The sequence below is a fragment of the Melitaea cinxia genome, chromosome 7 (genome assembly GCF_905220565.1).
Source record: "Melitaea cinxia chromosome 7, ilMelCinx1.1, whole genome shotgun sequence".
Lineage (NCBI taxonomy): Eukaryota > Metazoa > Arthropoda > Insecta > Lepidoptera > Nymphalidae > Melitaea > Melitaea cinxia.
This window is the reverse complement of record NC_059400.1, coordinates 10,697,214-10,923,843: the sequence shown is the minus strand read 5'-3', so window position 1 is coordinate 10,923,843 and position 226,630 is coordinate 10,697,214. Positions and strand designations below refer to the sequence as shown.

Genomic DNA, 226,630 nt, shown 5'->3' with positions numbered 1-226,630 from the left:
TTTTTATCTTGTTCCAGCTTTTTCAGTTGATTTTCTATTAGTTATTCTTCACGCAGGCGGGTTTTTTGTTTATTTTTAATTATTATTTTATTTATGTCTTTTTAGTCAGACAAATTACGTAATCGGTTCAATTCATTAAAACAGTTTACATCATGTGGTTGATTAAGTAATTTTTTAGGGTCAAGAGAACTGATAGCAAGCCCGGAGAAAGATCTCACTCTGCTCAAAGCAACGTAAGCCTGACCTTTAGCAAATAGGTGACTGCTTAAGTCAACAACTATTAGTTTTAATATAATGAAATTATTATTAAAATTATTTGTTTGTATTTGGTATTATGTATTTGTTATTGATTTTATTAATGTAATTGTAAATTGGTGTGACATTTATTAATTTTTATTTGTAATTTTAATTGTATGTTTTTTTTAACCATTGTATTTTATTAGAAAGCCTACATACACCCCGAAGTTGATCGTCGCCTAGGAGACGAATTTGACATGGCATAGGCGTGGGAAAGAGCAAAGTCCACATTTTTTAAACTTTAATATTGTATTTCTGTATTAGTATTACGGTAATAATAATCATGATATACCTTTTTAAAATCCTTGTATTGTGCCCTTCAATTCGATACCCATATTGTAGTATTCGAGAAAAAAATTTTTTTTTTCATTAAATACAATGGCTTCGCGCAGCCGCCATGTTTGATTTTTTTTAATGTCACCTATCTAAGAACACTTGGGCAGCTAAGACGAACCTAACGATACCTCAATTATGTAAATCCGTTCAGTGGTTCTGGAAATATGAGGTAGTAAAGAATATTACATACATACATACATACAAGATACGCGCGAAAAACATAACCCTTCCTTGGCAGTCGGGTAAAAAATATTACACACACTAGCATGTATTTGACACACACATGCAATATACTCAATTGTATATTATCTAATATATAAAATTCTCAACAACAACACCTATTTTTCATACCCTAAGTTATGGGGGGGGGGGGCAAGGGGCTTAATAACATATATGGCCAAACAACGTTTGCGGGGTCAGCTAGTATTATTATATAAATGTAGACATTTGGTTCGTAAGCCACGAACATTTTGATAGTAAATATTGAGATTCATATTACTTAAAAAATTATTATTATTATTAGTCATCTTAATATGTAAGAAATATTCCATTTATTAAGCATGTGTATACATAATAAATGTACACACACTCAAATATACAGTATATCTATAATAATAACATATAATATTTTAGAAAACTTGATATTGTGGGAATAATTATAACATTTGTATAGAAGTATAGCAGAGAGATGTAGTTAGCACTGTATGCATATATAAAATAATATATATTTTTATGTATAAAATTATGATTAATAATAAATAGTGTTTAAATACATACATATGTATGAGATATAATAGATATATAATTTAGTACTTCCCTTGGGTATTATAACTTTATGTTCTAAATTAAATATAGCAAAAATAATCAATTAAACAAAAACTGTTTAATGATTGTTAAGGTACATACGAAATTATTATACAACGTAATTTTAAAAAGTTCTATTCTGAAACAATGCTACGGGAAATTCGATAAACAGCTCACGTTGTGAAGCGTCACAATGTTTGTTTACGTAATTAGTGCTGAAGAATTATCACGTATACATCGCTTTGTCGGAGGCGAATATAATGTGACTATTTAGGTTAAAGTCATTTGACAGCTCTAATAAAATTTTGTTGAAATTTTCATTCAAAATAATGAGTTACTACTAAAAACAAGCAAACTTAGCAAATAGCAATTATTTATTACATAGAATCAATTTATTTAACTAAAAATTAAACAAAGATTTGTAAATAAAACACAAAAAATCTACATTTAAGATTTATTGCATAGAATCATATAAAAAAAATTTTTCAGTTTGCACATTTGCACACAAGTATAGGTCACAGAAATAAATTTCCTAATTATAAAAAATACAGTACCTACGTAAAAAAATGCTTTTGAGCCATCTTATCTTTAAAAAAAATGTTACAAGAATTTTTTTTTACATCTAGGTCGCCAACAAGCGTACGGCTCACCTGACCAGAAGCATCACAAGCGCGTTGCCGACTCTACCCCCAATCCCTAACCCGCCGGAGCTCTGTTCTCCTTACTGACCACAGGAACGCAAAACTGCTTGAAAGCAGTATTATTTATCTGTAACCTCTGTGTACCTCGGCTTAGCGAAGTGTAACGTGTGCGTACAAAACAACAAGTGTGGTGTGTCGAGGTTTTTTTCCAGCCGCGCTGTTCCAGATTTCGAGCGGGATATTTCCTGCTGTACCTTACCTCAGTCATAAAGACGATAGATTATCATACTGCAGTCTTATTTAAACTTGACCTTTAGAGTTGGTTTAAATAAAAGAAAAAAAATGTAACTAACAGAAAATATGGACTGACGTCTGCAATAAATTATGTTATTATTAAAGAAAAAATGATATTTTTTTTTTAATTTTCAATTACTTTATTTTTCAACACTATAAAATATATACTTACATTTTCGCCTTTGCGACAGATAGTGAGAAATATGTCAAGTGTAAAACTGTCTCGCGAGTAGAGGCAATGACGTAAATATTCCTGTCACAAATAACACACGTGAAATATCGAGGGCTTTACGCTATTTGATGCACACGCCTTCTACCAATATATGCCACTTTCATACTCGTCTTGAACTTCACGTTTGAAAATCGAATTTAACTTGCATGTAATATACATATGTATTATGTACTATGCATGTATTGTACACGTTGTATATACTTTGAAAAGGTATCTTAATTGTAAACTTTATACATATATTTCACACAACATTTTAAAAGTTTTTTTTTAAATACATGTTTATTTACGCTGCCACCAGATAAATTTTATATATGTTGTAGGAGTTAATTACTGTTAGAAGAGATTAAAGAAGTTAGCCGTATGTAGTCTTTTATACGTTATATACGTTATATTGATGACAAACATTCATTACTTTCTTTCAGGATTCCAAGTTAATGAAATAAAGGTTCGTCGAGAATAATATACATGTTTTCCTCGAATCTTTAACGAAATTCTCATATTTATGTATTACGAGTCTCGTTACTGTAAAATTAGGTCTTTGACAGATATCAGCTGTCAGTACGTGACGTGTGAAAAATATAATAATTTTATTTACTCGTGATTGAAAAAAAGCCGAATTCAATTACATAGACAACGTAGTTAGACGAAAAAATAGTCAAGTAAATACGCATTATTAGAAAAGTATCAAAAAGTATTCATCAAATCTCAATCAAATTTAAATGGTACCAAAAAAAATCATCGAAATCGACCCACTCAGTACAAAGTTATGAGGTAACGCATTAAACATAATACAGTTGAATTGAGAATCTCCTCCTTTTTTGAAGTCGGTTAAAATTTATTTATTTATACAAAAAAATCATCACATCATCACATTAGCTTATCGCAGTCCACTACTGGACATAGGCCTCCATAAGTTCGAGCCAAAAATGGCGTGAACTCATGTGTTTTGCCCATAGTCACCACGCTGGACAGGCGGGTAGGTGACCGCAGTGACTGGCTTTGTCACACTGAAGACGCTCCTACCAGTCTTCTGCTTGTGTATTTCAAAGCCAGTAGTTGGATGGCTATCCCGCCATCGGTCGGCTTTTTAAGTTCCAAGTTTGTAGTGGAACTGTGTTATCCCTTAGTCGCCTCTTACGACATCCACGGGAAGAGATGCGGTGGCTATATTCTTTAATGCTGTAACCACATAGCATCAAAAAAAAATTGATGTAATTTGATATAACATTAGTACGAACTGCCTTTATGTAATAATAATAGCTACAGCATTGATTTTTCAGCCTCTAAAGGACTCTGGGGATGGGTTTCAAAAGTATGTTGTCGTACAAATAGTAGAAAATTAACCACATACATACATTGTTGTTTGTTTAATTTTATTGAAAAACATAAATACTAAATTTGAAGTTATTTCGATAATAAACAATTTTTTGTTTATATTTTCAACTTTTTTTTTCTTGTAAACCCTAAAACAATTATTGAAATTTGAAAATAAATTAAAAGTAAACATTAAAATACATAAATGCTTATTTTCACATTCCTTAATTTTATTTAAAAACTGCTTAATTTTTTTATACAAAGTCACTTTTTTAAGATAAGAATGAAATAATCCAAGACTTCCAAACAAGATCGACAGACAGACAAATATTTAAAAAAAATGTTATTTTGGTATATGTACCGTGTATACATCCATATGCATTTAGTAAAAAACGGTTATTTTAATATTACAAACAGACACTCCAATTTTATTTATTTGTTCGTTTCAAAATAAAAGTAAAAATTTATTAAACAATTTTGGATTTAACTTAATACCATATAATACAAACATTTTAGCTTTTTTGCCACAAATACAATATAGTACTACTTATATTAGTCCTTTTGATATGAAAACTGCGTATTGCGCTCGAAAACCTGTCTATTCAGAAAGCTATGAACTATAAAACATCGCTGTAAGATTTATATATATAAGTGAGGAAATCTATGTACAACAATCTCATATACTCAAATACAAAGCCGGTAAAACCGTTCACGAAGGCAAGTATATTCGTTATAAAAATGTGTATTTACATAATTAATTAATAATTTCGGTAGGCAACGTTTTCCGAAATCCTTTTTACCAAAGGTTATCATCAGAGCGAGATCATTAAAGACGATAAGCCTGCCTTTGCTCGTTTTAAATTAAAAATAAAAATTTACGTTTGTTGTACCTACTAATCGTTTTAACGTACAAAACGAAATATATTAAATATTAATTGGTCTAATCACCATATGTAAAAGAATTAATAAACGCATCACACTCAACGGATTCCCCCAGTAAGATTTTCTCCTGTATTGGGGGTCCGGAAACATATAAAATACACAAACACAACGCCTAGACCACGACTAACATCTATATGGTCGATACAAATGTCTGTCGTGGACGGGAATCGAACCCGCGACCGCCAGCGCAACAGTCAGTGCTATTACCGCTGCGCTAACGCGTCGTCGTGTATACATACATATTGTTGTAAACTTTTATTCTTGACGGGACAAAAGATCAAAGGGGATAAGTATCATAACTGTATCTTTGAAGTGCTGAGAAATACTTGCAAATCATAAGTATTTGATCTTAAGACTTGAAACTTCAACAAGTTTGAAATTTTCGTAGTTATTGTTTAAACCAATTTCATTTACAACTTTTGAATTTACATTCTTGGATCATTTTGAATATCCTGCCTATAAAGATAGACCGAAGAAACAATATTGATATTTGTTATTCATAAATATGCGTCTTCGGTGTGACAAAGCCAGGCCTGCAGTCACCAACCCGCCTGCCCAGTGTGGTGACTATGGGCAAAACACATGAGTTCACGCCATTTTTGGCGTGAATTTGGGAGGCCTATGTCTAGCAGTGGACTGTGATAGGCTGACGTGATTCATAAATATTATACAAATAGTGTAAAGTACTAGTTCTTTGTACTGGAACTTCGTATGTAGTTGTCGTATTTTTAATAAAGATAAAATAGATAACTTAAGATAAGTACATTCGTACGTACGTTCAAGGTTTTGAGTTTGTTCCGGGCTTAAACTTAATACAAGGGATTATGCTGTCTGTAATTTTTGAACTAGGAATCTAGAAATATATCAATAAATATAGTTAATGATTTACAACCAGGTTTTTACACATTATGACTGTCATCCTCTTCCCCATGGGAACCTTGTTGAATTTCTGGATAATATATGTATATATCAAGTGTCCTAGCTCTTAGTATTAAATTTGACAGTATTTTATTTAAATTTATTCAAAAGCAGTGGTTTGGCTTAAAATGCGTCCCAAAAAAAAAATCACTTTGACCTCGGTATCGATTGCAGAGCTCTTTTCAAAATAATCATTTGAAAAAATAGTCAGTGTCAGTTCTGTAGAACTGAACTTGTTAATATTTTACTATAATACTACTATACATTTTTCTAGTTCTTGATTTTTTTTTAATTTTGTTGATTGGTTTTTAATTAAGTACATAAAAGTATTTAGCAAATTTAGTATTGCTCTACAAGACCAGCGAAAAATACCTGTTTTCCTCGGGCTAGTCAAATGGTGTACGGTACATGTACCAAAATAACATCTGTCTGTCGGTCTGTCTATCTGTTCACTTCTGTCTTGTTCCGCCTAATCTTTTAAACGACTGGGCCGATTTTGACTGGGCTTTCACTGGCAGATAGCTGATGTAATAAAAATTAACTTAGTCTACTTTTATTATAGACATTTATTTTATAACTCTGCAAACTGAACAAAAACTTTTTTGTTAGATTCCACGCGGACGAAATCGCGGGCACAGCTAGTAATTAATAAAACTCTGAGATCAAAATATGTATTGACGCTTACTATTCGTATTGGTAAATACTGGTATATTGTTATACCTTTATCATACATCAACAACTACAAGTAATATATATCTTATAAGAATAAATAAAATAAAATAATATTTTTTAAGTCTTTATTGCGAAAAAAATAGGTTTTGAACACATTATCGTAAGCGCTAGTTGTTTCACACGATCCCACTTCCCATATTTTTCCAAGCACGGTCCTCATTTAATTTTTAAGGATTGAACTCTAAAAACTTTTTAGTCTTGTTTATTTAAGTCTAGAATAAATTAGTAATTTTAAGATGATATATAGGTCCACATGTGTCTGATACGTCCTGCTTATACAATACTGTTGTGTGATTTACTCCACGTCTTCTAGCCTCAATGCGATGACATCAAAAGACCTTCTCCGTATAACTAACTGTCCTGAAGCGGCGCGATACTTGACAAACCTTTATAGATGGATATTCAGACACGAAGATGACACAACTGTTTTAAGTAAAACTAATTTTAGTAGCAATTTCAATACAAATTCAATATACAAAGAAATAATACATATATAAATACAAATATTACACTCAGATTTAAGCGGGATTCAAATCTGCAACCCACGGAGCAGAAAGCAGGTCCACTACAAACTGCGCCTACGGGCTATTCTAACATTTTTTTTAATTACAGACAAATAATACATATATAAATAATAATTATAACAAAAACCAATCTGGTGTTGGTGGCACGTGCGCCATGCATCGACGGTTTGCGGGTTCGATTCTCGCTAGGGACGGAATTACTCGTATTGTTATAAATACAAATATCCAAACCGGAAATGATGTCTGTCCTTATGGTCCCATCGTGCCTCGGGGAGCACTTTAAGTTATCAGTCCCGGTTGTTGCCTTATACACCTGATAGTGATTGTTAGTCATAATAGGGTATGCGCCTACCCGCAGTGGAGCGGCGTGGTGGATTAAGCTCTATCCTTTTTCTACATGGAGTAAGAGGCTATGCTCAGCAGTGGGATATTACAGATTGAGTCAGGTGGATCTCCGGAGTAGAAAGCAGGACCACTACAAAGCGTCAATGGGCTACTCAAATATAAAATATTTGTATATAGCAGATTCAACAAAGAATACTGACGTAAAAAATTCTGTTTCGTTTAAACTACATCATTATTCATTACAATGAAACAACTTTTTCGGATTTTATTAAGGTTTATTAAGTTTTTAAACGGTGACGTTAGCACGTCTGACACCTCAGTCCTTCCGTGACCATGGTTGCTGTAAAGTATCCGAAATAATGTAATGAGTGAAATTCGCGTAAACATTAGAAAATAATACATCATTACTTTATATTTTAATATTCTGCAAGTGTGAAATATTTTTATGTTTTCAATAATGAAGTCATTAAATTTTGTTTAATATTTGCTTGATAGATTTATTGCGAACTAATTTAAAGTATAAGATTATTAGGTAAAAGTACGTCAATGTATATCAATTTGTATCCGGTGGTGTCGACGCGGAAGCACAATAGTCATGTGGTTCGCTGATAGCGTTACCGTTCTCCAACCGTTCCGTTCCGGAACTGTTTTCGCGTTGCCTATGTGTAAACGAAAGATACATAGGTATTTACGTATAATACACATGCCTTAGATTTAATTTTAAGCCAATATATTTAGATCACTTGTCTGCGATTCTGTAGTTACTATTAATACTTTCCGCGGCGTATTTATTTACTTATAAAATAATATTGTTGTAACTAAGTTATTATTGTAATTCAGCAATAATTTTTTTAACTGAGGTTGGACACAACAGGCAATTTGCTGCTCAAAATATGGAATAGCACGACTGGGGTAGTACCTCAACCTTACAATATTGTATTAAGTAATACTGCTTTCACGCAGTTTTGCATTTACTGAAAACATTAATATTTATTAAAATAGTAATGTAAATTTTTCACACCATCAGAAAGTAGAGATTTCAACGAAATAAAAGCCCATCGACAAATAAAGTAAAAATTAATATTTTAAATCTAAAAATTACAGTGTTTAACTGAGGTAGGGCACAGCAGGAATTTCCTGCTCAAAATATGGAGCAGCCCGACTGGGGTAGTACCTCGACCTTACAGAAGATCACAGCTAAATAATACTGTTTTCAAGCAGTATTGTGTTCCTGTTGGTGAGTAAGGTGACCAGCGCTCCTGGGGCGATTGGGGATTGGGTCGGCAACGCGCTTGCGATGCTTCTGGTGTTGCAGGTGTGTCTATAAGCTGCGGTAATCGCTTACCATTAGGTGAGCCGTACGCTTGTTTGCCGACCTAGTGACATAAAAAAAAAGTGTTTTTGGGACATAAAATGGTAAGTTTTCACCAAATTTGGTTTTTTCACATTGTTATTGTGTCTATTGTAACAACTCTTAGCAACGACTTTGTGTTCTCTTAAGAGACACTTTATACAGATCGACGATATACGACCGGAAACCAATATTTCTCTAAATATTAATATCTGTCCTGAACTAGAATCAAAGACGCGACCGCCTCTGTTAAGGCGACATTTCACAATATTATACTAGAAAGGTTGTAAGACAATGAAACCAGGGATATTTTTTATAGCTTAGATTATTAAAAAAATATGTGTGGGATAGCATGATGATGGTTAGAATTAATATACGCGTTAGTACAAATTTAATGCTGACGTTATTTTAACTTCACATTTAACGCCATGTAAAATAACAATACTACCATTTAACTTACTACACATACAGCGACTTCCACGTATATGCCGCTATGTAATATCGTTATGATACAAAATTATAGTAATCATAAAATAAAATAATATTAATAAGGCTAATAACGCTTGGAACTGATATGAAAACTACTGAACTACTATTTGTAATTCCTGCATTCACCATCGGTCCATCGGTCGTCAATTATATACGAAAAAAATATATGATCATTATTTTAAAATATTATGATTATTTGTTTGAGATATATCAGTTTAGATAATGAATAAATGTTTTATGTGAAAGGCAGTTTTATCTTTACGAACTGAACTTTAAAAGGTGATTGCAATAATTAACGGTCCAAGTAGGTATTGTTTGAGTAAAAACAGTGACCAACGAGTCTTGTTAGAGAAGTACAACGAGTGGTCGACGGAGCGGAACTTATCCCTCGGTCGACTGTGAACCCTCAATATCAACCGAATCGATAAGTAACTACGTGTGATGAGCAAGGTTAACCAGAGAATGGGCACATAAGGCTCACTTTGTATCTCTTTAATTAGTATGAAAAAGGTTTTATGTTCTTTGTACAATCTTCTTTATTGTAAATCATTTACACCTTACCCACCATTACCTTATGTATAAAAATCTCGTACCACTGTGTTTGTGATTGCACTTGTTTTACAAAAAATTATAAAAAATTTTAATTTATATTCTGTAGGTAATAAGAATAGGTAGTAAGGTAAATATGTGGTGTCCCTGTTAAATAATATTTTATATTTAACTTAACTTGTCTCAACTGTCAACAGTTTTGTTGCAATTAATGGCCAGTTTCAATACTCTATCTATCTCTAAATTTGCTTACTAGAGATAGAATTTTGACGTTAACTCCATATAAATTGTGTCAAAAATCTATCGCTAGTAAGCAAATTTAGAGATAGATAGAGTATTGAAACTGGCCATAAATCGTACCGAATTTGAGCATAAAAAGTAATCAGTATTAGCTTACAGAGTTAACTTAAATCACACAAAGTAACCATTAAATTAATTTAGTAATTTTGATGTAATGTATGATTAATATATTGACAAATAGATAAATATTACTTATTTATTTATAATTTTCGTTTCATTGTGGATTTCATAGAAGATATTTTTCAAGCTTTCTGTCACGCATGAAATTAAGGCTTTTATAGTATTTTAATGTTAGTATCAGAAAACAGAAAGTACTGCAAATTTGTAATTACCTAGTATTCATTTAAGATCTCTTTAAAACGTATATTGTAAAACTTTCATTTATTTTTAATTTTTAACGTGTTGTATACGTGTCTTAAATTGTATTAAAACCTATTCATAAAACACAGATAATTAAACGATTAAATTATATCTATGATAAATATTGTTTTTTTAAAAGCTTTACAAAAACTTAATAGAGTCCCGTTTCTATCCTTTGGGTGCGGAACCCTAAAAAGCGACAGCCTTTATTTTAACATTCACTGTGAGCTTGGTAATCTTGTTTTTCAATTTTATAACTGGTATTTAACTGGGTATTTAAGGCTCTAACTTGTTAGTAATATAAGCTATTGTCAAAGCAACTTTGAAATATTCGGAATAAAACTTTGTTATAATAATTAAACAGAAGGTTCTGTACCGAATTTGATTAATTTTTTTTTTATTTAAAAAGTGGTGCTCTAAATCTAGGCAACCATATACGGTTATCAAATTTTTTAATAAGGCAACCTTGTACGATTCAATTAGAAATAAAATAACCTTCCGTTTCTATATAACGGCATATTAACGTATCTGTGTGTACCTTGCAATACCAATAAATAATACAATAGTTGTGCAGGTGGATAAATAGGCAAGCCTTATTTTTTATTTTAATTAGATTATACTCCCTCAATGCTATATTTTTATATAAAACAAATGGAGGGAGTAGACTGAAAATATTTCAGTAATAATTTTATTAATTAACGTTGTCTGTACGCGATTTCGTTATGCAACCTATCAGATATATTTCTTAAGCCGGATCTCATAGTATATACTTGTCTTACATAATAATTAGTACATGGATGACCGAGCTTAGCTCGGTATTTTTGGTAATTCGTGATTTTTGGAAATCATATTTAAATACGAATTACATATTGATAAAATGTGAATAATATTTTCCGATTTTACCGACATAATAATAAAAAACATGAACTGGTTATTTAAATAAAAAATAATGAGTCCAATTAGAAAAATAAAGAAAAAAAATAATCGATTTGGAGGCATGGGGATTTGTGCCAAGGTCTTCTCGGTCGATCCCGACCGGCCGATTCCCCACCTGAGCTATTACAACTTCATTGACAATTGCGAAATTTTCATTCGTATTCTAACGATATTATCGCCATTTTTTCATTGCCTAGAAACAGGGATAAAAAGACATTTTCTCAAAATGAATCTTAGCTATATCGATTTATATCCCTAATCATAAATACAAGAATTGCTCGTTTAATAGTATTAGATTAAAAAGAAGCTTAAATAGAACTAACATAAAAAATATATATATATACCAATGCGAACGATAGTGTAGGCAGGAGATGGAAATTTATCTAAATTATTTTTCTCAAATAACACTCAAGCTCTAATATTATTACGAAGTTAAACAGTTTTTAGTTATAATTATTTCACATTTAGTTGAAGCTTTCAACTAGAAAGCTTTTTATATCCACCCGATCCGAATATCTATGTTAATCAGTGAAAATAAAATAAAATTATAACTATTTGTATATTTTATTAGAACCATAAATTTTTTATTTAAAAACATTGTATATTAATTTTGGTTATTTAAATTATGCAGATGCATTATGTTGATGATAATTTTTTGTCAAGAACAGCCTCTGCGAGAGATAATTATAATAGTCTCTTCAAATTTAATTTAGGTAGGCCGTTTTTATTTAAGGCGTTTGAATCTATTAAGAGACTTGAAATGGTCGCCTCTTAATGTGAAATAAATAAATTAAGATAAAACTCAATTTCAATATTATTTTCAAACCTTTACTATTAAAAAAATTAGAAGTAATAGCTTAAACAATTGTGTATTTTAAAATTATGAACTAACCAATGAGGTATTATTTTCAATTTCAGAATAATCATATTACCGAAATATAATTCAGTCAATTTATTGTTTTATACAAACAAAAGTAATTCAAACTAATTTCTATGAAATCTTAATTTTATTACAAAAACTGTCGAGATACGTTAAACAGCTATTAAATTTCATAGCTAATGTAATAAAATTGTATACAGTTTGCAACTTACTGCAAATTATAACAAAACATGTGACTGACATTCATTAGACGTAATTTCATTCACAAATTACGAACTATATATTTTGTATCGCACAGGGTACAATTACTAATAGTGCTACTAATTTCTGGTATTACCTTTTTCGAAAGTTATTACAATGTATCTTGTTCGTTTATTTCAGTGACTGTACAAATAGTTAAATTCAGTGAGGCTAGACAAGACTAATACAAACTAGAGCAAGAGAAAAACTAGAGCAGAAATTGACTGAAGCAGAAATTTACTAAAGCAGAAATTGACTGAAGCAGAAAATCGGAACATGGGGTAAGCGCAATCGTGCCTATACTTTAATCTCCCAGAAATGTGGTGAATCCATGCTGTTCAGCACGAAAACCAAGTACAACTGAAAAATGTAAAACCTCAAAAATAGATGTCGAAACTTTTGAGATGAAGAGGGAAAGAAAGATTACGTCACAAGTAGTGATAATGATGATTGATTCAGCTTGTAACATCTCACCACACTGTATAGATCTCTTTCTCCATGTTAGTAGTACGTAGCGATGCTGTAACATAATTAAAAGACAAGTTATTAAAGACGAAACATGTTTTTTCAGCTTTTCTGCCCAACTGAAAAAAAATGAGTTTTTGTTAACATTAGTTACATTTCAACTCACACTTCAACAGTACATTTAATTTTAGTGCAAAATTCTTTCGTAACTTACAATTAGCAGTATATTTTTTTAATAATTCGTCCTCTAACATCCCACTGCCGCATACTCTTACTCTATGTAAAAATGGTCAAAACTTAATCCACCACGCTGCTCCACTGCTGGTTAACGGATACGTTCCCCCTACTAAGAGGAACATAGTTATCAGGTCTATTAGGTGTACCTATATAATAACAAAAAGGACCGACAGCTTTACATGCTTTCCGAGGCATGGTGGAGAAATCTACAAGGACAAAAAACTTATGTAATAATATTAAGAACTTGTGAGACCTCTTAGGCCTCCTTAATCCTGCAGTATCACAAACCCGTTCTTATGTTTCGCGAATGTCTACTAACTGTAAAGCTACTCCGTGCCAAATTTTATCTTCACAATTATGGCAAGTCGTTATCGATATGTAGCGACGACTGAATGTCCTAACACTTTTATACATATATATTATTATTTATTATTTATTTATGTATAAATTAATACGTGAAGCAAAAACTTTGTACCCCTTTTTACGGAAATTGCGCGGACAGAGGAGTATGAAATTTTGCACACTTATAGTTTATATAGAGAAGAAGTGCAGAATGCTAATAATCTTTAAAACTTATACATAAAATATACATTAAAATATTTTAAAAAATTACACACACTACCATGTATTTTACACACACACGCATATATACTACTCTTTCGTTTATTGTTAGTCTGAGGTCACATTGAGAATAGATTATTATAGATTAATATTTTTTGTCTACACTGAATGTCAAACATAACCATAATAAATTCATTAAAACCTTAATAATGTTTAAACTTATAATTTAAATTGATTATAGTCAAATTTTGACCACTAGACGTCCAATAGCATATATAAATTTACAAAACTCGTTTAAAATTTACTACATGCCATATAATAAAATTTTAAAGGCAGATTTAATTTACGTGCCTCTCTATATAAGTCACTTATCTAAAGCCGACACGCTTACAGTACTCAAATCAACGAAATTTTGTACAATATTTTGCTTTAAAATTGCAGTTGCGTTCAGTTTTCGTCACACAAAAATAAGTCAATAGATATTTTAAATAAAATAAATTACAAAAAATATACCTTATTTAATTGTAGTACCGAATTACCAAGCAGTATAAAAAACTGATACGCGCATGTATGATTAAAAATAATAGCTAAAATAATAACAATTCTGTCAAGGCCCACTTCCAAAACTGATAAAATATGTTTTTTTACAGACTAGAATAAAAAATGTTGTCCCACATTTTTCTTCATTACAGAAGATCTTTCCAAAATTGCCGATACACGTAATTGTTTATTTCTAACCAAAACCCATAAAAAAACTTTTATGTTTTCCATTAGCCCTTACAAAAACTTTCATTTTATCTTTCATTCTCTTTTATGGATGGAGTTCAAAAACGCTGAGATATTTATTTATTTCTTGTCAAAATCCTTTGAAAAAAACTTTCATACGTTTCTTTTAAAGATAGCAGAACTAAATTTAGAAGGGAAAGGAATTGGAAAAGGAATTGTCTATTATCATTTTTAAGATTTTTGGTAAGGTGTTGGGAAATTAAAAACCATCATCACGTCATTATGATGCAAATCAATTACACTAAACCTTTTGAAAGATAAACATTATACGATAACGATCTGTACGTATTATAGATTACGTTTCACGTAACAAAAAAAATCCTAGCCCTTTTTTAAATCTTAATTGGTCTTAATATATAAGATACTCTGACAACGTATTTCTGCATAACCTTTCAATACTATACCTAGCCCTAAAAACGTCTATAAAGTGAAATATTAATACTAATTGCTGCATATAACTAAAGATCCCTGAAATGTATGTATGTACGCGCATTACATATGTAATTAAAATATAAGAAGTAAAATAAAAAACAAATTCAAGTTCTGGATAATCTAATGATACTTGTAAATTTGACGCAATTTTAATATAATTGCAATCCTGTTCTTGCTGAGACTATTCTAATTAGTCGTTTCGAGGCAAAAGATGATAAATTGACGCTGATTCCTTGAGTTAATAACGGGTATTACAATGGCACGTAGCATGCGTCAACACATTGCCCCGTCTCATGTCAGGAACAGCCAGGACAGCCTCAGGGGTCGCTGCGGAAATTGTTGAATCGGGCAAACGTTCTCCGTTAATATAATACTCGTCACGTATCCCAAATTATATCTCTGTAGACGAATTACTTAGACCTAAGAGTTGCGACGAAAGAAATATCTAAATGATTATGGGTCACGTTTTCTGTAACTATTTAGTACTTTTTTTTTGTAATTATTTAGTGTGTTCAACAAATTTAAGTTTAATATTTTTATTTTTATTACTGCTTTTAGACTTTAAAGTCTGGAACATCCGCGCAAGGTTGCCTCTCTGTCGGTATTTTACAGGATATATTTCGGAGAGTGTGCTCAAGAACTCATTTGGTTCCACCATCATCTTTCTACCACCGACCCGCAAGGCATCGCATGATCTTGCACTAAGCGCTTTGCTTCTTCGTTCTTAATACGCACCGCAATAATTGGGAATACCCTTCCAGCTTTCGTTTTTCCAACTAATTATAACTTGGGTATCTTCAAATCAAGAGAGTTTCACTGAGGTAGGGCACAGCAGGAATTTCCTGCTCAAAATATGGAGCAGCCCGACTGGGGTAGTACCTCGACCTTACAGAAGATCACAGCAAAATAATACTGTTTTTAAGCAGTATTGTGTTCCTGTTGGTGAGTAAGGTGACCAGAGCTCCTGGGGGGATTGGGGATTGGGTCGGCAACGCGGTTGCGATGCTTCTGGTGTTGCAGGTATAAGCTACGGTAATCGCTTACCATCAGGTGAGCTGTACGCTTGTTTGCCGACCTAGTGACATAAAAAAAGAGTGAATAGGCATCTTCTAGGCAAGCGCGCACCATCTTAGGCTGCATCTTCACTTACCATCAGGTGAGATCGCAGTCAAGCGCTAATCTATATATTTAAAATAAACAAAAAAAATTTTTTTTGATTACTCATCATGAAAATTAATACATTTTGATTTTGGAAATAGCAATCAAATACTGATATAAAATATTATAGCGACTAACACTTCATAATTTCAGAAAAAAAAACATCGTAATCCTTAAATTTTTCAAGATAAACTATGTTGATTACTAAAGTAATACCTAACAGGAAAATGTATTTCATACCAGAAAAATGTTATTTAGGGATCATTATAAAATAAATATAATACATATGTTACATGACCACAGAGCAATAATCACTTTAACTGATAAATTTGTAAACTCATTGAAGCTTTCAAAGAAATATATCGGCATACATAAATCTGCAAATATATTTAGCATTATTATTAGCATTTTTTATTTCTCATTTCAATTTAAACAACGCGGAAATACGTTTACGTAACGTAGCAAATTATTTTTAAACAATCACCACGTACATATTTATCTATTTCTATATTGATGATATATCCGGTTATACTATATTGTTTGCTACAAGCGTGACAAACAAACATACAGTCTGCCTGATGGTAACCGGATACCTTAACCTGCTACACCAGGAATATTTCAGCAAACGCGTTACCGAAATTACCCCCGTCTCTCTTCAAGAGCTCTGACTACCTAATTCACCACATGAACACTAATCTTTTGAAAGGGTGATGTACTTCCCAGCAGCTGGGCTGCTCCTAATTTGAGCAAAATATTTCCTGTTTTGTCCTTCTTCAATACTCGCCGTAGGGTGGAATTTTACCGGTTGCCGCTTAGATTTTTTATTTTTTTATTTTTTTTCAATAAAATTACGGGCGTAAAAAGTGTACGTTGAAAACGAAGTGTGTCAATCCTAAGAATCAATTGTGGAACATTAATTTTATTGTGCCCGACTTAAGTACACTTACTCACATGCCGAAAGCTATACATAGAAAGATATTATTTATATATATGACTAGGCAGATGGTAACATTTTTTTTCTTAATAGTGCGTTTATTTTTTGTCGTTTGTGTACATTTAAATATGTCTTCGATTTAAATGTTTCAAATAAAAATAAAATCTTTTTTCTTAATATATACAGCAATAAATTGACTGTTATTTTTACTTTTCTTAGCTAATTGTAGTTAAACCGTTTTGTCACGAGTAAGGTATCATTAGACAGCTTAAATATATGGATTTGTTAATAGTTTTTGTATGAGGTACTCGAAACAATGTCGAGGTATCCGACACTTTATAACGGTCGAATGTTATTACATTAAATAAAATGTAATTTATGTAATGTTAATATGTTATAATAATATGTAATGTTACTTATGTAATGTTATTACATAAAGTAACACATACAAAATCTGTAACATGAGCTGTAACCGTATTTATGGCAATTTGTTGTAAATCATTTGCATTTTACAGTACCTTCCTCTTAATTTGTGTTTATTATTCACGCTTCATAAAGCTGGATATTAATTCATTTAGGCTTACATTATAATCCTTAAAGTTACAAAATTTACAATATTTGTGAATATATAAATAAAGAATATATTTAAATATTTTTGTATACAAATTAAATGATTTTATTCCATTTTCTTCAATTTCAAAATATATAAAATGTTCAACAATCACATGGGAATCAACAGAGACGTGACTTATCAATCAATAAATTAAACTCAAAAAATTAAAAGTAATGCAATATTATCACAATGTAAATCGCTCTAGAATGTTTTAGCGATATGCTTATTTTAAAAATACAATGCATCCGTTTTATTCTGCTCGTGAAGTTGCTTTGAAACAGACAACGTTCAAACTTTCGTCTATCGTATTGTTGGTGACCTACTGTAAAAAAGAGGCGTTTTGTATACACTACTTTTAAATTTTTACAGAAAAAAATGTAGCTGTCTTTTTATACCCAAAAAGTATATAAATTTAGTATTTGAATAAAGTAATAATTTTGTAACAATAACTAGCACCTATTAAAAAAAAATTGTGTTTGCTCGAAAATGAAAAAAACCGACTTTAATTACGTTGATCAGTTATACAACGTAGGAAGACAAAAAAATAGTCAGGTAAATACGCGTCAGATTATTCAAAAAGTAAGTACTCGTTATATCTCAACCAAATTTAAATGGGTCTACAAAACAAGCATCAGCATCATCTTTCTATTAAAATATTATAAGCATATGTAACATACATAAAAAATATAGTCGATTTGAGAACCTCCTCCTTTTTGGAAATCGGTCAAAATACATATGTACTTGAAAACTGTGAAAAAGTATTTTACACTGGCGTCGGACAAATAAAGGTTCCTTGTTAAGCTGCGAAAACATTCGCAAAACGAAAACCAAATTCTTTGTCCAGAGCATATTTTAATTTAAAATTTTCTAGTACAGTGTTGTGTTTAATTACAACAGAACTTTATTAAATAAACCCTTAAAGAGAAAAAGTATTATCATGTTACTGCTTCATAATATACCAAAATAATTATATTTTGTCCTTTATTATTTACAACATGACAGTAATGTATAAAATTTATTCGCGCATGTTATGAGAAAAAAATAATAAGTATGCACATGTTAGTTATTATATATTATATATACTTACCTATATTATAAAACTGTTGCAAAAAAAACATATTTTATTGTTGTTATTTCATCATTATTCTAATATATACTAGTTCGTTTATAAAATAATTTATATTAGAGAATTAAAATGAAATGAATTAAGAGAGAAAAAAATTAGAGAATTTAAATGAAATTCGAGATCATTGGTCTCAAAAGTTAACAACGCTTTGAATTAAGGAATCGAAGCGGCAAACGTAACACAACCTTAATCAAGGTGCTAACTATCTTTATACCTATCAGGAAGAAGCCACAAGAAACGTTTAGGTTTGAACATTATACGCAGATTTAACACATTCAAAATGTTGTTATTATATTGCAAGCTACACAGCTTTATATAATTTAAATAGGAAAATCAATAAAATTATATTTTCATTCTTTAAGTCAGGGGCCACGCATATTTATATTAGATATTCCATTATTAAATTGGCTCAATTATCATTGTAACAAAAAAATATATAAAGAATTTAACGAATATAACTTTAATAAAGACCTCAAATAAAATAGGAATATATATTTAAGAAGTCTTAAACCTGAACTAATTTTTAAAATAAGATCAGTAAGATATTGAAGGCATGCAAAATTTGTAATGTATCGATGTACATGAAGTGCCTGAGCTGGTAACATCGCAGCAGCCGTCGCATAGTTGAAATGGCGCCTCGGCAGGAATGCGACTCCTCTCCATCCTACCTTTTCAAACCCGGCCTTTCTCCCAAGTTTCCCCTTTGAGAGCAAATCTCCGACATAATAACCAACTTGACGAATTTCAGCACAATTAAAAAGAATCGTAAATGATACAACTTCTCTTATTTATAAAGTATTTTATTAAACATTTTTTTTTTGTAAAATAGATTAATTAAAACTGACATTTACAACAAACAACTATAAAATTCTTTGCTTTTTAAAATTCGTCTAACACTAAGTATACGTTAATAGGTCACACTTAGACTGGAATAGATTTATAGTATAGCCAACTTGTGAGACAGTTCGTTCGAGGCGAGAATCTTTGATATTACGAATAACACTTGAACACGTAGCTTAACGTATCACTCGGAGACGGTAGAGGATGCAAATCACGATTAAGACTAACGTACATTTACTTTCAACAGATATTTGATCGAACTATCCGTACGTCTGGTTAAAAATTCGGGTATACTTTGAACATTTACGAACATGTGTATAAAAATAATACAGTGAAATATACGTTATATAATTTTAATGTATATTGTAAGCTTAATGAAAACAAGTTTCAATTAAAGCAAAATATTGTGTTCTTTCCGAATAAAAATAAAAGTTTAACAATTAACACGTAACTTTTACTTGTCACAAAAAAAATCAATACGAATACTTCTGTCTGAGTTAACATGAAACAATTAAGCTAATTTACATGGAACATTTAATTTGTATAATATGCCCACCAATACATCATTTGTTTTCTACAGACAGTGTTTATAGACGGATGTACTATCTAAAAGGTTAACAAACATACACAGGTATTACATATGCGAACATTCACCTTAGACCTATCTATGTATTAAATTAAACATCAATAGTTAATATATATTTACTTAAATTACGTTTTGTGACTTTATTTCATAAGTAAAAATTTAACGTCCATTATAGGAACAGCTTAAAAATACAGGGCCTTGCATTTAGCTATAGCTAAAACGACAATTTAAATAACATTTTTCTTTGTAGAACATCAACACAATTTATTTATATACGACGCAAATAACAAAACTTTTTATTTCAAATTATTAAAAATGTTACATGTCAGATCGAATCATATATAACAGTTTAATATTAATAACAATACAAAAAATATTAAACCACTTTATTTAACTTTAATCATATTCAATTATTAATATATTTGCATAATTATAAAATATAAACATATTCTTGATGGTATTTTTGATAGCGCTGTCAAGACTGATATATTATGTGCTAGTAGAAAATCCGAACTAAAAGAATCTTCACCCATCTCTTTAATGCATATAAAATATTTTAATTTTAGTTTAGTACGTTAAAAACTAAATAGCAAACGGATTGGCTGAAAAATACTTGTCCTAGTACATGTTCATAAAGAAGGTTACTAAAGAGTTAAGTTGTATAATGGTATATTTAATATCTTCCGCCATACGATTATTATATGTATAATATAATATAAATAATAATTGTCATTAATATACAGTATATATTAATGAAAATTATGTAGTAAACTTGTAACAATAAAAAATACCATAAATGACAGCGTTAAATGTGCTATATTCAGTCACTCGCGTGCATTCAAGTTAGCGGTTGAATACGACAACACTATTGAAGCATGCACATTGATTTTACTCTTTACAATAATAAGAATAGATAGCGTTCAATTCTCATCGTTCTGTATAACAATATTGATAATTTCTACAATAACTACAATACAAAAGCTCTTATTCTTATCAGATAAAAGCACGGGTTAGAAGCTCATTGACTAGACTTGACAGACAGACTTCTTTGTTTTAAAATACACTACAGTTTCTCAAAAGACATGATTTATTTGTTTTATTTTATTAAATGGAATTAGTAGAACAATGTTCACGTACACATCATAATATAATAAATATTTTGATTTTAATAAAAAGTCTATTTATTATGAAATAATAGCATTCAAATACCATAAAAATATATCCTGTCCATAAAAATGTATACTTAAAATAGTAAAACAAATCAATGAAATCAATGACATTTATTTTTAAATATTGTATAGAAAAGAGAAACATAAATTAAAAGCTTTTGTACAACATCAAATATTACGATTGTAGCAATGTAACGATTAATCTAATCGTATTCTTTGTATTGCACTGAAGTTTTTTCACAAATGACATACGCAACATAGAAAGCTAAGTATAATAAACATCCACCCATAAAATAGAGAATGACATGACTCATATGTCCGTCAGTAGAAGAGTTACTTCTATGAGGCTGTATATATTCCGGAAAATGTGTATATAGCTTTAATAGCTATAGCTTTAACAATTTCAATGTATTCAGCTTTAGGTTAAGACATTGTCCCAGTAAAGTGTGAGATTTTTTCTTGCAGCTACGTAATAATGTCGGTCCTCTGTTTTTGATTGCGTTTGCGTAGACGTTGCATCTCTACGCTCTATGATTGTGACTAAATCGCGACACGAAATATTGTCGGATTGGAGAATATACTAGCACGTATAACAGATTAATGACTTTAAATAGATAGATTTATAGATAAATATAAGTGTGTTTGGACTCGAAAACCAGGACCTCGTCTCTGAAATGGTTAATGGATACCTGTCTGGCCAAATATTCTGGCTTAGGTTATCGTATTTATGGATCTCGACATGTTGCCTAATATTTCTGTGCGATAATATTAAAAGAAAGAGTAATTGTTAAATGTATAATCAGTTATATTTTTTTTTATAGTAATCGTATCTCAAGATTTAAAATAATATAGCTCGTATAAATTGACCTTCGAAAGCAAATATTAAAATTGACTAAATTACACTTGTAGTTATCAAGTTAATTGATCCCGTAAGTTAGAAAAGTTATTTTATATAATATAAATTTCCTGGCAAAATTGATCGTTATTGTTCGCAGATTAATAGTGCACTTTAATTATTATTATCATTGATTTATGTGTTATATATTTACGTTTATACCTTAATGTAATTTTCGTTTCTTTCTTCCGTACAATTAAGAGGTTATTTTCATAGTTTAACCACCGACTAATATAATTTAATTTATATCCTTATCTTAATAATGGGAGTAGATACAGACTTTCTATCTCCATCGTACAATATCATTATATATTATATGTGTACCTATAATAACAAATAACATTTCGTATTTATTGATTCACAATTTTGCAAAATCTAGCTACACTCTCAGCCACTCACTTCAAAAATGGAACCCGCACTCGTTTGCCACAGTTTATGCGTTTATGCGTAGTATATCCATACGAATAATATTAGCAGGCCAGGAACCGAAGCTAGTGCGCTTGGACCGAATCACGCTGGGCCTGCGTCGGCTTCGCTCACCGTTGTGCCGAGGGAGTGCGCCGTAGGCACAGGCTCTGTGTCGTGTTCGTAGGGAGTGAATGGGACGTCCACGACTGGAGTGAAGTCCGGTGGCTCCTCGGGCGGCGCGGCAGCGGGTCGAATGTTGTCGAGCCGCGGGCGCGGCGAGTAGCGCGGCGTCAGCGCGATGCCGAGTGGGTGCGATTGGCGATTCCCGCCTGGAGGACGTCGTGCATCAACCGCTCGTTCTCCTGTCGGACTGCAAACAAACGCACAGCTTAACCATAGTATTATTAGGACATTAATTAAGTCAAACTTCGCGCTGACGCACATCTAACGGTGATACCTACATTGGCAGTTTTAGGACGATCAACATATTGGATATGTTTATAGTTGTGACTAATTTTATGGGAGGCTATATTTAACACACGAGGAATATCAATGTGGTAGTTGGAACGAAGTCCCTTACCGCGCGGTATACGCACTGATCGGAATGAGAAATTGAAAAAAGAGCCCCGATCGAAGGCGAGATCGAAAGAAGCATAACAAGACTTTCTCGACATTTTTTGCAATAGTATAAAATTAGATCTCAAACATATGTGTCATATTTTAATTAACAACAAACCAATTACTACTGTGAATAAAAATTATGATAAGATAAATCATAACTTTTGTTTATTTTTATAATAAGTAATAGGGAATTAATGTTTTTTAAAAATTATAATTAATACTTAAAACTTGTATAGGTCTTAAATTTTTATTAGTTAGTAACTTAATTATCCTCTATTTTTCAGTATTTATTTTATAATTTTTTAAATTTTTTTTTAGTTTTATCTTTTTTTAATTTTATTTAAATATTCCATGTGTAGTTTGCGTTTTTTTTCCGTATACCTTTTACTCTTTACATTAAATCATTACATAGAAATAAATACCTATATTTTATTTGCAAATTTTTCAATTTAACTCTGTTAACTTGATTATTTTTTACTATAAATTATGACTGTACATCAACGAAACTACCAAAAACGAAAGGAACTTCGTTGTGACCGGAGGTTCGTAGACCCCTTACGCCCTTTTTTTAAGAACTGCCTAGATATTCCTTGATATATTCTACCATATAGATATTCCAACTAATCTTGGCACAGAGTGCTTCTTGAGAATATACAGTTTTAGCGTGCATGATAGTGACGTAGCAATCATCAACTAAACGGCACTGGTTTTATCGCTTTTTCGTGAGAGTAAAGTTAAAACATAAACCTTGACGTTCTGATGCAAAATTTTCGTATAATTATAAATTTGGAATACACAAATGTACCTCAGCATTAATTTTAAATGTATTTTTGTAAAAAATTAAATGTCCTTGACTTGTTTTAGATATAGACCTTCTCACGCACTCGCAGTATTTTTAGCTAGGTTCACCCCCACAAAACACTCTACACATCTACTTTAACATTACCTACCTTAATTCTTCAATTTGCATCATATCATCACTTCAGCCTATGGCAGTCCACTGCTGGACATAGGCCTCCCAAGTTCGCGCCAGACATCCTGGTTTTCCGCAATCCTCATCCAGCCTATAGTGGCAATCTTACGTAGATCGTCGGTCCAACGGGCCGGAGGACGTCCCACACTGCGTTTGCCAAGACGCGGTCTCCACTCCAGGATCCGTCTACTCCAAGGCCACGATGACCAGCCCACTGCCACTTCAACTTGCTAATTCTGTGGGCTATGTCGGTTACTTTCGTTCTCTCGCGGATAGTCTCATTTCTAATCCTATCTTTGAGAGAAATCCCAAGCATAGCCCGTGCCATTGCACGTTGAGCGACTTTAAATTTGTGGACCAGTCCCTTCATCAATGCCCACGTTTCGGCTTAACACAGGCAGGACGCATTGCTCAAAGACTTTTGTCTTCAAGCACTGCGGAATCTTTGAAGTGAAGACTCGACGAAGCCTGCTAAACGCCGCCCAACCCAACCGAATCTTCCTGTCGGCCTCCTTCTCGAAGTTGTTGCGGCCTAGTTGGATAGTATGGCCTAGGTAAATATAATCCTGAACAACTTCGAGAAGGGTACCATCGACCAATACCGGTCTCGGTATGACTTGGTTGTTAAACATAACTTTCGTTTTGTTCAAGTTCATACAGAGACCGACACGCTGGAAGGAATGTATGTCGACCATATATCCTAGACTACATATGTGATTGATTAAGTTTGTGTTATGTTTGTTAATGATTTAATAACATTAGTTTTATAGAATCTGTGTTTAATATTTATCTCTTAATACGTATATTTTGTTAATTTACAATAATTCTTGATTAGTCAATAAGCTGCATGAAAATTAGTAATAGAAACGTAAAGAAAAAACACATTTATAGGTATAAAACTAAACTAGACACGTGCGGCTATTTTTTATTCAATAATCACTGAGTGTTTTGATAAATTAATAATTGACTACATTATGTTTTCTTTTACGAGCTTTATTTTTTTATAATTTAACAGTTACAGGAATAATGCCTAAACACTTTATAAGCTCGTTAATGTCGATAAATATAATAAAAATTGTCCTGAGGCATTTTTACTGTACATAGTTTTTGTTTTTAGCATGCTATGATACATTCTAGTTTTTGTAATATTGTTACTAATATGACAAAGCTAAAGGATTTTTATTTTTTATATAAACTCCTTTATTTTGTGCAATATTCAAAAGTAATTTAGTTTATCTAGTCGTATATATTATAAAGCTAATAACTATATTCTAATTAATATACAGTTTCAACTAAGATCGAAACTTTTAATTTGTTTTTGAACGTATTGTTTATTTTTAATATCGTGTGTAATCGTGTGCAAAACGTGGAAAAATCACATACTAAACGTGATATTAAAATGGAAACTTAAAAAGAAAAAATCATACTAAATGATGTTATATTTTTCCATTTAATTTTAATAAGAATATAAATATAAAACTAATTCAGTTTACTTCAACGTGCTAATCCTTGTAATTAATTACCAGTTTCCATCAAAACCCATTTTAAATCAGAAAACCTTTTTAGTAAGGAAGATTGTAGGCTATTAAATATCACGCTACGGTTCACAGGAATAAAGCGATAATGAAAAATGTCTCTACTCATTTTACAATCGTAATAATGTGTTTGAAATTACATCGGATGTCTAATTAAATATATATTTTACAATATTTCAGAAATATAGTTAATCTTTACCTAGCATCAAAAGTTTGATATATTATTAATTTAAACATCAAGAGTAATCGTGATCGACACGAAACTTCAATCAGTCGTCAATTTCCTTGTATTATTTTTTATGTCGGTATGTATTCTGACTGATTAGGTGGTAGACTTACATAATTTCCATCAAAACAATAACAAAATTTGCCATGGAAAGACTAACCAAGCGTAACCGCTACTACTAAGCGTTAGAAGTCTAGATAAATTGAGACATTAAATGTGTCCACTTAAAAAGAAAACACAAGAAAAGAGCTCATAGATCGTTGCAAAGAGTTACACTCATATTAAATCTTAACTTGCAACAAAGCGGGAGGCGATCTGTTTCAATTATTTGACGCTCTGGTCCGAGGCGAACGCCAAGCGAATATAAGTAATGTTCTCTGAATATATATGACTTTTTAAGCAAAGTAAAATCTCAAAATGGGTTAGAATTTTTTTACACGGTAATTGATCTATTACACCTACAGAATTTGGAGGAACGCAGTTAGGAGTCGACCATCTTAAATATATTATAGTGACGCTGTATTTCATCCAAGATAGTATAAAAAACAGTTTATATGTTTTTTTTAAAGTATCTGCGGAGTTTCTTGCCAGTTTTTCATCTGCAGAATCTGCATTCTGAACCGTCGGTTGAATCACTTTTAAAAATAATTAAAATTTTAATTTGTAAAATTAATGAAGATATTTTCGATTTTTATTTTGATTTACAATTATATATTGAAAATTAAATTTTATATCACAATGTTGACATGTCGTGGTATTATGTTGACTTCATTTATTACAGAATGTAACTCAAGCACTTGTTACGATGGTTTAGAAAAACAGATTATATTAGACTCACAACTCGAAGACATTAAGACTGAAATGAAGAAGTTTATTAATAAAGATTTCATAACATTGTTTTAATTAAAAGTAGTAATCGTTGCGATGAGCATGTTAACATAATTTCAATTCAAGTAGGAACTTTTTGTTGTTTATTTTTTCGTAATAAGGTAATTTTTACCTTAAACAAACTTCTAATAATTTTCTGTGCCGGAAACAATGTTTCACAATGAGTTGTGTATATCAACATAATTAGGGCGGACACCAAGAGCGTTGTTCTTAATGTTATTTGAAGTGGTACAAACCGTTATCAATTGTCCTAAACAAATAAAATTTAGAATAAATAAAGCTGAATGTTCATGTTTACTTTATATATATACTCGTATATATATAGTAAACATGAACATATATCTATATAATATATAAAAGTGAAAGAAAACTATAACACCTACAAACTTGAAATTTGGCAGGTAGACTCGTTATAGGAGGTAAACATCCGCTAAGAACGGATTTTACGAAACTCGACCCCTAAGGGGGGTAAAAGGTGAGTTGGAAGTTTGTATGAAAGTCCTATGTTTTTGAAGTAAGAGACTTGAAATTTAAAATGTATGATCTGTAGATAGCGAGAAGGTGTCCAAATAATGTATCTTTAGAAATTAACTCCATTTTGGGGTTAAAACGGGGGATGGTAGGTTGACTCACTCATCACGAAATCTCCGAAACTATAACAGCTACAAACTTAATATTTGCCAGGTAGGTTCCTTATAGAGCGTAAACATCCGCTAAGAACGGATTTTATGAAACTCGACTTCTAAGGGGATAAAACGGGGGATGGAAGTTTGTATGAAAGCCTTATGTTTTTGAAGTAAGAGACTTGAAATTTAAAATGTATGCTCTATAGATGGTGAGGAGGTGTCCAAACAATGCATCTTAATCTATATATATATATAAAAGAAAAAGGTCACTGACTCACTCATCACGAGAACTCAATAACCGCTGGATGGTCCATCCCCCCAGGATGGACAAAGATAAAATTTGGCAGGGAGGTAGATTATAGTTAGTAGACGTCCGCTAACAACGGATTTTGCGATATTACGGCGCTAAGGGGGTTTAATTGGGGTTAATAGTTTGTATGAAATATATACAGCAGCTATAAGTTCGCCTGATAGGTTATTTATACTGCAGCCTGAAATCAAAACTAAAAATGTGGTGTATAGAGAGTTTTTATAAAAATAACTATTAAATTCTACTAAATTGCGCCTTTTAAAAAGTTACTCAGTGTGGATAAGTGGTTTTGGACCGATTTTGATATTATTATTTTTATTTGTAGGGTGGTACGTGACATGTGGTCTCATTTGAGAGATTTAACTTTACTTTTCGAGTTGAATCTAAGTACATAAGTGACCGAGCATAGCTCGGTATTTTTAGTAAATCGTGTTTTTTGGGAATCGTAGGAAGTTATATATAGCCAATATAACGATTACATATTGATAAAATATGAATAAGATTTTCCGATTTTACTGACATAATAATAAAAAATATGAACTGGTTATTTAAATAAAAAATCATGAGTGCAATTAGAAAAAAAAGAAATAATCGATCTGGAGACATGGGGATTTGAATCGTAGTCATCTCGGTCCATCCCGACAGGCCGATTATATATATAAACCGGCTCTCCATTTATTAGTATAGATATGAACTAAAAATAAATCACTATGTTTTGCTAAGTTCTAAGCTCTAAAATGGCTGGACCACTTCCAGCCAATTTCTTTTTAAGTGTTCTAATAATTTTGGAAACTTGGCCATTACGGAAAAAAATAAGTTAAGAAAATAGGAAAAATATCCGAAAAAAGCTACAAATATTTCATATTATTAATTTGAAATATTTGTAACTTTTTCGATTTCGTTTGACAGTTTGCAGGATAGGAAAATGTATGTCGGTTCAGATTGTATAATCATTAATCAAAATTTGATTAACCTTAATCTTGATTTCAAACTGCGGATTACTGATGATAAAAAACTGTTCAGATAATTTTAAAGTGGTACCCATATGAAGATTGAAACTGGTTTAATTTAAGCTACCAAATGTGTAAATAAAGGGTATAATTAAGGGTCGTCCATTATTTGTGAGAAAGTATTTTTTTTATTTCATTGTTTTCATTTACTTATATTAATTACCTGTACTTAAAAAAAAATATGAAAAGTTCAGTATATCTTGCATAAAGAAATGTACACGATTTTTGGGTATGGGGAAGCTAACTCTAAAATTTTACCACAAGGGGGAATTAAAAATTATTACATGACAGGCCGACTTCATATAAGTTTTTGGCGGTTTGAGCTAGTTTGAAATTTTGTTGTAGTTTACTCTATAAGAGGCGATAGAGGCGTGCAGTAAGAAAAGAATTGGGAAGTGAAATTGTTTGAAACAACGAAACAACAGTGATACTGAGACGACGATAGAGTTATAGACAGATAGAGATAGTATATCAGCATTAGCTGTACTAATACGAATAGCAAGCGTCAATTTATGTTTTTATTAGACACGCACACCTTTTAAAGCTGATATTATTTTTACTGAGTAAAAAACAAGAAAACAGCTTATTTTGTTTTAAAATTAATCAACATATTGTTCGACAGCTACGCACCAACATAACAAAATAGAAAACTAAAAATAAATTTAAGCAAAGTTTATTTTAATTTACTTTTTTTAAGAAGATAATTTAAATGAAGTAAACTGAGGACATTAAAACCCGGACCTTCTCTACGTCTGTTACGGCGAAAAGGTTAAACCCGTTAATCTCAGCCAGACTTTAGTATAAGGAAATTATAAAATCTCGCACAGTGTGTAAATCCGCACGTTTTGTTTAGTTAAGAGACAAGACACCACATGTAGTAATTAAATAATAAATATCACATTTCCTGGAGCTGAATATGTTGTGTCAAGAGCCGACTTGTAGAAAAAATAATACAATATCATGTACAATTTTAAAAGTGTATAATTGAGGTACTATTTTATATACAAGAACGGAGAATTATGAGCTAAGAAGTATTGGTGAAGTACCAATATTACACAGTACACAATATTTACATTTTAGTGTACTAATTTATTAATTTCTATAGGGTTAATAGGTTCAATAAAAATCATAGATTATAAAAATTCCTTTACTTTCTCTATACTGTCATAGTATGAACTTGAGACTTACAAATTGATTGCATTTGTGCTTTTAAATAAAAGAGTTTTGTTGTTTTGAGAAATAAACTACATATTTCTTTTATATTTGGGTTTATACCGTATAGCATTTAAGCTGCTTAGGACAACAAACATCAACCTGACTTATAATTCCTTTAACAGCAACATTAATAACTTTTCCATTAGCATCATCACATCGCATTCTTTTAGAGTGTGAACCAACGAAGCAAGATTTTTTTAGTTTCAAAAAATTAAACCCGAATTCCATATCAACCGTAGAGTACGTTTAATAAATAAATAAAAAAAAAAATCTTGTAACTCTTTACAGCCGTCATTTTTATACATTTTTTTTTGTGACGAGTAAAACTAAATTTTCTTTAGCTTTAACATTTGTGCGTTGTTCTATGTAATTCTAAGCTTACCTTTCACGTTTAAGTAAACTTGTAATTTTTCGAAAAGTCTTTTCTTATCACTCCATTTTCATGATCAACCTAGATGTATATGATATAGATCGAAGGCAATTGAAGATCAGACTTCGCATATATCATAATTCGCATATATCTTATCAGGTCAATCTGGTTTTTTTTTTTATGTCACTAGGTCGGCAAACAAGCGTACGGCTCACCTGATGGTAAGCGATTACCGTAGCTTATAGACACCTGCAACACCAGAAGCATCGCAATCGCGTTGCCGACCCAATCCCCAATCCCCAGGAGCTCTGGTCACCTTACTCACCAACAGGAACACAATACTGCTTGAAAACAGTATTATTTTGCAGTGATCTTCTGTAAGGTCGAGGTACTACTACCCCAGTCGGGCTGCTCCATATTTTGAGCAGGAAATTCCTGCTGTGCCCTACCTCAGTTAGGTTAGGTTTTGCACACTTCACCTATACTAAATGGTGTATGTACCCTCTTACTTTGTCAGTTTTTTAGACTTTTCCCTATTCCTAAAGTACAAAATTTATATAAGAAAATTTTAAGATGTTTTATTATTATTACTTTTACAAATTATTTAATTTGGTTGCAATCACGTTACGCTATCTATCCTTTTAATTGGTGAAATACAGAATACAGCGTACGAGCCGATTTCAAACTTGATAACATAAATAAAAACTGACATAGTCCTAAGAAAATAAAACACATTTTTTTATTTATTTGAGTGATTGTGTGGAGTTCACTAATTAAAAGTGATGTAAGAGATTGAACAAAGACCGATTATCTAAATAATTCTTCAAAAAATCTTTTGTTGTCTAAACAATAAAAATGTTACATAATAAAGTACCTATTTAGAGAATCTTTTAATTTTTTGAACATTGATTTACTTATCAACTGTAAATACTGCTACTAATAAATTTTGAAAGAGTACTAAAATCCTGTAAATAACTAAAAATCACTGAAAATATTTTGCATTTTAAACAAACATATTTAATTGTCATTTATTGTTACCATTGATAAATAACCTTAAATAAGTATTTTTAATTCTGTAAGCCAAGCAGCTTCAGATAAATTCAATAGACTACAGCAAATCAGATTTAATTAGTAACAATTAATTTCTCCTTTTTCGAAGACTAAGAATAAAACACCTACTTTTCGTCTTATTTTAAAACCTATAACTAAAGTATTTGGTACCTGTTTAAAATAATTTGCTGAAAATAATCGTGTTTGCAGGCAAACAAAAAACATCGACTTCAATTATATCGAAAACACAACGTAGGTAGGCGAAAAATTAGTCAAGTATTTACTTGACTAATTTTTCGCCTACTACGCATTATCAAAGATTACTCCAAAAGTTATAATCAGATCTCGATGAAATTTAAATGTGACCACATGATAAACATCGGTTTTCGATTAAATTAAAAATTATCAAAATCGGTACACCCAGTAAAAAGTTATGCGGATTGTCGAGTTTCCCTCGATTTCTCTGAGATCCCATCATCAGATCCTAGTTTCCTTATCATGGTACTACACCAGGGATTTCTCCTTTCCAACAAAAAAACCTCCTCCTTTTTTGAAGTCGGTTAAAAATATTAATAATATACTTAAATGCTGCTCATAAACATTCGTTTTAAATGTTATAAACAAATTATTAGGTATGGGTTTATATTTATCTTCTAAATTTACATTTTGATGTTAATATTTCATAACCTTGAATGCTGTAACAAACAGAAACTAAAACCACAAATTATGACATTTTAATCCCGTACTTTAACGTCTAACCGTCAAACTCATAACGTACACTTGACATTAATTTTAATACTTCAATCATTTGCTACCATTAAAACGTTTGAAACATACATATTTAGGTATATATGTACATATGTGTCTGTTTTAGCAGTTTTTTTATTATATGTTATAATGTAATTAATATTTTTGAACTACTAATATAGTTATGTATGTGTTATTTTTTATTTGAATTCTCTTATGTTATAGGTTTTTAAACTTTGATGGTCACTGTTACTATGATTTATATATTTAAAAAATATGTTTACCATGTTTGTTATTGGTAATTTTCAATTTTTTTTTTTCACCTATCGGGAGCACAAAATGATAAAGAGTAGAAGATGAGATAGGTAACAAAAGTTTTCTTTGATAATTTTTAAAAAGGTTTTTGTGAACTTTTCTATGTTTAATTAATATGGTAAACTCATTAGTAGTAACGACAAAATAAGAATTAATAGATATGAAAGAGGGTAATGTAATTTTCTGTAATTTAAATGTATTTTCAATTTCATCTATATAAATAAATAAAATTGGAGTGTTTGTTTGTAATATTAAAATTTACTAAATTCATATGGATGTATGCACTACATAAACCAAAATATATTTTTTTTAAATTTTGTCTGTCTGTCTGTCTGTTTGTTTCGGCTAATCTCTGAAACGGCTGGACCGATTTTGATGGAATTTTCACTGGCAGATAGCTGATGTAATAAGGAGCAACTTAGGCTACTTTTATTTCAGAAATTTGTTTATTTTGTAACTGCAAACTGGACAAAAAAAAAAAATTAAGTTCCACGCGGACTAAGTCGCGCGCACAGCTAATTATTAAATATATTAGTGGCATTATGTTTTCACCTATTCTGACATTTTGACACTAAGTAGCATTTATATGTAGTTTTAGTGTCACCTCTACAAATAAATTGAATATGTAATAGGTATATATTAGTTACTTTATCTTGTGAATTAAAGGGAGGTTGAGTTTTTGTGTGTGTTTACGTGTATATCTTGGGAATTAATGGACCAATTTAATTAAACAATAAGTTACGATAGGATGCTTATTTATTATCTTTAGGCCATAAAAATCAGACGCAATGTATGACCAGCGAATGAATATGTGGGCACATAAATACGAGCGAGGCATCTAGCGCCCTACATAAAATAACCTTTGTTTTAAAATACTCTACATGTTAAAAATCCAACGAGTTTAAACTCCAAACCAAAAATACACACTTTTAAATTTTCCTAAAAGTGTTTTATATTTCTCTTCAGCCATAACACAAACAACGAAGTTTTTTTTATTAAAGTTTGTTGCTCTGTTTGAGATGAACAACATTAAAAAATGAAATGTTAACATTATTACAAGTAGTAATTTTTTTTATACATAGCTGAATAAATGAAATTTGTCCGGAAAACTATTAATTTTTTTTTAAATCATATAGTCACAAGTTAATCCCAGGATGAATTTAGGTTTACCGCAAGTTTTGACAGCTAATGTCGTATGAATTTCACTCTACAGCTTCCATTTCAAGGCACGTTTTCATTTGTTTCTGATTTTCCTCACATTATTCGAGCTATCAGCATATAAATAGCCCAGCGCTAGAGAACCCTCATCACTTCATTCAAAGCTCAGTTCCGAGAATGTAATATAAAGTGGAATACATGTGCAAGCGGTTGCGTTACTAAGTTTGTATGATGTTTATACAGGAAGAGAAATGAAAGAACTCCGCTGGAAATTTTTGAATGTGAATTGTTAATGTTAGTTAGTTACTATTACGAGTATAGCAGCTATTAGTACCTCTTTATTATATTTGTTTGTGTACAAAAATAAATAAAAGGAAAATATAAAGTTTTACTAATTATTCTATTTTTAAAGTGTGTGTGCAATAAAGTATTAAGTAAAAGAAACAGAAGGAATAAAATTATTTATCTTCGTTCATTTTTTAACTTTGATTACTTGTCGTACTTTAATTGAAGGAATTTAATCTATTATGTATAATTGTAAATAAAAGATTCTTGTCTGTGTATTTGAAAATTTGTTGCAAAATTTCAAGCACAAGTTTCTTCTTCTTCGTAACTTGTTTTCGACAGTCCCCGATGATTCAAGTCTTAAGTATTTAAAAAATCAATTTACTTCTCTTTCCTTTTTATATTCAATACAATATGAATGTTTTAATGAACTTTTAAACGAACAGTTGGCAGGTGAATGGTCGTATTTATTTATTTTTTAAATAGTAACTAGCGTTTCGATAGTATCATTCATCGCGCACACGGATTGCTGTATATGGAGAGATACAAATACAAGGAAAAATGTTTGCATCATAGTGGCTTATATTGCATTTATCTTATAATAAAGTTTACACTAAAATTGTTTTAGTAAAAGTAAGGAAAGAATCATGTTACGGTGAAGTTGTAAGTTTTGTAAGTTTGTGTTTTTGTTTATTACAAGTAATTTTCTAACCTATTTGTTCGATTAGAAAAAACTAAATATAGTAAAAATATATACCAGTAAAATAAGATATAGACACTGCTAGTTTACTTATTTAGCTTAAGCTGTACCTATAAACTATTCGAGTTACATTGTATGTACGTTTCCTTTCCTGAGAAACTATCCGTGGTTTCCGTGAGATCCATGATTAGGATGAAAAAAAGACTATTGAAAAGCTGATCTATAATATATAAAAATAAATGTTTGTCTGTATATCCTTTATAGAATCGTAAACTAAGCATAAGATCATGTCATGATCTTCAGCAAAGTGTTGTGCATGAGACCACAGAGGTTACTGAGTTGGTACGACCAAATAATAATAATAATAATGAAATGTGTAGCAACGCGCACAGAGTACAGCTATTATATGATAAAAACAAAATAAGCAACTATTTTGAAGTTTAAAAAAAAGTTAGACATCAAGATGGTTTAAGTCTGATTTTAAACTTGTTATAAAAGTTTGAATGAGAACACCATTTTTGTAATTATATATTAAAGCAGAAACTGTTCTCGTGCAAATTCTTTAAGTATTTTGAATTTGACAAGATAAAGTATAAAACGTTAGATATAATTCGATTAGGAAACAGAATGTTATTAATCATATTTTAATTATACGTCTAAGGGGCGAAAAAACTAAAAAAAAGAGATATCAGATTTTTCGTGGTAACGAAAGAAACACACAACAAAAATTGCAAAAATTTTGAATTCTGTCATACTCACGTCCATCGACCAGTTTCAATTTAAAATAATGTGTAAATTCTTTCCACCTGTTTAAATGTGGTGTAAATATCAAGGATTTTACTGAAAATAGTGACAAAATTCCGCGGAGTACAACTTTGAAAAAGGTTTTCAAGTATCGACGTTTTATATTAAGTTTAAATTCAGTCTATAACATCCAACTGTTAGGCATAGATCTCTTTCGCCATGTAATTAGAGTAAAGTTTTATTGTTATCTTTAATATAGTGTTGAGAGCCAGAAACCAAATCCCTTTCCTTTCCTATAAAGTCAGTAACACATTTATGGCTCCACAGGTGATGAGAATGTTCATAGTGAGTGCTATAAACATAATATCTACATGTAGGTCGAGGTGAGCTAGGTCGATCATTTAGACGTTATTTATAGAACTTTTTCTGGAAGGTTGGGGTTAATGCATAAAAACGATGCACATCATCATAATACATCTAAATCAATTATTTATATGTACGAATATATGTTATCATTCTCTCAATCTCTTCCTCGAATGGTGTTTTTGAACTTTGTAAAAATGAAAGGGCGGAGATATAAGAGGTTTTTTAATCTATGGAAGTCGTATTAAAATCCGTTCAACTCTTTCGAGGCGAACAATAGAAAGACAGATAAGGATAATTAAAAAGCTTTTAGGTTAACGACTGTCTGCCACATTTTACACACTGCAAAGTACCAATTGTATTTAAGGTCTAACTTTGACCTGTTAATTTAAAAAAATTTATACCCAGAAAAATGTAAAATTATTAGATTATTGGTAGTCTTCTCTTGAACTCTTGTGATGTTTGCCTTTACGATTATTTATGTACAAATTTAGTACAATAAACACGTAGCCTTAATTATAAGGCTAAATAGTATTTAGCACAATTTTAAAAAAAATATTAAAAAACCTCAACTAAACCAAGGTGTACACTATTGAAGGAATCGTCGCAGTCGTCTTAATTACTTTCAATTTATTATGATAATGATTAGTCTTATTCTGTAATGGCAAACAAACAAAACACAAGCTATCCAACCCAGACGCAACATGTGCTCGGTGTAAGTAATTAATCTCTTTAACATTGGACGATAAATCAATTACACTCCGCGATCCCGCTCTCGACACCCAAACGCGATCAACTGTAATGGCAGGTTTAATTTACGAATATAAACCCATTCAACACTTTTATTTACCCATTACATATAATAAAACCGTTTGACGATCTTTAAACTTTAAGTGATTTAGAAAAACAATACACAACACTATAAAATATGTTAGTAAAGGCGTCAATAAAAATAACCATGCTTGACTGTAATGAAACCAAACAAAAAATGAAAATATTGCAACAAATCTTTTTGAACATTCTCTGTAAATCCCGAAGAATATTATTTAACGATATTAAATAAAAAAGCTTATGTTTCATCTTTTTGTGACATTTTAGGATATAATGATTATATGAATAAAATCGTAGAATAAATTATGAAGTTAATATTTTTGCCAATTGGTAATATTCTATTTGACACACAGACAACATTAAAAACGGATATTCTACATCTTAGAAATTAGTAAAAATTTAATAATATTTATTAATATTATTTATTAAATTAATTTTATTTTATTTTTTACATATAAGTAAATGGTTTTTCATTAAAATAAATGTAATGTACGTTTCACGAGATTTATTCTTCTGTACGTCTGTCTGAAGGGCTTAGCTCAACTGGTCGATTTGAACACGACGTTCTAATTTACTACGATTTTTATTTACGGTCCTGACTAAGATAAGTGACAGCGTGTCGTATGCGTCAGCAATGAATCACTTTTTCCTTAATGCGAATAAATTATAAGTGTCTTCTTAGACACAGTATCATTAGCACCATGAGGAATTTGGAATCTGTTTAGACAGGTGATACAACCTTTCTTTAAATTAATAAGATATGTGAGACTACAGAACAAATGGTACTATCAGCAATAATTGCAAGAATTTCCTGTTAAAACATTTACTTTGATTAGAAGGAAAAATAACATGTGATGGCCACAATGAAGTAAGTAGTTTTGTCAAAGAAGTATTAAATGCTATTTTTTCAATTTCAGTAGAAACTGACTAAGAATTTTTCATATGGCTATCATGTATTTACAGCATTTGTAATATAGTTAGTGACAGTACTTTTGTGGGTAAAGTTGTAAATAAGTCCGAAATGAGATAGGTAGGGTACTTGATAACTTCAAAAGCACAACATCAAATATGATGAAACATATTTAACAAACTCTGCACAAACTAATGTAAGAATATTTTAATAGTGTTTCTTCAAATAAATAGTTTAATCATTTTGCTACTTATTTTAGCGACAAATATATTTTATGCTATTAGAATAATATTAGGGCAATAATGATAAGGGGATAAGGATTGTCGTATGAGGCGACTAAGGGAAAACACAGTTCCACTACCACCTTGGAACTTAAAAAGCTGACCGACGGCGGGATAGTCATTTAATTGCTGGCTTTGAAATACACAGACCTAAGACGGGCAGCAGCGTCTTCGGTGCGACAAAGCCAGTCAGTCCTGCGGTCACCAACTCGCGTGCCCAGCGTGGTGACTATGGGCAAAACACTTGAACTTGAACTTGTGGAGGCCTGTGTCTAGCAGTGGACTGTGATAGGCTGAAATGATGATGATAATGAGAATAATATACTGATATTAATATAAATATCTGATATATACTGATATTAATATAAATATCTGATATATACTGATATTAATATAAATATCTATAACATAACAAGAATAGACCTACTTGGTTTGTTACGTAAATATGTAGTAAACGGCTCCATAATCTAATTTAATAATGAACTATAGTTAGATAGTTCATTATTAAATTCCATTACTTTAGAAATTATATAACAATAACAAAAAGTGTATTTAAAAACGAATTTCAGATTATAAAAGCTGTTACTGATGATCAAATGTCTAGAACTGACAGTGACATATACACGGTGAAAAGTCATTTAACGAACATAATCCCATTTTTATAGCTGACTGTTGGTGCTACGTGAATAGAGTACTGGATGTACATTACTCTGCTATTTATAAATAACTATTGCTGGAGATGGCGCGTAACTAGGCGGATTGCTAATAATTTTTAGCCATGTGTACAAACGTAAAATCATTTATAACTTCTACGTGTCTAAAAAATCGACCGTGCACGTTTTAACAGTAATTTTCTGGTAAATAGATGAACCTCCTACTAGTAAACTATAGACGTTTTATTTGCAAGAATGTTTGAACAATATATTTTAAATAGAAATTTAGAATGTAGAGTTAATATTTAGTGAGGATTACGGAAAAAACCGGAATGTTTGGCGCGAACTTGGGAAGTTCTGAGTCTAACAGTGGCGTGCGATAGACTTATGTGATGACACAGAGATGTATAATTATACACCTTTTAAAATAATGAGAAAAACGCCTATAATATTTGACACTTTTTTAAATATCAATTACATTTAGTGCCGTCAATGATATTTTTAATTAAGGCGTTTATAAAGTATGTCACTAAAATCGGCCTCAATGTTTTTTCGTAATAAGAATTTGTGTACTTTTTGTGTTCTAAATTCAAATTTATTTTAAACTAGAAGACCCGATGAAATTGTCCTATCTTGCTAACTGTGAAACGCATAAAATTGTTTGATCGTTACGTTTTCTGAAATTTTTCTAATTTCTGTGCAATTTTCTTAATTTGTCATTGCGTAAGATCCTTCTATAAAACACTAGAAAACTTAAAAAAAGAAGACATATTATTGTAGCCCTTTTTGGGTTTTGGGCTTAATAATATATTTCCTTTTTCCTTTTTATTTATATATACTGGCAATATTTATACCGCCATATTTTTTTGTGAATATATATATATATATATATTTTTTAGCCTTTCTTCACACATGCTCTTGACAGTAATGAACACAATGAACATAGATATATTATATAATTAATGCAATTCGGTGCAGTTATTTGGAAGTCATAGACGTATTTACATTTCGACGATTTATTTAATTTATCTCTGAGATAAATTTAGGTTTGTATGTTTATGTTTCAAATTAATCATAAATTATATTGCCACTTTTCACCTTTTTGTTCACATTATCGTGTTCACAATGTGGAGCTTTCCTGCGCTATAATGGTATAATGATGTGTATGGGGCAGATACAGTAAAAAAAACGGCAAATTGTTGGTTGCTATGGTTTTATTTTAGCAGTTTTGACCTACAGAACAAGTTCCGTAATTAAACGGATACCATATTTGATCATAACGAATTTAAAATGACAATAAAAGCGTATCAATGGCAAATAATTTCCTGTATAAAGCTACGTGTAATTATAAAATAAATTAAAACTTAGATGTTACAATGATAAGGGCATTTTTAATTGTAGCTTCATTTGTTATAAAATTGGATGCTGTAAGACGATTGGAAATATACAATTATAAAAGATAGGTGATGTACAGTCGCGGTTCTTCTGGCTTCAATCATCATAATCATTGTAACCAGAAGGATCAGGCAAATCCTGCTTATAATTAAAACCGTATCTGACGTACTAATGGGTTAGGAAATTTACGGAGAAAACTGGTAATTTTTAGAAACTGAAATAATTATTAAAACTCCACGTGTTTGATAGTTCGTATAACGGACCACGTCTGTCGCATCAGCTAGTTGTAAATATTATTTATTAATAGTAAAACAACATTCACGATGTTGATATTATATTATAACAAGGAAAACATTACTTATGTAGAAAGACATTATAATAATACTTTATAGCCTCTAATTTCGAAGCAACTAATGTTTTACGTAAATAATTTGCTTTGCATTTATTTAAAAATAAACATTATAAGCATAACGGGCTGCCAGCACTTAAAGCCGGCCATGTGATTATTTGAACGAAAATAGTCCAAGTTGTTTGGCTAAACCTTAGCCGAAAATTACTATAAAGGTATAACCTAAATATACAACTATGCCACTGCTAGTTTATTGATAATAACACGAAAATGTACACGGTATAAACGACGAGGCGTATGTAAATGGAGTCCAATTTTGATGCTTAAGAGCGTGTTATTTGAAATAGGATCTGTCGTAAACGACATACCTAAGAATTACGTTTATATTATAAAGGTAATGTCATTTTGTAGAAAAAACGAGTTTCTATTAAATATCTCTTATACATTATTTTTAAAGCTGTGCCCGCGACTATGTCCGCGTGAAATAGTGACTTTAGGCAGATTTTTTTGAATCATCGTTTGGAGCTTTTTTTGGTTTATTTTGGATTATAAACACCGTCTTTTGAGTATTTAATTTGCATTAATGTTTCTCTTCAGACGATTTAAGACGTATAGGGATCGGGGATTAAAGCATATAGGCTGCTAGGAATGCTAACACGTGACAGAGTCACATAAAGCTGACTGTGCGATAAACAGCTAATACTTGGATCCATACCCACAACTTTTAGCATCTGACCTTGGGCTTTATTAATTGTCATCGCTGAACATAGGCTCACTGGAAACTGGACTCGTTTGAAACAAAACAAAAATATTTTTGGAATGAGAAGAATCCGAGAAATAAAAATACCTATTCGCACCCTGTTAAAATAACTAATGCCCGATGAAGCGACAGCAAGCACAATTTTACCTTGGCTTCGTACCTTCACTAAAATCACTTTGGTAAGAAATATCTTACCCGTTCCACCGGGAGCATATACAAATAGCATTTCTAGCAACTATCAACGCTTCGACACATCCGATCAAATATTAAAAGTTGTTCTTCAGTTAGTCTCGAGACTTCAATTTGTTAAATTTCGGCCAGATTTACTGGATCATAGTTGATTTCCATCACGTAATTTCTATTAATACGTTCACCGTCAAATTATGCCTCAGGCATGCCATATTGAGAAACAGAGTTACCCCCAATAGATGTGGTGAGAGGTGAGTGTCGCATGATCCGTGTATCATGTGTCTCAATATCGCTAAGTAATCAGGAAATTCAACACTTATAAATAGTATCGATAGCATCATGTCTAACTTTTTCTTCTATTCACATTAGTATGTACGGTACGGTACGGTTACGGTGTATGTAAGTAGTAGTATGGCGAGTCCCGGGTTTACCACTCAACGCTGTACATATAACACAGATATGGTCTAAAAACCTTTTCTTTTGTAATTATTACTATATGATTATTTAAACATAAAAGTTAAGAAATAAATAAATTAAAAAATATATATAGATCTGTTTTGTATCTACAGTTTAACTAATAAGGTGTGGTAAACTAACTTGAAAACAAACTAACCTAAACTAAATACATACAATATATAATTTACAAATCCTATAAACCCTAAACAAATATGTATTTATCACAAACGCCTAAGCTGAATCCTATTTCATATGATTGATGATATAGATCTCAGGTCAACTTAATTTGATTATTAAAAATTTCTGAAACTAATCACTTTTAACTTCTATTGATGATGATGATTATTATTATTATATAATTATAATTTTATTAAGACCATTATTATGAAGTTTAGTAAAATTTCAGTTAATGCTACTGAACAGAGAAAGAATAGATACATAGATGTAAATAGTTTATCAAATGTTCGACGAGATTGTTTAAATTGGCATAACTTTTTTATTTATGAACCGATTGACATAAAAAAAAAACATTCAATATTAAGTGAAGCTTATCACATAATATAAGATTTTTGTTTCTGAGATTAGCGTGCACAAACAAACAGATAAACAGACAGACAAAAATTCTAAGAATCATTATTTTTGGTGCCATTTTCTCCAAAACCATTTTTCTCATATATCTTCCATGTACAGACACCAATTCGTGACATTTTTATTATATCTATTGATGATGATGTGTGCTTCAGCCTGTAATATTCCACTACTGGCCTCTTTCCCCATGTAGGAGAAGGATCAGAGCTTAATCCACCACGCTGCTTCAATGTGGGTTGGCAGATATATTCCCTACCATGAGTAACGATCGCTATCAGGTGTGCATACCGGATAACAACCGGGACAGACAACTTAACGTGCTCTACGAAGCACGGTGGGGATGTAGTAAAAATTTTGACGATTTCGACCAAATTCAAAGAGAGCGAGAGATTTGGTTTAAGCCTATCACCTACTGTAGGTAAAATATTTTAACGTGGAATAATATCTTCCATGTAATTGGCCGTTATTATTTTTCGTTATTACATTTTTAAGCTTGGTTTATTTTCTTTTTAACCGACTTCCAAAAAAGGAGGAGGTTCTAAATTCGACTGTACTTTTTTTATGTATGTTACTTCAGAACTTTTGACTGGGTGGACCGATTTCGACATTTTTTTTTCAATCAAAAGGTAGTGTGTGTTATTTGGTCCCATTTAAAATTTATTTGAGATCTAACAACTACTTTTCGAGTTATATCTAATAATGCGTTTTTACTTGATTGATTTTTCGTCAACCTGAGTTGTATTATACCGCATAACTTTTTACTGGGTGTACCGATTTTGATGATTTTTAATTTAATCGAAAGCTGGTGTTTATCGTGTGGTCATATGAAAGCCGAGACTGAGAAAAAACGTAAATATCTGGATCTGGCGCACGAGATTGTCGACATGTGGGGTGTGGGGTCCGCTGAAATAATCCCTATCGTAATATCTGCCAACGGTTTGATCCCGGTTAGCCTCGCTCACCATCTGAGGCAACTGGGGATCCGGGACGGTTCGCTCGCAGCCAGGATGCAGAAGGCGGTGTTACTTGACTCGGCTAGGATTGTCCGCCGGTTTCTCAGCCTACAGCCCTAACCCCCGGCCGTTTGATCTCCCTGCCGGGGCGTATTCCTCCACCCGCTTATATTTATATATGTAAGTATAAGTAAATTTACTATATTATCTATATAAGTAGTTATTATAATATATGTATCTATTATGTATTGGGCGGGCGGAGTGACATTCAGTGAAATAATAATAATAAATACTCTTTATTGTACACTACAAAGAAACGTTAAAGTAATACATACGAAGAAAGATGTACAAAGGCGGTCTTATCGCTAAGAGCGATTTCTTCCAGACCACTTTCTTATGTAAGGTTTACTATATAATCATAAAAAAGGCTACAGAACAATCCACATAACACTGATTGGGAATATAATATATATTGCGATTTTTTTATCATTTGAAATACCTGTTTGAGTTACACATTACACTTATAATGTAAGAGCGATGATGGAAACGGCTTATTATCTTGTAAGGTTGAGGTCATAACGCGTTGAGTGAACATTGACATTTTGCTACGTAAAAAAAATATGACCAGAAAAAATAAATAGAAATATAAACTATGAAGTTATAGTACTTTAGGCTCGTACATACGTGTATCTTAAATATGATAGAATATATTATATTATTCCAGCTTAAACGTATGATTATTTAAATTCTGGTAAAGCTTTAGATTAGGTAAAACCGAATTTCGGGACCGTGGGGGGATGGGGGGGAGAGGGTGGGGAACGCTTCCCCTGGTATCACTGTCACACCTCGGAACCCCATGGTTATGGAGATATCCATGGTTAAAGTTTTGAGGTTAGAAGAAGAATTTCGAAAGTTAGAGGAACACTTGGCTCCGGCGCTGCGGGAAGTGCAGCCCTTCCGCCCTTCCCTCCGCGCCTCCGCGGCACAAAAAAAACACTCTAGGGGTAGGACAGACTCAAAACTTTAGGTAAAGCTTAAGATTAGGTAAAACCGAATTTCGGGACCGTGGGGGGATGGGGGGGAGAGGGTGGGGAACGCTACCCCTGGTACCACTGTCACACCTCGGAACCCCATGGTTATGGAGATATCCATGGTTAAAGTTTTGAGGTTAGAAGAAGAATTTCGAAAGTTAGAGGAACGCTTGGCTCCGGCGCTACGGGAAGTGCAGCTCTTCCGCCCTTGCGTGCGAAAGCACGCTCACTCATGCTTCCGCAGCGGAGGCTGGTCGCCTTCGGCGACCAGCCTCAGCCGCTCCTCTACGCATTCGTTCGCGCGCTTTCGCACGGCGGGCGAGGGCTGCCCTCCCTTCGCGCCTCCGCGGCACAAAAAAAACACTCTAGGGGTAGGACAGACCAAGACCACGTGGACAGTGGGGTGCTCCGATTCGGTTTTGGGTATTTTTCGAATTTCTAAACCTATATTCTAGCACGCAATGTTACTAATTTTATTAGAATATTATGTCTGACGCGTTATTTTGTTTAAAAGTGTCGATTTGTCACACAATGCAAACACTACGAGCTCAAAGGTATTATAATAGCTTTAAATTCTTCTTCTAACCTCAAAACTTTAATCATGGATATCTCCATAACCATGGGGTTTTGAGGTATGACAGTGTTACCTTGTATAGATTCCCCTACACCCTCCACCCTCCACACCCAAAAACCCCATAATTCGGTTTTTTTTTGTACGGAGCATGGGTGAGCGTGCTTTCGCACGCAACGGCTGCACTTCCCGTAGCGCCGGAGCCAAGCGTTCCTCTAACTTTCGAAATTCTTCTTCTAACCTCAAAACTTTAACCATGGATATCTCCATAACCATGGGGTTCCGAGGTGTGACAGTGGTACCAGGGGTAGCGTTTCCCATCCTCTCCCCCCCCATCCCTCCACGGTCCCGAAATTCGGTTTTACCTAATCTAGATCTTAGCCAAATTCTTTTAAAATATTAGACCCTCAATTTATTTCCGGCGTGGTCCGCTTTCCTGTTGACTGGCGACGACCAATCAGAATATTCGTCGTTAATAATCCGAAGTCGGTATATAAGAGGCCATTCGATTACCAAAGCAAGAAGCCAAAACTAGTCAAGTCAGTAATTTTTTGTATTGTTATAAAGAGGATGGTGTGAATCCAAATGACGAAGTTTTATTTCATCAAATCTGCTTAAATAGTAGAGTAATAAAATCACGAGTAAAAATTTATTTGTTTCACTATACGACTTTAGCTTTTGGAGATATGTGAACAAATTGCAGTAGTCAGCAGAGAAAGTAATTTCATTACACAAAAAAACAAAAAAATTGTACTATCGTTACAAAAGTAATTTCGGAACTTTTAGCATTGAAGTTAGTTATTCGTGGCTGTCTTTAAAAAAATTTAAAATTAAAGGACTTTTTACGTATATATTGATGCTTATCGATATTAGTAATATTTTTTCTTGGTTTTGATCCTATCTAAGTTACTTCGAATTTTATTTTATATTTTCAAGGTGCAAAATATTTAAAAAAAAGTCATAAAATTGTGTTATTAAGGCAACAAACTTGTTTACAATGAAAAAAAAAAAAATACGAGTATAATCATCGACAGTACTATTTTAATATTAGAATTATTATAAAAAGATACCGTACCTAAAGCAGCACTTATCTATGTTCACTATAATAATACATATTACTTAATACATCGATAACGAATTTTAATTTAAAATATGCCCTTATTTTAATTATCCAATTTTCTCGAATCCTCCCCCTTCGAGATTCCATAATACTTTCAATAACTTCTTCAAACAAGTTCGACATGAAATGTTGATAAAGCACCTATGCCTTTATACATTATACATATGAGGCAAACATTATAAAAGCACTGGAGTACCTTTGATACAACGTGTGGACTTACAAGTTTCGAACTAATGGAGCGTTTCGTGCTTTCACTGCTTTTATGAAGACTGGAGTAATTTATTGATAGTACCATTCTTGCAGTTTGACTTGGTTTGAGTATTAATAGTAAATTTGACGATTGTTATATTGAAATGCAAATGATAAATGGATTTGAATAGTATCCGTTCACACAAGGTATACATTCATGAGATTTCGAATAAACTATTAGATTTGTACTGTGATAGTTTTGCTTTCTTATATAGAGTTGCTTTTTTATGACGAAATACAATTATAATATGATTTTAACTTGTACTTGACTAGATGGTTTTGCACAAATGACATTGTTTTTATATGTCATTCTAAACTGTAAAACCTAAATTTCTCCAATATTTTTAATATTAAAAAAAATGCCAAAGCCGAGCACCGAGTGTCAAAACATTTCCAATAAACTAAGACTCCTTTTCAGTTCCCTGTAAGAGCAAGTACGATGGCCAACTTGAAATGTACGTTCAAATATTTACGTACATTTAGAGTTTAAAATTATTTGGGCTTACGGTGCAGGAGATATATATAGCTGTTATTTTTGAATTGACAAATCTGACTTGGACATATTTACAGAAAGGATTTAAACATCTTTAAAAATTATTAAAAAGTCATCAATAGCCTTAGAATCGATTATAGGTATCCTTTTAATATTTGGAATTGGATATGTTACAATTTTTTTATTATTATAAATTACACAATTATTTATTAAAGAGATTCAACACATAAATCAACATTTTATGTGGTGTTATACGATCTCAATTGATATAGCATCACTAATTGAGTTGACGACTGAATATTATTTACTGGCTTTCCGCTTGCGGCTTCGCCCACAAGAATATGCGATTTTGAATGAAAATCTCTTCCAATAGAATATAGTCTACAAGTATATCACTCATTGTACCACAGCATTCGCTTGATGACATACTTTCTATAACAGGTCCAATAGTTTTGGGAGTTTATCTATTACAAACAAATCAAAAATCAAATCATCCTTGTGCTTCATCTTTGTGCTTCATTAATACTGATTATGTAAATACAATGAAAAATTCGTGAAACACATAATCTTTTATAGTCTGGAAAATAATTACCTATCGGGAGCATTTTATTCAGAACATACCATGTCATCAATCACGTTGACCGCTACGCATTAAATTATAAATTTCAAGTATCAAGTTTATTAAATTATTCTTCATATTATAGGGGTCTATGCCGTGCGGTGCCGGCCGAGCACCACGTCCTTTCTTCCCGTGGGGGTCGTAAAAGGCGCCCGAGGGATAAACCTGGGTCATAATTATCAGGGTCCTGGAGAAAGAAAACTTCATTTGAAACCCGGAATGGGGTCTCTGTCAAGCATTCGTGGCATAACTCTAAAATGCGAAAGACTTCTGCAGCCGAACTGGCTCCACACTTATCGACTCGTCATTCCTGTGGGCCTAGACAGTGAGGTCGAGAGGGTGGCGCAGAGCTTAGGCAACTCTGCGTTTTCTTGAAGAGTGTCCTAGGCGACACAGTGTCTGTCTGACACTGTCTAAAATGTCTGCAATAGACATACTAAGGCTAATGTAATGTATTATAGGGGCTCTATAATTTTTAAATAATGTTATTGTCACTTAGTTGTTATACATATAATTTACGAGCTGACCCGACAGCCGTATATTAATTTCCGTCGTGCAAACTACCAAAACCATGAAGTTTCAATAGGAAAAATTTAGATAGGTTATCCTAAGTCCCTAGTTACCTAACGGTATTAAATGTATCTTACGACCCATTTTCATTCAAACCATTATAAAAAATATATAAAAATCGGTCGAGTCCTTTTAGGAGAGTGCGACCATAAATAGGTGTGACACAACATTTTTGTTACATTAGATAAAAGTAAAAATTAAGTAAATTTTAAGAAAACTTTATAATAAAACGGATAACAGTTGATTAATTATTAAAGTCCATATAGCGATAATTTAATTGCAAGAATTGACGTGTTTTTAGATAGTTGCTAAACTTCGTAATAGTCTTGAAATTAAGTTGGTTAATCATACTATCATCATAGGATATCCGATCGATTGCTACAACATAAATTCTACGTTGTATAATGTGCATGTGTATATCTAATATTTTTGAATGGTAAATATATTTATTTACTCTTTATCTACGAAAGATTTTATTATTTAATTATTTATCATTTTTATACATTTATCTCATATTAAGAATCTAGGTATTGACTTATTTTTAAATTTATTAAAATGAATCTCTTCAATTAGAGCTGGGGCTCCCATTGATTATTTTGATTTAGCTACAAAACCTGACGAAAAAATGACCACCATTGTGATTCATGGACACAATTAGAATTTTGCATTTTAAACCATTTAAGTACGGAGTTATTCTCCGTGACGTAATTTTACGACGGCATTAGCTAAATTAGTCCATATTTTTTGCATTCTGTATCCAGATCACAAAGTGTATTTTGTCATGGGCTGAGGTAATTTCGACAATCTTACTTCTCATGCATATATAAAACTAACCTGCATTTTTGAAGAATTCCGTATTTTTAAAATTCAAATGGTGGTCAAAATGGATGGTGCAGGATTACATAAATCATATATCTATATGTGTAGACTTAGTGACGCTGTATTTCATGCAAGATATTACCAAATTTGTATAAACACATAGTTTATATATTTAAAAAAAAGAGGAAATGCGGAGTTTTTTGATGGTCCTTCTCTGCAGAATCTACATTCCGAAACGGTGGTAACTTCACTTTTAAAATCAATTAAAAGATTTAATTTGTAAAATGACAATTCGAAGGTGCCTTAAAAGCCTAATTGAATGACGCTTCTTTTGATTTTGTTTTTTAAATTAATCCTACTTATCGTCAAAATTAGAACTATTTTATTGAATATTTAATTTTTTTTACTGTCTTATTATTTTCACAGGCTTATTTTTTTATAAAGAATCTTATATTTTACTAAGAATTTGTAATACAAAAAAAAATACGTAAAAAGAAAAATTAATGATAAGTAATATAAAATAAATCAACTAAAAATATATATATAATTATTCTATAATCAAATCGGTACCACAGTTACAATTTCTATGAAAAGCTTATTGGGCTTTTAAGCTTATTGATAATTTACTTCTCCAATAACTTAATTGAGTTTCAAAAGTATAAGAAAACGCGAACAAAATTCATTTCATCGCTGGACGCATTGCATCTGCATGATCGAAGTTAATAATGTCCATGGTTAGCGTATCTGTAACATAAGACGTACAATGCAGGGCGATGTATTGGGGCTTGGCAGGGTCAATAGGACACACCCATTGACGTCAACACATTGTCTACACGTGTCCTTTGAATATACACAATATCAATTTCATTATCATAACAAAAGCCTGAGTAATCAGGACCTAATGAAAAATACGCGGTCAAAAGCACACATCAAAGATGAATGATACACGTAAACATTTTTGTCTTCTAGCATTCAGATTTTTTGATGCTCTTTTTTTTTGACCGCTGCATTTGTATAACTGTAATGACATAACCGCAAACTTAAATTTAGTGATATATAATTTAATTATTTTATTATATATTATAGACGCCGCGTTGGCGCAACGTTCACAGCCATGGATTGTACCTGTTGCGTTGGCGGTTGCGGGTTCGATCTCCGCACATGACAAACATTTGTATTGGCCATACAAGTGTTTGCCGTGGTCTGGGTGTTTGTGCAGTCTTTGTGGGTCTCTCCACCGTGCCTCGGAGAGCACGTTAAGCCGTCGGTCCCGGTTGTTATCATATAAACTTGATAGCAATCGTTACTCATAGTAAGGAATATATCCGCCAACCCGCAGTGGAGCAGCGTGGTGGATTAAGCTCTGAGCCTTCTCCTATATGGTGAAAGAAGCCTATGCCTAGTAGTGAGATATTACAAGCTGAAGCTTATTATATTTATATACAAAACGTCACAATGCAAAAGTAATATTAATTATTATATATTGTTTTCCTCAATTTGAAAAATAATATTGGTCTAAATGGAATGCATAAATTTATAATTACAAACACAAACTCGTACTTAAATTCCTGGAAAAATTAATCCTTTGATAAAAACAATAATTACTCACTGTCGATACGAAATAATCCATCACATCGAAGGACACCGGAATAAGCGATTGACACAAAGTCGAAACGATGTGCGCGCTCAGTCAGAGGGTTTTTCGAATCAAGCGTGAAATTAAAAAAGTTCTCTATAATATGAGTGCGTACATAACAGTATAAATATGATTTTGTCGGTGTTCAATTTTCTCGCCTGAATGACTGACTATTATTAGGTATAATGTCTAGCTTCAAATAGACTCCATGTTACATTTATCAAGGTTTGTTTCAAAATATTGAGTGAGTACTGGACAGGGATGCTTGATACCTTAACTTGTTTAGTAACTGTTTCAAATTAAGTTTACGACTGTGCATGAACGCAGTTAGAGTACATTCCTAGGAATCTAGACTATGTATATACAAATGCAGTGTAATCGAATTAAGCTACTGACTACTAAAAGACACACCGACACATTTTTCCGATAGATACTGCTTTCATTAAAGGTTGCATGGAAGTAGTGGGTATTCGTGCATTCTGGATCAACCTTCGGTTGATCCAGAATACACGAATACGACATGGCTCCTCGGCAAAAAAAAAAAAAAAAACATCAAAAAGTTAGAATTAGGAAATTACAAATCTTGTCTTTTTAATAAAAATATTCAACATCATAGTATGTATAGGTTTAGATCAATTAAACACACAATATGTACTCAGGAAATCAATAAAACTTCTTTGTCATACCAAGATAGCAAGCGCTACATATTACCAAACCAAGTCGATACATTGGCGTGGGGTCATTACAAATTAAGAAAAGTATAATAGGTACATAGTTTATTTTTATTTGTTTTCTTATATTTGTGGTTTTATTGTAAATAACTTTTAAATTTTTAAAACATGTTTATCTTTCTTTTTATATTCTAATGTAATAAAATCAATCCTTTACTAACTTGAATTTTTGTTGTCTAAGTGTAATATTTTCAGAATGTATATATTTTTAAATTGTTTTTAGATGTAATAAATTTGTTTTCTTACCTCCATTGTATTATTGTAATGTTTAGTTTAAGAATCAATAAAACAGTTTTAAAAAGTAAAAAATGATTATTGTTTTCTTGTACCTCGTCTAATCCACACGTAAGGAAAAATGAAACATTTTATTCATCCATTCACTGCAATAGTTGCGGGACCTAGTGGTTGTGGAAAATCAAATTTTGTTACAAAATTTATTAATAATATGGAAGAAATATGTAACACATCTTTTTCCCAAGTAACATGGTGCTTTGATGAGATGCAACCCTTATACAATTTAAAAAATGTTAACTACTTTCAAGGATTACCTGACTTAAGTATGTTTGATGGTAAAGAGGTCAATTTGATTATAATAGATGATCTGATGAGAGAATCTGATGGTCGCATTGTAGATATATTTACAAAGGGTAGTCATCATAGAAATTTAAGCGTATTTTATATAACTCAAAATCTGTTTCATCAAGGAAAAGGTCAGAGAGATATTTCCTTAAATTCGAACTATATAATTTATTTTAAGAACCCTCGTGATAAAACACAAATTCGATATTTAGCTCGTCAAGTTTCACCAGATAATGTAAAATTTGTACAAGAAGCTTATAAAGATGCAACGACAGAGGCACATGGTTATTTAATGATAGATCTCAAACAAAATACTAATGACATGTATCGTTTTAAGACGAATATCTTCCCAACTGACAAAAACTGTTCAGTTTATGTACCGAAAAGAGGGTTTAAATACGACAAGAACCAACAAAGTTCTATCATTTACAAATAATGTCTGGAGCCTTAAAGACACATAAAGAACTGCTCATCGCATTGCAAACTTTAAAACCAAAACATCAAAAAGCTTTATTAAAATTATGTGATGAAGATGAAATAAATTGCATATGTGAGTGTATTCATAATGTGCTACAAGGCAAAGTCCCAATAAAAGAAAAGGATAAAAATTTTTTAAAACAATATATAACATTACTCCGCAAGCTTGTTCGTAAAACTACAACCAAAGTTAGAAAAAATATAATTGTTCAAAAAGGTGGTGCATTTCTACCTATTATTTTAGGTTCTATATTAAGTGGATTAGTTAGTGGTCTTATTTAAAATGGAACACACTAAGAAAATGTTACTGGTGGAACCAAGTTTGATTGATAAAATAAATGAAAGGAACGCGAGTCACGAAAATCCTAAATCTCGATTAGATACAGAAATGCAAAATATTCTTAAAAGTAACGATGACGACAGAAAAAAATGGATTTTATACTTACAAACATTACAAAGATATTTGCACTTTACCAGAGAAGATCGTCAATCTTATCAACTTCCAATAATAACCTCAAATATGGATTCATCTGAAACACTTTTGAAAAAAGAACAATATGATAAAAGTAGTGATTCATACACCAAAGATCCTATTGTCGACCACACATGGAATGAAGAAGTTGTACACAAAGAAAGTGACACAGTTCAAAATAAAACTATATACTCAAAAAAGCAAATATTAAGTTTAATACCTAAATCGTACATTAAAAAAGGTGAGTCATTATTAGATTTCCTATTAACAAATCAGAACAAAGTACACTGGAATGATGATGGTACAGTACTCGTGGATAATAACAAAATAAGTGGGAGTAATATTGTAGATTTGGTTAATGATTCATTAAGACCATTAAAAAAAAGTGATCCAATAGGATGGGAAAAATTTGCTAAAGCTTTGAAGGATCTAAAAGTCCCACTCACTTATATTGGTAATCCTAAGAGAAGCGACTATATTAATCAACTTCGGTTAAAAAGTTTTGAAGAAATATCTGGTGACGAGGAATATTCTACACCTACAACCGAAAAAAAGTATATTAGAAAATTAAAGAAGAAAATCGATTGGGAAAAATGGACCCCCTACTAGAAATTCACAAAATTTATTATGATGCATCACACCCTGCTGGTTATAGCAGTATTAAAAAACTTGCAAAAGCTATGACAGGAAAAATGAAAAAAAATGAAGTCAAGCAATGGTTACAATCACAAGAAACGTACACACTTCACAAACCGGTTTACAAAAAGTTTCCTCGAAACAAATATATTTTATCTGACCTTAATAAACTATGGCAAGCAGATTTGAGTGACATGCGAACATATAGTAAATATAATGATGGTTATAACTATATATTGTGTGTTATTGATGTATTTAGTAAGTATGCTTATGCTAGACCTATGAAAAATAAAAATTCTTTAACAATCAAAAAATGTTTTGAGAGTATTTTTGAGGAAGCTCATACAATTCCTACTCACATACAGTCTGATAAGGGTACTGAGTTTGTTTCCAAAGATGTTCGTCAATATTTTAAGAGTAATCATATTAATTATTATACAACAAATAATCCTGATATTAAGGCCAGCATTGTAGAAAGATTTCAAAGAACACTCAAGTCAAAAATGTGGCGCTATTTTACACATAAAAATACGTATAGATATATAGATATTTTACAAGATTTGTTATATGCATATAACCATAGTTTTCATTCAAGTATTAAAATGCCTCCATGTGACGTAAGTTCTGGTAACATTATGACTGTTTGGAATAATTTGTATGTTCGAGAAAATGAAAGATCTCTACGAGATATCTCATTACCAAAGTTTCACGTCGGTGATTATGTTAGAATCACAAAATACAAACATATATTCCAGAAGGGATACGAATCTAACTGGAGTGATGAAATTTTTATTGTTTCAACTGTAATCCCTAGATCACCTTGGGTTGTGTACACCTTAAAAGATTTACAAAACGAAGTTATAGAAGGTACTTTTTATGAAAGAGAATTACAAAAAGTTACTCCACCTAACCCCACTTCAGACTACAAAATAGATAAAATAATAACATCTCGATATTCTGGTAGCAGAAGGCAAGTGCTTGTCAAGTGGAAAGGTTATCCTGATAAATTTAATAGTTGGGTTTTGGCATCACATTTAAAACAGATATAATGAAAGGAAGTTTTTATTTAACATTACCAAGCAACAGTTCAATAGAATATTTTCCAGATAATATGACAACAAAGTTTTCTACTAAATTACCGAAATCAATCAAATTAGAGGGGGAATGGGTTGTTGGTGTTGTTGAATTTCAGTACCCGTGTACAATGTTCACTGTTCAAGAACATGAAAATATAGTTTATATTAATAAGAATATGTTAATGCCAAATGAAAAATATCCTTCTATTGTTTACTATAAAAAACATATTCCCGCTACTAACTATGACAATATTAATCACATTTTGAAAGCTTTAAATAATATGAGAGAAAATATAACCTTTCGATACGATGAGATATCTAAGTTCGTATCTGTGACAATTGCAGATGATTCAATAAAGTCCTTGACATTATCACATAAGTTATGTATTCAATTAGGGTTTGAACCTAATAAAAATTTGGTAGAAAAGACGTTTGGAAAACGACCTGCAAACTTACATCTGGGATTACCGTCACAACTGTTTGTTTATTGTGATATAGTGGAACCACAGATCGTTGGAGATGTTATGACCTCTTTACTTAGAATTATACCACTAGATCCTTCAAAATACATATATGGTGCAAATAAAATGCATGTGTTTTCCCCTCCTCACTACATATCAGTTATGCGCAGAGAATTCGATACAATTGAAATAGATATAAGATCAAGCACTGGTCAAAAAATACCATTCCAGTTTGGAACAGTGTGTATTAAACTACATTTTAGAAAGTTATAATGTATCCTCACAGTAACATAAATTGTCCATACAAAAATTATTATACTCATCAAGCTGGTTCTGGAATAGGAGTCATATACAAAGGAGTTCCTTATCAACGTGGTCATGGCATTGGGAACTTTTTGGGAGGGTTATTTCGATCTGTTTTACCTTTGCTTTCAAGCGGTGCTAAAGCCATAGGAAAGGAAGCTTTGAGCGCGGGTGTTGGAATTCTCTCTGATATGACAAGAGCACGACCCATGGATGAATCAATAAAGTCACGACTTAAGGAAATTAGTTCAAATTTGAAAAGAAGAGCTGATCAAAAAATTGATAAATTATACATGTCTGGTACAGGCTATATAACTAAAAGAAAATGTCTTGGGACGGTCATTCCTTCATCGAACGGTAAAGGAAAAGGTGTTAAGAAAAGAAAATCAACTCGTCAATATCAAGGAGATATATTTACATAAATTGTAAAACAATGTCTTTCTTACATAGTCACTCTTGTGAATGTATAAAATCTGAATTAGATTTGTTTGCTTTACCATCAACACAAACAAGCATAGAAAGTGGAATGTGGGTGCAATATAAACCAATATCATCTTTAGCTGACGATGGTCCTATAGAATTTCAAGTCCCTGGAACTGGTGATGACTATATAGACTTATCTCATACACTGATTCAATTAAAAGCAAAAATATTAAATGAGGATTCTTCAAAACTGGCTGCTTCAACTGTTGTGGCACCTGTAAACAATTGGCTTCATTCAGTTTTTACTCAACTCGATGTTTATTTAAACCAAAAATTAGTTTCACCTCCAAACAATACATATGCTTATCGAGCTTACATTGAAACTCTTTTGAATTATTCATCTGAGGCAAAACAATCTCATTTAACGTGTAGCCTTTGGTATGAAGATACAGCTGGTAAAATGGATTCAACCGAAGAAAAAAATTCAGGTTTTACTAAAAGACAGCAATTAGTTTCAGAAAGTAAGGAAGTTGAAATGATAGGACATCTTCATGGTGACATATTCAATCAAGAAAAATTTTTAATTAATGGCGTTGAGATGAGTATTAAATTGGTGAGATCACGTGAAACATTTAACCTGATGGCTCCAACAGACGATGTTAAATACAAAATAAACATTACAGATGCGACTCTCCTTGTTAGAAGGACAAAAATTAACCCCTCTGTCTTACTTGCCCATCAAAAAGTCTTAGCCACCACAACTGCAAAATATCCCATAACTCGAGCTGAAGTAAAAGTTCTAACGATACCGTCAGGGGTCCAGGGTAAGACATTAGACAATATCTTTTTGGGTCAAGTACCTAAGAGATGTATAGTTGGATTTGTAAATAATGCAGCATTTAATGGTTGTTTGTCTAAAAATCCGTTTAATTTTGAGAACTATAAAATGAATTCCTTTTGTTTATATATTGATGGTCAGCAAATACCTTCAAAAGCTTTACAACCATCTTTTGGTAATAATATTTTCACTGCAACCTATCATACATTATTCTCAGGAACAGGGATACATTTTCTTAACGAAGGTAATGGGATATCTCACGATAAGTATTCAAAAGGTTATTGTTTGCTAGCATTTGATCTCACACCTGATTTATCAGCCAATTCATTTAGTCATTGGAATCTAATTAGACATGGTAGTGTTAGATTAGAAGTTCGCTTTGAATCTGCTCTGACTCAAACGATCAATTGCGTTGTTTATGCAGAATTTGATAATGTCATTGAAATAGATAAAAATCGTAATGTAACCGTTGACTATAGTAGCTAAGAGAATGAATATTGTATTTCCTTTCTAAGTATTATTAAGTTCTCACTCTGTAATATGTGTTATTGTGTAAGTAAATGATTATTTTTAAGTTTTCTTTCATTTTATTTTAAAAACCCTGTCAATTGCATGTTAAATAAGAAGGTATAGCTTATTTATTCCACTTGTGTATGATAGAGCGAATTAATAAGTCTTCTTTTAAATAATTATGAATACTTTACAAATACAATCATACATAAAAAAGATTCATCCAAGCTTACAAAATAATGTGTATGCTGCGAATCGATTACCAATGTATGTGACGGCTCCCACATACCTTATAAGCAATTTGGACCCGGACTCAAAACCAGGATCTCACTGGGTAGCCATCCACATAGACAGTAATGGTGTCGGTGAATATTTTGATACGTATGGCCGCTTGCCTATGGGGATGCATAAAATGTTTTTGAATAGAAATGCAAGGAAATGGCATTTTAATAATAGTAGGATACAAAATGATTGGAGTTCAGTGTGTGGCGAGTACTGTTTAATGTACTTACTGTATAAGTTTAATAAGAAGTCATTGACAGAGTTTCAAAATGAATTTGGCAGCGATACACTTAAAAATGATATGTTATTGAGTATTATGTTCAAATCTTATTTTATGAGAGATTAAAAATGTAACTTAAAGATTACTTGGAAATAAATAATGTTTTGAACAGAAATTGAAGCAAAGTTTTATTGTAAACCTCCGCTTTAATATTGTCAATAAGACGTCAAAGGAATGTAGTTTGGTAAGAAGCGTAATGGTCGTTAATGATAGTTAGTAATTGTATAGTAATTAAGGTAATTGCATAGTAATTAAGGGTAGTGGAGTTTGCAAATTTAGAAACCTAAGTTGCGAACCGTTAGAGTTAGCACAAAACGGATGAGTGCAATCGATTTAGATGACCCCAAAACCTTTTTTTTTTTTTTTTTTTAGGCGAGGAGCCATGTCGTATTCGTGTATTCTGGATCAACCGAAGGTTGATCCAGAATGCACGAATACCCACTACTCATGGAAGAGATCGCTATAAGCGATAAGGCCGCCTTTGCATACTTTTTTGTATCTAATAGTTCTAAATTGTATCTTCCGTTTTGTGTACAATAAAGTTTAATTAAATAATAATTAAATAAAAATAAAAGAAATACATTAGACACTATTGCATTACGTCTATGAAGATTGGCGTTGTCAATTTTTTGCGAAGACCTATTTTTTTTAAAGAAGTGCATCTTTTCAGACATTTTACGTGTTGCATCGTAGTATACGTAATGGTTAGAAAATTCGTGTATTAACTTTATGTAATTTTTGTGTCAGATTTAACGTTAACATTTATTTAAAAAAATATTTATAAAAAATGCGTCTAAAATATTAATTTTATTTATCTTAAATAGACTGTAGCGCTCCTTACGAACACAGTTTTTTATTACATGTAATGACTAGAAGATTAATATGATTGAGAGAATTAGATATATTTTTGAATATTCATAAAATAAATTAAATGTTTGATCTATGCATATTGTCTCTTTTATTCATAGACGTAAAAAGAGGTATTAAGGTTATCAAAACTCCTCGATTAAGCTCTAACATTTGAACCAACGAATACAAGTCAACCTGTTGCTGCAAAGACCACCTATCTTGGCAAAGTGCCATGCATTGTAACGACTGTTATCCATAGAATAATTTGTTTTTATTTGTGACTATGTAATACGTACCTTTCAATAAAAGTTTTAGAATTACATATACCCCAATGCTGCGTAGGAAAGACTGCTCGTATTTCTTAGTAGGATACAAATGCTTATCTACGCGGATTTCTTGCGCTTTGAGTTTTGATATTTGAAAAATGGCCTTTTTACTTTTATAAAAAACTAGCGGTGCTTCGCGGTTTCACACGTCTTAATTTCAGGGAAAAAATAGCCATTAGCCTTACTCGAAAAAAGGGCTATCCAACACAAGATATATTTTAGTGCGTTTAAACAAACAAATAAACTTTTCAGCTTTATAATATTAGTATATACGTTACTAATACTCACGACCTTCGAATAATAAGAATATTTCTGGTTTCGAAAATTACTCCACTCACACAGGCTTACAAAGTAAGCTAAAGAAATAATTAGCGCAGCTTAAAGACTTCATACAGTATCTGCACGACCCTATAAAACAAGTAATTATATCGTCACAGTTGCCAATATGTAGAAAAAAAAAATTCTAGAAATATACTTAGATTTTTTTTCGTAATTTTATGATTGCGACTAATATGTTATCTTATTTAATACTATTTTTAAAAATTGTGAATGAAATAATTGTGTTTGCTGGCAAATGAAAAAAAAACCGACTTCAATTACATCGACAAGTAATACAACGTAGGTAGACGAAAAAAATAGTCAAGTGAATACGCATTATCAAAGATTACTCCAAAAGTTATAATCAGATCTCGATGAAATTTAATTGTGACCACATGATAAACATCGGCTTTCGATTAAATTAAAAATCATCAAAATCGGTACACCCAGTAAAAAGTTATGCGGATTTTCGAGGGTTTCCCTCGATTTCTCTGGAATCCTATCATAGATCCTGGTTTCTTTATCATAGTACTATACTTAAGATATCTCCTTTCCAACAAAAGAAGAATTATCAAAGTTGGTTTATAAACGACAAAGTTATCCCCGAACATACATTAAAGAAAATAATTGTGTTTGCTCGCAAACGAAAAAAAACCGACTTCAATTACATCGACAAGTAATACAACGTAGATCGACGAAAAAATAGTCAAGTAACTAAGTGTTATCAAAGATTACTCAAAAAGTAGTTATCAGATCTCGATAAAATTTATATGTGACCACATGATAAACATCAGCTTTCGATTAAATTAAAAATTATCAAAATCGGTACACCCAGTAAAAAGTTATTGCGAATTTTCAAGAGTTTCCCTCGATTCCTTTGGGATTCCATCATCAGATCCTGGTTTTCTTATCAAAGTACCAAACTAGAGATATCCCCTTTTCAACAAAAAAAGAATTATCAAAATCGGTACATCCAGTAGAAAGTTATGTGGTATAATACAACGTAGGTCGACGAAAAAAGCGTCAAGTAAAAACGCATTATTAGATATAATTCGAAAAGTAGTTGTTAGATCTCAAATAAATTTAAATGGGACCAATCGGCACACACCACCTTTCGATTAAAACAAAATTTGTCGAAATCGGTCTACCTGGTCAAAAGTTCTGATGTAACATACATAAAAAAAAACAGTCGAATTGAGAACCTCCTCCTTTTTTGGAAGTCGGTTAAAAAAAGATTCATACCTGCGGCCTTATGCCATATCTGATAGTCAAATAATAACAATCTGATGTTATAAATAAATTAATAATTGCTTCACACTCAACGGCCCCCAGCAGGACTATCTACTGTATCGGGGGTCCGGAAACACACAATATATAAGTACAAACGCCTAGACCACGGCAAACATCTGTATGGCCAATACATTTACATACTATATTTCAATTTTGTTAGATACAACGACCTGACTCAAGAGGTACCGAACATTTCTATGTTAGCGAGTCAGTTCCACCTCTGATCACGATCACGCCACCCGCACGATATTTATTCTATCTATACAAATAAATTGGAGTGTTAGTTTGTAATATTAAAATAACTACTTTTTACTAAATGCATATGAATGTATACACGGTACATATACCAAAATAACATTTTTTACAATTTTTGTCTATCTGTCTGACAGAGGTCTGTTTGTTCCGGCTAATCTCTGAAACGGCTGGACCGATTTTAACGGGAATTACACTGACAGACAGCTAATGAAATAGGGAGTAAGCCTACTTTTATTTTAGATACTTAATTATTTTGTAACTCTACGGACTGAACAATACTTTTTTAAATTCCACGCGGACAGTCGCGGGCACAGCTAGTGTATTTATAAATCTAAATGGGAAACTTTAAATATCAAAACATAAACCTATTTTACATTTCATCCTAAAATATTTCATTATTTAATTCCATGAGATTTCTTAATAAATTAACTTCATATCCTAATCAATTACATTGATTACCTCTCTATATAGCCTGTCATAGCGCATATAATATCAGTTTTAATATATGTATATGACTTTAATAAATATGTAAGTTTAAATATTAATTCGTTTGTCTTTTTAAATAATAAAAACTAAATGTTTCAAATACCCTTAAATGCCAATTGTAAAAATTGAAATAAATATTTTATTTCAATTGTATACAAAACTGAAATTCTAATTATATTTTCAATTGGGGTAAAACGAAATGTCGATAAACAATTTACTTAAGTATGCCTTTAGAGAACAAAAGCATCGATCTTAGCGAATAATTTTGTAAATATGGCCTATGATCGTCTTAAGTAGAATTCTTGAAGTGATAAAAAAGAATAATAAGGTTAAATATTTTATAAGTCGAATGCCTCAAGATTGTTTGCATGTTACATGAATAATAAAAATTTCATCTAGATCTCTTGCCTTTTGTATCACAAAATCATAAAATTCTTTTAAGGGTAAACTATCATTTTATTAAAACTATTTAAGTCGAATTTAAAATTATGTATGTTTTTAAATATTTAAATACAGAAAATATTTTCAGTATTATACGTGGTACGTACGTACACGGCTAGGGACACGAAAAAAGTATCGATACTGTCGAAGATCAATACGTCTAGGTATCGAGTACTTTTTTGTGTTTGTACTCGATACCTAGAAATATCGATACTTTTGTTTCGATACTTTTATGAGTACGATACTTTTTATTTCGATACTACTCATGAGTATTCGATACCGTGTTCCTATAGGTACACGGCTGTCAAAGGATATGTCACATTGATGTAACAGATGGATATTTAGAGCGACATACGTACCTGTAATGACAAAATTCGCAACTGTATTTACTTGTATATATTTATTTACATTTGTTTATAGTTTAATTGTTTTATATTCTGCCTTGAAATTGTCTATTTTTAATTTTGTAAAATTTATTTAACAACATATATTAATATACTTTATAAAAATCGCGAAGCCCGCGTTCTGAAAAAAATTAACATAAAATATAATTAGGTATATTACAGCGTATCGTAACGTGTTTCTGATAATGCGTATTTACTTGACTATTTTTTCGACTACCTACGTTGATGATGTTCTCATTTTATAAATTGTTTTTATTTATTTGATAACAAATACAATTATACCAAGTACATTTAATCGTAAGATTTTGGCAGAGAAATATTATATTACGATTAAGGAGAATAACTTTAACTTAACATTAAAATGATTATTGAATATCAACAGAAAACTTTTTAATTGTTGCTTCTAGGCACACGTAACTGGAGAGATGGGGGTAGACTATATTTAACTCCATTTCACAGATATCCTATAAAGCCGTAATACATCAAAGTTATTTGAAGCCCTTATTCAATTAAAATCTAATTATAATTTTCTTCTTTGATTTCATCAACAATACATATGAAGAGATTTTTATTATTACTAGATTAAACTTTTTTACACCAACATACTAGAAATTTCAGTTTAGATATTTCTGTGTCTATTTTACTGTCTAATATGATTTCTGTGAAACTAGGTTACTTTACTATAACATTAGTTATTGAACTAAATTTAACTATAGTAAGGTGAGATGTATTTAAAATTTGTAATTAATTGTAACAGTCATAGATTAATAATTAACCATGTACAACCTAAAAGCTTTTGGAGTCAGGTAACTGTTGCATCAAACTACATTGAAATTGTATTTATATTATTTATTAGCCATTCTTTAATCTATAACTGCTGTAGCTTGTTAATGTAAATATATGAAATTTCGAGGTATGAAATGTTTTATCAAAGTTATTATCTTAATTATCTTTCACGGTTTTGTTTTTAATTATATTTAATAAAAGAATATACTATGTATAACGTATTGCAGTTATTGTATATATACAAAATTATTATGTTTCTTACCTACATACCTCTTTTATTATTAACCTCATACAAGTAATACTTAAAACATTTTGTTGGAATAATTATTTTTATTTACAATAAAGAACAAAACTCAATAGAATTAGTATTCATGAATTGATATCCAAAATAAATAATCATAAGCATATCGTAAAATTCTTACGAAATTTCTCTCCACGGTAAAGTAACAACCGAAAAGCGTTGGAGTATTTTCAATTGTTGCGTCCAGTTAAGGCCGGAAATTACTTTTATAAAAGCAATCGATAAGTTCCCCAGAGATTTCTTGTATGTTTGTTGGTAACAAACTTTATCGCTAGAGCGAAAAATGAATTCTTCTGTACTCCATTTTAATTAAAACATATCTAGGGTTCATTTCGTTCATTTTATAATTAAGAATTATCAAAATAAATGCGAAAAATTGTAATGGATAGTGATCGCATGGATGCCTGTTACTATTTTACGCAGAACTACTAAACTGAATTTAGTAAAAATTGTTACGTAGAAAATTAGAGACCCAAAAAAAATACAAAGGCTACTTTTCATCTTGATATTCTTAAGGGATCGGAAGCTATGAAGGGGAAACTGCGAGGTACAGCAAGTAATATATGTTTGTATACAACAACAAATAACAAATTAGTATATAAAATTTGCGAAGGCCCTTAGATCACCTCAATCCGGTGTTGTCCCGAAATCTATTCTTGGTGGACATTTATTAACTATTAACTACCTGTCTAATTTTATAGCACGAAAAATTAAGGACTTTTGTAAGAACTTGTTAAAGCCCTTAGACCTAAAAATGTGATCCTAGTCATGAAATTCCTTCTTACAGAACGTTTACTAATCTACTTACTATCATCATCTCTCTGTCAAAATTTCGAGCTTGTAGCACAAAATATGAAGGACTGTCATAAAAACTTGTGAGAGCCCTTAGACCCCTTTAGTCCGGTCCCACGAAAAACCCGTTCTTAGCAGACGTACGTAACTATACTCTACTTCCCTGCTAAATTTCACCTTTATGCATCCAGCTGTTTGTCAGATTTCATTAAGAGTGAATGTTAATATGATATATATATATGAAGTACCCAGCGCGGCTTACTTACACACACTAAACTTACACTACCAATAATCCTTAAGAGCGTTTTGTCCGCACAAAAGAAAAAAAGGTTATAAATGTTTTCTTAGGACTGTCTAAGCTCCATATCTCTTTTTACTTCACTATAATTCACGTTAGAGCTACTTAAAGAACATAAGTTACATCTTTTTTATTTGATATTCATGTTACTGTATAGTTGTATCTTATACTATTAAACGAGCAATTCTTGTATATATAGAATCTGAATCTCGGAAACGGTTCCAACGATTTGCATGAAGTTTAGTATGCAGGGGATTTCGGGGGCAATAAATCGATATAGCTAAGATTCATTTTTAGAAAATGTCGTTTTATCCCTGTTTTTAGGCAATGGAAAAATGGCTACAATATAGTTAGAATGAGAAGGTAAATTTCGCAATTGTCAATATAGTTGTTATAGCTCAGGTGGGAAAAAACCGTAGTCTTCTCGGCTGGTCCCGAACGGCTGGTTTCGGCTGGAGACGACCACGGTTCAAGTCTTCAGATCGATTATTTTTCCCTTTTTTTTCTAATTGCACTCATTATTTTTTATTTAGATAACTAGTTCATATTTTTTATTATTATGTCGGTAAAATCGGAAAATATTATTCACATTTTATCAATATGAAATTTGTATTTAAATATGATATCCTAAAATCACGATTTACTAAAAATACCGAGCTAAGCTCGGTCACCCAGGTACTGTAACATGATAAGTACAGTTTGTTCTAATCTTCAGGGATTGGTGTTAAAGTATTTTTTTTTTATATCTTCAAATTTTTAAGAAAATATCTGGCGCTTAGTTAAAATCATCTAATTCAAATTGATTTTAAATTTACTCTTACGGATTTTTTTTAGAGTTTACTCTTTAAAAATCGCTTTTCATATAAGGCTCCCGGTATAAAAAAATATGGGCAGTAAAATCTACTGAACGAATGACCTCGTTACGTTTCTCGTAACGCCACCTATCGGAACCTTATTGGGTCTAGATGGCGTTATTTAATTCGTTTATTTACCGTCTGATATGGTATTAATCTTTTTCTTAGAACTAGTAAGTCTTTTTGTGCCTATTTAGACAGTCGATCTGAAGGAGTAAACTCCAGTCGGGCGTCGGAACTGATATACACCCTTTTTTTATTTCAGTAAATCGTTTTCGCGCCACTTTTTGACATCTTCTTTTCTTAATATAAAAACAAAATGTTCGGATTACTTATGTAGGTATATAAGTTCCACCGTAACAACAACGCTACAGAAACAACTCAAGAATCAATAATGTTGCAACATTTTCGATCTGATCATTTTGACATATCCTACTACATAATTAAACTCTAATTAAGAACTAAATAATAAACGTGGAATTATATTTAATTCTTAAAACCATGGCAGAATGAGCACAAGAGTCGGTGAACAGTAAAAAAATATTTAGTTCACTTGAAACAACTTAGTAGTACCACTAAAAAAGATGAAACTACCATATTTTTAATATCTATTAAGGTGATACACAGGAGGAAATCATTCATCACTCATTACTTTAGCCTATCGCAGTCCACTGCTGAACATAGGCCTGCACAAGTTCGTGCTGAAAATTGCGTGAACTCATGTGTATTGCCCATAGTCAGCACGCTGGGCAGATAGGTTGGTGACCGCAGGGCTTTGTCGCATCGAAGACGCTGCTGTCCGTCTTCGGCCTGCGTATTTCAAAGCCAGCAGTTGGATGGCTTTCACACCATTGGTCGACTTTTTAAGTTCCAAGGTGGTAGAGGAACAGCAGGACTGATGGCCGTTGGAGCAGACGGAGTGGAGACCGCTTCTTGGCAAACGCAGTGTGGACGCCCTCCGGCCCGTTGGACCGACGATCTACGTAAGATTGCCGGTGTAGGCTGTATGAGGATTGCGGAAAACTGGGACGTCTATCGCGAACTTGGGGAGGCCTATATCAAGCAGTGTAAACTGAAGTGGAACCGTGTTGTCCCTTAGTCGCCTCTTACGACACCCACGAGAAGAGAGGGTGAGAGGCTAAAAACGATTACCGTGATTTTTAAAATATGTTTAATATGCAAAGGGAGTAAATGAAAACGCTTTCTATATTGAAAGACGTGTTATTACACGCAAAGTCTATTGACTTTGCGTTGTCACTCGCAGCGTCATTGTACAGCGTTACTATTTCCCATCTTCCCCATCCTTTTTTCAATAACATGTAGTACTCACTTATATAGTTTCCTAATCGGTGAGTCGTAGCATACACGATTAAAACAATAATAGAGGTAGTGCCCGATTTGAAGTACGTAAGTATCGTTTTAAGCGTAACAGGATCCATTGGGATCAAAAGATTGTGACATATCCTCCACGTAATCTTTGACTATCTGATCTTACTGTAAGATCTACTAGTGTGAAAATTGGCTAGGTGTGACAATGGATGAAACAAAGTTAAGTAACTTAATTAACGAAAAAGGATGGAGGCGTATTTCTAGGGTATTGTTGACACAATGATAAAATAAAAAACGTGTAAAGTATTCAACAAAAGAAATAATACTATATCTATTCTATTATTTATATATTATTAAGTGATATTGTATATAAGTATATATTGTATATGTTATGTTAATGTATTCATTACAGTATGATAAGTGTATTTTAAGTAATAATATAGGAACATGTAAGCTTGTAGTTTCCGTATATAACTATCCTGTTTAGAGATAAGTAAATTTGTCTAGTTGTTAAGTTAAACACATTTGTTGGATATCTTCTAGTCGTAAGCATTTTAATATCGTATATAGGATAAATCTAAGACGAAATTCTTTTAATATGTAATCAAATTTTTATTTCACCATTTTGGATCATCATCTAGTCATTTATATATTTCTATAGTACGAGCCACAGATGTTGTGATATTTATGTTTTTGCAAACCTTGAGGTAAAGCGTTTCATAAAGCGATCCGACGGTAATGCGTCTTATCATTCAGTCATTTGTACTTTCACGAAATACCCCACTGTGTTGGTTTTCTTAAATTAAATTAATAACAATTAACTTCAAACTTCATAATAAGTTCTCACAAATTAAATATGAATAAAATAGAACAATAAAGAAACGTAACAGAAAACTTAACTATAACAACCTGACATTTTCGTCTAGCAGAATGGACAGGGATGCCCTCGGTATTTTTCGGTATTATATATTTAATCATTTATTAATTTTAAAATTTATTTTATTTTTATAATTGTACATATTTTAATTTATTTTATTTATCGTCAATGGCAATTAATGACAGCGACAACTCTTTTCACTCCTTTTCTTCCTCTACCGAAGTACACAGTAATGACTCTAGTTTACACAGCTTACCATCTCTTAGTGATAATCTCGAATCACACTTTCGCGACGTATCTAAAAACCTAAACATAGTACATATTAATGCGCAAAGTATTCCCGCTCACTATCCTGACTTATTATCTACATTTCAAAGTAACAATGTTCATGCGATCTTGGTATCTGAATCTTGGCTCAAACCTTGCTTACATTCTACTTCCTACTCCCTCCCTGGATATCATCTCATACGAAGTGATCGTATAGGTCGGCCAGGGGCCATCACCCATCACTCACTGTCGATTATTTTGCTTCATTTGAAAACCTTTTGGAAATGTATACGCCTCTTTATAGCCATACGGTGGTGATGGGGGATCTTAATACCTGCCTCCTTAAACGCGATGGGAGATCTTCACGTCTTTACTCCCTTGTTAATTCCGCCAATATGCATATGCCCTTGCAAGCTACCCACTCCCTTCCTAATTGTGCTCCATCCCTCCTAGACCTTATTCTTGTTTCTTCACCTGACCATGTTGAAAAGCATGGTCAATGCTCAGCCAACGCATTTTCCTACCATGATCTCATATATATTTCATATAAATTAAGACCCCCTAGAGCAAAGTCAAGGATCCTTCTGCAGCGTAATTTTGGTGGCATGGATTTGGACTGACTTCGTGAGGATGCTACCGGGATTGATTGGTCGACGGTATTTAACGCGTCTGGGGTTGATGAAAAAATATCAAACTTCAATTTCCTTCTCATCCAATTATTTGATACTCACGCCCCTATACGCCCTGTTCGTATTAAGCATCTTCCTGCTCCTTGGCTGACCGACGAGATCAAAGCTTTGCAGGACCAGAGAAACAGGGTTAAAGCGAGGTACAAGTCCGATCCGAATTCACAAAATTTGGAGAGGTATAAGAAGGTTCGAAATCGCTGCAACATGGCTTGTAGAGACGCACAACGACGCCATATCCATAAATCTGTCCTCGAGGAAGCAGACTCTGCCAAGGTATGGAAATCCCTCAAGTCTCTCGGAGTTGGCAAATTCAAGCAATCCATTCCTACAAATTCTATTGACATTAATGGCCTTGACAGTTACTTTACTAACTAATGTACTATCGATAGTACCACTAAATCTAATACTATTACCAAACTTTCAGCGTTACGTACTCCTTTTGAGTTTTCATCTTTTAACTTTAGTCAATTATCTGAGTGTGGTGTTAAAAAGCATGTACTTGCTGTCAGCTCCAATGCCGTGGGCTGTGACTCCATTAGCCGAAAAATGATCATTCCTATCATTGACTATATCGTTCCTGCCTTAACTCATATCTTCAACTATTCCTTTGCATCTAGTACTTTTCCCTCCTGTTGGAAAAACGCCCATATTATTTCTTTACCTAAGAAATCCAATCCATCTGACTTCTCCGATTTCCGCCCAATATTTATCCTACCTTTCTTATCCAAGGTTCTAGAGCGTCTTGTTCACCAACAGTTAGCATCATTTCTTTCCTTAAACAATCTTCTAAATCCATTTCAATCCGGCTTCCGGAGGGGTCATAGCACGGTAACAGTACTTGTCAAAATCTCTGACGACATCAGACACGCAATGGACGATCGAAAACTTACGGTTCTGGCTTTACTTGATTTTAGTAATGCCTTTAATACTGTGGACTTCGATATACTGTTGTCTGTGTTAGGTTCCTTTAATATACCTCCACCATGAATTGACTGGTTTCAAAGTTACTTGTATGGGCGTCGGCAGCGTTTGCAAGTTCAAGATACTTTCTCTGACTGGGCTAACGTATTTGCTGGCGTACCGCAAAGTGGCGTGTTGTCTCCTCTTCTTTTTTCTTTATTTATAAATTCAGTAACTACCAACTTATCTTCTCTCTATCACCTGTATGCAGACGATCTTCAAATATACACTCACTCTAAGCTGGCTGATCTACCCACGAGTATCCACCAACTAAATAATGACTTGGACCTTATTTTTAAATGAAGTAACGCGTACGGGTTAAAAGTTAATCCTGCTAAGTCTCAAGTGATTATCGTGGGTAAGTCCAAAACTAGTCAGTAGCATTGATTGGTTACTTTTACTTCCTGTACTCTTCAACAAAGTTGTTTTGAACGTCAGTGATAAAGTTAAAAATCTAGGAATAACTTTTGATCGTCATCTCTCATGGTCACCTCAATTAACTGAGCTAAGCCGGAAATTGTTTGCAGCCGTCGGTTCACTTACACACAGTACTTTCTTCCCTTGCCTACCAAAATTGCGCTGGCACAATTACTACTTTTACCAATCCTTGACTATGCAGATACGCGTTTTCTGGATCTCAAAGAGGAGCAACTAAATAAGCTTGAGCGCCTTCAAAATCTCTGTATAAGGTTCATATTTGGTCTTCGCAAATATGACCACGTCTCCGATTTTCGCAGTAAACTCAAGTGGATCCCAATTCGCCTTCGCAGGAATACCCATGTACTTACTCTACTCTACTGTGTTCTTTTTAATCCTAATGCACCTCATTACCTTAAAGACCGGTTCACGTTTCTTTGCGATTCCCATGAACGCTCCCTTAGATCTAAATCCAATTTGCTTCTGAAAATTCCTCCCCATTCTACCTCCTTTTACTCCAATTCATTTACTGTTAATGCTGTCCGTCTGTGGAACTCTCTTCCGCTTTCAATAAAACAAGCTCCAACACAAGCTTGCTTCAAGCAACGCCTTAAAAAGCATTATATGTCGCTCATTAAGTCATAACTGTCGCGATTTGTAGTTTACTTTATGTGTACATATATGTATATATTTATGTGTGTGTGTATATATGTATATATTTTTATATGTGTATGTATGTATGTGTGTATGTATGTATATGTGTGTATATGTATATTGTATACACTAAAATATTTACTTATTTATATGTTTTTTTTCTTTAATAATTATGTAAGTCTATCATATCGTAGTTTTTATCTATTTACGAGTATTGATTTTTCCTTCTTTATTTGTGCACACTTCTAACCGCTGCTACTGTATCGTGTCCAGTACCCAAAGGTTATCTGGAAGAAATCGCTATTTAGCGATAAGATCGCCTTTGTACATCTTGTATTGTATCTTTCTTTATATGTGTCTGTATTTTGGTGTACATTAAGAATAAATAAATAAATATATACTTTACCGGTTTGATTTTTTTTTAATTTTATAAGAAATACGGAAAATTATATGTTTAAGTCTACTAATTTTTTTTTTTAATCTTTTATAATAACCTTATAAATAGTTTGTTTATACTTACTTGAGAAGAATGTTCATAAATGATACTACTTAAAAAAATTACTCGCACGTAACATGTGTTTTTCTTCTAAGAAATGAGGTGAGAAGACCGCGTCTGTTTAACATGTCTGTTTAACTAGTCACTGTCGAATTAGGTTACAGAAATTCGTTACTGAAAAATCGAAGAATATAAATATTATTTTTCTCAAAACTACCCTGATAACAGTGTTTGAAAAAGTACATAATCTCAAATAAATTTACAAATATATAATACAATAATATTTTTCAACTAGAATCGACTTTTATCCATGTTCTTAAAAATAGAATAATAATTAAAAAACATAATTATGTCTCTGACGTGTAGACGATCAGCATACCTTATATACAATAAAAAGATTGGCGTCAATTTAATACCGTACGTAGGTTCAAATCTTACTTGTTTCAATATAGATATTCTCTAATGAAACATAATTTTTCTCATTCCATCCTTAGATAAAAAAAACTTTAGTATAATAGATTTCTTTCTATCGATATTGGTAAGTATTTTTAAATCTACTTACCGAAGAATCACTTAACGATTTACATTAACGTTTTTTGAGTATCTAAGGTATTATCTAAAGCTAATTATTATATAAGTATCCATATTCTAATACTTCTAATAAAGCTTACAATGTTATAATATGGTATAGCTTCAAACATCATTTTCTGTGTTAGCATGTTCTGGTTTCTAATACATTTATTTAGTACGGGGAGAAAATAATACCGTCATACATTCTCATATGTTTATGGGGAACATAAACATAGGTAACCACATCCGCATCTGTCGCATTATTAGCGCGTATAATACGTTCGTATACGAATAAAATGTTACACTTATATATAAATATGTAAATCTCGTGTCACGATGTTTGTTCGGGCTAACCTCCGAAACTACGGGACCGATTTTAATGAAATTTTGCACAGAAATTAACTTTGTCCAACTTAAAATATGAAGGCGTTACGACACTCGCCAGTTATATATATAAAATTCTCGTGTCACAATGTTAGTTACAATACTCCTCCGAAACGGCAGAACCGATTTTTATGAAATTTTCTGTCCATATCGTGTAGGTCTGAGAATCGGCCAACATCTATTTAATGTTATGTTTCGATTATTCACAACTCATCGTATATTTAATAATCAGTTAAATAAATAAAGTAAAATGTATGTTAGCAAATGCATCACGAGAGCAAAGTTTAAATATTAGCTTCTTGTCTTAACAACTCTAGTTAAAATGGTTCAAGGGTATGAAAATATGCACATTTTTACCACTTCTTCTTTAATCCACTGTACTTCTTTTTTATATTTATTTCAACCGAGATTTTAAATAAAACTAAATGTGTACTTGTGTATAATTTCAAAATCGTTCTTGTAAATTTTTACTATGGACTTTCTTTCACATACATATTTTATCTACCTATAGAATTTGTTTTGTATAAAATTTTATGTGTCACATTTTAATTAAGCTGTGCTGTGTGGCTACGGCACCAAAGAATATAGCCACCCCCTCTCTTCCCGTGGGTGTCGTAAGAGGCGACTAAGGGATAACAAGGTTCCAGTATCACCTTGGAACTTAAGAAGCCGACCGATGGCGGGATATCTATCTAATCGCTCGCTGGAAACCCACAGGCCGAAGACGGGCAGCAGCGTCTTAGATGCGACAAAGCCAGCCCTGCGGTCACCAACCCGCCTGTCCAGCGTGGTGACTATGGGCAACACACATGAGTTCACGCATTTTTGGCGCGAACTTGTGGAGGCCTATGTCCAGCAGTGGACTGCAATAGGCTGGAATATGATGATGATGATGATTTTAATGAAGCTAATCCACGATCAAAGTATTATCAGAGACAAAATTAAAAGCGTAGTCAAAAAAATATAACATACTTCAATACTATCCATATAAGTAAAATTCAATGTTTAATGTTTCTCTGTAATTAGGTGTAGCGTTCTGTTTCACCCATATTCTTTTAATAGAAAAAGAGGGTTTAATTGGGGTTGATAGTTTGTATGAAACATATACAGCCTGAAAATAAAACTAAAAATGTGGTGTATAGAGAGATTTTATAATAAATTCTAAATTGTGCCTTTTAAAAAGTTACTCAGTTTGATAAGCATTTCAAGTGATTGAAATAAAAAAATAATTTACGTTAAACATCTTAATAGTAATGCATATCTTCATAACCACGCGGACGTAATCGTGGGCTTTGACTAAAACTTTGTGACAAACTAATTTCAGCGCGGCGAAGCCGCGGGCATAGCTAGTAATAAAATATAACATTACATCTCATAACATACCAGTAATATAATATATTAATATAGGATAATACAATATAGCTTAGCATAATATAATGAATTATATAATACAATAATATACAATAAATAATAATAATATATACATAATATTTACACTATAATACAGTAAAATATAACAAAATAAAGTATAATATAATGTAATGAAATACAAAAAGTGATTAAATAATATGACGTTATTCCAGCTCAGTCATTGCGGCCAAAATTCTCCTGATTAAGGAGATATTTTTAACAGAGATTTTGAAGGACTCCTTAGAGGGCTCCTTATATTAGTAAAGACAAAATCGAAAACGATTAAAATTCTTATGATATTAAACCTCTTCTTTATAGAATCTTACAAGAAATAAGTCCATACAATATTTCTTCTTTAGTTGAAAGTAATATACAAATAAGAATATTAATAATAGTGTTTAATTATAAATGTTCACTCGTGCAGACTTTCCTGACAACTTTTTATGTGTTCAACTATATATTTTCAACAGGAATATTTTGTATCATTAATCATGAATCAATGTCATCCTGAATCAATATATGGATGAAGACATGTGTCTTATCATAGCCTAGATGGATTGGTGGCCTATTTTATAAAACCTGTCAAGTGAAGAACCTAATGAATATTCTAATACGTAATATTAAGCTGACGAGTTCCGTTCACTGTTCGAACGAGCTAATCTCACGAATTAAACGTTCGATATGACAAATTCAGTATTTGTAGACCTGTTAATTGAGGCAGAGAATATTCTATAAAACATATTTCTTTATAAATCTATGAGTTATACCAGGAAATGTGAATAAACAGTTTGATGAAAATCGAATTTTAAGGCAAGGATAGCTGTTGAAGCAGTTCACTACGTATAAAAATAAAAAAATCATGTAATAAAGCGAACTTTAAAAGTAAAAGCGTAAATTTTGACGTGTATAAATTATTAATTGTAGGCTTAATTTTATTCTTACTCTATGAATATCTAAATAACAGCAGGAGATAAAACGAGCTCGTGTGCTCGCGTTTTACTCAGTAAGCGCTTTCGGAGTATTGTCAAAGGTTTTAATAACGATTTTAATTTAATGTTAAGCCATGTGTAACTTATAAATATTAATATGTTTATTAACATGCTTATATTACAGTAAAGGGATACTATTATTTACGACTTAATCCTTTTCAATATACAAATGTATACAAATGTATTGTATCTTTCTTTATATGTGTCTGTATTTTGGTGTACATTAAGAATAAATAAATAAATAAATGTTTTTTTCATGATAACAAAATCGCGTGCTTTCGTGATTTTCTGAATGTAGCATTTCATTTTTTTAGTTAATCTATACAAATAAGTACAATTGGAGTGTCTATTTGTAATATTAAAATAACCACTTTTTACTTAATTAATATACACGGTACATATACAAAAAAAAAACATTTTTTACAATTTTTTTCTGTCTGTTTATTCCGGCTCTGAAACGGCTGGACCGATTTTGACGGGACTTTCATTGGCAGATAGCTGATGTAATAATGAGTAATTAAGGCTACTCTAAGGCTAAGGCGACGCCGCGTTGGCGCAACGGTCACAGCTATAGCCGTTGCGCTATTGTGCCGGTTGCGCTGGCGGTTGCGGATTCGATCCCGGCACATGAAAAACATTTGTATTGGCCATACCGGTGTTTGCCATGGTCTGGGTGTTTGTGCAGTCCTTGTGGGTCTTCCCGCCGTGCCTCGGAGAGCGCGTTAAGCCGTCGGTCCCGGTTGTTATCATGTACACCTGATAGCGATCGTTACTCATAGTAGGGAATATATCCGCCAACCCGCATTGGAGCAGCGTGGTGGATTAAGCTCTGATCCTTCTCCTACATGGGGAAAGAGGCCTATGCCCAACAGTGGGATATTACAGGCTGAAGCGAAGCGTAAGGCTACTCTTATTTTAGATTTGTTTTATTTTATAACTACGAACTGAACGATAACTATTTTATTAAATTACACGCGGACGAAGTCGCAGGCACTGATAGTTCTTTCATAAGATTGTATTTAGTTGTACTTTTTACTAATAACAAGTACCTATATGTAATTACAATTTTTATTTTAACGTACAACATTAATTAGTTCATGAATCAACTTATTTATTTTATTAAATATAGGTACACGAAGCCTCAAAAATATTTTAATAACGTACAAATCCTGCATTTGACGACGCATTGGCGCAGCCTTCACATTACTGACTGTTGCGATGGCGGTCGCGGGTTCGATCCCCGCTCACGACAGATATTTGTATTGGCCATATAGATGTTTGTCGTGGTCTGGTCGTTTGTGCTTGTATATTGTGTGTGTTTCCGGAACCCCGACACAGGAGAGAATCCTACTGGGGGCCGTTTAGTGTGAAGCGTTTATTTATTATTTATTGAGCTGTGAAGTCTGAGGAAATATCGATGAATGTGACGGCGCTATCGATGAATGTTGGACTATGGTTCCCATTTTAATACCACAGCGTCAGCTGTTACATTTTTTACACCTATTAGACTCTCGGCCTACAACTATATTAAATGTCTTTATAAAGGAAGTGCTGGCACACTATAAATTGCCAATTTTTTGGGGAAGGTGCCCGACGTATGCTCGGAAATTACTGTAACGTGACGGGAGCGGGGCGACTTTATTTTAATCTTCCCCATCTTTTTTTTTAATATTCGAGGTAAGCATTTCTAAACAAATAAACATTCAAAAATTTCGATTAATTTATATTCAAAGCGCTCAAAGAACAAGTGTGCAAACAGTAACTAAAGGCAAGAGTAGAATCTACAGACATCTGCGAAGCTTGTTTGTGTCTCATCTAACCTAAAAATGAATATTTGCAAAAGTGCAAACACTTACATGGAATGTATCGTTTCATAGCAGCTGATCTCTTTGTCTTAAATAAGAAAAGTATTTTTTTACAAAAACGTGGTAATGTTTAAACTTTTTTATTTTGTAAAATTTATGAATTAGCCATAAATAAAAATATAACGCGCAATAAATATTGATTGCCTATAGCCCTTCTAGATAAAAAAACATCAATTGTATATGACCAGTACCAGCCACAAATGGGATTTACACCCTGATTCCGGTAAAACTTACTTATCGGCAATAAAAATATGATGTATTTGTATACATATACAATTATACATATATCTATAATTATGTATATTTTTACATGAATGGGTAAAAAACGTAATTCTTTTATGTAGGTCATTAAACTGATTTATCATTTAAAAACCCAACTTCTGAAGTATTTCATTTTCATAGAGAAACTAAATAATAACTGTAGTTCGGATTCTGTGGCCAAAGGAACACATAATTTAAGACATTGAAAGAGAGAGAGGTACCACTGAAATTGAATGACATTTAAGGAAAAATTACCTCACGCTAAATATTATTTGTAAAGTTATGTTAGCATTTTTTAAAAAAATAACTAATTATAATTAGTATATCATTTAAGGCTATTAATAGACACGTCACATCTATCACATACTAATCATGCAGAAGGGGGTTGCGAACGTGCGAGCGTGTAAGATTTTGTGCATCGACTCAGATGTTTGACAGAGCCTTAACGATCTCATAATGCCATCAGATTAGGTAAATAAAATTGTTAAAATTTTAATACTTTTACTCATCATGAATATTTTTGATGAACCAAAAAGATCGCTAGACTTTAGTCAAGATAAGAATAAAAATTAACTATTGTGTAATATTGTATATACCGCAAATGATGGCGGTGAGGAGCACACGATTGAAGATCGACGGTAGCACGATGACGTTCGCAGCCCCTGGTACTCGGGGTCGGAGACAGTCGCATGCGAAGCGGGAAGGGCGACGGTGGGGCAACATGAACGGGGCTCACTGAGAGGATGGTGCGGCGGCACGGAGAACGTGTAGTACTTGGCTGTTTGGTTGTGTGAGCGAAGCACTGAGCTGTGGGTCAGTGTCACCACCACCACGAGGACAGAAGCCAGCGCCAGCGCGAAGAAGGAAGCGGCGACGGCGGCGACGACGCGTCGTCTTCGAGCTTCCTTGCCGGCATCTTCGGGCGGAACCTGTGGCTCGGGAGCAGGAGGTGGCTCTGGAGATCGACTTCGAACACTGGGACCACGACTGTTGGGAAGTTCCAGAGTGTGGCGACGAGAACGACGCGCTCTTTCGCATTCAGCTGCCGAAGAGTGATGGCGCCGAAGGCGGTGTGGTGCACCTGGTGCTGCTCGACATGACGCGGATCTTAACGTGCGCACTGGTACCATTAAATCGTCGCTAGCTACACGCGGCACACGGCCCGAATGAACAGAACGGAAGGAATGGTCCCGCGCAGATCCACTTGGAAAAGCGAGATCGACAGAAGCGCGGGAAGAATGTCTTGAAAAGCGATCGCGATCGCGGTGGTCCACACGTACCGACATGATGCGAGCGGAGCGTGCGGCAGCAGCCGCCCGAGTGACGCGACTCCCTCCCCGCGTGGTCTCGCGGCGCCGTGCCACCGGTTCGCGCAATCGTGTTTACACCTTGTCTCCGATGGTATAACGAACGCTTATTTTTAAAGAAAATTTCATAGGTAGTCTCAAGTAATAAACCAATTTTTTTTGTCAATTTACGAAATTGCTACTGAAAGTGAAAAAGTTCCTATTGAGATTTAAATGCATAAAAGCTTGAATCTTCTCATAGCTAGTTGAAACATGGATGTTAAAACTGATACAGTTTATAATAAATGTATATGAAAGAAATTACCTCATTTTATGAAACGAATTTGAATTAGAAGTTTTTACCATGTCCCCATTGTATGAAATGGTGTTTATACAAAGTAGAACGCCACATTCTCTTTTGTTGTATCCACGTTGTCAACTTAAATTGTCTCAGAGGCGGGAAACGAAACAGATAGTAGAGAAGTTGTTACGAGACCGCCACATCGACACTAGTTTCAATAGACGCTACAGAGGGATATCTTGGCAATGACTGACGTAACTCAGCATAATTACGAATATGTTTGAAAATATTAATGTTCTTTTATACATTACAATAGTTTGCAGACGGCATTGCTGTTACTGTCAGAAAACAGCAGACAAAAAATATATATTAATAAGTCGACTGTAGAAGTATTGTTTCTGTAAATTTTAACGTTATATAAATTCATAATATAAAGAATATGTTGATACAGTATTTTTTTCAAAAAATGTAACCAAAGGCATTATTTAAGTATTATTTTGTACCTTTATAAGTTATTCCGTCATAAAAGAGGTACGCAGTTGGCTTATTGAACATAAACTTGACAATACCCTTAGTCAATTACCTAAGTTACGAGTATATGCTTCGTAGATACCAAAAATAAAGCAAAAATATCTTCGGTTGATATGACAAACAAACAAATAAACAAATTCTTCAGCTTTGTATTATTATAAACAGCTCGCAGTTATCTGAACCATACATAGTAAAACATTCTTAAACCTATAGAAGGAACATAAAACAAATACGACTGAAAAAAGGATCATTTTTATTTTTAATTATACTTCTTCTCTATTTTGTTCTCTTTAAGTACGACTTATAGTATTGAAATTGGAACCAGCCTCTATTTTAGGTTATATGTATATACCTATTTAGTTCATCGTGTAATCTCTTGAATAATAAAAACCTTAATGGGAAAAGGTCAGACACTTAGATATTTTTAACCGACTTAAAAAAAGGAGGAGGTTACTCAATTCGACCGTATACATATTTTTTAATGCATTTTCGGAGATAATTTCGTCGTTTATGAACCGATTTTGATAATTGTTTTTGTTGGAAAAGAGATTTTCCAAGTGTGGTACGATAAGGAAACTAGGATCTGAAGATGGGATCACAGAGAAATCGAGGGAAACTCGAAAATCTACATTACTTTTTATGAAGTGTACCGATTTTGATGATTTTTAATTTAATCGAAAGCCGATGTTTATCATGTGGTCACATTTAAATTTCATTGAGATCTGATTACAACTTTTGAAGTAATCTTTGATAATGCGTATTTACTTGACTATTTTTTCGTCTACCTACGTTGTATTACTTGTCGATATAATTGAAGTCGGTTTTTTTTCGTTTGCCTGCAAACATAATTATTAAACAAACATATTAGAAAAAGTTTTACAACTTTTTAATCATCTTACTTGGCTGATAGAGAATAATAGTAAGAATAAATATTTATCGCTGAAAAAATAATAGTATAGGATATGCAAAACAACATTATTATGTGGAAGTAAACATAAAAATCATTATTGATAGTAACAAGGGGCGAGTAAATATTCAATTATACCAGATGAAGCAAAACCCGCAACCCCTTGCGTACACGTTTTAATTGACCCAAACAAATTTTTAATTTTCATTTAAACCCGAAACGGAGAATGGTAATTTATTGTCATGATAAATGATCCTTAAATCTTTTCATGGATTATTTTTATCCTAACATAATTCATGTCATTTCTGTACTATGGTGACTAGTTGTGTTTGTTTGTATGAATAAAAATCGCAAAAAGATGAAATTTATAAGGTGTTTTATAGTTAAAAAACGTCCGCTAAGAACGGGTTTTTAAATAGGGTCGAAAAAAACGGGCCTAGAGCTCTGACAAATTTGTGTAAAAATCCTTAATTTTTTATGCTACAAACATGAAATTTGGCAGAGAAATAGTTCGTACTTACTAGAGGCTCTTTAAGAATGGATCTTGCGAGTATAGGCGCATTAATAAGGTCTAAGAGACCTTTTTAGAGAGAGAGTTTTTTTAGAGAGAGTCTTTTTAGATGTCCACAAACGACGACGCGTTGACGCAACGGTTGCAGCAATGGTTTGCGGCTGTTGCGCTGACGGTTGCGAGTTCGATCCCTGCATATGACAAACATTTGTATTGGCTATAGAGATGTTTGCCGTGGTTTGGGTGTTGTGCAGCCCTTGAGGGTCTCTCCACCGTGCCTCGGAGAGCACATTAAGCCGTCGGTCCTGGTTGTTATCGTGTACACCTAATAGCGATCGTACACCTAAACTATCATGTACACCTTATAGTAGGGAATATATCCACTAACCCGCATTGGAGCAGCGGGGTGGATTAAGCTCTGATCTTTCTCCTACATGGGGAAAGAGGCTTATGCCAAGCATTAGGATATGGCAGGCTGACGGGTAGACGTTCAAAAATAACGGATTTTGCGTCAAGGTAGCACTAAAGAGGTCAAAGGGCCTATGAACATTTTTATGAAATACTAAAAATTGTTGTACAACAAGATTTAAATTTGGCAGGTAACTACAATAGTTAACAGTTAGTAGATATCTTCTAAGAAAAGAGTTTTTGCTACTAGGGCCGCAATAAAGAGGTCTCAGGGCTTTTACAAGTTTTTACAAAAGTCGAGCTCGGCTCGAGAAAGTTTGTTCCTTAATTTTTTGTGTTACAAGCTTGAAATTTGGAATGGGAACTATCACTAAGAATCTTTTTCACCAGTTTTAAATAAAGTTTGTCCTGCAAATAAGTTACGATTAGACTATATCTGATAAAATTGATAAACAACGGCTTTTGGATTCACTTTTACGAATAGAAATATCTCAAAAATACAGTGGTATTCCTTGCAAGTTTTAAGGGTACCAGATGGACGAACTTTCCACCAAGATATAGCCAGCTGATATTAATTTTTATTCATATTAGCATTGAAACTATCACCAGGTAAATTTTTAGTTGAGAGGTTTGAGAGGGTTCCTTCAAGATGGTAAACTATAAGCCGACAAATTATAAAGTGGGAGGAAATGACTAAAAAAACTTTTTTTCTCCATGCGTGGGAGGCTGCCACTGCCATTCCCACCCGCGCGCCGGAGCTGGCGGTCGCGAATATTCATAATATAAATCCCATATGCATTTTACGATGTTTCGAATGGGAGGAAATAATTGACCAAATTTGTACCTGACTCCCGGACCTAACCATAAATAACGTACAAAGTGGTCATGAATTACTGTAATAATACATAGTACTTTAGCCCCCCTTAAGTAAATATTAACAATTTCTACGCGAACGAAGCCGTGGGCAACAGCTAGTATATTATAAATTTAATCATTATGGACTACCCGTCTGAAATCGGAGCTTGTCGCTAGTACAAATCATATTTAAGGTAGAGCCAAATAAGCTGCAAGTTAGTAAGAAAAGTTTTTAAACAGTTTTTTTTTATATCTCACAAAATAATTTTGCAACTTTATTATTAAGCATTTCCCCTTGATTAAAGGAACTTAGCGATGAACATTTTTTACGCTCGGCTTCCCAAGTTCCCTTTTATTTCTTAATTTTACTAAGCCATTATTGAATCATAATTTTCCTTAGATCAAATGATTATGATACTCATGGCTTAGCTACCAAATATGCATCAGAATACAATATAAAAAGTATGTGCGCCAGCACCGACACGCGACTGCAGTTTACTCCTTAGTAGAACAATTACAGTGATATTTAAAAATTAAAATATTCTATTAATTGAATCAAATTATAATTAATGAAAATAATAAATTTCTGAAATTAAAATTATTAGTTGATGCTTGCTTTTTGTATCGTCACTATGAATTAGTGTAACTAAGCTTCAGCGTCACTGAGCATTTTCGAACCGATTGCACTCCCAATTTTTTTTTAATACCACGAACTGAAAAAAAAAGAAAAATAGAAGGTCTTGTCATCCTTCTATGTGACCTAACAACATTTAGGACGATAATAAAAAAATAATGTATCTAAGAATTGGCATTACTATTATAAATTGTTTTATTGCCGCAATTGACGAATTATTGTGATTATAATAATATTTCACTTAATGCGTGTATATACTCGTCGTGCGTGTATATATAAATATAAACTTGATAATTGGTGATTTAGGGATGAGAAAGGGTGAGCCAACCCGTTGTAGAAGTAAAACTACCTACTTAAGAAAATACAGTGAATAGCGTTAATTGAGTCTTTTATTGCAGGATTCACTGACTGAAGTAGAAAAACGATGAAATTCTAACTTCTTTCGACTTTTAGTTTTACTTTTGTGAGTTTTCAATGCGATATTTTTGCCATTTGTAAAAATAAGAATTGTAGGAAACTTAGAAAACGACCGATATAACGTGACCATAGAAATATTGTAAAGTAAATAAGTTTAACTTAATATAAATAATAATAATTAGGTTAAGTAATAAGTTTAGTTTTAAGTTAAAAGTAGGTACAGAAGATCCCAGCTAAATAATGCTGCTTTCAAGCATCGTTGTGTTCTCGTGGTGTGTAAGGTGACCAGAACTCCTGGAGGGGATTAGGGGTAGTGTCAGCAACACGCTTACGATGCTTCTGGTGTTGCAAGCATAGACTAAATAATGCTGCTTTCAAGCATCGTTGTGTTCCTGTGGTGTGTAAGGTGACCAGAACTCCTGGAGGGGATTAGGGGTAGTGTCAGAAACACGCGTACGATGCTTCTGGTGTTGCAGGCATCAACTAAATAATGCTGCTTTCAAGCAGTGTTGTGTTCCTGTGGTGAGTAAGGTGACAAGAGCTCCTGGAGGGGATTAGGGGTAGTCTCAACAACACGCTTGCGATGCTTTTGGTGTTGCAGGCATAAGCTACGATAATAGCTTACTATCAGGTGAGCCGTACGCTGGTTTGCCGGCCTAGTTGTATAAAAGAGTAAATATTTTTTAAACACCGTTGTAAATAGTTCTATTTTTCTTCTTTTTAGGTGTGTCTCTTTATAAGTTTACATTTTTTTCCGCCTGACTTGCTTAATGCTTACTTAATTACTGTAAATGCTTACCGTATTTACCGTGGCCTATAGATGCCAGCAACATCAGAAGTGTTGCAAGCATGTTGCCGTGCCTTACCCCTTACCCTATGCAGGAGTTATGTCCACCATGCTTACCACAGGAACAGAATACTGAGGTACTTTCACAGACGGACTAAACCAGATTTTGAGCAGAACGTTTCCTGCTGCTACTTCAATAGTGTATTTACATTATTTTTAAGGAAAAACTGTTTCGATAAAACATAGTGTCAAACTGTGAGACACTATGAAAATAAGTAAGTGACTTTAAGAACTGTATAATCAAGTAGGAAAACAAATACTTTCGTTTAAAAAAAGGCACAAACTAATATCGCCTTAAAACTGAAATTTAAGTTACTTTTAATATGTTTCAAAACATGTCTTTATGTTAATGCCTACCGCCTATTAAATAAACAAAACGGTTTTATCGACGTATTAATTTTGAGGTGGATTGGATAAGCTCTTTGCAAAAGCTTTGTGTCTACCTTATCATTTTACTCTCTTTTATGTGATATAAAATCTATCACATAATGTACGATATATTGTAAGTGGCATTTGTGATATCTTAATGGAATTGTTTTTCAAAATATTACGAGTACTATTATAATTATATTTTAATGTTACTTATTGCTTTATATTTGCTACGTTACTAACTAAACGACTAACATATGTAAAGTGTTCCTTAGCCTGCGCTATATTTAGATATTTATAGAAAGTATATTGGCAATTTGTCACATCGGTATATCTGTCGCACCTAGACGAGGTGCGTTCAAATGCACCGGTGCCTCACCAAAGTACAATGAATGGGCCGAACTGTGTTGTCTTTGCCAGAAAGAATTACATTATAGTATGTTTTTAATACCACGACTACTACGAATTTCTAATACAAATATCAAATATTATTTGTACGTATCAATTTATTTACTTAATTAAATGGAATGTAATTACATTAAAATTATTTAAATTAAAAAAAATACTACGTTATATTTACGGACTTTTATAATTAATAAAAATTCTCACATTGGCCTGTTTTATTCGCTTAACAAATAGAAAAGCAATGAAAACGAAACGAAGGAACCCTTAAGACTTTTCAACAACCACTGTTAATACGGTGACAGTTATTGAGATCGGGGTCATGAATAATGTATTCTCTACGATGGACTAGCTTTATAGTAGCTACTTATGTATGTGGACAAATTTCATCTGATTCATCCGTTATTGTGTATAAAATAAGTATACCGCTACTTACAGAATAGAAACCAACCTACTCTAAAAAAAATTTCACTTCAGAATTTTGGTTTAGCTTTTACCTCTGTGGCGATAAATAAGGTTTATCTTTTGATTTTTAATATACATTAATATGAAAGTAATTTAAAGTAATATGAACTTACTTCAAGTATAAACTATTCCTGTATACGTAATAGTAGCATTCTCAAAGGCTCAAATACGAGTATATATACTTCACATCAGATGGATTTCATATTTACACCTCGTGACGAACAAACAGTGTTTTTGTCTCAATTACATAAGCCATTGCTATATTTTTAATGAAAAAGGGCAACTACAGTAAATATAGTGTAGAATTGGCAAATACATGTTTATGTATTCGTTACCATTAAGCATTGTGTGGTGTTTAATACCGTGAATTAGCGTGACATTGTAACTGCTTTGATAAATAGATAAGCTGCCCCAAAATTAACATACTGAATCCTAATAAAACAGTGATAATTTGTAACAAAGATAAAGTTTTTGTTACAAATAATTAGGCCTTTTAAGATTAGAATAATTCGTAGAATACTTTGTCACCTGGTCCTTGAACTTTGGAATCGTAGACAAACACACATAAGCATAAGCACACGCACATACACATATACACATACAAACAGACACACACAGAAACTTCTAAAGCAAAGTATTTATTGCCTACCATCATACATTTTTTGTAAAGAATCAAATCTAAACCCGTAAACAACATCTTAAAAGTAACAACCAGTCGCTATAAACACTGCGTCTTGTTTATGTATAAAGTTACTACAGTTGTCTACAGTAGGTACGCCTTATATAAACTGTTATAAAAAACTTTATAGTTGATAATTAAATATTCAAATAATGAACGTTATTACTTGATGAATTGGAAGATTAATTAGAAATTGTCTCGTTACGACTTCGGGAGTATAATGTTTAAGTGGAAAAGAAAATATTTACATTAATAAACTTCAAAAGGAAGTTATAGTTTCAACAGAATAAAAAACGACAAACTAAAATTACTGAACTTAAGTTCACTTAAGTGACGTTTCTTTAATAAGTATAGTTTAGACCAGGAGTGAGCAACCGTTTTTTACTAGAGGGCCGCAATTTTGAAAAATTGGTATTCGGGCCAAAAGCACAGCATAATGGAAAATAATAAGACTTTATAGTACAAGTAACCATCCAACTGCTGACTTTGAAATACATAGACAAAGCCAGCTCTGCGGTCACTAACCCGCCTGCCCAGCGTGGTGATTATGGGCAACACACATGAGTTCGCACCATTTTTGACGTGAACTTGCGGAAGCCTATATCTAGCAATCGACTGCAATAGGCTGAAATGATGATGAATGATGATTATAAAAGATACCTAAAAGTACATACTATGTATGTGTAAATGAATATAAATTAATCGCTGAATGTGTTTCTAAGTACAAAACTCGAGCCTGTACCAATTCAAGGTTTTTTAGGTTTTTTATATTAGAAAAGCAAAGATTATTACAACGTTCGACTATATTTTACATTTTCTTTCCTTTATCTATAAATTATTCAGAAGAAAAATGTGTGTGACAGCTAAAGTTACTGCTTTATTATACATCATAGTTCAGATTACATAGAAAAGCTATTTGTCGCTACAAGTTCAACTGATATACTCGTATACATGTAATGTATGACCACATAAATTCGATGGCGCGGGCTTTAATCTTACAACAGAGACTCATTTAACGTGCTATCTAATCAAAATTGTTAAATACTTATCAATACATATACAACGTGTATAATATACCAAGATTCAATGCGATTAGTATAACGTATTCTTATTGACAATTAACAAGACTAAATTTAATAGAAATATAATGTCGTATCAAATAACTTGTGATCGACCACATTTTTTTTAAAATAAATCTTATGGTTTTCAGTGTTTTAAGATCGGTTTAACTGAATGTGGATAAAGTTTATTCTGCGAATAAGTTACAAATAGACTTTAACAGCAGGAGGTGGAATAGGTCATTAGGACCCGTTTCTTCTCAATTAATAAACAACAACTTTTATATTGATATTTGCGGATTGAAATATAGTGGAATTCGATGGCAATATAAGAAAAATTTATAAAACACTTTTATCTGTTGGTTACCGTTGTCCGCCAAATAGCATTAGCTATAGCCGGTGAAACAGGCCTCTAAAGGCTTAAGCCTTAAAAAGTAACTCAAACTTTAATACATTAAAAAAACCTCTCACTAAATTTCGAAATTAAGGTCCAGGTATCCATATCATATCATAATTCTTACTTTGGACTCAAATCGTGCCAAGTCTCATTGAAGTCCCCTGAAGTAATATACAGTATTTACAAAATCGGACGGTTTTATTACAACTATAGATATCAAAAGCTTGGGTTGGTTTTCCTTTAGTCAGTAATAAATAAAAAAATTACAGATAAAATGTAACAACTGATTAAAATTTGTGGTGGTGTTTGTGGTATGACGACGAAGTTATATTCGTGTACACAATATCAATGTAAACAAGAAAATGATTTGTAGCTTTCTCGTCTCCCTGCTAAAGAATAAATTTCGCGATGAACAGATATTTTGTAAGCAGTTTTTTTTTTTCATTTCATAATCAGACTTTTAATTTCAATACTTTTATTTAAATTTTAAATTCCAGTAATCTTAAATAAAAGATATACTTTTTGTCGTTTTAGTTTACTTGTTTGTTACCAAAAATTGTAAAAAGTGGGGGGGTAATAGAAAACAAATTCATAATAATTACTATTACTAGAATCCAACAGATTGCCCTGCCCGGCGAAGTTTGACACGCGTGAAGCTTAAAAGTCATAAAAGTTTTTGAAAAATGTAACTATTTTCTGATTTTTTTTTTTTTTTTTTTGTTCATACCAACTCAGAAATCTTTGTGAGACCATGCACAATGCTTTGCTGAAGATCGTGGCATGATCAAATGCATAATTGAGTTCAACGGATACAAATAGCCATTGCAATATAATTATTATATTTAATAATGAAATTTTGTAGTTGTTATATAACAAACATAACAAAACATACACATGCAGACATATAACTTGTATATATCTATTACATTTATTTCGCTTACAATTGCTTATGAGAATCCTAATTTACTTTTCAAAAAATTTCAATTCAATGCAATCCATTTGCGATGGTTCATTGTTTAATCGAAAGGTGGTGCTTGTTATGTATAAATTTAATCGATATCTGACAAGTACTTTTCGAGCTATCGAGAGTGTAGTAATATTTCGAGGTACATCTATTAATGCGTATTTACTTGAGTATTTTTTTCATTATCCTGCGTTTAAGCCACATTACTTTTTACTGGGCTTAGAGACTTTCATGATTCTTTTTTTATTCAAAAGCTGATCCTTTTTGAGTAATCTTTGATGTAGCATATTTACTTGACTATTTAATCGTCTAATTGTTAGGTTGTATTACTTTGTTTGTAACAATTTAACTTAATATTTATGTTAGTATTTCACATTAACTAAATTTAAATGGGATCATTACCGTAGCTATTTGCTTAGCGATTTATTTATTTTATAGATTAAATTATTTTGTTTTTTACTTTTATTATAATCGCCAACTTATAAACCCGATAAAAATTATTATAGTAGAATTTAAAGAGAGTTCAAAATTTTAACATTCGAGGTGTAATTCTGAAATTATTATATTATACTGTTTTCTGAATTGGAAGGAATCGAGTTGTTTGTAGTCTCTCTAGATATCACGTTTTCTCGTTCAGACGAAATTGAATTAGTTGATATTACGAACAAACTTAATCACGTGGATTATCCGTACAACAATATTACGTTCTTAGAAGATTTGTTATCATTTTACCATCTTTATTTACTCAATATAATGAAAATTAGTAATCAGTTATATATTATTGGTACAAAATATAATCTATGTAATATATATACTTCATATAATTGAATATTTTAGTCAATAGTTATTATTCTTTACCCACTACATATTTTTGAAGTAAAAGTTCCTTAAGCACGCTTGACTTGGGGAGTAATGTGATGAATGCATGACAAGAGAGTTACGAAAAGTGTGATCGGGCGAGGCGAACGGAAGTTGAGAGGGAGATATAAGTTAGTGAAGATAAAAAGAGAGAGAATTACGTTTCGTATATAGAGGCTACTAAAGAAGTTTCACTTCAGTCGTGTGGTCTGAAGCACACTTGTTTTTTTTTTTTTGTAAAATCAGTTATACACATTAATATGTTACTTTTGATACTCATCGTACACACAAAATGTTAAAAATAAATTTATCTGATAAGTCAACCGTATTATATTGCTCTTGGTTTACAAAAGGAGACTGGGTGTTCCGAAATTAAACCTTTTCGGACAATACGAACTAAGGCCATAATCTTTTTTTGGTATAAAATTTAATCTTATATTAAACGATAATGATGAGTGTGGACTATTTTTACAAATAGTGGCAACGTTTTAATTTTGAAAGCATTGTAAACATTGGCAATTTCGAAATAAAAAATATGAGATTAAAAGTAAAGTATAAATTTTACATTTTATAAGTATTTAGCGGTAAATTAAAACGTCATAAAAACAAAATTACAGATAATGAAAAAAAAATCTATTATATACCGTTACTTCGCAATACTCATATAGTAATCCGAATCCTTATTTCATTTTATAAGGCTTGCTATTAAAGTTTCTTAAAAATATGCTAAGTTTACATACGTTCTTAAAATATGCTAGTTTTTACAAACAAGACATTATAAAACTTAAATGAATTTATTAACAGTTTTGATTTTATTATTTAATGATATGATCACAAACTGAAATAGGTTATAATAAAACAGGTTAAAGTTTTAGTACACCTCATAGTCTTGATTAATACATTGGTGGTTCAACTTAGAGCAAAATATTATGTAATTACATATTTCAATGCTGTAATTGAATTTCGTTTCAGAATCAACGCTGATAATGTAATTTTAATCAAGACGTCAATGACGTAATTTTAATCAAGAAAAATAATGAGCGTGATTATTATAAAATATTTTCATATTATGATTAATTCATTATTATTCTTAGCAATGTCTTAGGATTTTTAATTTACTTTTGTAACATCGAGCAATTAAAGGCCAAAAATAATTAGTATTATCATCTTTTAATAATCAATCAACTTTGAAATCACAAATAGATTAAACGGTAAATTGTCACAAAATTTCAGATAATACTTTTTTATTATTAAAAAAACTTTAGTTCGATTTCTTACTGAAATTTCACTAATATTATACAACAAAAAGTTAATATTATAGCGCAAAAGATTAATAAAGATTTCAAACTGAAGATTTACTTATATAAAGACCATACACTCAAAAATAAATAATCATCATCATCATCATTTCAGCCTAATACAGTCCACTACTGGATATAGGCCTCCACAAGTTCGTGCCAAAAATGGCGTGTTTTGCCCATAGTAACCACGCTAGGCAGGCGAGTTAGTGACCGCAGAGCTGCCTTTGTCGCACCGAAGACGCTGCTGCCCGTCTTCGGCCTGTGTATTTCAAAACCAGCAGTTCGATGGTTATCTCGCCATCGGTCGGCTTTTTAAGTTATAAGGAGGAAGTGGAACTGTGCTATCCCTTAGTCACCTCTTACGACAATCACGGGAAGAGAAGGGGGTAAAAAATGTTTTAAAGATATTGATAATTCGAATGACTGTGCTTGATATTACCATTCTTTAGCATACTTAAAGTAAGATAAAGCGCGTATTGAAATTTAATTACAATTATAAATATGAAAAAATAATTGATTAAAAAACAAAAAACCCGCCTGCGTGAAGAACAACTAATAGAAAATCAACTGAAAGAGGATGATTTGACTTATCGTTCAATTTCATGCCTCCGATTGCATATTATGTACGATGTTACATACGAAGGACTACCGTATTGATATTTTTAAGTGTACAGTACATAGTTTGGTAACTTTTCGATTTATTTCGCTTTGTGTAATTATTGATTTTTATCTTATCACAGCCTTTTCAGTTGATTTTTTAACTGACTTCAAAAAAGGAGGAGGCTACTCAATTCGACCGTATATATTTATTTATGTCTGTTCGGAGATAACTTCGTCGATTAGGAACCGATTTTGATAATTCTTTTTTGTTTGAAAGGAGATTTCCCAAGTGTGCTACCATGATAAGGAAACCAGGATCTGGGAATCCCAGGAAAATCGAGGGAAACCATCGAAAATCGTAGTGATGACTTGTGCGTTTGTTAATTTTTTTCGTCTACTTACGTTATATTACTTGTCGATATAATTGAAGTCGGTTTTTTTTTGTTCGCGAACAAACACAATTATCTATTAGATGTTCTTTACGCAGGCGGGTTTTTCGTTTTTTTTATCACTATTTTATTTGTCTTTTTAGTTATACAAATTACATAATCGGTTCAATTCATTAAAAGAGTTTACATCGTGTGGTTGATTCAGTCATTTTATACCGACGAAAAAAAACAGAGGAGGTTTTAAAGTTGTCGCGTATTTTTTTTCTATGATTGCCCATGCATAACTTTTTACAGAGTAGTCTTTATTTGATAATTCTTTTTTTACTGGAAAAGCTACACCCCGAAGATGATTGTCGCCTAGGAGGTGAGGGAGAAGCGCGGCTCGCAGCTTGCTTAGCGTAGGCATGGGAAAGAGCAAAGTCCACATTTTTTAAACTTTCTTATATATTATTATATTTTTTTTTTTTGTGAATATTACGGTAATAATAATCATGACATACCTTTTTTAAATCATTGTATTAAGCCCTTTAATCTGATACCCATATTGTAGTATTCGAAAAAAAATTTTTTTTTTCATTGTAGTTATACAATGGCTTCTCACAGCCGCCATGTTTTACCATTACCTATCTAAAAGCACTTGGGCTGCTGAAACAAATCTTATGATAACTCAATTATAAAAATCCGTTCAGTGGTTCTGGAAATATGAGGTAATAAATAATATTATATACACACATACCTTCCTTTGCAGTGAGGTAAATATGTGAGGAATTAACGTTTAGTGAACGCTGAAAACAGACACAGGTTACGATGGTCAATTTTATGTTTACTTAAAAGTTAAATGTAATCATTGTCAGATGCATGAAATAAAATCACAATATGCAGATTTTAGTCATTTTAAAATATAAAAAGGTCTTTTGCTGTAAAAAAATAATCGCAAATGGATGGTATATAATGTCACTTCTTTTTTTCACATAAATTCCTAAATCGTAAGTATTTTTATACTTTCGTTCAAAAATTTAAAGTTTATAGCGTATGTTACACAAAATATATAGCGTAATGTTACAAGCATATAATCCACTTAAGTCGTAAAGCTTGATAAACGTGACAAAAATCCTTCCCATAAAAATCTATTTAGGTGAACCTTAAGTAAAGGAAATAAAGTACATTAAGCTCTCAATGTCGGGTCAAGTGTCGCAACCGCATTGGCTTTTATAAATCTTAAAACAGAAAGTCCGAATAACAAGGTAAAAATTAAGGAAAGAAACGTTACGCTTAAAATATTTCTCGATTGATGTCTCAACGATGTAATACACTGGTAAACTATGGCATGGAAATTTTGCGACACGTTTTATTTCCAACAATCCGCTTTTAAAACCTCTCAACTGTCGTTAGAACTAATTCGAGATTAGGATAAATGTCAGTTTCCTTTTACACAAGCTGGTGACTTTGAAGGTAGTTCTAATAGACTCTCTTTATTTGACCTTATCTCCAAAGTTACAAAGTGATATATAAGACTGTTGAGTATTAAATAATCCCAAGTTTGCGTTGGTAAACGCCTATAAAATGTTCTAAAAACAAATATTTATAGACACAAAAGTATTGAATAAAGTAGCTTGACTTGCAAATTAATACCTTTGTCAGTATTATTAATGCTCATAATATTTTATGTCTAGAATAAGCTTTTTAGTAAAATTGCCCTGTTACTTGCATTATATTAGAGGTGTTTGTGGTTAATAGATTTATGCATAAGAATTAAATGAATGAATTTGTCAAAATAACTGTCATTCTTAATTTGATTAATTTTAATAAATGTACTCGTGAATAGAACAGACAAAACGAAATCAGGCACTCGCGTTTCAAACACAGGAAACATCGAAAAAAAATCAATTTAATTAAGTATGTTAACACTTATGCACTTGTAAAATTGAGTCGTGGAAAACGTATAATATATACGATAATAATATAACGCAACTTAAATTTTTTAATTTTTACATTATTGCTAATCTAATATTTACAACTATGATGAAATGTTTTTTCTTTTTCCATCGAATTCGAATGTGTTCTCGCGAGCCCTTAATTGCGATTATTATTTTAAACAACTAAAAACGTTCGTTACTCTTTGTAGGGGAACCACATCAAGCCGCCAACCAACAAAGCACAACTGTATCGTATAGTAATTCCAATATTTAGTATTTAAAGAAAAATACTCCTTTACTCTTTTATTACCCCTTCTTTACTACCTTTAATAGTGAGATTTGAAGTTATTTAAATTTAGTTCATTTACAAATATATGTTATTATGCGTATGCGATTGGCGGAATAAAATTATGTAATAAGAGTTTGGTAACTGAACATAATGGCCAATACCTAACTCAATTGTTATGCGCAGACAGGTATTTCATTAGGCCAGCCTCCACTTCATCGAGCATATTATAAGCTTCCAAACATTGAACACATTCAACAGTTACCATATTGGTGAGATCAGAATCAGTTTCACCAACCAAACCAATAAAAATGTTAATAGCTGAAAATAATTATATTATTATAGATTTTGACTCGAATTCATTATAAGACACGATTTGTCGAATTGCGCGTTTCGTTATAGAATACAGGGACACATTACTGCTTTCACCTTTCGTCGACATCTCGATGTCTCAGGGTGAATCGCCATAATAATATAATTTTGTAAATGTCCCTTTTTGAAATGATACACCTAACTACGAGTCACCGTAAAACCGTGATCGAGCACTAAGTCATCTATGGTAAATCAAAAAATTAGTGAAAAAATATAGTTACCAACTGCTAATGTAGTACAAAAACATACATAATATAGATTTATATAATTAAAGCTGTAAAGTTTGTTTCTTTTTTTTTAAATTGTTAATGTCATAATTGGAAAAACACTTAGCTTTCATGGCGTCATTATAAAACATTTTTTCTTTTATTAAAAATTTCGATAATCATAAAGAAATTTATACATGATAAAATCCCGTAACTCATCTAGTTTAAAAATATAATCGAATCGTTTATATCTTTTAAATATATTTAGAAGAAGTAATTCCTTTATTTCAACGTTATTAATTAAATAAGTAGGGCCTTTATGAAATAAAGGTACTTGCTACAATTTTTTAAACGGAACTCAACGAAACGGCGGAACTTAGTGGTGCAAATTTCATGAATAGCGGTGTACTCTTCGTTAGGTTTAATTTAAATGCCAGCTTTTGTTCTCTTAGCTACCTCGGAATTTGTATCATTGCTATTTACTACTTAGCTTCCACTAACATTGAAACAAAAATAAGTAACAGTATCATAAGCCTCGAGATACTTAAGGACCAAGATAAGATAAAACCACTTTTTTAGGATTCTAAAATTACGTAGCTTTAAGTCAAGTATTTATAGATTAAATTTTAAAACAACCATCATACTAAGTAACTTTCCATATTTAAATTGCGTACTCTGTGCTCGATTCTTATTCAGAGTCAGTGCAGTAACAAATGTAGTAGATGTTTAATAAATATACCTATAAGTGCAATTATTTACAGTACGACGGACGACGCAACACCCTAGGTCGCTAGGATCACTAAATACCGCATAATACATCGCACGCTTAAATAATCATCCCTGTGCCTTTCCAACACTCTTCACGCTGTTTCCGTAAAATGTTATTTATAATATTACCTAAAGTATGAAAAGAAGAACAATAAATTTACAACTAATATAGTACATAAAATTAATAAACATACGAAAACTAGAAAATTCAAAAACACTCGTGAACGTGGGTAAAACTATTTCCAAATTGTTTGCCAATAGTACGCGATTTACATGCCGAACGAAAAAATAGTAAATTCAAATAGTACTAACAAGTACTCAAAAATAAAAATTCGACTCTGCCGGAGCTAAAAATTGTGCTATATATTATTTAATCGGTTATGAATATTATATATATGTATTTTGATATAAATATCCTATGTTTTATTGTTTTCCTATGTTTAATTTTGTTTCTCTCTGTTTCTTCCTTAATTATTTTTGTATACGGCTATTTGATTGTATGAACTTTTGTCTGAAAATCTATTATTATTATTAAACATTTTTGAATAATAATAATAATGCACATTTTTGAATACCATATAAAAAATTGACCACTCCAGCGGGATTCGAACCCGCGTCTCCGACTAACCGTGTCGACGCTCTAGCCAATTAAGCTATGGAACGATATACCCGCTGGATCGAAATTTTTGATATGATGATTTTTATATTCGGTTTAAGCGAACTAATATATTAATATATAAGCGATTCTATTATTATTATTATTAAAGCTAGAAGTGACTTTTACTTTAGCTTATATAACTAACTAAATAATGAAAATATTTACTTGGTAAATATGGTAAAAATTCTATATTATCACTTATTAAAATGTCCCATTACTGAACAAAAACCTTTTCTCATCTGAAGAAAAAAATATATATTACGGATTGACGGATATTACATGTATTATAATTTCTCCCGAGAAATTTACATTGAACATATTTCTATTATGCTGGAATTGTTAGCGACACGTTATTTCAATATATTAACGCGTTATTTTCATTAATAATATCTATTAATATTAACGACAAGGTGAGACTTTTAGTTTAAAGTTTATTAAACTGTTTATCTTGTCTGATAAGAAAAAAGATTCTAAGTATGATACAAATGAGATATTAGGAGAGAGATTCAACACGCTTCATACCTAATAACCCGTAACAAGCTACTCTTATTTCTCCTTGAAAGATATTAACTAACATCTCATTTGTCAACCTATAAACTAATTATGAGTTAATAGTTTGTAACAAATATGAAACGACGAATTCTATTTTGTGGATGTTGAATAATTTGGAAGATTAAGTTACGTAATGACTTTACATTTCCAAGAACTTCGCCTGACCTAAATTGTCGTACATGTATGACGTACCTACATTATGTGTAGTTTTATACAGAATTTGATGAAATCTGCATTTATTATAAGATTTAAGTAATTATACATTGTCAAATCAAAGTTAAAGAATTTGTTTGTCTGAACACGATTAATTCGGTTTTGATAACGAAGAATATTGTGGGCTGTTTAATCTTTGACCATGATCCATAATAACATAACAATGAACAATAAAAGCGAGTAAAGAAGCGTGATTTTTCTGACATTCTAATAACATACCATGCTTATCGAGTTGAAATGAAAGACTCAATAGATAATGTACATAATTCATAAAATTTTTAGTAGTAAATAATGCTTTAGTTCAGGATATTTTTTACATCGTAGAGTCAGTTGGACTTCAAGGAAAATGTTTAACAACTTGTATTCCAATTAACTATTAGAATTTAACTGAGTTGTCGTCATCTAACCGACTTAGACATGATCTTCAACCATCTGCCTAATAGATAAAATTAAATAATTCTCTAATCGAAAATTCCTGGCCAGGCTATACTATATTCGCTAACCGCTCTTTAAACCAAATTTTTAGCAGACCACTCTATATTATCGGATTCTCAATCCAACAGCGCTCATTTTGTATTATTATTGTTGATGTAAGATTTATTTATTAAACATCCGGGAGAAATTAGTATCATTATACCACAAACTTTATACCGGTAGGTGTTAAAAAATTTTTTACCCTGAGGTGCATTTTTTCAATATTTTTTTTAATTTTTTTAAATTTTGAATTAAATATAGCTCGGCCATCTAATATACTAAGATAAATATAAAATAATTTTCATCCATTAAGCAGATGGGTGAAGTTCGTCTCTACTTCGAATCTCCTACTATCGTAACTTAAAAACATTTTTACGTCAGTTTAAACTTACATTAAATTATTCCGAGTTACTATGTTCCATAACCGTGAACTATGCTAAACGTATTGTCAACTAAACCCACAATATTCCAACATAAACTTCTCTCATGTAAATCCAATTCAGTTTGAGTTCCATTAATAACTGCTGACTACCCTTGGAGCCTCCGCAATAGGGTCAGAGAGAGCCCCGTTTACTCCTAACAGATTGAATAACTGTGTTAAAAAGTTTAATAATTTCTTGTGACCATAATATTTTATTTAAATTTACTGTACTGTGTTTTCTTTATACAACTTGCAACAAGATAGATGCGTTCCATTGATTCAATTTCGTTCCTTATAAGGCTACTGACAAATCCTATGGAATGTAGCGTATGTTTATACTCTTTCAATAGCCTGCCTTTTTTTGGGGGATAGTGAAAAAAGGGATAGTTAAAAAAACTTTAATTACTTAAACAGGCTCCTAATTAGTATCTATTGATATTGCCGGTATCATCATACAATAAAACAATTTATATTATTAAAAAGACGAGAACAGTTCCGCGAAATAGTTATACATGTTACAATTCACTGCAATAACCAATGGTTCAAAAATAATGTTACCGACTCTAATTCGTATTAAATAAACTAGGCCCCAGCTAGTTTTCTAATAAAAAATAATACACCTAAAAACTAATGTACATTTTGTCACCAATTTTAACGCATAGTTCCTCGATTCTTACCTTAAACTGACTTAATGACCTTTAATAGAATTAATCTTCTTTTTTCCGTAATGCTTTGTATGCTTTTTAAGTTTACCCAATGATAATTAAAAAATACTAGCCTATGAAAATAACTAACCAGATGTTTGCCGAGACAAACATAAACTTTAAGTTGCTCAGTTTACAAATAAATCCCATTTTACATTATACTATCGGAAGTTCCCATATAATATCGTATCTAAAAGAATTGAAAGATAACTCGATTATCAAAATACATAAAAACATTCCATCCATAAAACGTCTTCTCATCTAAGTACTTTCAAAGAGAATTTCAATAAGTATATTACTTCGCAATAAATAAATTACTGTTAAAGTTGTGGCTGATAGACTTCTACGATAACAATCGACTACCTAGAGCGATATTATTACAATATTAAAAAAATAAACCTTTTTTGTACTCGACAAACATTCTTAAATCTGCGGCTTCGTCTGCATAGAGTACATGGTTTTGACTGTTCCTTTTTTAACCGGTAACATTAACTTATTAATGGCTTCTAGGCGTCGTTAAAAAATGAAAAGTTCTAATTTTAGTGTAAAAACAACAATAGGTACAACAAACGATAACAACAGTATATTGTAATCATAATCAGCTATTTGAAAACTTAAGTATGTAGTAGTAACATGTCATATCAGGTGTAATAGCAGGTTTTTACTCACAGGAATGGAGTAGCACTTTCATTAAAAAATAGACGGCTATAGAAACTAACGAGATCAAAACCGTGGAAGACGTCTAGTATAACATAATACGAGCTAACGTAATGAATTTATGTACTTGTACTTGGATCGCAATCTAATAATACACAAGGAGCTCAATACTGAAACTATTAAAATTATTACGATCCACGAATGACGCAATGTAAGTCGGCAAAGACGGGAATAAAGATCTGTTATGGATTCAATATATGCATAATTAAACATAGTGCATCGTTCTGCAATTGTCAAACTTCATATCGTTCTTGCGATAAAAATACATAGATGCAAGTCTACATACGACCTAGATCATTTATATACTAGGCAGTTTATAGCAAAAACATTACACATAGTATCTGTGTGTTATTTTTTCTATTATACACTGCTCTGTTTAGCCTTTAAGCCCAGGAATGGTGTACTCTATTATTATATTCTATTTCACATTTTTTAAATAATTTAAGGACTTGCTTATTAAAATAGTATTAAAAATATACCTTTCCTATATTGGTGTACCAAATTTAGATGTCAATTTATATATTGAAACACAAAATTATAACAATAATTTTCAATGAGTTTTGTAGGAGGGCAACTGCTTTGCTTTTCCTTGCACAAGAGACCACAAGAAACGTTTTTGTACTCTTTTCAGGTGTAATATACATATGTGTCGCGTAATGAGATCTCCATTATACACAGCAGTACTAATATACAATCCACTTCGCACTAGACTTGTACTATATTACTTGTACTATATTATAGATTGTACTATATTATAGATTGTACTGTATTATTTTAGAAGTGTCGTTTTTAAATCCTTTGTGATTATCCGAGTAATCTTTAGATTGTCAGAATACAAAAAATATTCAGAAAAACGGCAGCAGTTCGGACGGTCAATAACAAATAGGTTAAACAATATCGTAGCCAGATGTGAGCCTTGAGGTACGCCAGAGGCTATGCAATATCGTGCATTAACAACGAAATAGAATTCACGTCCGTTTAAGTATGATTTGAGACACTCAAATAGTATACCATTGATAACCATACGCTGAAAGCTTATATATTCGAATGGAATTTGAAATTCTGTCGAAAGTTTTACTGAAGTTGGTATAGATAGCGTCAGACTGTGTGTTTTTATTTAAAGCTTCTAAAATATATCTTCAACTTGAAATTGAAAATCTTCTAAAAATTTATTTGAAATGGGTCAAAACTGTCAATTATCAGATATTCAGCTATATCGTACCTATTCAAATGTTGATCTAGCTCCATTTTATCAAAAATGCCGTTATGTTTATCCGTAAGTGGTAGATCAGAGCGACTTGCATCTTTAACCCTTTCCACCCGGGGTAGTGATTTTTAACGAATTTCCGCTTTTTAACTTCATTATCATAATAAGGTAGGTAAAAGGAAACGCTTAAATTATTTTTAGATTTTTATTATACCTAGAAGTACTATTTCTAAGACCTAGACTTAAAAGTACCGTCAGGAACTTTATGTTATTACAATTTTAGGAACTTTGATAGAAACTACAAAAATAATGAGATCCAATATTGACTTAGTAATAATTAAAAAGATACGTTTTTAATTACAAATTAACCTCGTGATATTCAGCAAAACAATTTTTCTTTTCATTTACACATAAAAACACATTGCAATGAGAACATTTACTATGCGGTTTCGACTGAATCTTTTTCAAACTACAAACCTCACACCTTCCCCTATTTTCTACAAACGTAGGCCAATGAATGCCTCTATTACCCAAGCGAACGTCTTTTATAGTGGAGTAGTCAGATTTGCGTCTTTTGGAAGGGCCACTTGTCGAAGTATTATCAGTAGAAGTCTTTCTTTTCTGACTAACATCTTTCATTGTCATCAAGCCTTGAGTAACAGAGCGTCGAAAATCTTTTACGGTAGTCTGTTCCATAATATTCCATATAAGTCCATGAATGACGTATGAATTGACAAATGCGATATCCAGAAGACCCCAAAACAACCTGTGCCACCATTTCGGAGATTTGCGATCTATACAGTAAAGGGCTCTCAAACGATCAGCTGTATCTACGCCACCCATATAGCTATTGTAATCTTTGACAGCTACAGGGCATGTAATGGCAGACTTAGATCCATCTTTTTCTTTACGTGACACAGTAGCTATTTCATTCCCATGAAAATTAGATACTAAATGAACCACTTTGTTATCCTTCCATTTCCAATATCCAATGTCTAAATTTGAAAATCGATGATCACTGTCGCCCCTTTTCATTTGAGAATCATCAAGCATATTTCCAGCCAGTCCTTTTCTATTACTTCGGATAGTTCCACATGCGTAGGTGTTTTCAGTTTTCAGTTTCTCAAGCAAAGCAACAGACGAGAAAAAATTATCAAAGTAAACTATCTTCCCTTTACCCCAATCTTGTTCCGTCAACTCCAAAACTACTTTCTCTCCCAAGCCATAGCCGGTAAATTTTGAGTTCAGTTCTTCGTCTTTTCCTTGGTAAATTTGAAACTTCTTCGTATAGCCTCTCTGGTCAGCAAGACACCACAACTTGTATCCCCTTTTTATTGGCTTCATAGGTAGATATTGTTTCAAGACAGACCTACCTTTAAATTTAATCATAGACTCATCTATACTCAGTTCGCGTGTACCATGATAAACCTCTTGAAATTTTTTATTGAGTGCATCAATCATCGGTCTAATTTTATATAACTTATCTTTGCAATCTTTAGGCATTTGGAAGTTATCATTGCAATGCAGATGAGATAAAATAATAGCAAATCTGTCTCTTGGCATTGTTTTGCAAATAAGTGCATTGTTGAGATCAGGTGCCGAAGAGTAATGGTCTCTCCACGCCGGACGAGTATTGTAACTCATAAAAAAATTCATACCTATAAATATTAGAAGTTCCTCCTTTTTTAAGTTCAATACTTTGCCTCTCTGAGTAGCATAAAGGTTACTTTGGTACACAATATTATCAACAATATCTCCAATCAATACTAAAAATATATCAGTGGGGGTGCTACAGTGAGCAAAACAGTCTTCTACTACTCCAGTATCTTGAACGTATTCCTGTAAAATTGTGTCTAGGTCCCTCTTTTTCCATTTACGATTTGGTTCGGGTAATCGCTGATTAGTTTTGTGTGAAGACGTATTTGCAGACGATAGATCAGTCTGAACACTAGATCCAGCTATTGGAGATGTTGGTACCTGATTTATAGGGCACTCCATTTCATCTTCTTTTGGCGACGATGGCGGATCTTCGGCTAAAATATTTTCTAGAGCTCTTCCAAAAACCTCATCGAAGCCTCTTGGTGAAGGTAGCTGAATATTTTCCACTTCATCATCGGACACACCTGCATCAGACTCTTCGTCACAGTCCGGAATCTCTTCTAATAACAGGGCTTCAATTAGAGCAGTATTATTTGTAATATCCATCTCAATGCCTAAAACAATAAAAAAATTGCTCAGAACAATTATAAAATAAAAATAAAACATTCATTTATGATAAAACAAAATACCCACTTCATCGAGTATGTGTATTACACAAGTTTATAATTTTTAGACTAAAATCACCTGACGGTACTTTTAAGTCCACATCAGTTTTTATCAAATATTCATATAAAATAAAGTGTTAATACGTTATAACAGCTTTTATAAATGTAGCCCGTAATATAAACAACGTAATTAGTAAAAAAAAATAGCACTTACCTATGATATTCTATTTAAAAAAGTTTTTCAATTACACCGCACAGGAGAGTGATAAAATGTTCGACCAGTTGTAACTCGCTGTTCAAATTTTTCGGCAATGTCACGCGGTAATTCAAATAATGTGCTGTGATTGGCTTACGGAAACGGTACTCTAAGGGATCGTCAGTTGTGGTTAGCATAAAGTGATTTCGTACTTAAGTTATTAGACGAAAAATGTGAAGGTACTTTTAAGTACCGTAAGGAGGGAAAGGGTTAAAATCAAAATTTCCTGACTGAAAAGGCCTACACCAGCTACTATTGCAGACACTGCATTAGGTCCTTAATAGACGGCTTTTTTGCGTCTTGAGTCTCATTATTTCTTTTTTTAAAGTAAAACTTTACTTCGTACATATGTACCGGATTTCTTCGTTGGATTTATCCATTTTTGCGGACAGAAAAAAAAGGCTAAGTGGTGAGAACCGTTTTTTACTTTTTAATTTCGTTTTTAAAATGTCACTTTTTCATGGTGTGAAAACCAGCCACTTACAAACAATACAACTAAAAAGATTTTAATACAACTTTTTACTATACAATATTAAAAGACTTTTTTCCCGAACTAATAGTTCCAAACTTAATTTATCAGATACTTTCTTCCTTACTACCAATAAACTGACTAAGTAAACAACAGTAGGTGCGCAAAATTGCATATTGTGTAACCCTTCGTGACATTATCGCTACCCGAACGATCGTTGCCTAGCAACTGACGCGCGCCGAACCGTCTGCGCTCCACCGCTCCCGCAACAGTTTATAAACTAAATAATATAAGTAAATTTTCTGTAAAATATTTAATTGTTAAATAAAACAAAATAATTTGTGGATATTTCATATTTTTCATCTTAATGTATTATTTAATATTAAACACAACACAACACTCAATTAAGTACATAGGTACTTTGTGAATATTTTAAGTGCCTACCTATTACCATTTATTGATATCGAGCAAAAATATGCAAAAATGTCGTAATTTAATTTAATTTTAATGTTATTATTTATTATTAACTTAAAAATACGACTGAGTATTTTGTGAATATTTCAAATACTTACCTGTTGCCATTATTAATATCGAGCAAAAAAAAGGGCAAAAAAATTGCGTTTGTCGTATGGGAGCCATTAAATATTTATTTTATTTTGTTTTTAGTATTTTTTGTTATAGCGGCAAAAATTTGTAAAAAATTCAACTGTCTAGCTATCGCCATTCTTGAGATATAGCCTCGTGACAGACAGACGGACGGACAGACGCACAGACACCGAAGTCTTAGTAATTAAATTATTGGACATTGGTAATAATATTGAGACTTAAACATGCATTAAACATATGAAAATACCGAAGGCAAATACCGAACAAAAATTGTTAAACGACTTTATTAAGATTATTCATGTTCTTAATTGATACATATTCAGCGCCTTCCATTTTTCTTACAAGAATGTAGATAAGATCTTAGGAGATAAGAAACTATGCTTTATTCATAAGTCCTCACTTTAAAAACGTAAGCGTCTCTTACCGTACCCTATGAGCACCGGCAACATTGGAGAGGGCTCAACGAGTATTATAAGCGCCCATGACAATAGACAGAATTTTTTTGTTTACAAATCTCATATTTATATAAGAATGTTATATATTTTACAGTATTATATCATTAATACTAAATACGTTATGATATATTACTTAGAGCTGGTTTCACCAGCTGTGGAAAAATTTATCCTACAAATAATCTACGAATAAACTTTCACAGAAAGAAGTACAATAGGTCATGGGAACTTGTTTCTCCTTAATTAAACTAAAACTTTTAGATTAATGTTTGCGAATGGAAATATCACGTAAATATCAATTTATAATAATAACTTATATAAAAATAATAATTAAAAAAACAAAACAAAAGTTCACGCGCACAAAGTACACATGTCAGAAGTGAAACTTCTTTGGCAAACTAATTTTTAAGTCTCGTTTATATTTATATAAATCTAAAGCTTTAGATTTCCGTTCCAGCGCCGTCTAGTTAGTTTGTAGTGTAATACTATCGATATTAATGTAACAACCTTTGTAGTTTATATAGTACAAGCTAGGTGGCTCTGTTGTTCGACAAAAACGTTGCACTTCTTCGTGACGCTAATATTATTATTATTGCGTTTCATCCGTAAAAATTTTACCCTCATGCGTGTAAAGAAGTTTTACTTCAAAAAACCCACCTGCGTGAAAAACAACTAGTAGAAAATCAACTAAAAAGGTTGAAACAAGATAAAAATTAAATATTTACACAAAAGCAGCGGAATAAATCGAGAGAATATCAAACATTATATGTACTGTACATTTAAAAATATCAATACAGTAGTTTAAAATTTTGTACAACATGGTACATAACATGTAGTCGGAGACATGCACAAAGATATACTGATTTGATTTATCCTTAAATTTCATCCCTTTTATGTCTATTTAGCTAAAAGACAAATCACGTAATCGGTTCAATTCTTTAAAAGAGTTTACATCATGTGGTTGATTAAGTCATTTTATACCGACGAAAAAAAAAAAAAAAAGAAGGTTCTAAAGTTGCCACGTATATACATATTTTTGTGTTTGACCGTGCATAACTTTTTACAGAGTAGTCCGAATTTGATAATTCTTTTTTTATTGGAAAGGCTACACCTCGTAGTTGATCGTAGCCTAGGAGGCGAGGAAGAAAGGCGGCTCACAGATCGCTTGGCATAGGCATGGCAAAGAGACAAAGCCACATTTTTCAACTGTCTTATTGCGTTTTTTAGTATTACGTTAATAATAATCATGACATACCTTTTTGAAATCCTTGTATTGAGCCCTTTAATTTGATACCCGTTTTGTAGTATACGAAACAAAAAATTTATTTTAACTACAATGCAGCTTACTTAAGCACAGCCGCCTTGTTTGATTTTTTAACGCAACCTATCTAAGAACACTTGAGCTGCTGAAACGAATCTAACGATAACTCACTTATGTAAAGCTGTCCATCGGTTCTGGAGATATGAGGTAATAAAGAATATTACGTACATACATACATACATACATACATACAAGATACGCGCGAAAAATATAACCCTTCCTTTGCAGTCGGGTAAAAAGGAATATGATAGTGAAAATTTTTAACCCTATTTTACATACTTAGAGGTTTTTTTTTTCAAAATCCGTTTTTTGCAGACGAGAAACGTATTAAAACCCATCTGTAAAATTGATATAAAGTTAAAAACCATCTTCCTTTAACCTGAAATTGTCATATAAACGTTTGAAGTTATGGCGACGTACTGGCGGCATCGTAATGGACCTACGTGACATGACTAGAACAACAGACAGTAATGAGAAATGGATGACATTTACACCATTTATTATTTATTGTATTGCGAAGTTCAATTATGTGACTCATGGTCTGTCTGACTTAAATTGTCAGAATAATAAAATATTTTCTCTAATAAACAAATTTGAAATTGGGAGGCAAATTTATAAAATAAAATAACAAATCAGTGTTCATGTTTAATTAGCATTACTTACATGTAGGTAATTCAGGTGGTAATGGCTAGTCTATAATAGCTGGATGGATTTTTCTATTATATGATGATTTATCGACAGTAAGTTATTGTTATAAGCTTTTTCGCATCTAGGTTTAATTTACTTGTTTTTTAACTAGTCTACAAATCAAAATTCTCCTTTCAGAAAGTATCCTTGTATGCACTACTCGCTTCAGTATAGGCCTCTTTTCCTCATGTATGAGAAGGATCAGAGCTTAATCCACTACGCTGCTCCAATGCGGGTTGGCGGATATATTCCTACTATGAGTAACGATCGCTTATCAGATGTATATGATGACAACCGAGACCGAGGGCTAACATGCTCTCCGAAGCAGGGTGGGAAGACCCACAAGGACTGCGCAAACACCCAGACTACGGCAAACATCTGTATGGCTGATACAAATATTTGTCATGTGCGGGATCGAACCCGAAAGCGCTAGGCTAGCGTAACTGCCACAAACCAGTGCCATGACCGTTGCGCAAATGCATCGTGACATTAATTAAGAAGTTTTAAAAATATTCAGGCCATCACTTATAGTCTAAGATACGACCTAGATGGGATGTTCACCCATCTGCTTATGGATAAAAATTAAATAATTATCTTCTTTAGTATGTTAACGATAAATAGCTAGGTACGAGTAAAATTACGACGTCACATCGACGTTAAAGCTTAATGCTTAACGCCCTTTCCCGCAATAATTAATCTATATGATATAAAACTGCATCAAAATAATACATTTTATTTTAACATCGGATAAATATATTTATATTTTATTTCAATAAATATATTTAAGCATTTCATTTTATTGTTAATAATAATTGTAACATTTTCAAATAATTCCTTTTAAAATCTTATCTGTAACTTATTTTTTATCGTGTTAAAACGGTTTTTTTAAACGCGTCTCAATCATCCGTATCCATAACAGACAACGCAGATTTTGTATTTTATGAAGTTTTCTATGAAAGTTCAATCCTATTTAACCTAAACGTTCAATCACAGAAATGACGAAAACGTTTTTTTTTTTTTTTATTATACCACTGCCATTCGTCGAGTCTTCACTTCGAAGATTCCGCAATGCTTGAAGACAAAAGTTTTCGAGCAATGCGTCCTGCCTGTGTTAACATACGGAGCCGAGACGTGGACACTGACGAAGGGACTGGTCCACAAGTTTAAAGTCGCTCAACGTGCAATGGAACGAGCTATGCTTGGAGTCTCTCTCAAAGATAGGAATAGAAATGAGACTATCCGCGATAGAACGAAAGTAACCGACATAGTGACCGAAGTGGCAGTGGGCTGGTCATCTGTGTCGCAGCACCGATGACCGTTGGAGCAGACGGGTCCTGGAGACCGCGTCTTGACAAACGCAGTGTAGGACGGCCTCCGGCTCGTTGGGCCGACGATCTACGTAAGTTTGCCGGTGTGAGCTGGATGAGAATTGCGGAAAACCGTGATGTCTGGCGCAAACTTGGGGAGACCTATGTCTAGCAGTGAACTGCAATAGGCTCTCCTGATGACTAACGACTGCCATGGCTATCTATACGAATAAATAAAATTGGAGTGTCTGTTTCTAATATTCAAATAACCGCTTTATATTAAATAGATATGGATGTATATACGGTACATATACCAATTTTTTTTACAGTTTTTGTCTGTCTGTCTGTCTGTCTGTCTGTTTGTTCTGGCTAATCTCTGAAACGGCTGGACTGATTTTGACGGGACTTTAACTGGCAGATAGCTGAAGGAGTAAATTAGGCTTATTGTATTTTAGAAATTTATTAATTTCGTAACTCCGTGAACTTAACAATATTGTTTTTTAAAATTCACGCGGACGAAGTCATTATAATCCAAGCTCAATGTATGCGCAAAATTTCAAATCAATTGATTTAAGATATGTGCTTCAAAATTGAGATGAAATTTCCACCCTATCGAACATACATATTAGTTAAATATAAGGATTTAATAACAATGGAATTTGATTTCTCAAATCAACTGCGTAATTACAATATAAAATTTAAAAATACTTTATAGTACTATAAATAAATATAAAACAAAATTTATTCAACACAAAATTTATTTATTACAAGGTATTATAACATCCTATTTAATAATTCATCCAGAATTTTAGATAAAAAAATATACGAAACCTCATTTCTTAGCTGACATTAGAGTAAATACTTGGATTATACCGACTAAGTGTGAATGACGTTATCAAAGCGACTGACTTGCAGGTTTGTGAGCGCTTACTCTCAAATAAATTATCAGCACAATCTGTTTGCAATTTTTTTTAATTAATTCTCCCTTCGTGTACCTCATTTTCGATAACAGATTTTTGTTTTTGTTCGCCTTTTGAATAGAAAGAAATTACTTTTGCATCAAAATCTAATTGCAAAAAAATAAAATCATCGCAAACTGTAAAAACACTCTTAAGCGAAACTAATGTATTTCCAACGAGCTTTTATTTTAAAATAATTTTTATAGTCACGCTGTAGATCGTCCATGTAATGGATCGACAAAATCAAGGCCACTGTAGGTAAAGCTATATGATTATGTCTTTGACACTAACAAAAGTACCTATATCGACTGAATTGAAGAATAATAATAGAGGCGTCGAATTTATTTGTATTTGCGTGCGATTTCACCCAATAGTGAGTTTCGATACTTTGATTTTTGAAGTAAAACTTCCCGAGTAGAAATTTTTTTGTCTTCCTTAGAAGGACCGGACCGGGCATGACTGATCTGGACCGGATAAGGTATGTAACGCAGAAGATATGTCTGGACCTGAGATGATATTTCCTGATCTAGACCCGATCAGGAAATCTCATCTCATCCTGATCAGCCGGTTCGGCCCGGTCCTTTTAAAAAACACGAATGTATATTCTTGAAAAAATTGTTTAATAAAAAAAAGCGAATTGATATAAATATGTTACTTAATATTATTTATTTCCGTTTATTTATTGCCAATGTATTATTTATTTATGTTTTTACTTTAAATATCAATTATTTTTATTTATTTTTATATTCTTAATTAACTATTGTTATCAATTAAATTTTATTTATTAACTTCTAATAATTAACTACTATTTAACTACTTTTTACTACTTACGACTGCTCCACTGTGTCGAAATGGTCTCCCTGCTAGACTGTCCTGATAACTGTATATATACTAAGTGCGCTTAAAAACATTGATAGCGTGATGCAGGCTCAGTTCGCGTAATTTCTTTCAGGCTATCCTGATCTGGACCGGACCGGGTCCTGATCCAGTATGCTTTACCATACTTGATAATATTTTACATCAGAATTATTTACATTTTTTCGAATAAGTGAAAGAACAAGATTTTTTTAAATATTTATAACAATTCAGCAACAACGGCTTTTAGCTGATATTCTATTCTTAAACTTTAAAAACAATAAGTAGATTAGTATTTAATAGGGCATTTACTAATTATATTTTATTTTAGTAAGTTTGTTGCAATTGTTAGCAAGAATGTAATGTGTAAGTAGCTCATTAAATTAGACGTTAGAAAACAGACATATTTACTATTCATTAACTGTAAAATAGTTTCAATTAATATAAAAACCGGCGCCTAAGTACCGTCGCTCGCGGGTTCGATTCCCGCTTGGAGTAGATATTTATGTTTATATAAAATTTATTTCTGACGGCTAAACGGGCATTGTAATGCGCTGTGGGAGATCTACAAGAATAGACATCTAGACGGGAAAGAAACATTTATATTAATACAAATACTACAATTATATTAATACAAATACTACAATTATATTAATACAAATATCGGTCAGATGACCGCTAGCGCAATAGCCAGTGACCCTTGCGCTAACACTTTGTCTAACATATAAGAATATTGTGATCTCATACCATATCAGCCAATGATAAAAACGGTAATACTGACTCTCGAACTGTGTTAGTAGCTACTAATTTTAACAACACCTACGAACTCCCGTAACATTCCCGTAACAACTCCATTGCGAATGTATTCTACCCATAATAAGCGGTGTACAATAATTTCATTTTCAAAAATAAGGTCTAAGTATAATTCTTTAAATAGAATTCAATAATAAAAGTTATACAAATTTTAATTACAAAGTTTCTGTTCTTTTTTTTTAACCGACTTCCAAAAAAGGAGGAGGTTCTCAATTCGACTGTATTTTTTTTTTTTATGTATGTTACATCAGAACTTTTGACCGGGTAGACCGATTTCGACAAATTTTGTTTTAATCGAAAGGTGGTGTGTGCCAATTGGTTCCATTTAAATTTATTTGAGATCTAACAACTACTTTTCGAGTTATATCTAATAATGCGTTTTTACTTGACGCTTTTTTCGTCGACCTACGTTGTATTATACCGCATAACTTTCTACTGGATGTACCGATTTTGATAATTCTTTTTTTGTTGGAAAGGGGATATCCCTAGTTTGGTACCATGATAAGGAAACCAGGATCTGATCATGGGATCCCAGAGTAATCGAAGGAAACTCTCGAAAATCCGCAATAACTTTTTACTAGTTGTACCGATTTTAATAATTTTTAATTTAATCAAAAGCTGATGTTTATCATGTGGTCACATTTAAATTTTATCGAGATCTGATAACTACTTTTTGAGTAATCTTTGATAACGCGTAGTTGCTTGACTATTTTTTCGTCGATCTACGTTGTATTACTTGTCGATGTGATTGAAGTCGGTTTTTTTTTCGTTTGCGAGCAAACACAATTATTTTGTTTAGTTTAGAATTACTCTTGTTTTCATTTTTTAATCTTTTAGGTTAGTAATCTAGTTTTGTGTAATAGTTATTAATTGTTGTTGAGGTAGCCTATTTACGTGCTTTATTACAGGTTTGCTTAAACGTTGTTAGTTTATTTTTAAGATATTTATAAGGTACTATTAATTTTGTTTTTAGAAGAAAAAATACATATTATAGGCTTAATTTTGTCAACATTGCACTCAACAGTTTTAACGATAAAAATATTAAGTATATTAAATTCGTATTAAATTTAATATGTTATGATTACGGTTTTTTTTTTGTATAGCATCACAAGTGTTGAAGTTAAAGAAGATCTAAGCCCTTAAGATTTTGCATATCTTTGTTAGTATGGTTGGTTAATATATCTTTCAATGGCCAAAAATTCTTCGTTATCAAGTAACTTTAAAATCTTATTAATTTAAATGAAAGGTCTAAGATTACTGTTACTTATTAAACTCTACGTGACATATAACACACATTTTTAAATAAACATCGTTAAAAATCCTTTTTATATTTTAGATACACAATAACATAAGATGTTTTGTTACTAAGTAAATAAACTTTGCAATCGTACTGTGTATACTTACATAGGTCCGAATAAGCGTTCCGAAATTGATAAAATTTAATGTATTTACTGAGTCCGAACGGTCCAAGCGTAGAAGGTGGACTTGCACTTACCGTGTTATCAAAGCATGACTTAGACCTATTTAATATTAAACAACTATTTAGAGAGTACGTTGCTTTCGAATTTACTACAACATTTGCTTAAAACATGACAAAGTAAAGAAAAAAAAACATAGCAGCACTTTAGAAGTGGATTTTAAAAATAATAATATTTTATCTTTTTTCTGTAATAAATAAAAATTAATATTTTTTCGGTTTATTTGGAGCAAATGATTGCCAAGTTATTAGTACACTATTAGTACACCACAACTACAAGAGACACATTAAAGATAGTTTTAGTATAAATAGTCACAGTTACGTCACCCAGGTTAATGTTCATCGTCCTGTTCTGCTTAAATTATATTTTCAAACAACATACTATTTCAGGCAAATTTTAATGAAAGGGCTTTTATTTCCAAGGATTAATTAATATGCTTTACTTAATAATAATGCTAATAAATCACTTCCCAAATTTTCATTTATATTTTGATTTGATAAATTTGAGGGTGATTACAATGCTAAGACCAACTTTGAAAAATAATCAAGCAATCACTTCTTCAATTATACTAATTCTTCCTCGCCTACTTGTTAAACGAGTTTAGAAGTTATCTACATCAAAAAAATATCTGCGGCGAAATATTAAGAAGTATTAAGGTTTAAGTAATAAGGTTTTACAAGTGATCCGACCAACGCTTTTCGGGTAATTAGAGTTTAAATTACAAGTGTGAAAGCTTGTCAGAGGCGTAACAACGTTTAAACGATATATTTTTATATAGGCAACAGAACTAAGCGATTGTTTATTTTTATACTTTATACGTTTATACGGTTTTTCAAATGTTCAACGTGTTAGTCGGTACTTAAAGTTAGGTAAATATCTTAGTAAAGCTTTACAAACAAGCGCTGTAACGATCGAGAGCGCTTATGGAATGGAATACAAACATTCTATTAAAACAACAAGAATATCTTTCGTGTATTGGATGCGTATAACATTAGTTTGAAATTTGTTATTGACTATCTATTTGAGAAATTACAACATAGTTATTCCGTGTAATTTAGAGTAACCGAAATATAGCACTTAAAGTTAAGTAATTTATACCTTTACATCAATTTTTCTAATATTTTAACGTGATTTGATAAATACTAAACAAATAAGATTCATGCAAAATATCGCACATCTGAAATAAAAATAAACTTCAGCCTGTAATATACCGCTACTGGGCATAGGCCTCTTTCCCTATGTAGGAGAAGGATCAGAGCTTAATCCACCACGCTGCTCCAATGCGGGTTTATTTTTTTTTTATTTATTTTTTTTTCAAAAGCACACTTACAACATACATATAAAAATTTTAAAATTACAAATATATAATAACAAAGTATCTGATATGCATGTCACTTACAAGTGTACATAACATTTTGGAATACAATGTTTAAAAGCACAAAAAATCACAAATAATTAAAATATTTGAACTTTAAATATACCTACATTAATATAGTTCAACATTTACAATATTCAAAAAAAAAAAAAAAAAGAAAAAAGAGTGACACCCCATTATCATCATCACAACCAAAATAATCAAAATCAAAAATAAAGATAAAAAACATATTATTATCATATACATTTATATAATTAAACAATTGGACAATTTAGTCAAAATAACGATTAGAAACAAATTATCATTAATTAAGTAATTAAGAATAGGGAAATAACAAAAGTCAAATCAAATTATCAAAAAATTCCAAATAGAAAAATAAAATTAAAATCAAAATTAAAATCAAAATCAAAGACAAATCAAAATTAAAATCAAAATCAAAGACAAATCAAAATTAAAATTAAAATCAAAATTAAAATTAAAATCAAAATCAAAATTAAAATCAAAATTAAAATTACTGTAAAATAAATTAAAATAAATTAATATATTTTTAAACTAATCATGCATTTTATAATAATTAAGTAACTTACATCTAAAGACAGAGAGAGAGTCGTGAAAAATGTCAATGCCTGGAATCGATTTACTGACACTATTATATTTGTTACACAAACGCACTAAGGGAGCTTGTTTCCCAATGTGAGACTTTACGCATGGAATGTAAAATATCTTGTGCGCGTGGATACTTCTGTGTGTCCTAGAGGGAACCGATATGATTATCCTCTCTGTTATTTCAGAATTGGTAACCCTATTATGTAATATATTGTGCAGGAAAGTCAGATCTGAAACCTCGCGCCTACTCCGAAGAGAAATCATGTGGAACCTTGCCAAACGCTCCCCGTACACTTGTCTGTGCGAAAAATTGCTTTCGTAAAAAGCAAGATGCCTAGTGAAAACACGCTGAATGCTCTCAATACGTTGAGAGTGTATACTGTACTGAGGATTCCAGATAACACTGGCGTACTCAAGACAGCTGCGCACTAGAGAATTATATAATATCGTTTTTGTTCGCCTTGAGAAACCCCGTGTGTTCCGCTTGATAAAACCAAGATTTCGTGCTGCTTTAACAACTATATTATCAACATGTGCCACAAAAGTTAAACGGCCATCTATAATAACTCCTAAGTCTTTAATTTGTGATTTCTCTTGCAAGATAACATTTCCAATAGAGTAACTAGAGACAAGCGGCTTTTTCTTCCGGGTAAATTTTATATGGAAACATTTGCCTACGTTAAGAGTCATTTTATTGTGATGACACCATTCTATTATATTATTGAGATCGCTTTGCACCGAATCTATGTCTGAATTGGTTCTAACTATTTTGTATATTTTCAAATCGTCCGCAAATAGTGAACATCTACAATGTTTGATAAACTGGGTTATGTCATTTATGAAAACAAGAAACAGAAGGGGACCTAAATGAGAGCCCTGTGGAACCCCACTGTCAGCAAAGTACGTATTGGACTCAAAGCCATTAACAACAACTTTAAGAGGTCTTTTTGTTAAATACGATTGAAACCATCCAATAAGTGTATTCCCAATGCCATACTGTTGTAGTTTATTAATAAGCATTTGATGGTTTACTTTGTCGAAAGCGCAGCTAAAATCAGTATATATGGCGTCTACCTGGTCCCCCCCATCTATCGCCAGTGCCAAGTCCGAAGTGAAAACCGTTAAATTAGTTTGCGTTGATAAACCATGCCTAAACCCGTGTTGCGAGTGTGTTATGATGTTGCTGAAATATTTACTGAGTGAGGGATACACAAGGCTCTCAAACAGCTTGGAAAAGCATGAGAGGATAGAAATTGGACGGTAGTTCTTAACGTCCGCTCGATCACCTTTTTTGTAAACTGGTACTATTCGAGCTCTTTTCCATTCGTCAGGAAAAATTCCATTTTTCAATGAACTGTTAAAAATGATAGTCAAAGGTAAGGCAAGAGCATTTACGCACCTTTTAACAAATATAGGAGGAATTCTGTCTGGACCCGGTCCCTTTCTTGGATCTAATGATTTAATTTTTTTTATATTATTATTTATTAAAAGTATTCATACAGTAAGAGCTATATGCGAGTGGAGTGTTAATCAAATTATTTGGATTAATTGTATTCGTAAGCATAGTTTTGTTTCGGTGGGTTGGCGGATATATCCCTACTATGAGTAACGATCGCTATCAGGTGTATATGATAACAACCGGGACTGACGGCTTAACGTGCTCTCCAAGGCACGGTGGGGAGATCCACAAGGACTGCACAAACACCCAGACCACGGCAAACACCTGTATGGCCAATACAAATGTTTGTCATCTGCGGGGATCGAACCCGCAACCGCCAGCGCAACAGGTACAATCCATGGCTGTAACCGTTGCGCCAACGCGGCGGGAAATAAAAATACCTGTACATAAGGTTTTAAAAAGTTTATTTACATTGTACTGTTAAAATATTAATTAGTACCTGGGTGACCAAGCTTAGCTCGGTATTTTTAGTAAATCGTGTTTTTTTTGGAAATCATATTTAAATACGAATTACATATTTTTAAAATATGAATAGTATTTTTCGATTTTACCGACAATAATAAAAAATATGAACTGGTTATTTAAATAAAAAATCACGAGTACAATTAGAAAAAAAATCGACTTAGACATGGGGATTTAAACCGTGGTCTTCTCAATCGTTTCCGACCGGCCGATTTCTCACCTGAGGTATGACAACTTTGTTGACAATTGCGAAATTTACCTTCGTATTCTAACGATATTGTAGACATTTTTAATTTCCTAAAAACAGGGATAAAACGACATTTTCTAAAAATGAATCCTAGCTAATAACATTAGATAAAGTGATGCAAACACGAAAAAAAAGTCATTATACTGGGTTTCGTAAAATTTTAATCAGCTATTCAATATTGAGTGTATTATATTTTACACTACTAACTTACTAGAAGTTGTCCTGTCTTATAGTTTCTTGAATTTTCTGTGAAAAATTTCTTGATTATCCATTCAATAAAAAACATCTATAAACTACTAGAAAACTTGAAAACAATTAGCTGAATAGATCCAGTGATTCTCTAGTTTTACCCTGAGCAATACATTCATCAATTTATTTTTATTTATATGGATCAGACAAACACACACGTACACGTTAGCCTATCACAGTCCACTACTGGACATAGTTCTCCCCAAGTTTGCGCCAAATACCTCAAGCATAGCCCGATCCATTGCACGTTGAGCGACTTTAAACTTGTGGACTAGTCCCTTCGTCAGTGTCCACGTCAGGACTCTGTATGCTAACACAGGCAGGACGCATTGCTCGAAAACTTTTGTCTTCAAGTATTACGGAACTTTTTATTACGGAATTTGAAGTAAAGACTGGACGAAGCCTGCCAAACGCCGCCCAGCTCAACTAAATCCTCCAATCGACTTCTTTCTCGAAGTTGTTTCGGCTTAGTTGAATGAAACGGCCTACGTAGACATAATCCTGAAAAACTCCGAGAACACATATACACAGTAACGTAAAAACTTAATTACTATAACTGTAAAAACTGTCGCGCGTAGAATCTCTTTGAATAAAAATCCCTTAAAAGGTTAACCAGTTACGCAATAACGCCTTTTAAACTAGAACGTGCCCCAGAATTAGTCGCAGGAATTAAAACGCGTTACTATGTCTCTACGTTGCTACGGACTACGTAGCTGTTTATAATAGTTTACGCTTACAAACGAGTAAATCCGGCAAACTGAGGACAATGTGTAAATAACTTTATTAGTTTCTTTTAAACAACAGTAACTGTAATCTCATTTTGTTTCTTTCTTTTTGTATTATCGTTATTCTTGAATTATAGCAATTATCGGAATATCAAAAAAATGTATACCTATGTACTAATTTTGCTCTTTAAAAGAATTTAACACTTGGGATGGGACGCTTGCATCTCAAATCTCTAAATCCTCTTCCATGACTATCTTCAAACATCGCGCTAAAAACTTTTAGTTAAGCTTGGCTTGTATATCTTCTTTACTCTCTGCTAACTACCCACAATTTTCAATTTTGCATCTATTATTTATGTAGCGTCATATATTTGCCCATTGGCGCAGATTGAAGTGACCCTGTTTTTTGCTCCAAGGGTTGTGACTTGGATTTTCGCCTGAGTCTGATTGTAATATTTGTATCTATTTATATACGTATAATTTCTATATATATTCGCATATATAAAATTCTCATTATACAATGTTAGTTACCATACTCTTTCGAAACGGGCGGATCAATTTAATGAAATTTTGTGTGCATATCGGGTAGGTCTGAAAATTGTCCGAGAAGTTAATAAATAAGGGGGAGAGATTAAGGGGGTTCATAATATATATGGCAAAACAATGTTTACGGAGTCAGCAAGTATATATATATATAATATATAATACGACCGACTGACATAGCTAAACATTTATATATATATATATATATATATATATATATATATATATATATATATATATATATATTCTTCTATCTTATTGGTTAACTATGATTATTACTAATATTACTTTATACGTAATAATAATAATAACTCTTTATTCTACACCAAAATTGAGCAAAACTACAAAAAAAAAAGAAAGGACAACTACAAAAGGCGACTTTATCGCTAATGAGCGATTTCTTCCAGGTAATCTTTGGGCAGAGGAAATGGCATAAATGTAGATGGTATTAGGTGTACAGTTTCATCTAAACATATACGATACATTCAGACAAAAAAGATTGTAAAAAATATAAAAATAAAATAAAAAATTGATGTACGTATTTATGTAAGTAATTATATGAATATAAATTTTCTGATGCACACATTTTATAATAAATAGTAATGAACACTTTTAGGTTATAAACTGATTTAAAAAAAAATCTTTTAGTCTGAAATAAAAGCTGTATGCTTTTTTAAATAAATAAAAAAAAGGAAAAACCGGCCGTTGCACGCTCTGTACTTAATTTTAGTTTTCCTTTTGTGTCGTTGTATGTTACTATGTGCACTACACTTATTTATTACCATTAAATATATACTTTTTTCATTTAATATTTTAAGCACATTACTAAAATATGTAAAATTTCATGAACGAATGAAACATTTCAATCAAATATTTATAACAAACATTAATGTTCAATATACTGACCAGTTAATTAATCCGGTACAAAAAATATAAAAAAAAAATATTAACACACGGTACAAAACATATTGAATTAGACTTTATTTCATATTCGATTTTTATTGAAAACATTAATAAAATGTATTTAATTATCATTATTAAAGCTAGGTCAAAAAATACCCATTGAAGTTATAGAAGTAATGTTACTAAATTAATTCAATTAACAACTAATAAAATCGTAGATCTATCTCCTATCCTTAGGACTACTTCTTAATAGAGATTTATCCTTCCCAAGATCCTTCCTTAAGGCAAAATTTGTACTTGCTAATTTCCTCAAACCAATTCAATGGTAACAGTAAAAGTTTACTGCAAGACAGAATAAAACATTTTGTTTATTAATTTTTTTACATTATCTGTATGTCATAAATAAATTTCGTACTAATTTATCAATACACAGGTAATAGAGAGCATTTAGCTATTTTAAAAATAGGTAAATATCAACTTATTAATGCTAATTAACCGACTTTTTAACCGACTTTCAAAAAAGGAGGAGGTTCTCAATGCGACTGTATTTTTTTTTATGTATGTTACATCAGAACTTTTGACTGGGTGGAGCGATTTCGACTTTTCTTTTACTCGAAAGGTGGTGTGTGCCAATTGGTCCCATTTAAATTTATTTGAAATCTAACAACTAGTTTTCGAGCTATATCTAATAATGCGTTTTTACTTGACGCTTTTTTCGTCGACCTACGTTGTATTATACCGCATAACTTTCTACTGGATGTACCGATTTTGATAATTCTTTTTTTGTTGGAAAGAAGATATCCTTAGTTTGGTATCATGATAAGGAAACCAGGATCTAATGATGGGATCCCAGAGAAAATGATGGAAATTCTTGAAAATCCGCAACAACTTTTTACTGGGTGTACCGATTTTGATAATTCTTTTTTTGTTGGAAATAAGATATCCTTAATTTAGTACCATGATAAGGAAACCAGGATCTGATAATGGGATCCCAGAGAAATCGAGGGAACTTCTTGAAAATCCGCAATAACTTTTTACTGGGTGTACCGATTTTAATAATTTTTACTTTAATCGAAAGCTGATGTTTGTCATGTGGTCACATATAAATTTTATTGAGATCTGATAACTACTTTTTGAGTAATCTTTGATAACGCGTAGTTACTTGAGTATTTTTTCGTCGATCTACGTTGTATTTACTCGTCGATGTAATTGAAGTCGGTTTTTTTTCGTTTGCGAGCAAACACAATTATTTTAGTAATATTTTTTAAAATTTCGGAAATATAGATTTTAACGAATGAATTATTGTAAATTTCTAAGTACTACTTAAGCTGTTTAAATTTTTCGTCTTTTTAACATTATAGTTATTTATACTAGTAAAGTAAAAAAACGAGTATAGTATAGTCAATATTCTGTGACATTAAACAAGTACTTTTTTCTTAAAAGATCACTTTAGTTCCATATAAAATTATATCATATTTGAAATATTAAATAGTAAGCAACCAAAGTTGCCACAATATGAATGTAGGTACGACAAGCTTTAAATATACCGTAAATTAATACTATTTTGAGAGTTCTTCAATTTATTTGAGTATTTCAAGTTAAAGTTAAGATTTTAAACAAAGAACTAGCGTGAGGAGCAAAACTACAAAGACAAGAGAAGACAAGTTAACCGCATTTTTATCCACACACCTAGTAGCCTCGTAGCCTTATAGTCTCGTACTTTGACCTTTTTCTGCCTTCCATTTAAATAGTTTATTTTTTATCTTTAGTTTTGAATAGGCAGCAAACGTGTATATTAATATTAAATATTAAGTAATATTACATAGTGTATATTTATTTCAATATTAAAATTGATCGTAAGTTAATGTTAAAATATGCTATAGATTGCCTGATAAGACACCCTTTTCTACACAAGAAAATAAGTTTGAGAGAGACATGGTAAAATACTTAGAAAGTGTGTTATAAACAGAGCTCAGTTCTTTAGGGAACTATTTATTTTTTACGAAAAGTACACAAATTTCAAATAACACTTATCTATTTTTTGTGACTTATAAAAATGTAAAAAGGTTTTGTCGATGACCACAATGGCTAAAAGGAAAAGGTCATCCCAATGAAATATTTTTAGTATCACATAATATACCAAGTTTTTTTACTAAGAAAAACCAGTAAGAGTTGCTCTAGTAGTAATCTTGTAGAGTGTAAAAATCTCTTGACTATATTATGATTGAAACACGTATATGTATTTATACTGACTGTGTAGTACTCATTACATAAATAGTCATAATAGAAATATTTTGTTAAAACGTCGTGTCTTGTAAACTGTCAAACGTAAATAGTCGTTAAATTTTCTAAAATTTTATCCAATTCTGAAATATTTCAAAACTCAATTAATGAAAATGGACTGACCTAGGTAAATAGGGATTTATCTTTATTTATGTGTATGTATTGGCGTCTTCAAACGTTTCGAAAATATTTTTTACACCTGAAATTTCAAAACACACATACCAATCACATATTCTATGTAGTAATGAAACGTTTATCATTTATTATATAAATACCTAGCACAGAAAAAGATATAGTACTTACCCATATCGTCAATAAGTGGTGCCATTCGCAGCGTAACTCCCACGAGCAGCAAGCAGAGGAAGAGCAGCAGGCAAGCTGTCACCATGATCGTGTACCGAGCGCGCCGCGGGAGCTCGTCCGGGTCCAACACCTAACAAACAAAAACGTTTTACTACAATCTAATTGAAATTGAAAACTTAATTTTATGGTATACACCGCCTACAGACACACTGTTCTAATAAACAATAATTGTGTTTGCTCGCAAACGAAAAAAAAACCGACTTCAATTACATCGACGAGTAATACAACGTAGATCGACGAAAAAATAGTCAAGTAACTACGAGTTATCAAAGATTACTCAAAAAGTAGTTATGAGATCTTAATAAAATTTATATATGACCACATGACAAACATCAGCTTTCGATTAAATTAAAAATTATTAAAATCGGTACACCCAGTAAAAAGTTATGGCGGATTTTCAAGAGTTTCCCTCGATTTCTCTGGGATCCCATCATCAGATCCTGGTTTCCTTATCATGCTACTTAACTAGAAATATCTCCTTTCCAACGAAAAAAGAATTATCAAAATCGGTACATCCAGTAGAAAGTTATGCTGTATAATACAAAGTAGGTCGACGAAAAAAGCATCAAGTAAAAACGCATTATTAGATATAACTCGAAAAGTAGTTGTTAGATTTCAAATAAATTTAAATGGGACCGATTGACACACATAGTGTGTGTTCTTTCGATTAAAAAAAAATTGTCGAAATCGGTCCACACGGTCAAAAGTTCAGATGTAATGGGCTATCTAACACAAAACGAATTTTTCAAATCGGACCATTAGTTTCTGAGATTAGCGCGTTCAAACAAACAAACAAACAAACAAACAAACAAACAAACAGACAGACAGACAGACAGACAGACAGACGGACGGACGGACGGACGGACGGACGGACGGACGGACGGACGGACGGACGGACGGACGGACGGACGGACGGACGGACGGTTGGACGGACGGACGGACGGACGGACAGACGGACAGACAGACAGACAGACAGACAGATAAACAAACTCTTCAGCTAACAAACAAACTCTTCAGCTAACAAACTCTTTAGCTTTATACTCGTCGTATAGATCTTACAATCTGGTAGTTATATTAGAAAATATAGCTACCATTCTTATAAAAATTAGCCGTTGTTACCACAACTTCATCCTTTGTAAAACTTTAATTTGCTTGCTCACTGCTCACTGCTTTTCTTAAGGATTAAAAAGATTCAAAACAAATATAGCCAGCAAATATCTAATTTAATACTTGAGATTCCCATTTTACTTATTCAAATATAACAATCACTCCTGAAGTATAACGAACGATATTGTACTTCGGTTTTAGGCTTTTTAATTACGATTGTAGCAACAATGAACAATTTACTTGAATGTTGAATCAAGAAAGAGAAAATGTTTTAAGGTTAGAATCACAGTAATAAAAATATATACTTTAAATTGTGATCGAATCTGGTAAAGAACCACTTAATAGGATAGAAAATTTATTAAACTCAACTAGTCTCATTTCTATAAAAATAATTACGCTATGAAAGAATTTAGATAATTGCATTGATTATAACCTAATGGCCAAATTGGCCATTAGTACTATCTAAGAATGATACAACCTTACACATTCAGAATTTTATATCTGGTCTAAGCCAAAAAGAATTCTTGAACAAAATTTTGTATATCACAATTAATCTATATAAATATAAATGAATGTTGCTAAGCGCATACACAACTCGAGAGTGGTTCGACTAATTCGGCTAATTTATTTTTTTTATGTTCCTTAAGGCCCACGGAAGGTTTTAATACTAAAAAAATAAAAAATTTGTGTTAACTTTTGACGGAACGAAGTCTGTCCGGGTAGCTAGTATCGTAATAAAAACTTCTATTATTCTTTTATTTCATTGAAATTTTTTTTAACACTACAGTCAGTCTTGTGGTTTTACGTTAACAATTATTTAACATGATACAAGAATAATTGCGTTTGCAGGCAAACGAAGAAAAAACGACTTCAATTAGGTATATCGACAAGTAATACAACGTAAGTAAACGAAAAAATAGTCAAGTGAATACGCATTATCAAGATCTGATTACAACTTTTGGAGTAATCTTGAGTAATCTTGATTTGGAGAATCTCGATGAAATTTTCGATTAAATTAAAAATCATTAAAATCGGTACACCCAGTAAAAAGTTATGCGGATTTTCGAGAGTTTCCCTCGATTTCTCTGGGATCCCATCATCAAATCCTGGTTTACTTATCATGGTACCAAACTAGGGATTTCTCCTTTCCAACAAAAGATTTATCAAAATCGGTTCATAAACGACGGAGTTAGCCCCGAACATTCATAAAAAAATATATACGGTCGAATTGAGTAACCTCCTCCTTTTTTTGAAATTGGTTAAAAGTATTTAAATTTTTATAAAAATACTTCTGACTAAAAAGCGAAACTGTAACAATTGATGTTGACGGAGTTAAGTCTTGCGGATCGGCTTTTCAATATAATTCATGATACCTTATTTTACTTTGTTTTAACTACCCAGTCTAAGATTTTAGTAGAAATATTGTTATATACTGTAGAAAATATTAAGGATAGATTTGTAAGGAGTTAATTCTACATAACAAAATATTACGACTTACATCCTCTACAAGATGGCGCTAGTTTTAGAAGTTTATCTTATATATGGATGGCGCTAGTCTAAGCTATTTATTTACACGCTAATTACATTTATAATTATTTCAGATAAACATGCTCAGTATGAGGTGAGATTTACACAAGGTGCAGGTACAATATTTATATTCTAAACTAGAAGTCGGTATATTAGATAACAAAATACCTATAATAAAAAAGTGCGAGCGAACAAAGTACACATGTCAGAAGTGAAACTTCTTCTTCTTCTAACAAATTTTTAAGTCACGTTTATATTTATACAAATCTAAAGCTTTAGATTTCCGTTCCAGCGCCATCTAGTTAGTCTGCAATGTAATACTATCGATATTAATGTAACAACCTTTTTAGTTTCTATAGTACACGCTAGGTGGCTCTGTTGTTCGACAAAAGCATTGCCCATCTTCGTGACGCTAATATTATTATTGATTGATTGAATGATTGGTTTAATGGCTTTCAGTTGTGCCAAAGAAGCACGGTTGATTCCGCCAATGTCACGTAGAGTGGAGAACACACGAAGGAGATTAATTGGTCGGTGCAGTAGAGATAACAGTCTCTATTTAATTTTGAAAACAGGCAAAATAGTCAGACTTTCATTGTTACACCAATATCATTATTATTGCATTTCATCCGTAAAAATTATACCCTCAAGAAGTTTCACTTCAAAAAATTGTTTTAATAAGTATTGTTGTTTTTTCTTTTCTTAATTAAGGTAATTTAATTACTATTATCATTATTTGAATATCTCCTAAATTTTATCTCCTGTCTAAAATCTGGTTTGTTAATCTGTTTTCACATGTTTTAAAATGTCATAAAAGGTTAATAATTTTGGAAAAATAAATTCGAATACATTTAGAGATAATTTTACTCATTTTCGACGACGCGTTGGCGCAACGCTCACTGCACTGATTTGTTGCACTGGCGGTTACGGGTTCGATCCCCGCACATGACAGACAGATTGTCCAGTATTGGCCATACAGATGTTTGCCGTGGTCTGGGTTTTTGTGCAGTCCTTGTGGGTCTCCCCAACGTGACTCGGACAGCACGATAAGCTGTCGGTCCCAGTTGTTATCATGTACACCTGATAAAGATCGTTACTCATAGTAGGGAATATAACCGTCAACTCACATTGGACCAGTGTGATGGATAAAGCTCTGGTCCTACATGGGGAAAAAGGCCTATGCCCAGCAGTTGGATACTACAGGCTGAAACGTGTACTCAATTATTACATGAAATTAATATCATTCATTTGTTTTAAAATAAGCGACATGACGTAAAACGTTAAAACATTTTACTTGACAAGTAATATTATCAATTACAACATAAGTAACAAAACATGTTAAAAACATTACTAAGTCATAAATAAATATGTTCAAAAGTAAGAGTTTAATTTATAAATAATTTAATATATAATAGTAATAATCTGTTCTGCATATAATTTAAATTTAATTTGTATATTACTTTATCAGCAATTATTCGACTAAAACATTCATGGCAAAAAAGAACTCATAGTATTATACTTAACCTAAGTGCACAACTCTTGTTGGTAAACATAACTTACATATAATTTATGGAGGGTACAGGGGAGAAGAATAATATTTATATATCAGAAAGCGTCCGTCGAAATACATTAAATTAGGGTGGCGTCAAATTAGCATCAGAATAAATCTTAAGCTTCACGTTCTCTGTAATTGCTCACTTCATATCATGCATTTAGCGATATTAGCGTCATTGCGGTCGAATTTTGAACTATAATTGCTACATTCATACCATACGCTTTGTCTTTAAACCAGCGTGATTGTGGAAAGCAGAATTTGTCAAAAGTTTTACTGAAAGCAGTGTCTAACGAGTTAACTTGTGTATTTGCATCCACAAATTTCAAAACAATCTCAACGGCATAAGCCAAATTACTGCTTGTGGATCTAGCAACAAAAAATAAAACTTAATAAGATAGCTAACATCGGCACATTATTTTATAAACCTAGGCGAAATATTATCTGATGCTGGACCTTTTAATATATCAAGACTTTTAAGAAACTTAACTAATGCTTGTCGGTCAATACTTATATTGGAAAATGAGTCAGAGTGATTCCATAACAAATTCAAGTCAAAGATCAATTAATACAATACAATGAACAATGAAGACATGGGATTTATATATTACAGGATAATATAATGAGGAAAAGTAGCCACCAAACATGTTACATAATTGTCATATCCGATACTAGTCACATCTCCGTCATGTGATAAGAATGCGGTAAAAATACTTGCGAGAAATGACCTAATAATTTTGTGATTTTGTTTTAATTTTTTTTTCAGTCTTATTGTTATAGGATTCGTAGCATTTTTAACAGCGCTTATTACATAATTGCAGTGAAATCTTATATAAAGCATTTTATACTTTTTTAATCTTATTTTATACTTATCTAAGGTAATATAATCAATAACATAATTTATAAACCGGCCTAGAGTAATTTTTTACTGTAATAGGTGGCACGTACTGCTTGATTAACTACAGCTCAAGTCTATCTATACTAATATTATAAAGAGGTAAAGTTTATAACTTTGTTTGTATGTAGGGGGTAATCTTCGCAAATACTGATCCAATCATGAAAATTCTTTCACTAACAGAAAGCTACACTATTCAGGAGTGACATATATTTGATTGTAATTGAACAAAAAATTCAGTAAATAAGAAAAAATGGTAAATAAACTAACGCCATCTATCGCTATTAAAAAACAATTTATTAGTCTTTCGACGTTATTAATTTAGTCTTATTTTAGTCTATCGGCGACGTTTTCTCGATTTTTGATAGATGGCGTTGAAGCAACATATTATTTATTTAAGTGCTATAAAATTTGTTCTTTAAAGTATGTTATTTGGTTAATATAATTATAATTAACGCTCAACGAAGTGGGCACGGGTCGGCTAGTCATAGTATATATTTAGCATAATGTTGGGATATCAGTAATTCTCCTAAAAAGGCCACACTAATCGGAACAATTCATATAGTCTTTTATAGCAAGTTAATCTGATTTTAAGAACTTTAGTTTTATAGAGTTAATTAAAATAAGTATAGTTAATAAAAATAATAAGTTATATAATTTCTCGCTGATTGTTAGATATATTGTTTTCGATGTCAAAAGACAATGTATCGCGTTTTTTTGCACTGAGGTAAGAAGATAATATGAGGATTTGTTGTTTAGTTAAAATAACAAAAACTTTAGTTTATTTTTTAACCAACTAGGTACTAAATATACTTAGTTTCACAATTCTACTGCACTTTTTTATATGTTACCTCATAACTTTTTACTGTGTGATTAAATTAGATAGTTTTTTTTTAATCAATAGCTAGTGTTTTTGTAATTTCAGATTTTCGGATTTTAGATCTGACCAATAATTTTTGATTTATTTCTAATAATGCGTTTGTAATTAATTATTTTTATGTTTTATTTATTACTTGGTGATGTAAATTGAAGGCGGTTTTTTTTAATTTGCGAGTAAACATTTAAACCACTGGGTTGTAAACAAGCGAACCGGACGGACCCGGTTAGCGGTTATCGTAGCCTTAGGGTGACAGCAACACCAGCAACATCACAAGCATGTTGTCGACCCCACCTAGCTATCTAGCTATACTCACCACGGGCAACAACGTACAACAATACGTATTTGAGAGCAGTAAGTATTATTTAGCTGTGATCTTATGTAACGTTGAAGTACTTTTGCAATTGGGCTGTTCCGAATTTCGTTTAAAATATGTCTTGTTGTGCCCTATCTCAATAATTTTTCAAGAGAATTATTTTTCGACACATTTGATATATTTTTTTATTTATGAAATTCTTTACTTTTAGGTTTTGGTTGTACTTGTTACTTTGATTGTTTCTGTTGACAAATCATGTAATTTATTAAACTAACATGTATAACTTTAGCCTGTTCATCAATCGCAGACACGAGTAGCGTGCGATGCTTCCGAGGTTTGTGCTCCTGCGCGTGCGCATGCGCGCGAGCGTGCGCGCGGCGCTTGCGCCGGCGCCGGCGACGCTCCAGCTCCAACTGCTCGGAACTGTTTAACTCCTCCCTGCAGAGAAAAATAGCAATGAAAAAAGAAAATTTTAACCAGCTTAAATGTTACTATATGAAGCTTTTATTATTTCTAGCCAATGATTTATGAAAATATAAATTAATTTGTTTTCATATATTTGAAATTATTTCATGTTTATAAAGGAGCATTTGATATAACAACGTAATTTTATGTATGTGTTGAGATGATGTGTTGGTATGGGCAGTCGCATCTCGTACTCTAGGTGCCCGTACATTTATTGATGGATGAAAAATATGTTTTTAAAGTAAGTATGAAACAATTTGTTACTACATTTACGACTTATTGGATTCGATTTTATTATTAAATTGTAATATATAATATTATTTTCAATCACTACATGAAATAAATGCTAGTTATTTTATATACATCGTAACGTCCAAGATTACCATAGGTTATGGACACTTGAAACACCAGGAGCATAGCAAACATTTTACCCTTATTCCTCCTGTGTGAGCAGTATCATTTAGATATGACTTTCTGTAAGTTTTAAATAAGTTCACAATACATAATTATATTATAATACCTACTAACCTTTGCGTGTGTAACTTAAGTTTTTTCTTCTTATGTTTTTCTAGCTCATTTTCAGTCCAGTGCGATGGAAGCCTCTCGCCGGGACTGCCTACGATCGACGCCTCCTCTAGAAAAATATTTTTTAATTTATGAAAATCGTTATAAACAACAATATTTAGTAGTACTTTAATTATATTTTAAGCTAATCGTCATTGTATTCTCATTGTTTTAATTTTCATATCTAATAGCTTTCTTGAATCTACAACAATAAAAAACAACATACATATATATAAATATTTTAGTTGGTTTAAAAAGTTAGTGTTGGATTTTAAACTATTGCTGATACAATTTTAAAAATTGATAAAACTGGTTTCATTCAATCCTAGTCTTAATACTATCGTATTAAGCATTTTTAAATAATGTTTTTTGTAATTTATTAATAAACTAGCTTTCTGTTCGTAGATTACACGGTCTGGTTATTACGTTTTCTATCCCATTGAAATATAGTATAGGCTATGGCTTGATCATAACGTAGCATTATTTTGGGACTGGATCAGACAAAAGCTCATGTGTTTCTACTTTTTAATATTAGTTTTTGGATAGCGAGAGGAACGTGGTGTGAAGAATCACGTCCGCCATCGAAAAGGGAGGATCCTCCGACCAGACGGAAGTTGTGTCTGGCGGGCTAACGCCCCCGACGGTTGTTGTCGGGATCTTGTATATATACTTAATCACTTTGAAAACTCTGATAGCGCGATGTAGCATACGTCAGTTTTCTCTAATTACCGCCACAAGTTAAAACAAAAAATTATTACAAATTAATCTTATAATTAAAATTATTATTTGCTTAACGACAATTAAAACCAGAATAGTAGATTGAAACCCCATCAAAGAGTGTTGACAGTTTATCGAATTTGTATAGAACAGCACTAAATTTGAAACTTTTGAATGAATAACAAAAAAAAATGTATATATACACGTTTTATAAGAAATACCTGGATGAGGACTGAGCTTTGCTAGCTTTTTTTATAAATCGTGTTTTTTGGAAATTTTATGTAAATAGGAATTACATACTGATGAAATATGAGTAATATTTTACGATCTTACCGATATAATAATAAAAAATATAAACTGGTTATTTAAATAAAAAATCATGAGTGCAATTAGAAAAATAGAGAAAAAATAATCGATCTGAAGACATTTGAATTTAAACCAGAGTCATCTCAGTTCGGGACCGCCTGATTTCCAACCTGACTGTTATAACTTTATAGATAATTCACATAATTCTGAAAACACGAATAAAACAAAATTACCTAAAAATGAAGAAAGAGAAAATACCTAGAGAAATTACCTAGCTAGATCGATTTATCACCCCTAAACCCGCTGCATACTAGATTTCATAAAAATCGTTGGAGCCGTTTTCGAGATTTAGATTATATATATACAAGAATTATGCATTTAAAGGTATTAGATAGATTAAAGGTATTAGATAAAGATAAAGGTAAAATTTATTGAATAAATATTATGCCTACATTAACATTATTCGAGCTCTGAAGTAACGTGTAAGAGGTACGCAAACTTTGAAGCCTTTTATCCTTTATCTCCAACAACCACTCTTGTGTAAAAATACTTTTGAACCTTTTTTAAGGAATTGACTTACATACATTTTATTACGAATATTTATTAGTGAAAATTCTACCGCCATCAAATTATTTACGGAAAATCGTATAAGCGATTTTTCATCCCGCGTAATAAATCGCGTGACACTCACGTAGATCAGATACTCTCAGACTAGGCTACGAAAAAAATTATTTAAAAAGACTTTTATGTTTTGTGGATGTAATTGTTTTTAAAGCAATATTTTATTAATACTAGCTGACCCTGCGAAAAACATACTTCTTTATTTTTTTATGCATATATATATATACGAGTTTGTACTCGTACAAAGTTTGTACTTTGTTCTGAAAATAACAAAAACAAAAAAGCAATAGTCGTCGGCGCAGTCGTTTGGATGCTATGCGCTTTTCTACATACAGTACGGCGATTCGTTTTTATAGATTCAAAAATAAGCATATCTTTTCGTCATAATTGTTTTCATTATCTCTGTATTTATTCATTCATGTATTTCATTCAAACGTATTGTATTTATATGCGTATGGATTTTAATATATACCTCTGCTAGCGATAAGACCTCTCTGTGTACACTATTCCTTATTTGTAATACGTTATTGTTTTTACTTTTGTTGTATACAAAAAGAAGAGTAATAGAGAGTATAAATAATTAAATAAACTTTTCTCTTGATAAAACACATACCTAATTATGTAATAATTGTTTAAGATGCATAAATATATTCTTGCAAAGTAATTACAGTACCTACTGTTTATTAAATTCCGTAGATAAGCGTAAGCGTCAGAGCAATTAATTCTTTCGTCTCGAGTACCATACTAACATCCTCAAAAGAAATCACTTTCCATAAATATTATTGATACCAACAAAACATGTAGATACTCTATCTATTCTCAATTAATTTTTTTTTAGAGAAATATTAAAACTATAAAATAATAGTTCAAAAGATTGTGATACAGTTTAATTATCTACTTTAATTAATAAGAAGCAAAAAAATCGATCATGACTTAATTACATTTGTAATAACTATCTGTTATTGTATGTGTTTTTAAATTTTATAAGTATCACAAGACCATATCATACAGTTACTCACACGTACATAACATAATTTTGTTTGGGTTTAGGTGAAACTTCTTTTCGATTTTACACGAAATCAATTTCGATATGTACCCTATTCAATAAAAAAATCATTTCAATCGGACGACCTTTACAAATTTATGCTCGATTGAATCGGAAAACGTGAAAATTCAAAAGGTTAACGCCTTCTTGCTACTTTTCTATGTTTATTCTCAAATAAATCGTTTTTAAAAGTAAGGCGTGATTTATATATTACGTGGATTTATACATCTTTATTTTTAATAAATCAATAATCAATCTTCTAATATATAAAATTCTCGTGTGTCGTCACAGTGTTAAGAACCAAACTCCTCCGAAACGGCTTGACCGATGCTTATGAAAAATTTTATACATATTATTATTGATAGGACTGAGAATCGGTCGTAAACTATTTTTTAAACCCCTAAGTAAAAAGGGTGGCCCAACCTAATTATTTTTTATTTTATTTTTTTTATTTTTTTTTACAATTTTTTTTTATTTTTTCTCTTATGATTTTGCATTGAAAAATACGTATAACCCTAAATTTTAACCCTTCAACCACCAACTCTTATTTTTAATAGCGTTTAGCGGCAAAACAACGTTTGCCGGGTCAGCTAGTCTTAATATAAAATTATCTGTGTCAGAAGAACGAATTCTGTTTGTAAACAATCAATCATCGCCTATTTTCGTACTCTCGGAAGTACAGATATCCTTTGTTTCTTTTTTTTTGTTTCAACGACAGAATTCAAGAACTATCTAAATCGAAATAAGATTATTCGTATTAAAATAACAAAACATAAAAGTGTCATTTCAAGTAATTAATCTTCCCCTCTTTTATAAGTAGTACTTACTCTTAGACAAGATATTTAACTATTATATTTTAATGTATGATTAATTTTTTTTTACAAGTATAATTTAAATTATAATAAACTATGATTATTATTTGATCACGCTTCAGCCTGTAAAATCCCACTGCTGGACATAGGCCTCTTTCCACATGTAGGAGAAGGATCAGAGCTTAATCCAACATGCTGCTCTAATGCGGGTTGGCAGATATATTCCCTACTATGAGTAACGATCGCTATCAGGTATGTGTACATGGTAACAACCGGGACCGACAGCTTAACGTGCTTTCCGAGGCACGGTGGAAAGACCCACAAGGACGAATAACCAGACCGGTAATAAATATTTGTATAGACACAAACATTCACTCCAAGTGGGAATCGAACCCGTGACCGTCAGTGTTTAAGCGCCGCCGACACGACACACACAACGTTACACCAGAGCGGTCGTCGATTCTACTTGATCGGATTGTTGATATTTGATACAAAAAAAAAAACACAACTATCAAAAATTAAGTAGTCTAAAAAATTAGCGTATTATATTATTATTAATTAAGACCTAGGATGTTTACTTAAAAAAATCATAAAATATTTCTCTAAGCAGGTAGGTAATAATTATTAACATGAAACCGCTCGCAAAAAAGAAGTCATTTACGTAGCCAGAAATTGCCGCGACTTTAAAATATAGCGGTACCAAAATGAAAACTTTTACCCGTAGTTTCGAGCGTCACCAAGCGAAGATTGCGAACATGTTGTACAAGCAAAATAAACAAAATATAGCGGCAAATGTAACTAGAGCTACAAAATTCTTTAGTGGCGTTTCTCATATGTCAACGTGTGTGTGCTCATGGCTGGAGTTATTCAAACTTTCTTCAACTAAGAAGAAAATGGACGTGGTCATCGCCGAATGATAAAGTACAAAAGGAAATTGACTTCATAATTATCAACAAACTAAAATAAGTTATGGAAGTTAGTGAAATCGACTAGTTGAATTTTGACAGCGACTATCGAATGATTCGTAGAAAAGTGTATGGGTTGGAACAGACTAGACGAAGGGCACTAATTAACACAAAACCGTTTCCTTTCTATTCCCGTAAATATTCTTAAGCTTTTAGAAAGTACCCTACTGCAAAATACAAGTGGCTGTAATGACATACAATTTAGATATGGTACTCTAGAAAAAACATTAAAAGGCGCTAATAACATATTAATGTTATTATTAAACGAACAAATTGAATCGGAACAGAATACATAATTATATTACTCTCACCGTCTGAGAGGTGGTTGCGCAGCAGTAAGAGGAGCGGGTGGGTAGCGCGACGCCGCGCATGTTCCGCGTGCAGCGCGCGCGCCTTGCGCTCCACCAGCGCCAGCACCACAGCTTCCAGCCGCGCCGCGCCCGACTCCTCCGTGCATACCGCTTTGTCGACCGTCTGCAACGTTAAATCATCCACCATTAATATCAATAAATTTATTAACTTACTAGCTGTCCCCGCAGCATAAATATTGTAAATATCTCAGGTTCTAGCGGTGTACATGCACCAGATTTAACGTATTCTACTTGCTTAGGTAGTATTTCACTAGTAAACAGTAGTAGCAGTTTTTACGTAATGCGCAAACAAACGTACAGACAGACAAAAAATTTGAAATAATTTTTTGGTTTCTATTAGCCATATGAAGACTGTTCCTAAAATATCTCCTATGCAAAGACAAACTACTATATATGTATACAATGTATATATACTGAGTGAGTGAGTGATGAGGAATGAATTGTGGTCAGCGTTGTCTGTGAATGGTGTGAGCAGTGTCCTCATACGAGCATTGCAATCTCTTTATAGGGATTCTAATGCTTGTGTGAGGATAAACGGAGCATACACTGAATGGCTTAATATCGAAAAAGGTGTTGTAATGTGGGATGTGTAGCGTCACTGTTGCTGTTTAATCTGTTCATGGACAATTGTTTGACAGATTTAAAAGAGAATGAAAGTGGGTTGAGAATGAATGAGTTACTCGTCAAATGTCTTCTCTATGCTGATGACCAAGTATTACTTGCGTCTTCGGCCGAGGAGTTGCAAGAGATGGTAATTGATAGGAGGTTTTGTAAGAAAGGGAATGAAGATGAGTGTAAAGAAGATGAAAGTGATGGTGTTTGAAAGAGATGAGGCAGTGACATACTGCAATATCATGATTGGAGATGAACAAATTGAACAGGTAAATGAGTTTGTGTATTTGGGTTCTAAGTTTACAAGAGATGAAAAGTGTGACAGTGAAAGTGAAGTTGAAAGAAGAGTGAATGCAGGAAACAGGTTGAATGGGGCTTTGCACTCCTTTATGAGCAATCGGAGGGTATCTAACAAGGCTCGTTTAGCTATGCATGAGGGGGTGTTGGTTCCGACGCTCGTGTACGGAAGTGAAAGTTAGGTATGGCAGAAGAAACATAAAAGCAGAATAAATGCAGTTGAGATGAGAGCGTTAAGAAGTATGATATGAGTTCAACTGAGTGACAGGATAAGAAATAGTGAGATAAGCAAGTGGAAAGAAGTGGTCTCTGCCTACCCCCACGGGAAAGAGCCGTGATTAATGTATGTATGTATATAAATACAATATGTGTGTATATGTGAGTGAGTGTGTACGTGTGTGTGTGTGTGTGTGTAAGTGTGTACGTGTGTGTGTGTGTGTGTGTGTGTGTGTGTGTGTGAGTGTGTACGTGTGTGTGTGTGTGTGTGTGTGTGTGTGTGTGTGTGTGCGTGTGACGTGTATGTATGTAAATCGATTCAGAAGATCTAAATCTAAACTTAAAGAATTCAACAAAAAAAGGAGAAATCGTCATAATTATTATATATGGACATACATTAATATATAATGGACTTTATTTAAAACTAAAATAAACAAAATTATTATACAAATTAAAACATTTTAAATATAATATTTTTATAAATATTTTTTAGCCGAATTTTGAAACCTTGCTTTACCATACTTCACCGTTTGCGTAAACTTTGTTACGATTGTCGATTAATTGTCACACATAATCCTATGTATTTTTACTTTTATTACATAAATTATAAACCTTCTTATGTAATCTTACTTTTATGACATAAGTATTCGTTTTACAAATTGTTTAAATAATATTAAGTTAATTTACATATCATTACACCTTGCTATTCATTCGCTAATTATAAATGAATCGTAAAAAAATCTACCTACAACTTAATACACGATCGTATCAAACGTAGAAGATCAATATTAAACTTCCAATGAAAGCTATCTAAAATGAAATTAATTAATATTCACGAAACTCATTTATAATAAACAATTGAATGTAAAATAAAGCCGACTTTAAATAGATTTTTAATTTAAATTACGAATTAAATCGTAAATAAAACCGAATACGTAATATTCATGTTATGAACTCAGTAATTTGTAATGTTAATGTAAACAGACGGTTCAGACCACAAAGGCGCCATGTCTTAATATATCAAGCAAATATTTTCAAAGTCAGTAATCAATAGTCACAATGACTACTGGGTTTCGTATCCAATGGAATATGGCTTGCTTTTTCTTTTCTGTTTTAACGAATCCAAAAAAAGTTACGGGTGCGTTGAGTATATTTATAATACATAATATTGCATGCAAATGTGAAAAATTCTAGTTACGTTATTAGTTAGTTATGTAAAAAACAATATGTTTTTCGTGTATCTTTAAATTGGGCTTATCTCTGATGACAGAAAAAGAAACAAAAAACCCATCATCTAATATTTTTTTTAACGTAACCAAAGTTTTAAAACTCCCTTCAACCGTTCTCGTAACATTAAATACAGTAATACCGACATTTTATTAGCCGAATTAAATTACGTCAAAGTGAAACGCGTGTCTAAGACCAGACTTTGCTACTGCTCGAATTCTAAAACAAAATACAAACACACTATGAAATAGTATTTGTAAAAACTATGAATATACGCATACCTATGTTCAGGCAGCATCTAATATGTAGTAAAATATATTACTATTTACGATAAAGGTATAACCCATTACTACAGCAAACATAAATGTCGATAAGTCCTCGCTTGTATTTGAGATTTGTTGAACATTATTTTAGGGCGTCGTAGACGATACGGAGACCATAAACACGATCTTTGACGACAATGACTTTTTTATACAACATGAGACACGAGAAAACCTTTTTAGAAATCGGCGTTATGTTAAATGAGATATGCATGATAAATAAACAATAAAGAAAGGCTTCTCGGCCCCCAGTATGATTCTCTCCTGTGTCAGGGTTCCGGAAACACACACAATACACAAGCAAAATTGCCCAGACCACGACAAATATCTATATAGCCAATACAAATGTCTGTCGTGAGCCGGGATCGAACTCGCGACAGAGAGCGCAACAGACACGTACTATGACCGCTACGCTAAAGCGTTGTCATGATATTATAATATGATTTCTATTTTATCCACACTTAGTTGATAACGTTTTTTAACCGACTTCAAAAAAGGAGGAGATTACTAAATTCGACCGTATATATTTTTTATGTATGTTCGGGGATAACTCCGTCGTTTATGAACCGATTTTGATAATTCTTTTTTTTTTTTGTTGGAAAGGAGATATCCCTAGTTTGGTACCATGATAAGGAAACCAGGATCTGATGATGGGATCCTAGAGAAACCAAGGGAAACTCTCGAAATCTAACTATAACTTTTTACTAGGTGTACAGATTTTGATGATTTTTAATTTAATCGAAAGCCGATGTTTATCATGTGGTCACATTTAAATTTCATCAATATCTGATTACAACTTTTGGAGTAATCTTTGATAATGCGTATTTACTTGACAATTTTTTCGTCTACCTACGTTGTATTACTTGTCGATATAATTGAAGTCGGTTTTTCTTTGTTTGCCTGCAAACACTCTTATGTTATATAACAAATACATTTTTGAAATTATATTTAAAATATCCTTACCCTACCTTAGTTTGTAATATATCTATCTGATGTTACCATGACCATTAAAATTCAGACTTCTTTTTTTAACATTCGCTAAGTGTGTTTAATATAAATATTGAATATATTTTCATATTTTATGTACATATCAATTACCTTGCATTTTAAATGCTCTTAGATTTATGGTTTTATCTGTATCTGATAGCAAAATAATATCACGGTTTCACGATGAAATTGATAAGTTACATAAAATTTAATACCGTTAATACAATTATTACTTTAAAATACAACACATTCAAATAGATTGTGGTTAATAGTATGATGTGATAAATAAAACGATATAATTGTAGAAACTCATATTTTAAAAATGCAGATTAATTAACTATACAGAAAAGTTAGTAAAATGACAATTCTAACTCATAGCCACAAACGTATCCTTGCCTGTAAATCATAAGTAAAAGAAAAATATCGAAGGATTTCCAAAATATTTGTCGAGGAATAAAACATTTATTCTTAAATATGTAACTGTAAGTGCGAAAGCCTCTACACCCTTACTCACAGCTCTACCTAAATAAACCTTATGGAGTTATTTTAAGCCCAGGGGAAGAATATAAGCTAGTTGTCATAACGTTTAATGTATAGTGCCTTAGAGACATGGATATAGCGCTAAAATGCCTTGTAGTTAATATATTATTAAAAGAAATATAAGTAAAAAATACCAAGAAATTAATATAACAAGATATTAAAATATTCGACGTAGAACTAAGAATCTCGATTTATTATCGAGTTCACGTGTGTGTCACTGGATGTATTATTTATACAAAATTAAAAAAAAAAAAACATTTATACATGACAGTGCTTAAAGACGTAACGAAGTGGTAGCTAAGATTATAATAAATTCACCCTCATTCAATGTTCATGCAAGCGTTATAGAACATTCATGATTTTTACTTATGTACATGTACTAACATGAGTGATGGGATTACAGAACAACACAGAAAACCTACTGATGGTCATTCTGTATTTTTTCCAAATGTTATCCTGTTATTAGAAAAGCTTCACAAAATAAATAAATAAACGCTTCACACTTGACGGCCCCCAGTAGGAGTTCCCCTATGTCGCATAAACGCCCAGGCCATGACAAACAGATCGAACCCGCAGTGCTAGCCAGTGCTGCGACCGCTGCGCCAATGCGTTGTCAATTATTTCTATAGCTATTTGTATTTTTATGGCTAGGCAAATATTATCATGTAAATCGCAAAATTCAGTAGATCATAGATTAATTACTACACAATTTAACACCTTATTTCTTCATTTCTGTTTTTTCAATGTATTGGTGTATAACAAATTAAAAACGTATCACAAACATACATAATATACATAAGAGAGTAAATGAAATGAAACTAAATAAAAATATTTATTACGCCACGAGTAGAGTAACATTTCAAAAAAATAAATAAAGAATCACGGTAGCGAATCAACTAAAACCTTCAAAACTACAAACTTACATACTACATTACAAACATATTTAAAGTACTCATTTTGATGCAATAATCTTAAGTAAATGACAATATTTGCTATTTTGCTCTAATCTCTAGTGTCTCTATTATGCCCTCGGCTTTATTAAATATTACAAGAACTAACTTACTAACTACTTAACTAACTAACTACTTAACCTAATATACCTAGTCTTGGCCGAGAGGAAAAAAAGCAGGAGAAAAAAACTTTGAGTACTCATTTCAAATTAAAGCTGGTTTAAAAAAATATCAATTTATGACCATGAAATGATCATAACAAACACGAGACAGCCAATCGTGTGTGCCGAAATCACCATAACTGAGGTAGGGCACAGCAGGGATTTCCTGCTCAAAATATGGAGCAGCCCGACTGGGGAAGTATCTCGACCTTACAGAAGACCACAGCTAAATATTACTGTTTTCAAGCAGTATTGTGTTCCTGCTGGTGAGTAAGGTGACCAGAGCTCCTGGGAGGGATTGGAGATAGGGTCAGCAACGCGCTTGCGATGCTTCTGATGTTGCAGGCGTCTATAAGCTACGGTAATTGCTTACCATCAGGTGAGCCGTACGCTTGTTTGCCGACCTAGTTACATAAAAAAAAGAAATTATGCCACCGGCTTACAATATTTGTAGCTATATCTATTGACAAGACGGAACATAGAAATAGCCTGGTCAAAAAAAAGTATGTGTATGCAATTCACACACGGCAGAAGTAAAACTTCTGAAAAGTCGTTAGATGGTATGTGAAAATGATGTAATAATGTATTCTATATCATTCTCTCCTATACATTTATGTGTTTTTTCTTCAGCGTGGCGCATTTTATGTTTCATCAAGATTAAAATCATAGCGATTAAAGATAACAGAAACGAACGCTATCAGGTGTACATGACACCAACCGGGACCGACAGTTTAACGTGCTCTCCGAGACACGGTGGGGACTAACGACCAGACTGGAAATAAATACTTGTACAAACACAAATATCCACTCCAACTATCGGTGTTTAGGCGCCGCCGACACGGCACACGCACCATTACACCAGAACGGTCGTCAGTTATTGGAGTACTTTTACCGGCATTTGTACGATAGCGATGAGTAACATTTGTATGGTATGGATTAGCATTTGATTCTTAATAATTCTATAAAGCATTACAATTATTGTGTTAGAATTATATGACTATGAACTTACATCGGTCGACTGCTGGCGCATGGTGACCGCGCGGCCGGCCCATGTGGCCGATCATCGCCTCGCGGCAGCCGCTACCGCGCCCCACATTGCACCTGCCGAAAACGTAATTGTACAAATACAGATGAGCAGATGGACAGTGGAACTTTGGCATTGAAACAGCCTTCCAATGACTTTTATTTTTAAATGGCATTACATTAATGTTTTATTGAAATCCTAGACAAGTATCAGCTTTCGAATAAAGCAAGAATCATTTTTTTTTATATCACTAGGCCGGCAAATAAGCGTACAGCTCACCTTATGGTAAGAGATTACCGTAGCTTATAGATGCCTGCAACACCTGCAGCATCGCAAGCGCGTTGCCGACCCAATCCACAATCCCCCTAAGGAGCTCTGGTCACCTTACTTACCAACGGGAAAACAATACTGCTTGAAAACAGTATTATTTAGCTGTGATCATCTGTAAGGTCGACGTACTTCCCCAGTCGGGCTGCTCCATATTTTGAGCAGGCAATTCCTGCTGTGCCCTACCTCAGTTATAAAATCAGTACGCCCAATAAAAAGTCATGAGGCAACGCCTGGCCATATTGCTGCAAAATAGGCCTCCACAAGTTCGCGCCAAAAATGGCGCAACTCACGTGTTTTGCCCATAGTCACCACGCTTAGCAGGCGGGTTGGTGACCGCAGAGCTGGCTTTGTCACACCGAAGACGCTGCTGCCCGTCTTCGACCCGTGTATTTCAAAGCCAGCAGTTGGATGGTTATGCCGCCATCGGTCGGTTTTTTGAGGTCCAAGGTGGTAGTGGAACTGTGTTATCCCTTAGTCGCCTTTTACGACACCCACGGGAAGAGAAGGGGTGGCTATATTCTTTGCCGTAATCACACATGACATTAGTGTTTACCTTTAAGTACGTTGTATTTTATATAATTTTGCTATTTTAGCTAACTAAAATGTTGAAAAAGAATAATGCTTGGAAATATAATTACATCGGATATTTCAAAGTTTTGTTGAAGAATTGTTAGTATTAACTTATATAAACATTTATTTTAAAGCCAATAGTGTGGACAAATAGCACAGTACAGACAACTAAATGTTCAATATATCATACGTATCTTTGTATGAATAGAAATTATTAATCGATTTAGTTTCTATAGAGATACAAGGGAAATCATTCTCATTATTTATTTATTAAATAATTTATTTCATACTTTAAAATCAAATGAAAGATAATTACAAAATGCATAATTACCTATTTACAGACTACCCATGTCTATAAAAAAATTATAATATTACAGAATTAGGCACACGATGCAAATATTTTTAGAATGTAATTTTATTAAATTACATTAAAAATTTAAAACTTTAGAATTAATAATTCATACACTCGTATATAAAGCAAGTATATAATATACATATAAATTACGTTTATACATAAAATATATTAACATACATACGAGTATATAAATAATACTCGTAACTACCCACAAAAAGCCGGAGTGCAAACACTGGTCATACAACTAAAACAAAATTTCATTGTACAAACGTATCACAAGAGTACAAAAATATGCAAAGCGATGTTTTAACGACCTCTTGTGGCGCAACTCTACGGACTGACACTCCCAGTAAACATTTGTACCTCTTTATTACAGTCCGAGAATAGACATTTTGTTCTGTTTTCGAAACTTAACAAAGACCATAAAAATGATTTTTTTATGTTACCGGTATATTATTCAAATAATACTTAATTGTAAAGTTTTCCGTAACTTCTGCCGTAACCTTTGTCCCTATAAGACTAAGCCTATTATTATTATGCGACTTTAACATTCTTCATAGTTATTGTATATTGCTGTTATGTATATTAATTGTTAACAACTTGGCCTAATTTGTCTACTACTCTTAAGAAAAGAATATATATAACAAGTGAACATAGACAAGCACGCATGCTCACACGGACATACACACGCATTCATGTATCCATGCACACACACGAAATAACTATTATAATGATGGTATAGTACACGTTTTAAGAACGAAGACCGGTCCTCGTTCTTAAAACGTGTGCTCCTCAATTGACTTCGGTTCTAAAGCATTTATTCTCACTCTCTTACACCACTGATATAGTGCCGTCTTCATGGAAAGTAGCAATTGTACACCCTATCTCCAAACGAGTGACAGCATAGATCTATCGAATTACCAGTCAACAGTGATTTGCGATTACCTCCTTGCTATCTAAGTTGATGGAATGGGTAGTTAATACAGCTCCTTCGTTACCTGGAAGTTTTCAAGCTAATAAGCGACCGACAATGAAGATTTCGTCGTGATCATAGCGCTAGAGATCTTCTAGCGTGCATAACACTTCGCTGGGCAACCGCCATTCAAAGCAAAGGGGAACCAATGGCATTCAGCCTTGATATCGCGAAGGCCATCGATTGGGTCTGGCATAAAACTCTTTTGGCGAATTTACTATTCTACGGTCTCCTCACAGGATCATGCAATTGGATAATCAATTTTCTTGACGGACCCAGCATCATGATCTCTGTCGATGAAATATGCTCGGAAATAATGCCTATTAACGCTGAAGTTCCTCAAGATAAGATCAAGACAAGATCCAGGCTAAGAGGTTACAACTATAATTATCATTTTTTAGTGATTTTACAGTTTTTTAACATTTATATTATTTTAGACACATAACTTCGTCAACTACCTCGTCATAAAAGCCGCTATGTATTAAGATCACGACCACGAGTCAGCCTGTAACATCCCACTGCCGGCCATAGGCCTGGTTCTCCATGTAGGAGAACGATTTGCGCTTAATCCACCACGCTGCTCCACTGCAGATTGGCTATATAGTATATGATGTATAAATTAATAACATAACCCAATGGCGTAACACTCGTAGCTAAGCTAACTGACAGCACTGATATGGTGAGAGATAAAAGGCAGTTTAGTAAACTCGAAAACTGGGAAGATAGTAATAACTCACTAGGTTTTGGTTAAAAAAATAAATTTGATGAATCTTAACTATTTTAAAAATATATTTACAAACGAAGAAAACTCACTTCAGTATGTAATTTATATATACGCTGTAGAGTGTAGCACAAATAAATTACACGCTACGAGATTTCGTGCTACGCTGCTACGTACGTAAATGATTTCGAAGCTTTTATGTGTTGCGTATATGTAAATTCGTTACATATCTGTCAAACACATGTCAACCTTATGAAATGATTAATGAATAGATTTAACTGACATATTTTACAACTATTTAATAATAATGATGATAATAATAATGATTGAAAAATGTAACTAATTTAAATAACATTTAATTCAAATCCCATTGTGTTTTTTTTTTGCCTAATAATAAAATTTAACTTTTTGTTTAAGCAAATTTTTAAAAAGCAGTAGTATTAATTTACTCATTTAAAATTTTTGTCATAGCAAGAAGTATTCAAGTCTATAAGAAATATCTTAAAATGCCATGACAATAAAATTTTGTAAACTTCATATTTAATTCATTCGCTAATTAACTAATATTATTTCAAGCAAAGAAGGCAACTTGTTAGGTTTAAAGTGTACCTTATTTTCGCCGCATTGCAGTTGCTTTATGATTTTGCGGTTTTATACAATATGCAAACACGAAGCCTACTCACTGACCAATTCCCACGGGAGATTCATTTGCATAGAATCAGTATAAGCTGCTCACCGCGCTGAAAAAAGCTTCAATTTACAGTATGTATTAATTAATTCCAAGTGTTATAACATCAACTGAGTGTTTAAAGAAGAATACTCATATTTTATAACATGTTTTTTTTTTTTTTTTTTAATTATCGTTTATAAAAGTATTAATACACGAAATATTAAAAAAAAAAATAGCAACAAAAAACCACTAAGGTTTCAACCTGTGCTATCTTAGTCTAATTATACACATTCATTATTTATAACGGTTACAGACAATGTTCAAATTATTTTAATAAGAAAATAAGAAAACAAATTGTAATATTATAAATAAATACAATAATACATGTTTTCACCTTGTTGGCATATATATTACTTTATGCCTTGTAAAATCTAATTTATAATTTAGTAGCGTCTATATATCTACAAATACAATTATTACAATAAAGAAATTAAAAACATCATTACTTGTCTTAGACAAATCGCTAAATACACTAATGGGATGTTCTGATTTACATGAATTATCACATCTATCAACCTGTAATGGAATCGTATTATTCATTTCGAAATACTGCATTATAATTTTTTTATACGAGTAGGGTGGCAAACAAGCGTAATTTCAACCTGATGGTAAGCGGTTATTGTAACATATAGACACCTGCAACACTAGAAGCATCGTAAGCGCGTTGCCTTACCCCTGTCTCTCCCCAGGAGCTCTGGCTACTTCACAACCTGGAATACAGCACTGCGAGAGAGCAGTGTTATATAACTGTGAGCTTCTGTAAGGTTGAGGTAATTCTCTAAACGGGTTGCTCCCGATTTTGAGCAGAATATTTTCTGCTGTGTCCCACCTTAGTGAAACAATGAAGATGACATAGTAGTTGCTCAAATATAGTCTATATACTTTACATAGTAATCAAAGAAAAGAGCAGAAATTAGCTTATAATTACTAGCCTCAAAATTATAAAATATGTATCAAAACCAAAGTTGGAAGAGCAGCGTAAATGTTAAAATTAATAAATGTAATAGAAATGTTCAACATGGTAGGTATTTTTATAGTTATAGGGATAAGTAGCACTTAATAAATTTACGTAATACTTATCATCTTTAAAATACCAGTCTAGTATTTAAAGAGTTACGTGTCCTACGTAAAGTGCGTTCAGAAAAAAAAAATACAGGGCCTTACAGACAAAGAAATCGATCTGTGGTTTCAACGTATTTTATTTTTAGGCGTAAAAAAATACTTCTCTTATTATATTGTTCAATATGTTTTGAACTCAGTCAATTTACTCTCAGCGCTTAGCGAGTTCATGTTTTTTAAATTATAGGAGTAATAATGTATTCATTGTTTCGGGTTATTAACGCCAAATCAAAAAGTTTTTTTCAAAAAACGCAAAAAGGTTATTTTACTCAACACCGAGAAAAAGATAAATTTTAAAGAGAATTTTCGTATTTTAAAACTCACCGTTGCCTATCTAAATGAGCATCTGTCAATGATTCATGTGATCATAATAAAATGAGTCATAACAATAGTATATTTAATTCTAAAAAACATGAATTATTTTTTAATTTTTATTACAATCAATTAAAATATGAACCAATAACTTTTAGTCGTCCTTTCATTCCTGATAAAAATATGAACTTTTCGAAATTAACCTTGAATATAAATTATAATCATAATGTAAATAAATAGCTGACCCTCGTCCAAGAGATTGAAAGATTTCTTTTATGTTATAATTCAAGAACTTTTACTGCCTTCAAACATATTTCAACTAAATAATTCAGCAGACATTCACATGTATATTTTCTTTTGACGAAATTATAACTTCAAGTATGAAATGAAATATTAACTTCTAATTTTAGAAATATGCTAACTGTACCCGCGACTTCGTTCGCGTGGGAAATTCGATTCGGATATTCGTTATTTTTTTTAATCTTGATCCTGTGGGAATTAAGGGTAAAAATAAAATTAAAAGTATATGTTGCCATGTGACCTCCTTTATTTATTCTAGACTTTCCAGAGACAGATGTACAGACATATAGACAAACATTTAAAAACATTTTTTTTAATCATCTAAATAAAAAAACAGGTATAATTATTTGATAAAACACAGTAAATTTTTTGGTTTGCAAAATTATATATATTTGCTATTTTAATTTTGTTTTTTTTTACTATTTATATATTTTATTTTATAATTCAATCTTTTTGAGATTTTAGTTATTTTTGTCTTAAAAAATTGTTGTATTTAATACAATAATGTTTCGCTATTTCATATCTAGATGGATATAAACTAACGAAACATTGTGGGCAGCAGGTACTCGCGCACTAAACATGGTTTTTTCTACGTAAGTCCCGATTTTGTGAAAAATACGAGATGAAAAGTAGAATATATGCTGCTTCATATACTTTTCTGTCTTCCAGTTACGGTCGCATAAAAATCAGTTCAGCCGAAAATTAGCTCGGACAAACAGAAAAAAATGACAGCCAAAACGAGTGTGCTTTAGACCACACAACTGAAGTAAAACTTACGAAACATAACTCTCTCACTTTCCATCTTTACTAACTTAAATATCTCTCTCAAGTTCCATTCGCCTCACCCAATCACACTTTTCGTAACGCTCTCGTCACGCATTCACTAGCTTACTCCCCAAGTCAAGCGTGCGCAAAGTAGTTTTACTTCAAATAATTGTGTTTGCTCGCAAACGAAAAAAAACCGACTTCAATTACATCGACAAGTAATACAACGTAGATCGACGAAAAAATAGTCAAGCAACTACGTGTTATTAAAGATTACTCAAAAAGTAGTTATCAGATCTCGATAAAATTTATATGTGACCACATGATAAACATCAGCTTTCGATTAAATTAAAAATTATCAAAATCGGTACACCCAGTAAAAAGTTATTACGGATTTTCGAGAGTTCCCCTCGATTCCTCTGGGATCCCATCATCAGATCCTAGTTTCCTTATCACGGTACCAAACTAGGGATATCCCCTTTCTAACAAAAAAAGAATTATCAAAATCGGTACATACAGTAGAAAGTTATGCGTTATAATACAACGTAGGTCGACGAAAAAAGCGTCAAGTAAAAACACATTATTAGATATAACTCGAAAAGTAGTTGTTAGATCTCAAATAAATTTAAATGGGACCAATTGGCACACACCACCTTTCGATTAAAACAAAATTTGTCGAAATCGGTCCACACGGGCAAAAGTTCTGATGTAACATACATAAAAAAAAAAAAAAAAATACAGTCGAATTGAGAACCTCCTCCTTTTTTGGAAGTCGGTTAAAAATGTAATGTTCTTGTGCCAGACCATATTAATGAATAAACAACTTTTGTTAAAAATATCCTCCCTAATCTTCCTAAGGTTCGTTGAAAACGATTTTAGCAGTAATTACTTCTTTTATATGATATGTATGTTAGCAATATAATAAGTTTTTTAGTAGTAGTTAATCACAGTTATTCTTCTTCTTCAAGCTTCAAACTGTTTGTACACTTCAATTTTATTTAATGTGTACAGGCTATACGACGATTTAAAATTATATGCTTTTAACAATGAAAACGAAGTTATTTATTTTATTCTTGTTATAAATATATATTTTTTTTTTAAATAAATATTTACACAATAACACACGATCGTCTGTTCCTAAAGTAAGCAATTTAATGCTTGTGTTATAGGTAACAGCCGACTGGTATATAGCTACATTTTTTTTTTTTTTCGATAAACATACTTATAAATAATACATATATAAATATATAAATAAATATTTATATTACACTCAGACTCGGGGTGGAAATCGAACCCACAACCCTCGGAGCAGAAAGCAGGGTCACTACAAACTGCGCCAACGGGCTAGTCGAAATATTTGATACCAATTACCTCGAATAGCAAAACATTAAGGAATTTCCAATTAAGGCTTACTTTTTTTGAAAAATTATTACAATTTCTGCCAGGAATTTTTCTATTTCTCATTTGCCTTCAATAAATTTTATTTTTATATATGTATAGGGAATGTTAAAAATAATTGTACATTTCAACATGGTGACACGAACATGTTAGGTTTATTGAATAACTTTCATGAAATATTGGGTCCAATTGCTACGTTGATACACTGCCTCTACATTGTAAATGTGACTTTTACGGTATTTGTCTTTGTTTTATGACTTAATATTTCTTCCACTGAAAATTTTGATAATTTTTATTAGAAAAAGGTTTTTTACTTTACGAAACAAGCTGAACAGCAAGTCTATAATTATTAAAATATTAATAACAAAGCACACATATACCACAGTTCCACTACCACCTTCGAACTTAAAAAGCCGACCGATGGCAGTATAACCATTAAACTGCTGGCTTTGAAATACAAAGTATATATATATATACACTGACATTGTTAATTTGTTACAAATGATAGCTAATTTAATATGCGCACATAATTAAGTAATATTACCAGTTAGTAATAACGAATAAACGTACTTGTTCTAGTATTATTGGCCTTTTTTATATAATACGTTAAGAATTGCTTACAATTGACCGTTACTTGTTGAAACGAGTCGGATTAACCGCTGAAAGTTGATATCGAAATACTTTTAACTCCTTTGATAGTGCTAACTTTTTCAACGAAGTCTCATCCCATCTTCTGCAAAACCCTTACGTCTGGCAATATTACTGTTAAAGGGGTTCTTTGGGTTAACGATCTGATTTTTAAGTTTTTTTTAAGTTTTTTTTTTGTGAGGACCAAAAGAAAGAAGACTTATCAAGAAAGAATTTTTATCATTTATTTATAAGTATTTCAGTAGTACATATATCGATTTTTAAGAAGACATCTGACTCGAAAAAATGGCCGCTCACTCGATCTACGCAATCAGCTCATTGGCTTATATAAAATAAAAATAAAATCGAATAATTGTTAATCTGTTACCAGAAACGCACAGAATCGGCTATTGTGAATAGAACATTTTGAAATTTGGATGTTTCAAAGACTTCAAAATTTTTTCGAATTTCATATACTTTCTGTAAACTGTTTGTTAAAAAAACAGAAGTCCTTTAAATTTGGAGTGATAATAAACTATTCGATCTATATATGCCCCCAATTTGAAATGCATCGACTAAGCCGTCGATAATGATAACTCGAGAATGATGGAAGAAAATAGCTCGGAAATAACTCGAGATATGATGAAAGAAAACATGAAAAGCATAATGTTGAAAAAAAACGCATTTGAAGTTTCAAGTACAGTTACAACTGTAAAAATCCTAACGTACTATTAATATCCGATACCATTAAAATAGTATATCTTTCTCCTCCTCTTGAAAGTCTTTTAGAACATATTTTTCGCTTTTTCTGCAATTGTGGCATTTTTGGTGATATTACTGGCCGGCCGCTTGGAGAGCGAATTCCACTTTTCATCACGTTTTCCTACGTAAACATATGCTTCGCGTCCGGTAGGGTATTTCGTAATTAGCATTATTTTTAAAATCCTTCCACTTCTTTGAATAATATGACTTCTAAAATCATTGCAATTTCAACGACTTTAGTGCCAGATTGCATATGTTTTGGGGCGAACGTACAAATCAACGAATTAAGGAATTCGTTATTTTTAAATTGAAATCAAATTGAAAATCAAACTTACGTAATGTATTGCTTTAAATTATATGTGACTATTGCATAAAGAAAAGCGTCTTTACTAAATTTAAAATTGTAAGGGTAAAGTAATTGTGTGTGTAATAATGAGAACAGGCAGGTTCGTGTTTGGGTTATTTCTATTTATTCAAAACCAGCTGTGCCCGCGACTTCATTCGCGTGGAATTTAACAAAAAAGTTATTGTTCATTCCTCAGAGTATTAAAATAAATAAATTTCTAAAATAAACGTAGCCTAAGTTACTCCTTACTGCATCAGCTATCCGCCAGTGAAAGTCCCGTCAAAATCGGTCCAGCCTTTTCAGAGATTAGCCGGAACAGACAGACAGACAGACAAAAATTGTAAAAAAAAATATTTTTTGGTATATGTACCGCGTATACATCCATATGCATTTAGTAAAAAGCGGTTATTTAAATATTTCAAACAGACACTCCAATTTTATTATTTCATAAAAAATATCTAAAGTTATCTTTAAATGATTTTTGAACTTAGCCGGAGTGAGATTGCCAGAATTGCTTTTCTTGCACTTGTCACTTTGATTAATAATAAAATGATATATACGAGTATGCCAGGCCATTGTTATAGATATTGCAAAAGCAATAGAAGTTAGGAAGCTAAAACGTGTCTTGATAACCTTATCCTTATAACAATATCCTTGCGGAAGTACTTCAACAAAAATATTTTAAGCGTGAAATCTAATAAGTAATAATAACAATACCAGGCCCACATTGATACAAGATTAACAAAAGAGTTCTGCGAAAACTCAATATAAGTTTCGATTAGCTTTTTTTATATGGTTTTCGATTAAAATCAACATTGTGTTTTGTGCACAGATATCCGATAAGAAATAGAAGAAGGTTCACTTATATACTACTCAGCTATTATCTATAGCGAGTAATCTTTGATAACGCGTATTTACTTGACTATTTTTTCGTCGAGTCGTTCTTTTTTCCGTTTGCGAACAAACACAATTTTCAATGACAATATTTATTTTATCGAAACTTCTATAGCTCTAGTCACCGTTTACGCTACCTAGTTTTTATTGATGCATAAAAATGATTTTCGAAAGAGGTTTCTCATATATATATATATATATATATATATTTTTTTATTAAACTTTATTGAACTCACAAAAAAGAAGATACATTTTAGAACGATTAGATACAGAAACAAATAATGTATGCAAAGGCGGCCTTATTGCTTATAGCGATCTCTTCCAGGCAACCTTTAATAAAAGTAGTATATCAAAAATATGTCGGTAATAGTGCGCAATCAACAACGCAAGTTTATTACACATAATTAAAACAATTTATATTACTAAACGTAGTTATATAATACAATATTCATACATAAATTTTCATAAATAAATTTTTCCACTTGAAAAAATTTAAATCAGAAGGTCAATTATTTAACAAAGAGTTATTCCGATACTATAGATGGCGTGTTAAACTTCTAATAACAAAAGCGTATCAGGAACATTTAAATTACATTCAAAATAAAATTATTGACGACCCTACAAAATTTTGGGGATATATAAAAGACAAGAAAAGGAGTAGGAATCGTACTAAATCGTATGTATACAAAAATATAGAAGTCACTGGACAATTTGCTGCTGATGCTTTTGCTAGGTACTATAAGGTCTGTATTTCATGATCGTGAACTATATTTAAACCCTGCTAAAGCCGCCCGGGCTGCGGATGCATTATCTGACGCTAGATCTGTCTCAATACGCGTAGTGGATGCAAGGGACTTAAAAACTGCGGTAAGTTGCCTGAAACCAAAATCATGTCGTGGACCTGATGGCATTCTCGTGTTCTTAGGTAAGGATTGTGATGTGTCCTACAGAAGCCACTTTTGTTCTTATACAATTTGTGTATCAAGCATTCGAGATATCTCAACTCCTGGAAACTGTCGAGAGTCACTCCGATTCCCAAAGGTTCAGGTAACGATGTTACCACGTTTAGACCAATTTTGGTACAGTCTGTGTTTGCCAAGATATTTGAAACCATTCTTATCTCATTAGCCATCAAATTGGTGACCTATTGCACCATAGTCAGCATGGTTTTCGTAAAGCGAGATCTACCACTACAAACTTAATAGATCTTACTGACTATGTATGTTCTCAACTTGATTTAAGGCGCCAAGTCGACGCAGCGTATTTTGACTTCAGGAAGGCCTTCGACTTGGTTGACAATGATATTCTTTTGAATAAGATGGCCCTGATGGGTTTTAGTCCTAAATTACTTGACTTTTTCAGTGACTATCTCAAGGATAGGCGTCAGTTTGTCAAAGTTGGTGGCTTTGAATCATTTAAATTTTACACAAGGTCTGGTGTGAGTCAAGGTAGTACCTTAGGACCTACGCTTTTCTTGATTATGATCAATGATCTCCCTGATATTGTTCAAACTGCACAGTGTCTTCTTTTTGCTGATGACCTGAAATTATACATGGGAATTACCGATGCAGCTGATGCGCAAGCCTTACAGGTTGATATTGACGCAGTTGCAGAGTGGAGTAGTAGAAATTCTCTTCCTCTTAATATTGACAAGTGCAAATCCATTACTTTTACTCGTAAACGCAACTGCATCCAAGTAGTATATAAATTATGTGACGCTCCTTTGGAAAGAGTTTATTCTATTCGTGATCTTGGATTGACATTGGATCGTAATTTTGACTTTCGTGAACATGTGACTAATATTTGTGAGGTTACCAACAAGTCTCTTTGATTTTATCATAAGAACTTCTTCGCTGTTTAGTAGCTTAAATGTAGCTAGAATACTGTTTAATTGCTGCATTCGTAGTAAACTTGAATATGCGGCTATCATCTGGGACCCTCATGTAGATAAACAGAATATTACTGTTGAACGGGTTCAGCGGAAATTTGCTCGATATTTGTACAAGCGTCAGTATGGTGTAGCATATATTTTTAATAGCGCCTGGTTTCGTTCCTGCTGATGTATAATAGCACAGTTATGCTTTAGCGTTGCTATTTACTTTTTCTAGGCGACTGATTTAATTTTGGAATACCCTCGTATTGTATTACGTCGCGGTTCACCTTAGGGGGTAGTTGTGTCGCGACGCGCGGGGTATGCTAGGGTATATAAGCCTCAGGGCGAGTGTTTGCGGCCTCTTTGCTCTTTTCTCTTTTTGGGTTGGATTCTCTCGCCGTCTTAAGATCTGAGTGCAATTAATTGTGGGTGAGTCATTGTAGTTTCTTATGGTATAAGCTTTGCTTTGGTGTGGGTTGATTTTGTGTGTTTTGAAGGGGAGGATCGAGATTCTGTGGGGTTTTTTTTGCTCTCTCTCTTGTGTCTCGTGTTAGGAGTTGTGGGTGTCTCTCTGGCCCAGCGAGCAATTTTTAGCACGTAGCACTGGCGCCTAACGTAAATTCTATAATATTTAAAATTATTTGTTTGTCGGTGAATTATTTTAATTATTTTATTTTGTAGGGTATCACATTGGCACTCAACTTTTTTTTTCTTATTCCTGGCAAGTGGTTTTCTCTGGGTATGGAAAGGGTCTTGTCCTTGTGTCTTTGTGTGTTTTGTGAATTGTGTTAAATTATTACTTTTCATTTTTATTAATTAAATTTGATTACTGCTTCGTTTAGGTTGTGTATTTATATTAGTATGTTTAAAATTTAAAGTTAATATTTAAAAGTTTTTATTTGAATTTAAAAGATTTGTACGAACGTAGTCACGGTTTTTGCATTGTTAATCGTTCCTTGCTAAAAATTTTCAGTTACCTACTTTTTGTATTAATTATTTCTTGCTCAATAATTTTTGCCGTAACTAAATTTTTTTTTGACTACCCTCTATTCACGAATATTTTTGCTTACTTTGTACTTCTTTGTTACATTTTAACATTAATTTAAATCGAACTTTTTTTTGTACTTTTTGTTTCGTTTAAATTTTATTATTGTGCTACGATGACTCACTTAATAAAATTCGTATCCCTGCCTAAGGCTGAGTTAGAATATGAGGTGGTTGTTCGGAATGAGGAGCCAGCTGCCACGGTTTTAGCTTTACGTGAACAAATATTACAATTATCGGAATTGTTACCGTCAGAGGAGATTTTGGTCAGTCCGTTGGATATTATAACCGATTTGGGCGGTATTAGTGACACTTTGATAAAAGTGAAATCAATTATTAATTCTAATCCGAATTTTAATAGTTTATTGAGGGCAGAGAATTTGTTGGCTCATTTGTATCATAGGATTGGCAGATTGGATGAGGATGAGGTTAAGAAGAATAGGGACATTTACGATTTGTGTATTGATCAATTTAATAATTATTGTGGGGTAGTTAATAAATTAAAATCGTCTAATACATCTCCATTTCTTACAGTTTCTTCGTTATCATCTAGTAATCCCTTGAATGTAACGGTTCATTGTGATCATAACAGTTTAGGAGATTTAAGTAAAATTAAATTCGACGGTAAATCTTGCGTACGCTCTTTTATACGCCGGGTTACGGAGCATTGTACTATTCATCGCATTGCGGATGACAAAGTTTTATCTTTTGCGTTGCAGCTGTTTGTTGGCGATGCTTTAAAATGGTATAGGAGTGTGTGTGCTGGGGTTTCAGATTGGCAAGTAGTTTTAGAATATTTGCGTAGGGACTTCGATAAACCAGATTTTGATTACAAATTATTAATGGAAATTCAAAATAGAACACAGGGGGTGAATGAGTCTATTGTAATTTATTTGGCTGTTATGGATGAAATGTTTAACAGATTAACTACTCCTCCTGAGGAAAAATTTAAATTAGAAATTTTATTACACAACGTTAGACCTTGTTACGCAGGGATGTTAGCGTCATCGGATATAACGTCAATTGATCAGCTTAGGAATGTGTGTCGTAATTATGAGAATGTTCAAAGTAGACTTTTAGATTTTCACGAACCACAGAATGTCTCGGATGATTTAGTTGCACCTGATTTAGCTTATAATACTGGAGTTAAAAACGTTTTTAAAAGTTCATTTAAAAAATTTAATTATTCGAATAATTTTAATAATCAGGGGTATTTTAATAAAAATAATCGTTTTAATTCTAATCGTTTTGTTCCTTCAGCGCATAAATTCTCTCGTCAATTTTCGTCTCCTACTAACTCGTCTTACAATAATTCTCATACATCATTGCCGTCTCAGCGTAAACATTCTGTGCCTAGTAATAATAGCAATAGTAAAATTCAGCTGAGCATTAATTCCATCGGTGATCGCGCGTCGAATCGTACTGTTTATTGTCAACGTTGTAAATCGTTTTCTCACTCTTATGCCGATTGTTTTAAGGATCGGAATGTTGTGTTTTGTTTTGGTTGCGGAGAGCCTAATATGAAGCGTCCCGATTGTGTTAAATGTAAATCGAAATATAATAATGGGGTTAAAGATTTAAAAAAAAGAGTAAGTTGGAACCGAGTTAAAACTAGTAATAATATTAATTTTTTTAAATCTGATTGGGATTCTTGGCTTAAAACAATTTCAATTTATTTTTTATCGTATAAATTAAACTCGGTTCTGTGTAATGATAAATGTATTGAAAATAGGCCTTATGCTGTTATACATATAGATGACATTAAGTTGTCGGGTCTCTTAGACACTGGTGCGTCTATATCAATTTTGGGGGGTAATTTTTATAAGGATTTCTTACAACGAGGTTATACTCTTTTTAAAGATAATATTATTTCTGCGGTTGTGGCTAACGGGAACGAGTTGTTTTCTCTTGGTTACTTATGTTTACCGGTTGCGTTCGAAGATCAACTTCATTTTATAAAATTTTTTGTTTTTCCGGAAATTAATTCAGATATCATTTTAGGCATTGACTTTTGGAAAATATTCAAAATTTGTCCGAAATATATTAATTCAGTTAGTTTTAAACAAGAATCTATTTTGTGTAATAATTCGGATGACGTCATTACGGGTTATGAACATTTAAATAGCGATCAGCGTTCAATTGTTGATAGCATTATTAATCAGTTTCGTTCTGTTTCTTTTGAGCGGAAAGGTTTAGGGTTGACTACCGTGGTTACTCATATAATTGATACGGGGGATGCTGTTCCCATTAAGCAACGATATTATCGGATGTCTCCTGAGAAACAACGAATTCTTTCGGAGGAGGTTGATAAGATGCTTGAGTTGGATGTCATCGAACCCTGTCAGAGTGAGTGGAGTTCTCCGGTACTTTTGGTTCCTAAGGGAAAGGATACGGGTAGCTATCGGTTATGTTTGGATAGTCGGAAACTGAATGCGGTAACCAAAAAGGATGCATATAGTTTGCCTTATATATCAGAAATTTTAGATAATCTTAGGGATGCTCATTATTTGTCATAGATCATATTTGATTCAGATCATATTTGATTTTTGTAGTGCCTTTTTTCAAACTCAGATTCAGGAATCGGATAGGGATAAAACGGCTTTTTATATTCCGTCACGTGGTACATTCAGGTTTAAACGTATGGCGTTTGGTTTAACTAACGCACCTGCCACTCAACAGAGATTAGTAGATAAGTTGTTTGGAAACCGTTTCGGGGTTAAAGTTTGTTGTTATGTTGATGATTTAATAATTGCAACCGCGGATTTCAATGAACATGTTTCTATTTTATTACAAATATTGGAAATTTTAAAAGAATGTAATCTTACTATTAATTTTGATAAATGTCGTTTTTTTAGGAGTCAGTTGAAATATTTGGGGTATGTAATCGATAAACACGGGTTGCGTACGGACCCGGATAAGGTTTCTGCAATAGTTAATTTTCCCACTCCAACCAATGTTAAGGGTTTAAAACGTTTTTTAGGGACAGCGTCGTGGTATCGTCGTTTCATTAAGAATTTCAGTACTTTGGCGGCACCGTTAAATAAATTAACTTCTACTCGTAAGGGTGCACCTCCATTTAAATGGACGGAGGAGGCGGATTGTTCTTTTAGAAAGCTTAAGGAGTGTTTGGTCTCTGCTCCTGTTCTCAGGTGTCCTAATTATAACGAACCTTTTGAAGTTCACACGGATGCGAGTAGTTATGGGATTGGTGCGATGCTCTCTCAGACCTTTGAAGGGAAAGAACATCCTGTCGCATATATGAGTAGGTCACTTACCAAGCCGGAACAAAATTATGGTATTACGGAACGGGAAACATTGGCGGTTTTGGCAGCGGTCGAACATTGGCGTTGTTATCTCGATAATGGTAAAAAATTTACAGTTTACACGGATCATAGTGCTCTTAAGTGGTTTTTATCATTGTCAAACCCGTCGGGTCGTTTGGCTCGGTGGAGTACTAGGTTATCAGAGTTTAACTTTGAGATTAAACATCGTAAGGGTTGTGATAATGTCATTCCTGACGCGTTGAGTCGTTCGGTTCCCGTGAGTAGTATATTTTCAATTTCAAATTATAAAGGTAATGATAAATGGTTTCTTAATATTTTTAATGGCTGCGCTAATAAGCCAGCATCGTTTCAAAATTATTGTATTAAAAATGATAAATTATTTAGATTGTCTAAAAATAAAAATTATTTAACATCGGAGTTTGATTGGAAGGAGGTGATTCCTATGGAACATCGTTCGGAAATAATATCAATTAATCATGATGTACCCACTGCAGGTCATTTGGGTATGTTTAAAACTCTTAAAAGATTAAATTTAAAGTACTTTTGGCCGAAAATGTATAAAGATGTGTTAAATTATGTCAATAATTGTTCTAAGTGTCTAGAATATAAAGCTCAAAATCATTTGACATTATGGGTCCATTGCCTATTAGTAGAAAACAAAATAATTATATATTGGTTGTAACTTGTTGTTTTTCAAAATTTTGTTTAATTTTCCCTATGAAGCGCGCAACTTCCAAAGTAATAATTAAGTTAATTGAGGATAATGTTTTCTTAGTTCATGGTATTCCACAGTCGGTAATATTGGATAATGGTACGCAATTCATTAGTAATGAGTGTATCAAATTTTTTAAAAGTTATAATGTTCCTAATGTTCATTTTACTCCACGTTATACTCCACAGGTTAATCCGGTCGAGAGATATAATCGTACTATTTTAACTTGTATTGCATCCTTTGTCGATGAGGATCATAGATCGTGGGATAGGTACTTACCTCAAATTCAATTTGCAATTAACAGCGCGGTAAATGAAACTACGGGTTTCACTCCGTCCTTTTTAGTTTTCGGTAGGGAGTTAGTGTCGTGTGGTTCGCATTATTTGGACTCTGATAGTATAGAAAATATGATTTTTACTCCTCGTGACAGTTATGCGGAGAACTTAGGTCAGTTGGCGAGTATTTTCGATAAAGTTCAATTTCGGTTGTATGCCGCTCATTTAAAAAATACTTCAAGTTATAATTTGCGTCGTAGGACTGCGGAATTTAATGTTGGTGATCTTGTTTATAAGAAAACTTACTTCTTGAGTGATAAAGATAAATACTTTTCTAAGAAATTAGCGCCTAAATTTATCAAATGTCGAATTGTTGGTAAAAGGTCTCCTCTTGTATACGTATTACAGGATATGAATGGTAAAGATCTTGGGGTTTGGCATATTAAAGATTTGAAGTTAACAGGAAATTCTGGTAGTAAGGGTAATTGATATTGTGTTTTCTTTTTGTTTTAAATCTATATTACGTATTCCATTTTTGAGACGGGTGATGATCTCATTTTTTTTTTATTTTTTTATATTGTGCTTATTCAAGTACATGACTTATGATAGTTGTGTGTTGGGTACGTCTCTAATGTACTTTTGGTGTTTATTTTTGTTGAGTTATTCCACTGAGCAATAACTTAATTTGTGTGTGTTGGGTGCATCTCTAACGTATCTACCCACTGATATTATTTTGTTTAAAGCCTACGCCATAAGTTGTTGTTGTTGTGTTACAACTTAATTCTGGAACGGGTGGCGATTCCACATATTATTTTATTCTATTGAATATATATTCGATTCTAATTGTGTTATGCACATTCTAAAGCCTACATCGGGAATACGGTATTAAATATGGATTAAAAAGAAAAAAAAATTGTTAAATTAAAAATTTTAAGTAGCTGCTGAGTGGTGCTCATTTATAGACCGTCACTCTGAGTGTCAGGGCGTTAATTGTCTAGGTCGGTTAACGCACGTTGATAGTTGAATTTCAGGATGTTGTATGTTAGTGACGTATGATTGGGTCGTAAGACAGTGTTGCAGTGAATTCAAAATTATATGTGGTGTTTTTGTAATTCGATTATCTCTTATGATTAATCTATCAAAAAGAATTTTTTTTTTTTCTCTTAGAATGGAGTTAAATTTTATAATCCCTTCCTGAGCTTACCAGATTCTCTCCTTACATTAGTTTTTTTTTAGAATTTTGCCAGAGATGCAAAATTCTTCTCTGTCGGGGGGGGTATTGTAGCATATATTTTTAATAGCGCCTGGTTTCGTTCCTGCTGATGTATAATAGCACAGTTATGCATTAGCGTTGCTATTTACTTTTTCTAGGCGACTGATTTAATTTTGGAATACCCTCGTATTGTATTACGTCGCGGTTCACCTTAGGGGGTAGTTGTGTCGCGACGCGCGGGGTATGCTAGGGTATATAAGCCTCAGGGCGAGTGTTTGCGGCCTCTTTGCTCTTTTCTCTTTTTGGGTTGGATTCTCTCGCCGTCTTAAGATTTTTACCCCTCTTTATTCGTGTATGGTATGGTTGGGCTAGAAACGCTATGTCTTAGACGTAAACTATTTCTCTTAATACACTATCATCGCATTTTACATAACAAAGTAGATAGTCCAGTGTTATTGGAGAGCTTAAATATTCTAGTTCCTTCCCGTATTCCCCAAAATAATTTCGAAATTGTCGCACCGCGGCGTCGTCCGCGCTTACTGCACAAGCACCCTACTCGCACGCGGTACGCGGCACACGCCCCAACAATACGCGCACTACATTTGATCAGCGATTTGATCACTCATTGTGAGGACATAGACTTATTTGCCGATAAGATCTCTGTTTTCTGTAAAAATAGCTATAAATATCTTTGTACGTTAGAAATTTATTTTGTTGTATAATTTAATCCTAACATTAGTAATATTTATTTTTTTTTAATTTTGACGTTTTTTTTTTCGTTTTGACTTCTAATATACTGACACGAATGTATTTTTATAAACAGAATTCTGAATTTTAACTAGATATTTTATTTTGACATTGATATTGTAATTTCTACATATGAATTTCTTAACAAAATTATTGATATTTAGTTATTTTAATATTATCAACTAAGTAGGTATATTTTTATTGACAGTTGTAGCAGTAAGGAATAAGTCAAGACAGTTTTGGTTTTAAAGGGGAGAAAGTTTTTCCAACGTTTTAGCGAACTTATTGCTGCAAAGACCCTTCGACTCACCTCAGCAACTTGAGGCACCCAGGTTAGAGTGTTGTCAATTAATAACTCCAGATTGCTAACAACAGGAAGAGGTGAAAGAGCGACGGAATCGAATAGAATGGTAGGCAAGTCGAGTGAATTAATTTTGGATAGCTGATATGAGTTGCCAATAATAGTCACTTGAAATTTATTTGGATTAATCAGTAAACCGTATAAATGACACCACGTAACGATTTTATTTAATTCAATATTTAGAGTAGTGATAGCATTAGCGATGTCAATAATAGATGTAGTAACATATAGTTGCAAATCATTAGCGTAAAAGTGATGTTTTACAGTGAGAAGTGAAGACAAAGAATTAATAAATATAGAAAAGAGCACGGGTGACAGAACTCCTCCCTGAGGGTCTCCACAGGAAAGAGTACAATAATCAGAACGTTTATTGCCAAAGTTAACGCACTGTTGCCGTTCATAGGAGTGGGCCTGAAACCATTTGGCAGCACATGGAGCGATATTTAGAGTAGAATTGCAATAAGTAAATCATCGTCAACGTTGTTGAAGGCATTGCTAAAGTCAAGAAGTGCAACAATTGCTACCTGTTTACTGTCCATTGCAAATCGGATATCATCACAAATTTTTTATAAGAGCCGTGACTGTGCTGTGTCCAGTCCGAATCCCAGATTGAAAAGGACTTAGTAAATTATGACTACGCAAGTATAGATTAAGCTGAGAATAGACAATACGTTCAAGAACTTTTGATGGAAAAGGTAATATAGAAATTGGTCGAAAGCTGGTGCCAGACGAAGAAGAAGATTTCGAAATAATAACAATCAAAGCTTTACGCCAGGCACTGGCACACAAAATATGGCAAACCACAGGTAAGGTAAATTCGAGCGGTAAAAGAATCATTTTCCTGCTTATTCCATCATTGCCAACGGCCTCCATTCTAATTGCATTAATATGTTTCTTAACCTCCACCGGAGAGATGTCGTTAAATTTAAAGGAAGCTTGCTCCGGTACAGGTATAGCGCTAAGACAGTTTAGAGTTGATAGTTTGGCTTGTGTATCAATCTTAGTAGTAAATGAAAAACTTTTGTTGAGAGCATCAATGTCAAGGTGTTCACTGATACAAACCTTCTGCCGCCCAAAGCCGAGTGTCTTTAGGAACTTCCACGTTTGACGGGGGTTATTGTTTTGGAGGGAAGAGTGTATAAATTCACGCTGTGCATCACGGCAAACTCTACTGCAGAGGTTACACAATTTTTCGTATTTTAATAGATTGTTATCAGAAGGTTTAACCTTATATTTAAACTTAACAGCGTTGCGTCTAGCCATTAGTGTTTTTATTTCTTGAGTAAGCCAAGGTATTCTATGTATTTTTGCGGATAACTTCGTCGTTTATGAGGATGGCATCCTAGAGAAATGGAGGGGAATCGTCGAAAATCGTAGTGACGACTAGTGCGTTTGTTTTTTTTTTTTCGTCTATTTACGTTGTTATTACTTGTAAATGTAATTGAAGTCGGTTTTTTTCGTTTGCTAGCAAACACAATTATTTTATAATAATTCTTTATTTATAAAAAATATACTTGTAAAAAATAGTTCACACGTTGTTATGATAGGCAAAAGCCCTAGCCACAATGAACCACTGTGCTCGTCTATTATTTATTCCTCAAAGCAAATTAAACGTACAGAATGGTACAGGTATGTAAAGATGTCATCTATTTTATTACAATCACAAACTACATTCGTTAAAGGGGTACAAAAAAATTAATGTCAGCAATACGTGATTGACTTATATTAGTGTCCGCTGAAAATATTATTTGTTTGTTTGAACGAACTAATCCTGTTTATTGCTGAAGTTTTGCTACTGAATAGAAAACACTATGAATGATCGTGTAGGAGGAAAGAGGAATCGTATAGGAGGAAGGACGTAGGATCGTATAGGAGGAAAGAGGAAGGATCTCATAGGAGTAAAGTAATAACAATAAATGTCAATCAAAGTATGGAGTATCAAATTCAAAGCTAGAAACGCGAGGGACCTAATCAAAGTAATTAATCTAGGAATAAAAATACATAGTTACATACTCGTATGGACGACAGTTTTATGGGTAACAATCGAATATGAACCGTTTGTGAAACTTTTAAAAAACCATATATTATGTTCGTTCAGAGATTTCACTTATAAAAGTATTTTTAGTTAAAATAATAAGATACGTGTTGTATAAATCAATTGTTCGCTTCAGAATATTAACAAAATAACAATCTACATTTAAAATGATTTTTTTTTTTTATTCGTATACAAAACAATATTTTTGCAGATAGCCACATTTATATGTGAAATATAACCTTTTTAACAATTAGTAGCTTGCTAACAAGTAATTGAAAAAATCGATATGTCTATACATGTTACGTTACTAAACTAGTAACTACGTCTACACTGTTAGTTACTAGTTAACGCTGCTAGATTTCACAGACAAATCGGCTGGTAATAAGTTTAAATTAACTAGATTTTCTAAATGTATAACAAACAACTTGTACCTTATATACATAAAAGATTTTCAAAAAATTAGGGAAAACAATAAAAATATTTTGAAATTTTTGTTAAATAGCCGTGAGGGCGAGATGCTAGTATAGTATACAAAGGGGACCTAAATTATTGTAATATAAATACCAAGCGAAGCTGCGGGCAAACGCTAGTATTTAATATAAGCCTTCAGGAAATTGAATACATACAGTATTAAAGCTGAATGTGAACAGGTTATTAATTATAATTTTTTAGATATTGATTTATAATTAAATATAAGGTATAGTATTTTTGTTTTGTTTGAAGATTTTTATAACAGCTAATAAGGTAGAGAAAGCAATAAAATTTAATGTCTTAATCGGCTCCAAACGTAAATTTATTAGAAGATCAGAATCCTTTATCAGCTTTTAATCAAAATTCTAGCTTTCGTAAGATGCATTTTCAATTAGACGAAAATTTGTGATATCTATGGCAAGTTTTAGGAGAATAAACAGTTTTGTTTTAAATCAAAAGAAATCATTATTCATCAAATCATTAATTACAAATTTATTACACAAATTACTTTATTAACAATATGTTATTGCAAATAATAAAATAAAAGCTTTATAGTATAGAACTTTAATAAAAAGTAATGAATATAAATTCATAAAAAAAAATATTGTAAAATTAAAATAGTGTCGAATTTTCATTTCTCGCTATAACGGTCGGAACATTGTACACTCAACTCACAAACAGGGGTAGATAGAAGGATCGTTACGACAAATTACATTCGTAACTATCTAAACCCATAAAAGAATCTCGTAAATTCACAAATAATGTCTCCTCCTTATTAAAATGGTAATCGAAATTTGTTATGCGAATACCGATACAATTTCTTTATTTCGTTTCTATACATTAAAAAATAATAATCAGATCCGAAATATCAATACAACGGAGCAGACGAATGCGTTAAGCTTCTTATTATTTTCTTCTTATTCTCTCTTAAAGTCCGTTTAAGCACAGTAGTGTAAAGTATTTTACAGTATAGAGGGTATGAACCGCGCAATTTTTCATATTGTTATGTAACAATATTTTATTAAATTATCTATGTCATTATTAAAATGTAAACATGGAAGTAAGTTATTAACAAGTAAATCTTGTGAAGAGAACCGTTAAATTAACAATAGCACGGGTAAGCGCCGGAAAATTGATTTTCAATTACAGCAGTATGTGTGGTTAGGAAAATTCACCGACAAACCAATACCGATACAGCTCGATTAATGTATCTATACTTATAATAAAGAACTGGAATATTTGTAAGTCTAGCAGTAATAAAGAGAAGTCAAACTGTAATCATAAAAATATAGTTTGTCAAGGACGAGTAAATCAGTGCGTATAATATTTTTTTGTTATTTTCACAGTATCTTAGAACTTTATTGGTAGAATTACACGCGTATACATACATCAACGTATTTCATTCCCAAAAGCTAGTGTACTTTAGACCACACGAATGAAGTAAAACTTCTTTAGCTTCATCTAACTTATATCTCTCTCTCAACTTCCGTTTGCCTCACCCAGTCACACTTTTCGTAACGCTCTCGTCACGCATTCACCAGCTTCCTTCCCAAATCAAGCGTGCGCAAAGTAGTTTTACTTCAAAAAATGTAATGTTCTTGTGCTATACTAAATACCATATTAATGAACAAACAACTTTTGTTAAAAATATCCTCCCTAATCTTCTTAAGGTTCGTTGAAAACGATTTTAGCAGTAATTACTTCTTTTATATGATATGTATGTTGGCAATATCATAAGTTTTTTAATAGTAGTTAATCTTTATCAAAATGATGTAGCCTTTTTGGCTGACATAGTGATAAATGTAAATATATTAGCGTTGAGCGGAGAATACTGGGCGATAAGTTATTATTATTTTAAAAAGATTTTTGAAAAAGTTTAGAACATTAAAATAGCAGATAAGAATAATAAAGCTCCATAATTTTAAGACTAAAACACTTTATTGTTAGTCTTTTGATTAAGGAAAAATATACATGTTGTCTTTTGTTAAATTATGCTCTCAAAATTATATTGATGGAATGGTAAATTGAATGATGGAAGTTTATACAGGCGCTTTGTCACTCTTGAAGATTGGAAGCTGAAACCTTTTGAAGCTTTTGATTACAAACAAATAAATACGTGTTACGTGGGTGGATTGAGTAATGAAAATTTGTTTTGAACGAATTCTCAATCCATCAATTTTGAAGGTTAAGAGTATAAAAACTTACTGAAGTATAGCTTCTTTACGCACGCTTGACTTGGAGAGTAATGTAATAAAAGCTTCACGAGTGCGTTACGAAAAGTGTGATCAGGCGTGGCGAATGGAGCAAGAGAGCCCACATTTCCTGTCCCTCTTCTTTCATAGCCAGTTATGTTTCATATATCTAAAACACAGTGCAGGCCTATTGCTAAAATAATTTTACTTCAGTCGTGTGATCTAAAGCACACTCTTTTTTTGAAGATTTTTGTCTTAATAATATATGTATAAAGATTTTAGCGTTTTAAAAACAGTAATGGTGTTGCAATGAGATTTTGAAAAGTATTCTTCAATAAAATCTCTTTATTTACACAACCTCTTTCTAAGCCATGGAAATAACCCTAAATTAAAATTCCAACTCTAAAAAACCTAAAATATACACCCAAAAATGCGATTATCAAAAGGAAAAATACGATTTCATAACGTTCGTATTTCTGTTTGGGATTTTTGACGCCACTAATGTAACAACTCATGTGACAATACGTTTGGATTCCCGAGAGATATCTTCCGTTCGGTTCGAAACTCGGCCACACTCGCCGGAACTAAATCCGAACGCTCTGATATTACCCCGCACGTTCACTCGAACATCACATAAACTTTTGCTGAGCCCGAAAGCAAACCAGAGGATTACTTGTTACCGCTACTCATCTATTTATAGCAAGTTAATTACTCAAAAAGTTTAAAATAAACATAAATAGGTATGAAATATGTACGAGTATATTTTGTTGGGGTATACCAAGAGTTACGATCAGAGAGTAAAGAAAAAAGCGTTTTACATGCTTTCTCTGGAATATTAAAACAAATACCAGTCCAAAAACAAAAAAATGTGAACACAAGTATCCGTTTCAAGCGTGAATAAAACCTGCGACCGTCGGCTTTCATAAAAGTTTCACACTAAGCACTACACCACAACAAACGCCTTGCGTAATACAATACGTAGAAATATAATAAACGACAAATTACAGTTTATAATATATTTAGTATTTTTGATATTACATAGTATTACTATGTATATACTCGTATTATAAAGCATGAAAAGATACTGTGGTTTTTTTTTTTTGTATAAGATATGTTATCTTTCCAAGTCTTTATATTACTCTTATTCTCTTTGTCGATTGGGGTCGTTTGATTCTTTTAATGAGGCTCAAACTGCGTTCTAACAATTGTACACTTTTCATCTCTCACACAGAATATAAATATAATAATAAAATTATCAAGTTTTATTTTCTTCATTTACTAGTGGCATGTAATTATAATATAAATTTATTTTTTATTTAATTAATTTTTATGTCTAAACTACGAGACGTTTGTATATTTTGTGTTTCCGGACATCGACAAAGGAGTAAATCCTAGTAAGGCCGTTGAATGTGAGATGTTTTTATTTTATTTTACAAGAAAAGCTTTCATTTTACGTCTTTTTTTGAATTGAAAGTTCTTTAGGCCCATGAGGGTAAAATTTTTACGTATGAAACGGAATAATAATAATGATAATATTAGCGTCACGAAGATGTGCAACGTTTTTGTAACAACAACAGAGCCACCTAGCTTGTACTATATAAACTACAAAGGTTGTTACATTAATATCGATAGTATTACATTGCAACTAACTAGATGGCGCAGGAACGGAAATCTAAAGCTTTAGGTTTATATAAATATAAACGAGACTTAAAATTAGTTTCCCAAAGAATTTTCACTTCTGACACATGTGTACTTTATACGCATGCACTTTTTTATCTGGATTTGGGAATAAAAATTCCATTTCAGGCCTTCCTTTTGGGATGTACATGTTAACTTGATTGATTAAATGTAAGTATACACCTTAGGTTCTTGGAAATACCCTAGGGAGAGCAACAATTATATTGCAGAAATATATGTAGTCTCTGAGAAAGTAAAGTCGCAATGTCATTCTTTACATAATTTCATTAAAACCATAATAATTAGTGAGCAATGGAAGTTTGTATGATTAGAAAAAAAAAATATATTATATTTTAGATTTACTTTAGTATAATTACTTTATTAATAATAAATACTCTATTGTACACCGTTACAAGAAATTGAAAAAATAGTAAAATACAAAAGAAGAAGTAACACAAGACAGTATAGAGGATAGGAGAAGTAACACAGGAAGACAAAGGCGGTAATATCGTTGAAAGAGCTAATTATTCCAGACAATCTTTGGGTATAGGTATTACGTATTATACACAAATTAGAAAGTAAAAGAAATATCTGATATCGTTTTTACATATAAAAATCATAAGATAGATATGAAAAAATTTATAGGAATTTCAATACCAAAGTAAGTAAGTCGTTATAAAGATATTAACCGTTTGCCATAAAAGCTTCCATTATGTCACTAATCTTCTAGACGCGCGCATTCATTTCACTTTGTCAGCCGTGAACAGCTTTGAGCATGTTTTCAAAAGTATAAAATTAATGAGGACTAACTGTGATAACAATATGTAATACTACTTTAGAAATATAATAATAGTTAACTTTGTTAATAAATAATGTATTACTCAACGTACATTCTTTGCAATTTACAATACAAAATTTGTAATAATTTATTTATTTATAGAACACCAACAAGGTATACACCATATTTCAAGTACATATACAATAACAGTAGAGTTTGAGTGTAACTTTAATTATAGGTGATAACTACATTAAACTTGACTAACATGCACTAATAACATACATTAATAACATACATATGGCAAGAACTTAGGATAGTGTTAAACAATTAAATTAACTAGAACAAAAGATTAAAACAAAAGGAATTAAAGAATTAAAGGGAAATTGTAAGAAGACTAAAAACTGATCACTTTTCTGATAAATAGAATTTAATCATTATTTTAAATTTTAAATTTGTGTCGTTAAAAATATCTATTTCCAGATTTTTTGAAATAATGCTATAGGATCTCATTATCCTGTTTAAGGGTGCCTGATAACCCAAGTTAGAACAAGCTAAGGTACAATAAAATAGCATTCGTTTATTTATACGTAGACATTTAGTAGTTGCCGATAAGCAAACAGAACTTAGCAAAACAGGACAATCCAGTACACCATTAATTAGTTTATGTAGAAACAGGTTGTCAAGCAAACATCTTCGACTTTCGAGAGTGTTCATATTATAGTGTGTATAAGTGACTCAATCTATCGCGATAATGCGGTATTTTATTAGCTAAGCCAAATTTAAAAGTAAGGTGCCACATAAAACGTTTCTGAATGCGTTCCAATCTAGAAATATTATAAAAAGGGTTCCAAATGACGCTACAGTATTCGAGCCCACTGCGAACGAATGCGTTATATAAAGCTATAGTAGTTTGGGGGTTGGTGAACTCGCTACTATTCCGCAGTATAAATATCAGATTCTTGAAACCCTTAGTACATATTCCTTCGATATGATTATTAAATCGTAATGCACTATCTAGCATTACACCCAAGTCACGAATAGCATGTACCGTTTTCAAGTGTACTGATTCAAACTGTATTCCCTTTGACTCACTAATTTATGTCTGATAAAGCACTTGACATGACACTTTTTATGGTCTAGACTCATACCATCAAAATCACACCAATCCATTAGACGATTCAAATCACTTTAAAGTAAAACAGTATCTTCGGAAGAAGAAATAATGCGAAAGAACTTAAGGTCATCAGCATACAAGAATATTTTTGAGTATAAAAAGCATTCATTTATATAGTTTATAAATATGTGAGAACCTTGAGGAACTCCTAATGACACATTGTATGCGTTAAATAAATAGCCATTTACGACAACAATCGACTCTCTTTTGTTAAGGTAAGATTCAAACCAATTTAGCAAAATATCCGTTATACCGTATTCGTAAAGTTTTTTTTTTTAAAGAATAGTATGAGGAGTCCTGTCAAACGCCTTGCTGAAATCTGTTTAGATAGCATCGATGCTTTGGCGAGAATCAACTGCCGTGGAAATGGCGTTTATAAAGGATACCGAGTTTGTCGATGTAGATCTACATTTGAGAAAACCGTGCTAATGAGGGCTAATAACTTGTTTAAAGTGCCATATGATAATAGGGCATAAAAGTTTTTCAAAATTTTTAGTAAATACTGATAGGATGGAAATGGGCCAATAATTGTTAACGTTTTCGGTATCACCGCTTTTGAACAAGGGGCCTATTAAAGCTCTCTTCAAACAGCCGGAAATGTACCATATGATAGTGACTCATTATAAATTACTAAAAGTGGATATGCAAGAGCGCAAGCACATTTAACAACAAAAATCGAATGTATACCGTCAAAACCTGCACCTTTATGAGGATCCATTATTTTCAAAACTACTTTCAATTCATACGTAAATACTTTATATATATGAGTGTGATGCCGCGTTGGCGCAGCGGTCACAGCAAATGACAAACATTTGTATTGGCCATACAGATTTTTGCCGTGGTCTGGGTGTTTGTGCAGTCCTAATGGGTCTTCCCACCGTGCCTCGGAGAGCACGTTAAGCCGTCGGTCCCGGTTGTTATCATGTACACCTGATAGCGATCGTTACTCATAGTAGGGAATATATCCGCCAACCCGCATTGGAGCAGCATGGTGGATTAAGCTCTGATCCTTCTCCTACATGGGAAAGAGGCCTATGCCCAGTAATGGGATATTACAGGCTGAAGCGATATAAATATAAAAGTTTTACTAAAAAAGAAAATTCTACTTAGCTGTTTTTAATATGTTTTATTATATGTTAAAGTATTCAAGTGATAAACGAATATCGATTTTCACGTCTTTAAGATTAATTTTCTACGCTAACGTATATTCACTCCATACGTATTTTATAAGCTCGCAGATTTTCTATTACAATTGAAGTGGGTACCTATATGGTTTTAGCATTTTAGTTATATATATAGGGTTTTCATAAAGAACTTTGTTTTATAAATCAAAATAATTTTTTTTTAATTTAATTGTATTAAAAAAAGTACGGTTTCGCAATTATGCACCACGACCGCGGTTGTATATATCGATTTTTTTATCAAAGTTTTTAATGACTTTTTAACAAAATGATGGGACTATTTTGTTAATCACTTCACAAATTTTGAGTGTTAAGGTTAAACAAATATTTTTGCATATAGGCTTCTGAAAATCCAAGACAAGTTGTTATATCATACCGTATGCTAGTAGAGTGGTAGTAATAAAAAAATATATAAAAATTGTCCAGCCGTTCTTGAGTTTTGCGATTAGCAACATATTAAACGATTCATTTTTCATACATACACATTTAGATCAACGAAAATTTTTATCACTAAGCCTGAAAGATTAACTGCATTATCTCTCTGTCCTAAGACTGAGTCTGTTATGTCGTCTGTTATGTCTTTGTCTCCGTACATGGGAAATGTTTCAGAAGAATATTATTGTTAATGAGGTTAAAAGTATAAAACGAGATAAAGATGCTTAAGAGATACCTATTATTACATATTTTTTCAAAAACTTGCCACCATTTAAACGCCATTTAGATAAACATGTATAAAACTAAGTACCTAAAAATTATATTGTTTTTATTGTACACCAAAATATATAATAAATAATATACCTACAGTGAATAGAGAAAAAATATATAATTATAAGTACTTGATTTATTAAGCATGATTTTGATAATGATATCTATATTTAATTAGTTATATTGCAAATTGAACAATTATTTTTAAAAGTTATAAAGCTTTAGTTTTTTTCTAGTTCGTATAAGTCGTTTTGAGCATTTTTTTTGCGTTTCTTACCAATCGTCTGGTCTTACTTTACTGGCGTTGAAGTTGAAACTACCCTTAAATTGTCACTTTTGGGTTAATTGATTAAAGTTTTGTTGCAATAGAGAAGCGTGTGAAGTTTTGTGTGCCACACTACTTCATACAGGAAATTTAAAAAATACGATGTAAATTTTACTATTTTGTGTGCACAAACTTGCATTTGCATATAAAATGTATTGGTTATCATGATATTAATCTATCAAAAAACAATGGCTTTCCAATAAGTTTTATACATATTAGACTATGTATTTTTAATTTTATAAGATTAACACTTTATAGTGTCAAACTCTTGTATAAATAAATAATCGCATTTTCAATATGCACCCATCGCAATAATCTTTTCGTGTATTTTGTGAGAATTAAATTTTTCGTTACTTTACTTTAAAATATACTCGACAGAGCTGGTGGATTGCAACTGAAAAAACTAGTTGTCCAAAATAACTCTGAGAACCAGGCTGATATGGATTAGTCTTAGCGAACAACAAAGTGGCTGGATGAGAACCCTCTTTGTCTTCACTTATATAATTGTATTTGTTCGAAAACGAAATAAAAGCGACTTTAATTTACATGGACAACTAATGGAATGAGGGTAGTGGAAAAATAATCAAATACGCATTTGGGTTCGTCTATTAATCACGTGCTGTTTTCAAGCTATTTTTATCAATTAACTCAAATTTCTAGACAGGCATCGAGGTTGCAGGGAGTTTGTAGTTGGTTTTTATTTGGGGAAGACACAAAAAGTATTGGTTAGAGCTCGCTCAAATTGAATTGACAAGCATCTATTTCGATTTCAAAAAAAGTGTCATCAAAATCGGTATATCTACAAAATATTCTCAGATAAGCTCCTGGTTTTTTTATTTTTAATTCGGATAAAAACTCCTCTTCTGTGCCTTAAGGCTTAAAAAATCGCTTCGGGTATGGCCTAAAATTAATACTAGATAGAGGTACTTTTAAAGCCTCGTTGATACTAATATATTTTACTAAATTATTAAGATTTCGAGATCATTTAGGTATGATGTAAATACAAAAATAAAAAGAATGACCAAAGATCTTATGTCCGACTACAATGCAATTGGCTGTAAAATATACTTAATAGTAACGAGATCTCGTAATAAAGCAACATCATAAATAGGAGACATGGATAACATAATGGACCTATATTATAAGCCATGACTTTAAAGTAAGGACAAGAAATATGTGTTACAAGTTTATCTTTCATTTTCGTTTACCACTACACCATGATCATCAAAAATGTCTGTGAAACAGTTTGAAACATTTAACTATTTAATTACTTTTCTGTTTTCTATTTTCTTTAAAATTCTACAAATGGTTTATATTCGTAGATTGAATCACATTCAGCTAAAATATCCTCGTATTGAACTCGCTTCTTAAATATTCTATAGAACCAACTCGCTGAAATGAAAATCGTTTTAATATTCAAGCAATAAGCTACGGTAACAACACTTTAGATGTTTCCAAATTGTAATATCTTTTACAATGAGTACTTCAAGTGACGAAAATGTTACACTGATATAATAAGTAACTATCGTTATGACTGCTTTATATATCTTTCATATAAGAGTATTTTCTTCATCTGATTCAGTCACGTCTTCTGCGTCGTCTAATGTTATCTACACGATTAGGCGGTCAGCAACTTTCAGTTACACCTCTTTATAGAATCTCTGAAATCCTCTTGAAACTGGACGAGTGGTCTAGTCTAACAATATATTCTGCCTTCATAGAAATCTTTTTACCTTTGAGAGCCATAATATCCCTTAATAAACTAGCGTCTAGCCCTTTGGCTTATTATACAATTGTAGTGGACCATGAATAGTCTGCATGATAGGTGCTAATGCTGCTCATGTAAGAAATATTGCTAACTTATTAAATATATAAAAATTTAGAAATGCCTATCTATCTATTTGTCAGAATTAAACCATTCATATGTATACTACATGACAGATAACAGCACTAAAGAGTTATATGATTTGACTATTAAAATCTCTCAATAAAATCTTTGAATTTCTTTAACAGTCAATAGTAAAATTGCTCTGCGGGATTTTCTTATAGATGCATATAACTTGTTCCATAAAAGTAAGGTAATATTTACGAAGGCGGAAGCTTGAAGTTATTATCCTTTACGTATTAATAATACCATTATTGCTTTAATGTCAAAGTAATTAGTATTTTTATGAATATACATATTTTTTTTAAATATACTGTGACTAAAATGGTAAGTATCTCTTCTTAAATACATTTAAAAAAATGGAAGGAAAGGAAAACTCGAGCTTTAAGAACATAAATACTGCCAATAGCTCGTTTTTGCATGATAATGTTATCCCTACATACGGTAATAATAGACAAATTGTCAATGTATCGTTGTCAGGTATATTCACATCAATAACTAAAATCCGTACACTGTTTAATTTTTCCTAGTCTTAAAATTTAAAGCTTTATAAAGTATAAAATCGCTAATGAACATAGCCTTTTAACACAATATTATTTTAATGTTAAAACAGCGTGAATGCGCATTAATTGTCCACCAGGACCAAATTTAAAATGTAATTTGAAAGTAAAACAATTCTAAACTCATATTAAAGTTATGTCAATATTTCTCGATGTAAATTACATACCAAATCGATGTTAGCTTTCGTAAAACTAAAGTGATTTAGAGAATAACAATAATTGGAAAAGTTCTAAATACGACTAAAGCGTAAATATTAAACAAAGAGATATATGCTTATAGCCTATAGGTAGCAGTTTATTGAGACTCAATCGATGTCTTTTACCAATTTATTATTATAACGCACGTGTAAGTCTACTACGTACATAATAATATATTTAAAAATAGATACATATTTTTAATATACATTAAGCGTTGTCGTCGCCTCTACGAAATGTTAAGCTTTCTTGAACATAAACGATTCAAGCGACGTGAAGATGGGAATTGAAACGCTCGCGTCACGAAGCTTTGAATAAGTCTTGCAGTATGTTACTGTTATACGAAATTGGTTTTTGTAGGTGCTTTTATATTAATATCAAAGTATAAAATAGTTTAACATGACATATAGCATGTAATCAATTTTACAGCAAACAGTACTAAAAGGAGCCATGCTTGAAAAGTTTGAACGGAATAGAATAAAACTATTACGAACGACAAACATTTACTTAACTCAACAACGGCTAAGATTTTTTCCTGTTTCGGGGGTCAGGGGTCGGAAAACACACATAATATATAAGCGTAAATGCCCAGATCACGACAAACATTTGTATTGTCTATACAAATGTTTGTAATGCGCGGGAACCGGACCCGCAACTACAATCCCAACAGACAGTGCTGTGACAATCATAGTATAAAGTACGACTATTCGGGTGCACGTATAAAAAGTATAAAAATGAATCTTCGTTTACAAACATGCAGGTATTTATTTCGTAAAATTATTGAATCTAAAACGTCGTTAAAATAACTTAGTCTTGTAGACGAGAGACGGTAATGTAAATTTGAAACCGCTGGGATACTGTGGACAATGTTCCGCCGGTAACTGCCAGATAATTTTGCTACCTGCTGTTGAGAAAAAATTGCTTGAAATGCCTTTATTCGCCTCTAAAATATAACGTTTAAAACTAGCGAGTTTTTTATTTCGACAACGGTAATTATTTAAAAAGCTTGCTTTTACCGTAAAACTATACTTCTGTGACTAAGTTCAATTTAAATTATTGATTCAATTATTTGTTTACACACTACAATACAAGTGATTTAAGTAAGTAACCAATTATTGGTGACATGACAAGATATAATTGTGTTTGCAGGCAAACGAAGAAAAACCGACTTCAATTATATCAACAAGTAATACAACGCAGGTAGACGAAATAATAGTCAAGTAAACACGCATGAACAAAGATTACTCCAAAGGTTGTAATCAGATCTCGATGAAATTTAAAGTGACCACATGATAAACATCGGCTTTCGATTAAATTAAAAATCATCAAAATCGGTACACCCAGTAAAAAGTTCTTAGTTCGGATTTTCGAGAGTTTCCCTCAATTTCTCTGGGATCCCATCATCAGATCCTGGTTTCCTTATCATGGTACCAAACTAGGGATATCTCCTTTCCCACAAAAATTTTTTATCAAAATCGGTTCATAAACGACGAAGTTATCCCCGAATATACATTATATATATATATATATATATATATACGATCGAATTGAGGAACCTCCTCCTTTTTTTTGAAGTCGGTTAAAAATGGATACATTATTACTTTTTTATCTTTTGAATGTTTGGACTATGGTCCATTTCCGTTAAGAAAATAGTGATTCATCACTGTCACTTAGCTTAACGCTTCCATGGCCAATCAAATCGTAGTAAATTGAAACGCCGTGTTCAAAATGACACTTTGAAGTAAGTTCTTTGACAGGAGTTCTAACTTATTACGATTGAATTGGTCAAGGGCCTGGCTCAGATTAGTGACAGCAAAGAGTCACTCTTCTTCACTTCTTCTTCTCAATGCCAATAGATTATAATGTCCGATTAACACTGTAATAATAAAAATAACAATAAGTGCAAAACTTAACTACTTGGAAACATGCTTAAAATAAATTACTTAATTAAATTTATTTAGAGATAATCTAGTAAAATGATCGCAATTTATAATTGTTATCTTCGCAGTTAGGTTCCTCTTATCTTCATTCGAGTAAAAATTACATTGAAATGGTCAGGTCTTAGTAGTTGAACCGACATCCCATTTAACTATTTACCTCGGCATCCACATTTAATCCCCATTACGACTGATCCACATTTTACTATAATCTTATATGCGCATACTTACACCCGTCCGAATTCATTAAAGTTGGCGCTACATTTACAAATTACGATTTAATTTTTTAAGGCTTGATAACTAGGTTAGACAAAACTTGAGAAAACTTAACTCACCAACATTATAGTTCTTGTAATTTCTGATTACATTCAATTTTTCATACAATAACTATATGTTATTAGACATTTTTAATGCATGCCTTTTTAGTACTTATTTAATGATAAAATATTACACATTACGCATTTTCGCAACTGTCGACTCCAATGACTAAAGCTGAAATCCTATTTATAAGAATACAAAGATTCTAAAAGTGATTTAAATAATTGTGTTTGCTCGGAAACGAAAAAACACCGACTGAAGTCGGTATGTAGCTATAATAACATCATCATTTCAGCCTAATACAGTCCACTGCTGGACATAGGCCTCCACAAGCTCGCGCCAAAAATGGCGTGAATTCGTGTGTTTTGCCCATAGTCACCACGCTGGGCAGGCGGTTTGGTGACCGAAGGGCTGGCTTTGTCACACCGAAAACGCTGCTGCCCGTCTTCGACCTGTGTATTTAAAAGCCAACAGTTGGATGGTTATCCCACAATCGGTCGGCTTTTTAAGTTCTAAGGTGGTAGTGGAATTGTGTTATCCTTTAGTCGCCTCTTACGACACCCACGGGAAGAGAGGTGGTTGCTATATTCTTACTGCCGTAACCACACAGCATGATGCAAGCAATGAATTTACAGACGAAAAAATAATCAAGTAAATACGTGTTTCCAGATTTCTCAAAAAGAAGGCATCATATCTCAATGAAATCAAATACTAACTACTACAAGACAAGCGTCCACTTTCGATTAAAATAGTCATAGTCAAAATTGGTACCTAATAAACAGTTATGAGGTATAAATACAACGTAGGCCAACGAAAAAATTGTCAAGTAAATGTGCATTATTAAATATAACTCGAAAAGCACTGTCAGGCACAACGATAGCCTACTCCATTCTAGATACAATTACACAAATCAAAGAGAGTGGGAAAACTGTTATTTTACAGTGGATCCCATCTCACATTGGTTTAGCGGGCAACGAGTTAGTCGATACTTTAGCTAAAGAAGCTTCAACTGAGGGTATCCCTATTAACCTTTTACCTTCTTTTACCACCCATATATATACGCTTAGAATTCAATGTCATGACCAATTTAAAGAATATTTTAACCAAAGATCTAAGGAAAAGATATATGGTATCGCACAATCCAACCACATCCTGCACGACCCCCATGGATTGAAAAATCATGTTTGAGTAGAACAGAAACTGTGACAGCACTGAGGCTTCGTTCCGGACACATTCCATGCAATAAATTCTCATTTCTAATGCGGAAAATTACATCTCCACTTTACCACACTATTACCACATATTGATGGAATGTGCCCGGAACAAGGACATCAGAGATACATGTCCTTTTATTAATGATTTGGGAAAATGTAATACCATCCTGGCTGACCCACTCTCAGACTTGGCCCGAATTTTATATAAGTTAGTGGATAGGAGAACTTAAGTTGTGAATATGTAATAATTAAACTACGTCTCCTAACCAGGGCGACATAATCGCTCTTGCGATAAAGCCCTTAAACTTGATTTTAAAAAAAAAGCATTGTCAGATCTCAATTAAATTTAAATGAGACCACATGATTCGCACCACCGTTCGGTTAAAAAAATCATCGAAATCGGTCCACCCAGCCAAAAGTTCTGAGGTAACATACATAAAAAAGAACAATCGAATTGAGAACCTCCTCCTTTTTTGAAAGTTGGTTAAAAACAACACTTTGTGTCTTGATCCTCAGTCACATTTCTTTGCATAATGAACCGTTATTTCAATTATTTACAAATAGCATACCATACAATTTTAAGAGGAAGACAACTTGGCTATACATATTTTAAGTACAGCACAACATAATATGTGTAGGTGTATCAACCGACCACTATAACGGCATAAGTGACTTGTAAACCGAATATCGAGGTAACATTTAATATTAATAAAAAATCGATTTTGATATTGCCTATATTTATCGCCATTACATGGGATGTACTCGATAAATTCAATCTATGACTTCTGCAAGAAAAGAAGTGTGTGTATGCAATTCACACACGGCAGAAATGAAATTCTGAAAAGTTAATGATCACGATCTCGTGAAAAAGGTCGGACACGCGCTTACGCGTTTTGAACAGAAATGTATTCCATCTCATTCTATTTACTGTTAACGGTCATTCTCCAATTCGGCGTTCTTTGCCTAATTACCGTGACGTTTTTTATTTTTCACTGATTTGACTTAAACACATTAAAATATGAAACAAATCAAAAATACGAATTCAATAATTAATTTGGCATGTAACAGTTAATTCTGGTTTTCTAGATAATGAGACTTAAAAAAATTATGAGTACGGTAATTAGAAAATTTTTATATTTAATGTAACGGTAATTAGAAAATATGCTGTGTGGTTACGGCAGTAAGAATATAGCCACTCCCTATCTTCCCGTGAGTGTCGTAAGAGGCGACTAAGGGATTACACAGTTTCACTACCACCCTGGAACTTGAAAGTGCCGACCGATGGTGGGATAATCATCCAACTACTGGTTTTGAAATACACAGGCCGAAGACGGGCAGCAGCGTCTTAGGTGCAACAAAGCCAGCCCTGCGGTCTCCAACCCGCCTGCCCAGCGTGGTGACTATGGGCAAGACAAGACAAGACACATGAGTTCACGCCACGTTTTTCTTGAAATATATTCTCTCTTGCCAGGACAAATGCGACTAATCTCATCTTGCTCTACAAAAATTTGGACGTCTTGTTTGGTTTTCTCTACAGTAGTCCCTATATTATTATTATGTAAATACTTTGGTTCTATTTCTTTATCATGACTTTAAATAAATAATAATAATAATAGCTTTATTTAAAAATAAACATTTTAAACAAATGGTAACAATTACAAAAGTTCACTTATGCATAAGGTTAAATACACAAAATTTTTTTGAGTTCAGACTGATCATCCTATATGGATTATAGATATAATCTGTGTTAAGGATGATCAGCCAACCTCCCCTATGCTACAATATAATTTTGGCACAAGTTCTTTATGAAGGGGTAGACATATTTACAACAGATACAATCTTAAAAAGTAATAAAGCATAAGATGCTGAATAAGAAATCAAGTATATTTGAGTTAGTTAGTGTATGTGTGAGTGTAAGTGTATGTGTGAGTGTAAGTGTATGTGTGAGTGTAAGTGTATGTGTGAGTGTAAGTGTATGTGTGAGTGTAAGTGTATGTATGTAAATGTGTGTATGAGTGAGTGTGCGAAAGTGCCTAAGCTAGTACATGTATCAGTTTAAGTAGACAAAAGTCTACAGCTTTGTCAATTTAAATAATGTAGGTACTAAAATAAAATAATATAAGTATATGTAGCTCGTATAATTTGTAAATAAATATATTTTATAATACGTAAAAACAATATGTAACTATGATTGTATTTTTAATAATTCTTCTGTCTCATCGTAATTTTTATCTTGTAAATAAGTAATCACAGCCTGCTTGCACTTAACTCTCGTCAACCCATGAATAGAAATCGCGGAATTGATCTTGTTATAAAGAAAAGGTCCTAGGTAGCAACAGAATCTTTTGATGAAATTATGTTTAGGTTTTATTACATTACATATTCTATTTTTACGCCTACTTGAAATGGGAACATAGGAAATCCTCTTATGCTGGTATAGAATAACATTAAAAATAAACAATTTTCTGACACTGAGGACGTTGCAATCCCTATATAATGTCTCCGTGGGAAATGTGATAGGTCGACATGTAGCCACCTTCAGAATGGCACGTTGGGCAACTTCAAGAGCCTTGATAGATGTCTTTGCAGCACCACCCCAAGAAGTAATGCAATAGGAAATGATTGACTGACATAAGGCATAATATACCTGACGAATAACAGCAGAACCGGCTATATATCGTAAATGTTTAAAGATAAATAAAATTTTACGAATCCTACCACACAATAACTCAACGTGTTCCTTAAAGTTTAAGTGTTGGTCCAAAAAAACACCTAGATATTTAATTTTGCTAGTGGAATTAATGGTTGGGCAGTCACAACTTAGATTTGAACTGTTTGCGCAAGAATGGACTTTAATAATCAATGGAGTAGTAGGCTGAGTTGCGGATCGAATTGAGAAAGTTAGAAAATAAGTTTTAGAGATATTTAGGGTCAGATAGTGAGAGAATAACCATTCAGAAACTAGATTTATGCCAGCTTGAGCAGTAGATTGAAGTTGAGACCAATTATTACCAAAGAAGGTAAGAGCAGTGTCATCAGCGAAGGAAACAATTCTACATCGAGGTAGGTAGAGGTTACAAAGATCATTTATAAAAACCAGAAATAGTGTAGGACCTAATATGCTACCCTGGGGTACGCCGTATGTGATTGGTAATTCTTCACTATAATAATTTTCAATTTTAGTCTGTTGAGATCGCCCCGAAAGGTAACTACAGAAAAATTTCAATTGATTTCCTCTGACACCCATCCTCTCAAGCTTTCCCAAAAGGAGATCGATAGGAACAGTATCAAAAGCCTTTGCAAGATCTAAAAATATCGTGAGTACCTTATCTCCATTATTTAGATGTTCCACAATATTGTTCGTCAAATCTAATACAGCATCCGAAGTGGACTTTCCCCTTCTGAAACCGTACTGTCCAGGAGAAATTAAATTAAAATGTTCAAGATAAGCTGTAAGTCTATTGCACGCCAATTTTTCAAGTACTTTTGACAAAGCCGGAAGGATCGCAATAGGTCTATAGTTATTAATGACTTTCTCATCACCACTCTTGAAAACGGGAAGCACAATTGCTCTCTTAAATGCAACCGGAAAAATGCCATCAACGAAACAAAGATTAAAAATATGGCAAAGTACAGGGGCCAACAGACAGGAATATCTTTTTAGTATGGTTGTAGAGATATCATCCCAACCAGGAGCTGCAGTAGATTTTAGGGAGTTAATCACTACAATTATTTCATCTACATCTGTTAGCTCCATAACAAAAGAAGACTGCCAGTGTTCACGGTTATTAAAATTTTTAGAAGAAGATAATAACAAGTTGTGTTTAATTTTGTTTGCAAGATTAGCTCCTATATTAACAAAGAATTGATTGACATCATTACAAACATGTTGAGGAGAAGAATCACCAAACAATAATTTTGAAGACTGAGTTCTAGTTTTAGAGGTAAAACAAATTTTATTCAGGGTATTCCATAAATGTTTAGCATTGTTACCAGCTTTACTAATTTCATGAGAATCGTATACTCTTTTAGCCTTTTTCAAAATTTTGGAACAGAAATTTCTGTAACGCTTATAAGTAATATTAATTATTTCATTATCAGGATTTTTTTTAGTTTTAGCATACAATAAGTCTCTGTTACGCATGCATCTCAATAAGCCTGGTGTAATCCAAGGTTTTATGATTCTTTTTCTATTCGGTATCTTCCTGATGTTTGAATTTTTAGTCACCGCACTTCTCAGAGAATAAATAAGACTATCAGTAGCCTTATTTGGATCAGATATGGTCAAAATGTAAGATAGATCTAGGTTATCCATAGCTGCATCTAACGTTATAAAATTAACTATCGAGAAACTCTTTACAGTTTGAACATGGGGTATTGATTTTATTAAGCCTGTAAATACGGCATTATGGTCAGTTACTGTAGTATTTAGAATAAGTGTTAGTGCCAAAGCCTTAGATCGAATCATTACATGATCCAGACAGTTCTGACCTCTAGTTGATGAACGGTGGGCTGGAAGGAAGCCATGAAAAGCTAAAAGATTAAGGTAATCATGTGAACGCGGATCCAATGAAGTTGGCTTTATATCCAAGTTTATATCACCAGTGATTACAACGGTCTTATATTTAGCGAGTGATGTTAGAATATTGTTCAGACAAGACACAAAACTATCTATACAATCAGTCGACGGTGATCGATAAATACATAATACTGCAAGATCGGCGTTTGTATATATGATTAATCCAGATGCTGAGTACTGGAAATCAGGCTCACTATAAGTATAAGTATAGTACTTTGTTTTGGTTTTGGATGTAGCGTGTTTTATATTTCAGTCTTAATGCTTGCTTCCTGTACTTTTCTTTTGCTCTTCTTAGCTCTATTGTTTTGTCTCAAATATGACATTTCTTTATTTGTTTTCTATACATGCCTTCTAAATAACAATAAGAGTGAGATTTTTTTACGTATCGGTTTCTCGACAGTTATCTTTGAAGATGGTGAAGTTGGTGTTGAACACAAGGAAGACGCTCGTTCCGTAATATTCACACTTGTATCTTTATTTTCGGTCAAATGCTCATTATTGATTAATAATAAAATAACATACTTTCAGTAGAAGATGATGACAGAGCACTAGATGGACGCGGCGTTGATGTGGTTAAAGAAGGTTTAAAATTTGGTGTCTTTTTCAAGGGAACTAATTCTTTTTCAAAAGAAGTCGACTGCAGAAAAATTTCGTCTTGCTGATTATCTTATTTTTTTGATTTGGGATTTTCGGGACAATTTTGTACTCTTTTAGTGTACTTTTTAGCGCAGCGAATATGATAAATCATTGAGATGTGGTGTGACAGAGTTTCAAAAGGATCTGTTATATTGTTATCAAGCACCTCTATATCTAAGGCCCCTTCTTCCTCTATTGTTTTCAATTTTTCCGTTTTCCTTTTGTCTTTTATAGTAAGTTCTGAAATTTTCTCTACTTCTTTTTTGAGTTTTCTTCCGGCTTTTGGTGACATTTCGCAGATAGGCAGTATTTTTTCATTTTTTTTTATTGTACCCTTCTTTCTTCTTTATTTTTTTTTGATTGCTAATACAAAAAGGGGCATTTTTAATTCGTTCTCGGCGTTGTCGCGCGGCAAGCCTTCTATTTTCTTTAACTTCCTCTTTGGTCTTTTTGGGTTTTCCTATCCTATAAATTAAATAATTTGATGAATGGTCAGCATATAATATAGACATATTTACGGACAATGATAATAATAATCTACGAAAACCGCGGTAAACAAGTATTACTTTTTCATACAACGGTAATTATAAACATATGGTAATTGGTATACGGTAATTAGAAAACGATAAATTTTCACAAAAATGTTTAAAACCGACGCAGTATACAAATTCTAGCTTATTACAACGTACGGAGGCCAAAGTACTGTCTCCATTTACATGATCAACTTGGGTCTATCTTAAAAATCTAGTATTAAAATAAGAACAACGGTAATTAGAAAAGTTTTTAACCAAGGCTACGGTAATTATATACTCACGTGCTTCATTGCTGGTACACTAACATAAGAGTCATACAACTGCTGATGGACCTCGGCACACACTGAGGAGACGCGATGCGTACGGTAGTGATGTGCCAAATACTTTTATTTAGGGATGTATACTCGAGAACAGCAGATGTTACGGTAATTAGAAGTTTCCATTGGACATACGATTACTTCATAATAATTATTTGTAGACTGGTTCTATTGAGTTGATATTTTGTTATGCGATACACGCTGCTTAATATCGTTTAAAACGTTGAATGGATCAAAGTAAATCTATGCGCTATAAAAATTACAAACAAGTTTTAAGATTAAGTTGGTGTGCGGACACGTCACGGTAATTAGAGAACAGAGGTTTTTTGAACATAAGTTAAATTAATTTAGTCCTAATTACTTAAAACAGAAGCCAATATTTTTTTTACAGCTAGGTACGGATGCTATCTAAAATATATAAAAATTGCATGATTGAATATGATGATATTACGGCTTAAACAAGCCCGGACACGAAAAATTTGCTAATCGGAGAATGGCCGTTAAGTATTTGTTCTGATTTATCAGTACCATTATACTCGTTGATCACAGCATTTTGATTATACACCACATGGTCCATATAAAATTTTAGTGAGTAGAGTTCATTGATTTTACTTTTGATTTAGTTCATAACAATTTCGAGAAACTTCTAGCTATAGATATACGATATTCATGTCAAACAATTTCTAGTGGTATTTTTACGGTTCCGTACCTCAAAAAGAAAAAACAGAACCCTTTTTAAACCCTTTAGAAGAGGTATCAAGCTGAAATTCATATCAAATACTCAGGTCCTTTGGAACTGTGAAAAGACCACACTTTTAAGCCAACGTAATCAAAAGATACAGCCGTTTTGTTGCAAATTTTCGATACTCGCAAGGGAATCAAAACATACAGGGTACTTCCCGTAAACTCAGAATCTTAAAATTTGGTACGAAGCAACGTCTTATAGCACAGATAAAACGAAAATTGCGAAAAACGTAAATTTTCAGTTACATCGTATAATAAAAATATTTTTAATAATTTTGTTTGTACGGGATCCTCGCTACGTGAGTCCGACTCCTACTTGGCCGTGTTTTTTTTATTCTTTATGAAACTCCAAACCTAACAATTCAATAACAAATAGTCTAAACTAACCTAACTTAACTAATCAACATAGATGAATTTAAAAATAAAATTAAGAAAAGAAATCTTTTGTCGTTGTAGTCATGTACTTTACATCAATTTACTTTAACACAAAAAATAATAAGGATCAGGTAAAAGACTTAGGTAGGCATGTGATACTAATGAAAAAATAAGTAGTAGGTAATAAATAAGTAGGAGCGGTTCCCCAACGCGATGTATTTTTTTAGAATTATTAATACTCGTACATAGGTAGTTTAAGATTGAGTTTCTTTAATTATTTTTTACTTTTTAAAGGCAACTCTGGTTATTGTGGCGAGGGTTTTTTTTTAATTTTTAATTTAATTTTTATTTAGCCATGCAAGCATAATTGTACATAGGTACTCGTAAATGTAATTCATAAACACAACTTTTGTGTATATGTAGGAAAAAGGTCACACTAGGTAATTACTAGGTAACACAAGATAGTTATTAGTTAACAACTATAGATCGTAATATAATATGTAACAATTAATTCGTTTACACAAACTAATTATCCAAAACGTCTAAATTAAGCTACTAGAAGAATACGACAAGTGAACCGTGCCAAGCCAGAGCCTAGACTCCCTAATCCCTTAGCCGCGGTTTCTCCGTTCCTTTTATACAGGTCAGAATGACTCGAGTAATTGGATGACTGAGGGTATTGAGGTTTCACCTGAATATCAAACGATGTGCTAGATGGCGTTATCGGTGCATCTGTTGTTTATAAATTCCTTGCTAATTGCGTACGACAGCGCAGCTGCACATTTATAGGTACATGGACATCATTGTCAAATATTTTGTTATTATTGGGTTGGTTATGGGTGCTTTTTCAATACATTAGGCGTAGATAATACTCGTAATTACCTATTCTTATTTTATTGATTACTTGGTTTACTTAATCAGCACCCTCAATGTTTCTATGTAACAGAAAATTCATGTCAAAAATGTTTTACAACATTGTATTTATTTATTTCATATGATACACCAGCGATATACTGTATAGTTATTAATTATATTCTTTTGGTAACTATTATTACACTGTTGTCTAGTACGAGTAGGTACAGTTACCATTACAGGAGTACACAACATTAGGTACAATTTTTCTGGTTAAAACAATAATTCATTAGCAAATATACAATACAAATAAAGCAATAACAATTACATTGTTTAGATTAATCACACAAAATAATAGTAATAATAAATAGCAAAAAGTTAACTAAAAATTCTTGCATTACAGAATAGAATATATATTTATAATTAATTCTTATAACTTTTATGCTAATTGCACTGAAATTGTCGCAGTTGCTATTACAGCAACGGCGCAGTTGCTAACACGGCAAGCATTATACTAAGCCATCTAATTATTATTTTTGAAAATTATACTCAATAGAAGCTAGGTATATGTATTTTTAAAGTGACCTCGATTTAGCAAAAGTTTATAATTTGCGAAATATAATTTAAACGTTTAGAACCGTGTATTCCCAAATAGAGCATTTACATTTTAGTCTACAAGTTAGACGTTCGCACATAATTAAGTCGGTGAACTTAAACAAATCCGTTTAATTATAAAGCCCAAACCCTCCGCTTTGAGAGCTACCTAATTACCGAGCTCAGCGAGAAATTAGTCTCTGATAGTAAAATCAATTTATGTGATAAACGGTCGTTGGTCTGCTATTATTTTTATTTAAAAGTTATAAAAAATAATGATATGGAAAATACGGCACTATTGTTTTTCGGAAAAAAATTTGTTATTTTTAAAGCAAGTCCCACCATAACATAACTATATTCTGGTGAACGAGGTTGTTCATGAAATTAAAGTTTAAGACCTGTAAGCTAAGCTTAAAAAAGCTTGGTTTGACAATCCTAAATCGCAGTAAATATGTAAAATAAAAAACAAATAAAATTATTATAAAATACTCCATCCTACCAAACATTTTTACTGTTTTATCAAATCTTTATAGTTATTTTTTTTACGTGATGAATTAACAACGTTTTTGAATGTTTTTCTATATGTCTGTACAAGTGTTTCTAGAACGGCTAAAATAAATGAAAAGAGGTCACATGGCAACATATACTTTTTATCCCATAATTCGTATGGGAGGGAAAAAATAATGAGTTTCCAGATCCCAGATAGAATCTCCCATGCGAACTAATTCGCGGGTACAGACTACTTAATTAATAAAATTTGTTAATCAAGCTCTATATAACACCCGCTTATAATATATTTACGTGTCTATTGTATGTTATTTTGAAAAAAAGCCAGCGTCTACTTGTTCCGGTACCGAAGATGTGGTAAAATGTATACGTTTAAAAACTGTATATAGCTTTGATAAAAATGTTACAGACTTGTCATAAACGAAATAATCCAGTTAACATTTAAAATAACAAAACATATTTTAGAATTGTTTTAATATTTAACTGTCATATATGTATGTAAGGAGATAAAAAAATCTGTATCTAGCAATATTTATACGAATATACTTACAAAATAAAAAGAGGTTAACGACATGAAATTACCTAAAGGTAAGATTTACTAAGTCAACTGAGTGTCTTCCCACTGTGCGTTTAAGATCACGTAAATCTGGCAGATAACACTCATTACTGGAGCATTAAACACTCGAGCATGATGGGCGGATTAAGCTCCAGGTCTTCTTTTATATAGCACATTAAATTAATTACAAATTAAGACTAGCAAGGAGTATCTAATAGCCTAAATGGCCACACGTAGGCACAGTAACCACAGCACCTGGCTGTAGTGCTAACGTTTGCGAATTCTATTCACACACATGACAAATATTTATATAGGCTATAAAAATGTTTGTCGTAGTCTGGTTGTTTGTACTTGTGTGCTATGTAGGTTTCCGGAATTCCAATACAGCTTTCGTATCAGCCTGTGAGACTATGAAGCCTTTTTTTGGTAACTATTAATAAAAATGAATTTAAAAAAACCAAAATATTTGCGCATGCAAACAAAAAAAAAATACTTCAATTACATCGATAAGTAATACAACACAAGTAGACAGAAAAAATTAAGAAACGCACTAGTTGCCACTACGACTTTCGTAGGGTTCCCCTCGATCTACCTGGGATGCCATTATCAGATCCTGGTTTCCTAGTTTCCTTATGCCATTATCAGATCCTGGTACCACCCATGGGATATCTCCTTTCCACACAAAAAAGAATCAGTGAAATCAGTTCATAAACGAAGAAGTTATCCACGAACACACATTTAAAAAATACGGTCGGTAATTGAGAAACCTCCAATTTTGAAATTCGTTAAAAAAGCAAACTACTGTATATGAAATAAGACATACCTACATAAGTAATTTAACTAATGTAAGATAAGTTACAACTGACTAAGATTGTATAGTCACCCATATCACTAACAAGATTTTAAAACATTTTTGAATATCATATCAAAAATTGACCGCTCCAGCGGGATTCGAACCCGCGTCTTCGACATACCGTGTCGACGCTCTAGCCAATTAAGCTATGGAACGATATACTCGCCAGAGCGAAACTTTTGATATGATGATTTTTACTTTCGGTTTAAGCGAACCGTGGCGCCGTCTATAGTGAGTTCTTTACAGAGACTCGTAACTATTCAAAGTTTCATATTACAATGAAAATCTTTGACAGGAGACGACACCATGCTATTTTTAATATGTACGATTTTTATTTTTGTGTTACCCACAATTAGGAATTCTAAACATTTTTGAATATCATATCAAAAATTGACCGCTCCAGCGGGATTCGAACCCGCGTCTTCGACATACCGTGTCGACGCTCTAGCCAATTAAGCTATGGAACGATATACTCGCCAGAGCGAAACTTTTGATATGATGATTTTTACTTTCGGTTTAAGATTAAGATTTTAAAATATTTTTATCCGAGTAGTCTACAACGTTTCAGCCTGTAATATCCCACTACTGGGCATATGCCTCTTTCCCCATGTAGGAGAAGGATCAGAGATTAATCCACCACGCTGCTCCAATGCGGGTTGGCGGATATATTCCCTACTATGAGTAACGATCGCCATCAGGTGTACATGATAACAACCGGGACCGACGGCTTAACGTGCTCTCCGAGGCACGGTGGGGAGACCCACAAGCACTGCACAAACACTCAGACCACGGCAAACACCTGTATGACCAATACAAATGTTTGTCATGTGCAGGGATCGAACCCGCAACCGCCAGCGCAACAGGTACAATCCATGGCTGTAACCGCTGCGCCAACGCGGCGTCACAGCTATGGATTGTATTGTTGACGTATATATATATATTAATGTATGTTCGGGGATAACTTCGTCGTTTATGAATCGATTTTGATTTTTCTTTTTCTGTTGGAAAGGAGATATCCTAAGTGTGGTACCATAATAAGGAAACCAGGATCTGATGATAGGATCCCAGAGAAATCGAGGGAAATCCTAAAAATCCGCATAACTTTTTACTGGTTGTACGGATTTTGATGATTTTTTAAATTGAATCGAAAGCCGATGTTTATCATTTGGTCACGTTTAATTCGTTTTATTTCATGGAGATCTGATTACAACTTTTGGAGTAATCTTTGATAATGCGTATTTACTTGACTATTTTTCGTCTACCTTATACGTTATAGTACTTGTCGATTTGAAGTCAGTTTTTTTGTCGTTTGCCAGCAAATAAAATTATTATAATACAATTTAAATCACAAATAAAACATATTGTATACATTACGTTTAACATATACGAAAAAATTTAAAGAGTGTCTTCTTTTCGATGGTTTCCTTTATAGTAAAAAAAAAAAAATTTTTATTGAAATAGTAAAAATTTTATTTCATTTTATATTTTCCTACTACATAGATATGTTTTCATTCATTTATTAAATGACGCTAGTTATTAAGTACCTATTTTTATTTCCTATTACCGGATTATATCAGAAGGCATAATCATCCTATAAGAGTTGTTCAAAAGCCTTTTGCATATTTTTAAAAGGTTATAGATCATTTATATCATCATCACATTAATATTTTACGGCAACATAATTCTACAATCATAAAAACGTCGTGGAATTTAGTGCTCTTCCGTGGCTAAAACAGCGCTAGAAGTGCTGTCACTAATTTGTGGTCTTCAAAATTAGTTACTATTTATTTATCGAACTAAAAAATTCAATTTACTCACTAAAAATCACTTACAAAACTGCGCAAGTAAAGTTTAAATAAGATCCAAACATGAATACTTCGGTATAATGGATATTATATTTAGTGCTACTATCTATTAGGTCCTTACATATGAAATTGGCGTTTTGTCGTACTGGCCACTTTGATCTCAAATATTTCCTGTTTGGTTAAGAATTCCAAATTCAAATTTATACAGCTATTTTCTCATGCATTTGCGTTTTTCATACACCAATACGCCAACGCCAATTTCATATGTGAGGACCTAATATAAATACCAATACCAAAGTTATTTTATTATTATTATTACGTAATTTATCTATGCTAATATTATACAGCTAAAAAATTGTTTGTTTGTTTGTTTAAACGCGCTAATCTGATCTACTGTTGGCTCGATTTGATACATTATTTTTATGTTACATAGTCCATTTAACGATAATAATAAAGCTATAATATAAAATAACATTTTTTTCAATTTTTGTTTGTCTGTTTGATCCGACAAATCTCTGAAACGGCTGGACCGATTTTGACGGGACTTCCACTGGCAGATAGCTGATGTAAAAAGGAGTAACTTAGGCTATTTTTATTTTAGTTTATTTATTTTATAACTCTACGAACTGAACAATAACTTTTTGTTAAATACCACACGGACGAAGTCGCGGGCACAGCTAGTCTATATATATAAATGAATGTTTGTCTGTATGTCCTTTATAGGATCGTAAACTATGCATTTAATCATGCCATAATTTTCAGCAAAGTATTATGCACGAGCCCACAAAGGTCTATATGATTTTTGTGTTTGCTCTCAAACAAAAAAAAAACCGACTTCAATTACATCGACAAGTAATACAACGTTGGTAGACGAAAAATAGTCAAGTAAATACGCATTATTAAAGATTACTCCAAAAATTGTAATCAGATCTCGATGCAATTTTAATGTAACCACATGATGAACATCGGCTTTCGAATACATTATAAAATAATTTTTAACAAAAAAAAAACCGACTTCAAACAGGAAACTAAAAAGTGAAAAATAAATTTACATAGTACAAAGTAATTCGTATTTTAATTTAGTTAATCAGAAATGATTAAATAAATATTTTATAATTTTGAAGTCAGTGCCAAGTAAAACAATAACTACTCTAGTATCTACTCGTAAGATGTATTCAGTTTTCTTTCATAATTTGTTTCATTGACTACTAGGTTGAATACTGTTATTATTCTGTTATTGTTTTGACATATCTAATAATATTTTTTGTACTTGTTTGTTGTGTGTGTGTTGTTTGTATTTGTTATTGTAGCCAGGTTGTTGTAGTATTTACTTGGCACCAACTTCAAAATTATAAAATATTTATTTAATCATTTCTGATTAACTAAATTAAAATACGAATTACTTTGTACTATGTAAATTTATTTTTCACTTTTTAGTTTCCTGTTTGAAGTCGGTTTTTTTTTTGTTAAAAATTATTTTATTTTACAATTATTAGTGATGGGTAGACCTAACAAGGATGCTTTTTCTCTTGTGTCGGGGGTCCGGAAACATACACAATACACAAGCACAAACACCCAGACAATGACAAACATCTATATGGCCAATACAAATGTCTGTCGTGCGCGGAGATTGAACCCACTAACGCCAGCGCAACAGCTGGTGCTGTAACCGCTGCGCTAACGCGTCGACATACTATGAGTAAAGTTCGCTATCAGGTGTACGTAATAACAAGCGGGACTGACAGCCTAGCGTGTTCTCTGAGGCTAGGTTGGAAGAACCATAAAGATTAACAACTAGACCGAAAATAAATATTTGTATAAACATAAATATCCTCTCCGAGCGGGAATAGAACCCGCGACCGTCGGTGTTTAGGCGCCGCCGACACGGCACATGCACCATTATATCAAAGCGGTCGTCAAACAGCAAAAGGTAACTGCTGTAAATTGTTGAGAAATTCCCTCGAGTGTTTATGGGTTCCATCATCAAACCTGGTCCTGCGACACAGATGATCACACAGCAGGTAATTGCTATAAATCGTTGAAAAGTTCCCTCGACTATCTTTCGTCTTCATCATCAGACTGTAATGGCACTTGTAACTCATATATGTGCAAAGTTCTCATCAATAGAAACGAATTAAGTTCAAACAGCAGGTAATTGGTATAAGCCGTTGAAGAGTTCCCTCGACTATCTTTCGTCTCCATCATCAGACTGAAATGGCACTTATAGCTCATACATATGCAAAGTTCCCATTAATAGAAACAAATTAAGTTCAAACAGCAGGTAATTGCTATAAATCGTTAAAGAGTTCCCTCGACTATATTTTGTCTCCATCATCAGACTGTAATGGCACTTATAACTCATACAGGTGCAAAGTTCTCATCGATAGAAACGAATTAAGTTCAAAAAGCAGGTAATTGCTATAAATTGTTGAAGAGTTCCCTCGACTATCTTTCTTCTCCATCATCAGATCGACTCCAGACCTTTATTAAATAGTAGTGCTTTATAGTACTTAATGAAAACATGATTAAATTTACTAGTCACCCTTACGATTTTTGAAAGTTTCCCTCGATTTCTCTGGGATCCCATCATCAGATCCTGGTTTCCTTATCATGGTACCAAACTATGAATATCTCCTTTCCAACAAAAAAAGAATTATCAAAATCGGTTCATAAACGAAGAAGTTATCTCCGAACATACATAAAAAAAAAAATATATATATACGGTCGAATTGAGTAACCTCCTCCTTTTTTTGAAGTCGGTTAAAAAATCATCAAAATCGGTACACCCAGTAAAAAAGTTATGCGGATTTTCGAGAGTTTCCCTCGATTTCTCTGGGATCCCATCATCAGATCCTGGTTTCCTTATCATGGTACCAAACTAGGGATATCTCCTTTCCAACAAAAAAAGAATTATTAAAATCGGTTCATAAACGACGATGTTAAGCATATGAATCCTCACCAATGAAAAAAATACTTCATCAACCAGGTGCCTGTGTAAGTCGCTTGAGTCGCACAGTAATGATTTCAAAATATTTTTATATCTACGTTTTTCCTCAAATTAACGCAGTAAAACCGCGGGGCACAGCAAGTTATTATTATTACAACTTGGTAACGCTGGAAACAGTTTCATAACAAATCTAATATGTACAGATTATGTGTTTTTCAGTCTATAGGTAGCGCTACAACAAAGTGCTATTATCTACGAAATATCAGTCGTATGTTACGCTTTTTATTACTGAAATATAAACAATGCACCTACAAACTAGTAAGACAGCTTAAATACTACAAAGCGAGACGTATGTAAATGGTGTTGCGATATATAATAAATACAATGCACATAACAACATCCAAAGCTAGTATATAGATGCGGTCTTATTTCGCATTTAACTATATAATAATAATAAGAGTAAATTACTCAGATGATAATGTTGAGTGAAAATGAAACAATGTTAATTGATACTTTTAATCACTCTTTGTAACGTTTATTTGTCAAAACGACAGTTGGTTAAGAATATGTAATGAAAAGGATCATCTCAAACGTAACTGCTGTCTAATCCTAACAGCCTTTGTGACTGTAACAAACTTATTCTAGTTGTAAAAAAAGATAGTGAAATTTAATTATTTGAATGTGCGAAAAATACTATGACAATAAACTTAATGATTTTTTTCAAAAAATATATAATTTTAATTTATCATCTGCCAATTAAAAAGTTCTTAGAAGCCTATTTGAATAAAATAATTTTTTACTTTGATTTTGCAATGTAGTATGAGTATTTATGTGACTATCTGCATCACAAATTAATATATCATATTTAAAATAATGTTTTCAAAATTCATTTAATATCAAAAGTTAAAATCCTTATTTATCAAGATTTTCGGTCGAAACTTAAGTTAAAATTTCAATAATCCACTTCACTGCCTTATAAGAAAATTTTAACATATAAACTACTATACTTACTCAATTACGGTTATCTTAAAATCTGGTTCCTCCAAAAATATTTTTTATGATTTCTTTCTTCATTTCATAGTTTAAACACTTATTTTAAAAGTAAAATGAACCCAAATAACTTGTTTACGACACGATCTCTGTGCAAGTTTTAAGTTCTTTTTATTTAACACATTTGTTACAAAAAAACAAGGTTTTTATCGAACAAATAAAAACTACTCATTCGCTAACATAGCGATACAAATTAGGCGATTTTAGGCAAATTATCACTGAAAAGTGGGTCGCGCAGGTAAACACTCGAGTCGTGAAAGAGTTTCGTGAAGGGCTGTAGGTACGGAAAGCATTGCGGAAGGTGCTAGTGTTGATAGTGCTTACCATTTGTCATGTTAACGCGGCGTGGTGAAGCCGAGTCGCGAGTGGCGGCTCACGCGAGCAGACTGTTGCTCTCGTCCGGGCCGGGGCTGCGTGCGCAACCCTAAGGCTACCTCCGATATACCCCTCCCAGTCTCTCCACCGCAGATCAAATGCCGCCAACGCTATACTGTCACACGTTTCAACTGATGTTACTCCTTTGTCTTAGGACAATAAGCCTAATCATACTGTTTAAGGATGACTAACAGCTGCCTTCGAGTTCGCAAACGTTTGCCCTTAATTATTCTTTGAAATGTTAATTAATGTTTTAGTGTTAATTAAATATTGATAAAATAATTATGATTACCTATTACAGAAAATTTATAAAACTAGAACAACTTTAAATTTCTGAAACCCAGTCATATTCTACAAGCGCTTAATATAAACTAAAATATTTTTACTGTATTTATGCAACTACCTATTCAATTGAAAAAAAAAAAAAACTTGTGTTATATAGACTATAAGAGAAAATAAGGATTCACATTATGAGTAATCTTCAATCAGAGGCGTTTAACCTAGAAAGTTGTACCTATTAAGTAATAGTACATTTGTAGTGCGTGTTGACCTGAATTTACATGAACAGAGAAACGTGAAAATGAGAGATTTTAAATATGACAAATAAGTAAAACAAAGGAAATGACGAAATAATAAAAATATTTATTTATAGATAGATAATAAAACAAAATATTTATATTACTGTATTACGAGTATTACGCCATTTGGTGCTTATAAGGTCAATGAACGTCACGTGAAGTGTGTTTTTGTATCTCTCCACAGGATTATCCTTTTAATTTCATAATACAAGTAATTAAATTTATGATGTAACAACAAACATAGGTAGTAATTTTCGCCTTTAAAACATGATTTAAATATTAATATTTAACAAATTTGTTTCATTGCGTATCATATTTTCACAAAGTAAGATATCTCTTGGATCACTCCAACCACCTTTGCCTTCTACAAGATCAAATATAACATATGAATCATCCTCCAATTCGATATTTGTATACATCTCAAGATAAGCAGGAAATAAGTTTATTTTGAAAGTTTTCTGTGTAGACAAAATATCTATTACATTATTTTCCACACTAAGAAGGTACTTTGAAGTCATTATTGCTCTTGGAATCCTAGTGTGCAAAACCTTAAACCTTTTTCCATTTTTCTGGTTTAAAGATAAGTATAAGAACGAGCGAGACCAAGAACTATCGTCAACATCACAGAAAAGATTATAGTTTTCTATAATTCTATTCCACACAGAAACGTCAAAGGCTAATACACCCGAATGCAACTTTGGATCCCAAGAAGTTAAGTCAACACTGTAAAGATTTTTTCCAGGCAGTATCAAAGACCCTAAGGATAAAAATTCGCTCTGCGGTGAAAATTTAGATATCTTTCTCATAAAAATAATCATATATAAAAAATCTTCTATTAAATATAAATCTTTTTCCAGAAATACTACGGTACCGTTAAATCCACGGGTACATTTTAGATTTTTGAAAAAAACGTTAGCAGTCCACCACCAATAATGTTTTTTCTCAGACTTAGTAGCTTGTCGATATTTTCCATGTATATCTGGCGTAGAGGCACCTGTGCAATTCAAAAACTCCGCTCTTTCAATGTTCGCGTCGTACGGGCAATCATTTCTGCTATACCCGGGGAACTCGTGTGTAAAGATTTGCAATGAATACGTATAAAAGATTTGCAAAACACGACAAAAATCTATACTCGCTATCAACTTATTGACATTAACGTCTAAATATGAATGCGAGAATATTATGAGAGCATCTTGAATTCCTCTAAGATCACACAGTGAAGCTATAAGATATTTAAAGGATTTATTTATTTCATAAACTTGTATCACAAGAATAATTGTATCATTAGTCAAAGGTCCGAATACATCCAAATTTAATATTTTTTGTTCTTTATTATATTTATTTATTAGGCGTACTATATCTGTTTTATTTAAATCTGGGTACGGTTTCTCCTTATAATTAATAAATTTCTTTGCATTTTCAGAAATTTCATGTTTTATTCTACTTTCCTTTGTACACCGTGAAACACAAAATATAAGAAATGTAAAAATTACAATTAACAATGAACTACGATAAAGTACACTTTTAATTCGATAATCATTTTGAATCATTTAAAATTTTAAAGTGATTGTGTTACGTAACAGTATCAAAAAATCACATATATATAATACATATGTATAGTTCTAATTCCAGACTAATTAACTATTTACCTTTATTTGACATTTACTGTGCTGTAATTCTTTAGTGCTGTGTGGCTACGGCACTAAAGAATTTAGCCACCCCCTCTCTTCCCGTGGGTGTCGTAAGAGGCGACTAAGGGATAACAAGGTTCCACAACCACCTTGGAACTTAAGAAGCCGACCGATGGCGGGATAACCATCCAACTGCTGGCTTTGAAATACACAGGCCGAAGACGGGCAGCAGCGTCTTCGGTGCGACAAAGCCAGTACTGCGGTCACCAACCCGCCTGCCCAGCGTGGTGACTATGGGCAAAACACATGAGTTCACGTTATTTTTGGCGTAAACTTGTGGAGGCCTATGTCCAGCAGTGGACTGTATAGGCTGTAATGATGATGATGATGACATTTACTGTATGACAAATTTCTTGAAGTAGGTAGTTGCACAGATTAAGAACCATCTTGTTACAAACTATTAGTATTGTGCTTTATTTTTGGTTTAAATATAGGTACTATCCATAGTCTACACAATATGTAATGATGTAAATTAATTAATAAAAGAATCAGGTATAAGAAATCTTCTATTATTTAATAAAATTGCATTTGAGTACTATTGGTAAATTTCCTTAAGACAATCTGCATCAGACATACCTATATAGGTTCGAACCCCGCTGGAGCGGTCAATTTTTGATATGATATTCAAAAATGTTTAGAATTCCTAATGTGGGTAACACAAAAAAATAAAATCTTAGATAAATTTATCAAGATATTAAAATTAAAAAACAAAATTATTTCATAGACTCGGTTTATCTATAGTAAATCGACCTCGTAGAGTGTTTTGGGCAATTAAAAATAAGCTACAACTCATACAGGACACCAAACATAAATGTGAACTCTGGAACGACCATGGACATTCAACGTTCGTAAATCTACGCGATACGTGTAAAATGTACGCTATAACTTATAACACATTTTTACAGAATTATATTACTTTCGTAAATATGCAAAATTACATCATAATAGATACATAATTACGTGTCAAGTATTTATTTATTTATTTATTTATTTATTTATACTTTATTGTACACCACAACTACATTTTAAACAGTAACCACATTTAAAAAATATTTACAGACTGTGAAGTACAATGGGCGGACTTATGGCTATTTAGCCATTTCTTCCAGACAACCCAAGTATTTATTGACACTAGAGGTCGCTCAGTCGTCAAAACTCAACCAAAATTAATTTAAATTATAAGTTTGAACATTGTTAGTTCTGTTGACAAAGACTATACTTTTATAATAATAAACAAAAAAGTATATATGCGTGTGTGTGTCAAATAAGTACTACAATAGTAGTGTGCGTAATGTTTTCTTTATTTATTAAGTGTATTCATTATGCATATTTTGAAAAAATATTAGCATTCTGCACTCCTTCTCTATGTAAACTATAAGTGTGCGAATTTTCATACTCCTTCGTCCATGTAATTTTCATAAAAAAGGGTTACAAAGGTTTTGCTTCACATATTTATATATAGAATATACTAGCGTTTACCCACGGCTTCGCTCGTATTGATTTTTTTTTAGTAAAAAGTATCCTATGCTATTTCTAATACCTCCAAGAATATGTGTACAATGTTTCATGATGATCGGTTAAGTAGTTTTTGCGTGAAAGTGTAACAAACAAACTTACAATCTCAATTAAAATATTTAAAATCAAAATCAATAATTATATAAACTAGCAAACGAAAAAAAACCGTCTTCAATTACATCGAAAAGTAATACAACGTAAGTAGACGAAAAAAAATTCCAAAGCACTGGTCGTCACTACGATTTTCGAGAGTTCCCTCCGATTAATTTTCGATTCAGTCATCAGATCCTGGTTTTCTTGTCATGGTACCACCCTTGGGATATCTTCTTTCCAACAAAAAAAGAATTATCAAAATCGGTTCATAAACGACGAAGTTATCCCCGAACATATATATATATATATGTAGTAACCTTTTTCGAAGTCGGTTAAAAATGATTATAATTTTTGTAAAAGTAAAGGTACTACCGATTCGGAATGTAGATTCTGCAGAGAAGAATCGTCAAAAAACTCCGCAGTCACTCTTTTGAAAATAATATACGAGCATGAAATACAGCATCCCTAAGTCCACACATCTTCAATCAACTATGGTGACGCGTTAGCGCAGCGGTAATAGCACTAGCTGTTGCAGTGGCGGTCGCGGGTTCGATTCCCGCTCACGAAAGACATTTGTATCGACCATATAGATGTTAGTCGTAGTCTGGGCGTTGTGTTTGTGTATTTTGTTTCCGGACCCCCAACATAGGAGAACAACCTACTGGGGGATCCGTTGAACGTAAAGCGTTTATTAATTCAAAAAAAAAAGAAAGAAAAACTTTGTAATCCTGCACCGAATAATATAGCTTTACCTATTATTATTTTTTTATAAAAACTTTAAATTTATGTTGAGGATTATTGGGTACCACTAATTAATTGTTATTAATTATTGATACCCCCTCGCCCCCCTCTGACACGTCCTTAGGCACAATAGATACGACCTGTTACAACTCATCGTGGTGGGAAAAATTGCTGGAAAACGAGGCGTAGGTCGCAGAAAAAAGTCCTGGCTACGAACATCCGCGAGTGGTCAGGTATCGCGAGCGCCGCCGAACTCTCGCCTCGTGAAGAATAAACCAGAGTATGCGAAGATGACTGCCAACCTTCGCTAGTCGGTCAGGTACCGCAAGCAGTCTATATGTCAATTAAAAGTGCTTTAACATGATGTACAGCTTAAGCCTGAAACATGAATTATACGATAAAAAGCGAACTTTTTCAGTAAAATTATCTTTGAATCTATTGAATCTCTTGAAAAGTATACTGGCAGTTCATATATTAATTTATTAAAAATCCTCACTCAAAATATAGGAAGTATAATTATACAAGAATCTCAACGATCAATAAATAAACATTATCGCAGTTACCTTATGAAGTAGACGTTTTAATACTCACAGAATGTAGGTTAAACTTAGAAAAACCACTACCAACACTTACCAATTATACTTCTGCTTACGTACTTAATTTTGTGTTTGCTCGCAAACAAAAAAAAACCGACTTCAATTACATCGACAAGTAACACAACGTACGTAGACGAAAACATAGTCAAGTAAATACGCGTTACCAAAGATTACTCAACAAGCAGTTATCAGATCTTGATCAAATTAAAATGATAGCACAAATCAAGTATCAGCTTTCGATTAAAATAATCGAAACCTATCAAACCGATCAAAATCGGTGAACTCAGTGAAAAGTTATGCGGTATAATAAAATAGGTCGACGAAAAAATAGTCAAGTAAATGCGCCTTACTAGATATAACTCAAAAACTACTTATTAAATCGCAATTATAATTTAATAAAACCACACGATACACACCGGCTTTCAATTAAATCAAAAATCATCGAAATCGGTCCACCCAGTCAAAAGTTCTAAGGTAACATACATTTTAAAAAATACACACAAATTGGAAACCTCCTCCTTTTTTAGAAGTCGGTTAAAAATAATCATAATTCTAAAACTGAAAAGCTCGATCTATCTGATGCTAATGGTCTTCAAATAAATATCTCAAATATGTGATATTAGGTAGTTATCGTTCTCCGTTACATACTTGTGCGAAGAACTTCAAATATTCATTGCAAAATCACCTTTAGTCTATTTCTAACTCTAAAAACCTTATGATATTAGGAGTCTTAAATATAATCTTAATTATCACATCCAATGAAAAATGTCAGGAACGTAATAAGTAATAGATTACAATACTTGGATATATTGTCTTCACATGTTCTCTTACCTGGTCAGTCTCCCTACACGCGGAAATAGTTGCCTTGACCATGTATTGGTGAAACTCGATTGTATCTCTAATGACGTTTTCGTAGCTATTTTAATTACAACAGAACTTCTAATATCACTAAAGTAACTACAAAAGATACATATCAAATGTACAAAAAGGTAGTAGATTATGAGAAGGTATATCAAAATCTTATAACCGCAAATATGTCTAATCTCAACACCTATAATGATCCTAATTTATTTGATTTGCGACTTATTAAAATGGTTAGGACAGCTATAGCTGAAAATTCACAAACCGTACCCATTCGCAATAAATATAGAATACTTAAGCCATGAATAACGCAGGAGCTGTGAATTTCATTAAGCTTAGAAATTGTATGCATAAGCTGAGGTCCAATCCGTATAATGTTATCTTAAAAATTACTTATATCATAAATTTTCTATTAACCTAGTTAGAAAGCTCAAACGGAGTGGGTCCACAACTCTGACCTTTTTAATGTGAGGATAACCGAATCGCGAGTTGCTTTTTCTTCATGTGTTCCCTAGAACCTCAAAACTATCACGTGTTCGGGACTATATACCTACTGTTTTTCAGCGAAACCAAGAATGAAATATAATCATTAAGGCCAATTACGACCATCCATCGTTTATTATTAATTTTTATACTTAAAATCAGAAACATATGCCTATTGTCTTTGACTACGCGTCTCAATTATGTATTATTATTTTTTTATATTGCACTTAATAATTAAAATTGTTAGTAGTTAGTGCATGCTGCTTATTGCATATTAAGCAATTAATCCATATAAATATGCACTAATTACTTACGCCTGAAATCATCATAACTCTAACAAGCACTCTGGTGTAGTGGTGCAAGTCATCATTACAGCCTATACAGTCCACTGCTGGACATAGGCCTCCACAAGTTTACGCCAAAATAAAACGTGAACTCATGTGTTTTGCCCATAGTCACCACGCTGGGCAGGCGGGTTGGTGACCGTATTCGCCTAAAACATCGACAGTTTGCGGGTTCCATTCACGCTCGGGTTGGATATTTGAATTTGTAGAAATATTTCTTTCCGCTTTGAATAACTGTTCTTCTGGGTCTCCCCACGGTGCCTCGGAAAGCACGTTAAGCCGTCTGTCCCGTTGTTATCATAAATACCTGATAGCAATCGTTACTAGGAGGTAACATATCCACCAATCCGCAGTGGAGCAGCGTGGTGGATAAGGCTCCAATCCTTCTCCTACATGGTAAAAGAGGCCTGGTAAATGCGCAACATTCGGAAGTTACAGGCTGAATGCGAATCAATATTGTTTATGTTGAATACAGACATCTGAAGACGGGCAGCAGCATCTTCGATGCGACAAAGCCAGCCCTGCTGTCAATAACCCGCCTGCCCAGCGTGGTGACTATGGGCAAAATACTGGGCACATACTTTTAACTGAGGTAGGGTACAGCAGGAATTCCTTGCTCAAACTAGGACTAGGGAGTACCTCGACCTTACAAAAGACCACAGCTGCCGTGGAATGCAATAGACTGAAGTGAGTGAGTGAGTGAGTAATGTTGAATAAATAATCACTATGATTTAGTACAAGTATTAAAAACTCATCCAATCTAAACATGATTTTGCTGTATATATATATACAATTTTTTTTATGTAAAAAAATAAAGACTTACGAATTTTTTAGCTCAAAGTATATTAAAAATATGTATAATATATCAAAGAATATTAATTTTATTTCTATCTCTCTTATTAAACTTTTTATTATTACCCGACTGCCAAGGAAGGGTTATGTTTTTCGCGCGTATCTTGTATGTATGTATGTATATTTGTATGTAATATTCTTTACTACCTCATATTTCCAGAACCACTGAACGGATTTACATAATTGAGGTATCGTTAGGTTCGTCTTAGCTGCCCAAGTGTTCTTAGATAGGTGACATTAAAAAAAATCAAACATGGCGGCTGCGCGAAGCCATTGTAGTTAATGAAAAAATATTTTTTTTCTCGAATACTACAATATGGGTATCAAATTGAAGGGCACAATACAAGGATTTTAAAAAGGTATATCATGATTATTATTACCGTAATACTAATAAAGAAATACAATATTAAAGTTTAAAAAATGTGGACTTTGCTCTTTCCCACGCCTATGCCATGCCAAACTCGCCTCCTAGGCGACGATCAACTTCGGGGTGTAGCCTTTCTAATAAAATACAATGGTTAAAAAAAACACAATTAAAATTACAAATAAAAATTAATAAAATAATGTCACACCAATTTACAATTACATTAATAAAATCAATAACATATACATAATACCAAATACAAACAAATAATTTTCATAATAATTTCATTATATTAAAACTAATAGTTGTTGACGTAAGCAGTCACCTATTTGCTAAAGGTCAGGCTTACGTTGCTTTGAGCAGAGTGAGATCTTTCTCCGGGCTTGCTATCAGTTCTCTTGACCCTAAAAAATTACTTAATCAACCACATGATGTAAACTGTTTTAATGAATTGAACCGATTACGTAATTGTCTGACTAAAAAGACATAAATAAAATAATAATTAAAAACAAAACAAAAAACCCGCCTGCGTGAAGAACAACTAATAGAAAATCAACTGAAAAAGCTGGAACAAGATAAAAATTCAATATGCACACAAAGTCAGCGAATTAAATAGAAACCATATCAAACATTTTGTGCTGTACATTTAAAATATATTAATACGGTAGTCTTTCGAAAATTTATGCAACGTCGTACATAACATGCAGTCGGAGGCATGAAATTGAAGGATAAGTCAAATCATTCTCTCTTTGTGCATGTCTCCGACTGCATGTTATGTACGACGTTGCATAAAGTTTCGAAGGACTACCGTATTAATATATTTTCAATGTACAGCACAAAATGTTTGATATTGTTTCTATTTATTTCGCTGACTTTGTGTGCATATTGAATTTTTATCTTGTTCCAGCTTTTTCAGTTGATTTTCTATTAGTTGTTCTTCACGCAGGCGGGTTTTTTTGTTTTGTTTTTAATTATTATTTTATTTCATTGCTTTATTGCAATTATTTAGAAATCCCGCCGAATCTAGTACAACAGGAAGTTACTATAATGTAAGAAGCATTAAAGACTAATGTACTACATTTTAAATATGTAACATATATTTTGAAAGTTTTTTATACATTTATAAAGTTTTATTAATAATTAATAAATATAACTAAAATATTATGAAAAAAATACTTTCATACAAATACAAGCGTTAAAAAGAAAGAATAAACGAACCGGTAAACGACAACGTAGTATCCGGTTGCCTAAATACGTCGCCAGGCGGCGTCTGTGGTATAACGTCAGTCGTGTGTAATGTGTATCTATAGTTTCCTTCTGTTTTGAAACCCAAGCAAGCTAAGTGATTTATTTCCTTTAGCAAATAGAAAGGTTTTAAAGTGATTAAAGTGTGAATCTTCATCTTTGAAAAGATGGAAAAGAGGGTCGCTTTGGAACTACGAGGAAGAAATCCCTCACAGGTACATTATTTCATCTCTTCGTTATATTGGAATGTTTTGTCGATACGTATTTCCTGAGAGAGTTATTGTTTCTAGGCTTTTAAACTACTAACTATTTGAACAATATCATGAATATCCTCGCATTATGTCTATATGCCGCTAACCTAACAAGTAAATGTAATTTTAAGATGTGGCGTTATTGTTTATAGCAGTCGTAATTACGAATCTTACGTGCATTCATATCCACGTTTTCACTTACAAACATACAAAATAATGTAATTCATTAATTGTCTAACCATGTTTAAATACATTAAAAGTTTCCATAGAAAAGGAAATAGATTTTTTCATAAATTCATATTTGAGGTTAAGTGTTAAAATTACGTTATCAAGTGAAAAATGAAAGTTTTGGAAGAAATTTTGCTTTTGTCACAACCTAAGACTACATATTTTATTATATTATAGTCTATTAAAGAAAAAATGTTATATATAGGTAGATTCAAGCCGCTTACCACCGTGTGTCCAATCTATTTAATTTCATAAAATTTATTCAAGTTATTAAAAAATGCAAAATTTTAATATATTTTTTAGTTTCATTAACATTTAACTTACAAAAGTTTTGTTAGTGTAATACTGTTTAATTATATTTGCGTTATTATTATCAATTGTATTCTACTCGACGTAATTTCGCGCCCTTTCACTTGATTTTTTTTCTTTAAGATAACCACGGTGACAATTAATTTAAAAATTATTTTGTAAATAATAATTGCATCTGACTTTGTGAAGAATTTCTTTTGAAATGTTATATTATTGTAATTATGTTTTATTGACGCACGCCTTACCAATACAGCGGCCATTTTATTGCGTCGCGATGATCGTGTCATCCGCCATTGTCAGACGAAAACTAACATTATTTGATACAATATTACGAAACACGTCGATCTATATATACTACGAAACAATTTAATATCGCACATCCTTTTTGTGGAATTAGAGAATTTCTTATACTACACACTCGTTTTTTATATTTTCAAACTACGTTATTGAGAACCTTTGACAGCTGGCACCATTTTGACGTTTTGTTAACTTGACTTCTAAATTCTACAAAAAAAACCAATTGAAAGACTTATTTTTACAACATTTTTAATAAACAACTATATCCAATATAAAATGCTTATAAAATAAAATAATATTTTTAATTAATGTTGTAAATACCTTAGTAATTTATGTAAACGTGTTTTGCCGTAACCTAATTAAACATAACAGCTACGTACCACCATTTTATCTTCATGTTTAATAATAAACTAAATTATTATAACCGCTTTTTACTAAATGTATGATGTGTGGATGTTCACACGGTACATATACCAAAATAATTTTATTTACAATTTTTGTCTGTCTGTCTGTTATTTGTTCCAGCTAATCTCTGAAACGGCTGGACTAATTTGGACGGGACTTTCGCTGACAGATAGCTGATGTATTAAGGAGTAACTTAGGCTACTTTTGTTTTAGAAATTTATTTATTTTATAACTATGCAAACTGAAAAATAACTATAGACAAACAGACAAAATTTCTAACAATAATTGTTTTGGCGTCTTTTTGCATTGATAAAGGCCCAATAATATTTTTTCTAATATATCTTCCATGTACAGGCAGCAATCTGTTACATTTTTATTATATATATATTGATATAAGAATAATGACATGTATGTATATTTTTGTAATAAATTTCAATATTTGCTAACCTACTATTACAAAAATACTAAACATTTTAAGTATATAGCATAAAAATGTTTTATTATGATGACTGCAATAAATGACATATTTTTATATCTATATAAATAAAAAGGAATGTTGCTAAACGCATAACTAGAGAATGGCTCAACCAATTCTACTCATTTATTTTTTGTATGTTCCTTAAGGGCCACGGAAGGTTTTAATACAAAAAATAAATAAATTACTTTTCAATTTTGACAGAACGAAGTTATCATATATCGTATATCAGTGGTATAGTAATAAAAATAAAAATACTTTAATACTTTAATTAAATATAAAAACCAAAAAATAAAATTGTTTTTAACAAATAAATAAATAATTTTCAGATTAAAGAGCTCAATTTGGATAACTGCAGGAGTACCAATATAATTGGTCTTACAGATGAATACACCAATCTTGAAATTTTAAGTCTCAATAATGTTGGACTCACAACTCTCAAAGGATTCCCTACATTGCCTAAATTAAGAAAGTTGGAACTTTCAGACAACAGAATATCAAATGGGCTTCATTTCCTTAATGGATGCAAGAAATTGACACATCTTAACTTGTCTGGGAATAAAATAAAAGATTTACAAACACTGAAACCTCTAGAAGAGTTTGAAAGTTTGAGGAACTTAGATCTTTTTAACAACGATGTCACTAATATTGAAGATTACAGAAGCAAAGTATTTGCATTACACCCATCACTTAAATATTTGGATGGGTATGTATTGTTAGAATCAATAATTATTAAATGTGCTATGAATTATTGTTTAAAACACCTCAATATTTGCTTTTAGATATGATAAGGATGATCGAGAAGGCGAGGATAGTGATGCAGAGGAGGAAGATGGAGAAGAAATGAATGGAAATAATGACAGTGATGAAGAAGGTAGCAAACAAATTATTTTAATTACTTATGTGGTTCTAAGTGCTTGTACAAATTTAGTATGTTTTTGATACTACATTTTCAACATTGGAGCAAGGCACTTACTTTTTTTATTTGATTTGACTAGCCCTTTGGTCAGTTGTAGTGGCCCTGCTCTCTGTTCTGAAGGTTGCGGATTAGATTCCGGCCTGAGTCTGGGTGTAATATTTGTATTTATATATGTATTATTTCTATGTATATTAAGTAATTGTGTTTGCTCGCAAACGAAAAAAAACCGACTTCAATTACATCAACGAGTAATACAACGTAGATCAACGAAAAAATAGTCAAGTAACTACGCGTTATCAAAGATTACTCAAAAATTTGTTATCAGATCTCAATAAAATTTATATGTGACCACATGACAAACATCAGCTTTCGATTAAATTAAAAATTATTAAAATCGGTACACCCAGAAAAGTTATTGCGGATTATCAAGAAGTTCCCTCGATTTCTCTAGGATCCCATCATCAGATCCTGGTTTCCTTATCATGGTACTAAACTAGGGATATCTTCTTTCCAACAAAAAAAGAATTATCAAAATCAGTACACCCAGTAAAAAGTTATTGCGGATTTTCAGAAGTTTCCCTCGATTTCTCTGGAATCCCATCATCAGATCCTGGTTTCCTTATCAAAGTACTAAACTAGGGATATCTCCTTTCCAACAAAGAAAGAATTATCAAAATCGGTACATGCAGTAGAAAGTTATGAGGTTATAATAACACAACGTAGGTTGACAAAAATAGCGTTAAGTAAAAACGCATTATTAGATATAACTCGAAAAGTAGTTGTTAGATCTCAAATAAATTTAAATGGGACCAATAGGCACACACCACCTTTCGATTAAAAAAAAATTTGTCGAAATCGGTCCACACGGTCAAAAGTTCTGATGTAACATACATAAAAAAAAATACAGTCGAATTGAGAACCTCCTCCTTTTTTGGAAGTCGGTTAAAAAATAGAGTTATAACACTCGGATGTTACCTGTAACACAAGCATTAAGTTGCTCATCATAGGAACAGACGACCGTAACATACACATGTTATAAGTTATTTATTTATTTATCTACTAATTGTAATAATTATTGCTGTAAAATATTTAATCTCTTAATAATAATAATAATAATAATCATTTATTTCAGACAAAAATTGTCCATAAAAAGTGTTAGTAACAATGATCTTATAAAACTATGTTAGTAACAATACTAAAACAAAATAAGATAAATTACATAATATTAATACTAAATAGGATACTTTTGACTGGCCGATGGTAGGATAGAAGTTCTACTTGACTGCGTGCAGTCGTATCCAGTGCTCCATTATCGGCGAGTCAAAACTATCCGTCAATGCGCCCAGGATGGTGTTGGCGCTGGCTCGCACCCGTCGCAACATTGATGCGCTACGCTTGCGCATTATAGCGCCAAAATAGTCCAACCCCGTTTCGGCGAACATACCTGAAGCGCTGCACCGCCAAGACAACCACATCAATAGCCTAAATGCATTATTATAATGGACGCGCAGACCATTTAGGTTTTAGGTTTCAGTTTTTACAATACCACAATAAATGTTATGCATTCATTTTTCTAAAAGTAATTCCAATTCCATGCTAAATCAATTTGATAATAAATAGCTAAACTCATTTTTATAAATGCATAATAATTTTGCTTGTGTATTATAAACTACGGCAAATGGCTTCCAGATCTGGATATTAACTTGGGTCGTCTTGTGATAGATGATGAAAGTTTGTCAGAGAGATTGCCTGAGGAGTCGCCAAGTCTGCTGGTCTCATTGTATACAGTTTATGGTCTTCTTTTCCACATGGGTTATCTTTTACAAAGTAAGCATCATATATTTGTGTCAGTGATGCTTATATTATATCCCATGTGGTTTTAGTTAAATTTCTATTTATCACAATGACTGATAGTGCTTACAAAAACCTTTATTAAAGTTTTTGTAAATAATGTTTACATTTTTACATAGTTTGCAATACTTTTATGATAAATATAATAAACCCATATGTATATATAATAAGACATAATATTTAATTTAAAAAAATATACTCATATTAATGATAAAATTTTAAAATCCATCAATATATTAGTCATTTTCATTTTTTACAGCTATTGAGCAGATCAGAAAAAAGTTAAGCAACCATTTCCTTAATACATTGACGATGATAATCATTCATGAAAATTATTCCTATTTATATATTAGCTGAAAACAAAGACCGAAAAATACCTTTTATAATGCATTTAAAACTTGTTTTCTTTTTTCATGATCAGATGTAGACGATGAAGAAGATGACGAAGAAATATCTTTAAGTGCTGTTTATAATTCAAATCTAGGTAATTTAAACCTGTTTTTATTTTTATTTTTTGGAGTTTTAATCGCAGGGCCTTAGTCTGATGATAAAAATTATTTTTATTCATTGCTATAGAAAAGTAGTTTTTTTGTAATGACAATCAGTCTATGGATTAATTCAAATCAGTTTAAAAGTAAAGAGTAAGCTTGTTTTGCATCGATTTATTACTGGCTCTTAAAAAAAAACATATCTCGAAGATGTTGCAGTAACTTAGAAAGCCAACACAATTTCTTTTTTCTGCACTTTCTCAAAATAAGTTTTTGTGTTGAACTACAACAAACGAATAATCAATTGCACAGAAGTGGACTTACACTTTTAAACTAAGTTATTCTTCACTTTGCTCTCAAATTAATCTTCTTTTAGAGTATATAATAAATATATGATCAATTTTACAGAGGAGGAAAGCTCGGCGAGTTCGCTGTACGCTGGGAGTGACGTCGAGGAAGAGGAGGACGATGACGTCGACGACGGCGAGCTTAAAGCGCAAGGTGAGCCTCCTACACGTCCAAATACCATCACGTCACACTAGGACACTTATTCATTTTACTGAGGTAGAGCAAGAAATATCCTGCTCAAAATCTGAAATAGTCAAGACTGGGAATGTAACAGTACAAAAAATTGTCATCATATTATTTGTCATGGTCGGGGTGCTTGTGTATTGTGTATGTTTTTAGACTCCCAATGCAGGAGTAAATCCTTGTGGAGGCAGCTGATTGTGAGGTGAGACTAATTTAAAATTAAAAAAAGTGGTTTATTTAAAATTTCATATTTTTTTAACAGACGGAGAAGATAACACGCATGAAGAGAGTACCCGAGGTAAAAAACGAAAACATGAAGATGAAGAAGACAATTGAAAGTTGCCTTAAGCGGAGTTATCTTACTAGTTTGTAAGTGTACAGCACTCCCAAGCATCGGACAATAAACACGACATAATCGTAGTTGTGGTGTACTAAAATCATACCAAGAGCAACTAATACATAAAGAAAGAAGCTACCACCCGCAGGCATAGTGAATCTAACTGCTCAGTGTCAATGACTGTAATGGGGTCCACGAGAACAATTAATATGAAATCTTCATTATCACGATTTTGTGATATATTTTGTGTGGAATCTGTAGTTTGTTGTCCGAAAAGTTGATATTTCAATTAAATTGTTTACGTAATAACTATTTTTTATTCTATTGACATGCTTATTTTAGTCTAATAATTGAGATGCAAGTGCATGATTTTAGATATAAATTAGCTCTCAGGAAATCTTAAATACAATATGATTGATAAACTATAAAGTGGTAGAAAGTTGGATGAAATTTGATAAAGTTCGACATACAATTGTAGTTTTTTTTTTTCCGGTGTAAGGTGTTCCGCCTGAATGTTGATATGACCAACTATTAGACTGGTTGAGACATATTTAAATATTATAATTCCACATTGGTCATTTATTTACATATTTAACTAAAAACCTTGTCTGTTAAACCAGGATATCTATAAACATTGTTAACATAAAAGTTCACTTTTATAATTTAAAGCAGTATTGAATAGGATTCACTGAGTCGACCAACAGCTTTGTGATCCAAACGAGTTAACACAATAAAGATAGTCAATTGCTTCATACACAGTTTCTAAATCATGTTTTGTACATTTATATAAACAAAATGGATTTGCGCGTTTACTTACGATTTGCTTACATATGTATGTAAAAAATGAAAATTTACTTTATAAAATTAAGCAAACCTTTGTAAATCGATTGTGTAGGTCATGTAATTTTGTTTTAGGATTTATCCTCTCAAAAACTTGTGGCAGAAGGTGCGATAAAAATAAAATTGATGTTGTTGTCGTTTTCAAATTTTTATATAATACAAATTTATATTACATTTGAAAATTATAAATCAAATTTTTATGAAAATGTTGTTCATCAATGTTGATTTGTTTTCTTACTACCATGAAAATTCTAAAATATTATTCTCATAAAACTATGAGTAATGCTACTTACTTATTTTATTTTTTACTTCAGCAAGCTCTGTCAAGCTTATGGCGCAGTCTGCCGTGAGTTTTTGTGTATATTAATTAGATACGTCTAATGACCGTCAATGTTCCCTTAAAAATATCGTAATAAATGTGTAAAATAATTTAATTAAATTAGATGAAATTCTTTGATATCTAACGATTTCAGAGAATATTTTTCTACAATATTTTTAAATTTTAAAAGAGCAATTTATGCACCAATTTTATCAATGATAATTTATGAAATGTTTGGTTGATACATTGTGGTGATTGAGCCAGATATGTTGAAGATAGTTTTAGTTAATAATTTTATTGTATTATGTAAGTCATTAAGTTTAAGTAATTTACAACTTGGCCTGTTGATATATATAATCCTATTAAGACTTTATTTCTGGGATTGTAAAATAAAACCTACATGCAAAAATAATTTATTTTATTACTATAACATCCTTCAACACCTTCAATCTATACTAATAAATGGAAAGCCGGTTTTTTTTTTGTTTGGTAATACTGCGAAAAATGCTGAATAGATCGGAATAATACTTATACCAAAGATGCGGCATGTTTTGGAGAAGGTAATATATATGTTGATAACTACTTATCGTATAAAAAATATGGACGGACAGAGGTCGCTAGTGAATAGGTGAATAAAGTTACGCCTCATAAGGTTTTTTTCTTGAAAAATATTTTAAGATGAATCAAAAAAAAAATATTACGAATCATTTTACATATGTAAATATTCTAATATATTTTGCATTTTTGTCCAAAATCTTTGTGCTAAAATTAAAGCACAATCCAAAAGAAACAATTCATTTTTTTAAATCAATTTGATTTCTTTAGAGTTGTTTGAAACACTATAATATTGTTATCAAAATAAATTGTTATCAATACATATAATAAAAATTTACAAGATCGTTGTCTATACATGGAAGATGTATGAGAAAAAATATTGGGGGACCTTTATCAACGCAAATAGCACCCAAAACAATGATTGTTACAATTTTTGTATGTGCGTTTGTGCACGCTAATTTCAGAAACGGCTTATCTGATTTAGATGTGATTTTAACTAATATATTGTGGTAAGCTTCATTTAACATTTAGTGTTTGTTTGATGTCAATCGGTTCATAAATAAAAAAGCTATACCAATTTAAAGTGAAAACTTAAAATATTTGAGTGTTACGTGATTACGTTGAACATGTAAATACCCAAAACGCGGACGAAGTCGTAGGCACAGCTAGTCCTATATATATATATATATATATATATATATATATATATATATATATATATATATATATATGTATTTATTTCAAATCATCATATTCCTGCCCTTACCCCACTTATGTAGGGTAGACACAACATGTTTTCCTCTTCTAATCCTCTCTATTATTCGTCACTTCAGCACTTACTCCTTTCTTTCTCATATCCTCTCTCACACAATCCATCCATCGCTTTTTTTGGTCTGCCGATCGCTTTTCGTCCTTCGTCATCCTTAACATTCTTTTACCAATTATATTTCAAATGCAGTCATAAATTTCCCTCTTTTTAATAGTTGTACCTAATAAGTTTTAAAACTATCTTACAAGTCACCCGCCGCGACTGCCTTAGACAGCGATAACCTAGAAAAATTACTTAATGGATTTTTATGCGATCCTCACTACTAGACCGTGTATTTTGTATAATGACGTAGGTAGGTAAGTTTAGGTATATAATTTGTTAAGATTTTGTGAAAATTGCGAGAAGTGTAACGATAAATAATTAATTATCACATAAAGGTCGGAATAAATGATGCCATCTGGGATGAGAGGATCTATGAGCTTTTATAGAAAATCCTGCCTTATTTCCTTGCATTCCTGCATTAATAAGATATAATAAAATAATGTAGACTCGAATTACTCCACTTTATACATCTTAGGCCTTAAAACCAGTTTCACCGGTTGTGGATAACCAAAATGGGGTTTTGAAATATTGTTCAGGTTTAAAAAAACATGAAAAAGATTTAGTACATTTTTGAGTTAGTAGTAAGTACAATTTTAGTTCGAGGCACATTTCAAGAGGTTTTTCACGCTGTATATTATAATTTTGTTTGCAGGCAAACGAAGAAAAACCGACTTCAATTATATCGACAAGTAATACAACGTTGGTAGACGAAAAAATAGTCTAGTAAATACGCATTATCAAAGATTACTTCAAAGTTGTAATCAGATCTCGATGAAATTTAAATGTGACCACATGATAAACATCGGCTTTCGATTAAATTAAAAATCATCAAAATCTGTACACCTAGTAAAAAGTTATAGTTAGATTTCGAGAGTTTCCCTTGGTTTCTCTAGGATCCCATCATCAGATCCTGGTTTCCTTATCATGGTACCAAACTAGGGATATCTCCTTTCCAACAAAAAAAAAAAAAGAATTATCAAAATCGGTTCATAAACGACGGAGTTATCCCCGAACATATCTTTTTGAAGTCGGTTAAAAAGATACACTTATTGTTCTACTTTTAACACAAAATGTCGCGCACAAACAATTTTTTTAATAATTATTTAAAAGAAAAACTGCAAAATAAGTGACGAAATCGACGCGTTTGTTTGTATACATAAGAACGGCAACAGCGCATAGGCAAGTTATCCCCGCGGCACATGGAACTCCCCGCACGCCACACGGCCTGACCGAACCTGCGGCATAGCAACGTCGCGCCTGAGCGGTGCTCCAGATTAGGCTAATTTCTCATATGTAATCTATTTCACGCATCGGCCTGCCTTTTTCGCATCATCGATGAATACAGTACTAAGAAGTGTTAGTGGAATCGTACTAAACTTCGTTTTATAGGAACGCAATCACTGGCGCTCCACTCGTTACAACTTAATGCCAAATGTACGTAAAATAATAAACTATGGTATAGGCATAGTAGAATAGAAAGAATGTAATGTAGGATAGTATGTAATATCAATAAAGACTGCGCTATCGCTAAGAGGCCCACGCAATACTAGGTCAGTTCGCTGATTTATACTAATACTAGCTTTTTACCTGCGGCTTCGCTTGCATTAAGTATTTTTAATGTATCCTATGTTATTTCTAATACCTCCAAGAATATGTATACAAAGTGTCACGATGATCGGTTAAGTAGTTTTCGCGTGAAAGCGTAACAAATAAACTTAAATTCCCATTTATAATATTAGTAGGGACTAGCTGACCCCGCAAACGTTTGCCATATATATTATTAACCTCCCTATCCTCATATCCTATGCCCAAAGGTTGTCTGAAAGAAATCGCTCTTAGCGATAAGACCACCTTTGTACATTTTTCTTTGCATGTATCACTTTTTTTGTAATGTTTCTTTGTGGTGTACAATAAAGAGTATTTATTATTATTACCATTATTATAACCTCCTTAATCCCCCCACCCCCTTATAACTTAGGGGTATGAAAAATAGATGTTGGCTGATTCTCAGACCTACCCGATATGCACACAAAATTACATAAAAATCGGTCCAGCCGTTTCGGAGGAATATGGTAACTAACATTGTGACACGAGAATTTTATATATGGGATAATATTAGGGACTGTTTATTATTTATTGTTTGAATGCGCTAATCTCAGGAACTACAGATTCGAATTGAAAAAATATTTTTGTGTTGGATAGTCCATTTACCGAAAAAAGCTACAGGCTATAATTATAATATTTTTGTTTTATGTTCAAATTAACGCGGGTAAAACCGTGGGCACAGCTAGTAGTTACACTATAAAATGCAGTCATTTTTTTCCTGCTTTCGAATGACAAATTAAAATATACAGATTTTAAGAATTACAAAGTGGACTAAAAAACGTATATTTTAATTCGTTTTTCGTTCCCTCTTATTGCTATTATAAATTAAAAATTGTAAACACAAAACTTTGTCACTGCATTACAGTTTGCTGATCCAAAAACTGTTGTAATAAAACACTTTCGATGGGAACTACTAGGTTTTCACTGCCTTCGCAAGTTCGTTTGTTTTTTATTAACTTGTGGTCTAAGAACTCGGTAAGTTGAGCTCTCAGAGCAAGATCTGAGCTAACTAGAAACTGTTCGCGGGCTTTTGAATACAACTCCTTGAAAGGGAGACCTGAAATATCAAAAGAAAAATATTAAATATAGTTAATTTTTACAGTAATGCTATCAGTCGAGAATTTCTATAAGAAAAAAAAATAAAGGAAGTATTTTAATTATTGAATTTAGTATACTTATTTTTGTTGCATCAATTTAGTAGATAGATAATTAACCTTTAGAGATAGATCTATTAAAGCGCTGACTGCATAATCAGCTTAGCATCTAACGTTTTAGTAAGTAAACCACAACATTCCCCTCATTGTTGATATAATAATAATGCAAATTAATAAGGGTGGTTAAATTATTATTTTTTATACGAAAAAGAACTATTCGTTTACTTTTACTACTTTATTCAGATATAGAACAAAGTTAGTGAGCATGATTGCAACGGAAAAAATCGTCAAAACTTTCTAAAAAGATTTTTATATTACAAACATTAAAAACGATAATATATATATATATATATATATATATATATATATATATATATATATGACACGTACCTTGATAATGGGCCTGTTTATGATTTTCAAGCTGATATTTGACAATAATTTGAAATATTCCCTTAGCATTAGATGTAAGTGATTGATAAACGCTCTTCAACGAAGATATTTGCAGTGCTCCACTTCTTTGGGTCATCAATGAGTTTTCATATGAAGTCTCCTCTACATACGGTAAAAATGTCGTGACGTCCCACCAAGTGAAATTAAATTTACTGAGTTTTGAATGATCCCACACTGCAATGTTTATTTTAATATCATGTTTTTTTTTATGTAAAAATTATTTATAATAAGGCATTCGTTTCATAACCGTAGGGATACTATCGGACACGGCAAACGATGTCTTGCCGCTAAACGCTATTGAAAAATAGAGGTTGGTGGTAGAAGGGTTTTGAAATGTAAAAAAAATGTGTCTGCGGCAGAAATAAATCTCCTGAAATGTCGTAGGAAGGTGCCGTTGATATATGTTCTATCGATCAAGATTTTCGAGTAGTAATGTGTATTATCTCATTCTCTCCTATTTACTTGTTTCGTTTCTTTATTTTGACGTATTTTCGTTTTATCGAGTTCCAAATTATAACGATTTTAAAGAAATTTCGCTTCAAAAGTAACGAAGAAATTAAAATTAAGCAACTTTTCTATAGGAAACTACTACGACATTCACAATTATTTAAATGATGGATAGACATGGGATTTAATATAGAACTCCACTATACTAATAGTGCTACGAGTACTTTGTTACTCGTTATAGTAAAATAGTATTGTGAGTGGTGATTTCGGCGTATGATTGGTTCTGTTCTATGCTGATCATAGTCATGATCATATTGTGCATTTTTTATAGAAAAAAATACAAAAAAAAAAAATTTAAGGAGCACCAAGTGTCCAGCTTTTTAGTCCTCTCAATTCCATTCAATGCAAATGCACCAATTCAATGCAAAAATTTTGGAAGAGAACAGTGGCGTAGCAAAGGGGGAGGGGCATCATGCCCCGGGTGCTACTCATAAAGGGGCGCCAAATGGTCCGTAAAACAAAAAACTGCTGAACATATTATATGGTTTTCGAATGGGGGCGGGACGGCGCTAAAAATGTATTGTGCCCCCACTGGAAGATAATTTTATAATTTACTAGCGACCCGCCCCGGCTTCGCAAGTGTCCAAAAACTATCAGTGTTTCTCTACTATATTATGGATGTATTTTACATATAAACCTTCCGCTGAAATCGCTCTATTTACTGAAGAAAACCGCATCGAGATCCGTTGCGTAGTTTTAAAGATCTAAGCATACAGACAGCAGGAAACGGACTTTTATACTATGCAATGATGTGTTAAAAATAAAATAAAATCTAAATACTTACACAAGGGCGCATTGATGTGGTCGATTGTAGCGATTAAATGAACATATTTCAAATGAGCCAAACTCGCCAAAACAGACTGCGATTTAAAGTTTCGTAACATACTACCATCAATATTGTGAATTATTAGAAATAAATCTGTGCAACTTTCAGATAACTGAGATTCTATTAAGCTTACAACGTCCCCAACGTTTGACGGAACATGCGTATTTTCCAATAAATCAATAACAATCGTTTCTAGGATGTTCTTAATAGTGAGACTGGGGAAGAATCCGTTAACAACTATACAAGGCATATCTTGAAGCTTCTCCGTTTGAAATCGTTGTAGTATCGTTCTTTTCGATCCTACCCCATATAATATAATATTAAAGTTTTCACTTAAAATATATAACCATTTGTCAAATAATTGGTCATATGTTTTTACAAGTTCACCAACTTTGTCTTGATGCTGTTCAGACATATGTATAGCGACCTCTTTCATATTTTCGTTTATATTCATGTTTTTCAACCTGGCCAATGTGTGATCTGATGTGGTTATCTAAAAAAAAAAACTTTTAATTTACTTAATATCAAAATAAAGAAACATTTTCGATACACAATAACGAGTTTAAATACACAGAACTGAAAATAATATTATGTAAAGGTCATGATGAAGATATAAATAATTCACAGTTTTTTTAACAGATATTTCACGCCTTTTACACCGTTTAGTTACATAGGTTAATATACAGTTATGGACCCTGTCGGGCACAGAACATTTTTAAAAGAGAAGAGGATATATTTTGACAAACCAGTACCACAGTTTACTGTACATACAGTACAAAATAATTTCAATATGCATAGAAATAATTCTTTTTTGAAATCTGTAAAAAGTATAATGTACGATTACATTATAATAGACATTTTCTTTTTTATGATTTTCGAAATAAATTATTTAACATCCATTCACTTGACGTGAACTCGGAAGCCTATGTCCAGCAGTGGACTGCGATAGGCTGAAGTGAGTATGCAAGTGATGAATTTCTAGAGTGAACAACATAAAGATCCAAAAAAGGTTATTCTATTATTTTATTTATATTAACGTTGTTGGGTCTATATAGAAATATAAAACAATGAAATTAAGAACAGGTAATTAATGGAACTTATTCTTAGTGTTACTACTCCTTATCAAAACCGCCTTTAAACCAATGGTTGCGGATTCGATTCTCACCAAGTACAGATATTTATATTCGTATTTTTGATCTGGGTATAAGTCATATGGGTCTCCACCATGCTTCGGAGAACATGTAGCACTGCTTATTTTAGCAAAAAAATACAAATGCAATGTATATACCCAAGAATCTGGTGAAGGAGCATGATGGATGGCCAACACTAGAACGCAGACTGGGAGATCGTTATCAGTTTTAACACTAAAGGTCGAATAAATTTAAGAGTTAAGAGATGTGGGTTGAGACTATTTAATAAGCTTTCAAAATGCACTTTTTTCTGACAATTTAGTGGTACTTTTTTTTTTAAGTTTTAACATCCATAGGCTGTTGAGTGCCATGCCTTTTTTATTTACATTATAATTTTCAAAGCGTTGAGGCGTATTATTTTCAACATTGCATGCTCCAAATTACGAACTAAAGCTTATTTTCTCTAATTCGATGGTGAGCCCAAAACTGACCGTGAGAGATATATATACCTATATATACATATGTGTGTATATATTAGAGATGCCACGAATATTCGGCAATTATTCGGTATTCGGCTATTCGGCCTCTTTTTTTCGCTATTCGGTATTCGGCCGAATATGGTTAACCATTTGGCCGAATACCGAATAGCAATTTTTTTTAATTCCTACTAACTGTTTTTCCGCGACTTCGCGTAAATTATAGCCCATGTCCTTTCTAAGGCTCTAGAGTATCTGTGTACCAAATTTCATTTAAATCGGTTCAGCAGTTTGGGCGCGAAATCGTGATAAACAGATTTACTTCCTTATTTATGATAAAATACAGTAAGGATTACCAAATAAATTATGAAAAAACTCGAAATATTACTCACAAAGATATTTAACATTTAACAAAAAAAGAACTGAGAAATTAATATTTAAAATGTACCAGTGGTAAGAAAAACACAACAAATAAACTGCCAGTTTATTGTCATCACTAAAAATTTCATAATAGGTAGTTCCAAATAGGCGATTTCTTATTAAATTGATTCATTTTGCTTTTCTCGAACAAACGGTGATATTTCTTATGGTAATCAATCACATTAAATGTTATATTTTAGTATACAGTAAGTACGACGCATCAACGACCAACAAATAAAGCAGGTTGTAACACGACCGCGAAGTACGTATTACTTCAGCGATGCAAGTTTAAACTCGTACGGTGACGAGTTGTGTCTTGTCGCCCGCGAAAAGTACTAAGTGTGGCCGAATATTCGGCTGCCGAATGTTCGGCGCTTCGGCCAAGAGCCTCGCCGAACATTCGGTATTCGGTATTCGGCCAAATTACTATTCGTGGCATCTCTAGTATATATACATATACATATATATATATATATATATATATATATATATAATTTAGTGGTACTAGCTTTGGTTTAGATAGCTTTAAGTTACTGTTCAGTTGCTTACTACACGGAATTTATTTCACTTTACCACTATCACCTTAATAAAATATCATATAATAAATCTCTTAAATGTTTACCTTTTTACTCGAATTCATCATAAAATAGTTATCAGGTGTAACAAAGTATTCTGTATCCTTGGCTTTCATTTTGTCGTTTCTATTTTTTGGCACTTGAACATTTGATTTCTTAATTTTTTTCTCTTCTTCTACTTCAGTATCCGATTCTGTACCGGAAGCAGAAGAGACACACTGAAAATAAAAAATAAATGTTGAATATATATTTATTTCACTAAATGTCTAAAATCCATCCTACTATTATAAACGCGAAAGTTTGTATGTATGGATGTATGGATGTTTGTTCCTCTTTCACGCAAAAACTACCGAATGGATTTTAATGAAAGTTTACAATAGTATAGCTCATACAATAGAATAATACATGGGGTATAATTTTTAAAGATAGTGGGTGAATTGTCCGAAATATAACGATAATTGTCAAGTAAGTCGGAAAAAATCTGACATCTGCGACCTATTAAAAAAATATTTCTAGTATTTTAATTCAACATTTATAAAAATAGAATATCCCCGCAACATTTGAGTATAAAAAACAAGTCTTTTAGAGCTACACGTACTGAGAAACATTGAAATAAAAACATGCATTTTTATTCCACGTAAATGATATGTCCAGAACGCCGAAGTCGTCTATAGTTGACCGCTAGGGATGTGACGCAAGAGGTATAAATAAATAATAAATAAATAAATATTTACAACATACACACACGGTCATCTGTTCCTAAAGTAAGCAACTTAATGCTTGTGTTATAGGTAACAGCTGACTGGTATAGCTATATTTTTTTTTTTTGATAAGCATACATATAAATAATACACATATAAATAAATATATATTATATCCAGACTCGAGGTGGGAATCAAACCCATAACCTCCGGAGCAGAAAGCACCTGCTGACCTGTAGTCACTACAAACTGCGCCAACGGGCTAGTCAAAATAGTATAGATGATTTATAAATTCTTTATTGCACTTTAAAAAAATCATAATTACAAGTCATTTTTGCAATTAGCTATTCAAAATTCAACTCAAACGTGTTATATTTTCTATAAATAATTTGATATTTGAATAAAACAAAAGGTAAAAAACATAAAACTATCATCAGCTAACACATAAATAGCAAATGAATAAAAAATCAAATCAACTAAAATCAATCAAATCGCCATAATAAATCTGATATCTCAAATCTGGCGCATCTCTAACGCGTAGTCATTAATCCGTTCTCTACACGCCGTTGTCAAGTATATACGACACGCTGATGACGTCATAAGCGAATAGCGAGAAAACTAGTGAAGTGCAAGACGAGCGATACCTTAGAACATCGTCGCATTTTGGAAGGCGTCGATGATTTTAATAATATATATACATCATTTTTTTTATCTAAGGTTAAGAGCGAAATTACGATTTTCTTTCTCATTATCAAAATCATCTGGCAGCATCAATATCATCTCTAACCCCCACTCTCATAAAAGCTTTTTTTCTAAGACCCATGTCGTGTCGTGTGTCGTGAAATATTGGTTTTAAAAATTGCTACTTACTCAGTACTGTTTTAGTACTATTTGCTACCTAAGCAAAAAAATATTTAACGCATGTAAATATTTCTTTTAAACTAAGGCTGGCATCGAATGCACCGATTATATTAATTTGCTTCATCGGATCAACTACTGAGTTGGGGAACAATGGAACACGGGGCACTATGGAACAGTGTCGAAAAAAAAATTGAATTCTAAACTAATTCGTGTGGTAACGCTTCGACCAATTACAGCGCATCCTGCGTCAAACGAGGACCTAGTGAAATATGACGCCGTGACAACGATGGAACTGTGAATAGAAAAATTTTCCATTTTTAACCGACTTCCAAAAAAGGAGGAGGTTCTCAATTCGACTGTATTTTTTTAATGTATGTTACTTCGGAACTTTTGACTGGGTGGACCGATTTCAACAATTTTTTTTAATCGAAAGGTGGTGTGTGTCATTTGGTCCCATTTAAATTTATTTGAGATCTAACAACTACTTTTCGAGTTATATCTAATAATGCGTTTTTACTTGACGCTTTTTTCGTCGACCTACGTTATATTATACCGCATAACTTTCTACTGGATGTACCGATTTTGATAATTCTTTTTTTGTTGGAAAGAAGATATCCCTAGTTTGGTACCAACCAGGAAACCAGGATCTGATGATGCGATCCCAGAGAAATCGAGGGACTCTTGAAAATCCGTAATAACTTTTTACTGGGTGTACCGATTTTGATAATCCGATCCGATACCGATCTGATATCTACTTTTTGAGTAATCTTTGATATCGCGTAGTTACTTGACTATTTTTTCGTCGATCTACGTTGTATTACTCGTCGATGTAATTGAAGTCGTTTTTTTTCGTTTGCGAGCAAACACAATTATTCTTGTTCAAAAGTTGAGATTTCTTTTCAAAGTACTTTCTTTTTAGTAAAAAAGTTTAAAGAATAGGTAAATGATATTTTTTTTCATTAATTTTAATCATTTTGTCTATTTGAGACAATTGTGTGGAAAGTTCAAAAATAACCTAACTTTTTATAAAACTCGTTTAAAACGTTGGCCTTATGGGGCACTATGGAACGGAGCACAGTGGAATACTGTTCTAATGAACCTTAAATAATAAACTATTATCTAATAAGATAATAATTTTGTTTGTAGGCAAACGAAAAAAATTAACTTCAATTATATCGACAAGTAATACAACGTAGGTAGACGAAAAAATAGTCAAGTAAATACGCATTATCAAAGATCGATCAAAAAGTTGTAATCGGGTTTGGATGAAATTTAAATGTGACTACATGATAAACATCGGCTTCCGATTAAATTAAAAATCATCAAAATCGGTGCACCCAGTAAAAGTTATGCAGATTTTCGAGATCTCATTATAAAATCCTGGTTTCCTTAGCATGGTACTATACCGGGGTTATCTCCTTTCCAACAAAAAAAGAATTATCAAAATCGTTTCATAAACGACAAAGTTATCCCCGAACATAAATAAAAAAAATATAAAATATATATCGAATCGGTTGAATTGAGTAACCTCTTCCTTTTTTGAAGTCGGTTAAAAATTACAAATTTGAATTCGGTTAATTTTTTTCTAAATTACTTTTCATGTATATATCGATTCGATTCGAAATCGATATATAGCCTGCGGCTTCCTTGCGTGCGACACAGCACGTCTCTAAAGAGAGTTTCATAACCGTAGGTCAGCTGCGCCGTAGTCGTCCAGTCGTGACAATGACGTCATGGCGATAGAAAAGAGTGTTGTGCTTTACTACAATTATTTTTGTAATGTTTGTTTTTTATTTATGTTGTTGTAAGTATATATAACGAGTGCAAGATAACACAATAAAAATATTAAAAAATAAACCTTCCTAGATTATATAAGTAGTCATTTATTGCATAAAAACCAGCAAAAACAAGTCACTGTGTGGTACTCGATAACGACTCTTGGCAGCACTATTTTTTTCGTAGGTATTTTTGTTTATTTTATGCCTTGGCGTACAGGGCACGGGAATGGTTTTGAGGCGTCGCGGTCAAAAGGTTAAACACATGCAGTACTACTAAGCTGAAAATGTAAATAATCAATAGATCAGAATATATAATTTGTTTTGGCCATACAGGTGTTTACTGTAGTTTGGGCATTTGAGGTTGTGTATTCACACCCATTTTCACACCCCTGACACAGAAGAAAATGCTACTGGAAGCCATTGAGTATAAAGTGTTTAATAATTTATAAAAAGATAAATAACTTCTTTCTTAGTTTCTAGATAAATTAAAATTAATGATGTAAACATTGTTTATTCTCTTTTAAAGGATTATACAAACGAACGAAAGTGGCCTATGCCCAGCAGTGGGATATTACAGGCTGAAGCGTTTAGCAAATATTTACATTTATAAACTTTACTAGCGACCCGCCCCGGCTTCGCATGGGTGCTGCATTCTAAATATAATACAGAATGTCTTTATATACAACGTTCATAGCTTTTTGTCGTTAGAAAATACAAACATGTTATCTTTAAAAGTTACTCTTGAATTGATAAATTATGGTTTTAGTCTAATCCTATTCAACCTAATGTGATTACTATAAATGCGGTTTAAAAATTAACCATAATACCGACTAAAGTATGAACATACAATTTAGAAAAAATTGTCTCGCCGGCCCCTCGTCCGGTACCGCCGCAACCGTTATGTCTCTGGATTTTAAATCTGTAATATCTTCGAAAATATGCATTTAAATTTCATGCTGTAAAGGGCTATATTGATCTATATTAAATACACAATGTATTAATGGTACTTAATTGGATAAGGATGAATCTTGTATTGCTTAAAATCGCTTTGTAAATAAGCCATTATTTCCCGTAAAAAGTAAAGGATAAAAAATGGTTATTGTGGGTTATACCTAACATACATACATACATATAATAACGCCTCTTTCCCGTAGAGATAGGTAGAGACCACTTCTTTCCACTTGCTACGATCCTTACATACTTCTTTCGCTTCGTCCACTTTTATTATTCCCTTCATACATGCTCTTCGGTTTAGGCTACTCTTGACCTGGCCTTTTTTCAAGACGTCCCTTATTTGGTCTCGGGACATCCGCCTAGGTCTAGCCCTTCCAACCCTTCCATTCACACTCGCCTTATATACTTTTTTCGTCAATCGTTCTTCACTCATTCTCTCGACATGACCAAACCATCGGAGCATACCTTTCTCAATTTTTGTCACTACATCTTCTTTCAGACCCACAACGTTTCCTTATCTCACTATTTCTTATCCTGTCACTCAGTTTAACTTCTATCGTACTTTTTAACGCTCTCATCTCAACTGCATTTATTCTGCTTTCATGTTTCTTCTGCCATATCCAACTTTCACTTCCGTACATGAGTGTCGGAACCAACACCCCCTCATGCACAGCCAAACGAGCCTTGTTAGACACCTGTTTCCTGCATTCGCTCTTCTTTCAATATCACTCTCACACTTTCCATCTCTTGTAAACTTTGATCCCCTTTTTCCCTTGTACAATGGAACGATTACGGCTTTGCACCAGTCTCCCGGTACTTGCCCGTATCGCCAGAACAAATTGAAAAGGCGGTACAGCTGACTAGCCACTATGCCGTGTCCAGCCTTTAGCATTTCGACGGTAATCCTGTCATATCCCGCAGCCTTACCTAATTTCATACTTTTCAACGGTTTCACTATTTCATCCATGCTTATCTCACTTTCATCAACATTTATACTCGCTTCGTTATACCTACCTGATAGACATATACCATCGCGGACTTTTTTGTATACCTTTTTAAGGTGTACAATAATGTAATACATTATTTTGACCTATCTCGTAGGGTTCAGCCAGTGTTCGCAATGTAAGCGCAAAAAAATGTATTTATTTACGACATCATATTGGAAACCTCTAAAATTATCAGTGTTTCTCCACTATATTATGCATGTATTATACATAAAAAACCTTTCTCTTGAATCACTCTATCTATTAAAAAAAAACCGCATCAAAATCAGTTGCGTAGTTTTAAAGATCTAAGCATACATAGGGACAGACAGACAGCGGAAGCGACTTTGTTTTATAATAGTGTAAACTATATATAATTTTATATAGTTACATAGGTAACGATGGTAAATTAATTAATATTTAAACGTTTTTATATTTTAATAATATTCATAAACAGTTAGTGTTTTTAAGCATAAATAATCAGTACTCATGAACTGATGATTAAGACAATACTAGTAAATAACATCATCTTATTAGTTATTTAACCTTTATTTGTACATAGATTTAACAAAAATCCAGTAAAAGGGTTGTGTTAAAACTTTCACATCAGCATAAAATTACATTTTCTACATTCCTACTCTACATCATGGAAGAGGAAAACAATTCTAAAATTACTATATTGCAAATTACCTCTTCATCGCTCCTATCTGGCACAAAGTCGCTGCTGCTTCCTGAGAAGTCACTTTCTGAACTGTCACTTTCTACTGTTTGACTTATTTCTGAAAAGAATAAAAAATGCAACCACTTTTAGTAATAAATTTATCAAGATTTCAATGTTTAGAACAGTTTATTAATTGAGTTATAGATCTTGCAATTAAAAGAGATGGACGGATTTTAACACAGGTCAGTCTAAAATTCAGTCAGTCAGTTTAAAATAGAAAGAAAATCTATCTTGGAGGATTCCAAGATAGATTTTCTTTCTATTTTAAGTCTGGTGATGCCAAGCCATGTGCTTTATTAATCAAATTAATATGTGAAGACAAAATGCTGTAAAAACAAAAAAAAAGAATGGGATACTAACTTTTCTTCATTATGTTCACCACATGTTTCGGTGTTGCCTCATTAACTGGATTCAGCAAATTTTTTCTTGGAGTCTTCATTGGTGAGCTGCTTGAGTTATTAACTGCTGCCTTCACTTTGTTATGAAGATCATTTTTAGTATGACGAGATTTAAATTTGAAAATGTCTTGACCATCAACATCGTCATTACCAAATAGGGCTAGAATCATAAAAAAGAAGTAAAGTACTGTAAAATGATCATGATCATGATCATCATCATCATCATCATCATCATCATCATCATCATCATCATCATCATCATTTCAGCCTCAGTCCACAGTCCACTGATGGACATAGGCCTCCACAAGTTTGCACCAAAAATAACGCAAAGTAATGTGTTTTGCTCATAGTCACCACGCTGGGCAGGCGGGTTGGTGACCGCAGGGCTGGCTTTGTCGCACCGAAGACGCTGCTACCCGTTTTCTGCCAGTTTATTTCAAAGCCCCATTATACCCGTTATCCCCCCATCTGTTGGCTTTTTAAGTTCCAAGGTGGTAGTGGAACTGTGTTATCCCTTAATCACCTCTTACGACACCCTCAGGAAGAGAGGGGGTGGCTATATTCAATACTACCGTAGCCACACAGCGATGTAAAATGATAGGTACAATGTAATGTACCAAAAAAACTAAAAACTATAATTATATGACTGTTATTGTTTCAGATTTCATTTTAATTTAGCTTATTTCAAAAATATTCAACAATATACACAGAAAATTGAATCATATAGTTATTTAGTTATTTTATGTAGCGACTCTACTGTCAAATTAACTAGTTATAGTAGTATTTTATGTAGCGACTCTACTGTCAAAATTTCGCCTTAGTGTAATACCCGTTTTCTTTAGATTAAATTAAACAAAAATCTTTGTTTGAAAATTAGTATGTAGACAAATATTGCAGGACTGGAATAACTTATAAGAAACTTTGATTATACACTTTATTATATGACTGCAACTAAGGCAAATTAAACCACAGGGCACAGTTAATAACAAAAAAAAAAGTATGCTTCCATTGAACTAAAAGTTGTATATCTATTAAGTATCGATTACCTTTTGGTTTTGGAGTAGAGCCTTCTTGGAAGTCTTCATCAGAACTTTCGACCTCAACATAATTTTTCCTTTTTACTGGCGTTAAATCTAAGAATTCATCATACTTCTTAGGTTTAGTTCTATTTCTCGTTAATCTTCTCGGCGTATATTCAGGACTGATACTATCTGAAATAGTTAATTTTTAAATGAAGCTTTTAGTCCAATATGATCTGAAAAGACATTTTGATAAAAAAATTTACTGATTTATTCTAAAAATCTTTTAATTAATGATTACTTTAGTTAAAACGGTAAAATAGTTTTGTGGTTAATAGCGTATCTTGAAAATTAAAATGTAGGCTCTAGATATGAATTTATTTGTACAATATTTTTAATATTTATACAATATTAAAAACCACAATATATTATTCAACGTACCACTATTTTCTTCGTGATGCTCCATTTAGAACTTTAAATCGCTGTAGACTTAGCTACTATATTATACTAACCATATGCTGATTATAATACTTAAGAGTATATTCATGGATTAAAAGATTAATTAAAGTGTTTGGCAGACGTGTTTGTTATTTTTTTGTAGCGCCAAAATTTGGACGCGAATTACATGTGTCAGTCAGAGTTAATTTTTTTTTAACTGAACGAATTCACAGAATATAAAAATAATAGATAAACCTAAAATAAGTTGTGACTGTGGCGCATAGCATTTGATAAGGTATTTTGATTACCTCGTCAGGCAGATACTTTGGGCAGATACGAGGCTCGTACGGTCCTACCTATTTTATAAAAAATAAAAACTATGGATTAGGTCATAACTAAACTTTATATAACACACAAGAGGAATACTTAAAACGACCTTGACACAGTTTTAGTAGGTAATAAATAAAAATAGCTTTCAATAAATGTAACAAATTTGATTTGTATTAGTTCGTAATTAGACGGTTAACAATTAATAAATAAAAAATGATTTCGTTTAACTATAGAAAAAAGTAATAAAACTATATCTGCCAACCCACAGTGGAACAGCGTGGTGGATTAAGCTCCGATCCTTCACTTACATAGAAAAAGAGGCTTAGCTGTGGCTAGGACCAGCTGTGGGGTGTTACAGGCTGTATGCATAAATTAATATTATATATTATAATTACAAATTTATTTATTTTATACGACTAGCAATAAGTGTAAGGCCCTGATGTTAGGCGATTACTGTAGCCTATAGACGCCTACAACACCAGAAGCATCGCAAGCGCATTGCGAGAAGAGCATCAGGAGGTGACCCCACCTTATTTACCACAGGAACACCGCAGCTTGAAAACAGTATTATTTATAGCTGTGATCTTTGGTAAGGTCAAGGTACTTTCCCAGTCGGACTGCACCAGATTATGAGCAATATATTTTCTGTACCTCAGTTAAGTTTAAGTATATTTGTGTGTTTGAAACGATACAATTGTCAGCACGAATCTTGAGAGCTTGGTAACAGAGTAGACAGAAGTCGTAAGCATTTTAGTTTTAAGAGTACAAATCGTCGCTGTAGAATGATACTTTATAGGAAAGGAAAAAATCGTTTATACTCATACTAGCTGTGCCCGCGGCTTCGCCCGCGTTGAAATCAGTGTTTCACAAAGTTTTACCAGCAAACTTCCAGTGAAACTATCATCAAAATCGGCTAAGTCATTCCGTAAACCTCTTGAAGCACTCTCTCCATTGGTGAAACCGCATGAAAATCCGTTCAGTAGATTTTGAGGGAATCGACCACATACGCTTTTGGGGACTTTGTTTTATAATACACCAACTGTTGCCCGCGACTACGTTCGCGTGGTTATGAAGATATGCATTACTATTAAGATGTTTAACGCAAACTATTTTTTTATTTCAGTCACATGAAATGCTTATCACACTAAGTAACTTTTTAAAAGGCACAATTTAGTATAATTTAATAGTGATTTTTATAAAATCTCTCTATACACCACATTTTTAGCTTTATTTTCAGGCTGCAGTATAAATAACCTATCAGGCGAACTTATAGCTGCTGTTTATGTTTCGTACAAACTATAATCCCCAATTAAACCCTCTTGGCGGTGGATTATCGCAAAATCCGTTCTTAGCGGATGCCTACTTACTATAATCTACCTCCCTACCAAATTTCATCTTTGTCCATCCTGGATGGATTAAAAACCACTCGATGATCCCAGCGGTTTTTGAGTTCTCGTGATGAGTGAGTCAGTGACCTTTCTTCCAAACCAAACTTCCAACCCCCGTTTTATCCCCTTAGGGGTCGAGTTTCGTAAAATTCGTCTTAGTGGATGTCTACGCCCTATAAGGAGCCTACCTGCCAAATTTCAAGTTTTTAATTATTATAGTTTCGGAGATTTCGTGATGAGTGGGTCAACCTACCATCCCCCGATTTAACCCCAAAAGGGAGTTGATTTCTAAAGAGACATTATTTGGACACCTCCTCACCATCTATAGAGCGTACATTTTAAATTTCAGGTCTCTTACTCAAAAACATAGGACTTTCATATAAACTTCCAACCCCCGTTTTATCCCCTTAAGGGTCAAGTTTCGTAAAATCCGTTCTTAGCGGATGTCTACGCTCTATAAGGAACCTACCTGCCAAATTCCAAGTTTGTAGGTGTTATAGTTTCGGAGATTTCGTGATGAGTGAGTCCAACCTACCATTCCCCGTTTTAACCCAAAAAGGGAGTTGATTTCTAAATATACATTATTTGAACAACTTTTCATCATTTATAGAGCATACATTTTAAATATCAAGCATCTTACTTCAAAAACATAGAACTTTCATACAAACTTCCAACCCCCGTTTTACCCCCTTAGGTGCGAGTTTCGTAAAATCCGTTCTTAGCGGATGTCTACGCTCTATAAGGAACCTAACTGCCAAATTTCAAGATTCTAGGTGTTATAGTTTCAAAGATTTCGTGATGAGTGACCTTTCGCTTTTATATATACTAGCTGTGCCCGCGGCTACGCCCGCGTGTAAACCAGTATGTCACAAAGTTTTCCCACTAAACTTCCAATGAAACCCTCATTCTAAATTTCAAGTCTCTTACTTCAAAAACATGGGACTCTCATACAAACTTCCAACCCTCATTTTACCCCCTTAGGGGTTGAGTTTCGTAAAATCCGTTCTTAGCGGATGTCTACGTCCTAT

General features: G+C 32.4%; 3 protein-coding genes and 1 long non-coding RNA gene across 5 annotated transcripts; 2 read left to right on the top strand and 2 right to left on the bottom strand.

Moving 5' to 3' along the window:
• Positions 1–22,984: 22,984 nt before the first annotated feature.
• LOC123655174 lies at positions 22,985–137,774 on the bottom strand. The gene is made up of 6 exons (XM_045591009.1): positions 137,754–137,774; positions 131,375–131,537; positions 126,562–126,667; positions 125,844–126,006; positions 119,235–119,364; positions 22,985–23,064 (listed from the first exon to the last, which is right to left on the bottom strand). The coding sequence occupies exons 1-6, from the start codon at positions 137,772–137,774 to the stop codon at positions 22,985–22,987; spliced, it is 663 nt and encodes a 220-aa protein (XP_045446965.1).
• LOC123655347 lies at positions 31,491–50,841 on the top strand. Its single transcript, XR_006743385.1, has 4 exons — positions 31,491–31,501; positions 34,822–34,829; positions 37,688–37,691; positions 50,764–50,841. It is a non-coding gene; the product is annotated as an uncharacterized LOC123655347 (long non-coding RNA).
• Positions 137,775–200,222: 62,448 nt separating the features above from the next.
• On the top strand, positions 200,223–207,871 carry LOC123655346 (acidic leucine-rich nuclear phosphoprotein 32 family member A). 2 transcript variants are annotated; one of them, XM_045591159.1, is made up of 7 exons: positions 200,223–200,427; positions 202,507–202,883; positions 202,960–203,051; positions 204,786–204,923; positions 205,369–205,431; positions 205,844–205,936; positions 206,229–207,871. In XM_045591159.1, exons 1-7 carry the CDS (start codon positions 200,380–200,382, stop codon positions 206,300–206,302), a joined length of 885 nt encoding a protein of 294 aa, XP_045447115.1. In that variant the 5' UTR covers positions 200,223–200,379; the 3' UTR covers positions 206,303–207,871. The 2 variants fall into 2 exon arrangements, with proteins under 2 accessions (XP_045447115.1, XP_045447114.1); XM_045591158.1 differs by lacking the exon at positions 204,786–204,923.
• A 3,377-nt stretch (positions 207,872–211,248) lies between these two features.
• On the bottom strand, positions 211,249–224,101 carry LOC123654991 (origin recognition complex subunit 2). The gene is made up of 8 exons (XM_045590842.1): positions 223,888–224,101; positions 223,474–223,638; positions 222,390–222,587; positions 221,999–222,087; positions 216,079–216,249; positions 213,389–213,923; positions 212,038–212,271; positions 211,249–211,550 (listed from the first exon to the last, which is right to left on the bottom strand). The coding sequence occupies exons 1-8, from the start codon at positions 223,910–223,912 to the stop codon at positions 211,345–211,347; spliced, it is 1,623 nt and encodes a 540-aa protein (XP_045446798.1). The 5' UTR covers positions 223,913–224,101; the 3' UTR covers positions 211,249–211,344.
• Positions 224,102–226,630: the final 2,529 nt, after the last annotated feature.

Excerpts from the sequence above, each read along its gene's own strand:
- LOC123655174 (XM_045591009.1), bottom strand. The coding sequence starts at position 137,774 with ATGCGCCAGCAGTCGACCGAT. Across the intron at positions 126,668-131,374 it reads GCGCAACCACCTCTCAGACG|AGGAGGCGTCGATCGTAGGC; the intron begins GTGAGAGTAATA and ends ATATTTTTCTAG. Across the intron at positions 119,365-125,843 it reads AACAGGCTAAAGTTATACAT|GTGTTGGACCCGGACGAGCT; the intron begins GTTAGTTTAATA and ends TTTGTTTGTTAG.
- LOC123655346 (XM_045591159.1), top strand. The coding sequence starts at position 200,380 with ATGGAAAAGAGGGTCGCTTTGGAACTACGAGGAAGAAATCCCTCACAG. Across the intron at positions 204,924-205,368 it reads CATGGGTTATCTTTTACAAA|ATGTAGACGATGAAGAAGAT; the intron begins GTAAGCATCATA and ends TTTCATGATCAG. Across the intron at positions 205,432-205,843 it reads TGTTTATAATTCAAATCTAG|AGGAGGAAAGCTCGGCGAGT; the intron begins GTAATTTAAACC and ends TCAATTTTACAG.
- LOC123654991 (XM_045590842.1), bottom strand. The coding sequence starts at position 223,912 with ATGGAGCATCACGAAGAAAATAGTG. Across the intron at positions 222,088-222,389 it reads GGTGAACATAATGAAGAAAA|AAATAAGTCAAACAGTAGAA; the intron begins GTTAGTATCCCA and ends TATTCTTTTCAG. Across the intron at positions 211,551-212,037 it reads TAAACAGGCCCATTATCAAG|GTCTCCCTTTCAAGGAGTTG; the intron begins GTACGTGTCATA and ends TTGATATTTCAG.